Below are 283,691 nucleotides of genomic sequence, written 5' to 3'. Positions count from 1 at the left end.
CCTTCTTCTTCTTCTTCTTCTTCTTCTTCTTCTTCTTCTTCTTCTTCTTCTTCTTCTTCTTCTTCTTCTTATTATTATTATTATTATTATTATTATTATTATTGAGCACAATGACTAGGATTTAATCCCTTGTTTACTGACAAATGTTACCTGACACATCACATGTTATACAGAGTAACATAAGAACATGCTGCAACCCTTAAAGTCTTCAACCTACCAAATACTCTCTGGCATCATTCATAATGTACGTTTCATGTAATGCTCTTTTTTATCTGAATTTGAACACAATGCTGATTATTTAACACAATTTCATTTCATCAACATTGAAATTGATGTCAACACATGTATAACTGAGGAAATACAGTGTGAAAACTGCCACTACAGCTAAAAACCTTAGCTTCAGTTCCACTTTCTGCCATAAACTCATTCAATATTAACCATATGAGTTGAGAAAGGAAAACAGAAGCAGCGTTAGTATCGATGAGTATGTTTGCTACAAAGAAACTGTGGAATCTCCCCTTGTGGTGTGGATTTGTTTGTAGTCGGCACATGAGTGTGGCTCTGAAAAGTGGAATGATTATGTATTTATGTTCATTTTTTACAGAGGCTGGTTAGGGTTAGTTTTATTACAGCCTAACCTTTTAAAATATATTGTTTTTAAAATGGTTACATCAAAACATGCATCAACAGGAAGACTTATTTTGTTGTCAAACTTCAAACTTTTTATTAATTTTGCTCACAATAATACAGATACAAATGTAAAAACAGGAAAAAACAAGGGCTTTTAGCTTCGTAAACAAAACAATAATAATTATAATAATGAGTTTTAAATCATTATTTGTATTAATAGTTACAATCAAAATAAACATCCCTTATTCTATTCTTCATTTTAGGGGAGGAGCGTCACTTTCTCTCTGTATGTCTCTCTTATGTGTGTGTGTGTGTGTGTGTGTGTGTGTGTGTGTGTGTGTGTGTGTGTGTGTGTGTGCGCGTGCGTGTGTGCATGCGTGTGTTCGTGCACGTGTGTGTGTGGGCGTGTGTGTGTGTGTGTGTTCCTCCTTCATAAGCCTCCCCTCTCCTCCATCAGCTCACATAGTGTCCGGACCTCATACCGGCAGCCACGGGACTATCGATTCTCTTCACGTGCACACCGGAACTATTCTTCCGCAATGAATAGGATTACTTCTCCTGTGTTTGCGTTGTTTCTCTTAACGGTGAGTCCTGCATCACTCCTGTGTCTAAACTGCTGTTTTCTGAATAGTATATAACATCCAATGTAGACTGAGTTTCTATAAAGTCCTCTTTTTAAATATGAATGTTTACTGTTGATTAAATAATGTGTGGTTAAACACACTGACTGTTATCCAGCTGTTGGCAGAAGCCTCTGTTAAGTTGAGCCAGGGCCGGCCCGTAGCACTGGCGTTATAGATGTTCACCTAGGGCGCCAGACCTGGGGAGGCGCTGTGCTGGCAGTTCTGGGAGGGAAAACAATTGTTTTGACCGTTGGTGCTCATCCTAATTTTCGGCCTTGATGTAACAACATTCATAATTAAGTAAATGTAACACCCTTTTCACCCCGGTTACACTTTTCATTTGCCCTGTACGATGGGCGCTGTAAGTGATGAAAATGGGGGATGTTGGCTTATCAGGCGCCCGCAGCTCACAGCCAAAGTGCGTGTAAGTGTGGGAGTGAGCGAGGGCGCACCGGTATCGGCGCTGTTGTTATTATAATCTGGTGCTAGTTGCTCTTACGGATAAAAGAAGAAGATGTTTCTACAATAAGTTATCTCAGTGGGTCTCAAACGGTTTCATCACAATTTATGTAAACACATATCTCCAAGGCACTCCTTTATAATTATAGGGATAAACAGGTTTGAAATCATTTCAATGTACACTATAGGACAGTAAACCAAAACATATCGTTTAAAACTGGAATGAATACGCATGAATAAATACATTTTAACTGTAAAATAACAACAAAAATAAAATAAGTTACATTTATTTGTTATTGGCTATGGTAGGTTATTGGTTATGTTCACATACTTATTTGATTATTAAAATGTAAACCGATCTTTTTCATGGGTGTTTAGAGTTGTAACCCCTAGATCTAGTCTCTAGTAATTGTGTGCTCAAAGTGCAACAGATTGAAGCATTTTTCTTTAAAATGTTCAAACATTTCTTCCCGGGGGACCATACCCCCGGACCCCCCTAGAGGATGTGACGTCCACCCCCATTCTATTGTGTATTCTTTGGATACTCTATTGATCTTTATCTTTTCTGCTGTATGATTCTCTGGCTGGGGGGGCGCCAGCTAAAATCTCGCCTAGGGCAGCTAAATGTCTAGAGCCGGCCCTGCTTTGAGCAGCTGGCAGAGTATATGTTTGCTCCTTTAGAAACATGTAGTTCCAGATTCCATATGTATTACTCCTCACATCTCAGGCTCGGTATCTGTTCAGGACAGGTTGACCTGGACACATACCTGGCTGCTATGGCAACACAGGTGTGGGAGTATTTAGACATTTTTAACTCACTAACTTCCCTCAGCAACATTTCAAAAACAAGGCCATTAAACGAGAAATAATATGTTGACAGTTACGAGATGATTTTACATAATGTTACTCAGATATTAATGAAATAATGTTATCTTATTATAGTTTTATCCTGCTCAGCTTCATTGTGCTCGTTTCCACTTTTACACTATTAAATCACGATTGTATCATAATTATAATGTGGTCAGTGTGTTTAGACTTAGTAATATAAATGTGTTATAATAAAACATAATTATTAAGAAGAACATAAACTGATGCACATTTGTTTAAAATGAGATTGAGATTAGGCTATGCGATTACTGAATGAAAACAGATTGAATTTGACTGATTGAATATAGTGATGTAATACAAATATTATTTCATGTTTCATTTAATTGCATTTTAAATTGATGTCTGTCAAGCTCTTAATCAGTTTAGACAGTTTTAATCTTTAGGGAGTGAGCATTGTTATTAGTCTATAATTATCCCAGCGAAACAAAGGACAGCAATTACCAAAGAGAGAATGTCTAACATGAATATTAAAAATAATGTTTGTGCAGTCTAGCAACTTTGTCATACATGTCATGCACCTGAGTCATACTTTCTGCTATAATAGTCACTTAAAGATGTGACGCCACACCTTTGTGAAGAAGCTCCAAGTGTCATACCTCTTCTGTCACTCTGGTTTTTGTGCAATTTTTGTCCTGGGAGTGGCGGGGTGTGTCTGTGTCACCTCTAACACAAGCGGCTGCACCCCTGACCACAGAAATACACATTAAACAACATTTTTTAGCAGATCACATAAGTGCAATCAGCAATAATGATGAAGCAAGAATCCTGCAGGAGCATTACACCCATACATTAATAATATCCGACCCCTTTAAAGAATCTTATTGATGCTCTATAATAGAGAGGTGCAGTGATGACATACTTTTATAGGCCAATCCAGAAATTAGCATCACAAGGTTTCACCCAAAAAAAGAAGCAATGGGATTTTTCCATTAGATCTAAGAATGTTGCAGAAAATAAGATTATTGGTAAACACACATTTATGATACTCACGTTTTGTTCTCCAAATATTACCACCCTGTTGACGATTTTTGAAGCGTAAATGCAAGTAAAAAGCAAACAAACTACATCACAGTGTTATGCCTGCGCGTCACCACCGCTAAGCTAATGTGGCTAATGTTTGGGATGATGACGTTTAGTAGTCCCATCTAGTCACTTGTCAGCAAAAGCCGTTTTTTATGACCAATAGAAACTTCAATAGGGCTCTGACACCAATATGTGTGCCCTGAAGCGTGTCTGATGACATATACAGCTAGTGCTTGATAGAAGAGGTGTCATAATTGACATATAATTATGTCAGTGATTACCCTAGTTGGCTCTAGCAGCTCATGCTTGTACCAACATGTACGTACGTTTTTTTCTCCAAGCAGCAATAGACGAGAAGGCAACAGTCTGAGCAACAGGTACGGCCCACCCTCCCTCTCAAAGAGGCAGGTCATATTTCAGACAGACTGAACTCTGTCTCTGCAGTAGACGTTAATGCACAAACCACCCAACAATAGTCTGGTCAGACCTGTTCACAGGACTGTCAGAAACAGTGTTACATACACTGCTCCACTCACTGTGCAGTGCTTATTTTGTTGTTATAGCTGGAACGGTGCCATACTGTAGATTCAATCTCTTGAAGTATATGGAGTTTCCACGATGTATCACTCCACCCCCTTTAAACTTGGTAGAGCCCAAAATAACCAGAATAGCTGTGTGACGCTGTGTTAACTAAGAATCATACATGTTTTATTGAAACTAAGTATACAAGAAAAATATAGATGAAAGACATAACAGTAAACGACTGCTCAGCACACAATAATTAATTGAAAAATAAATAAAATAATCAGGTTTTAAGCTTTCTATGAATTCAATATTTAAAATTGAACAAGCTACTAAAAGATTAAATCTTGAATACAAGATTTTAAATTGAACAAGCTAATAAAAGATAAAAAAAGAGCTCTCTTTTCTGTATTTCTGCATTTTTCTGTATTTCGTTCTAGTATCTCTGTTAGAGCATACATCTGTTTGCAAATCATATTGGGATCTACAGCCAAAATAAAAATAAAATATTTACAAATGGATTCACAAAAACTGAGATTACTAAAATACTCGACATTAAGCCTGCAAAGTCTTGAATTACAAATGTCCGATTGCATTTCTTTATTTCACTCATAACCATGTCATTTAAAAGGGCCAACATTTCACAAACTATTGTTGACACTGAAATTTAGAAGCAGAACACACATTTGTCAAATTAAATATTTTAACTTCCTTGTATAGTTGTATTCTGTGCTTTCATGTAATGTTATTCAAACCTAAAGGGGCCCTATTATGCCCTATTATGAGTTGTATGAGTGTTGCTTTTTTACATACATGTAACTTAAATGCAATTGTGGACCATTGTTTTAAAGAGGGATTCAGTGTGAAGTAATTATAAATGTATGTTGCAGGCTGTTGTTCTGGTGATTGTTTGCTCAGGACACAACCTGGTAAGAAAAAAAAGGGAATGGATTCTCCCTGCGAAGTCACTGAAGGAAAATGTAGACTACACCAGAAAGGAATTTATTGCCAAGGTGAGTCACTGATTATTTATACCCATATATTCTGTAACAGACAAAGAAGGAACTATTTAACCACTAACAGCAATCATTTAGTGAGCAGGTGTTGTCGTCTGCAAATGTCCTTTGAGTTTGTTTCTCTGATGCAGTGAAATCACCGTCTTCCTGTTTTGTGTTTCAGATTCGGTCAGATTTGAAGGAAACTGAGGGACTTCAGTACTCTCTAGAAGGCATTGGTGCAAATAAATCTCCCTTCAATGTGTTTGTTGTCGACCCTCATACTGGATTAATTCGTGTGACCAGACAACTCGACAGGGAAGAAATCGATACATACAATGTGAGTGATGATCCGTGCTTTTTTACCTGAATGCCACCGTATTAGATTCTGAATAAGTGATTAAATAAAAAAAAATAATATTTTTCAGCTGTCAGGTATTGCTACGTACACTAATGGTGAACATGCAGAGAAACACATTGACGTACGAATCAAAGTTATCGATGAGAACGACAACGCTCCAGTGTTTGCAGTCATGAAGGCCGGGGAGGTAAAAGAGCTCAGTCTTCAAGGCAAGTGTTTCTGCTTTTGTGTGTAAATCCAGATTCTTCCATCAAAGTAATCCTACAGTTACTTCATAAATACAACAAAACATTCTGGTTTTATAAATACGAGATGATCTATTTTCTTGCCTTATTTTCCCTAAGCTGCTTAATGTGACACGTATTTATTTAACACCTAGAACTAGTATAACAAAGGTAAGTAGCTGTACATTTGGTAAACAATTTGATATTACTTAGGTTTTAAGTCATTATTCAGTATCCACATGAGAGTCTGAGTGTTTTCTGATCTTTCTGACCAGTTTGAAATGTGATGCATTTAGTTGTCTTTCATCAGGGCACAGCAGACTGAACATAGCCGAATGTACTTACATTTTTAATAACTGTTTCACTAAATAATGTTTTACAGGGACTTCAGTCATGAAAATAACTGCAACTGATGCTGATGAACCAGGAAATATAAACTCTCAGATCGCCTATACCATCGTAGATCAGCAACCACCCGGTGACATGTTTTCCATTTCCAAAGATGGGATCATACTCGTCAAGAGTTCTGCCCTGGACAGAGAGGTACAGTGTGAACTACATCCACAGGGCCAGTCTCAATCGCAGAGGATTACAAATACTAATCTATGGAGCTAGATTTGTCTCAATAATTATATTTGTGGGTACAAATATCCAACAATGGCCAACTCTGTGTGTGAAAAATGTAAATCAACACGTGTAGAATTGAGAACCACTAATGCATTTTCAATCTACAAATAAAAACCCAATACAATTCACAGATGCCTGATAGAAAGTTCTAAATGTCAAAAAAGATTTTCACAAATTATTTTCCTCGTCATGGTTTACCTAAATATAATTTACACTTTGGTTTTTCTTTAAAGTCAACTGTCACTGTACGTCCAGTACAATCACAATATGTCATATGTAACGTAGCCTGACTAACAGGAAGTGGTCGTGTGTTTGAGCCTGCCATTGGCTGCCTTTTCAGAAACAATTCACCATCCCTTGACCTATCCATATTATGATTTTGATGGGAGACTTTCACTTCATCTTGGGCTCAGCATTTCCCATGCCGACATTCAAGACGTTGTAATGATGCACACAATAAAGCAAAGCAGCGTTTGCCGACCATTGTCGCACACACAGTATCTGGTATTAAAATAATCAAACAAGATGATGGTAAAACATTTATCTAGTCATTTGTTTGGTCAATCAGAGGGACTTAGTTTGAAGAAAGGCTCCGCTTCTATATTGTCAGCTGAATTGGTAGAGTTACAAAAAGTGCTGACCGTGCTGGACACACCGCAAAAACTAGGGCGAATGAGCACTGACCAAAAGTGACTGAAGGCCAATAACGAGTATTTTGTGTCAGGGCCTTATAGGGTCGCTGTGTGAGCCTTCCTGTAATGTGAATGCATCTCGTGTTTTATGTAATACTTCCCAGCACTGCCCATCCTGTAGCTTGATAATTTGCCACCCTTTTTACATTATTGTAGTGGTTTGAGTGCATCTTACAGAGAAGTCCCTGCTCTAACACTTCCTGTTCTATTCCCCATTCTTATTTCAGACAGCGGATCAGTACACTCTGATAGTGAAAGGTCAAGACCTGAATGGTTTACCAGGCGGACACAGTGCAACCAGCACTGTTTTCATTAATGTTCAAGATGTTAATGACAACCTTCCCACTCTGGATAAAGAGGAGGTACTTTTCTTTCTCACATTCTTCTTTATCAACATGTTAAACTGTATGTTGATCTAATAAGATTAAGGGTTTTAGAGTTAAATGGGTTTCATGTTTCCTTTAAGGGACAAAAATGATATATGGAAATGTATTTTCAAAAATGACTGCATCTCACAACGCTTTTTACCTGCAGTATGAAGGCGGCATTGAGGAGAACACGGAGGGTGTGGAGGTGATGAGGATCAGTGCAAAGGACTTGGATCTGGAGGCCTCAGAGAACTGGGAAGCCGTGTTTGACATCGTCAGAGGGAACGAGGCCGGGTACTTCAGCATCAAAACAGACACCGCGACCAACGAGGGCATTCTGATGCTCGACAAGGTACACAAGTTCAATAAAAAAGAAACACAAGTGTTAGTAAAATGATCATCAGGTGAGACAAAGAACGTTTACGTAGGTACAGTATGAATGGGTCCACCTATTGACCTCAGCATTGGAACATTATACCAATTCAATCACACCTGTGGCTACAAGGCCACGCGTGTTATTAATTTAATATTGGTGGGTGTTTGTCAAATGGTTACAGGGTTTCTAAATTAAATAAAGCCAAGGGCTCATTAAGTTTACAGGGTCTAATTCTGATTAAAGAGGCCCTATTGTGCTTTTTGGGGTTTTCCCTTTTCCTGCAGTGTGTGATATCGGTTTTAGTGCATGTAAATGGTCTGCAAAGGCTTCAATCCCTGTGTTACCTTCAGAGGGAGTTTCTCTCCCACACTCTGCCTGAAACATCTCCATTAGACTCATTTGTTTACTTCTGTAACATAATGACATCACTATGTAATACTCACTTGCACTCCAACACATTGTATGTAATAGGCGGGACATCTAAGCTCTAAGACTCAGTTGATCATTCTCAACAGAGCCGGCCAGCTAACCAATCAGAGCAGACTGGGCTCTGGTTTCAGACAGAGGGTGAAAAGAGGTGCTGCAGCACAGGCAGTATGAGCAAAATAGAGAGCTTTTTCAACATTAAAGCATGGAGACATGTCCCAGTAGAGACACTACATACTGATATGAACCTGAATATAAGCATAATAGGACCCCTTTAATTACTGGCGCCTTTATCCAAAGCACCTTAAAATAAGTGACTATGACGATACAAATTAAAAACACATTAGTACATTAGCTTTCAATAAGCCAAACCGTTTAAAGTGCTAGTGCTTTAGTTTCAAATACGCCAACTCTTATTTAGTCCTACATAAAGAAGACGTTTTTGTCTTTTTGGCCAAATTTAGATTGATATTTAGACTTTATGTGTTCCATTTCACAGGCTGTCGATTATGAGGATGTGAAGAACCTTGACCTAGGATTAATTGTGAAGAACAAGGTTCCATTATACGATGGATCTACTGGATTTTCTGGAATTAATATAGAACTAGGTGGAGCAGGAGGAGCAAGTGGTGCTAGTGGTGCCAGTGGTGCCAGTGGTGCCAGTGGTGCCAGTGGTGCCAGTGGTGCCAGTGGTGCCAGTGGTGCAAGTGGAGCCAGTGGTGCAAGTGGTGCCAGTGGTTCCAGTGGGCAAAGTGGTGCCACTGGTGCTACAGGAGGATCAGGAGGAACCCTTGGAACATCCGGAACATTCACGCAAGGTGGTACCACATACAAAACCTATCCGATCAAAATCAATGTGAAGAACCAGCCGGAGGGGCCAAGTTTTGACCCCAAAGTCAAAGCTATTCCCGTCTCAGAGGAAGGCAGCTCCGTCAACATTAATGAAGTCATTACCCGCTACACCGCAATAGATGTAGACACTGGGAAAGTTGCTGAGAATGTCAGGTCAGTGCATTAACACATACTCAAAATGCTCTGTGGTTAACAGTACTTCAGCTTAGTTTTCTACACTCAATCATGATAACTGACACAGTGTATTCTACTGTAGGTATGCCAAAGGCTCAGACCCTGACAACTGGTTTACCATCGACCCAAAAACAGCTGATATCAAACTGAACAAGATGCCAGATAGAGAATCTCCATACCTGATCAACGGGACGTATTATGCCAAAGTACTCTGCTTTACAGAAGGTACACTTTTAACACTTTCTTTCCTCTTCAGATCAAGATGCTTTGCATGTGGTTTACCAGCCTTGCCAACAGTTGAGATTAGCATTTTGAAAACGTTCATGAAATCTGTCCTGGAAATAGAAACAAATTAAAGCTGGTTGATTTCTTTATTTCCTTCAACACAGACATGCCTGCTAAAACAGCCACTGGCACCATAGCCATCCAAGTGGAGGATTTCAACGACCACTGCCCCACCCTTACCAGTCAAATCCAGACTCTGTGTATCCCCGATGATGCCGTTATTGTGAATGCTAAAGATGAGGATTTTTCCCCCAACGGATCTCCTTTTACCTTTGAAATAATCCCAGAGGGCACTCAGGGTAAATGGCAGGTGGAGCACTACAATGGTGAGGAGAATACTGTGAATATTTTAAAGTGTTGTAAATAGATATTAAAACATTTAAATAGATATACAATTAGAACTAGCTCTGTCAACATTAGTTGGTTTTCCTAACCCTAATCCTGGCATGCATCCTCAACCAGTTGAGCACCAGGATTTAATTGTTTTGCAACAATAATCAGTATTATAATCAAAATTAAACACACTTGGCACACTCATCATCTTTTCGTCTCGTGCCTGCAGACACTGCAGCCATCCTGAGGGCTAAGGAGACCCTGTGGCCTGGTTTATACGAGGTGACTTTTGTGGTGAATGACCAGCAAGGGCAGGCCTGTCCAGAACCAGAGAAAGTGACGGTTCAAGTGTGCACCTGTGAGGAAGGGGTGATGTGTGGAGATCGAGGTAATACCAAGAAAGGAGCAGAGTTAGGACCCGCTGGAATCGGACTGCTGTTCCTTGGTCTGCTGCTGCTACCACGTACGTATGCTTTGAGGCTCAAGGGTTATATGATCAGGCACCTAACAATGTAATTGTGCTAAAGACAATCTTAAATCAGGTTGAGTATAGTTAAGCCAGTTAAACAAGCCATTTACATGTGACAAAAACAAAAGTCTGACATGAAGGGAATTCATTTGGACATTTAAAAAAGTCAAGAGCTGTTAAGCCCCTCAAAACTTGGCTTTAAATATAAAGTATTTATTAATCATAACTTAATAAGCATGAATTATTTATGTATGTTTTTAACAAACAAAAAAACTCAAGGTTGTGTAATGAAATTACTCAAACTGAAGCTGATTGAGAAAATAAGTCCTTTGAACAGCACCAACCCAGAACCCGTAGTGTGTTATATAGGTTTTGTGCATGTAAATGATCTGCAAAGCTAAGTACATGGTTGCCTTTTATAGGATATAACATTAGCACATATTGGTTTAGGTAATTGATCTAGACAGTGTATTACCTGGTAGGTTAGTGTGCCATGAAAAATAAACTGCACCCTTTTTTGGATAACCCCAGAGCAACACTGCATTCCCCACACCATGTTTAAGTAGCCTTTGAGTAACACTTTGTTGTTGTTTTTACAGTTTTTCTTCTGTTGCTGCTCTTCTGCGGATGTGGGGAGGTCGCAAGCTTTACTGAGATGCCTTCCGGCACCAAATCTCATCTCATTAACTACCACACTGAGGGCCAGGGCGAGAACACGGTGAGACCAACATATATACCTTCATACTGGTTGATGCTGTAGAGAGGATGTCTGCTTGAAAGCTCACTTTTGACGCTAGGCAGCTGAATAAGTGTGGACTATGTTATAACATTTGGATCATTGATCTTTTACAGGAGGTGCCGCTACTGAACATACCGCCACAAATGGATGGAGGAGTTGTGATTTGTGAAGTCCCAATTCAGCGATCAGGACCTGGCATATATCAGGGCTATTCTTTTCAAGGTGATAGCATCGGCTGGGGGAAGAGTAACGTTTCAGGATTAGGAACTTGGATTGAGGGTCAAGGATCACAAGTACATCAAGGAGAGAACGATGGAATGGCTCTGCCAGACCATTTCCTGAGACAGTACTACAGTCAGGTGAGAAATCATTATAATATTTCTGTTCCTCACTTGTCATGGACAAATGTTTTGAAAATAAATTAATCTAGATGTGCGTACATGGAACAGCTCAAATCCTACAACTTCTTATTACAAACTTAAAAAGGTTTGAAAAGCATGTTTTCGGGCACCAACAATGTTTTCCAGTAGAACGACAGGCATTTGGTATGTGATGTTATGTGCAACATGCAATACATACACATGCCACTTCCTCATGGGATTTGAATTGATTTATTTAAAACAAGGGACAGTGTACATTAATCAACATATTAAAAACATGTAAAAGTACTCAAATTAGCCAAAAGGCTAGTTTTCACCGATAGTCCTTTTGCCAGATGGTGATAGACATCCTAAAAGCAATAATGAAAATACCACAACATTGTTATACCATTGTACATATTTACAATAGATGACATCACTGAATACAGTTAAAAGTAAGTCATGATAATAAATAAAACATTCACAATACGCACTCATACACACACCTGCACCCACACATCAGTGCTAACAATGTTGGTTTTCAATGATCCACTTTTTAATACTGTGCTTGAATGTGTAGTAGGATGAGGATTCTCTTATTGGTCATCATGGGATTTATCTCAGTCAATAAATAAGGAAACCTTGGTTATGATTTCTCTTTTCTCTTTTAACAGAAGGTGACGAGTGAAAACGAAAACCTTGGAGGGAAAGACGCTCTTTCAGTTTATGACTACGAGGGTGTTGGCTCCCTTGCTGGCTCAGTGGGCTGCTGCAGCCTCCTGGAGTCTGAGAACGACCTGCAGTTTATTGATGACCTCGGTATGAAGTTCAAGACCCTGGCTGAGGTGTGCGGAGGCAAGAAGATCGAAACTGAGGTCAAACCAGCGTTCATTTATCCGCCCAGTGCATCAATCCAAACTCCCACCTCAGCTTGCCAGCAGCCAGCCCCTCCACCCAAGCTGCATCAGACCACATCTCAGACAGTGATCAGTGAGACATCTGGAAGTTCTCAGGTTGTGAAGGAGAGCACGGCCACAGCGATGGAAGGGATGACCACGGTGAGAACAGGGATGATCCCAGTGAGCACAGGGATGACCACAGTAAATGAAGGGATGGTGAATCAAGGTCCGATGATCTTGCTACAGCAGCAGCCGCAGCCCGTCTACTACACCACCGCCACCCCTGTGCAGATGCAGTACGTCCTCCAGCCACAGGTTCAGAACACCGTGCTGCTGGCGGAGGCACCATCCACCAACCTGCAGGGCATGGTACTGCTCAACGGCTCCCAAACTGGACATGCCCAAGGCGTGGTGGTTCAGGGACAGACCGTGATGTCCAGCGGGCGAGCCCAGGGCCAACGCATGGTGCTGGTGGAGAAGAGCCGGGTCCATGGAAGTGGTGGAAACCTCATCCACTCTGGCAACCTCTCTGGCTCCAAGACCATGATGGTGGTGGAGGGAAAAGCCCCTAAAGGGACAATAGAAGGGCTTAAAAGTAGCCAGACCCACTTTATGCATGGGGGAACTCTGCAGTCAGGGGGGCTTTCAGGATCTCTGGTGGTCGGAGAGCAAAGCAACAGAGGGCAGCTGGTCAAGGAAGCAGGATGTCTGTCCCTGAAAAGAGACATCTCTGGCTCTCAGAGCAACGTGGTGACTTCCTCTACCACTACAGTGAAAAAACCCCCCACCTACCGCAAGGTGGTGGTACAGGAGACAAGAGAAATTCACTGAATGAGAGATCGTCCGGACAAGAGAGGATCTTTCCAGTGAGGCCAATAAGACTGTTCCTCTGGCCTGGTCTATGTGGTGATGGGATGATTGTGGGACTAAACTAATGCAAGAGAACTAATGTGAGACAGTTAATGGAAAAGGAGCATGTTTCCTATATTCCATTGCAGACTCCATTCTAAAACAGAGTCTACCCAAAGAAAAGTCAACATTGAAGTACATGAACAAAAACAAAATAAATAAACAAAATGTAAACAATAAAGTTGAATGATAACAATGCCAAGCTGACCCTCCGAAAAAATCCCAGCAGACCTGTGATGACTGTTGCCTTCTTTTTCCGTACCTCTCAGAGACAAATTATGTACATACAGAATCATGCTTGTTATAATCAGTAAATCCTTAAGTTGTTTGATGGTGTTTGTTTTATGCTGTCAGTTGTTTTGCTCTAATAAAAAAAGAAATAAAAATCCAACGGTTCAAATTTGGCAAATCCTATCTGATGCTTTCAAATTCATCTTTATAATTTTCTTTTAAAGATAATCTGGGTGCGATGAGTTTAACATAATTTACAACAAAATAAGAAAACCTCTGCAAGGGTAAGAATGAACATACGTATGTGTTTTTCAGATCAATTCTTAATCAAATCAACAGGACACCATATTGCCCTTGATATTCATCCATTTCAATAGCTTCTTAACCCTTCTCTTGCGTTAGGTCATACCCCCCTTCCCATGCTATTTTCGGTCAAAATTGACCGGTGTGTTTTGCAGTGATATCTCTGGAACCCCTTATCCAATTTTGATGGTTGACATCTCATTTGAACAGTCAAAGCAAGTAGAATCAAGAGATGACAGACAGAATGACACCAGGGGTGAATTTCATATTATTTTTGGCAGTAAGTTCAAAGATAGTGCTTATTTTACATTACTGTATATTATAAAAATGCTTGCCATGTAGGCTGTGTTTACTGGAGATGGAAATGCCTTAGTTGGTGTTGTGGCTGAGATTCTTCCCGTTCCAATGATGTATGGGATGTATTGATTTGATACAAGCAAGCCAGTGTGTGCTGGACTTCGAATCAGGGGGTAGCAAGTTTGAGTCCCACTGCAGTCAGCATGTCGTTGTGTCCCTGAGCAAGACACTTCACCCCAAATTGCTCCTGTGGGGATTGTCCACAGCAGTGGTTCCCAAACGGTGTGCCGCGGCACACTGGTGTGCCGTGAGGCAAGTCCGGGTGTGCCGTGGGATTTTGTGACAACCATAGGCCTACGTTATTATTGCAATATACAACTACACAAAAATAATTATTTTTTAATTGACTATATCAGTACTTTGTAGCTTTATATGTACGTAATCTACGCGACTTGCGCATCCACATCTCCACGTGCAGTGCTACATAAACATGGCTGAGTCAGCGATAACTTTCCAGGGGTGGAGGTATGCCCATTACTTTGAGTTCGTCCGAAGAATAGACAGGAATGTGACGGTGAGGTGCAAACTGTGTCCAGGCCAGAAGCTGTTATCCACTGCTGTAAACACCACGTCAAACCTCAACAAACACCTGCAAAGAACACATGCTAAGGTGAAGCTACCGCACACGCTATTTGTTGTTTGTTTATATCACGCAGTCTGTTCTTCTTCTGTCTTCCGGTTGTTGCCTGTTTTGAATGACAAATACACACTACCGCCGCCTGCTGGTAAGGAAAGTTATTGCCACTCACGCATGCGCAGTTCGTACGTGCTCGGCGAGTAAAGTAACGAGTTACTTTATGTAGATAGTAACGAAGTAGTGTAATATATATATTTTATTTTTTTAAAGTAATACATTTATAATTTGTAGTTCAGGACCATGGACAATGCAGCTTCCTTGCATTGACAGTTCTCTGTGCTGAATTTCTGCTGAGTTTCCTTTGCCTCATTTTTAATGTTGTGACCTGTCTGGTTTAAATGAGTGTGTTGCTGCTTTGATGAAGCCTAATTTGATAAAGTTTCAAATTAATTTCTGAAATATTTCGTTAATAAATATTTCACGAGTGATATAGTTGTCTGTCACATTTTATTTGGCATTAGTAAATAATTATGCACATTTACAGATATCTTACATGATATGAGTGATAACACGTGTTATAAGGGCTATTTTGCACAATAGGTGTGCCTTGAGATTTTTACTTGTCCTTTGGTGTGCCTTGGGCACAAAAAGTTTGGGAACCACTGGTCCACAGTACTGAATGTAAGTAAGTCACTTTGGATAAAAGCGTCTAACAAATGACATGTAATGTAATATAATAGTCTGGATCGCTGTTGTCTTCCATTTCTGAGACATCTTCCTCTATCTCCTCTTCATCTGGTTCTATCTCCTCTTCATCTGGTTCAATCTCCTCTTCATGTGGTTCAAACTTTCTTGCCCATTTAGCGCGAGAAAGTGAGAGGTTTGTGTTTCTCGAGGGGCACAGAGCTTGCACCTGTGAGAAGGTATGATACATTGTATCATACAGCCCGAGAAAGGGAGAGGTTCCCGTAACGCGTGTGTGTGTGTATATATCAGATGTTTTCCATCTGCAGGATGAACATAATACACTCAAACCCATTCGTTTTCTATGGCGGTCAATTCTGACCGAAAACATCAAGGGTGTTTCACTGTTGAATAAATCACTCAACATTCAATGCAAGTGGTGATCATCAAGTGTATATGTTCAGAGGCCTAGTGTGGAGGATAACTTAAGGTATTGAGGCAATTGGATGAAAAACACAATATTTATGATTAAAACAAAAGTCATTCGGTCACTTTTGACCCGAAACGCAAGAGAAGGGTTAAAGAGCAGAGGCAAAGCGGATTTGGGGCGGTGCTTTAAGGAAATTGCAAGTGCATACTCCATGTGCCCATATCCCTACTGTATATGATCACAGTATTTATATTCTTCAGAGTCAAGGGCCATACCCCTAGAGTGCTGAACATTGAAGCACATGTTCCTATTGGATAAAACTAGTACTACACTTACCCATTGGGAAAAAGATGACTGTAAATCAGCGTATACATATTTTGGTGAATAAAGTACCCAACCCTTTTATAGCCCTTATTCAAATCATCATCGTCTAAAAGTTGAAAACTTGAGTGTGCATGCTTTATGAGCCCAGATAGGGGTGATTTTGAATCTAAATATCTCCATTTTGGGTTTCATGCGCCATCGAGCAATTCTCATAGAAATGAACGGGCCCCCGCCCTTTAACCCTGTATACAGTTTCTTAAAACATCCATCGTGATGATCCCAGGTCACATGATATACACAAAATGGACAAAAGTATTGGACCACTCTTATTAATTGAATGCAGGTGTTTAATTCAGTCCAATGGCCACAGGTGTATACAATCAAGCACCTAGCTATGCAGTCTGCCTTTACAAACATTTGTGAAATAATATGTCGTTCTAAAGAGCTCACATCCGCATCTTGCGCCTCAGTCTTTTTCGCTTCCTCCCGCGCCCCGCTGCTCCATCACCGGCCGCCCGTTTGCTCAGCTCCACTTCATCGAGACACTCGATGTCCTCATTCACTTTCCCCGACATCCTGTCCAGAAAGTCCCGCCCTTGGTACTCCCCGCGTCGGAGGTGCCGGCAAACGTGGAACTCCCCGCTGCCCGCACCGGCGCCGGAACCCATCACATCCCGGACGAACTCTGGAGTTTTGGCAATTATCAAAGGCTGCGACGACTCCTTTCCTCCAGGTTTCCTTGGCTTGTTATTCTTCTGCGTGTGCGCCGCCATCTTTCCAACCGTTCTCGATGCTTCTGCCTTCCTCTCTTCTTCCCTCTGTAACCGGAGCTACTCCTCTTTATGCTCTTGCACCAATCTCCGGTTCTCCGCCAGGATCTCTGATGCCTCAGCGGCAGAGCCAGCGCCCGTCGAGCCTCCAGCCAATCTGCCGTCTTCCCTCCGGAGTCTCCGTTCCTCTTCCTGTGCGAACTGCTGCTCACCGGCTGCCTGAAGCTGCAGGAGTGACCTCATCATCTCCCGCAGTTCCTCCATCACTCTCACCTCCTCACTTGGTCAAATCCCACTTCTGACACCAATTGTGAGGCTGACAATTGAGCGGCCCGACCAAGCAAGGAGGCAGAGGCAGAACGTCCAAAGATATAACCCGGTGTGGGCATTTATTAAACTTGCGCACAGGACACAGCCTCAATCTTGCTGTTCCTGTGCACACAGCCACCAGCCTCAAGGATCTCACCCACACTACCAGCCTCCAAACAGACAGGGCAACAGAGCCTAAATACACACCCACACTAATCAAACCAACAGGACACAGGTGAGGTGGGAGGAGACAACACAGGGCACCAGGTGCACACAATCAACGACAGACATGGGGAAAGGGGAACACTTTTCAACAACAAAAAACTAAACAACCCGTAACGGAGGCCGAGATCTATGAGCCCAGAGATCACCTCCGTGACAATGCCAATTAACTTAAAACTATCAGTTTTGTGCAGATCTTGTGGTTTTTGAATTTACAATATTTTTGTAGCTCAAATAATGAATTTACTTTGGCCTTGAGGATTTTGTGACATGTATAAAACAATGTTTATGTTTGTGTTTAACTCTTCACTCCCCCCTTCAGAATCAGGACCTGATTGGCCAGGTGGAATTGGGAAGGCGGGCAATAGATATGTGACTGGGAATATAGGGGAGGGGTGGCATGTATTTCCCTTTTTGGTGAAAGAGCAGAACGAGGCATGTATTTGAAAAAGCAGTTAATGTTTCTGTAAAATAAAGTTTTTGTTGAAGGCTAAAAAATAAAATGCCTGTTTTCTTTTGAACGAAACTCTCCTTGTGATGTTTTATCACCTGCACCTCACATTACAACAGTCAGATTTCTGTGTCTCACTTAGAGAACCATGTGCATGAAAAGTGCCATGTTGAATTGCAAATTGGGTGCAGAGCTGAAAATGTGTTTAGAGTTTTGGAGATTTGAGCTAAGGTTTTGCTCTTTGAATGTCAGTTTAAATAATGATGCTTTAGTTTAGTTTTAGTGTGATAGCAACTGAAAAAACTGTAAAGGCTCTTACTGTGAACATTGAGGTCTTTGTCAGAGCGGCTGACCTCAGCTCTCGTGTTGCGATGCCACAGGTTTCCCGTTTCAGAGGTTCATGTTTCAGTCAGGTGAAAACCAGAGAGGGAGGCTGAGGTGACAGAGAGGAGGAGGAGGAGGAGGAGGAGGAGGAGGAGGAGGAGGAGGAGGAGGAGGAGGAGGAGGAGGAGGAGGAGGAAGACAAAGACCACGCTAACCTGGGAAATCAGACAGAAAACACAGTGTCAGGTACCCGCTCTGTCCCTTTATTTTCCTTGGTAACTCCCGCACACACACACACACACACACACACACACACACACACACACACACACACACACACACACACACACACACACACACACACACACACACACACACACACACCACACACACACACACACACACACACACACACACACACACACACACACACACACACACACACACACACACACACACACACACACACACACACACACACACACACACACACCAATGCTGTTACAGTAAATATGATGAGTCATTGCTTCACCTATTTGGCAACATACAGTAACACCTCTAACTCTTTAAAACATACTAAAAACTGCTAAACGACACAAAATATGACCCAGGCTTCCAATACCACTCAACCTCTGAATACTGTTCGCTAAAGGCAGTGGTGGAATACTCAATGAACTATTCAAAATACTTTACTTGAGTCTATTTTCTGCTACTTCGTACTTCTACTTCAGTACAATTCAGAGGGAAATGTTGTAATTTTACTGGAATACATATATTTGAAACTTGTAGTTACTTTTTACATAAATACAGTGTTTATATATGTATTACTAATTGACTAAGTACCTTCCAAAATGTGCCCCACATTGATGTACTATAATATTGAAGAACTCCTATATGTATTTGTTTTAATGTTCAACAAATGTATATGTGGGCACTGTGCACAATGATTACTTTTACTTTTGATACTAGAGTACATTTAGCTGATAATACTTCTGTTCTTGTACTGAAGTAACCTTTTGAACTCAGTTATTTTACCCGTAATGGAGTTTGTTTAGACCGTGGTATTAGTACTTTTACTTAAGTGGATCTGAGTATTTGCTAGAAGAAACAAAAGGATGTAAAAAGTAGGAAAAGGTTGTACTGCAAATAAGGAAAGAAACGTACTCACAAAAGATGTGTAATGTATATTTCTCTATTACTGTATACAATAGTTCCTGCTTATGTCGTTGAATGCAATAGCAGATTGATTTCTCTTTTCTAGAGATGAACCTCTGTCCATAGATAAAATAAAGCTGTGAAAGTTCTGTTTCTCACTTTCAATCCAGTTTTTTTTGTGCTAAATCTGATTTACTTTTGCTCTAGGCTGGTAAAACTTTAAACGCAGGACGTTAACTTTGTATTGTTGGTTATATAAAAGTATTTCCTTGATAAAGTAAAAGATCTTGATTTGCCCCAACAAACTGAAAACATAACCGTGTGAAAATCTCCTGACAGTGCAATTGCGTAGCTCAATTGTCACAATAGCAGTGGCGAGCCGTCAGGGCCCTCTAGGCCCTCAGTGAGGGCCTAAGATATTCTAAAAAATAATATTTGAAAACATTAAAAAAGAAACTTTTTTTTTTAAAATATTTTTTAAAATATTTTTTTGTTGTTACATTTTTCATTAGTTTTACCAAAATAACTTGATTTAATTGTATTTAAAATAATATTTCCAAAGAAATAAATCCTTCGAATCTGCCTGTTCAGTTTCTGTTGGAATGTGAAGGGTTAAATGCCGTCTCTGCGAGTTACTGTGAAGACGAGAGAGCTTGTTGGTCCCTCTCTACATTCACAGAGGGCCCAGCTATTGGCTCTGTGCACAAGATGGCGTCTATCAACTTCCGGTGGTTGGGTGTGCGGTTTTAAACTTCCGGTCTACAGTAGAGCGGTAGAGGGAAGAGCGATAGATAGCGTATAGATAGCAATAGATAGCGAGAGAGATAGCGTATAGATATTATATAGGCACTATTTTACACTCGATGTCTCCAAGACCTACCGAAGGTTAACATCAGTGTTTCATTCTTGCCCCTCATATTACAAGAATGGACGGTTGAAGCACTTTTAGCTGCTTACACTTTATTAAACTCTTACATAGAACGTAGCATAACATTTACACCCTGGCTTCATCCGCATGCCTGCTCCGGTTTGTGTTCCCCTCAACAGGGTCCGTGTGGAAACATATAACAACTATTGTAACATCCTTTTTCCTTTTCTTTTTAAGTGTAGGTACAAAATCACTTATTAATTTTTTTCCTTAAATACAAATTTCAAAATACAATTCTCACTCAACATTTTTTCTTTTAAATCCCCCCCAAAGTCCTTGAGTCACATCACATCAGTGACCCCATATCAGTGTGCATAGTCCTGCAAGTACTGTGGCCTAACAACTGGTCGGCCAGCTCTGGTAGTCACAGTCTGTTGTGTGTCACACATGACTCTGTCAGGGGTTGGAACAGTTTCTGGAGTCGTGTGAGTGTCAACAGTCACCGTACGGGCTGTCACACTCGGTACTGTGCCCTGGTCCCGTCTCAGGTGACGTCGATTCCTCCTTAGAACACCTCCATTCTCCAGCTGCACCGTGTAGGACCTGTGGTCAACAGGCTCCACCACAGTAGCCGTCCTCCAGATCGTGTGTGGTTCGTAAGGCTGAACTCTAGCCCGGTCTCCCTGTTTGAGAATGTCCATGTCCTTAGCTGTCCTGTTGTAGTATGTGGCTTGCTTCTCCTGCCTGTCAATCTGCTCTTGTGTTGTCTGTTTCACCTCGGGTTGTAGGAGACTGGTCCTCCTGCTAAGCAGTCCCTGAGCCGGGCTTGTAGTCAGTCCTTGAGTAGGTGTGTTGCGGTGATCCAACATAGCCAGGTACGGGTCCTGTCCCGCCGCCTTAGCTTTCAGCATCAGTCGTTTTGCAGTTTTCACAGCAGACTCGGCCTTCCCGTTGCTCTGTGGGTATCCAGGAGACGACGTTTTGTGCTCGAACTCCCACAGCCGACTGAAACGCTGGAACTCTTGGGACGAATACTGGGGCCCATTGTCCGAAAAAAGAATAAGCGGAATCCCCTGATGGGAAAAGTGAGCTTTCAGCTTCCTAATTACAGAACTTGACTTTGTATCAGGTAGGTAGTCAACTTCCCAAAAGTTGGAATAGTAGTCCACTGTAATGAGGTAGTTCTTATCATTAAAGGTAAACAAATCTGTACCAACCTTGGTCTGCCTGGTACCTCATGTGGATGTAGTGTCTCTTTTTGTTGTTTCGTGTCAACTGATCTGCAAATGTCACATTTCACTATGAACGTTGTTATCTGTTCATTCATTCCCGGCCAGTAGACACATTCTCTCGCACGCCTGAGGCATGCCTCCACACCCAGGTGAGAGGAGTGGATCCGGCGGGTGATGTCCCTTTGTAGTGAATATGGGATGACAGCTCTCTCCCCTCTGAAGATGATGTCATCCTGTATACTCAGTTCCTCCTGGAATGAGTAGTAGTGCATAATATCTATCGGTGTGTCTTTCTTATATTTAGGCCATCCCTTCTGAATGGTGTTGCTAAGTGTCTGTAGCGTTTTGTCTCCTTGTGTAGCAGAGCGGATTGTGCTCAGTCTCTCTTCAGAGATAGGCAAGTAGGCCACCATATTGACCGTCTCAATCTCAACTTCCACTGTTCCTGCAGATGAGCTCTCTGGTAAGTATGCTCTACTCAATGTATCTGCAAGTAACATGTCACGACCTGGGACATAAATCACATCAAAATCATATCTCTGAAGTCTGAGCAACATACGTTGGAGTCTCTTTGGTGCACTTAACAGTGGCTTCTTGACAATGTTCTCCAACGGCTTATGGTCACTCTGTACTGTCACTTTCCGGCCATACGTGTATTGATGGAACTTTTCCATGCCATAGACAATAGCTAAACATTCTTTTTCTATTTGGGCATAGCCCCTTTCGGTTGGTGTCAGTGCTCTGCTCCCGAATGCTACAGGTTTCCCTTTTTGAGTCAGTGCTGCTCCCAGCCCCGTTTCTGAAGCATCACACTGCAATGTCAGTTCCTCTTGTGGGTCATAGTACTTCAGTACTGGTGTTTTGGCTATATTGTCCTTGAGCCTGCTGAATGCTTCTTCGTGTATTTCTGTCCATTCCCACATATTTTCCTTGTGTGTGAGCTGTCTCACAATCTCACAGTCATCTGACAGGTGTTTGTAGAATTTAGAGAGATAATTTACCATGCCCATCAGTCTCTGTACACCCTTCACGTCCGTTGGTCTTGGCATGTCTGTCACTGCCCTGATCTTCTCAGGGTCAATTTTCAGTCCATCTGCTGTCAGCAGGTGTCCAATATATGGCACCTCCTGCTGCCTCAACCTGAATTTCTCTGCATTCAGTTTGATATTCTTTTCTCTGCATCTGCTTAGAAACTGTCTCAATTTATCATCATGGTCTTTGAAGGCCATTTATTGTGTTTCACCTTCTCCTGTGATCAATACGTCATCAGCTATGATGTAGATACCTGGCAGACCCTCCAGTGCTTGATTCAGCATCTGCTGGAAAATCTCAGGTGCTGGGCTGATTCCCATCGGCATCTTGAGCCACCTAAATCTGCCAAACGGTGTAGCAAATGTTGTTAGATAGCTTGACTCCTCCTCCAATTTCACATGCCAAAAGCTATGTTTGACATCACAGACTGTGAACACCTTCGCTCTCGACAGGTCTGGAAGGATGTCATCAATGGTAGGAAGTGGGAAATGGCTCCGCTTTAGAGCCTTGTTCAGTGGTCTTGGATCAATACATATTCTTGGCTTGCCATTAGGTTTCTGCACTGTGACAAGACTACTTATCCAGTCTGTGCTTTTCTCCACAGGTGTGATGATCTCTCTCCTTTGTAGATCCTGCAGCTCCAACTTGAGAGGAGTCATCATGGCAACCGGGACTCGTCGTTTGGGGAGTTTCACCGGCTCCACCCTCTCGTCGATCTCGATCTTGTACTCTCCTTCCAGGCAGCCGTCACCTGTGAACACATCACTGTACTCCTTCTGTATTTGTTGCATGTGTAGACCACCGTTGGCTGATTTCACTTCAGTGACAATACTGTCAATAGCTAGTATGTTCTCATACTGTACTTTAATGAGTTTCATGGATTCGCTTGCCGTCTTTCCCAACAGCGGTAGTCTACAGTCCTCATTCACCACCTCAAACTCCAGGCGGTACTGTTTTTGGTTCCTTGGGTTTCTCACCTTCACCTTGCATTTGCCTAGTGGATGCAGCCTGGTCTTGTTGTACATTACCAGCACTGTCTTAGTGCTCTCCAGCCGAGTTTCAGGGCTCAATAGATTCACAGGGATGACATTACAGCTAGCTCCACAGTCTATCTGAAACTTCACCAGCTCCTTGCCGATTAGCATCCCTGCGAAAAGCTGGCTGTTCTTGGCTTTGTCCTCCCCGGCCTCTTTACCAGTCACTGTCAGTATCTCTGTAGTGGTGACACTCAAGATGTCCTCATATTCCTCACTGTCCTGTTCAGTCACTTGGTGTACTTGTCTTCCTCTCTTGTCTTTATCCTGTGTGGTTTTACATTTGACAGCAAAATGATTTTCTTTACCACATTTTTTGCAGCGCTTTCCAAAGGCTGGACACTTGTTCTTGTCCCTTTCATGTGTAATACCACAGAATTTGCATGAAACTGTGTTTGTGTTGAACGTGTTCTTATCCTGCCATGCTGTCTGTTTCATCATGTGCACCTCCTCCACTGTATGTCTTGCAAGGGTTCTACTATTTTCACGTGACAATTCTGTAGCCCTGTACAACTGTAGGCAGTTGTCCAATGTCAGGTTGTCCTCCCTGAGCAATCTCTCTCTCAGTCCTGAATCCATAATGCCACATACTATTCTATCACGAATGAGTGAGTCCCTTATTTGTCCAAAGTTGCATGTGCTAGCTAACATTCTTAGATCAGTGACATATGTATCAATGTGTTCATCCTGTCCTTGATTTCTCACGAAAAACCGATATCTCTCCACTGTTTCATTTACCTTGGGGTTGCAATGTCCATCGAATTTTTTTATGATGTTTTTCACTGTCCTCCTGGCTGTAGTCACATCACTCATCAGAGTTTCACAAAGTTCTCTACCAGTCTCTCCAATCAGGTAGTAGAACAATTTCACCTTCATTGTTTCTTCTGCCTCTGGCAAAGAAAGCTCCAAGTAAAGTGTAAACTCCTCTTTCCATGATTTCCATGACTTTGCAAGATTGCCAGAGTCCAAACACAATGTTGATGGGGGTTTCAAACCTTCCATGGCCGACCGACGAGCGTCTTCCCCAGCCCACTGCTTGTTATTAGCTACAGGCTAGCTGGTTAGCTGCACAGCAAAAGTTTGTTTTCTTTTTCTTCTTTTGTACTGCTCTCTTACTTCCAAGTTTCCAATTTCCGCTGCCACCATGTTTCATTCTTGCCCCTCATATTACAAGAATGGACGGTTGAAGCACTTTTAGCTGCTTACACTTTATTAAACTCTTACATAGAACGTAGCATAACATTTACACCCTGGCTTCATCCGCATGCCTGCTCCGGTGTGTGTTCCCCTCAACAGGGTCCGTGTGGAAACATATAACAACTATTGTAACAATCAGTGATGTACATCGGCTGGTACAAGCGGCAGCCTCAGCCCCGAGGAGAAAAAGAGAAAAGGGGTTATCCAATTCCCCACAGTTTCAAACAAAGATCTACCTTCAGGGAGAGTGAGCATCAGGGCTAGCTGTTACAGGTCCATGAGAAAGCATGAAAAGCCTCACGATCTCAAAGTAGGGAGGAAAATAAAAAGTGTTCATCGGTTCAAAGCCTCAATCAGGTTCATGTTCTGGGGTTTTGATGTGGCTAGAGTAGGTAACCTGTGATTTAGGATTCAAATAAGCCCAGCTAGCTGACGTATTGCAACAGATTACATAGTGACAATACATGTGCTCACATCAACTGGTAGCTAGCTATGTGTGTGTAGCATGAAGGGGCTACAGATTTATTTTCGTTTTGTAACCCTTTCGTGTAAAATGATAAATACATTAGCTAAACCCAAACTTAGCTTTCATCAAAGATTCTTAATGAGAGGTTGAAAACCGTCTCTGCTTTCATGGAAACCTCAGAAACTGGTTGTGACGGCTGCTGTTCTTTACTGAATGGTTAGTATAATCCATGTAGGGTCCAGTTATTTGTATGGGCCAGTGCTGGTTTTGTACCGTACATCTATGTTAAGCTGTTCAATGTTCTACTATTTTATGTAGTTATAATATAAGATAATACATTGAGAGAGTATTCCAGAGAGTTTTACAGTATTCCAAACAGCAGAACTTCTGTGTATGTGATGTGACTGACAACCTGACATGGTTTAGCCTTTTCCCACACCTACTACTTGCCTAATCAGCCTGCTCTCAGCTTTCTCATTTGTCTGTGTTGTATTGAAGCAGTGTCCTTAAAACAAAATGTCAGACATTTTACATTTAGAACTGTTCACCTGTGGAGATTGCAGTGGCAAAGTGTTCCTGTGTAGCTGGAACAGCACTCTGCAACCACAATGTTGCACTGCTGTTCCAGACCGCACACTACTCCACACTCAACCTGGCTGCTGTACCCCCTGTCCTCAGCTGCACTGAAACAGAGCAGCGATGGCACAAGCCAAGACCCATGGTAAGTACAGTATGTGTTCACAACCAATCCACGGTTTAATGAGTATTTCCTTTGTGCCAAGAGCTGATTTAGTATGTTGCATCAACAACCTTTTCAATTAATTTGTGTAATTAATAGGGTGTGAAACCAGGCAGAGTGAGTGACATGGTGTTCACTTTCCACTAAGCCAAAGCAGTTTACAGTTGCTGACACTGTAAGGTAATATCTATTGTCCTAAGTAAATGTATGTAGCCTGCTACAACTTTGTGATTGTTGTCTGGGTGTAAAGTTGTTCTTAATGTCCTAATTATCATATAAACATGTTCAAAGGAGTACACGTTACAAGGCCGTGCGGGGGGAGCTGCCAGACCCAGATGTCCTCAAAGTCAGCGAGGCATACAAGGACTTCTCAGCAGACATCGCACCACGAAAAAAAAACGAATGGCTCACTACTCAACTCAACGACTAACACTCTTTCAGAGGATATGTTGGAAATGCACACATTATATATATTTTTTATATCTACTTTCTGGATATTGTACATCTGTTCATCTGTTATATAAACTAGCATTACTTAAATATGCAGAGACTAATTGAAATGTTTAAATATGTATTTTCCCCCCGATATAACATCAACCTATGTTTTGTAAAAGTTTATTAAATTAATCTGTAAAATGTTATCATATTGTGGATTTATTAAATTATGTATTTTCCTTTGTTATTTATGTGTGCGTTTGTTTTGAGGATATAATTCATTAGTACCTAAACATAGTATGGTATAACTGCTTTTTGTAATGAAATGGAAGGAGGGAGGCGCTCGTGAATTGTTGAAAGAGAGGGGTTTTAGGTTGCCATAAGGCTGTTCTTATGTATCCATTGGTTGGTTTTGTGGCACATTTGTAACGCTGTGCCAACTTGGGCAAACACGCAGGCAAACTTGAGGAGCGCACACAGGGTGGAGTGAGGTTGAGCGATGGAGAGAAAGGGAGAGAGAGAGAGATTGAGCGAGGCAGAGAGCCTGTGCAGCGGTCTGCTTGCGCACAGAGCAGGAGTTTGTGAGAGAGCCGGCTTGAGAGTAAATTTCTCTTCAAAAATATAATTGATTGCCAGCTGACTTGCTTGACCTTGCTGACCTTGCTTGTTGGTAACGTCGGCCTAACTGATTTCTTCTAATGAGCCTGCATCTGGCGCTGAGTTGCCATATTCCTTTCGTGAACCACTAGCAAGAGTAAACTAACTGACAGGCTGCTGTGCCGCATCTCACTCAAAAACCCACACGACTCAACCCAGCGAAAAACCAGTCTTGCGCGCAGCCTTTCATTCAGAATTTCCTAGCAAAATTAAAAAATGATATTAAACTAGTACACAAATAAATATTAGGACAAAGCCCTACAAATAACAACAATAAACATAATAATAAAACAATAAAAATTTGGTATTCAGCCCTTATTAAAACAGCGGGCCCAAATCCTGGATGGGCGGGCCCGGCCCCATGGGGCCCGCCCATGACGCCGGGTCTGGCTCCACCCCTCGAAAGTTATCGCTGACTCAGCCATGTTTATGCAGCACTGCACGTGGAGATGTGGACGCGCAAGTCGCGCAGATTACGTACATATAAACCTACAAAGTACTGATATAGTAAATTAAAAAATAATTATTTTTGTGTAGTTGTATATTGCAATAATAACGTATGGTTGTCACAAAATCCCACGGCACACCCGGACTTGCCTCACGGCACACCAGTGTGCCGCGGCACACCGTTTGGGAACCACTGGTATACTGTATATCTTTCTTTGAATATGAAAAAAGTCACATTATAGTAAAACTAAGAAATAAGTCAAAAAGTAATGAACTCTTAATATAGTATGCTGAGAAAGTGTATAGAGTAAAAATGTAGACATCCAATAAAGGTTGTGCCATTCTGCAGGTGACAATTATGCCAGACCAATTGGCATCAATATTCTACTGGACATTGACCATGAGTTTAAGTGCAACATATGTAATTTTATAATGTGTAGTCGACAAATACAAATAAAAAGTCAGTGAAATCTAACCTCTGGCAGAAGCACATCCATGACGAATGCCACCTCATCTGCAAACCTTCTCTCTGTCTGTTTTCTCCACCACTTGTGACAGGAATGACAACACTTGGTCCACCTGGTCATCATCTTCTTTGAAGATGATGACCAGGTGGTGCATTCAGGATAAGCTGTGTGTTTGTGTATATAGCCTTATATAAACAATTTGTCATAATTTGTCTGTTTGGCCCTTTCCTAGGTAATGCTGCAAATCCATGTGTGGTATCCCCATCGTACCATAAATGGGCACCTTGGATAGGTTCTCGCACCAGGGCCAACAACATTGTGTTTAACACAGAATACATGAAGGGTCAAGGCAGGAAACGGGGCCAACCTGACAGAGCAGGCAGAGGGCCCATCTCAGGTCGATTAAATGGAATCCTTGCATCCCTCACTTGCGTCGTTTCCTTGCGTTTAGTCCCTCCCACCAGGGAAGCATGGAGAAACGCAAGGAAACCACGAGAAGCAGGGAAATGAGTTTTAAGAGCAAGGGGACGTTCTTTCCTCCAGAGCGTCACGTGAAGTGACGTCCGTTTGTGATGACGCCGCACAGCTGTTCGTCTGACAGCAGCCAGCTCTGTCCCCGGGCCCTTCTCACTTCTCTTATTTTTCATTTCCTTGCTCCTCGGTCTGGGTCTCACCGGAAGTTGATTTGTCTGCGCCAGGGGCGGATCTAGAAACATATTCATGGGGTGGCAAGAGGGTGGCAGGAGAATTTCAGGGGTGGCATCCCCTGGCAGAAGTATATGCTGATTTAATCGCAGTCATATCAATCAATGTTAAGTTGGAAAGCCACAATATTGATATTTTAACTCAATAACATTTGGTGACATTATTGTGGCACATCAGTAAAGCCTTACATATAAATATATAAGGTGGCCGACATCATTTAATGAATTTTAACTGAACAATAACTGAATGAGTTTGTCTCACTCTTAGACCAACAGGGGTACCAAATCAATGCAGACTGCTGCAATAAGTACATGAATTATCTGTCTCATCGATGTTTGTCTGTATGAATATGATAATATTAACAATCATATTATTCCTATCAGCTGTCAATCACTGTTATGATTCACATATTCAGTGTTATTATTAAATAAACTATATTTTTTGGAGGAGTTAATGATGAATGTTCCTCAAGATGCTTGCTCACCCTCCTTGAAATTTGAAAGACAAGTAATTACTATCATATATCAAAAGATTCAAAAGAACAGTTCAGCGCCCCACAACTTCATTGCAAACAGTTACAACCTTGACTTTACATCAGAAAGAACAATCATTAAAGAAGTGACTAACTGCATCAATTTGGGTTAAAAAACGTGTATTCAGCTAAAACATATACATCGCTGCAGTTATTATCCAGTGGAAAGTCCTTACCTACTGGCCTAGTTAAATCAAAGTGGTTACTTTCTTTTGGCTGGGCCGTGTAGTTTTACACACCGGTAATTAAATGTAACGTTATCTAGATAACTTACCGTCACTCACTGACTGCAGACTGTCTGTCGAGGGCGAGGCCAAGCGATCACACTTGCTGCAAGACGGACTGATGGCTGCTTCTGTTAGACGGAGACTTGACGGAGAACATGCTAGAAAAGGAAAAGGCGGCAATTACCGAACAACTTTTTTATGGACACTAGAGCTTGTTAGCGCAATACATTGGTCTTCGTAAAGATTACATTTTATGTTACATATCTAACGTTAATTCGACATCCATATCTAATTCGACAGTTAGTTTAGCAAGCAAGCATTGAATGTATGGTCTGTGCACCTGCACCTGACAGTCAAATAGTAATAATTAGCAAGCTAGTAATGAAAACAATACATTTACAATTACGCTACCTACCACACACAACTGTATTTTCAAGCAAAATCAATGTAAGCTATCTGGGGAACAAATTATGAAACGTAGCGATAACTTACCGTCACGGACTGCGGTCTCTCGAGACTGAAGGTTGCATCAAAAAGATGGCGGAGATCTAAATAATTTCAAGCACATCACGTAAAAGTACCCGGATTGAGAGAACACACTATCCGTCGTTAAATATGTTTAACACCATGATCCAACCCTGTACTATATAGTGTTTTAACAACAGGCGGTGTTAATCATGTTAAATGTAACACCAAAACCACAACACTTTACCCCGAAAAGCTCTAACACCAGGATTTTCACACTGGCGAATTTGCTGTGCCCTAACCCAGGGTTTTTCAAAGTGGGGGCCGTGGCCCCCCGGGGAGCCGCCAGGGGGCGCCAGGGGGGTCGCGAAAATGTTGAGGGAAAGGGAAAAAAGGGGGTCAAATGTAAAAAAATTAATTAATATATGTTTTTTTAGATGTTATTAATAATTGCATATCTATCAATCTATGTGTCCTTTGATGCCCAATTGTTTAATATATTAAAAAAAAACAAAAAAAAACACGACCGCCCTTCAAGCCAATCAGAATCGAGCTGTCGCTACTGAGAGTGTAACTGAGTTGCTGTGTGAACACTAGCTAGCTACCTCCTGCTAAAGGATCAAATGGACAAATATCTTAAAAGAAAAACACCATCTGACGATCAGAATGAAGATGTCCCGACTGCAAAAGATTCACAGCCACGGAATACCTGGCCGTCTAAAACTCGGAGGTATGAGCCATCATACATAAAGTTTGGTTTTACCACGGCAATTAAGAACGGCCGTGATGTACCTAAATGTGTTCTCTGCCTCGAGATCCTCGCCAACGAGTGTCTAAAGCAGTGTTTCTCAAACTTTTTCATACCAAGGACCACTTAACCAATAAATAAACAAGCCGGCGTCCCTGAGTGGGCCTTGAAGGCATCATTTTTAGCATCATACCACATCGCCCGTGCAAAGAAACCGCACACAATAGGAGAGGATTTAATTCTACCAGCTACCATCGATATTGTTCGGGAAATGCTAGGTGAGGATGCTGCCAGCAAAATCAACGCAGTACCACTCTCAGATAATTCTGTGAGCCGACGGATTGGTGACATGGCTCAAGATGTATCTGCTCAGCTTTTGGAGCAAGTGAGAGCTAGCGAATATTTCGCTCTGCAGCTGGATGAGAGCATGGATGTAGCAAATGTCGCAGAATTGCTTGCATACATCAGATTTATTTCAGAAGACAACTTTGTTGAGGAAATATTATTTTGCAAAGCACTGGAAGGTAGGACCACAGGAAGAGACATTTTCCAAGTTTTAGATGAGTACATCATCTCAAATGGACTTGACTGGTCTCGTTGTGTGGGTGTGTGCTCAGATGGGGCAGCGGCTATGACAGGCAGAAAAAGCGGAGTGACAGCTTTGATAAAGCAGAAGGCCCCAAATGTAGTGGCAACTACATTTGTTGCTAAACGAATGGATGATGAACTACATCAGATACTACAGGAAGTTATACAAGTAGTGAATTTCATAAAAGCTCGGCCCTTAAAACACAGACTGTTCGCTATCTTGTGTAACGAGATGGGCGCAAAGTTTGAGGGGTTACTGCTCCATTTCAACGTGCGCTGGCTTTCCCGTGGGGCGGTGCTGAATCGTGTTTTTGAACTGCGAAGGGAGATCGGTGAATTCCTCTCTTCTGAAAATCATCAACTGGCTGGCCGTTTTTCAGATGCCTCATGGCTCCGGAAACTTGCATACATGTCGGACATATTCCAGCATCTAAATGTCTTGAATAAGAGCATGCAGGGGCGCGAGACGTACATATTACATGTGCAGGACAAAGTACAGGCTTTTACAAAGAAAATTGCCCTGTGGTCGACCAAACTCAAGGAGGGAGTGACAGAAATGTTCCCACAGCTTCACCAAGCGCTTCTGTCATCCAGTGCTGATCCAGGCACCATTTCACCACTGATCCAGTCGCACCTTGCGCACCTGCAGGGATATTTCAAAGAATATTTCCCTGACCTGGAAGACAACTCAAATCAAAACTGGATAAGAAACCCATTTTCCCCAGGAGTAGGTGAGAGTCTGGATCTTATGTCCCAAGAGAGACTCATAGACATGGCGAATGAATGGGAGTTGAAGGTGAAATTTCAAGCTGTTTCACTCCCACAGTACTGGCTTTATGTCAAAAAAGACTATCCTGCACTGGCTGAGAGAGCTCTTAAATCCCTGCTTCCATTTGCCACCACATACATCTGCGAGTCTGGCTTTTCTACATTGAAGGTATTGAAAACAAAGCACAGAGCACGTTTGCAAGTGGACAATGACATTCGTCTGGCACTGACAAACCTAAAACCTAGGATTGATAAACTGTGTAGGAGCCACCAAGCCCACCCTTCCCACTAGTGAGGGAACAGGTATACACAAAGAGACACATAGTGAAATGACAGGGACTGTTTATAACTGAAGACACACTGAATGTAATGAATAAATGGCAAAACAAACAAAACATACTGTACATGTTAACTATTAATATTACTGTTGAATAGTATGTAAAATATATTAAGAATATTTATTAAGAAGCTGTATGTTTAATTTCTTACATTTGCCATCATAATGTACACATCATTAAAAAAAATTGCAACAGGGGGGTCCCTGCCAGAGGATAATGCTATATGGGGGTCCTTGGCATGGCAAAGTTTGGGAACCCCTGCCCTAACCCACAATTTAAAGTAAGTCACACAGACTATCTCTCTCTGTGAGGAGCAGCAAGTTCAGCTTCAGAACAAAGTGAAAAACAAACAATGGCATAAAATAGTATTAATATGTCGGGTAGTGATAGATTTATTTATTTTCTTCTCAGAGTGTACCAGAATGCGTTTACGTTATTATTTCTAAATCTAATATAATCTCCTGGGGGAGAATCCCCCCAGACCCCCCTGCTGGGGTTGGGTTTTCAGCACGTGTGCCTTTTTTATACAGTTCAGCTTTGATTCCATCAACTCATTAAACTTTTTTAAAAGCATACTTTAGTTCTGTGAAGGGATATAAGGGATATATGCACTGTACTTCACTTTAATTAATATTGTATGTTGAAAAGCGTATATTACAGCACGATTTTTTGTTGAATAGATTTGAGTGCTTCAAAATGTTGGGTCGCGATTTATTGACCAAGTAAAAAGTGGGTCCCGAGGCCTGACCTGTTGAGAACCACTGCTCTAAATCATCCCCTTTCAAATTGCTCAAAGTTGACTTACTCTTCACAAAGCCTCAACAAAGGATCTCTTCGCTAACCGAATGCCAGAAGTCTTCAATGTCAACCTGGCCTTCAAATTCAGGTGGTGGCTCTTGGAGGTCACTCACTGAAAGACAAACAGTTGTCTAAATAACAGTTGGAATTGTAACTGACACCATAAGAGATTTGAACAAATTAGCACTCACTTGGCATGCTGAAGACTTCCTTTTTATGCAAATCCATAATCACCACAGGAGGATGATCTCCACAGTTTACACATGAGAAGTCATATGTGATGACAGGGCTTCAAAATGAAGGTACCCATGGAGTATGGAGTCACGGTCTAGATATTTTTGCTTGTTTGTTGCTTGTAAAGCCTCTACAACTCTTCCCACTGCTGTATGGTTCTACAAGTGGATGTGGAGGAAAAACTGTCAGGTTGATATTACAATTGATAGGAACAAAGGTTAACACATACAACATATCAAAGTTGTAGTACCTGTATAGAGTTCCTGAGAAATAGGCAGAAATTATGTGTCAAAATTACATGATCATTACAATTATGCAGCCCCATTTTTTACAATGTTGTAATGCCTGTAAAAAAGGATGGTGAACTTGTGTCAGTATCATGATGGTTACTGAATGACAAACCACATATTGGTCATGCATGGAACTAAACACTTCAGCAATAACTATTATTGTCATGAAATGCAACCAACCCTCCACAATTCCAGTGACTGTGACAATCTTGGCTTTTTTAGAGATGGCAATCGGTTCAGAAAGAGGAACATTGCCTGGACACTTGTGGCAATAGTTCTCTTGTGGAACCAAGTGCCTTGGCATATCTTCTGATGACTGTAATGATGCCAAGTTTGTTGGAAGGATTGTTGGCAGGGCTTTGTGGGATATAAGGTACTCTACCATTTCCACTAGCGCTTTTCCTTCAGGAGGATATAGAGGAATATCTTCAGCTTGTTGGTCATCTACCATAGGTGCCGCCTCAGACGAAAATGTTGAAGAAGAGTCATCATGACAAGATTGCATTTTTTTGAAAAAGTCAGGCCTGGATTGTTGCAGGTGCCACTTTGCAATTGATATGTGTTGGCAGGATTTTCGAGGCTTGGTACAAGGGCAATGCCAAGTGCTTTTATTATTGTCATAGTGGACCATGACCCTCCCCAATCTAGAATATGAGGAGATGTGTGATTCCAAAACCGAAAAAAAATATGTGCCCATGTTCTTGGCCAAGGTACACCTCAACACTCAGTGGTACACCTTCTGTATCAGCAGCCATCTTCCTTCTCAGACACTCACTCTCTGTGTTCTTGCTAAACCACTTGTTCACTACCATCTCTGTGAGAATCCCTTCATCGTGAACAATAGGTGAATTGGTGGTCAGAGGGCTGTACGTCAAGGACTGGACATGGACGCAATCAAACCCGACTAGCCCACTTCTCCGTGCATAGTCATATGCCCTGTTGCACGTTTCCAACTGACTGACAGGACCCTTGATGGTTGATACCCAAGGTAGATTTTTGGACATGAATACACGGCACAGCACCCTTAAAGGTCCTGGAAACTGCAAAAATTGCCCTTTTGTTTATCTATGCACTGTGATTTCAGGTGGTGATTTGCTGTGATGTCTGATATTTTGGATGAGTGGTGCCTTTGTATGTGCATTTGTAGGTTTTTCCTAAGGAGTTGTAGGCTACAAAAACAACACGTTGTGTTTTTGCGCTTTGACATCAACATTTTGGGGGCTGTGGAAATATTGTGCCATGTTGCTGCAGCAGTCGGAGCTATCACTGGAGCTGTCGTCGGGGTCATCCCTGGAGCTGTCGTCGGGGTCATCCCTGGAGCTGTCGTCGCATCACTGGAGCTGTCGTCGGGGCCATCACTGGAGCTGTCGTCGGGGCCAAAACTGGAGCGGCCGTCGGGGCCATCACTGGAGCTGTGGTCGGGGCCATCACTGGAGCGGTTTTCGGGATCATCCCTGGAGCTGTCGTCCGGGCCATCACTGGAGCGGCCGTCGGGGCCATCACTGGAGCTGTGGTCGGGGCCATCACTGGAGCGGTTGTCGGGGTCATCCCTGGAGCGGTTGTCGGGGTCATCCCTGGAGCTGTGGTCGGGGCCATCACTGGAGCTGTGGTCGGGGCCATCACTGGAGCTGTGGTCGGGGCCATCACTGGAGCTGTGGTCGGGGCCATCACTGGAGCGGCCATCAGGGTCATCCCTGGAGCTGTGGTCGGGGCCATCACTGGAGCGGTTGTCGGGGTCATCCCTGGAGCGGTTGTCGGGGTCATCCCTGGAGCTGTGGTCGGGGCCATTACTGGAGCTGTGGTCGGGGCCATCACTGGAGCGGTGGTCGGGGCCATCACTGGAGCTGTGGTCGGGGCCATCACTGGAGCTGTGGTCGGGGCCATCACTGGAGCGGCCATCAGGGTCATCCCTGGAGCTGTGGTCGGGGTCATACCTGGAGCTGTGGTCGGGGCCATTACTGGAGCTGTGGTCGGGGCCATCCCTGGAGCTGTGGTCGGGGCCATCACTGGAGCGGCCATCAGGGTCATCCCTGGAGCTGTGGTCGGGGCCATCACTGGAGCGGCCATCAGGGTCATCCCTGGAGCTGTGGTCGGGGTCATACCTGGAGCTGTGGTCGGGGCCATTACTGGAGCGGTCATCGGGGCCATCCCTGGAGGAGTCGTTGTGGTTGCTGGGGCCACCGCCAAAGTAGTTGGATGTTCAGTGCAGCAGTTTTTAAAGTGACTAATAAACATCTCCTTTCTCCCAATGATTCTTGGGCAAAAGCCACAGTGATAATGGCTGCTGGCCACACATTGGAGATGGCATTTATAGACATTATAACCTAAAAATAGAGACAGAAAGTGGTTTAGAGGATTCTAGAAACAAACCAAAATGAATTTCTTGTAAATATGCGGGAGGTGCGCCTCATCAGACAGATTGCAGCTGGGACCTGCAATCACACAGAAAACACACACAACCAGACGGCACCCCACGTGGTGTGGAGGGGTCGTCACACTCCCCCCCATAAGAAAAGAGTTCCCCTAAGAACACCGTTAATTAACCAAAATAGCTAGGAGTTCTTCTCCGATATTCCGGCTTGGACAGAAAATCACTCTGGCCAGTCCCTTGACCCAGCCCCTGGAGGAACCCGGAATGTCCCTCCAGAAACCGCAACCTAGCCCCCGGCAACAAACCCAAGACCTGACCCCCAGGTCGCTGCCGAACTGGCCCACCCGTCCGACACGCATGACATGATCCAACATGCCGAGACACATCTCTCCTCAACCCAGGCCAAAAGAAATACTGCAACAGGTAACCACATGTTTTACGGACACCCAGATGTCCCGCCTGCCCATGCGCTTTTCTGAGGACCTCCTCACGAAACCTGATAGGAACCACGATCTGATACACTGGCTCACCCATGAAGCCTTTCCCACGTGACCACCACTTTCTGACCAGCAATCCCCCTTGCAGCTGACAAGCCCTGGTGACACCATTTCCATCCCCGGTGGAGAGAACCGCCTCAAAAAACGGACTGAGGGAGACATCCGCTTTCTGCTCTATCACCAACTCACTCACGATAACCGATAACAACAAGTTAGGAATAACCACAGAATCTATCTCACTGACCTCTTCACCCTGCTCAGATTCCTCCTGTGCACGGCTCACAGCCCGTGTCCCAGAACAAGCCACAAACACTGCAGGAGAGCACTTGGCATTCTCCTCTGCCTTAACGATCACAGTGGGTGAAGATGACTGCGTGGTAGGCGGTGGGCCCTCAGCCCACACACGGCTGCCAGCCAGGCCGTTACCCAGGATAACATCCACACCACCAATCGGCATTACGGGACGGACCCCCATGGCGACCTCACCCTGCACCAGACCCGAGTTAAGCACAACAGAATGCAGAGGAACAGGCACAACATTCATTCCCATACCTCGCATCCGGACAAAATCCCCAGTTCCAGATTTTCAGAAAACGGTAACACAGAGCTCAGAATGTAGGAATCATACGATGCAGTGTCTCTCAAAATCTTTACCGGCACGCTGATATCACTTCCCACCAATGACACGTATCCGGTTGACACAAATGCAAAAAACAGTGGGTCCTTCCACCCGCATGGCTCATTAATCTGCTGACAGGGAGAGATGACAGGTAACGGCACCACAGACACAGCACAAGCAGCAGAGTTAAACTGGCCTACACAGTTCCCCCTTTTTGCCTTAGCTTTTGGACAGTCAGCCTTCCAGTGACCTCTCTCCCCGCAGAAATGACAGATTTCTGAATCACCCTGTGGCTGACCTCGCATCTCACGCTCACCCCTGTGCGGATTAGCTTTCTCTTCCCATCTCCCTGCACGATACATACCAGCTCCATCCTGGACCCTGAAGTCGCGACCGCCCCTGTGCGTTAGCACATAGTCATCTGCCAGAGCAGCAGCCTCTGCAGCAGTTGTCACTTTACACTCGCTGATGTAAACCGCAATGTGGCTGCGCACAGAATTTTTAAATTGCTCCAACACCATCAACTCACATAATGCGACATACGTATCCACTTTCAAGGAGTTAGACCACCTACTGAAAGAGGTAACCAGATCCCTGGCAAATTCAACATGTGTCTGCTTGTCAGACATCTCCCAGGACCGAAACCTCTGTCGATAAGCCTCAGGGACCAACTCGTAAGCCTTCAACACCGCAGTTGTAACCCTCAGATACACTTTGCTGTCCGCCACCGTTAAAGCAGAATAAGCTTCCTGGGCCCTACCTGTTAGCACACACTGCAGCAATAAGGTGCTATTAGCCTCTGACCACTCTCTGCTCTCAGCAACACGCTCAAACAAGGAGAAAAACGTATCTGGATCTCGTTCATTAAATTGAGGCACAACCCGCAGATTACCGGCAACGTCAAACAGAGTAGCTCTACCAGGGAAATTAGAGGCCTGACTTGCAGCCCCAGCAGGTAAACCCAACCTCCGCTCCTCTAACTCAAGCCTTTTAATTTCTACCTGCAACAGCAACAGCTCCTTTCTCTGCTCAAAAGTCAGGTCTGTATCACGGCAGCCAGACGTACTGCCACTGTCTCTGCTAGGATCAACAGTATATTTTCCCCCTTTGAAAACACCCAACTCGAACAGATTTGCTCTAACAATCCCTCTTATGTTTTCCTTCATCCTCTTATCCCCAACATCCAAGCGGAAATGCTCAGCAACACCGATCAGCTGCTCACGTGAGAAGCCCTCCAGTAGCTCCTCTGTAGGCGCTCTCACAAAGTCCTCCACACTCTCCATCATGACAAACCTGAATGCACGCTCACGCTACTACACAGCCTAAACGCTACCGTGGCCCGTCCCTCTAACTGCCTACAGAAACTAGCTAAACTCCCTGCTAGTCTTCAGGTGCTAGTTATGGTGGGTACTTATGCACGCTACCGTGGCCCGTCCCTCTAACTGCCTACAGAAACTAGCTAAACTCCCCGTTAGTCTTCAGGTGCTAGTTATGGTGGGTACTTATGCACTTAATACCGTAAGCTCTGCGAAGCGACCAGCAAACCGGCAGCTCCACCCGCAGCCTCGGCGTGCTCCCGAGCTAATAGCTCTAACCACTTTCACACCGCACTAACAGCCCCCCCTACGACCTCCAAGGAAGACCGTACTAGACCTAACAGGGACAGATACCACGGTAACTAATGATCTGTGCTCGTACTTGCTGCCATACACTCTCCGTGTACTAGAACTGCGAAACACTCACCCCCGCAACGCTACTCCCAAAACAACCAGCCGCACCCAGCGACAACAGCAGCTGCGCGAAATCCGTCCCCACAACGGACATCCAGTTGCACACGCTTCCCAGGTCCAAAGCAACGAGCCCCCATCTGTTACAACCCGGCTCCTAGGCTACAACAAAAAGCAGGGAGACGAGACGAAGGGTAAGAAAATAGCAATTGTTTATTCTCTTATAAACAATGTAATGAAAAAACCAGCCACAGGTCCCCGAGGCTGGCACGGAGAGAGTGCCCAGAGGAGTCAGAGCGACGTATCCGGCTTGCTCTTCCTATATCCTTTTCAGTGTGGCTCACCCGGCAGGTGCGCCTCATCAGACAGATTGCAGCTGGGACCTGCAATCACACAGAAAACACACACAACCAGACGGCACCCCACGTGGTGTGGAGGGGTCGTCACATAAATCATATATGATCAATCATATTCTTGTATGAACCCATAAGGAGAATGCTTCTTGATGGTTTTTGAATATGTATGTATGCTTACAATTTTAGTTGTTGCTGTTTTGATAACTTTGCATTTTAAAAAGATGGTGTTGAGATCTTCATAGTATGTTGAATACTTAAAACGAAAGTTAGTTATAATCAAATATAATCAATTATATTCTTGTATAACCCACAATGAAAATGCTTCATATTTGAGGTTTTTCTATATTTACAGTATAAACAAAACACAAGTGGTTTGTTAAATTGAGTGTAAGGCCTATAATGATTTATGCCTTACTCTCTGATAAGAGAGTAGGCAGTTTCTTCCCTCTCCTCTCACAGCAGTACACAGGGAGGGGGGCTCCGGACTTAAGGAGAAATACATTGAGGCCTCAAAAAGGCGGTTATGTCATAGCCATAGAATATGTCTGGTCATGTCCCTTTTTACACAAACATGGGAAGGTGTGTCTTATGCCATAGCCAATAGAATATGTCCAGTCCTGTACATCAGTGGCCATGCCCAGTTTTTTTCATTGGTTGGGTATGGAGGAGGTGTTTTTGGGGTTTTCTATCCGGTTTTTTGAGCATAAAGAGACTGCCTTTTTGGGAGGGAGCGAGAGAGAGAGGGGGGTTCCCCTGGTATACTCTCTCCCGGTAGGCTCTGGCCCTCAGAGCTGGGTTAATAGCTCTCGGTAAGGTTCTCTCAAACTTGGTAAATATCTCTTGATTTTCTTTGTTGAAAGCTGAGTGAATTACTTTGTGAATGAGTGGAATGAATTGAGATGTGTTTGTGAGTATTAGTAACCGCCACCTGTGAGGATCTTCCTCCAAATACCTGCGGGAGATAGGTATGTGTTTGTGGATGTTAGTACCCGCCATCTGTGTCGGATAGGAGTGTGTTTGTGAGTTATTAGTAACCGCCACCTGTGAGGATCTTCCTCCGAATACCTGCGGGAGATAGGAATGGGTTTTTGAATGTTAGTACCCGCCATCTGTGTCGGAAAAAGGGTATGAAATCGATGTGAATTGATTGGGTGAAAATGAAAGTTTGAATGTGCTTTTTATTATCACCGGTCATTTATGAGGAAATGCCTCTAAATTATATCGGGAGATTTAAAAATCACAACTGAATTGGGCGGTTGAAATTACAATTTTGGTAATAAATGTAAGACTGTGAATTAAAGTTTCATATTTGAACATGATCACAGCATCATTTTGTTTAGTATGATTATAATGTTGTAAAGAGAGAAGGTAAAAACCCTGTATTAGTTTGGACCTATTCAAATAAAACAGTCCCAAATAAACTTCAAATAAATTGATCCCACCTTTTGGATTGGGACAACTTAAAAGACATCTGCGCTCTCCTCTCCTGCTTCAAAGGTAAGATTGCACCCTGCCACACTCATACTTAGGTAGGGCCACACCTCATTTGCTGATATCAAAATCCTTCGGGATCGCTTAAACAGATTTAAGAGAGTTGTCTGAATTGAAACAGCAGTTAATTGAACCTGGTTCTTCGGGGAGTTAATAGAGGTGAGATCTTGCTGACGTTGGTGGATCTGAGCCAAGCAGTAAACTTACATAGACTCAATAACTTCGGTCAGGTCAATTAGTAGGTCAGAGTAATTTCCCGGAATAAATTATCAGGACCTCACCGACTCTAACAGGAAACTTGGTGACCATTCAAAATTCAAATGATGAAGTATACAATGATCATATAGAATTATAGATGGACTTACCTCTATATTTTACAATTGACCTCTGGTGGCTCTGCAAATGAGCCATCAGGGCAGGGTATGACCCGGTCCTTTCACAAAATGGACACTGGAAGGTGTCCGAGTCCAATTTGTTTAGCTCTGGGCGTGCTCCATCTCGGAGTGTTGTTTTGTTAGTCTATAGGTGAATAAAATAGAATACAATTTAAGTGAGTTTAATATTGGAAATAGTCAACTCCTTAAACAAGCAGCAATGAACAGGCCTGTATAATCCTATGGGACGAAGCTGGTCATACTTCCTCACTTTCAGAAGGTTTAAAGAGAAACTAAGAATAAAAACTCATAAATGATTTGATAATTTATTTTAAACGTCAGGCCTACAACATGGCCACAAACCCCATCTAAAAACAGAGGCACGGGCCGTTTCTCAATCTCGAGGATACTGGCTTCTAAGCCAATATTTCAAGGATGCTACGTCATCAAGTGGTGCAGCAGGACCGTTCCAATGTCCAGCATACTTGGAATTCCCCTGAGGTGAAGCTCTCTAGCGGAGAATACAGCATTTTCAATAACACTTCCTCAAGAGCGAAATCCAACGTCTGGGAGGCTTTTGGTGTCATCCTAGATGGAGAAAATAACCAACTGCTTAAAACATAATTGCACGTTTTCACTGCTCATATATATGCGGGGTCGGGTCGGGTTGCGGAACTAATTTATGGAAAATGCAGGTAGCGGGGCTGGTTCGGTATTGCACGTCGCGGGTCTTGAAAATCAGACCCGTGCAGGACACTGCCTCCCACTACCCTGCCTCTCAGCCCCATACAGTACATAGTGTTTAGTATAGCTCTGATCCAAACTGTGAAGCTGTGTGCAAAAGGGGGCACCAGTGTTTGTACTGTCTTACCCCTAGATTCCACCGGGTCCGTCTGCGTCGCGTCACGGCTGCGCCACGGTTTTGGTCCCGCCTCCTCCGGCGTCATACCCTACCGGTCGCGTTTCAGAAGCATTTCAGAAGCGGAGCGTCTTGCCTGCCGGCTCGCAGTTTTTGTTGATTTGGGCATATTTGATGCTTAGGGAGTGAGAGTGTGTTGACGTGTTGTGATGTCTGTGTTTGCTTCCCCTGTCGCGAGTTCGGATCGCTCAGTGATGATACTATACCTATATAATCTGTGGAGTCTCAGCTTTAATCGGATATATTGTATGTGCAGTTACGATAAGTATTAAGGGTATCTTTATCTTGAGTTCTGTGCCAAAGTCAGTTTGCATTTTTTCGCTCAGGGGTCATTTAGACGCTTCTTATGAGACTTGTGTTTTGTTTTGGTAAAAATGGTTCATATCTTCAGTTAGCTGAAGACCATTAATCTGGTGGTACACATTAATAGTTTCATAAATGTTAAGAAGCCCTGAGACACAGAAAAAAAACGTTGGGGGGCCCCCCTGTGGGGGGGATCCAGGGCTTAACAGGGTGCATTCACATCTAATCAATCAATCAATCAATGTTTATTTATATAGCCCAATATCACAAATGTTACATTTGTCTCAGTGGTCTTCACAGTGTGTACAGAATATCAGTATGACAATACGACACCCTCTGTCCTTAGACCCTCACATCGTACAAGGAAAAAGTTCAGGAGAAAACCCACAGTTTAAAGGGAAAAATGGGAGAAACCTCAGGGAGAGCAACAGAGGAGGGATCCCTCTCCCAGGACGGACATACGTGCAATAGATGCCGTGTGTAAATTGAAAAGATAATACATTTGCAACATAGGTAGTCCAAATGTTTGGAAATGCATGTGTCTATAATAGGAAGATGAATCCACGAGGATATCCATCCAGGACCTATGATCCAGGACCACAGCCACGACTCAAGATCCAGGGCTCGCGATCCAGGACACAGGACCGCAGGATCATCCATGTCTCCGGATCCCGGCGTATATAGACACCAAAAAGAAAGACATTTGGGGAAGCTGGGTTAATCGGAACATGAGAGTACACAGGTATAGACAGAGAGAAGGAAGAAGTAGGATGTCCCCCGACAAACTAAGCCTATATCAGCAAAACTAGGGGCTGAATCTAATCAGCCCTAACTATAAGCTTCATCAAAAAGGAAGGTCTTAAGCGCACTCTTAAAAACAGATAGGGTGTCTGCCGCCCGAACACAAACTGGAAGCTGATTCCACAAATGTGGAGCTTGATAAGAAAAGGCTCTAATAGTCCGTTTTCTGGTGCGCACCAGACCACAGTTTGTTACATTGTTTCATTTTTCAGAAGGTTCGGTTTGCGTTCACACCGGCAAAACTCAAACGGACTATAAACTTTAAACACAAGTCATGTGCCCGGAAATGCTGTTCAACCATTGGTCAGACATTAAGGGTAAAAACGCAAATCCCGGCAATTTCTCCTGGAGCCTCCGCCATGGAGCATCGGCACTTTCGGCAGGTTATTCTCATGCTGCTGTTAATCTGGAGATCAACAGACACTAGCGGCCCGCGCATATGATTATATAATCAGACAACGTCCGTTCAAAAACATTATAACACATATAATGAGAGACGTTCTGCAGTAAGGAGGGGCGTTTCACCGACGACAGGTGTTCTTAATTTTATGTAGTTGACGGAGCATTTTTACTTTACACGACACTGTTCAACACTTAATTCTGCTTCACTCTTTAACTAAACAACCGTGGATGTCTTGAAAGACTCTTTCGCTAAAGATTTTTTAAGACATCCGCGTTCTTGTGACACGTAAATACTACGCTTCCTATGTTTTGGTGCGGACTGCGTTCACACCAGCAATGAACCGCTCCAGAGTTCGCAAGCAAGCGTTCCGAGACCACCTATTTTAGCGGACCAGAGTCCGGTTGTTTAGTTCACTTAAGAGGTCTCGGATTGTGTTCACACCGACCCAAATGAACACCTTCCCACCTTCACTTGATATACTTTTTTTTCTTAATTTGCGTCAGTTGAAAAGGAAATTCAAAAGAAATCTTGTGGCATTTCCCTTTTTTAATGGCTTTTGTTTGTGTTGTAAAGTCAACAGATATTGTTCTAAACTGTATTAAAGTAAACATGTATTATTTTAAACTGTATTGAAGTGAACATGTATTATTTGGGACTGTTTTAAAGTAATCCTATATATATAACCTTCTCACTTACACTCACTGACCCAGATACCAGCACACACACATATTCTTTTCAAGGTTCTTTCTGGGACCAATATAATCTCAAGCACCAATATATCTGTGTACAATGTTTGATTGTCTGGGAAAGAATAGTTTGTGTGAAATATTCCTTGGGAAAGTAAAGGAGTGAAGTCAGGTGCAAGATAAAGATTGACTCTGTCCTTGTTTACTTCCGAAGCTCTCACGCTCTGTTCAGAAGTAAAGCACCAATATATCTGTGTATAATGTTTGATTGTTTAGGAAAGAATAGAGTTTGTATGAAATATTCCTTGGGAAAGTAAAGGAGTGAACTCAGGTGCAAGATAAAAAGTGACTCTGTCCTTGTTTACTTCCGAAGCTCTCACGCTCTGTTCAGAAGTAAAATACTTTTTCCCAGAACTCTGATTCTCTGTATTGGACCCGACCAGAAGTGAATCCAACCAGTAAGAACACCTAGGGGAGTGAGCAACCGACACAACTCCTCCCCACGGACTCTCTGATTCGCTTAGGAGTAACATGGGATGGAAGAGTGTGCAACTCGATTTTGACAAGAAAGCTACTGGAGACTTCTAGAATTGTGTGAGTAACATTGTATTTTTAGACTTCTCTGTTTCAGTGTGTGTACTCTGTATCAATGCTCTGTAGTTGATCTGACTGGAATTGTGATTTCAAAACTCAAAACCGCTACAGTATCTGTCAGGCAGAAACTTGGGACAAGTCATTTGACTGAAACCTTAAAAGTGAACTAATTGACTGCTAGGGTTAACTTTGATTTAAACATTTGTAGAATACTAAGAGCTTTATTGAGTAGGTGTAACTGTATTAAGGGTTAAACTCATAACTTTTTAACTTAAGGTTTAATGTAATTGACTTAAAAGACAATAAGAAATCAGGAGGAAGCCAGTCTCGATTTCCTTTTGAGGGCCACCAGCTGCAGAGTTAACTAATTAAAGGGACATTGCCCCACAGATGTGAGAACTCAGCAATCAGGTGTCCATTTTAGGTAGCACTTTCCTGGAGCGTCAGCTTCAGCGTCAGACTGGCAAAGACATTAGAGTCCTGCGGGAGTCACGAGGGAGGCAAAGAGGAGGCAAATCCTACTTTGATTGAGCTAAGTATCGCTGGTGTTTTATTTTATTTGGTTGTTTAGCCCCTCATGCTATAATCATGTGTATTTTCTCCATTCCTGTTCATGTGTCTTCTCGCAATTATCACTGGCCCCGTGTATCTCGTAATCGATATAACCGGCCTGCTCTCGTCTATCCCACATGCTCCACTGAGATCCAACATCTAGTTTCAGGTGGAATTGCCAGTCAGCTGTTCCTAAGGCTGACTTCATCTCTGGCTACGCCTCCCTGCAGTCTCTGGATTTCCTTGCTCTCACTGAGACCTGGATTACTCCATCCAACACATCCACCCCAACAGCTCTCTCCACTGCATATTCCTTCTCCCATACACCCAGACCCACTGGCAGAGGAGGTGGCACTGGTCTCCTGCTCTCTCCCAAATGGAGCTTTTCCCTCTTCAAGCTACCTAACTTCACTCCTTCCACCTTTGAATTCCATGCCGTCACAGTAACCCATCCTATACAGTTAACCATTGTTGTTCTCTACCGTCCACCAGGCGCCGTGGGGGACTTCTTGGAGGAATTAGATAATCTCCTCTCACACATCCCTGAAACTGGCCCTCCCGCTGTACTTCTCGGAGACTTCAACCTCCAGACAGGGAAGATAGACGAACTAACATCTCTGTTAACCGCCTTTGCTTTCTCACTGTCTCCGTCCCCACCGACTCATAAAGCTGGCAATGTCCTTGATCTCATATTCTCAAGGAACTGCGCTACTTCTAACCTCTCTGTAAACCCGCTCCACACATCCGATCACTTCTTCATTTCATTCTCCAAACATAACAAACTAATCTCTTCTCATCCTGCACTTGTCCGCCGTAACCTTCGCTCCCTCTCCCTCTCTCCCTTTGCCTCATCGGTGCTCTCAGCCCTCCCTTCCTCTGACTCGTTCCAACTCCTGCCTCCAAACTCTGCTGCAGAAACTCTCCTCTCTACTCTCTCATCCACTCTGGACTCTCTCTGTCCTCTCACATCTCGGCAGGCTCGTCAGTCCCCTCCCGCTCCCTGGCTAAATGATGCACTGCGTGCTAATAGAACCGTCCTTAGGGCAGCAGAGCGGAAGCGGTGGAAATCCAAACACCGTGACGACCTCCTAACCTATCAGGCTCTCCTCTCCTCTTTCTCTGCTTCGATCTCTCAAGCAAAAAGCACTTTCTTTCAAGATAAGATCCAATCTTCCTATTCCAATCCTAAAAAACTATTTTCCATCTTCTCCACCCTCTTGGACCCTCCAAAAGCCCCTCCTCCCTCCTCACTTCTGTCAAGCGACTTTGTTACCCACTTTGAAAAAAAGGTTGATGATATTCGCTCTTCTTTTTCTGACTCACCTTTACTCACCGCTGGGTCACCAGACCCTCCTTCCACCAACACACTAACCTCCTTTTCCCCTCTCTCTCCAAGTGAGGTTCTTACCCTCATTACCTCTGCCCGCCCTACCACCTGTCCTCTGGACCCTATCCCTTCAAACCTCCTTCAGACTATCGCTCCTGATATTCTACCGTTTCTCACCCATTTCATCAACACTTCTCTAACTTCTGGTCACTTTTCAAACAGTCTCAAGGAGGCAAGAGTAAACCCTCTCCTAAAGAAACCCACTCTCAACCCGTCTGATGTTATAAACTACAGGCCTGTTTCTCTCCTCCCGTTCCTGTCTAAATCACTTGAACGCGCTGTCTTTAAACAACTATCCTGTTATCTCAATCAGAACAACCTTCTGGATCCGCACCAGTCTGGTTTCAAGGCAGGTCACTCCACAGAAACTGCTCTCATTGCTGTCACGGAGGAACTGCACACTGCCAAAACTGCATCCCTCTCCTCTGTCATCATCCTGTTGGACCTGTCTGCTGCATTCAACATGGTGAATCATCAGATCCTCCTTTGCACTCTCCAAAAACTTGGAGTTTCAGGCTCTGCACTTTCCCTCCTCACCTCATACCTGAAAGACCGTACCTACAGGGTGACTTGGAGAGGGTCTGAGTCCGACCCTTGTCAATTAACTACAGGGGTCCCTCAGGGCTCTGTTCTTGGTCCCCTCCTCTTCTCCCTGTATACAAACTCGCTCGGATCAGTCATTAGCCCGCATGGTTTTTCTTACCACTGCTACGCTGACGACACCCAATTAATTCTGTCCTTTCCCCGCTCAGAGACCCAGGTCGTCGCACGCATCTCTGCTGGTCTAGCTGACATCTCTCAGTGGATGTCTGCTCATCACCTCAAGCTCAACCTTGACAAGACTGAGCTGCTCTTCCTTCCGGGAAAAGATTGTCCCACTCTTGACCTAACAATCAACATCGGCACCTCAGTTGTTTCCCCGACTCAGACTGCAAGGAATCTGGGTGTGACCCTAGATAACAACCTGTCCTTCACTGCAAACATCGCTGCTACAACCCGTTGCTGCAGATACACGCTTTACAACATCAGGAAGATACGTCCCCAGCTGACACAGAAAGCGACTCAGGTTCTGGTCCAGGCTCTCGTCATCTCACGCCTAGACTACTGCAACTCCCTCCTGGCTGGTCTACCTGCATGTGGCATCCGACCTCTGCAGCTCATCCAGAATGCAGCTGCTCGTCTGGTCTTCAACCTTCCTAAATTTTCCCACACCACTCCGCTCCTCCGCTCCCTTCACTGGCTTCCGGTAACTGCTAGAATCCACTTCAAGACACTGGTACTTGCTTACCATGCTGCGAATGGATCTGGCCCTTCGTACATCCAGGACATGGTTAAACCGTACACCCCAGTGCGTGCACTACGCTCTGCATCAGCCAAACGACTCGCTGCACCCTCGCTGCGAGGGGGACCCAAGTTCCCATCGGCGAAAACACGTGGGTTTGCTGTCCTGGCTCCAGGATGGTGGAATGAGCTCCCCATTGACATCAGGACGGCAGATAGCTTGCACATCTTCCGGCGCAAACTGAAAACTCATCTCTTTCGACTCCACTTCGAGCGATATAACTATTAACGAAGCACTTTTATACTAATAAAGGACTGGCTTATCTAAAGCCAGTTGAGTAGCACTTGAAATGTTTGGCTCTATGAAACCTGATGTACTTATATGATTCTGTTTTCTTCAAGGTTGTGTCTTCCTGGTCGAATGTACTTATTGTAAGTCGCTTTGGATAAAAGCGTCAGCTAAATGCAATGTAATGTAATGTAAAAGAGCCAACACAACTCCGCCCCAAATATGTCTATATATACTGTTGTTTATTCATGCAAAATGCCCCCTGTTTCTGACTGTCTGGTCCCGATATCTGTATCGCACAGCAGTAGAACTGGGAGTCCAGAGTACTCTGTAACTTGTATTGGTGTTTTTTACCATTAAAATCAGATTATTGTTATAACTTTTATTCTGGTGTTTTGAACTCCTTCTCTTATTAATCTGACCAGGCTCATCTAATGGACGGCGCGGAGCGGAGGTGGGCTTTAAGCCACCACCACTGTGTTTGCTCCTACACTCCTTAACACCGCATTGCGTGGTGGAGTCACACACTCTGCTACATTTACGTGTCGGCACCACGCAAAAAACCCCAATGTAAAGTGAATGAGGCTCCTTTGTCGTGGTGCACACACGCATTTCTACAACATCCCGCAGTGAGCTTTTATTCTATAAAACGTTTTTATAATCTACGTTATAGCTTGTAGTAACTCACGGGAGGCTTCTTTTATTTTATTTGTATTCATAATAATTTGGATTTTTCGTCGGAATGTAAAAATTACATTAGTTACGAATTTTTGTTCTAAAAAAACAGTGCATACACAGTGTGAAATACAACTGTGATTTTTATTAAATTAGTTAGTTTTTAAGGAAGGCCAGAGCTTCAGCTGTGTCAAATAGATTGTTCCCTTTAGTGAACGTTATTTAAAAGATAATTATATTCCTATTTGATCATGTCCCCTTTATTGTATTACGAGCGTCCATTCCCATTGGATAACGGAGGATTTTACACCCGGAAGTAAGTATTCTCCTTACTGTCGATTGATTTTACAGTGATATCTGCACTACTCATCAACTTAAAAACACCAAATTATCCTTGTCAATTACACAACATTGATTGGTTTAAATTGTGTACAATGCTTTTGTATTTTTCCCCTTCGATTCGGAGAAACAAATATTTTTTCTGAATTTTTGGATGGCAGAAGACACTACACTACCCAGAATCCTCAGCTATCGTTTGGGACTACACCATGTGCTTAGCTTAACAAACCCCGTGATCAGTCCTCAAGCTCTGTGATTGTTTGTGTCACGATCTGTCTGTGTTGTGTTTTGTCTAGATCTGTCTTTGGTTTCCTTTCTGTGTTTGTTCCCTCCTACCTGTTCCCTCCTACCTGTTTTCTTGATTGTGTTCACCTCAGTGCATGACATTAAGGATTTTGGGAGATGGCCCTGTGGGCCATCTAAGCTAATTTACAGATGGCCCTGAGCCCAATAGAGATTGCCCTGAAAAATGTGCGCGGACGAAATTACGCACGAAGGGTTTGGGGGGCCTCACCCTAGAACATTTAGATTTTTGCAGGTCTTACTGTAGATGCTGTCTGGTTCTCTAGACTGAATTATAAGATGAACGACCACAATATTATATTGTACAATTTCAATTGTATTCTTCATTTCACTTGTTTGTTTGTGTTTGCTCGCTTTCATGCCCTGCATAGCTATAAGAAATACTTAAGTTGTTGGTCAAGACACTTTCCATCTGATGAAGGCAAATGCCTTCCCAGATGTAAAAAAGTAGAAAACATTACATTCGGTTATAACTGCCAAAACAAACATTATTTACACTATTATGGCCCCTGTTAAAAATGTTTGTAAAGTTATCTACTGTAAATTGGTCGAATGCCTCCTCATCCGGAAGCTGACCGAGCAGACCCGAGCAGCAGTCGAGAGGAGCCGAGCGCATCCGCGAAGCACACAAAATGGCGACGTCAGATTTCCCGTTAGCCGGCAAATCTAAATCTCTTCGGTCAAAATCATTTCCCTTTAGCGCAATACCGCTTCAGTTGCGCCACTTATGTGACAGACAAGAAGAGTATGTGACAGACAAGAATAGTCAATTCTAATGTCTAAAGAAAGAGATGTCCTGTATGGGTTGATTGTGCGTTGATCTGTTGGTAATGCCTCGGGGTTCCGGTGGGCATGTAAACAAATGCATAATGCTGCGCTATACTTTGTGGCCTCACCCGGTTGCATAGCGACACTTATTGTTTAGGTGTCTTTTAATAAGCAGGTAGTCATATCATTAGCTAGAACTAGCTAGATCTGGTCGATATGGACATAAACGCGAGTAAAGTCTAATCTGACGGGAGAGAGAGATCAGCTGCTGCTGACGAGTTGACACGCAGCTCTGCATAATCACCTGCAGCGGTGAGCGGACAAAACACACACTTCAGGTTAGAATATCACACGTAGCTATTTTAATTACCTCTCAAACTACCTAAACTAGTTATAGATATGTTTAGTTTTACTGTCGGGTCACTCATTACTGGATCCGCGAGCTGCATGATACTGGCATAATAGATTGCCCGATCGGGCAACCAGCAGGTGAGGCTTCATTGCCCGAGCTAAATACTAGATGGCCCCGGGCCATCGGGCAGTCCTTAATGTCGAGCCCTGCACCTGGTGCCCCTGTGTTTTCTTCTCCCTCCTCACCTGTCTCTTGTTTCCTTGATTAGTCCTGTGTGTATTTAAGTTCTGTTTTTTTCTGCCTGTCATTGTTGGTTCCTTGTTTGTCTGCGACTTGAAATAAAGGTATTTTTCTGTTTATTCTGCATTTGGGTCCTGCCTGCTTCACTCACCCTAACAGAAGGAACCAACCAAGGATGGGCCCAGCAGATCCATTTGAGCTGGAATTACTAAATTTTTCCTTTTCTTTGGCTTGCTGCTCTGATAGGTGGAGGGGAGCGTCCGGTGTTCAGAAGCGAGAGGCTGCACTGGCAGAGGCGCACCAGATGGCTATTGAGAAACCATGCTTAGTGAAGTTCTTACCTGGCTGGATTTTGGACATCCTCTCAGTGTGTGATTCCCGGCCTGCTAGCCCCAGGCTTGCTGTCCCCCTACCTCCCGGTTCCCAGCCTGACACCATACGTCTCGGTGTGTTCCGTCTAGAGTCAATCCCTGCTTCTTCCCCATGTCCTGCTCCTGTCCAGGAGCCGTTCTCGGGTACTCGTCTGGCTTTTGGAGGTCCACGGAGCCTCCAAAAGGCTCCTAAGAGAAGGAGTCGCAAGTCCAGGCTAGCAGCCTGAGCCCCAGAAGCCATGCTTTGGGCTCCAATTCTGGCCCCAGCAGCCATGGTTCCGGCCCCAGTTCTGGCCCCAGCAGCTATGGTTTCAGCCCCAGTTCTGGTCCCAGCAGCTATGGTTCCAGCCCCAGTTCTGGCCCCAGCAGCCATGGTTCAGGCTCCAGAACCGGCCCACAAAGTCATGGATCCGTGCACCAGTACCGGCCCACACAGCCATGCTTCCGTGCTCCATTACCTGGCTCACACAGCCAGGGTCCAGGCTTCTGTTCCGTGCCCAACAGCCATGGTTCCGGCTCCAGAACCGGCCCCAGCAGCCATGGTTTCGGCTCCAGTTCTGGCTCTCCTGCCGACTCCAGCCCCTCGTCTCCTGTTGTGCTCTCCGGCCGACGCCAGCTCCCCGTGTCCTGTCGGCGGGGAAAAGTGCATCAAAGGACGGACTAATGATCTCCAGCATGCCTCCATTACTTGGGCACTTAGGTTATTTCACACCTCCAGGAGAGAGACCGTGAAAACCACCTCTCTGTGGCCCCTCACAGACCAGCAAAGGACGGACTACAGACCTCCAGCATGTCTCCCTCACATGGGCACTCTGCTTATTTCACACCTCCAGGAGAGAGACCAGTAATTGCACCTCTCTGTGACCCCTCAAAGAGCCCCAAAGGACGGACTAATGACCTCCAGCATGTGTCCCTGACATGGACACCTCCATAACCTTGCACACCGTGAGTCCCCGGGCCCCTGGACATAAGCACTCCCCCACGGACTAAACCCAGATGATCACACCCTACAGAACCTCATGCCCCTGGTAACCATAAAAGGGGGGTGGATTTTGCGGTGCTTTACCGTCCGCCCATCGGCATCCATATTCGGCCTTATTCACGGCACCACCACCCCGGGTTTCTGTGGAGGATATTCTCATGCTCCTGGTAACCCTTTAAATAGTCTGATACTACCAGGGCTCATCACTGCACTTTACAAGCCAGAAATAATGTTTAAATGGTCGGGAAAAGTGTCTTTAAACATCTGGAAGAGAGTTTTAGCCTGTCATTTTGCACAATATCATTTAACATTGAACCTCTCCTGGAAATGCACAGAATATGTGCATTTTCACATATGCCCCTGGGAACCTTCAAGGTTATATTAATGTTTTATTATTTATTTAATTATCACAAGATTTTTACAAAAACAGTATACACAATATACATAATATACATAATACAAACATGATTAGCGGGGGCCCAGGGACCATATTAGCCGTCTAACTTGTACGGTGCACCGGGGGAAACAGGTTGAGTCCAAGACCCCTGCCCCCTCCTCAGGAGTATCAACCGGCCCTGAAGAAGAGGTATCGCTGCTCTCAGTCCCTGAGGCGGTATCTGACGGCCGTAGACCTCCTTCTGATGATGCTGCTGCAGCTGCTGCCGCCCTGAACATGGAGCGGATTTTCAATCCCTCCTTTATTCCAGGCGTATTTGCGTAGAACTGGTCTGCAGTGCTTACGTCGTGACACATAAACCTGGCAAGAATCGACCTGCTTTCTGGATCTTGGTGATGCTTGATATTGTCAGCCAGGGCAGTGCGCAGGATTGTGAAGGTGACGGCTGTTTCTAGCCCAGCATCAGCCCAAGCCCTCTTCAAGTAAGCGTTCAGGTTCTTGGAGGCGTACGTCCCCGTTGTGAAAAAGAAGAATTCATTCTGAGGACCCGACAAGCCCTCTTTTATCCCCATCCACCGCATGACCCAGCTAAACTCCTTTACTTAACTTAACTACAGGGGTCCCTCAGGGCTCTGTTCTTGGTCCCCTCCTCTTCTCCCTGTACACAAACTCGCTCGGATCAGTCATTAGCCCGCATGGTTTTTCTTACCACTGCTACGCTGATGACACCCAATTCATTCTGTCCTTTCCCCGCTCAGAGACCCAGGTCGTTGCATGCATCTCTGCTTGTCTAGTTGACATCTCTCAGTGGATGTCTGCTCACCACCTCAAGCTCAACCTTGACAAGACTGAGCTGCTCTACCTCCCGGGAAAAGATTGTCCCACTCTTGACCTAACAATCAACATCGGCACCTCAGTTGTTTCCCCGACTCAGACTGCAAGGAATCTGGGTGTGACCCTAGATAACAACCTGTCCTTCACTGCAAACATCGCTGCTATAACCCGTTGCTGCAGATACACGCTTTACAACATCAGGAAGATACGTCCCCAGCTGACACAGAAAGCGACTCAGGTTCTGGTCCAGGCTCTCGTCATCTCACGCCTAGACTACTGCAACTCCCTCCTGGCTGGTCTACCTGCATGTGCCATCCGACCTCTGCAGCTCATCCAGAATGCAGCGGCTCGTCTGGTCTTCAACCTTCCTAAATTTTCCCACACCACTCCGCTCCTCCGCTCCCTTCACTGGATTCCGGTAACTGCTAGAATCCACTTCAAGACACTGGTACTTGCTTACCATGCTGCGAATGGATCTGGCCCTTCGTACATCCAGGACATGGTTAAACCGTACACCCCAGCGCGTGCACTACGCTCTGCATCAGCCAAACGACTCGCTGCGCCCTCGCTGCGAGGGGGACCCAAGTTCCCATCGGCAAAAACACGTGGGTTTGCTGTCCTGGCTCCAAGATGGTGGAATGAGCTCCCCATTGACATCAGGACGGCAGATAGCTTGCACATCTTCCGGCGCAAACTGAAAACTCATCTCTTTCGACTCCACTTCGAGCGTTAGAACTATTAACGAAGCACTTTTATACTAATAAAGGACTGGCTTACCTAAAGCCAGTTGAGTAGCACTTGAAATGTTTGGCTCTATGAAACCTGATGTACTTATATGATTCTGTTTTCTTCAAGGTTGTGTCTTCCTGGTCGAATGTACTTATTGTAAGTCGCTTTGGACAAAAGCGTCAGCTAAATGCAATGTAATGTAATGTAATGTAAACTGTAATCACCAGCTGTGTAAGAGAATATTTTCATCTGATCTGTTTATAGAGTTTCTTATTGTTTTATAGAATCTGTGATACTGCAAACATCTGCTTGTAGTCAGTCAAAGACTCCTGTGTAGGTTGAGGCTTGTCTGGATCTCTTTGAGACAAGCAGACCATTGTCTCGCATCGGCTATTGATTATACGCGGGCTTTCTGGGAGCCCGCCTCTCCTCGTGTTGGTTAGATGTTTTGTGTCTTTTGGTTCAGAGATTACCTTGGTGGAGCACAAGGACAGTGTGAAACTAGGATGATCTCCCGGCCGTATGTAATTGTCTGTCTCTCAATAAATATCAGTGTATTGACAGGTGAATCCAGTTTCCCTCATTTGATGATGCGCTCAACATTGCTGCAAAGAAGTTTTTACTTCACAATTGGCGTCGCGAACGGTTACCAACAAATCGTCGAGCTGGTGAGTGTAATTTCAAATCTATATTTTGACATTGCCTCGCCAGACTCTGTGATTGACGGTATAAAATTACCTGTGGAACAGATAGATGCAATATTTTTGGTTTCCTCTGTGTGTGTGCACGGCAAATATTCGGAGAGACCTTAAAGAGGGCATCAGTAATGTGGAACTTCGGTTTAAAAGCAATGTAAAGATTTGTACTGAAACGAATCGCCGAATTCTGGAGATTTCAACGGTTTAACTAGTTAAATCAACTCGCCTCGAAATCACTCTGTTGCTGCTGCAGGAAGAGGGTGTGGGTAATTCCCCTCCCCCCCCCCCCCCCTGTGGGGAGCAGCACACACGGGGATAAACAAAGCACAGTGTCGTATCTTCTTAAATCGCACCATTATGAGTTTTGGAACTAAACAGAACTCTTATTAACGGGAAACGTGATACGAAATATTACGTCACGCTGTGTTTCATAAACTGAGGGGTTGTTGAATTTGGCTGTTGTTAAAATAAAGGGTACTGAATTCATTAAAAGTCTCTGCCTCTCCGGATCGGGGAGGGCAGAGCATCACTAAATTAGCATAGTGGTTGTTGATTGAGAATAATGTGGTTATTACTCTTCAGCAGATTCCGTTCTTAGAATTAATTAAATTAATTAATATCTCTGCTCTCGGTCGGTTGAGCAGTTTTACCACTACATTTGCATAGTGGTTTTGATTGAGAATAAGGTAGTTTATTGCTCATCAACTGAATTAATGTTTAACAACACAGACTTGTATTTTCTGTTAATCACACCATAAGCTCAAGAACTAAATTGAGCTATTAAATGGGAAGGGTGGTGGCAGAATATTACATTCACACTGTGTTTAATAAACTTACGGATTATTGAATTGGATTTTGTTTAAAAAAATAAAAATAAAAATAAAAATAAAAATAAAAAAACAATAAGTAAAAATAAGTACTGATATTTCCCTAATTCGGATTAAAATTAAACTGGATGAGTTTAGCTGTCACCTGATATTTGTTGCGGGTTCATGTTTGTTTGTATAATTGTTTCGTGTTTGTTTGTATACCTGCCGTCTTGTGCATGTTTTTGTAACAACTAATAAATTAATCAGTCCACAGCCAAGGTAAAATGAATCTAAATTTCCGCAAAAGGAAAATAAATAGCAAAAAAGCCTCTGTTTTACACCCGGGAACCTCAAAGGCATAACTGCGGGTCATCTGTCTGCTCAAATAGGTCAATGTTGTATTATTTGTTTCATTTATTCTTAATCTATGTATTGTATGGTAATAATGAAAATAAAATAACCTAATGTATTGAACACATTCCGAAACAAAGCAGATAAGACAAGACTTAGACACAATGGTGATTGAACCTTTTTGCACGATTGATGCAAAATGAAAACTTTGTCATTATCTATTTCCAACTGGCCACTGGAATCAGATAATGGATATGAGTTGAAGTTCAATTACAGTTTTAAATAGAGTTCAACATCCTTTTCTATACTCTGCTTGGTGCTGCAGAAGAAGAAAATAAAATAAAACGCAAGACACGGGGTCAGAGACAGGCGTGACCTCTGGAAGGAGAAGATAATCTGAAGCAGACCACGGCGCGACCCATTGGGGGTTTTATGACCACAGCACAAAGGAACATCTAATTGCAGCAGTCAGTTTATAATTTTGCCAGTACTGTTGATACGGGTACTTTATTTGAGTATCTAAAATGTTTTGCTGCTTTATTTTTCTACTCCACTACAGTTCAGTGGTAAATGGTGTACTTTTACTCCACTACATGTATTTAATACCTTTAGTTACTTTCAGATGTGGATGAATGATGTGAAATCTAATCAAGTGTTTAATCAGACTTTAGTTCCACCTGGAGTGAATCCACCAGCTACCGTATGCAGTATACAAAGTCATTCAAACTAGCTTCTCCTTTACCAGCTTTGAGAACACTTTCATGATCAATCATTATAAAACATATCATATATAGTATTCTGGAATAAACCAATCTGCACAACGACTACTTTTACTGTCGCTATTTTCACTATATTTTGATGACAATACTTTTCTACTTTTACTTGAGTAACATTTTGAATGCAGCACTTTTACTGTAACTTAGTATTCCTACACTCTGGTACTTCTACTTGTACTCAAGAACAAGATCTGAGTACCTAAGCTAACGTTAGCCAGAAACCTTCCATTTTGACACAAAGAACAATGGGGTAATTTCAAAGTAATTCGAAGTAATTCACACAGCCTCTTCCCTATGGGAGGAGCAGCAGTTTCAGCTTCATTTAAATATGTCGTGCAGTAATAGATGGATTTATTTTTTTCATCTCAAGAAAGAATGTGTATTTTATGTTAGTATTTCAAAAATCTCCTGAGGGAGAATCCCCCCAGACCCCCTGCGGGGGTTGGGTTTTCAGCATGTGAACTCTTTCACTTGTGAGGAAATGGCAGGATTGGCTCCAGGTCGCCTTTTTATTTACTACAAGACAAATGTTTTTATTTTATTTTAATTTCATACAGTTCAATTTGGATTGAGACAGGGAAATATTCTAAACCTCACGCGTGGCGTTTCACTGACAAGGGGGCGATATAGCGTGTATGTAATTACATTTCAAATACTGATTTGAGCCCCACCACTGTATGGGTTAGCCCTACCATAGATTATCTAACACAAATACTCGGGAGCCGATAAGTCAATAAGTTGCTTATCGCGACAGGCACACAATAAAACAGTGGAAACAAACATGTGTTTGACTTTCATTATTTAATGAAACTGTGTGCCCTTTATAGTCTGTGTCCAATATTGTGTATTTGTATATATATATTATATATATATATCCTAAGTATATGCTAAGGTCCCGCTACGGACACGATAGCAGTCGCTTCGTGCGCATGTGTGTAATTAAACCCATGATATCAAAATCTCACTCCAGCCAGGTACCCAAAGTTAGCAACCCTGTCCATACCCCAATTATATTTTATTGATGACAAGTTTGCATCCCTGCCTGTTATCGTTTTCATCACGGAGCTGGAAAAAAAATGGTGTATTGATTACTGATCTGTGCAAGTCCAATTTGTTAACTGACTTTGGTTCTAATGTTAATGTTAATTTGATTTCAACCCATAAGTAATTATTTAAATTAACTCAACATTCCACATGATGGATTAGTGTTCCACATTTTTCCCACTAATTTGTTTATGATCAGGCCAATGGTAAAGAGAGACATTTATGACCCTGTGTCTTTTTGTTAGCACGTGGTTCCATTTTGTCTAATGGCGTTGGACAGCTTCACTAAGAGTCACCCAGTTCTACCCTGCTACAGTCCGGCTGAGTGCAGTCACAGAGATGCTATGGCTGCTCTACATGACATTAATGGTTTGGTCCGAGAATGGACACCATTTCCTGCTCCCAGAGAGAATGACGCTCCTCACACTGAACAATACAGCCATTGACACTGTCTCACGTGGGTCTGCTCCCCCCCACCGAGCCATGAACTGGAAGCTGGAACACTTGGAACTGTCACACCAGCACCAACCCTTGGGTCAGTTAGATGAGACTAACGGCTTCACTTAGGGCATATGGGTCAGAAATATGACTCTCGTTACCACGGAGTGGGTTGTTTGTTTTTTAAGGCTATTCATACTGCTATGCAGAGTGAAGAGCCCCTACTATTTTAACAAATAGACCTGATGTCAGGGGCCTCTTACTGTCTACTTCTGCATGTATTCACATTATATGGACCATGTTTACACCTGTTGAAACTAGGGCTGCACGGAACTCAGGCTACAATACAACCATTTTGTTCTGCTCTAACGATTCAATTTATAAATTCTACATCAAAATAGTTCGGTTTATTGTTTCCAATGATAACGTCACCTTAAGTGGAGGAATGCAAACCTGTTTTAAAATGTAAGGTTTTGAATTTCTTTGACATTTCTCAGTAATGACACCCTCAGACGCCCACTATCATTTATGCCAGTGGTTCCCAAACTTTGTTGTGCCCAAGGCACACCAAAGGACAAGTAAAAAAAAATCTCAAGGCACACCTATTGTGAAAAGATAGCCCTTATAACACGTGTTATCACTCATATTATGTAAAGTATCTGTAAATGTGCATAATTATTTACTAATGCCAAATAAAATGTGACAAAGACAACTATATTACGAAATATTTCCGAAATTAATTTGAAACTTTATCAAATTAGGCTTCATCAAGGCAGCAACACACTCATTTACACCAGACAGGTCACAAAATAGAAAATGAGGCAAAAGAAACTCAGCAGAAATTCAGCACAGACAACTGTCAATGCAAGGAAGCTGCATTGTCCATGGTCCGGAACTACAAATTATAAATGTATTACTAAAAAAAAAATGTAATATATTACACTACTTCGTTACTATCTACATAAAGTAACTCGGTACTTTACTCGTTACTTTCCTCGCCGAGCACGTACAAACTGCGCATGCGTGAGTCGCAATAACTTTCCTTACCAGCAGGCGGCGGTAGTCAAGACCCCAGGTAGTGCGCCGGACTCAGATGAAAATATTCGTGCTGGCCAAACGGCGGTACTACACTTCCGGTTTGGTTGCCAGGCCCGGAAACACTTTTCCCATTGACTTACATGGGGAAAGAGTGGTCTGTAACTCGTTGGATAATTTTTTAACTAAATAAACTACCCAGTATGAACACTTGTATAGCCCTTATTAAAAAACATTCGTTCCTCAAGTTGTAAAACATTTGCTAATAACGTTATTCTGAGAGTTATTTCCCTCTGCATTATGAACGCGCATCTAATCCACGGGACCGCGCAGCCCGGCACGTTCATGTTACGTGTCCCGACCAATCAGAGCACACTGTGCTCACAGGGAGGGTGCTGGAGCCAGGCTCTGGCTGGAGCTTTTGGAGCTACAACGAGCGTTAAAGGCAGAGAGTGGAATTCAGTGAATACACGTAGTTTACAGAGATGCTGTATGAGGAACCAATGTGAGTTGCGTTTATCTTTACCCATGGATGCACAATGGGAACGGATCCATATCGTCTTACTGCCATCCCACGGAGCTGTAATAATGGATATATTGCACATGTTTGCTGTAATTCATTGTCATACTACATGGGCTGTATGATTGAATCTTGTACCGTAAATGTTGTATTAAATGGAGTTAATATTACCGATATCACTAGATCATTACTAGCTAGCCGCTAGCTGCTAACTGCCGCCTCGTTCATATCAAATCCATGGCGGTAGTGTGTATTTGTCATTTAATACAGGCAACAACCGGAACACAGAGAAGAAGAATAGACTGCGTGATATAAAATAATGGGCATACCTCCACCCCTCGATAGTTATCGCTGACTCAGCCATGTTTATGCAGCACTGCACGTGGAGATGTGGACGCGCAAGTCGCGCAGATTACGTACATAAACCTACAAAGTACTGATATAGTAAATTAAAAAAATAATTGATTATTTTTGTGTAGTTGTATATTGAAAAAAATAATGTATGGTTGTCACAAAATCCCACGGCACACCCGGACTTGCCTCACGGCACACCAGTGTGCCGCGGCACACCGTTTGGTAACGGTGGTAACTCAGATGCTTACATGGACGTGTATGTTTTTCTTCCTCTTCCTCAAGCACAGCAGCAGTGGCACACTGCTGCCTGGGTTTTAGCCCCTTTTTCAGCCTGGAGCGCAGGGTCTTCACCTCATCAATGAAGGCATCCTTCTGAGCCCTCAATGCCACATTTTCCAGCATCACCTGCCTGCAGTCTTCTTCGTCACACTCGGTATGTGGGGAGAAGGGTGGAGGGTGCACCGGGTATTCCTCCTCATTGTCTATATCCAATGATGTAGCCATTCCAATGATGGGATTAGTCTCTCGGAGGTCATGGAGCAACTGCAGGGCCACACTATGCTTCAGCCTTGCCATGACCTGATGTGCCTCATCTCGGGAGAACTCAGGGTGGTCATGAGTTACATGACGGCAGTGGCGTAGCCAGGAATTATTGTGTGGGTGGGCCTGGAGAAATGTAGGTGGGCCAGGGGGAGACATATTAAGCGTGGGGTCTGAGCTGAAACTTCATTAATGATTTTAATGATTTTTTAATGCACTAATACAGCCTTTCCCAAACTCAGGGTCCAAAATGGGTAGCGGAGCCGTTTTGATTGGGTCGCCAGTTAAATGCATTGCTAAACACACACACAGCATCAGAGCTGATGGCTGCGTTGCAAATAAAAAAAAATTATAATTTTATTTTTTATTTTGAAAATGAAATTATGCAATATAGCATTGTGTATGGAATGATTTAATTTTCTAAATACAAATAAACTAAAAATAAAAGATTGTATTTGTATCAGCTCTGACGCGTCCCCCGCGAAAGTTTTCGCGCCGTCTGTTTATTGTCTGTTGATTAATCCCGATCGTACATGATGGCAAAAAGACGATACAAAAAGGAGTTTTTAAACGTTGGCTTCACAAAAGCTGTTAGAAATGGAGAGGAGCGGCCTCAGTGTGTTTTATGTGGAGAGGTGCTCAGTAACGAAAGCTTGAAAATGAATAAATTGGACCGACATCTCCAAACAAAACATCCTCTGCATCGGGACACATCGAAGGATTTTTTCATCTGCAAAGAAGTCTTTCAAGAATCAGTGTTTTGACGGCGGAAAAGTAAGTCACTCATTTTAATCATTTGATTTGTGTGTTTGTGAGCTTGTTAGGGTCTGTTGTGAAATTGTTTCGTTAATGCAAAGTTGGATGAAATGCAGACTGAGCCCCTGAGCGGACCGCCAGCTGCGCGCTCCCGCGAGTCCACTACATTCTGCAGCGGCATAGAGCTGTGTTTCAACTTTTACTTGCCTGAAATGTTTTTAAAACGGCCGGGAGATTAGAGGGAAAGTGACAGGCAGTATGAGAAGGAAAGCGAGAGAAAGTATCAGCCGCACGGACGTGAATGCTGCAGTGTGATGCACATAGCCGCGGGAAGTCATTTTGCTCAGGGGGTGCTGCCAAAAGTGGGGAGGGGCCGCTTAAAAAAAAATGAAAAAAGGCGGGCCCGGCTGTCAGCGACATAGATATATATAAACACTAGATGACTCACCCGCGCTGCTGGCCAATGGAGACCGACGTTGCCACATGGCCGCCATCTTGCTACAGGTAGTGCTCTCATTCATAACATTATGGTTTACTATTTAAATAACCATAGCTTGCTCAATTTTCAACCAATTTTCAAACGGTTTGGTTTTTTATAAACATCAAAGATGTAGTTATGATACTGTATACTTATAGTCATGGACTTTCTCATGAAAATAACATTAAGCAGATAAAGCAATAGCTATACACAACACACAAGGTATTTATATTAAATATTTGCTGGTGTATATATTTCCATTTATTTTTATTATATTGTTAATATTTAAAATAAATTATAAAATTAAAATATATTTATATTTTATATATAAAAATCGGTCTCATGTTACCACTGTAAGCCAAGAGTTGTTAATTTAGCAATGCCTTAGCTTGAAGAATAGGGACACAACTAATGACAATAGCATATGGTGGCATATTATTTAGATATTCACACCTTTATCAGAAGAACCAAAACAACATAAAATGAGCTCACAGACAGGCCAGTTCTGTCTCATTTATCACAATTATACGAATATATAAATAATAGTAATATGGAAATTAATAAGTTACTTTTTTAACAATTCAATGTTCACTTATCAATACTGTGAGCCTGATTTTTTTTTTACATTCTCCAACAGAAAACACAACTCAGCGTACTTTTAAGAAATTGATCTTAATAGGCTTTTCCCCTTATAAGGCAAAAATATGTTTTGAGGCTCTGGACAAAAATGGCTATTTTGATTGTAAAGGTTGCCAATCCCTGGGTGTAGTTTCAATGTTTGCACATGTTTATTCAAGTGTATGAGTGACATAGAGCAAGTGAGATGGCCAGTGGTTCTCAAACCTTTTACACAGAGTACCACCTCAAATTATATTGGGCTCTCCTAGTAACACCATCATAGACCTTCCTGGGTACCACCGAGATAAAGGATTTAATATGACAAGCCATATGATGCTCTCATTTGTTAGTGACATTCCACATTCAAATAAAACAAGATAAGATGGTACTTTATTGATCCCAATTTGGGAAAACATTTTTAGTTACAGCAGCATAAGGGACAAAGCATTTTACAATGAATTAGAAATAAGCAAGAAAAAGAAAGAAAATAAAGAAAGAGGAAAATATACATGTTGAGTTTGGCAGGATATTATATATATGTATTCATATACATATGAATATACATAAATATAAGGCATATGGAATATTAATGTTAAATATTAAATAGATTATATATGTGTAAAATGTACAACGTGGTTATATTCAAGAGAAACTATGGAGCAGAGAGTTATCTTCCAGCCAGAGGTGATTTGTTGAGTTATGGCACTGCGGAGCTGCAGCAGTCTGTTGGAGAAGGAGCTCCGTTGACTGTCCAGCTGCAGGTGGAGAGGATGGGTGGGGTTATCCATGATGGACAACAGCCTGTTCAGTGTCCTCCTCTCCACCACAGCTTCAAAGGGGTCCAGCTTGATGCCGATGACAGACCCAGCTTTCCTGATCAGTTTATTGATCCTGCTGGTGTCACCGGCTCTGATGCTGCCCCCCCAGCAGACCGGAGCAAAGAAGAGTGCACTGGCCATAACAGACTAGAAGATCTCCAGCATCTTGCTGCACACGTGAGGATCTCAGCTTCCTCAGAAAATAGAGTCTGCTCATCCCCTTCTTGTGCACAGCATCAGTGTTGATCCTCCAGTTCAGTCCGTTGTCTAAGTGCACTCCCAGGTATTTGTAGTCCTCCACAACAGCCACATCCTCTCCCAGAATGCACAGGGGTAGAGGAGACGTCCTCACCCTCCTGAAATCAATGACCATCTCTCTGGTCTTGGCCACATTCAGAATACTCACAACATTAGGCTGAGGTTCATCTTCCGCTCTTCTTGAAGTGGTTGTGCTTCTTGTTGCTTCCGGCTAAAATAAACATAATTAAAGACATTTTGAGTGTTTAAAATGTGCTGTAATACACAACACATTATTTATTCCTAAACTTGCAGAAAGAAAAACAAGTGTGACATTTAATCACATATTTATATATCAATCTTATACACCTTGAATTCTTGTTGGCCAATGATACACATACCCTTTGAAGATGAGCTGGGAAATTGAATACTGTTGGCACAACACCATCTTTAAGCCGGACAGTCTGCCCCGTCCTGTCAAAGTCCTCACTCCTGAAGTGCTCACTGCAGAGCAGCGTCCTGCCAGAGGAAACAAAACCGTCCCTTCTTAGGGCAACTTCCCACTGCCTCCTCCTCTCTCCGGTTTTGGGAAACCTTAAAAACATGAGAAAGGTAGCCAGATATATAAATTATTGTCAACATTGTCCGCCCTTCTTTCCTTTAACATTAAGGGTAAGGACAAAAATACACCCCGAAATTATCATATTTTTGGGGTAATTGTATGTATGTATGTATGTATGTATGTAATGTATGTATGTATACTTTAAGAATAAGACAACCACACTAAGAGTAATAAAAAAGGTGTCCAAAAGAAACATTACATAATTGTGTAAAGAAATGGTAGCAACATATTCTAAAGAGGCTGGGTCAACATCAATCTTGCAATACTATTATCTCACATAGCCCCACTGATCCTGTGTAGCAGGACTTGTAATGTACATACATCCACTAAGTAATTAACGATTATCCTAATTATAGTCATAATATTGTCATATCTTACAGGTGAAAGGTGATCCCACGGGTTCTTGTTTGCAGACTGCGGCGATTAGAGCATCCGTAGGCTGCACAAAAGTCAGGCATAGTCAGGTACTTCTGTAAACACAAAGCCAGCAATTTCCTGTATCATAATGTATCTAAAATGTAAGATGTTTTTAACAAGCCCAACCACTTGGAAGAAATCATGTGTAACTTAAGTTATGTTGGAAAGAAAGAGCAGTTCTGCCTCTCCCACTGGTGTAAAGTTGCTGGGTCAACTTTGTAATACTAGGTCTCACTCACAGCCTCTTGTTATTAGCCAGCTAATAAATACAACCACATACACAAAGAAAAGCTGCAATTTCAACATGTCCAAGCATCCTGTATCATAGCCATGCTAATAACGTTTATAATAAACAAAACCGTTTGTAAATCTGTCAAGATTTCAGCGATTTAAGAGTATTTTTGTGCAGATCACTCACCTTACAACAGCTACCATAGCGCGTACCAGAGTAGCTGTTGACTGTAGCAAGATGGCGGCCGGTGAGCTACGCTGGAAAATCTCCCATGAGCCATCTAGTGTTTATATATATCTATGGTCAGCGATACAAGCCACATAAATTGTTTGTTTAAGGCGAGACATGGCAGGAAAAAACATCGTTTTTCATGCACTGGTCAATTTTGAGATGTTGTGCTATTTTGATTCCATAACATGTTTTCTTTCAGGCTTTTGGAAGGAAAACGTACAAAATACACATTTAAGTGTTTATTTTACTATAGTTTGTCTATTTGCGTCTGTATATTTCTCCTAAATTCACCAAAAGTTAGCATTCTAACGTAACATAAAGTACCGCGACCGCTGTTTGCACATGTCATCGTTGGAAAGCTCCGTCTCTCATGCACAATCTCATCGGATCCAAATATGGTCATTTCCTTTGTATCAGCAACCAATCGTGAAAGTACAAAAGGGTCTTAAACCAAGAAACGAAATCTCATTGGCTGGTGTCAACTTCTGACAACGTGATTCGTTCAGATGCGTCATGTGGTGTGCTAAAACACTTCCTGGTTAGCTTTCCGCTAGAAATTGAAATCTCAAAATGGCAAAAGAACGGCGAAAAAAACGTTCACAGAGAAGACAACAACAATTGTCACTTGCACGAAGCAAGGTTATACAAAAAACAAATGACCCCGAACATGAAATACCTTCACGGAGTGCGTCGATGCGCAAGCTGTCATCCAGAGAACAGGAGGGTTTAGCTAGCGCCTCACTGCAATCTTTAAAGCAGGGGTGCCCAACCAGTCGATCGCGATCGACCGGTCGATCGCGGGGAGATTCCCAGTCGATCGCGAGATCTGTCTAAAAATAGAACAACAATATTCTGTTTTATCGTTAATGTCCTATAACATAATCTTCCCGTGCCAGAATAATGCACTTGAACGCATCAAAGCTTTGTGATTGGCCGGCTAGACCCCATGTGTCGGGGCGTGGCTGGTCGGCAGTGGGCAGTGCACTATTTCGCTGACGTTGTCCAACGTGTCCGTGTCAACAGGAGTGACAGTCCGCACACACACAGGGCCGCAATTATGGCAGAAGCAAAAATGCCCAAAATATATAATTTTCACTCCGAGTGGGAGGATGATTATTTTTGTATCTATTCCAATTCAAAGTCCATCTGTCTCATCTGCAGTGCGAGCGTGGCTTTATCGAAGAAGGGTAATTTTCTAATTTAGGAGCGGCATTTCAAAACAGTGCACAAACGCTACGAGACGGAATTCCCTCCTAATTCTGCCCTACGCTCCAAAAAGGGGAGGGGCCTGAAAGGACAGCTAAATGCACAGCAGTCCATTTTCACCCGGCCCAACAACAAGAGCAAGGCTGCTACCATAGCATCTTATCGTGTCAGTCACGTTCTTGAGAAACACATGAAGTCTTTCAAAGACGGCGAAGTTGTGAAAGAAGCATTCCTGGAGGCTGCCGACGCGCTTTTGGGGGACAGTAAAAATAACAGTAGCTTTTCAACAGGGTTTTGATATAATAAAAACTCAAGTTAGATACCGTTATTAATCAGCTGTAAGTTTTAGTTTGTTTGAACTTATTCATTATAATTATTGTACAAAATAGTATAAGAATGCAAACTTAAATTGATTATAGTCTATTATCAATTCAGGTTAAGAAACTAGTGTTGCTGGCATCCTATTTTAAAAAGGCATTTATTTTTATAATCTACTAAAATGCAACAAAAAAAGGGTTTGATTCTATTAATGTTGTCTTTTTTATTGCACTTTGGCAGCAGATTCCAGTGTAGCTTCAGATCTGAGTTATTAATAAGCCTAATTTATACTTTTGTAGCAACACTATTTTTATATAATGGCAAAGAAAGGGTTCAGAGTCTTTTCTTTTTCCCTGTGTCATATGTGGCAGCACTGTTCAATGTTTCTTAAACATTACCCACTGTAGTGACGTGTGAATAAACTCCAACTCTGTATCAACAACACTGTTGTGTAACTTCAGTTAAATACTTGTATGTGTGTAGATTAGAAAGAGGTAAGATAAAGGATCTGCAGTATTTTATGAAGTATTAATCGTACAAAGTTCAGTTTTATACAAGTAGAAGTGTGTATTTACCTGGTAGTAGGCTGTCAGTAACTACGCCTCTCTATTTGGACTGGTAGATCTCGGCAGACTGGCAACTTTAAAAGTAGCTCTCGGTTAAAAAAAGGTTGGGCACCCCTGCTTTAAAGGTTGTTTTCTCAAAATGAGTTGTTTCTCCTACTCTGAGTCCGACATTTCCATTTCAGTTGCACTTACATACACCAAACCTTCCAGTTATATTCCTATCAATATTATGAAGGCTTTTACAGAAGGGTTTGTTCATATGTCATTCATAGCCTGAATTATACAAGTTTTTATACCTAGAAACATGGCGAAAATTGATATTTTAGGGCTGTTGACAGTATTTTCTGATTAATGGAGTGATACAAAGAGATATCCAAAATCCCTTCAGTAAAAGCCTTAGATACTAATATGACTACAAAATGAAACGAGAATTTTGAACCTGGCTTTATCCAAAGTTCAGATTTCGGTTCCTGAAATGTGTTAAGATATGCGCACATTTAATGGTATAATGGATAATTTGCATATTCAGAAAACTTGTAATACAAGAAACAATTGCCTCATTGTAGGTAATTAACTGGAGAGATTTCCAACTGATATCTTTAAGTTAAAAAAAATTACCCTATTCACCTGGTGTCTCGCCTCTGTTAGGCTTAATACACCATTATAGACCTACATCACTTAGCAACAGCTGCACATGCCCACATGCTAACTATGGGTCTTACAAACCTACATAACATTACAAATAGTCAGGAAATATTATTTACAATATTAATAAAACTATGAATTCAATTTTAACTGATTGACAAGGCAAAACACTGCACAGCGGCAGCAGCATTAAAGGAAACATATCGTCTTACCTTGTGTTGGGGCTTCACAAAACTCCAAATGTAGCCTGGGGTGGCACTAATGAAGACCCTCATTAGAGCAGATACATCCACATTGTCCAAAATGTTACTATGGATATGCATTAAAGTCAGATGTGTCAGTCTCTTCTGTGTCATATTACTCTAGTTGTAGAGGTGGTGGGCTGAGGAGTAGCTGGTGGTCCACTCTTTTTATTGGGTTGTTTGTTGGAGAAAAAAATCCAAAATCCTTTTTTGCGCGATTCTAGAAAGTTGTCACTCTGCAGTGTGTGTGTGTGTGTGTGTGTGTCGCGTCAATTACGTCACTCTCCCACGACCTACGACCTAGATGATTCGGATTTTATTTATTTGGAAAATTCAAGCCACCTGACATATATATAGAAATATATTCTATGACTATTATATGCTACTGTATACAGCTAATTTTATTTTAAGTGAAATCATAACTATTTTATGTAGTTTAATCATTTTTATTTAGGTGGTCACTCAGTTTTTCAAATGTACACCACTCGCCAACAGGGGGTGCTGCAGCACCCCCAGCACCCCTACTTCCCGCGGCTATGGTGATGCACATACATATGGGGGTTATTCCCTATATCTTTATTCAAGAGCGTGGTCTTTAAATTTGAGAGCATTCTTTATTGATTTCACGTTCAGAATATGTATTTATTTCCCTCTAACCCTGTCCTCGCACTCAAATAGTGCCTGCTTGCGCTTAGATCTGCTCTGCTTCTGCTCAAACTGTAGCTTACTCAGATATATTGCTGCTTACAGATTTCCTCTGTTCCAGCTTAAAACCTTCTCCTCGCGAAATGTCTGCTCTCAGATTTCTTCTGTGCGCGCTCGGATCTTTTGTGCAACAACAACCCTGTCAAAATCCCTCTGTGGGGATTCCCCACAGTATTGAGTATGTAAGTCGCTTTGGATAAAAGCGTCTAACAAGTAACTAATGTAATGCCGCGGGAAGTCATTTTGCTCAGGGGGTGCTGCCAAAAGTGGGGATGGAGCCGTTTACATTTTTAAAAAAAAAGGCGGTGCCGGGCCCGGCTGTCAGCGATACGAGCCGCATACATTGTTTGTTAAAGGCGAGACACGGCAGGCAAAAACATCGTTGTTCATGCACTGGTCAATTTTGAGATGTTGTGCTATTTTGATTCCATAACATGTTTTCTTTCAGGCTTTTGGAAGGAAAACGTACAAAATACAAATGTAAGTGTTCATTTTACTATAGTTTGTCTATTTGCATCTGTATATTTCTCCTAAATTCACCAAAAGTTAGCATTTCTAACGTAACATAAAGTACCGCGACCGCTGTTTGCACAATGTCATCGTTGAAAAAGCTCCGTCTCTCCTGCACAATTATCTCATCGGATCCAAATATGGTCATTTCCTTTGTATCAGCAACCAATGGTGAAAGCACAAAAGGGTCTTAAACCAAGAAACGAAATCTCATTGGCTGGTGTCAATTTCTGACAACGTGATTCGTTCAGATGCAAAAACGTGGTGTGCTAAAACACTTCCTGATTAGATTTCCGCTAGAAATGTAAATCTCAAAATAGCAAAAGAACAGCGAAAAAAACGTTCACAGCGAAGACAACAACAATTGTCACTTGCACGAAGAAAGGTTATAAAAAAAACAAATTACCCCGAACATGAAATACCTTCACGGAGTGCGTCGATGCGCAAGCTGTCATCCAAAGAACAGGAGGGTTTAGCTAGCGCCTCACTGCAATCTTTAAAGGTCGTTTTCTCAAAATGAGTTTTTTCTCCTACTCTGAGTCCGAAATTTCCACTTCAGTTGCACGTACATACACCAAACCTTCCAGTTATATTCCTATCAATATTATGAAGGCTTTTACAGAAGGGTTTGTTCATATATCATTCATAGCCTGAATTATATAAGATTCTATACCTAGAAACATGGCGAAAATTGATATTTTAGGGCTGTTGACAGTATTTTCTGATTTATGGAGTGATAAAGAGAGATATCCAAAATCCCTTCTGTAAAAGCCTTAGATGCTAATATGACTACAAAATGAAACAATAATTTTTAACCTGGCTTTATCCAAAGTTCAGATTTCGGTTCCTGAAATGTGTTAAAATATGCGCAAATGTAATGAGATAATGGTCATTTGCATATTCAGAAAACTTGTAATATAAGAAACAATTGCCTTATTGTAGGAAATTAACTGGAGAAATTACCCTATTCACCTGGGGTGTCTCGCCTTAACTAGGCTTAATAAACCATTATACCTACATCACTTAGCAACAGCTGCACATGCCCACATGCTAACTATGGGTCTTACAAACCTACATAACATTACAAATAGTCAGAAAATATTATTTACAATATTAATAAAACTATGAATTCAATTTTAACTGATTGACAAGGCAAAACACTGCACAGCGGCAGCAGCATTAAAGGGAAAATATCGTTTTACCTTGTGTTGGGGCTTCACAAAACTCTAAATGTAGCCTGGGGTGGCACTAATGAAGACCCTCATTAGAGCAGATACATCCACATTGTCCAAAATGTTACTATGGACATGCATTAAAGTCAGATGTGTCAGTCTCTTCTGTGTCATATTACTCTAGTTGTAGAGGTGGTGGGCTGAGGAGTAGCTGGTGGTCCACTCTTTTTATTGGGTTGTTTGTTGGAGAAAAAAATCCAAAATCCTTTTTTGCGCCATTCTAGAAAGTTGTTACTCTGCAGTGTGTGTGTCGCGTCAATTACGTCACTCTCCCAGGACCTACGACCTAGATGACTCGGATTTTACTTATTTGGAAAATAAATTCAAGCCACCTGATATATACAAATTAGGGCCGGGACTCGATTAAAAAAATTAATCTAATTAATTAGAGGCTTTGTAATTAATTAATCGAAATTAATCGCATTTTTAATCACATATAAATATTTGACCTGAGAACAGTGAGAAGCAATTTTTTTCACATGGATTTTAGTATACCATTAGGCGCATTCACACCGCAGTACTTTTCCCACAAAGGTTCATGAGAACTTAGTTCATGAGAACAAATGAAGCCGCTGACGTCACTTCTTCTTCTTCTGCTTTGGGTTTACTGGCAGGCCGCAAACCACTTCACGGCGTATACTGCCGCCCAAAGTCCCCGGCCGGAAGTCCCCGGAGTTGGGGACTGGCTTCAGTAGAAGCTGCTGGGAGTCCCAGCAGCTTCTACTGAAGCCTTCCGAGTAAATCGCCAGAACGCCGACACCTCCTCATCTCCACCGCTCCCATGTTTTATTTTGTGTTGCCATAAGTTAGTCTCTCTGCGTTTCTGCGCTGGGCTAATGCTAATAATGCTAATGCGAGGATATGGCGACAATATAACTTCACAAACTTTTTGGGAGTTTTACGGGGCGTGGTTTGCAATCCGCCCAGCCAATCAGAAATATAGCTCTCTTCTCACAAGAGAGCCGTGTTTCGTGGGGTGAACTAATTTTAGTACCGGCTCTTTTTGGTGTGAACGCGATAAAAGAGGCTAACGTCCACGCTAGCTTCCACGCTAGCTGCTATATGTTTTGCATTGAGGTGATACTTGAGGCTTGATGTGCTGCGGTGATATGCGAATTCCTTTTTGCATAATTTGCAAACAACCGTGCTCTTATCGACGCTTCCATCCGTCCGTTTTTTAAAACAACATTTCCCACTGTTGTTCACTGTGGTTTGTTGTTGTCTGAAGTCATGAACGTTAGTTGGTGCTCCAGTATAATCGGTACGCCTGAAACTCATCCAGTGAGAAACGTTCCGCGGTGCAAAAATAAGTGCGATTAAAATGCGTTAATTTTTTTAACGCGTTAATTTTTGTGTAATTAATTAATCTTAATTAACGCGTTAAAGTCCCGGCCCTAATACAAATATATACTATGACTATTATATGCTACTGTATACAGCTAATTTTATTTTAAGTAAAATCATAACTATTTTATGTAGTTTAATCATTTTTATTTAGGTGGTCACTCAGTTTTTCAAATGTACACCACTCGCCAACAGGGGGTGCTGCAGCACCCCCATCACCCCTACTTCCCGCGGCTATGTAATGCGCTATAAATGCGGTTGCCAGGTCCACATTGGGTATACAGCGTACGCCGGCTGGTGTTAAAAATCACCCAATAACCCAGCAATGTTAATGATAATATCTTCTCTGTTATTTCCAGGCATTCAAAGGGAACAGAGGGGCACTGAGGGCATCCTATCAAGTCAAAAAAAAGTGAATCAGTTGCCAAGTGTTGGAGTTTCTTTGTCTCTCAGAGTGTTTTACAGCTAGCTCTGTTCATTTAAGTGTTTAAAAAATGTGTGTACATAGTTTTTGATCTAGTGAAAAACGTAATGTTGCACTTCTGATCATTTAAATGTGGTTTCACCTGTGATGTACTGTACACTGCACTTCCTATAGTTAGTGTTTTGTCCCTTTCTGTTGACAACATGTTCGTTCTTTGTTCATTTAAAATAGTTTAAAATCGTGTGTGCATAGTTTTTGAGCTAGTGACAAACTTAATATTGCACTTTTGATAATTGTATAATTTAAATTTGATTTGTACTGTATATACTTGACTGCACTTCCCATGTTTCGTCTTTCTGCTTTGATCGTTATATTTTCTGGGCAAGCTCAAAGGGAAGGTTGTTATGGTGAGAAACCTAATTGCTGCGAAGCACTTTTATAATTAAATAAATATTTTCATTTTAAATTCATGGTGTGTTGCATTCTTTGTTTAACTGTAGATATTATGGAAAATCATGACATGTTTTGAGCTTGGGTCCCTTAGGACCACAACATTTATGTTTTGGGTCTCATGCTGAAAAAGTTTGGGAACCCCTGCACTAATAGAACATAAGCATAAATTAGCAGTGAAAACAAAAAACATAGGCACGGCGGCCTCAGAATGTGTGTAAAACTGACATCCACATAGGGTACACAACGGTACTACTACTTTTATCGATAGCGCTTATGCTTATGCTCCAGGTTCAGTACCAATCACATCATAAAGTATGCGGGCGATACAACAGTGGTGGGACTCATCAGGGACAACAACGAACAGGCCTACAGGGAGGAGGTGAAACATCTGACAGACTGGTGTAACACCAACAACCTGATCCTGAATGTCGATAAAACAAAAGAGATCATTGTCGACTTCAGGAACAAAAAGCACTGTCACCCACCACTCCACATCAACGGCACAGCAGTGAAGACTACAGACAGCACCAAGTTCCTGGGGGTGCATATCACAAGCAGTCTGACCTGGTCCACTCACACTACATCACTATTTAAGAAGGCACAGCAGTGCCTACACTTCCTGCACAGCTCCCCCCTCCCATCCTCACCACGTTCTACAGAGGAACCATAGAGAGCGTGCTGACATCTCCATCTGGTCGAGAGACTGCAACACCAAAGACTGGAAGTCTCTGCAGAGAGTGGTTAGGACAGCAGAGAAGATCATCGGAGTTTCTCTCCCTCCCATCAGAGACACCGCTCAGAAACGCTGCCTGACAAAAGCCCAGAACATTTTGAAAGACCCCCCTCATCCTCACCATGCTCTGTTCTCCCTGCTGCACTCCGGCAAGAGGTTCCGCAGCATTAAGAGCAGAACAGCCAGATTCTGCAATAGCTTTTTCCCCCAAGCCATCAGACTGCTGAACAGCAGTAACATAAAGATTACATTACGCTGTGTAAAGAGTACATATTTGTTATATAGTATGTCTATTTTATTTATATGTATAGTAAGTCTTTATATTTTAAACGCACACTTTATCTTTAATTTTATCAGCACCACGTCACTATTATTTATTTATATGTACAATTTTAGCAAGTTTTTATATTGTCCTGTTCCTGTAAGCCAGTACGTTTTAATAGTACACTCTGTGTCTTGTTGAAATGACAATAAAGTATGTCTATGTCTATGTCTTATCGATCCGGTCCTTTAACATTACTTTTATCGGTTCTTTTGGAGAAAAAAATAAGGTAAACTAACTAAACAAATTGTGAACAAAACTAACATTGCTTTTTATTTCAATTAAATACATAATATTTCACATCAAAAGAAACAACAATGTTTAAACAAATCGTATTAAATAATCTGATGACAGAACTGTAAACAGAATAGCTGAAACTTTAACAAAATAAATAACTCAGTTTCCTCTAATCATTAACCCATGTTTGTATAACTGAGTTAACTGCGTGTGTTGCTGCTAGCATATATAACACCTGACGTGGAAACGTTACTCGTGGGTGGGGCTACAGAGCTGCTAGAAAGACAGTCGAACCCGGTGCATTTCTCCGTCTGAATGTGGAGCACTTTTGCTAAATGTTTAGACAAATTGCTCGTGTTACCGCCCTTACATGCTAAACACTTATTGCACTTTTGGTAACGAGTATTGTCCACATCGACACGGCTATTCTTTCACACACAGTGACGTCACGAGCTACCCACAATGCAACGCGCGCCATATATCTATATAGAAATACGCCATTTTCCTGGAGGTGCTAATATAAACAGCTAGCTAACGTAGCCAGGCAGAGCGCACTAGGTATTTTTTTCTGAATTAACGACAGAAGAAATCGCTGCATGTCTTCGGATTACATCTCTGGACTTGAGGGGTGTGCTCTAGGTCGTTACCAGCGTAAACTAGAGCTGTGTGGGTTGTCCGATTGCCCTTCCAGACTGCCTGCAGATGTATGGAAAAACGACTCTCGAAAGTGGCCTTCGGTCGATTTTGGCAGCATCTACGTCTATCTTCTGGAAACACCAGGTGAATATCCCACTTGTCACAATAATATTATCATGCCAATGCATATATGTGGTATTTTAGAGTTGACTAGATATTGATTAAGGCAATAGACTATGATATTCTGCTTGCACCTCGCGTGAAATGGTGGATACCGGAAGTACAGTGTCGCCCTCGGCCCAAAACCCGTATGTGTGTGTGAAAGAATAGTTTAACCACACCTCGGAGCGCGTTCTCTCCGCCATCTCCTCCGTGTGTGTGTGTTGCTGCATGTAGCAGCTGCGTGTGTGTAAACTGCCCCGCCCCCTCGCTCATTCACTCACGGCAAAAGTTACTTTACTTACTATAAAAACTCACGGTAAAAAAATGCACTCCCTATTCCATTGTCATGAAGGTGGAATCTAACTATATCCAGAATAAGTTTTATTGGATCCAGGCTAGAAACATGTTTATTTCTGCTGTAAAGTTGGGCATTTTAACATGGGAATTGCTCCTTTTTGCATCCATCCCCTGTCGGCCACTAGATGAACTGCAGTTTGTGGCACGCGTTACTTCGTTACTTACTAAAATCAGTTATAATCAAACCTCAACAAACACCTGCAAAGAACATGCTAAGGTGAAGCTAACACACAGCTATTTGTTGTTTGTTTATATCACGTAGTCTGTTCTTCTGCTCTGTTTTCCGGTTGTTGCCTGTTTTGAATGACGAATACACACTACCGCCGCCTGCTGGTAAGGAGAGTTATTGCCACTCACGCATGCGCAGTACGTACGTGCTCGGCTGAAGTCTTTGCGGTGTCTGGTTCCAGTGCAACACATGGCCAACACGCCGACGCAACAGCGTGAGCAGAGATAGACAGATAGCAGGAGACAGAGGACAGCCACGGTCAGATAGGAAAACATTCAGGATCTGGATCAGTCTTATGCGACAATGGAAACTGAACTAAAGAGAACATTTGAAACTTTAGCAGTCTGCGTGATCTGCCTGCAGGGAGGGGCGGGCGGGCCGGCCCTGCGAGTAAAGTAACGAGTAAAGTAACGAGTATGTAGAGAGTAACGAAGTAGTGTAATATATTACTTTTTTTTTTAGTAACGACCCCATCTCTGTTTATGAATGGTCTTACTTTAGAAATGTTTCTTAGGTGAAAGAACGATGTTTTTGTCACGTTGCTGAAGCTTTGATCTGAATCTAATATAACACCAAGACTTGTGACCTCCGGTTTGACCCGGGGAGTAAATATCCAGAGATTATTTACCAGCATATCTCTTTATGCTTTCGGGCTGATTTAATGACATCCCATTCCAAATGATTCATATGAAGCTGGTCCCCCCTTTGCAGCTATAACAGCGTCCACTCTTCTGGGAAGGCTTTCTATAAGATTTTCGAGTGTGTCCGTGGGGATTTCTGCACATTCATCCAGAAGAGCATTTGTGAGGTCAGACACTGATGTTGGACGAGAGGCTGGCTCTCCGTTCAAGTTCACCCCAAAGGTGTTCCATGGGGTGGGGGTCAGGGCTCTGTGCGGGCCAGTCAAGTTCTTCCACACCAAACTCATCCAACCATGCCTTTATGGACCTTGCTTTGTGGGGCACAGTAATGCTGGCACAGAAAAGGGTCTTCCCCAAACTGTTTCTACAAAATTGGAAGCATATAATTGTCCAAAATGACAAGAAGAATAATCCGCTTCACTGGAACTAAGGAAAAACAACCCATAGCATTATCCTTCCTCCACCAAACTTTACAGTTGGCACAATGCAGTCAGGCAGGTATCGTTCAAACCCAGACTGGTCCATCAGACTGCCAGATGGAATTCTGCAGTTCTTGAGTCAGCAGAGCTTTGGCCACTTTTACGCACTATGCGCCTCAGCACTCGGCGACCCCGCTCTGTAACTTGACATGGTCCGGTAACCAGCTGTCTGGGCTATTATTTATCACGGAAGAAAAGATGAACGGGTCGTTCGGGTTCCGTTGGAAGCCTGTAACAGTTCACTGTTTCATATTGAAAATTGCACTATGCTGTGCCACTGTTAAAATGATTTGAATGACGTTCTCAACAACAATGCATATGAGGAAATTAAACAAACACATTATACAAGTTGAATTTGATCCTGAAGAATGATTACTATCATTTATTTATGTTTATGACCCATCCCTAATCAAATTAAAGTCATTCAGTACAGTGATGGTTTAGTTAGGTCAGTGGAATGTTAATGTCAATGACTTGGAACCACTAAATAACTGAAGAAAACCTGAAATGGTGACAGCGGTCAGTGTGTATGATGTAGACCATTTTTATTTGTGAAACAGCTCTTTGAACTCGACCCAACTTTAATAATAATAATAAGCCTTATATTCGTATAGCACCTTTCTTACAATAATTGCAGCCCTAAGTGCTTCACACCAGATATATAGAAGGAATAAAAGCAATGCAGAAAATAAAAGGATAAAAGCAATGTAGATACAAAATATTGATTGATAAGAACCAAACCAACAGCTACATTTAAACAAATATATCCACTCATGTTTATTAATATGACTCGGACTCGTGGACAGGTAACGATGACTCACTCTTCTTGGGTGACTCAGACTTGGACTCTGACTCGAAGATCGGTGACTTGACTACAACACTGGTACATAAGTAACATTTTGAGGTACTTGTATATTACTACATCCATTTAATGCTAATTTACACATCTAATTCACTACGTTTTGGAAGGAAATATTGTTCTTTTTACTTACATTTGTTTGACAAAATAAGTTACTTTGCAGATTCAAATAATCAGTAGATAAATCTAATAGGTTATGCACTATTCTAAATTAAGATATCTGGCAATATGGAAATAGGCAAAGTTAGCTTCACCTTTACTAGCTGTACAATTAAAGTGATATACACAATATAATTATAGACCAGCAATAATATGTATATTATTTCCATACTTTAATTTGTAGTACTTTTCAAACAAGTATATTTGTATGCTAATACTTTTGTACTTTTACTTAACCAAGATTTGTGCGCAGGGTATTTCTGAACTGTGCAATTAACCGTTACTACTATTTGAGTACTTCTTCCACCACTGGTCCTCATTATGAGCAATCACTTCAATGATACAAACACTAAAAATATACAAAAAGTAGTTTATTACTTTCTAAAAATGCAAAAAGTATACAAAGATATGTTGGTCAGTAGTTACATTCATGGAAATGAATAAAGAGACATTTGATGGCAACAGATTTTTTAAGCACGTTGGAGTAATCGTCTTAAGTGGAGGAAGACACAGACAGTGTTTTCTGACAGTAACTGACAACACTATCATGTGGAATCTACTGCTGGACCTCCCCAGCTGTGATCTGAGCTGAATGGGGGTGAAGTGCTGCTGTCTCAAGCTGGCCCTGCTGGGAGCGGACCACAGTTATGCTGTGTGATGCTTCAGTTGTGCTGGGAGGCCTGCTGCATGATGACTGAACAGAGACTCAACATCTGCAGGTACTCATCCGCACCGTCCGACAGGCACTTACTCACAACCTGAACAAAAAAGGGACCACAAGCACAAATAGAAAGTTTCAATATCAGTCACACTGACACATATTGTGAAAAGCGGACATTCTTAGCTTTCCAATCATAGCTGTCACTACCCGATCCGTCCCCCTGCCCGATCTGTACTGCGCATGTGCGAGATGGTCCGCCATATTGGACAACTCTGGACGGCAACCCAAGATGGACACTTGACACAGTGGCTTTTAGCAAAGCTCAAAAATAAAACGAGAGAGAGATGAGTTATTGTTATTACGACGTGACTTCACTATTATTTAACAACTCTTTTTATTGGGTTCTTTTATTTGGGGTTAAGTACATTGTCAGAATAAGTGAGAAATGGATTTAACTTCTGTTAGACAGCTATCATACTGAATACATATTTACTGTGAATGTATGCACACATGTATGGCATATGGCTGTCTAACAGAAGTTAAATTAATTCCTCACTTATTCTGACAATGTACTTAACCCCAAATAAAAGAACCCAATAAAAAGAGTTGTTAAATAATAGTGAAGTCACGTTGTAATAACAATAACTCATCTCTCTCGAGTTTTCTTTTTCAGCTTTGCCAAAAGCCACTGTGTCAAGTGTCCATCCTGGGTTGCCATCCGGAGTTCTCCAATATGGCGGACCATCTCGCACATGCGCAGTACAGATCGGGCAGGGGGACAGATCGGGTAGTGACAATAGCTTTGTTTTTGTTCTCCAAATATTAAGCAAACATTTTGTTTTGACATTTTGAGCTGAGTCTGTAGGGAGTTGGCTTAGGAAAAGAAGGTTTGACGGTTCAAGTCCTGATCGGAACAAGAAACAAAGGGTAGCTGGAGAGGTGCGTTTGCTCCTGGGCACTGCTGAGATGTCCATGAGCAAGGCACCAAACCCCCTTCCAGAACACTGGCAGCCCCTTCGATCTGCGATCTCTCCATCAGCGCATATCTGCAGGTCTTTGTTGTGCTTGTGAGCGTGTATTTTGGGCCTTTACTGAATTTCCCCTCTGGGATTAGTAAAGGTCTTAATCTTAACCTGGAGCTCCATCAGATCACTTACCGCCATCTTCTCTGTTATGACTGACTTCTGCTTGTCACTCAGGTCGTGCTCTATGACAGCCTCATGGAGCTGACCCAGGATCTGTGTGGCTGCGTAGCCTTCATCCACCATGTTCTGATGGAGGAGACATTAGTTTAGATTATTTGTTTAGTTGTCAGGGACCATGTACATTAAACACGTGAGGATATGACATATTGGTTTTTTAGTGTTAACAGTTAGGATACAATAACAATAAATGAGACCCCCTACCCTGACTGCGACCTCTAGTTTCTCAAAAGTTCCTGAGAGACATATCTGGAGCAAGCCGTCAATCATCTTGGGAGGGACGACCTGGAGTAAATAACAACAGAGTGAGCATTAAGGGCTTTGATATGTCCACAAAATACATAAATCCTCAGTTCTTTGAGGCTCACCCCAGCTATTTCAATGATGGCGCTCTCTGTGATCTCCCTGTCCATGTTGAGGCGTGCCGCACTCTGCAGGAAGGTGATGGCTTTCCGCAGGTCCCCCTCAGACACCGTCACTAACGCTGCTATACTCTGAAGAACAGAAAGCGTGAGATGTTGGTTACACCAGCTGTAGATCACTTCCTGAGGCCCACAGCGATATGCAGCAGGTGCTGTGGAGCAGCATTGCTTCAAATAGAAATGTATCAGTTCCAACAGACATATGTTCAGCTTGGAGAAAAAGGTAAGTTGTAGAAAAGGATGCACTTTAAAAACACATTAAGGCTGCAATTTACAATTATTTGTTATGGATTAATCCATCAAATATTTGTTCGATGATTCTAATAATCTCAGTTTGTTTTGATTAATTTATTGATTTTCTCAAAGTCAATTTATCCTTTGGTTAGCTTAAAAATAATGAATAACCATAACTTCTATCATTTATCTTTCAATAATGAATTCAAGTATTATAATAAAACTGTATTGCTGTATATGATAGCAACATTCTGCAATACAATACTGTAATAGGATAACATTAGATGGATGGTCTTTATTTATGCCATTGTATAAACCATTTTTTAAATGAAAACGGCATTGTTTATATTATTGATGCATTGATTTAAATAATTACAACAGAAAGCAGACAGCTTTTGTCAATAAATAATTTTCAAACAATTTTGGAGAAATTAAAAAAAATATGAAATTCTAAATCATTTGCACTTGATGTTGCATAGTCATCCGTCAGAGCCTGCATGTCCCAGAGGATGTTGTAGCTATTAAAAAAACATGTTTTGGCATAAGAGCTGAATAGATCAGACAATAGAACCGGTATTCAGGAAGTTACAGGGCATTCTGTAGAGAAATCTGCATCTCTGAATACATTTATTATGTTTACTGGCAGATCAAGACTATGGTGAACCCGTCAAATCATAAATCGATGTTAAATCAATTTACAGCATGACGTTAACAGAAATCTGTTTATAGGTGTATAAGACTAAGACTAAACAATGTTTAACAGCTAGTTGTGAGGAAAAGTATTATATTTTACAATATCCATGCAACAATTGACTAAAACTATAGAAGTAGGTAAGGAAAACGTGATGGTCATGGTTAAAAGGTTAAACATCTAAGCAAAGCTAAATATACCCCAACAGTGATGATTTGCAATGTACTAGATGGCCTATTTCAGCCCGTTTATCAGGGGCGTAACATGTATACTGGCTAGGGGTGTAACGGTATCCGTATTCGTCCACGGCTCGGTTCATGCAGTCACACGACGAATACGCCTTTTTTTATGAGTGGGAAAAAAGTCTGTCACTTAAGGCAGTATCCACTGCACTGTACAGTGGGGCAAAAAAGTATTTAGTCAGCCACCAATTGTGCAAGTTCTCCCACTTAAAAAGATGAGAGAGGCCTGTAATTTTCATCCTAGGTACACTTCAACTATGAGAGACAGAATGGGGGGAAAGAATCCAGGAAATCACATTGTAGGATTTTTAATGAATTAATTGGTAAATTCCTCGGTAAAATAAGTATTTGGTCACCTACAAACAAACAAGATTTCTGGCTCTCACAGACCTGTAACTTCTTCTTTAAGAGCCTCCTCTGTCCTCCACTTGTTAACTGTATTAATGGCACCTGTTTGAACTCGTTATCAGTATAAAAGACACCTGTCCACGACCTCAAACAGTCACACTCCAAACTCCACTATGGCCAAGACCAAAGAGCTGTCAAAGGACACCAGAAACAAAATTGTAGACCTGCACCAGGCTGGGAAGACTGAATCTGCAATAGGTAAGCAGCTTGGTGTGAAGAAATACACTGTGGGAGCAATTATTAGAAAATGGAAGACATACAAGACCACTGATAATCTCCCTCGATCTGGGGCTCCACGCAAGATCTCACCCCGTGGGGTCAAAATGATCACAAGCACGGTGAGCAAAAATCCCAAAACCACACGGGGGGACCTAGTCAATGACCTGCAGAGAGCTGGGACCAAAGTAACAAAGGCTACCATCAGTAACACACTACGCCGCCAGGGACTCAAATCCTGCAGTGCCAGACGTGTCCCCCTGCTTAAGCCAGTACATGTCCAGGCCCGTCTGAAGTTTGCTAGAGAGCATTTAGATGATCCAGAAGAGGATTGGGAGAATGTCATATGGTCAGATGAAACCAAAATAGAACTTTTTGGTAAAAACTCAACTAGACGTGTTTGGAGGAGAAAGAATGCTGAGTTGCATCCAAAGAACACCATACCTACTGTGAAACATGGGGGTGGAAACATCATGCTTTGGGGCTGTTTTTCTGCAAAGGGACCAGGACGACTGATCCGTGTAAAGGAAAGAATGAATGGGGCCATGTATCGTGAGATTTTGAGTGACAACCTCCTTCCATCAGCAAGGGCATTGAAGATGAAACGTGGCTGGGTCTTTCAACATGACAATGATCCCAAACACACCGCCCGGGCAACGAAGGAGTGGCTTCGTAAGAAGCATTTCAAGGTCCTGGAGTGGCCTAGCCAGTCTCCAGATCTCAACCCCATAGAAAATCTTTGGAGGGAGTTGAAAGTCCGTGTTGCCCAGCGACAGCCCCAAAACATCACTGCTCTAGAGGAGATCTGCATGGAGGAATGGGCCAAAATACCAGCAACAGTGTGTGAAAACCTTGTGAAGACTTACAGAAAACGTTTGACCTCTGTCATTGCCAACAAAGGGTATATAACAAAGTATTGAGATGAACTTTTGTTATTGACCAAATACTTATTTTCCACCATAATTTGCAAATAAATTCTTTAAAAATCAAACAATGTGATTTTCTGGATTTTTTTTTTTTCTCATTTTGTCTCTCATAGTTGAGGTATACCTAGGATGAAAATTACAGGCCTCTCTCATCTTTTTAAGTGGGAGAACTTGCACAATTGGTGGCTGACTAAATACTTTTTTGCCCCACTGTATATAATCCAGGGGCGGTATTGCGCCTAAAAGCCGTTTGCCAGCCGCCCTTAAACAACAAATGAAGAAGAAAACAGTGACACAACAAAACAAACTAAATACAAGAAGAAGAAAAGTTAGTATGTCGATTTCAGATAACACACAGGAGCTAGAACCCACCTGCTTAGTTTAAATCAGCTGTGTGGGAACATTTCGGGTTCCTTGTGGACTAAAACAACGATTAAGTGTGCGAGTGGTGGATCGGACGAGGACGGTGTGTCGGCGTTGTTCGACAGTGGTGCGGTATGCTAATGGTAACACACGGCAAACATGCTAAATCATATCAGAAGGCATCACCCAGATTTGCCAATCACTGGAGACCGGCAAAAGACAACAGCAGTTCAACAGCTGATCCCCGCTGTTTTTAAGAAGCCAATAGACATAAAAGCCGAGAGACCAAAATAAATAACGGAAGCTATAGGCATATATATTTCAATTGCTATGCGCCCTTGAAACACTTTCTTATTATTTATTTTGTAATATTTTCAAGACATTCTTTTTTGTTTTACAGCTTGATGAAACCTTTTTGTTTGACATCAGCCATTATAGATAATACGGCCATCTGAGTGTGTGTGGTACTGTTTGTGGTTTGTTTTTAACTGTCTAATACAGTTAATTATTCAAAATGTCAGAGGTCCTTATTTTTATACTGAAACTTGCACTTCTGTTCAAAAATAAATAACAAACCTGGAATTATGCATTTGGGACTTTTTTTGTTGCTTTTTCTTGTTGTACCGAACCCGTACCGAATCGTGACCCCCAAACCGAGGTACGAACCGAACCGTGACTTCTGTGAACCGTTACACCCCTAATACTGGCCATTACAATCCTGCCATACAGATGAAGGACAAAACCCACCAAAACCCACCTTTCAAAGCTCAAATATACGATCTTTAAGTTTTAAAGTTCTGTTTTGGCAAACAACTATAGGTAAACAACCCTTCTATTATTGTTCACCCTCTTTTTTAGGCAATTTCATATAATTTTTTTAAATCAAAGCAACAGTTGAGTAGTGAGTCAGCTGTTCTCCTTTACCTCTTTGCTGTATTTAAGGCTCTCCTTCTCACAGATATCCAGCAGCCGCTCTTCTTGGATCTGATTGGACAGAGGTTTGAAGCGAAACTTGGAACATCTGGAGGTAAGGGGCTCGATGATCCTATAAAACACACAGACCGGAGCAGGGTCAGGATCAGTCACAGAGAGAGGGAGTGAGTGTGCGCTCAGGGATGGACAGATGACCTGCTGATGTAGTTGCAGATGAGGCAGAAGCGGGTGGTGCGGGACTCCTTCTCCATGGTGCGCCTCAGAGCCGCCTGGGCCGGCCCCGTCATGGAGTCCGCCTCGTCCAGGATGATGATCTTGAAAGGAGGACACGGCTTCCCACTGCAAACATAGCAAAACACCGTGACTCAACGTTTAATTCATCAATTAGAATGAACCATGATACACATCTGATACTACTCAAGATGCACTGTGTTGACCAGATATCAATATCAGCTTTTGTGAACTCTTAAGTAAATCTCATCTGATCCATGTAAAGTGATTGCAATCATTCATGCCAATATAAATGCATAAACTAAAAGCTTGATCTGTAAATGTATTAAATAACAATTGAATTGAATGAATGGATTTTAAATCTATTAAATATGCATTTTATTATCATAAGAAAAAAATAATGGGCAATAATGGAGTATGGCGGATAACAAGAATTAAACGCAACCACTGTCTGCTGGTACTTAGTATCTTCCCAATGAGAAGATGTTTTTTAAATAGACTAAAGAGACGTTTTCAAAGTTCATTTTGCTTATTCAGAGTTAGATGGAGGAAGGGCGGAAAAACACTTCATATTTTTTCACAAGATTTCATTATTTTGTTTCCCTAAAAGGAGACTAAATAAAAACAAGATAAAAATACAAAAACGCTATTCTAAATCGGTATTGGTACATCACTCATTTCTAACACTAATTGTTTAAAAACAAAATGATGATTGATGATGAGTTACAGAGCAACCATGAGACAACTTGCCCTATATTTGAGAATGAGTCCATGCGTACTTACTCTTGGCGTGACCCGGCCACGGTGAGCTGAGCGAAGTTCTTCACCTTCTGTCTGACTACCTGGATGCCTCGTTCATCGGAGGCGTTGAGCTCCAGCACCCTCTGCCTGTACAGCTGGGGCCTGCAGGGGGGGCGGTTCATACCAAGAGAAAACAGGTGAATGATCAGATTATAAACTGGCTGAAATAGATCTGCTTTTTACCCACAATATCAACAGCGCACTCACCCATAAAGCTCTCTGGCAGCAGCTAAGATGGTGGAGGTCTTTCCTGTTCCGGGGGGGCCGTAGAAGAGCAAGTTGGGAAGCTGCAGATACAACAAAAAGAGAAACTGTGATTAAGCCATCCTGGGTATGAAGGAGGAAACAGGAAAACTGCATGATTTAGCAGATGTATTGTTACAGTGGATGAAGCGGGCGGGGAGGGGTGTCTAAAGTCAAAGATGAATCTTGATTGGGCCAAATTTGACCCACTCACCCAAAACAATTCTGCTGGGTCTTCCCAGACCCCAACACCAAATTATACACTTTTGTTTTTAGAGACCTTCAGACTTGGCAAAAATTGTCAAAATCAGTTTTGTAGTGTTTATATAGCTGTTGTGGAGGATATCATGAAGCCTTGTTCCGATAAAAAAAACTAGAGCGTAGTTATTATATAATTTTAACTTGAAACGGGTCACGGGAGACCCGAACACAACATAAGGGTTAAGCTACTTTTGTACATTGTGTGATATTGCAATACCCAAAGCTTATCAACCAACCTGGGTTTGAAAATGAACGCCCATCTGACCTTTGAGGCTCACATTAAACAGCTGTGTAAGAACTCCTTTTATCACCTCAGGAACATCGCCAAACTCCGCCCCACACTCACTCTGTCTGACGCCGAAAAGCTGGTCCACGCCTTTGTCTCCTCCAGGCTGGACTACTGCAATGCACTCCTCATCGGGATCCCTAACAAAAGCATCCAGAAGCTCCAGTACATTCAGAACAGCGCTGCTAGGATCCTGATGAGGGTGCGCAAATACGATCACATCACCCCCATCCTTAAAGCACTACACTGGCTCCCCGTGGAACTGAGTATCGAATTCAAGGTCTCCGTCCTCACCCACCTGTGTATCCATGGAACTGCCCCTCCCTACCTCAAAGAACTCCTCACCCCCCATACCTCCTTGCGGACCACCCGCTCCAGCAAATCCAACCTCCTCAAACCCCCCAGGACTAAGCTCCGTACTATGGGAGACCGGGCCTTCTGCTCGGCTGCCCCCAGTCTGTGGAATGCTCTCCCCGACCACATGAGAGCACCACAGACCGTGGAGGCCTCAAAACCCATCTATTCAATAGAGACGTTCCCTAGACCTTTTATTTATTACCACCCTTTTTTTAAATTTTATTTGTATTGTTTGTTTGTATTGCTTTTTATTAATTCTACCGTGTTGTGTAATGTTTTTATACTGTTCATGCTCACTGCTTGTAGCACTTCGGGATTTGAAGTCAAATATGAAGTGCTTTATAAATGAAACCCATTATTATTATCAAAAATCTTAACTTCACAATTTATCCCATATTATTATGGCCCAGACGCCCACATAGTGTACATCACTGACAATTCACATAAATGTCCAAGAGAAAAAGAAAATGTTTTCACTTATTATGGCCCACATAGTAAATACATCGCCTTAATCACCACCTGACAAGCATCTTATTTTCAGTTAGTGAAATGACTGGCACGGCATGGAGTCCACCATAGAGGTGTATGCTGGACCCACTTAGGTTCACTCTAATAGAGTCATTTCAATGTTCATCAGTCAGTCTTGTTCTGTAGCCTATTTAGATTTTATGACAATCCACAAGATTGACACTGAACAGTTCAGCCATCTTTTTCTTTTTCTTCTTCGTCTTGACATGAAATGATAAACCATAATAAATCAATTGTATAGGTCTAGCCTCCCTATATCTGTGTGTGAAATTGTTCCATCCTCAAAATCAAAAAACTAATGCTTCTGCAGTCTAGCTGCAGCTTCTAGCAACGGCCTTCTGTTAAAGAAAGGACACTGAATGTCCTGAATTTGGCATCACTAACATGACTTAAGTCTGAACACAGCAGACAACAGGAGTATTTACAACAGCATATACAAACAAAAATAGTACATATGGGTGCACACTTACATTCTCTGTCTTACTGTTACATAAATCCCATGAATGTATGAGGCTAAGTTAGCTTCATCATATCTCAATCAGTGATTAAGTGAATAATAACGTTTATATCAGGTTAGGTTACTATCAGCCTGTCACTCATTATTTTCAGGGAGGGGGCGGGGTTTGGAGGAACAGAGAGGAGATGGTGATCGCGTGAGTTTTCCTCCTGCCTTCACAAACTTTACACAAGTATTTATCAACTGAAAATAGAAAGAGGACGTTCATGCTCTGCAATCCAAGACTTGATTAAATCCACCAAAAACCTGACATGGTGCCAACGCGAGTATTTGTTAACACATAAATCCATGTGTGTCTGAACCGCAGCGACTGATTCAGGTGCATTTATTATTGTCGGATTTTTTCCACAGTCTGTGAACCGCGAGCGGCGAGCTACTGAAAAGCTGCATTGGCATAAGCTACCGGTAGATCGCGATCGACGTGTTGGAGACCCCTGTTATATAGTATTTATTTTACATTGGTAGCACTGGTGATACCAACTTTCTCAGTTAGTGACACCAACAAATGATTTGGTCTCACCATTTATAAAAATGTTTCCACACAATGGTTGTGTCTGATACAAAACATTTCAATGTTTCTCACTCCGCCCGTCCCTTTCTCTTTGCATATTGCTTTATAGAATAATCAGCTAAAGGCCGCATGGACTATGCTGTTAGTATTGTTAATGCAGAGAAGTGAGTGTGTGTGCAGTGAGTATAAAATCAGCAGTTATGTAGCCGTGTAGTGTGCGCAGTTTTTTTAGTCGGTGAACAAATGCTACTCCTGAGAACCCTGTGCTGATTAAAGTGTTGGGGCTTAGAGGTTTATTTTTGCAATCTCTCCTATCCTTTTTTTTTACCATTTTCACATGAGAAGAGTGTCAAACAGTTCCTCAAACACAGCATGAGAGCTTCATACTTACATCTGCTCCTTCCACAGACTTCTTGAGCACGGCGACCACCTCCTCCTGGAAGGCCACATCATCAATACACTTTGGCCTGCTGGGATTTGAAAAAACACCCCATGTTAACATGTCTTGTCGATTTCAACACCGGTTTTGTTGTTCGAAACAAAGCATTATAAGGAAAATATATATGTGCTCCCTAAATGCGTTATTGTGAGTTGACTGCATCCTAAACTAATTTTCCAGTCCCTGGGATGTCTTGAGGCCTGCCATTTGTGGCTCTTTACCATTGGTTGGTTACAAACTGACATAATTCCCAGTACACTTTGTGATTCAAACTTACTATTTTTCTACCCATGGAACAGCCTTGGCTTTCTTCTCCGTGCCGGGCCCCGCTGCTGCCTTGTCTTTCTGAGGTCTGCTGGTCTGAACGGTCGCTCCTTTCAGAAAGGCCTGCATGACTGCTCCTGGTGTTGGTAAAAGCAGAAGAAAGGCTTGGGATAAATACACATACAGATTAGGGCTGAACGATTAATCGATTTTAAATCGAAATTTGAAATTATGCGATTATCAAATCGCAAAGCTTGCGATCTTTTTTCACATTTCTTTTTTTTCTTCTTGTGTCTCAGTCATCCACACCAATCAGAAGTGCTGTGCTCCACATGTACCAGCCATTGTTAACCAATCAGAAGTGCTGTGCTCCACATGTACCAGCCATTGTTAACCAATCAGAAGTGGCCCATGATAGAAGATGATAGACAGATTGATCCAATCACCTGCCAAGTATTTTTTAAAGTGCCTGCCCTTTCCAAAAGACTTCCAATGGAGCTTTCCTTGATGGTTTGGTGAAACAAACCATCTGAGTCAGGTCAAATCAAATCAAGTTTTATTTATATAGCACATTTATAAACGATTTTTGGTCGAGCCAAAGTGCTGTACATATAATAAAATTAGCCTACAGTAGAGACACTTTACAGCAAATACAACAGCACAGATTGTTCAGAATATCAGTATGAGAAAAACGACACCCTCTATCCTTAGACCCTCACATCGTACAAGGAAAAACTTCCAGAGAAAAACCCCACAGTTTAAGGGGAACATGGGAGAAACCTCAGGGAGAGCAACAGAGGAGGGATCCCTCTCCCAGGACGGACAGACGTGCAATAGATGCCGTGTGTACATCGAAGAGATAATACATTTTACAGCATATAGACCGAATGTTAGGAAATGCATGTGTCTGTAATAAGAAGAGGAATCCACGACGATGTCAGCTACAATCCTGTGGAAGCCATCAGGGAAGCAGCATGACGAGACCCAAGGCAGGACTGCAGAGACAGGTTTAGCCACGACCCGAAGTCCACGAGGTTAGTAATGCTCCATCACGTGTTTCTATTACAGGGTGAATGATCTGGTCCCCTCCCCAATCTGATCAATGATGACATGTATAGCCGCATGTTATCATTTCAGCGCTGGTTGTCTTGGTGGTGCCCAGCAAACAATGTGGGCTTCGTAAATAATTGGACAGCCTTTTGGGGAAAACCTGGTCTGATTAAGAGAGACGGCATTCATCCTACTTTGGAAGGTGCAAATCTCATTTCGGCAAACATTTCAGGGCTTTGTGGACTTAATCCATGACAAACTGGAGTTGAGACCAGGAGGCGGAGTCGCAGTCTTACACGCTTCTCTGCGCTCTCTCCTAGGCAGTCATCCATAGGAATCCCGAACCCAATAAAATACCCAATATTAACGATGTGTGTGTCTGCCCAAGGACAATTTAAGGTAAAACCTAATAGAGGTGTCATACATAATAACCTAATAAAAGTAAATGTAACAACTACTACAGTGCAACAAAACAGGCAGATTAAATGTGGTCTCTTAAACATAAGATCTCTAGCATCTAAAGAAATATTGGTAAATGATTTAATATCAGATTATAATATTGATATATGCTGTCTCACTGAAACTTGGTTGAGACATGAAGAATATGTCAGCATAAATGAGGCCACTCCACCCAGCCATATCAATACTCATATTGCCCGAGGCACGGGCCGAGGAGGTGGAGTTGCAGCAATCTTTGACTCAAGTTTACTTATCAAAATTAAATTATACCTCCTTTGAAAGTCTTGTTTTTAGACTTACGCATCCGACCTGGAAAACTTTGCAGCCAATCTTATTTGTTACAGGTTACCGTGCACCAGGTCCTTATTCAGAATTCTTATCAGAATTCTCTGAGTTTTTATCAACTTTGGTTCTTAAAACAGATAAAGTAATTATCGTAGGTGACTTTAATATTCATGTTAACGATGATAAAAATAGCCTTACTGTTGCATTTAACTCTATATTAGATTCTGTTGGTTTTCGTCAGAGTGTAAATAAACCAAACCACTGCTATAATCACACTCTCGACCTTGTTCTGACTTATGGTATTGAAATTGAGCAACTATTAGTCGAACCGCATAATCCTGCTTTATCCGACCATTTCTTAGTAACTTTTGAAGTACTGTTACTAGACTACAAAGCATTAGTCAAAAGCTCCTGCAGCAGAAACTTATCTGTTAGTGCTATAGCCAAATTTAAGGAAGAGATTCCACCAATACTTAACTCGATAGCATGTCTGCATGTAGGGGAGGAAACGTATACAAAATGTACACCACCCCAAATTGATCATGTTGTTGATAGTGCTACAGATGCGCTGCGAATAAAATTAGACTCTGTTGCTCCTTTGAAAAAGAAGAAAATAAAACATAGATTAGCTCCATGGCATAATGCCGAAACCCGCAAAATAAAGCAAAAGTCGAGACAACTTGAAAGGATATGGCGTTCCACTAAACTTGAAGAATCTCGTTTAATTTGGCATATTACTCTCAATGAATATAAGAAAGCACTGCGTAAAGCGAGAGCAGCCTACTACTCTTCATTAATAGATGAGAATAAGAATAATGCAAGATTTCTTTTCAGCACTGTAGCCAGGCTGACAGAGAGCCACAGCTCGATTGAGCCTTCTATTCCCATAGCACTCAGTAGTAATGATTTTATGTGCTTTTTTAATGATAACATTGTTACTCTTGGAATCAAAATTAATGAACTCTTGCCTTTGACCAGTATAGTGTTATCAACAGCTCCCGGAAACGTAAGTTCTAATATTACACTAGATAGTAAACTAGAATGCTTTTCAGCCATAAACCTTGAACAATTAAATTCAATGATTCTCTCTTCTAAACCATCAACGTGTATGTTAGACCCAATTCCAACTAAGCTGTTGAAGGAAGTTTTACCATTAATTAGCACTTCTTTATTAAATATTATGAATGTCTTTATTATCAGGCTATGTTCCACAATCATTCAAAGTAGCAGTGATAAAACCATCCATCCATCCATCCATCTTCTCCCGCTTATCCGTGGTCGGGTCGCGGGGGTAGCAGTTCCAGCAGAGAGCCAATTATAGACCTATTTCTAATCTTCCGTTCCTCTCAAAAATTCTTGAGAAAGCGGTCGCAAAACAGCTGTGTGATTACTTAAAAAACAAGTTATTGTACTTGGCCCGAAGAATCTACGAAACAAATTATCTAAGGATATACTAACTATGGATGGCATTAATTTGGCCTCCAGTGAGACTGTAAGGAATCTTGGTGTTATATTTGATCAGGATTTATCCTTTAACGCCCACATAAAATCAATTTCAAGGACCGCTTACTTCCATCTACGTAACATTGCAAACAACCAGGCATATCTTGCCTCAAAACGATGCAGAGAAACTAGTCCATGCATTTGTTACTTCAAGGCTGGATTATTGTAACTCTTTATTATCAGGGTGTACCAAGAAGTCAGTCAAGTCGCTTCAGCTGATTCAAAATGCTGCAGCTCGTGAACTAACCAGAGTTAGGAAAAGGGACCACATTACTCCTGTTCTGGCTGCCTTACACTGGCTCCCTATAGAACACAGGATATAATTTAAAATTCTTCTTCTCGCCTACAAAGCCCTTAAAGGGCAGGCGCCATCTTACCTTAAATAACTCATTATACCCTACTGTCCTACTAGGGCATTGCGTTCCAAGAATGCAGGGTTGTTGGTTGTTCCTAGAGTCTCTAATGGCGCATTTCCACTGCAGCGGGTAGCCCGGTTTAAGCGTCCTTAACCGTCCTCAAGCGGCCAGGCCAGTTTTTGGTGGCCTTTCCATGGATGGATATCCTCGTGGATTAATCTTCCTATTATACACACATGCATTTCCAAACATTTGGACTACCTATGTTGCAAATGTATTATCTTTTCAATTTACACACGGCATCTATTGCACGTCTGTCCGTCCTGGGAGAGGGATCCCTCCTCTGTTGCTCTCCCTGAGGTTTCTCCCATTTTTCCCTTTAAAACTGTGAGTTCTCATTCATAACACTCCGTTCGATGTCTCACTATGGGATGCGGCTCATCGCGGAGCAAACAGAAGCATCAATCTCATTACGCCAATCCTGATTGGCTGGTGATCTTGACGTCAGCGTCAGGGAATTCACCCCCTATAAGTAGCTTGCGCCACGACGCATGCGTCATTCAAACACCTCTTCTCGCTTCAGAGCACATCTCTATAGTAGCCGGACAAGCTTAACGGTCCACAGACTGAACCCAAATATAACCATTTCGGTCGACGGGCGCTCGCCGGCTACTCCTTCTGCTTCGCAAGGAGAAAAGGATTAGAAGTATATTGACACACCAGTCAATATTCTTTGAGAACAAAGGACCCACACATCTCCGGATTAAGGACGGGTTGGTAACACTTTTTCTCTCAACGACGTACCTGTTACGAGCGGGTCCTCTCCATGCCACGAGGCGAACAAGATGGACGCCTCTCCCCCTCACACCAGAGGAGTCAGGGACTCGGAGGCTCGGTCATGCGGCTGCGGGTTGAAGATAGCAGGCACAGACTCACACCAGGTCTGCTCGTCCTGCCTCGGGCTGGAACACGCCCAGGAGGCTATCGACAACCCCGGCTCATGCGGGCATTGTGCCCGTTTCACCCGAAAGAGCCTCCACCGACGGCTTGCACACCAAGCTAGCTTGTTGGAACAGGACTCCCTCATGTCCACTGATTCGCCGTTTGGCAATCAAGACACAGGGGCGTCCGCCGCAGAGACTGAGCCCCTCACTGTGTCGGTCTGGGGCTCACTAACACCGGCAGCTGCGGAACCGGGATCCCACGCCGTGTCAGGCCGGGACCCGGTGGCGGCAAGAGACGCGGGAACGGAGCCCCACGCCTCACCAGGCGGGAGCTCCCGGCGAGACCTCGCCATGGTCTCGCCCGCGGAGGACGTCCTGGAATTAGACTACATGGAGGACGAAGAGGACACCTCTGAGTTCCTCCTGTCTGATTCGGATGAGCAAGAAGAAGATATCTTCATGTCATCGGCTCAAACGGCAAAGCCGGGAGCGATGGCTGCTGTCCCGGGCGATAGCACACCAGCTTCGCCCTGTCTGAGCATGGACCTGCAGGCCGCGTGTCAGCGCACTGCGTCCAGGCTAGACATCCCGTGGCCCGAAATGGACAAGGAGACCGCCAGGTCCCGTTACGAGGGGAAACATTCTCCCCAAGCAACGAGGACAAGGAGGCAACTCCTCCCGGTCTTCCCGGAGATGTTGGATGAGGTGTTGGTCTGTGGAGGGACCGACCCTTTAGCAACAAGGCCCCAATCCAGGGTGCCTCCTCCCTAGACTGCGACGGTATGGAGAGGCTCGGCCTGCTCCGCATACCGCCGATGGAACTGCTGGTGGCAGCCCACCTCCTACCGAGGATGGGCCCGTCACCAAGCAGGAACCCCACGCTGCCAGCGAAGGTGGACCGTTTCCAGTCGACCATGACTGAAGAGTCCTACAGCGTTGTCCGCCAGGGCTCTGAACGTTTCCTCACTGCTAACCGCATACCAAGCGGAGCTCTGTGAGGATATGTCGAGTAACCCTGGACCGGCCGTTCTGGACGAGTTGGCCGCGGTCACAGACATTTGTCTCCGTGTCCAACGCTGCGCCGTCCAGGCTGTGGCGAAACAATGGGGATCATGGTGGTGCAGGAAAGAGCTAGATGGCTCAACCTCACCAACCTCCCAGACCGGGAAAAGGAGGATGTGCTTGACATGCCCATCGTTCCTGAGGGGATTTTCGGCTCCGCTCTTGCCTCCATGCAGAGGAGATGCGAGTCGAAAAAGAAGGAGGACGAGGCCCTCCACCTCTGCCTCCCTCGAAGGGCCCAGCCGCTGCCTTCGCAGCGGTAGCCCTTCGCAGCGGCAGCCCTTCGTCCAAGCTGCCCCGAACCCTGCTCGGTTCAAAATACCGAAAACGCAGAGGTCGCAGTCCGCCCCGAGTCCCCAGCCCAGGCAGGGGACGAGGGCGAGCTGGCCTAGAAAATCTCCGGTTCCGGCTGCAGCCCAGGCGCAGCCAACCCAGAATTTCGGCCAGCAGTCGAGGAAAAAGAAGTGAGTGGCGTGACAGCCCCTCCTTCTCCCCTCTGTGACAGAGCTGGAAGTCTACGGTTCCCCAGCTCTAAATGTGTTCCCGCCGCCTCGAGAGATGCCTCAACACCATCCTCAAGTCCGCATAAACACATGTCACACACTTATTGATTTTTCTGTCATAAAACATTTTCCGCTGACGCATCCAGGCTTCGAGCCAAGGGCGCAGCTTGAAAAAATGAAAAGAAAAACAATAAAAACAATAAACAGTCCGTCAACTGTTCCCCTTCTGAGAGCAGCTACGGCCTCTCTCAAAGGGCGGACAATTGACGGGTCTGTGAAGGCACCACCGTCACGAGCATGTGCAGTGCCGGCTGGGGCTGTAAATGCACAACCGTCACGCGCATGCGCAGTGCCGGCTGGGGTTGTGAAGGCACCACCGTCACGCGCATGCGCAGTGCCGGCTGGAGCCGTAAGGGCACCACCGCCACACGCATGCGCTGTGTCGGTGGGGATTGTCGAAATGTGGCACCACAGTGCTGAGACACTGGAGGGCCCCATAACACAACAAATAGAGACTCAGAGGGGAAGAGACGTGACATCTCAGCTGGCTCTAAGGAGCATACAGCGGGAGATGCTCACGACATCTGCTTGGGTTTCTCAAGACAGTTACACGGAGCTACAGACTCCAAGTCACCGTCGCTTGATTTTAAAGCAACCCAACGGAAGTTTCATGTAAGTTTAGTTCTTTCACTCGTAGCTCGGGCTGCGACCTTCCTAGCCGGAGATATGGCCGCATTTTACAATAAACTTCCGTTGGGTCGCTTAAAAACAAATATCGCAAATCGATTCGCAATCGCAATATTTGTCCGAAAAATCGCAATTCGATTTTTTGCCCAAAATCGTGCAGCCCTAATACAGATGCAGAAACAGACACAAATGTAACAAATATTATCCAACCAACTATTGAGCAGACAGAGGCCCTCAAATCTGACCCATATTAGACGACTGTCACCCCATAGGCACAGATTTGTTCTTAAAAAATAAACATGACAGTTTGGTTCTCTGTAAATCAGAAAGCTAAAAAGGGTTATCGACAATTGGTTTTGATTTTAAAAAATGACCCAATTTGTTTCCCTTAAAGTTGAAATGTAATTTACAAACTATCAAACTAGTACTCTGTAAAAATGTGTCGTGTAGACCAGTTCCAAATAAAAAAAAGAGCAGCCCTAGTTTCTTGCAAAACATTTTTAAGAGATGACATGAGCAGCCCTACCAGCATTTGCTATGGTGGCCAAAACATTTTTATTTGGTCTTAAATTGTAGTTCAACATTTATTTCCTGTTACTTCTGGACCATGACGGTTGGACAGCCTTCAACGTTTAACTGAGTGGAATATGTTGAATATGTTTTACCAAAATGTTGGCTATATGTTAAGGAGTTTTCAGGTTGTGACAGTGCACTGCAACATATTTGTTGATCTTGTTTATTGGTATTTATTATTTTGATATTATTTATTTAAATGTAGATATGAATGTATAATTTATTTTATATTGTTTTTTCAGTTGATTACCCTGAACGTATAATTCAATGGTTAAAAATGTCCAATTATTATTTGTATTTGTTTTAAAGTACAATAAATGGATGTTTTCAAAGTCAATGAATAATCGCATTTAATAATCGCAATTACAAATATTGACCCAAATAATCGAGATTATGATTTTTGCCATAATCGAGCAGCCCTACACGTTAGCATTACATTTCTTTATGCTGATTTGTGCTTTCTTATGTCATCAACAGCTGCTGGGTGTCAGCTTCTTGAGGCCTATGCTGCATACTGAATGTAGAAATGTTTACAGTAACAAACTTCTTGGAATGAAACACTTTTTACAAAAGCACAAACATCCAGGAGAGGTGCAGGACAGAAGAACAAGTAAAAGAAGGAACATATACTCCTCACATTAGAAAATGCTTATATTTAACGTTTAATAAATCACCACTGTCTTTAAGATATACAATTAAGCCTGCAGTGCTTACTGCATTCAATTATGTTTGTATATGAACTCTTTTAAATATAATGAATACTCCCTGCACTCTGCACCTATGTTGCTTTCATCCTGGATTATCTAATATTATAGTTTACTCTTCATTCATGAAGAAGTACGCTTCTCCATTTTGTGACTGGTCAAATGGCACTTTATCGAGTTGATAACCAGCGTCGAAGGACCGTTTAGCGAGATCTCGTTTGTTAGGGTTATTTAAGCCAGATAACTCAAAGATATCCACGGTATGTTGAACTGGCTTCTTAGTACAAGCCTTATGATGCTACTTACCCTAACCATTCATATAAACAATGGATGTTAAACTGACAATTTGTTACTTAGCATTGTCATGTAGAGTTAAAATGTATTTGCATATATAATTGAGTCGCAAAATAACACGTTATAGCTGGCATTACATAGTAAAGATTAAGAACAAGCTAAGTACAATCACCCAGTTATGTAGCTAAGTTAGCCTGCTATTAGCTTTTAGTGTTAGCCAATTGTTATCTGAGGATTATACAGAAAGACAAACCGCACTTACTTTATATATCCACCGCTGGTCAGACAAACCCTGCCGTTGATATCCAACGGTATGAGCTTCTTCTTAACAATGCCTAAAGATGAAATAGCTTCTGATAACTGTGTCTCAGCGTTGTGGAGTCTGGTTGTTGACATGTGTAAAGCGAATCGATGTTGAAGCAGCAGCAGCGGCTTCCCGCTCTGGAAGAGAAAACAACTTCCGCCGACGTCATATCACTGCTACCAATCAGATGGTCCTGCTCCTCCTTTCACGTATCCCCCCCCTTTCCTCCTTTCCTTTTTCTCCTCTCTTCTTCTTCTTCTTCTTCTTCTTCTTCTTCTTCTTCTTCTTCTTCTTCTTCTTCTTCTTCTTCTTCTTCTTCTTCTTCTTCTTCTTCTTCTTCTTCTTCTTCTTCTTCTTCTTCTTCGCGCAATTTCTCTTGTTTCCCTTTCTCCTTTCCATAGTCTTGTACTTTTCCTTGATTTTTTTCCAAAATATTGGCTGCATGGTAATAATTGAACATTTGAATGTATAGTATTTAATAAATGCCTTGGATTATGCTTTGTCTGCCAGCTGTTCCGCCATTTCTGCTTTATGTTTCTATTGTTTGAAAGCCTTCAGAAGGGCCTATTATTGGCTGCTGAGGGGAGATAAATGAGTGGGAGGATGAGACTGAGTGCAGATGTCTCTGGCTAATAGTCGTCTCCCAGGCAATCTAGTCCCAGTGGACACAGGCTCATGGAGAGATGCTAATGTCCCTGCCTCACATGGTTGGCTTTAATCAAAACATGGAGCGGGATCAGCAGAGTGGCCTAGGTAGCAGTGAATGAGCCTAAAACATGAATGATCTATGATGGGTGTAGGTAGGCCATTGATTTGTTTTGTTGAGCCCTCAAAAAAAATTATGATGAATCAGAAAGCAAGGATGTTGTCTTTAAAGAGACTCAGGAAAAAACAATATTAATTTCAATTGTGTACAATTTTCAAGTCCCCTACCTCAGATCTAATAAAAGCAGGTGACACTTCTGTCTGAGGATCAGTCAATGTTCCATTATAGCTCCAATCCATGTTGTTCCAGGCCCAGGATTTCTGTTATGGACCTATTAACCCCCACCCTATCTATCCAACATCCACCCTCCCCCTGCTTCTGTGTCTCTCCCTCCGCCCTGCAGGCAGGTACAGCAGCCCTCTGATTCGTGGTTCCTCTTTGTGACTCAGCTCCTTTATGAGAGCATCATTACAGAAGCAGCAGCCATGCTTTCCAACCCGGAACCTAAGGAGTGTCTGTAAACGTGAAGTGGGTTAGTTACTTCCTGAGGAGCATCCTTTTTATTTGGCTATGTTTGGCACGTGTTAAACATATTTTTGAGGATCATTTTCCTTTTTTTGTGGCTGTGAGGACTATTGTGCTTTGACCTGGAGGCTTCTTTTGAATGATTGGATATGTTTGCCAGCATCATGAAAAGGACTCCATAGGGTGGCTGATGTTTTTGTTGCTTCCTAATGACCTTTTTTAACCTAATTACGCAGGGGCGGGTCATTTTACTGCACATGAACTGAAAAGTGTGCGCTTTTCTGCAATGATTTCCTGGCTAGTTTTAGATTAATTCTGTTTTCTGGCTGAGACACAATTTATCTCTTTTGTTTACTGACTGACTGACTCCCTATAGAATGTATTGTGTGATTGACTGGCTGACAATGAACTTGATATTTCAGTAAACACTGGCTGATTGTTTTAAATTCATTTACTGGCTATCTGAGCTGCTTTTATTCCCTGACTGGCTGGTTATTGTACCTTTGCCTGGCTGCCAAGCTGATTATTTAACACGCCATAATTCCTGGTTTTGCTGACTGGCTAGGAGTAGCATCATATGTGTCCCCCCAATTTGTTATTATATGGATTTGAAGGAGGCATGGTGAAGGAGAGAAGAAGATCAACATCCTAAAGCTCAAAGAAGAAATTACAAGACACAAGGAGCATCAGAGAGAAAGGAAGAGATCAATTCACAGGAGAACATTGGATTATAGTGAGCAGAAGGAGGGGGTGATTGTCGGGAAAGGAAGGGTGACGAACGGAGGCGTGGCAGCGGAGAGAGAGAGAGAGAGAGACAGGAGGGGAGGAGGGTGGATGCGACCCACACCCTGAGATGCTGAGCTGGCTGAGAGAAGACGAGATGTCGGTCCAGGAGCTGCTGCAGAGGGTGCAGTGTGTCATCACTCATGTTGGTGAGTCCTCACATTCCTTTTTTCTTATTTGAAGGTTAGAATAAGATGAGTTATAGCCTCTGCTGGGGAATCACACAATAGAACCTGCTTGCAGGGTGGAAGCTGCGTTATAAGGTGGTGTCGTCGAATGGAAACCCTTGAATTGATGGAAAATGTGAGGAGAAACAGAGCAGATGAAAGCCATGCAGGGGATCTCCATCCTCTCATCAGGACCGCTGAGGACGGGGGGGGGGGGGATGCTCTGCACATGGGCAGAGGAGAAAGTGTGTCATCGGGATACAACAGGGGAGTCATTTAGTCTGAGCAATGTTGGCATATTTGGTTATCATCGTATTCAGAGCTACATACTGATTTGAATTCACGGTGTGGTTATTCTCCACTGCTCATGAACTGTTGATGAGTTGCATGTGCCTGAGTGAATATCTGCAGATTGATGTGCTTCATTCTCAATGATTTACAAGAAAATGTACAGAGACTACATTTAGGTACATAGGTTATAGTTTGGAAACATGTCTGCATTTGAATGGCCAATCCTGTTCAAGCATTTGTTTTTCCCAAGATTCACAAGGTCAATATGTTAAAGATGTATAATCCCATGAAGCACTTCCTATCCTACATCACCTTTTCTCTTTCTTGCTTTCTCCTTACATCTTTCTTTCTTTCCTATTCATTCTCTCCATTGCTACTTTTCCTTTTCCTTCCCCTCTCCACCATTCCTCCCATCCACCCCGTCTACCCATTGGGTTTACTTCCCTGCCGTCTCCCTTTCCTCTCCTGCTTCTGTATTCTTTCATTCTACTCGTTTACTATTCAGCATCCGGGTCATTTCCTTCCCCTGCTTGTCGGGAAGTAGGTTATTGTGCCACGCTGGAAACTGTCGCACTCCTCCAACACTGCACTTCCTGCATCACATAGCTATGGGAGTGTGGGCCAGGGGGGTGGAGGAGGGCTGCAGAGAGTAACTATGGAAACTGTGCTAGCTTCTGCAGAGCAAGGGGACTGTAATCGATGTATCAAGAGCCAGGTTCATGTGGGATGGTGCCGTCAATGTTTGCATCATTTGTGGCTGCATAAAGGTGCTGATTAAACAGGGTATCTTTTTCTTGCTGTGGATTTGTGTATTTCTCTCTTAGATTATATTCTTCATATTCATATTCTGAATGCCCAGCCATTAGGAGAATTAGACTTACATGGAGAACACGTAATAAAAGTCCAATTCACACAAACACATTCATTCATCAGGTGTTGTTTTAGTTGTCATGGAGATGTAGATATTGATGTCTCTTTTCTAATACTTTTTGGGGGTGGTTTCTTATCGACAAACTGTATGTTGGGTTAAAGCTGAGTTCGTTTTTGACCTTGAATATGACCGCCAGAGGTGGGAGAAGTACTCAGATGTTCTACTTGAGTAAGAAGTACCAGAGTGTAGGAATAATCTGGTACAAGTCAAAGTCTTGCATTCAAAATGTTACTCAAGTAGAAGTACAAACGTATTAGTACCAAAATATACTTAAAGTACCAAAAGTAGTCATTGTGCAGATTGGTCCATTTCAGAATAATATATATGATGTGTTTTATAATGATTGATCATGAAAGTGTTCTCAAAGCTGGTGAAGGTGCAGCTAGTTTGAATGACTTTGTATACTGCAGGGTAGCTTGTGGATTTACTCCAGGTGGAACTAAAGTCTGATTTAACACTTGATTAGATTTTACAAAATGTTTGCGACTTTGTAGAAGAACAAAGTAGCAAAAAATTGTAATACTCAAGTAAAGGACAAGTATCTCAAAATTCTACTTAAGTACAGTACTTGAGTAAATGTAATTACTTAAGTTACTTTACATCTCTGATGACCGCTGACGAAACAATCTCATCACAAACTCCATAAGTAGTTTATTTTCTTGTTTTTGAGCTGGTCTTTTCTAGAAAAGCTTAACATGCAAAAAAAACACATACTGATGATAATTAGGTGATAATGATTCACATCTCAGTTTTCACAATGTGAAACAACCACACCAAAAACTCGATGATTTGGTAATGTTACATCGTGGCTTGATTGTAGACATATTTCCAGAAAAATCAGCAGGACATATTTGGAATCTTTGGAATCTTTGAAACTTAAAAACTCTGTTTAAATCATCAATGGTGGTACCTTACGGTGCAAACGCGCTACAACAGCGGAAAACAATTCCATTAAGAAAAATGCGTTGCAGTTTTAAAAACGATACGGATATAGAAACACAATCGACACTGTTGTTGGAAACTTACATAAAATGGGTTATTTTAACAATGTAATCACATGATTCTTTCTGATATTTGCAGATCTGCTCTAAGCTAGCTAGCCTAGTCATTTCAAATATACTGACGAAACACTTTTAAGTCTGAAACAGGCTTACTGTGCCAACATGTCAGTTGGCCAAATGTATAATTCCTGAACATCAACAAGAGCTCAGGTTATTGAATCAAGTTGGTGAATGTTTTTGTATATGCTGCACATGTATTGTCAAGTTGGTGAATGTGTTTTGGCACATTTGTGTTTTTTATATTTGCATGGTGCAATGGAAATGTTTTGAACTTTGTAGTGCGTTTGCACATGTTTGCCACCGTATACAATAGACTGAGAAGGGGTCAGAAAACAGCTCTATGAACATGGTGATGATCATATGTAAAGACGTTGGAACAAGGGCATCCTGGCCTCAGATCAGATCATATTTCTGTGCGACTTTGCAAGTTTTTTACAGTTTAGTTTGGAGGACCTGACAGAAAAAGGCTGGACATTAAACTATCAAAGACTCAGAAACCTGGGTATTGTGTATAGCTTATATGTACATGACAACAACTAGGATGAGACTCATAAACAGGAGTGTCCTAGGACCTTGTTTGCATTTAAAGATTTATCTTGTGAAAAACATTGTAGAAGGACCATAACACATCATGGGGTCTCTCTGCATATTCAGCTGTTTCTCTTTCATCTTCCTTCCAAACAAGTCACTGTTGTTCATCAGCCAGCAGGGAGCTCACTCGCTCCAGCGTGGACCAGCAGACTAGAGTACACAGGATGTTGATCATACAAATCTTCCTCCCTCATTGATTTTAAAGCAATTACCCATCTCTCTAATTACTTGTTTAGTCCCAGGAAAAAGCACCTATCATTAAGGTCGTGGAACAGTCACAGCAGGAGGAGCAAAATACTTAAATGACGGGACATCATTGATCCAAGCTGACCTTTACTATGTGTTAACTCACTGGAGATTGATCATGTGAAGCTCTCTCAATGTCATGTGACTGTCACATCCCTTCTGATGCTCCCATAACAACTGTGTCTAGCAAATGATTAGTTAATGTTAGAATTCAGTCAGCTGTGGCTTCCTTATTTACTAGTCAATTGGCTGGCTTGCTTGTCTGGGAATGAGTTCCTGGAAGTACAGTCAAATTCTGGTTGTTACATTTTCATTTCATCATTATGTACCTAATATTTAAATCAATCGTCTCATCTAATACAAATAAAAAAGAGAGTATTTCCCAAACTTGTGCTCTGAATATTGTGTAGGTTTAAGAAGCCCTATTTAACAAATAACATAAAGGAATGCCACTTGAGAATGTGAGAAACACAATAAAGTAAAACACAGCAGTTATTTAATGAAATTACAGTAACACTTAAAAACGAAATATAAGGACTAACTCCAATGTTGAAAAAGTGGTGAATATATACTGCACAATGAATTATCGTTGCTCAAGTAATCTGTACATCAATCTTAGTAAAGTATTTTAAACTGTTAGGTGGAGAGTGTGACTTTAAGACCTGCTTGTTGGGTGCTCAGGTCAGTACTGTGAGAGTATGAAGATGTGTTTGTGCAAGGCCAGATGTTTTCAGTATTGTGTGCGCGAGGTTAGTTCGCCTAAACGGCCCCTCATACTGTTCCTGTGGCTTCATGGCTGTTAGTTATATAACTTAATTTGCAGCTACAAAAACATCTAGGTGTCACACTTGGCAGACAGGTGAGGCTCTAAAGAAAGGTTGTTATAGCCGCTGTGTTTGTGCTGATCCACCATGTTAATTGGAAATATATTCTGAGTTACTTACAATTACATAAGTGGTTAGAAAATAACTTCCTTGTTCCATGATGGCAGGATAGGTCAAAGACTGTGAAAAAAAAAGGTTATAACCCCCTCCCTCCTTAATTACAGATTGTTGGTTTCACATAGTTGTTGTGGTTTTTAGCTTTGGATTAAAATCCATATTATTATAGAAATCTTTATTACAATTGTTTCATGCATTAAACATGATAACTTATAGTTTTAAACATGCTGCAAAATCACCTGGTCTTCATCGTGCATATTTATCTCATACTATTTGTATCAAAACCACATTTGCCTGTACATTATATGACTTTCACATGCAGCAGTTTTCAACATGTGTTAAACAATAAAACGCACATTTTCCAATGTAGTGGCAGACATCGTACAGTATGGAACGCAATGTGTGTGTTTAAGCATTTCTACACTCCCTTTAAATGGGATGGTTCCAGTCAGCATATCAGTGAGCCTTGTGGTGAATTACACTTGGCTTTGCTGTCAAATCTCCATAGGAACAGTTTCCCTGAACAACAGAAAAACAGTATGGCATCAACTCCAATGCACATCAACATCCATGTACTAATGTCCCCTCTGTCCTTTATTGGCTGATGACATCAGAGCAGCACCAGGATGTGAAATGTAACCTTGGTCCCTCATGCATCATTCATGACCGCACATGCTGCTTTATGGCTGCGGATTTACAATGGCTGCTCCTCTTCCACTGATGCGGGCTGTCAGGATGATTAGTGCTGAGGCGGCAGATAAGAGCCTGCACACAATCATATTCTTGTTCAATTTAAAGCTTTCTGGAACCTACCCTTTACCCTCCTCAGTAGTGAACTCCTGCAAAGCTGCTGCTTTATCAAAGGAGGGTGTGTTACAGGGTGACCTTCAGGGTGTCTAGAGAGAAAGGTCAGGCTGTCGTGGGGGATGATGTCTGATGTTGCTGTGTGTTTTGTTGCTTTGACAACCGAGAGTGTGGGAGGATTTTATCTCTGTGAGTGCGGGGACATTACTGTCATTAGATGCTAAGAGCATACATATAGATCATTTCATAATGCTGGATTCCTGCAGAAGGACTCTTGGTAGATTGAGTGTGTAACATGGAAAGGATGAGAAGGAATTCTGATCAACACTCATCTTCTTCTTAGAACTGATTTTATGGACCATGATCTGTTCTGTGCTCAACACTCGTATTCATTTGAGGGTTTGAACACTCCTAAAGTGGTGCTTTATAGTTTTGCTCAAATGCTTCACCACACTGACGAGCAGCTTCTTTCCTTATAGGCTATAAGACTTTGCAACTCATTCACCTTATCTACATTTTTAATGTATAATAAAGTCAAAACTTCCCACATTTATTTTTGCGACCGAGCGTTGTAAAATGACAATATAATATTTGAAATAAATACATCTGAAAAATTACTTCAAGATTTGGGGAAATTGTTTTTATTCAATTAAGAGTAAAAACACTTTTTGTGTTTCAAGGCTCCTTATTATCTTAATCAAATAATATAAATCCATCATGAATTGGATCAAGGTGTTTTAGGGTTGAAGGGTTGTTTTATGCTGTACCATTATGATTTGTACATCAATAACGGACCAACATCTTAAATCCACAACTTGATACTCTGAGAATGTTTTTTCTTTGCATATTCACCCTAATGGTTCCACACTTTGCAGAGTAATTAACTCCAGGAACCTTGGGTTACATGGGAGATAAGAACCTTGATAGTGTTTATGAAAAACAGTGAGAGGGGCAAGAAGATGTGGGATGAAAAAAAGAGCGTCATACCATGTCTGGGTAACCACTACAATATGTTGGCTTCAAAGGCTCTGAGTACTACACACATTTTTCACAGGTGTAGGAAGCGCTTGTTGTCAGGACAGCAGCTGGACGGAGTTCTCTGATCAGACGTTCTGTTGACAGGATCAGACGACATGTTGAGGTCTTTGGCGGAACAGAACCTCATGAACATGAAATGACAGGGCAGCTGGTGTGGCGGAAATAAATGTTTACATCAATAGTGCACTGAGTCACATTTAGTATTTATTTACTGACGGAAAAGCTAACCGTATGATGAATTCTTCATATATCTAGATCCCTTTTATGCAAAACATACCTCACTATCACTGGTACCAGCTACTTACAACTATAATGCAGGGCCACAAGAAGAGCCATACAAGTAGATATCACAGCTCACAAGTACATATGTGAAAACCATAAAGAGAGACATTATAGAACATTAGTGAGGCAGACAGGCAATCCCACTTTGCATCTTGTGAAGAAAGCATTAAGTCGAGCATTTTATTTAGAAGGAAGAAAGGAGAGGAGGCAAGAAATATTGGGAGGAAAGTAAAAAGAAAAGTAAGAAGAAAGAAGGGAAGGAGGAAGAAAGGAAAGGTGTAAGGAAGTAATGGAAGTGTGGTATATTGACCACTTATTACATAGCTTAGTTGAATACTCGATTCTGATTAGTCAATTTGGGCCTTTCAGAGGTTAATATGGCAGTAGTACTGGCAGGTGTTTACTTCCTGTCTCCATGATCACCCTGTCGGGTGTTCTTTGTCCAATAATGACCACGTCGCTGCACATTATCCCATACATAATGTTAAATGCAAACTGGTGCTTTTCAGACCACCCATTTTGCATGTTCGCATCCTCCTATAACATAAAAACACAAGCATTTCTCTTAGAACTCTTATTTATAGGTATATTGTCGAGCTTGTATGTTCTATGGGTGTGTCAAAGGGTGGTTGGTCTCTGTAAAGACATGATGGTAAACCTCAAGCCGTAATTTGAAAACTAGACTTGGGGTCGATCTTACAAAAAACACTTCAACCAAATAAGTAAACAAACACGTTACGACATGTTAATTAGAGAAAGTGAAATGTGTTGGTGTATTTAGACTGGACGGATCCAGGCTCGCTGTTTCTTCCTGCTTCTGCTCTTTAAGCCAAGACCATTTCCTGAGCCCAGCACTTACATGTCCGATTCACATCCATTCTTAATATCTCACTCTCATAAATAAAGCAAACAAACATATTTCAGAAAAAGGTTAACTTCTCCTTTAACTATTGCATTGCATTGCATTGCAACTGGCAGTACATTATTTGGCAGGTGCTAGCCTTGGGGGGGTGACACAGTGCATCATAATATAAGTTACATTAGGTTTTTTTAATGGAGGATTTTCTCACCATACACAACTAGTGAAATCTCATATGCCTGGCTTGGGGTCAGTGGTATTTCCCAGAGGACCCTGCCAGCAGCCCTCCCCAACCTTTGTTGTTATGACGTCAGAGCTGTATTCTCTCTGCTTCCTCTTCCTGTCTCTGAAGAGCTGCTGGGTCTCCATATCCTATGGAAAACGTTTGTCTTGTGTTGTCAGCTGGACTGAGGCCAGCTGAGCGGCTCCACTCACAACAACACAGCTGAACAATAGAAATGTCAGTGAGAGAACTTTGACTTCCACGCCTAATTTACTCACTGCACAGATTTCTAAGCTGTCAATCCGGAGCTGATGGAGGTCAAGTGAGCTGGTGACCGACTCGAAAAGTGGCTGACTGACTGCACACCAGGCTTCTTATGTTTTTGGTTTTACTCCACAGGGCGTAGAAGACATGCATGTTTACAAAATACCAATTTGGGATCAATAAAGTATATCTTATCTTATCTTATGGGCTGACAGTTCATTGGACATTGGCGAGCCGGGCATTGAAAGAAATGTTCATATTGGCCACATTCCGTGTCAGTCGTGTAACGTTGTCTGGGCCCAAAAACATTTTATTCCCATTTACTCATTTGGAAAAGAGACGTCTGTAAGTCTTTTTTTTTTTACCAAAATCAACTACCTTGTATGAACATTGAAATGACCCACGTGCTTGGTGTTAAACTATATTGTCCTAGATGATTCATCCCATTTGTTTTAGGAGCTGCTGTTCTTTTTAGTTGCTTTAGGTCATGTCTCAGATGAGCATTTTTTTTTGCGTAAAGATTTTATAAAAGCGGCTTGTTCAAAATAACAACTGTGTCTGAACAGAGATCAGAAAACAACAGCTGTTCCTCTCAGTTGGGGGACTGGTGGGAATATTCTGCTCATCAATTATTAAAGAGATGAGGGGAGTATATGCAACGTCAGACAGACACTTTCAGTGAGTCGTTCCTCAGAGATGAGCTCATGGTGTGGATCCTCTCAGGAGGGGACTCTAGTTGGCCTGTCTGAGGAGCTTCACTGGATCCAACAGCACACGTTCACTCTCAGTGAGATACTCAAATCCTCATGATGTAATCCAAGATGTAAGGAAGCCTCCTCCCTGCAGCTGAATGTCACAACACACAGTTGTTGATGGATAAAGACTAGCTTTTTCTATTGCAAACATTAATCCTGTTGAAGTGCTCTTGAACAAGACATGGGTTGTGATCGAATTGTCCAAAAATCAGGTCCTAAGTCTTTTTTGTTGAAGGAGATTCATCAGGACTTTGGAAATTCAACTTTGGTGTTAAGAGAATCTGACTTTCACTTCTCACAATTATTCTGATTCAACGGAGGATGTGACTGATGTTTGTCGTCCAAGGGAAAACTTAGATGGACTACTTAAAGCACATCTAGATACGATTCCCCATGAGTTGTTATGATATTGTTTACTGCGGGCTATATGAAGATGGACAACATTAAAAACATGTTATTTGTTTAAATTAAAATAAAATAAAGGAAAGTGAAACTAAATGGTTGTTCACCCTCCTGTACACTACCAACCTGAATCCTAATAAGCATGATTGTATGAAACTATTTGAATAAATACTTTATGCAGTATATGCATTATTTTTTAGGCCAATCATCCACTACATCTACTACTATGCATATCAGTATTCAAACATGTAATTTTATGGTATTTTGTTCATAGCTTGCCTTAAGGTTAAACATATTGAAATGTCATAATGTATAAGCACTTTGACAATATATGGAATAAGAATAAAATAATAAGCACTGTAACTTACATGATCTGCGTTTATCTGTCACAATAGGTTGTTTTTGTGAAAGTCTGTATGCTACGTCACTTTAAAGGTCCCATGTCATGGACATTTCTACTGATCATATGTTGATCTCTGTATAGTATGTGTATTCACTCTCTGTCCTAAACGGCTTGTTGGAGCTCCTGCCCCCCCCCCTCCCTGTGAGCCCAGTGTGCTCTGATTGGTCGGGACGTTGCGAGGCTCGTTGCGAGGCTCGTTGCGAGGCTCGTTGCGAGGCTCGTTGCTGCTGCGAGGAGCGGACAGGCTTCCGGGTCGGCGATACAGAGAGACACAGCGAAACTCATCCTGAGCACACACAAACACTCACAGCCGAAGTAAAAACAATAAGTGTGGCTTGATATTGAGTAAGAAAAAGGTTTATAACGCTGTGAGAATGGGTCTGCGGAGAGCATTTCTCCGCTATCCCAACTCGTCTATTACCAGCGTTCAGGGAGCTCTATGCAAGTCAATGGGACTCCCTGTTAGTTAGCCAAGGGATCCTGGTGTGTGAGGTGCTCCAAGGATTGGTCCATTTGGGCCAATCCGGTCATTTGTTGTTGATTTGGGTATTCACATGTCACAGAACCCAGGAAGCAAACAATGGAAAATGAGAAATCTCCAACGAGGCGTTCTGGGGCAGCACAGACAGGTATTTTCTGTGTTAGAGTTTTACTCGCTACAGGGTGTACTTTGAGGGTTTGTGACTCTGCAGACCGTTTACATGCAGAAAAACCTTCATAACACACAAGTGGGCGGGTAATAACCGGAAAAGCATGACATGTGCCCTTTAAATGTTGCGGCCACAAGGAATGGGCCGCATTATCTCCTTTCCTTTTGTAAAGGATTGTCTGGGGTATCCTAAGCTAAAGGAGATAACCAGGGAAGCATTGAAGCTCCTCTCCTATCATCTTCTAGAGAATTCAAACAGCTCATGGCTGACACTCAAGTACTTCCAGGTCATAAATGATTCTAAAATTAGACTTTTCTAATAGTCCACATGACTCTGAGACTACAACTGATTCATCGTTTGTGCACCTCTTCAATAACATAATGAGAAATGTCTAGAAACAAAAGCCAGTCAGTCAGATCTGGAGCAAGAAGAAGCTCTCCGATGTAGCTCCAGATGTTTGGCTGACTTTAATTGCAGATGAAAATGCTGCCATGATTTACTGAGACTCAGATCATTCAAACCAACTGTGACTGTGGTCAGACACACAGACACAGATGCATTCAAGAAACTCATGTTTTGAATTTAATTACTACATTTTTGTGTGCTGAAATATAGATTTATGTCCAGGAATTCCTCCACATTTTTCAGCAAATTCATGATTGCCTGACTATATGACCATTGATCTTCCTGTTTCTACATTGAGGAATGTCCAATTATGATCATCTGTACAGGCGTGTAAAAAAATAATTAAAGCCACAATCTCTACAAAATTATTTGTATCTAACTTGATAACAACTTCCTAGTTTGTGCTTTCCCCTATGTATCACATTCCAAGCAACCCTATTCAACTGATCAATGTTTTTTTCTTTAAATGACATATTCTGCAAATGTTTAGGTTCAAATCAGTATTGTTTTGCCTCTACTGGGACATGTCTCCATGCTTTAATGTTCAAAAAGCTCTCTATTGTTCTCATACTGCCTGTGCTGCAGCACCTCTTTTCACCCTCGCCGATTTCGGCCGTCGATAGATGTCTGGCCGTCGATGAGCGTCCTGTCGCCCTACTCAGATTGGTGTGTCCAAGGGTGTAACTTTGGTTTGAGAAGTGGGGGGGACACAAAACAGGGGGTCCTCCGCAATGAAACATTTTCTTCCATTTCCTGCAAATATATTAGGGACTATAGTGTTAACAAATCCAAGAAAAATGTGTAGTGTATATAATGAGTGTGCACACTTATCTAGTATCCTATCTATGTGAACCTGTTTTATTTGTGATGACGGGAGGCAACACAACAATCGTGTTCCGTCGGGATGTGTTCAAGCCGATTTTGGCTGTTGATGGATGTCAGGCCAACGATGAGCATCCTGTCGCCCTACTCAGATTAGTGTGTCCCGCACCGTCGTGTCTTTTTGGCTGTGTCGACACCTTTTCGGCCGAAAACCCACTGCCCGGCGGGCAGTCGGCCAAAGGCTGTCGGCAAAATAAATCACTCTGATTGGCTGTTCAGCTAGCGAATCAGTGCATGAGAAGCGAAACGGAAGTGAGGGACCCAAACAAACTATTAAGAAGGCAAATCTGAGATTTCATTTAACTCCAGCTCTCGACACAGGTTCGGGAAAGCCCCATGAGCTTCTCGCTGTAGAGTGAAAATGGAACGCACACGCTATTTGTTGTTTGTTTATATCACGCAGTCTGTTCTTCTTCTCTCGGTTATCACGCAGTCTGTCTTCCGGTTGCCTCTTTTGAATGACGAATACACACTACCGACGCCTGCTGGTAAGGAGAGTTATTGCGACTCACGCATGCGCAGTTCGTACGTGCTACTTGGCCGTCGGCTGAAGTCTTTGCGGTGTGTTCCAGTGCGACACAACAAGCGGGTCCGTCTGTGTCAGTTCTTTGGTGTCAGCTTGGTGTGTCCCTACCTTTAAGGCAGAGGGGGGGGCGGGGGAGTGTGTGGGAGAGAAACTCCCCCCGCCTTTGCAGACCATTTACATGCACAAAAACCTATACCACCCTACAGGAGATATGTTGTATCCAATACAACTTGGATTACAACAGAAGATAGGAGATTAACACTTATGGAAATCACATAATTGACACTACTGACTATGGGCGTCACAGCCATTATATGAGGGTGGAACAAGTCCCCCCCACTTTTTCAAATGATTAGTTTAGACCACCCCACTTTTACCATGTGGAAAGTTCGTGAATCGGTCTATCCACTCGCCGCTCTCTGTAGAGCGCTGTGTCAGTGCTTCACTATCAAATCCATTCCATTTGCTTATTGAGAGAATGCCCAAATCAATGAAACTCCGTACCATGTTTTCACTGATACTTTGTACCAAGGCAGATTCTCACATAGCGCGCGCATGTTCAAGGAGTGTTGTCATAGTTGGACAGCTCAGATCTGTTGTATGAAGCGATGCCGGTAGCGGAGGTAAGGCACACACACCAAGTGTTCAGGACATTGTTAATACAGCGAAAATCAAAGCTGACGATCTCTTGGTTTGATATGTTTTCTCCCCCAGACAACATGGACATAAGAAAAACATTTTCAAAGAAGAGGAAATTAAGTCATCAGCTGGTAGCAGTTAATCAGTTAACAGTGATGGCGGCGGCGGCAAAAGCGTCTCACTTCTTGAGAGGAGTTCCGTCTTTATCTCATGATAGAGAGATACAAATACTGAATAGTTTAGATGAGAAAAGGCATCGAAATGCCAGGTTACTAGTATTTATCATGTAAACAGGGAACATGAATAACCGATCTCTCTGTGCTCATGTAAACACCATGATGTACATGTAGAGCCGCAGTCAGTGTGTTTTACTGGAGCCTCAGTTCGATAAGAGATTATTTTCTGAGTTCTTTAACTTCGGTACTCTCTCTCAAAATGATAATGTGCATTATGTTTTAATTATACTTCTTATCATTCAGAAGCTTTTTGTGTGTGTTTATGTTTTACTGAGTGCTTATAGGCCATTTCCATCCCAGTATTCAGTTAACTGATAACTAATATTCTACCTACTGCTTGGGACTTTGAGTCTTCAAAATGTCCAATGTCACAGACTGGGACTTACTTTAGAGTCAGTTGTATTTACATTCAGTATGACTTGTTATGATTCAATGTGAAAGAGTATACTCCTCAATAAATAGTGGTCACTTCACCACCTCTCTTGACATCTAGGCGGTTGAGAGTGAGTCAGAGGCAGAACACAGGGACAGTGGAGAGAGGTCCATTGCTGAGGTGAGTGATGAAAGGGAAATGACAGTTTAGAGTCAATTGTGATGTGGACTCTCATCCCAGAATGTTAAGGAAATCAGTGGGGATATTGAACAGGAAACATTTCAGTCAAGGGGCATCATATGACCAATATAGACAGAAGAGCAACATTTATTTGAACATTTAAGTCAATGATACCATTCCTAGGTGAACTTAACATCTGTATGGAGTCAGATCAGTCTCAATATTAATAAATGCTCACAGAAGGATTCACAAATGTATTTTGCGATTTATATATAAATGACTCTCCACAACAATATCTCTCAATGCACTCACAAATATTTATTGTTGTATATAAATGTACAGAAAATGGGCATTTAAACTGCTTTTTATGAATTCAAAGACGGCTCTGAATTAATAATCAAATATGTTTCCTTTCTTTACTACTGGATGAAATTACAAAATGTACCCATCATTTTCCTCATGCTAGTATAGCCACATAAAAGTATCAAACCACCAGAATACAGGAAATCTATTTTTTTTTCGTGGGGGGGGATCCCCAAACCCCCCCGTTAAAAATGTCCCCCCCCCACATTCAGGATGCTTCCTACGCCCATGAACCTGTAACAACGGAGAACATTGACAATACACAGTACATTTTCACCTATTCTTCCTTCTCTGTGTTCTTTAAAGAGCCTGTGACATGAGTTTCCCCCATCATCCAAACCCATCAATTTGAGTAAATATTGTCCCCTTAAAAACCGTTACTGCACTGAATTTGGATATTTGTACTTTGATAACCATTAATCTGCCCTTCAATGTTGACCATTTTCTGGATCTTCTCGGGATTCTTCAAGTCCCGCCAAATTATGTGTGACTTCATTGCGGGCACAGCGCTCCAGCTGCACCGTTCAGGATCCCAGCATCTGCATGTAAACGCACGATGGCGCACACAGCAGCAAGCTCAGACAGCGATGACAGTTTAATTTTGAACGTGTCTGAGAGCTCATATGAGGCTGAAGGATCGGTTTATGTTGTATCTGTTAGAAGTTTAGGAATGAGGTGCGTCAATATGGGCGATAATACGGTCATGTAGCCAGTGGTGGAATGAGACTAAAAATCATCCCGGGACTCTCGACCGGCCCACTTCGGTACCGCTAGTAAATTGTCAACGGGGGGAGTGGGGGATGTGCTAGTGACTTATCCGACCGGCCCACTTCGGTACCGGCCCATCGGGATTCGTCCGCCACTGCACCCAGCCCAGCCCACGTAAACTGTCAACGGGGGGAGCCTCGCTGCGGGGAAACGGTGGACCAAGTGTCCCGATCGGAGTGGGAATAATAATAATAATCATAATCCGTGCATTTTATCCATTAATTTCCCCAACATTGTTGTAAAAAAAACACACGTTTAATCCATGTTGGTGTAGCCTACTACAACTACAAAAAGCATCGGTTTGTTTTTTCATCCGGAAATGCAGACCGGCTCAAACAAACGATCATCATCTTCACGATCATTTAATGTATCATATGTTCGCCGAATTGACATGAAAGCACAAATAAATGTAGTTTCATCCACTTGAGTTTACAACTACAAAAATAATCGATTTGTTTTTATATCACATCCGACGGGAGGAAATTCAGCAGCTCCGATTTTAATCCTAATTTAATCATCTTCACCACGATAATTTATGTTTATGTTCGCCGAATTGACATGAAAGCACTGACAAATATGAATATACTGTAGTCAACTTCATTAAAACATTATTAACGTGCCTAAACTCAGTAATTCACCATTTCTACGCATGACAACACACTTTGTCCGTGTTTGGCTCTCTCGCCGCACAGTGAAGCGTTCCCGCATTGACGTCACTTCCGGCTTCCCCAAAACTTCAAAATGAGTCGAAGGAATTTCCCCGCGATGTTCGAAATTATTGATATTTATCGGAACGGTATCGCAACTTATCTTTTAAAATGACGGTTCGAGATTACTAGTAGCCCAATATTTCATTGCACAACAGTTGTTGGGAGGCTGTCACAGGCTCTATAAGGCTTATGTCCGGAGCTACATTAAATGTATAATGTATTATACATTCATCATGGCAAGATGCTTCTAGTGCACAACAGTACAGACTGCTTTTTCCACAACATGGTCAGTGCTGACAAGTGAGACACATGAATAAAAAGGACAAAGGGTTGTTTATATGAAACTAGCGAAAAGGAAATAATGAGTAAAAAATAAGGAAAAGTGGAGGAGATGAACTTGAGGAAAAGAGGAAAGAGAGAAAAAATGGAATGTGGAGGTCCTTCTCATTCTCCCTCATAAAACTATACCATAAAATGGAAAAAGCCCTTAGAAGAGATACAGCAGAGAGAGAGGAGGGGGGAGGAAACAGGGAAGCATGTATGGGGAAAGGGAAGTCTCGGCTGCCTGATGGGAGCATTGTTGAGGATATTTGTGTAAACGCTGCTAAGAATTGAGCCGCTCAGCCGATCACAAGGCTGCCAGGAGGGAGAGAGGCTCAGACCCACTCTGACACACACACACACTCTGACACAAACACACACACACACACACATTCCTCTCTCCCTCACTTTCTTGCTCTGACACACACACACACACACACACACACACACACACACACACACACACACACACACACACACACACACACACACACACACACACACACACACACACACACACACACACACACACACACACACACACACACACACACACACACACACACACACACACACACACACACACACACATTCCTCTCTCCCTCACTTTCTTGCTCTCTCACACACACACACACACACACACACACACACACACACACACACACACACACACACACACACACACACACACACACACACACACACACACACACACACACACACACACACACACACACACACACACACACACACACACACACACACACACACACACACACAGGAGGAGGGCTTCTCCTATGACATCGAGGAAGAGCAGACAGCTCTGAAGACTGGACTGTAGTGTCACCTGTGATAGAGTGTGTGTGTGTGTGTGTGTGTGTTTGTGTGTGTGTGTGTGTGAGGTATGTTGCTGTGGACGTAGGACTGGAGTCACTGCGCTCGCCCCCCCCGTCCGTGTGGATTGTTTCAGCAGCATGGGATCAGTAATGTGTAAGTGATGGACATTTTGATAGCTTTCACAGTGTTACACATGTTGACATAATCTGTTACTAATACAAGTTAAGGATCAGCTTCTGGAACACTTCGGGACATGATGTACTGTTTGTTTGCATGGTACCACTTTGGCTTTGCCCCTCATGACGGAATGATGATAGGATCCATTAGAAGTGAATTGGACCTGTTTTAGCCAGAGAAGTTAGCTGTTACCAGTGGCTGTTATCATGGTCTGTTTTTGTGCTGAAAGAAGTATTCAGATGTTATATACAAGTAAATGTAGCAATACTACTTTTTAAACTGATATTCTAAGTTAGAAGTCCTGCATTGAATAGCTTACTTAAGTACAAGTAAAAAAGTATTGGCATTAAAATATACTCAAGTAAAACCCAAAAGCAAGAGCGTGATCATATTTATTTACTGGATTATGATCATTGATGCTTCAATGTGTTTATCAAAGCTGGTAAAGGTTGAGCCAATTGTAATTACTTTAGATAGTGTGGCTGGAAATATTGACTTGTAATTTTGTGTCACTATGTTAATTTATTTGTTTATTTATGTTTTGTTTCAGCTAGTAATTTGAATCTAACGCTGTTCTGAAATGTGGAGTAAGAGGACAGTATCTGTCTAAATATGTAGTAGAATAAGTAGCGTAAAAGGAAACCAGTACCACTAGCTTAACATTTTGGAGTAAATATACTTCATAACATTTCTCAATATTGATAACAGCAAGCTGTAGGAGCAAATAAGTATATTTATTTGTGTCTCAAGTGTGTTTTTGTCATTTATTTGCAGTACATGGACTACAGCAGTGTTGATATGTTAATGCAATACTAAAATATAAGAAATAGCTGGGCTGAGTGTTCATTTCACCAAAGTGAGTCACAGTATTATCCATAGTAAAATATTGTTATTTATTTCTTGACTATATTTTGTATTATTGAGCTGAACAAAAAAACTATAGTTAACAAACAAATCTAAAATATGTACTTATACGCCACGGTTGTGTCTAGATTTTAATTTATTATTTTTAGGCATTTTCAGCTTTAGTAAAGGGACTGTTTACTGATACTGTATTTGGAAACATACTGCAAGGAAAATTAAAAACAACACTCAAAACTAAATTATTTTCTTTTACGGAAAATAAATCCAGAAAAAACAACAAAAAAACGAAATGTAAATTTCACAAATGTCCCCTGTAATCCCTGATATAATCTAACACATTTGCAGAGGTGCAGAAAACAACCAACAAACTAAGATACACCCCATGAAGAAGAACAAATAACTAAATTCTTAATTGTGTGGCATTCTACTCTGTTTCCTTCTTGTTTGTTTGTCACATTCTGCAGCTAGGCACAAATCATTTAACTATTAATTGTGTGTATGATTATTTAAGTCACGAAAAGAAAACATTTAAAAAACATTTTAATTTGAGTAAAGATCAAAAGTAAGTGTTTAGAGCATAGCTACATTTCTCCTAACAAGGTTCCATATAGGAAACCTGGGGCTTTAAGGGCAGTTTCTTTCTCCATTTTATATTCCAGCCTTGCTATACATTTGCTTTGTCCTGTACATTTGTATTGGATAGGTGAGAAGAATATATAGCCATTTTCACAATATGAGTTTTAAAACGAGTTTCATGTTAGTGTCTTGCAAAAGTGTTTCTTTACATCACGTGTGCTCTGGGAGAACAAATGATGACCAAAGGTTTGGGTATTCACAGCTTCAACTGCACTGTCTCTCTAAATAACTTCGGGCATTGGGATATTTATTTTGGTGGCACCTTGATGCTTTTTGATGTTTCTCCTGGATCCTTCATTTTTATATACGTATGTTCACATCTTTTTTTTATTTGGCATTTTGTCATATTTTTAAATCTGAAAACACCACATCTATTGTGCGACAGACCCCTACAGTGTCACATTTCCTGGTTCATTGTGGGGAATCTTTGGGACTTTTCCCCTGTGCTTTAGGTCTAATGACAGAGTGTGACAGAGTGTGACGCATGCTGTTCACACTGCCTCTCTCACAGCAGGTCAAAGTTGTTGTGGCACTCACACAGGCAGGCATATGCAAATGTCCTGTAACAGGCTTAACTTTCTAACACAGAGATCATGACGGAGAGGCAGACAGAAAGGTGGAGGCTCCTTGATGTCTAAAGTAGCAGTGCTGTGTTTGTGTAAGGGACAGCAGAATCATGTCGGAACATGGATTATTGTCTGCTGCAGAGGCATGATGGGTAGATAGATAGGCCCACTCACCCAGATGATGTTAGCTGGAGGTTTGAGTTAGCGGAGATGGACGTTGTAGGCAGGCTGCGACGCAAGAGCATTGTGTCTCGCTGTCCACGCTGTGGTAAATATGGACCAGCGTACTCCACCATACGGATCTCCACCGCTGAGATGGAGTCTTACCACCACTTTGTGGGGGTGTGTAAGGAGACTGAGTCAACCACACTAAGAAGTATGTCTACCATTTACCTACATCCTCATTCCATGCTTCCCCTTAACATGTGTAATGTTTTACTGTCTGTATCTCACTTTAGTCTGAGCTTGGAAAATGCATCACAAATGTACTTTCACATGAAAGATCAGGGGCCTCATTTATAACGCCGCTTATAAATAAATAAGTGGTCCGAAAAAGGTTAATGACAAAAAAAATACACATAGCCTTCCTCAGGCAGTGTGTTTGTACCGGGGACAGGAGACACCCCCTTGATAAGAGACTGTAAGAAATGATCGGGGAATCCCTCCGGAGTGGAGTCATGACGACTGGATCTGAATTATGTTTTTGTATTTGGTGGTTTGTGTTCCAGCTGTCGATCAGCTGTGCGCAGCGTCTGCACTGCAGCAACTCTATCCACCAGTTAAAGGAAATACAACTAATGTGTTGTGTTATATTAGCTGTACAATTTACCACATATGGTGTTCTTAGTTTCCATACCTCCTGTGTTTTATGAACGACTTATCAAGTCTTGGGAAACGGCATAAAACATGATTAAACATGGTAGTATATAAAACCATGCTCGTACAACCTATAGAAATGCAAAACCGCATCATTTATGAGAAAACATTTCATAACATTAACACAACATATTCGAGGTGGTTTTAAATAACATATCCGTATTTATTTATTTCTCCAAGTTATGTTTTTGTGTGCACTGAGGAGTCTCAAACAGGCGTTTGTTTAATCATTTTAAGATTGGCTTTAATCAATGTTTGAGAATGAATTCTTCATATCTGATAAATGAGAGGTAACATTTTGTTTATGGTATTATTTCCACATATTTCTCTCCATTCTTCCTTCTGCCAACGGTGTCGCAGTTTCTCGTCTCTCCCGTTTTTGTGCTTAGTGCGTACGCATGGGTTAGAGCAGGGGTACTCAAATACAAATCTTAAAGGTCCAAAATAAATGTTTCAATAAGACAAAGGTCCGTTTATCACGGTCATTCAAACTTTTAAACAATTACAACAAGATTCTTAACACGAGGTTGCAAAAACAAAAATAATCTGTATGCAGCAGTTTTCATTGTTATTGTGTCTGTGCTTGACCCCTCAGAGTCGCAGAGTAAGAGCTGCACAGTTAGAATAAAGGCAGCTGCACCCTCTTTCATTCAGCATTCCCATTATTGCTTTATAAATGTATTCCCCCTTGTCTGTCCACTGAGGTTCGTCAGGCCCAACACATCTTCAACAAACTCCCCCTTTGCCTCATCATAAAAACTCAAAAACACCAGCAACTGAGCATTGTCAGTGGTGTCAGTGGACTCACCCACAGCTAAGGAAATGCACTGCATTTTTTATTCCATCACAAAGCTGATGAATCAAATCACCAGCCAGTATTTATGTTCTTCTGGTTGCTGTGGAATCTGAGAGGGGGATTTGCTTGTTTGACCTGTTATTTCCTCTTTTTGTTTGCCTTCAACATGGTCTCCATCACTTCAGTCATGCATTCTTTTATACTGCAGTTATTATCCAGTGGAAAGTCCTTACCTACTGGCCTAGTTAAATCAAAGTGGTTACTTTTTTTTGGCTGGGCAGTGTAGTTTTAAACACCGTCTTATTTAACTTTCTCAGGACTTAAAACAGTTTTTTGGGGGCAGATCCCCCTCAAAGAAAAAAATATATTTACACACGTAAGGTCATCATCTTAATAGTTGTGTATGCTCATCCGTGAGCAGAGCATCAAGTTCACATGTCTATTACAGCTGAATGCGGCGATTACCATCTTGTTCAGCGAAACGCCTCACAAACGTATTAAGATCAACAGCTTTAGTGCGTTTTGATTCAATGCTGAGTACAGTCAAACTGACAGGCTCTTCTCTGTCAGTGTAGACCGCAAATACCTCATTCCTTCAGCGCTTGGGTCCGAATGCTTCTCGTTTTGCGCCGTCCAGTTAAAAATGAAATCACCGCCAATCGTATGTCCACGCTCGCGCCAGGACCGGGGGAGGGGTTACATGACGTGCATCTTGTGCTGCATTCACTTGCACTCGGACATTAGAGACTTTCTCTCATACATGTCCGATGAGCCACAACTTTTCTTTCAAAACAAAGCTGCCAACTGGGGTGGCAGCTGGGGTGGCAAGGCCTATTTTTAGGGTGTCAGTTGCCACCCCGGTAGGTGAAACTAGGCTACTAGCTACAGTACAGATGGAACTAGATGAGCTGTTAACTCTCGCTCTGAATGTATTTATTTAAAATTCTCGCTCTGACTTAGACAGGTTGAAAGAGACACACACATTTTTCCCACCCGCATTCCGCGAAGACCCGCCCTACTGTGCCTCTGATTCGCAGATTGTTTGGGGGGAAAAAACGCTGACTGGATGCTGAATGTGATTGGACCAAAGCGTTGACACACACAGGTGGAACACAGTGGAACAGTCAGACATGCAGAGCGCTGTTTGCAGTGGACATAGCGGAGAATTTTGACTCGTTGCGAATGCGTTGTGGCGATGTCTCACATATAATACAGAGAGATCATACATATGAAAAGTATAATTTGCTCAGAGTCCGGAGACAGTGGTGGTTCGGTCCGGATCCGGACCGGAGTCCGTAGTTTGAGGATGCCTGGGTTAGAGTTTGCGTGGAGGACCGCGCGTTTTGCCGTCAAGTTAGTATTTTATAAATCGCAAACATTGCGTAGAAACTGGCGTACGCCATTTTTTTAGCGTATATCCCTTTATAAATGAGGCCCCAGAGCAGTGTCACAGTTGTGTTGCAATGGAGTAGTGCAGTAATGACGTATTTTTGTAGGCCGACCGAGAAGTTAGCATCGCAAGGGCTACCCCAACAAAGCAATGGGATTTCGGTAGATTGCAGAAAAAAAGATCCGTGGCAAACACACGTTTATGATACCAATCGCCAGTAGTTAGCCAATGTAAGTAGTAACTAGCTAACGTTAGGCTATAAAATAACTACATGAAGGTTAGATGGCTGCACATCCAACCCAGTCTCATGGCATTTCGTGTTCACCAACACGATTTTTTATCTATTAATTCGTGTTCACCAACACGATTTGCCCCTTTTTTTCGTGTTGCACAGCATGATTTTAAAAGCAATATATTTCTACTGGTAATGTGTTTCGTGCCTGCAGCACGTCTTTTTCTCCGGTCGGGTCGTGGAAGACCGGAAGCTGTGTGGTTCATAAAAACATGTTCTTACTCAATATCAAGTCACAATTATTGCTTTTATTTTAAATTGTATAATTTCAGACTTTTGTTCCCGTCTGTGAAGAAAATAAATGGGGCTCAGAGCCTCAGAATACTGAAATCTGTATTTTTTAAATCTTTTTTTCCTTCTAATTTGTTATTCTTTTCAAAATAACACACTGTTATTTACTCACCAATAACACACAATTATCCTTGCTTATATTTATTGGTTTAATTCCATAATCTCGGGCTTTTTTGGCGTCCGTCAGGAACTGAATTTCAAAATAAAAATAACCGGAAACAGACGTAGGCCTCTAGGAGTTTAGGATGGCCGAAGACATTACACTACCCATAATCCCCAGCTATCGTTTAGCTACACTCTGGTGGCTACCATTAGCAGCTAACTTTTGTGCTCCGATTTTTACATAAAAATGGAATTATGGATTATAAACAATTTCTTCAAAGCCACAGATACATTATTAACCTATGGATCAACCGATTAAGCCGCGTTTTTTTCTCGTTTTAATGCCATTGAACAAGTCTTTGATCAGATTGACAGCTACGGTGAGACGATCTCCCGTAAAAGCTCCGTAAAGGTACGTGTTGTGATGTCTGTTTGCTTCCTCTGTCGCGAGATCGGATCGCTTAGTGATGATACTATACTTAAATAATCTGTGGAGTCTCAGCTTTAATCGGATATATTTCTATCACAGACCTTCTACTTTCCCCCTATGAAAGTATGTACTCTTAATATTTTTTTAATCAAATATAACACATAAAAACAATAATTCAATAAAGTGCTTTAACCACTAGGCGGTGCACACAAGGTACACACAGCAATAATAACTTTGTATTATTAGTGTAGGATGCTTATGTATGTACAACATCTGAAGATGTATAGTTTTATTCATGCTTTCACATCATTTTACAGCATATTGCTATACTATTTCAGACTCAGTATTCACATTCTTATATTCAAAGAAAATCAGTAATATCTTTAAAAACTACAAGTCCTTTTCTATCAGCTGTGCACCGTTATAGTGTAAATATAACCTATCTATGAATTAGATCAAATGTAAAAGTCAGCCGGATTAGTGTTGATACTGCAAGGAGACGTATTGTGTGAAGAGAAATTGAAGATGTTGTTTAATTGCTGATATATTTATGATCCACGTCAAGTATTCAGTTTCTGCGTTATTTCTTCCAGTTTTTCCAAAGGTCTTCTCATCAGGGCTCTATAAATAAAGAACTACGGCAGATCTGTAATATGTAATGCAGCCGAACCGTGTATTACAATGCCGTTATGTGATGACTTTCAAAGAGAAAAGCAAGAACTCTCAGAATTAAGTATTATTTTATTTTTTTTAAATGTTTTCCGGATTTCATATCATATAAACACCAAATCCCAGCATGCATTGCGGCTAAAACATCCAATCAGTGAGCTTAAACCATAGCTGAGGATCTTGGGTAATCGCTCGAAATGCCTACGTCTGTTTCCGGTTATTTTTATTTTGAAATTCAGTTCCTGACGGGACGCCAAATAAACCCGAGATTATGGAATTAAACCAATAAATAAAAGCAAGGATAATTGTGTGTTATTGGTGAGTAAATAACAGTGTGTTATTTTGAAAAGCAGGCACTAAAAATAGGGGTAAAGTTCCCGGCACTTTCCTCTTCTTGGAGAGCGCCATGTGTAATTATTTGTCTCTCCCTGTCTGTTGCTAACACGCCTGTTCACTCTCCTCTCCACTTCTCTCCCTGTATCGCTAATTATTCTCTTCACTTACTTTCCTCTCAGCTTCTCTCTGCCACGCTCTCGTCTCTTCTTCTGTGTTTCTCTCCCTGTATCGCTCTCTCGTCTCTTCTTCTGTGTTTCTCTCCCTGTATTACTCACTCGTCTCTTTCGCCCCCTGTCGGCGGCGGTTAAAATAGAATCGCCCCGTCAAATTTGAAATCCCCTATTAATGTATTGATCAGTGGCGGCGCCAGAGATTCTCTCTAGGGGGTGCTGTGGGGTAGCTTGACGTTTCATAGAGGGTGCTCAAACATGCTCAAACATGGGTAATGGGTTTCCCATTAATGCACCAGCGCTACAGTTGAATTTTCTACTGCAACACTCCCCCCACGCACACACAGTGTACCCGCCATTGTGACTGTTACAATGAAGGCTCGGTAATCAGCTCACGGCATATAGGTGTAAGCAGGGGTAAAGTGCTATTTTTACAAGTGGGGAGTGGACCTCACCTCCTCTAGGAGGGTCCTCACCTCCTAGTGGGGTCGATTTTTTTTAAAATATTGAAGTTAAAAGCATCAATCTGGTGCACTTTGAGAGCAAATGAAGAGATCTATGGATATACTGTATCTCTCAACATACATATGAAACAGAACTGTAAACAGATTTTCTATTTCTTTATAGATATTTTACAAATCACTCTCCTTTTAAAACAAACCGTTTGAGGCCCACTGAGATAACTAGACTAAAGTTAACTATCTAAACACTGAGAGTCCTTTACAACCCACAACCCATATAGAACCACAGACAGCAATCAGAATACTGGCATTTCCATAACGCTTTGCTGCCGCCCATTCAGTCCACACTAGTAGCAGCTGCAGCTTTCATCTCTACAGTATATTTTCAAAAACATGAAGAAAAACGTGCTGCTTGAATGGTCTTTATTAAGTATAATAATCTAAATATACTTAAAGTACCAAAAGTGAAAGTAGTCATTGTGCAAACATATAACATATAAACATGTGCCGATATAACTCTGTACTAACACAACACGAGCTAGGAACCAGGCTGAGGTATGAAACTAAGGTTACAGGCAAACGTTAGATTTGTTCCGTCTGAGTCAGTACTGACTTTAACGTAAAACTCTTTTAAATGCTCATACGCCGACGCCGTAGAGTCTGACTCTGAGCGAGTGCTGCTGCAGCTGCTCTCGGCTTTGTCCATACTAATTCATTCATTCATTCAATGCTCGCCGGTTCAGCGGTTCCACATTGTTTGTTGTGAGGAGTCTGATGACGTATATTTTAGTGCGACAGCCAGGGGTGACAGGCGCGTACGCGTCACAGGCAGCTTGCTGTTGCCAGATTGGGTGGTTTTCCGCATTATTTTGAAGCCTGTTTACGGTGTGTTTTAACTGGGTTTTCGGCTGAAAGGCATATGAAATCTGGCACACTTTTGAACGCCGTTATAATACAGTGCTGAGAATGAACGCACTTTTGAACGCCGTTATACAGCGCTGAGAATGAACGCGTTCTCAATTACGTTCATCTAGCGGAAATACAGTACGTTCAGTTCACGTTCGCCCAAAAATATGAACGCGTTCATGAACGATCGTTCATTGAACGCGTTCAGGTACATCACTGTCTGAGACTCTCAGTCTGGCAGGAGAGAGTTCTCCCTCCACCTTGTTGTTGAAAAAGCTCCTTATATCCGTTAGCTTGGCTAGCTAGCATCAGATGCTAACCACAACGATCTCCGGTAGATACCATAGACTGGTAGATACCCACCGGTGCGCGAGCTCTCTCGCTCGCTTGCGCACGCACACAAAATGGCTCGTGCCACACACACACACACACAGAGCAGAGCTTGAATGAAACACAGAGACCCAGAAGTAAGCTACTTGTACTCACGAGGCTATATGTGCAGAATCCCTCTCACTTTCAGGTGGTTTTGATTGAGTGTCCACACGTGGATGTTTAAGGACTAAAAAATGATCCATTTGTCACTTTGCTGTGTTAGCAAATAATTTGGGGGCTCCAGCTAACAGGAAGTCACTCAAGTGTCACAAAGTAATTTAGCCTATGGGTAGGTCAAAAATCTAATGGGTGCTGGCCATTGGCCTAATCATATCACCTGTGTTGGCTTTATGTTTTTGGTCAAACATTTGTTTGTTTCACATTTGCATTGATGTAATCAATAATTTTTCTGATTTAATTTAATAAAAATAATAATAATAATTTCCGAAAAAAAAAAAATCAGTCGCATTGACCCGAAGACACATTTTGAGTTGTATACACTGCTGGAAAGAGGAGATTCCTAGCTTTCTAATGATATCAGGATTGTTTTTGTACTCCAAATATTAAGCAAAATATGTCACATTATATAATGACTGTCACAGAGTCATCATTTTGAGAAAAAGGCCTTCAAAGTTTTCTCTTCTCTGGAATCCAAGATATTTTCGTTTGGATTACTGGTCTGGGGGAAGCTCGCGAGTGTGTGTGTGTATATGTGTGTGTGTGTGTTTGTGTAATTTTGCGTTTGCGTGTATTGTGTTTGTTTCCCGGGGAAAATCCTCACGAGAAACACTGGCTGTTGTTATGCCTGCTGTGACGTTAAGTTACTCCGTTCTCCACTTGTAATTATGCCGTTACAAGCTTCAAAGTTGTATTTATCATCTGAATTTGCCGAAACAAGTTTAATATTCTGAAAGCCAAGACTTTGTTTAATTGAAATCAGATGAAAACAAACTGTAAGGGAGGGGGGGCTGCGCTGCAGAAGAGCAGATTGCGAGTGAGAGCAGATTGCGAGTGAGAGGTGCCTGTCATCTTCCCTTTACAAGCTTCAAACATGTATTTATCGTGTGATTTTGGAAATAAAAGTTTCATATTCTGAAAGCCAAGACTTTGTTTATTTAAAATCAAACAAAACACCCGAACCCCGAAAAAATAGTTTTTTACGCAAATCCACGTTTATTTTGAAATGAGCCGTTGTGACTTCCGACTGATTTCGATAGAGCGGGTCACATATTTCTTGGGGGTGCTTAGGGGGTGCTTTGGCAATCCTGGAGGGTGCTTCAGCACCCCCTAGCTCCCCCCTGGCGCCGCCCGTGGTATTGATTATAGGTCCGGGTCCGTATAGCTCGGCGTCTGGGTCCGGATCCGGACCGCGGTCCGCCTGTTGCCGACCCCTGCCCTATAAGAATTAGGTCTATCTTTCCAGGCTCAGTTTTTCAGGGGTAAACAGAAAAAAGTTAGTAAGGAAGTATCTTAATTTCAACCTCACTGAGACTCCTAACATCTGCTTCAGCTGTTGTTCAGCTGAAGATGACGTCCAGGCAGTGGCAGGCAAGGCTGCATTCCTCAGAGGAGAATAATGACAGAGCTTAGGAGGGGGACGCTCAAAATAACATCACAGTGGGCAGAGAGAGGAGGTCAACAGAAACAATATGATGACTAATAAGATAAACCATGTTTACATACAAATGATTTCCTCTGACAGAACGGACAAAACCTCCCTGCTCTCTCATTAACATTCATCATTTCCACTCAGATGAGACTACGTCTAACATTGGTTACTATTATATAGGCAATGGAGTATGCTGTATAACAATCACCCTGCCTTTCGAACACACAGCAAACACACATGACCATTGAAAAACATTATAAATAAGCATCTTATACACATCTTATCACACTATGATGTTTAGTCAGTTAGTAAAGTTGTTCTTATTTAGGAAGGAAGTGTAGGTAGGATCAAAGATCTAATAATATACCTCAGGGAAAAAGTTTTTTTAATTGTCCTCTAAAAAATCCAAAAGCCCTCAAACCAAATAATAATTACTGTGTGCCTGATATTTATTTTTCCTATTTGCAATATAACTCCATTGTTGACCAAATAAATGAATAAATATCCTTAAAAAATGGTTAATGAAGTATAAAAGAAGAAATATTAAAATAAATCAAAATTGGAAAATCATGAATACAAGGTGTCACGACCTGGCTCAAGGAATAGTAAAGTGGACCAAAAATTCCAATAATATATAGTGGTAATGTATTATTATATATGATTAAAGCTGTGAGCAGCGATGAGCGGGTCTTCAACGATCCACGCATGGTTCGCTGTTGTCCGCACGTCAACGTGTCACGTAGATGTCTTCCGTACTCGGCCGTAAGAAAACGTGGGAAGTTTCGGGCGATCGGACAATGTACATGGGAGTTACAGCAAAATCGTGTTTCATGGCGGTTATGTTTCTGCATGGCAACGAGATATGATGACACCCCATAATAGGCTTAGATGTCTTGAGGGCTGCATCGTTATATACCATGAGGAGTTTTGGGCCGCTTGGAGCCTGTTCACTGGAGTTATGAGAAAACCTTGTTTCATGGCATTGTGTTGCCATGGAAACGGCATATTATTGTTTGTTTGTTTGTAGCCTTTATCTAACCAGGTGAAAGCCCCTTGAGATCAAAAGATCTCTTTTTCAAGGGTGACCTGCAGGACATTAGTTACACATGTAACATAAAAACAACAGAACAACAATAAGGATGACATACAACCAGTGACGTGCGGTGAGGTTCATGGCTGGTGAGGCACTGACTCTTTCAGAGTCAGATTTACAAATATTATATTTTGACCTTAATCGAAATATTCGGTTATTTTCAAAAGCTTTTTTAGTCTGATGCTTCAATTCATTTTAAACAGACCGTTCAACAAAAGGATAGGCCTATCCACAATTTAAATATTGGATTGTTCTTTCTTCGTAAGATATCATTTGCATTACAATTGTGGTCTTACCTTGACTTGAAGATGAAGTCCATGCTATCCTTCTGGCAGTGACGTGCGGTGAGGTTCATGGCTGGTGAGGCACTGACTCTTTCAGAGTCAGATTTACAAATATTATATTCTGACCTTAATCGAGATATTCTGTTATTTTCAAAAGCTTTTTTAGTCTGATGTTTCGATTCATTTTAAACAGACCGTTCAACAAAAGGATACCCACAATCTAAATATTGGATTGTTCTTTCTTAGTAAGAACCAATTTTCATTACCAATGTGGTCTTACCTTGACTTGAAGATGAAGTCCATGCTATCCTTCTGGACAACAATCTCTATTACTTTTTTGTAAAAGTCCTCCTTATCTTCCTGTAGTTTCAAAAGTCTAGTTTGTTGTTCGCGTCTAGTCTACCGTCTCTGCGTAGAATAACAGTAGCAACAAGGACCTGTGGGCTCACGTGCGCCCCCTTCAGTGCGGCAGAGGTTATGGCTGCCTCCCCTGGTGCTTTTTTCATTGCCGTTGTACGGCGAGCCTAAATATCATATATACGTGAAATAAATTATTTAGAGACTATAGATGGCGAGGATAAATGTAATAAAGGGATCTACAAACATTACATTGGTGACCTACAGTGAGATGGTAACAGGCATGCGCTTAGTGCCCGCTTTCCAGACAGTTTCTGTGAGGTGACGCATTCTGAGGTGAGGCAGAGCTCATCTGTGCCTCACCTCACCCCACAGTAACTGGCTTGAGCGCGCTCACAAAATAAGTGCCCGCGATAAATTAGTGCCCGCGCTCCAGCAAGTTACTGTGGGCTTACGTGAGGCAGAGCTCGTCCCTGCCTCACTTCTCATCGCTACCATGTAGTTGTAGCGGAGCTCGGCAAATTTGCTGATTTTGACTATAAAAAGCGATTGGAATCAAACAGAAATCACATTTACAACACAGATCAGTGGAGACATTTTATTATTATTACTATTTAGTTTTTCTTTAGTTGTTTTTCCGTTACATTGTAGTATGGCCAGTCTATGAGTATGACAGGTGAGGCTCTGCCTCCCCTGACTGCACGTCGCTGCATACAACATAATGTACAGGGTTCAGTTTACAAACTCTATTTACAGAGACAGGTACCATGAGTATCAAACAGCATGTCACCCAGCCGAGTTTTAAAATTATGCAGGGGAACCAAAGTGCTCAGTTTTAAACATGTTTGCAGACTGTTCCAATTTAGTGGAGCTGCACAACTAAAAGCTTTCTTCCCTAAAACAGTCCTAGCACTTGGCACATTTAATAAAACAACATCATGAGATCTCAGGCAATATGTACTTTCAATTCGTCGAGAGATCAGAGAGCAGATATAAAAAGGTAGTTTACCCAACATGGCTTTATAAATGAACATGTACCAATGACTGAGTCTCCGTACAGTTAGTGAAGGCAGACCTGCCTTGGCATACAGGGTACAGTGATGAGTAAGTGCTTTACAGTTAGTAACAACTCTCAGGGCACTGTGATAGGCGGCATCTAACTTTTCCAGGCAATGGGCAGGTGCATTCATATAGATCAAATCACCATAGTCCAGCACAGGCAAAAAGGTCACAGTGACTAGCCTTTTCCTGGCTTCAAGCGAGAAACAGGACTTGTTTCTGAAAAAGAAACCTAGTCTAACCCTCAGCTTTTTAAGCAGATTAATGACCTGAAGTTTAAAAGTACGACAATCATCAAGCCAAATACCTAGGTATTTATAACAGGTAACCACTTTGAGTACTTGTCCTTGCATAGTAACAATATCCAAAGCAGTGTCTGTAGTCTTTTTAGCTTTAGAAAAGAGCATTAACTTGGTTATATCAACATTTAAAAGAAGCTTAAGCTCAGAGAGCTGAGTCTGAATAATGTTAAAAACAGCCTGTAATTTAACACCAGCCTCCTTAATGGAGGGACCTGCACAGTACATCACGGTATCATCCGCATAAAAATGTAAAGTAGCTTCATCCACATTTTCACCTAAACTGTTGATATATATAGAGAACAAAAGTGGACCTAAAACAGAACCTTGAGGAACACCATTAGCAATGTTTAACCACTCAGAAGACAGCCCATCAAAGTGAACACATTGGGACCTTTCAGAGAGGTAGTTCACAAACCACCCCACTGCATGGCTGGATATGCCAATACTGAGTAGCCTCTGCTTCAAAATGCGATGATCAACGGTGTCAAACGCTTTGGAAAGGTCAATAAATAGAGCTGCACAACTCTGCTTATTATCTAAAATACTCGTAATGTCATTCACCACTTTCATTGTGGCAGTGATGGTGCTATGTTGCTTTCTGAAGCCTGACTGATGTTTAGACAGGATATCATTTTTACATAAAAACTCCTTTACCTGTTCACTCACTAGGCGTTCGAGCACCTTCGCCAGAACTGACAATTTAGAGATTGGCCTATAGTTATTTAAAATAGTTGCTTCCCCTCCTTTTAGTAAAGGCAAGACATAAGCTGACTTCCATACTTTTGGAATTGCATTTGTGCTGAGGGAGAGGTTAAAAATAGAAGTGAGAGGTAGAGCAATAAAATCTGCAGCTATCTTTAAAAAGAAAGGTTCTACGTTGTCCGGGCCAGCCGGTTTCTTAGGATCTAGCTTAAATAAGGCTTCATGAACAACATTGACAGTAAAAGGAGTAAAACTGAAAGGGTTTTCTAGACCACATTGTTCAGAGTCATGGATTGGGGTGTTCACAGAAGCAGAGTTAGTCACAGAATCAAACATAGAACCGCAGGACACAAAATGCTCATTAAAGCAATTTAGCATAGTAGCCCTGTCCGATATAGTGCCAGATGCTGTGGTAAGGCACGGAGGTAGCTCATTACGGATCTCACCGGTGGATATCGATTTTATGGCTTTCCAAAATGTCCTCGGATTATTTAGGTTTTCTGTGGTAACTGACAAATAGTACTTCGACTTTGCACTTTTGACATTTGAAGTAAAGCTATTCCTTAGCTGCCTAAAATGCAGCCACTCTACCTCTGAGCCTGATTGCCTAGCCTTTGCCCAGGCCTTGTTTCTCTCATGCAGGAGACTAGACAGTTCAGCAGAACTGTTGAGGGCCGAACCATTGACCATCATGTGAAATCTGGGTCCATTGAGTTACGACAACATTATGTTTTATGGCAAGGGATGCGTTTCCATGGAAACATCATATGATGGGACCTCAGATTTGATGTAGAACTGTTTAGTGCCGGAGCGTTAGTCTTAGCCGCCCTCTGGTCTCAGACCCTAATTAGTTTCCACATACTGTCAGTGAGATAACTCAAAACTCTCACACACAACTTGTTTGGAATTAGGAAAACAAAACAATGCACCTATTATGAGATATGTGGGCGCTTTATGACCAATTAATGTCAAATGATAGACTGAGAGGGGGGGCATCATGTTTCAGTGACAGCTTTTGGATAATCCTAGCAGCCTGTTTTTAGTTCAGTACTAAAGCGTTGAACGTAGTGATTTACGAGCATGTTGTTGGTTTCTGTGTTTTTTAGCGTGTTGGAAAATGAGGAATCTCCCAAATCCCTGTTTGAGTCCCTGTGACTGAACATGCTAAGATTTATGGTGACAACAGCAAAGGCACATACAAGAACAAACATACACATTAAAAGTGCACACATTCTTCAACCGCAGAAGGATAATAACATTCATCTCCGTTTGTTGTGTGTTAACCCTAGTGTTTGTGTGTGTGTGTGTGTGTGTGTGTGTGTGTGTGTGTGTGTGTGTGTGTGTGTGTGTGTGTGTGTGTGTGTGTGTGTGTGTGTGTGTGTGTGTGTGTGTGTGTGTGTCTGAGAGCCCCATTATCAGCGGTTCCTGTCATTAGACATCCTCTGATTGTCTTCTTGTACTGACGCCTTTTTCCTTGGAACCAATAGGAAACCCCCCTTTCCCTGGACCTTGAGGAGCAACCACCCAAAAATAAAACATGTTCTGCACAATGTGTGTATGTGAGGGTGTGAATGTGTCTATAGGTTTGTGTGCGCTATAGCCAATACAAGTGCTACATAGTGATGTCACTGTTACAGCACTAAACAAAGGAGTCCAATAGAGGCGCTTCAGGCAGGGGGGAGTGTGTGGGAGACTGGAGTGATCCATTGTGCATCAGTTGAAGGTGCTGCAGGATTTGCAGGGATGGTGTTAAAATATTTCAAGGGTAATGAGATCTAAACCACAGAATAGCCTGTGACATTGTATGGATGCTGCAAAATAGTAATTGCACCTAGCATTCATGCACAAAACATGTATTAAATGAGCACTTCTCTCAAAGTGATGAATGCCTAGTGCTTTACACATATTTATGACTAAACTATAATGAATGTCCAAGAGCTCACAAAAGAGGATGCAGTCTGTGCTGACATTGAACTTCATGAGATGATCAGGCCCTCATGATGCAGGGGGAAGTGGTCACATGTGAGCTCTACTGGAGGACTGAAAATTCTGCTGAGAAGAATGAGAAGGGACTTTTTTAAACCTCATTCATGGAATCCCACAGTTTAAGATATGTTCTACTCCTCATTCACACACACCTATATTCACTGTGAATGTGTAAGGATAAGGTGTCAGAGGTGAGGGGTCAGAGGATTTAGTGGGGGCAGGGATAAGCAGGCGCTACACAAGCATTTAGTTCTAATAGGATTGGAAGTGAACTAAAAACAAAAGCGGTTTTCACGCCAAGCCACAAATTAACACTAGAACCGCCTGAGGTCGCTGTATACCTAAAACCGCCAACGGGTAAAATGTACCCGCTATTGATTTTCAAGGTACAATGTTCTTTTATTTATCATACAGAACAGTGAGTTTTGATCGCACAGGGATGAAACTTATACCAATAGAATCTGTGGACTCTCAGCTTTTCATATGATATAGTTTGTGCAGATAGCATGAAGTATAAAATATCGCTACCAGTGCTGATTTAAACGCTTGGTGTTAGACTTGTGTTTTGTTTAGGTACAAATCTCTCTCTCTATCTATCTATCTATAACTATCTATCGATCCATCTGTAATGTTCTGTTCTATGGACATATAATTGTCTACATAAACAGACGACGCGGACTACTTCTCTCATTCCGATAGTCCATCTTTATTCAACTGGCACGTAACCTGCACACATGCATTACATCTTCAACGTGAGCTCAGTCATTCAAGATCTTGTATTCTCCAAGATGTTACACTATCTATAAATCTCTCTCTCTCTATCTCTAAGGAACCGCAGTAGACAAAAGGCGTTGCTATAGCAACACGTCATGTTTACGCTGCATTTTCTATGAGGTAAATATTACCCGCTGGCCGATATGGGTATAAATGGCAATTTTTTCAATCTGACTTCCTATTGACAATTTTTAACAACAGAGGGTGCTATATAACACACTTTCAGGAAAAGTCACAGACTGGGAGACTTTAATATGTTATGGAAAAAAAGTTACATACAATCAAAAAACAGCTGCGGGTAACATTTACCCGTTGGCGGTTCTAGTGTTAAACATGCCAGCAGTGTGTTTGGTAGGATCTTGTATGTGCCATGCTAATTTCCTTTTTTTTTTTATTGAACCTTTTCTGGGATTTCAAATATATATATATATATATATAAATAATATCAATATTTTTCTTAACTAACCAAAGTCAATTTAAATAGCGGGCAAAAATTGGTTAATTGCCATGCATGTGGTGTTTGATATAGTTTACGTTAAATTTCAACTATTTTAGGCAGAAAAACGTATATTGACTAAACTTGTTAATCATTTAATATAATTTAGAAAGGTTTTTGTGAGAAATCATTTCATTGTATATTTCAATTTGAAAACAACATTATTAATTTATACATTTTAATCAATTTTTTTTTAAATTATGAATCCATTTATTTTATTATATTTCCTTGAGGCTGGGGAAGATATCCAGCATGTAGTTCAACATGCAAATGTTCTAATGCAAGTAAGTATATAAGTATAACATGGAAAAGTAAATAAAATACATTTCATAGGAGGATATGGATTTATTTTCTCTCACCTTGTAATTACACAATCAAACCATCTATAATTTAGCTCTGGCCTTCACTCACAAAAAAACATTTTGTTGAATTGGACACATTTTTCAAAGCTCTATTGACTGACATGCAATGACTGGTGTTAAGGGAAATGTTTACATAATGTCCTCAGTTATTGTATGTATAAAGAGATTGTGTCTATTCTGTACTATAGGGATGTAATACTGTTATTGTACCACTGTGAGGCACTGTAGTATTACGTGCTACGTAATGACCAGTCTTGCGTCATGTAAATGAGGGTGTGTTCACCTGATGCACGTGTACACTGTCTATGTTTGTTCTCTTCTAAGTTAGCTCGGCTGAGCGAAGGAATCATCTGTGAAGCAGAGGAATAAATCATGCTCAAGGGCTAAACAGTTCATCGTCTCCGTCTACAATATTTCTCTCCGAGTGCAGCGTAGGAAGAAGCTGCCATCCTAAACCTCAACAACTGGGACTGATGGAAGAATCTGCGAGGAATGAACTAGGAGCAGAGAAATAATCATATTTAAAAGACAGCAGCTTCATAAGAGGCCAACAAGAGTGACAGGGTGTGTCAGTGTGCTGAAGGATAGACCAGCTATCCAGGCCAGACTCAAAAGACTTTCCAAGGTGTAAAATGCTGCTGCCGGAGTACTGACTGGAAGTATTGCTGATATCATGTCTACCATCCTCTTAAAATACTCTGTCCAACAATATCAGTCTCAGGAAGAAAGGTTTTTTATTCAAAATAGCAGAGAAACATGCATTATTGTTCTCAGGAGGGGACATTGACAGAGGAGTACTGGAAAAGTACACAGTAAAAGTACTTCTGGTAGAAGTCAAACTAGAACCGAGTCCAACAGTGTCAGTTTTCTTAAGAACTTGTGGTAACAAATATTTGTATCACTCGTCAAATATAGCAGGAATGAAGAGCAGCTGATTTGAAAAAACAAACTCGAGAGACGGCTGAGTGACCGCAGTGCAGAATCGCTGTATAGTTTAAATCTCCTAACAATGTTGTCCATTTTCGACAGAGGCATATTATATTTACAGCCCTTAATAACATCCATTTTCTGGGCTCAATGTGTGTCTTGGCCGTTTCCGTTGTGATCGCTAAATTCACCTTGTTTCCCCTTGTTTATAATATTATCACCGCTTTTGTTTTGAAATCACTTCCGTGAGTTTGGCCCCGCCCCTCGCTCCAATGACCATTAGACCATTTAGTAAGGTAAAAAGCAAAAAGCAAAAAGTCCTCTCAAACGCTCTTCCGTTTACGTGTTTAATAAAGAAAAATAATTGGACGGTAGATACACGGATTGTTCGCGGGCGCGAGCCGGCTCCCGTCGTTCACTTAAAAGACCGACACATCACTAGCACAGATGTCCACATGTTTCAGAAACAATACTGATGTAGTGTGGCACAGAATGCTCCTCCGCTGTTGCATACTGTTCATCACATCAGTGTAATCTCCTCTGTTATGTACGCTCTTTAACACAGACTCTATTGTGAGTGTGTGGGAAGTCTGCTGCTAAGTTGTAGGCAGACCGAGCTAAGACACCACAGTGGGCACTGGGCACCCAACTGACACACACATGTACAGTATAAACACACACACTCAGTAATGTCCTGTTCTGATTAAGTTGTATGTTATCGAGACGGTACATGCTAACATTGTCTTGAACTGAGGCATTCACTCAATGCTTTATTCGTCATGTATTTCTCGTAATAGACAAATCTTCCTTTTCTTGAAGAACTGTGTAAGAATGTAGGAATAGGCATATCTTTAAACTCAATCTGTGTTTTGTCACCCAACTTCCGGCTTTGTAAAAATGACTACGGTAACACTGTATATTAAGGTACACAAATTAACCATCAACCAGTTGTTAATTAACATGCATATTTAGCAGTATATTGGCTCTTTATTAGTCATTATAAAACACTTATTAATGCCTTATTCTACATGACCATATTCTAATGAATTGTTGAAAATTCAAATAATTAAATTCAGAGGCATCATTACAATGCATATATTTTCGGTACAAACATTTCAAGGGCTTTTTAATTTCAAATTAAGATGGAACAGATTGTCTAGCATAGAAAAATATTGTTTGTTTATGGAATGTTTTGGGATATCAGCATCCCGTGAGAAGCTCCTGGCAGCTTCTGATGTGGTTTAGGTGTGTGACGGCTCACACTGAGGCAGCTTTTCATTTCAAACAACAACGAGTTGGTCTAGATGCTGATAACACTGATCAGAACTGTATTTCATTATTGAAAGATGGACGGTGATGGGCATCAGGTTCATGTAAAAAGCAATAATGGTTTGCAATTTTGAGTTCCTGATGTGCTCATGTTGTTGTATAAGCGTGTCACACTCCTAGGTTTATGTCACGGTTTTAGTGTTGTCTGTCTGGTTATGGATTTTGTAAGTCTGTTCATTCTGTGTTTTGTCTTCCTCCTTGTGTTTTGTCTGGTCCTCCTCCCTGTCGTTAGTTTCCCTGGTGTGTCTGATTGTCTCATTGTGTTCACCTGTTGCCCTTGTGTTTCTCCCTCCCCTGCCCAGCTGTGTCTTGTCCTGTGATTACCCTTCTGTGTATTTAGTCTTCCCCTGTGTTCCATGTCGGTTCATTGTTTCCCCTCCATGTTATTCCACGGTCTGTGTCCCTTGTGCTGCTCGTTTGTTTTGGATATTTTGGATACTGCCTTTTTTTGCCACAGCTTTTATTATTTAATAAAGCTCGCTTTTTCGTTAAATTCTGCATTTGAGTCCTACCTGCTTCACCCAATCGTAACAGAATGAACCGACAAAATTTGGACTCAGCAGATTTGAATGTTTTGGCCCCACAGGCGGAATGTCTTGGGTACTGTCTGGAGTACATTCCAGAGAGTACACCTGGAAGAACGCCTCATCTAGACGGGGTAAAGAGGCTGCTTTGAAGGAGGAACGCCGGGAGGTTGCTCGCACGCCCTGGCTCAGGAGCTTGTTGCCTGAGTGGCTACAAACTTTTACAAGTAGCCCTGAAGACTTGTCACAAGCTTCTAACCCTTTCCTGGGATCCGACTACTGTCCTGTTGGAGGTCCACGGAGTCTCCAAAAAGCCTCTAGGAGATGCAGGGCCTCTCTAGTCTCCTCTCGAGTTCCCTCTCGAGTCCCCTCTCAAGTTCCTTCTCAGGTCCCCTTTCGAGTCTCTTCTCGAGTCTCCTCTCAAGTCTCCTCTCGAGTCTCCTCTCGAGTCTCTTCTCGAGTCCCCTCTCGAGTTCCCTCTCCAGTCTCCTCTCAAGTTCCCTCTCAAGTCTCCTCAAGTTCCCTCTAGAGTCCCCTCTTGAGTCACCTCTCGAGTTCCCTCTCGAGTCACCTCTCGAGCTCTATCTCTCGAGTCTCCTCTCGAGTCCCCTCTCCAGTCACCTCTCGAGTTCTCTCTCAAGTCACCTCTCGAGTTCCCTCTCAAGCCTTCTCTCGAGTCCCCACTCAAGTCTCTACTCAAGTGCCGTTGGAGGTTCCGCTGGGGGTCCTGCCAACTCCATGTCCTGTCCCGTTGGGGATCCCGCCGATTGCTCTCCTGCTGGGGGTTCTGCCAACTCCATGTCCTGTCCCGTTGGGGGTCCCGCTGACTACTCTTCTGCCGGGGGTCCTGCCAACCCAACACACTCTCACTCCCTAAGCGTCCAGGAGCGACGTTTGGTCAGTGTCCGTGGCGTCCAGTTGTGACGCTCCTAGGCTCCTTCAGCGTCATAAAGGGACGCAAATAGCTTTCAACTGATTGCAATGTATTCCCATCTGCGGCGGGATTTGACGCTCATGGAAGCACGGCATTCGTTTGTGTCGGCTGCCCTTAAAGGCAATGTGAGCGTCCATTCCCATTGGATAACGGAGAATTGTACACCCGGAAGTAAGTATTCCTCTTACTGTCGATTGATTTTACAGTGATATCTGCACTACTCATTGACTAAAAAACACCAGATTATCCTTGATAATTACACAACATTGATTGGTTTAAATTGTGTGCAATGCTTTTGTATTTTTCCCCTTCGATTCGGAGAAACAAATATTTTTTCGGAGTAAAGGATGGCAGAAGACACTACACTACCCAGAATCCCCAGCTATCGTTTGGACTACACCATGTGCTCTGTTTGACAAACCCCGTTTTTCTCACTATTCATTCCAATGGCTGGCGTCTATGTCACGTGATCTTCAAATTTCTCCCTGCAGAAAAAGAAAACATGGCCGAACTTCGTTTTATTCTCGGTGGAAAATGCCAATTTTAAAGTTAGTTTGGCCATTAAAAAGCGTTTTGATGTCATTTGATGTGAGAAATATGAGTTGTTATTTCAGATTATGTGTGCAGTGGATGTCCATGATCTTTAGTTTGCTAGTTATTACGAAGATTACTTTAGGAAATCGCGACGTTTTCATTGTTACCAAGGTGGTTGCTAGGGACGCTGCTATCGATATTATTTCTGTTATGTTGTGTAACTGTTTAATGGTGTTATCTTTATTGCTACCCCCTTCCCCGTCAATGTATAGTGTTGGTCCACAGCGCAAACATATTAGTTTAACAAAATCCGCATCTAAAGATAGCCTACGTTATTTTCCCCTGTGCAATTTCAGTCTCACATCTCACAGCACATCGTCATTAACAAATACCGGAAACAGACCGAAAACTTTTTTTAAATAAAATAATACTTTATTCCGAGTGTGCTTGCTTTTCTCTTTGAAAGTCATCACATAACGGCATTGTAATACACGGTTCGGCTGCATTAAATATTACATATCTGCCGTAGTTCTGTATTTATAGAGCCCTGATGAGAAGACTTCTAGACAAACATGAGGAACTGAAAACGTGACGTGGATCATAAATATATCAGCCATTAAACAACATCTTACATTCTTTTCACACAATACGTCTCCTTGCAGTATCAACACTAATTCGGCTGACTTTTATATTTGATCCAATTGGTAGATAGGCTGTATTTACACCATAAAGGTGCACAGCTGATATAAAGGGACACCTAGTGGTTAAAGCATGTTATTGAATTTCATTATTTTTATTATTAGATATTAATAGGATCCCTATAAAGTATATTCATTACTCGTTATTCTCTACTAATAGTTAATTAAAGACTGTATATAATGACTATTTTGCACATCCCTTTCAAGATTTTCTAAGGTTTATTGACATATCATATAGGCCTACACAACTATGGTGTAGTTCTGCATTGAATGAAAAACTTGGGTCGCAGGTTCCTCAACAACACACTCTCACTCCCTAAGCGTCCAGGAGCGACGTTTGGTCAGTGTCTGTGGCGTCCAGTTGTGACGCTCCTAGGCTCCTTCAGCGTCATAAAGGGACGCAAATAGCTTTCAACTGATTGCAATGTATTCCCATCTGCGGCGGGATTTGACGCTCATGGAAGCACGGCATTCGTTTGTGTCGGCTGCCCTTAAAGGCAATGTGAGCGTCCATTCCCATTGGATAACGGAGAATTGTACACCCGGAAGTAAGTATTCCTCTTACTGTCGATTGATTTTACAGTGATATCTGCACTACTCATCGACTAAAAAACACCAGATTATCCTTGTTAATTACACAACATTGATTGGTTTAAATTGTATGCAATGCTTTTGTATTTTTCCCCTTCGATTCGGAGAAACAAATGTTTTTTCTGAGTAAAGGATGGCAGAAGACACTACACTACCCAGAATCCCCAGCTATCGTTTGGACTACACCATGTGCTCTGTTTGACAAACCCCGTGATAGTCCTCAAGCTCTGTGATTGGAGAGTGTGCTCCGAGGGTTACGCCGATTCTCGAACAGCACTTGAAATGGGATGGAACCACGGCAGACTGTCCAAAACTGGATTTGAACGGGTCCACCGCGTCCCCCCCCCCCCCCCCCCCATCCCCAGAACTACACATGCTGGCTATTCTGTTTCGCAACATGTTCTCTATCTATGGCACGTCTCTACTGGGAGTTGTAGTTTTAAAAGACGTTTTCGTATTTCCCATAATAAGAAGTTGCCAGTATTAAACTGTGTACATCCCTGGAGGTTTAGGGGATAGGAAACACTCAAATTTAAAACATATAATTAATAAATGGGTGAAAATTGCTTGTGCCCATAATGGGCAGCATTAATATATATACACACATGCCAGCTAAGGTCAAAAGAGCTTTATTTAACAGCTGGTCTTATGTTTGTGACCCCTGTTGTTAATTGATAACATTACATTACATTAATTGATAAGCCTGAAACATGCACTTGTTAAGGTTCAGAGGCAAGTTTTGCAAATATGGCAGTAGCCATCGATCAGCTTAAAATAAGATATACTTTATTGATCCCAAGTTGGAACATTTGCGTTACATCAGCATGTGTAACAGTTAAATATGCAGTGGTGTTTATTTGTAAATCATTTAGTATAATCACACAAATTCTGTGTTTTATATTTAACAATTCTGTGTTCTTTATTTATTGATTGTTCAATACCTGACAAGGCCGGAGATGAAATATCTACAAACATCTTATAAGAGTATAATACATTATGTATAATATCAGTTAAAATAAGTGCTTCAACATAGTTAACATTGCTGGAGGTATGCACAAATATTGATAGATGTCTTGTAATGCACTATTGAGGAACCTGCGACCCAAGTTTTTCATTCAATGCAGAACTACACCATAGTTGTGTAGGCCTATATGATATGTCAATAAACCTTAGAAAATCTTGAAATCTTGAAAGGGATGTGCAAAATAGTCATTATATACAGTCTTTAATTAACTATTAGTAGAGAATAACGAGTAATTAATATACTTTATAGGGATCCTATTAATATCTAATAATAAAAATAATGAAATTCAATAACATGCTTTAACCACTAGGTGTCCCTTTATATCAGCTGTGCACCTTTATGGTGTAAATACAGCCTATCTACCAATTGGATCAAATATAAAAGTCAGCCGAATTAGTGTTGATACTGCAAGGAGACGTATTGTGTGAAAAGAAATGTAAGATGTTGTTTAATGGCTGATATATTTATGATCCACGTCACGTTTTCAGTTCCTCATGTTTGTCTATAAGTCTTCTCATCAGGGCTCTATAAATACAGAACTACGGCAGATATGTAATATTTAATGCAGCCGAACCGTGTATTACAATGCCGTTATGTGATGACTTTCAAAGAGAAAAGCAAGCACACTCGGAATAAAGTATTATTTTATTTAAAAAAAAGTTTTCGGTCTGTTTCCGGTATTTGTTAATGACGATGTGCTGTGAGATGTGAGACTGGAATTGCACAGGGGAAAATAACGTAGGCTATCTTTAGATGCGGATTTTGTTAAACTAATATGTTTGCGCTGTGGACCAACACTATACATTGACGGGGAAGGGGGTAGCAATAAAGATAACACCATTAAACAGTTACACAACATAACAGAAATAATATCGATAGCAGCGTCCCTAGCAACCACCTTGGTAACAATGAAAACGTCGCGATTTCCTAAAGTAATCTTCGTAATAACTAGCAAACTAAAGATCATGGACATCCACTGCACATATAATCTGAAATAACAACTCATATTTCTCGCATCAAATGACATCAAAACGCATTTGAATGGCCAAACTAACTTTAAAATTGGCATTTTCCACCGAGAATAAAACGAAGTTCGGCCATGTTTTCTTTTTCTGCAGGGAGAAATTTGAAGATCACGTGACATAGACGCCAGCCATTGGAATGAATAGTGAAAAAAACGGGGTTTGTCAAACAGAGCACATGAGAGGCTTCTCAATACTCAAATTTCCCCTCCTCGACTCCCCTCCTCGGTTCCCCTCCTCGAGACTTAGACCCGCCCACAGGAGATGCGAGCGGAGGACCGAGGAGGGGAAGCAGCAGACGTTTAAAGAAATGAGAACTCCTCTCCTCTGAGCGGTCATTTTAAAGAGACGTCCGTTCATTATTACGTGGCAACAGCTGCATCAGCTGTCGAGTGTTTTGTCATAGCGCTGTATCTCTGTTAGATCAGCTGAACATTGTTCCCCCACATATTTACTTTGAATTCATTGAGAGTGCGGTATAATGAGACAACAGGCTACAGATGCGGATACACACACACAAATATATTTATATAAATATATACAATTTAAAGTATGAGAGCACTCTCATAATAACGTAACACAATCAGAGACTGGATATATCCCCCCCTCTCTCTGGTCGCTGAAATGGGGAATTGAAATTACGGGCCAAAAGTTGTATTTACAAGTAGGCCTATTAAAAGTAAGCAGAGGACACCAAACCAACTGAGACCCGTCTGTCCGCCGCATTTACGCACTGTACAACACACACCTACACACTGTACCACACACACCTACAGCTCCAAAAGCATAAGCCGTTGTGTATTTTATTATGTGAAGCAATGGTCTTAGAAAAATATCGACTCTTTGTTTGTATATATCTACTAAACTAAAGCAAATAAAGAGAGTAGGTCTGTTATACTGGGCCGAGGCTATATACAGGACGGTCCTGTACCCAACGCCAAATGGCTATATACAGGACCGTCCTGTACACAGCTCTCTGAAATGGCTATATACAGGACGGTCCTGCACAGAAGCCCTGAAATGGCTATATGCAGGACGGTCCTGTATATAAGGTCTCTGAAATGGCTATATACAGGACGGTCCTGTACACAACGCCAAATGGCTATACACAGGACCGTCCTATAAACAGCTCTCTGAAATGGCTATATACAGGACGGTCCTGTGGATAAGATATCTGAAATGGCTATATACAGGACCGTCCTGCAGCTAACATCAAATGACTATATAGACCGGGCTATTATAGCATGCTTAAGCAAGTTTCGCGGGTGGTAATGTAGGGATAGGATTCACAGATAAATATTCTCACGACAACATTATTTTCAATGAGTTTCCCCTCAATATAAAATTGTGGCAATTAAATCTCTTTCCATGCCAATTGCTTAGCTTTTTATGCTGATTTCAGTCTTTTTTTTGGCTTATCTTTTTATGTTGTTTCAATCATTTTCTACTTTATATTTTCCAATGCACAATGTTTTACTTGTAAAGGATATCACTGCATACTTTAAAGACTACTCGGTTTTATTAAAACTGAAGGTTTTTTTTTAAAGAATACGCCGACATTTCGTTGACGTGTAGTGATTTTGCATTGAAAGCAACACAAATCATTTATCGGCTACACCGGCATTTTTATTTTAGAAATCGGAGAAACCGTATTTTGAATTGTATGTAGTATGCAGTATGCTGTACATTTTTGTAATGTATCCTGCTGTAAACGTTAATTGTACACCAATTATATCCATATTTCTGTAGACTACATAAAAAGCGACTCGATTTTTCTGCCGATAAAGACGTGAAAATCCCATAAAATGTCAGGTTTCATTTCTAAAATTGGTGAAGGTCACCCTCTGGTTTCAAACTAGGGCTGCAACAAACGACTAATTTGATAATCGATTAATCTATCGATTAATGAAACGATTAATCGATTATTCGGATCGTTAAGGTTTTAACTGTACTACTACTTATATCGATACTGCTTATCGATCCGGTCCTTTTAACGATAGTATTAACGGTTCTTTTGACAAGAAATAAGGTAAACTAACTAAACAAATTGTGAACAAAACTAACATTGCTTTTTATTTTAATTAAATGCATAATATTTCACATCAAAAGAAACAACAATGTTTTAACAAATCATATTAAATAATGTGATGACAGAACTGTAAACAGAATAGCTGAAACTTTAACAAAATAAATAACTCAGTTACCTCTAATCATTAACCCATGTTTGTATAACTGAGTTAACTCTGTGTGTTGCTGCTAGCATACATAACACCTGACGTGGAAACGTTACTCGTGGACGGAGCTACAGAGCTGCTAGAAAGACAGTGGAACCCGGTGCATTCCTCCGTGTGAATGTGGAGCACTTTTGATCAGTAGCGTGGCGTGGGGAAAAATGTAGGGGAAGCCCATTTTTTGGGTCGGGGGGTGGTCAATAACGTAACCAGATGAGTGATTACAGCGCCCGGTATCATTTTACACACATTTGTATCACACAGATGCAGGACTTGCACACGCCTGTTATCTAACCGACAGGTCCGCACGCACTCTCCAGCTGAAACTCTCTCCTTATTAATTTAAGCATTTTACTTATTAATGTATGCAGACAATCACACAATCTATGTGATTTTTGGATTTACCGTGCCTCTCAATTGCCCGTGACAGGTTGGCAAAGTCGATGAATCCTGAAGTTGCCCAAGGATTGTTCAGGGAGCACGAATCCTTGTCAAAAAGAAGACATGGCCAGCAAAATAGACGCTGAAGTTTAGCGCTTCCAGTTAGCCACTCCGTGCGGACATAATTGTCCTCATTGAACGTCCGATTCTCTCCCTTTTTCCTCTGCGTACACACAGCTCGAGTGCGGGCATTGGCCTGTCATCTGATTTAATTTGTAGTTGCTGCTGTAGCGGAAGTTTAGTAAAGTTATGTTTGATTAAGTACGCCAAATCTCCACCCTCCATAATGCTTCATTTGCTTGATAATTTCTAACGGCGGTGATGACAGTTTACAGTATTAAAACTGATGTTGATGTGATTTGATTGGATGGCAGTGTCCAATCAAATCGCCAGCCGCCAGCCGCCTCTGAAGGGAAGCAAGAGGCGGCTAGCTTCCCTTGGCATGGCCCTGACCAATCACAGGTTGGCAGGGGCATCACGTGGGCCTCATCTGATTGGTCAATCCCTCCATTTTTTTTCACCAAGGGAAGCTAGATTCGGCTGGCCTCCTCTCGCAACAGTGAGTGCAATCTACTGTTTCACCATAACATCTAGAGGGGCGCTGTTTGTTTCACTCTTTGTAAAATACTCAATGAGAATGGGGGAGAGCCGGGCCGGCAGCAACACACAGCAAAGGAGAATTATCGAAACAAAACAAAGTGTTTGTATTTATTTATTTAAATTATAACTACAATCCGAAAAAACAGGGGAAGCCTGGCTTCCCTTGGCCTCCGGGAGAAAACGCCACTGCTTTTGATACATGTTTAGACAAATTGCTCGTGTTACCGCCCTTACATGCTAAACTGTTATTGCACTTTTGGTAACGAGTATTGTCCACATCGAGACGGCTAAAGTTTAACCACACCTCGGAGCGCGTTCTCTCCGCCATCTCCTCCGTGTGTGTGTGTGTGTTGCTGCATGTAGCAGCTGCGTGTGTGTGTGTAAACTGCCCCGTCCCCTCGCAAGCAGGCGGGGGAGAGATCTCTCGTCTGAATTGGGAAGATCGAAAATACATTATAGACGCATTTTATAGTCATATTGCATATTAGAAACGGAGTTGGCGACACTAAGACTGCGATATAATGTTTATGTAGCAATAATACATATGACATATGTTTTCAATGTCTCCTGTACGGTCCTGTATATAGCCATTTCAGAGACCTTATATACAGGACCGTCCTGTATATAGCCATTTCAGAGGGTTGTGTACAGGACGGTCCTGTATATAGTCATTTGGCGTTGTGTACAGGATGGTCCTGTATATAGCCATTTCAGAGACCTTATATACAGGACCGTCCTGTATATAGCCACTCCCGTTATACTGAGTGATATTATACACACTGCTCTGCTTTCTGCATGGACCTTACAGCTGTTCTCTCTGGAAACATCGCGACGCGATGAAAGCAGTTTCTAAAATAATATCCAGGGGATGCATGCATAGCTGTCATTGGCTGAGATAAGTCCGGCCGTGCGTCACGCCTCCACCGTTCCCGGAAATGCATCCGTGGAGGAACCATCAGTGTATCCTCGGTTATAGCTCCTCCAGAGAGCCTCCTCGACGCTCGATGCTCGGTCTTCGGTGTGCATTTAGAGAAATGAGACGTCCTTCAAAATGGCGCGCTGAAATTCATTTCCGGGTCACTACCGTAGGACCGAGGACCGAGGAGTCGAGGAGGGGAAATTTGAGTATTGAGAAGCCTCTATTGTGTAGTCCAAACGATAGCTGGGGATTCTGGGTAGTGTAGTGTCTTCTGCCATCCTTTACTCCGAAAAAATATTTGTTTCTCCGAATCGAAGGGGAAAAATACAAAAGCATTGCACACAATTTAAACCAATCAATGTTGTGTAATTATCAAGGATAATCTGGTGTTTTTTAGTCAATGAGTAGTGCAGATATCACTGTAAAATCAATCGACAGTAAGAGGAATACTTACTTCCGGGTGTACAATTCTCCGTTATCCAATGGGAATGGACGCTCACATTGCCTTTAAGGGCAGCCGACACAAACGAATGCCGTGCTTCCATGAGCGTCAAATCCCACCGCAGATGGGAATACATTGCAATCAGTTGAAAGCTATTTGCGTCCCTTTATGACGCTGAAGGAGCCTAGGAGCGTCACAACTGGACGCCACGGACACTGACCAAACGTCGCTCCTGGACGCTTAGGGAGTGAGAGTGTGTTGGCCAACCCTGTGTCCTGTGCCGTTGGAGGCCCCGCCGACTACTCTTTTGCTGGGGGTCCTGCCAGCCCTATGTCCTGTGCCGTTGGAGGTCCCGCCGACTACTCTTCTGCCGGGGGTCCTGCCAACCCTATGTCCTGTGCCGTTGGAGGTCCCGCCGACTACTCTCCTGCCGGGGGTCCTGCCAACCCTATGTCCTGTCCCGTTGGAGGTCCCGCCGACTACTCTCCTGCCGGGGGTCCTGCCAATCCTATGTCCTGTTCCTCTGGGGGTCCCGCCGACAACTCTTCAGTCCACATTCCCATCCCTCATAATGTGCATATACGGCTCCCAGAGCTGAGCAAAGTCCTTCTGCTTGCCCTTAGCGATGTACTGTAAGTCAGTCTTTCTAGACCAACACTACCAGAAAGTTCCTTCAACCAAATCCTCAGTGATGGGGCATCTGTACTTTTCCAACATAAAGCGATAGCCCTCCTGGCTTGAAGAAGGCCAAAATACAGAAGCTTGGTCCATTTTGAAGTCCTTTGGATATATTCCAAGTACACAAAGTTTGACGTTCAAAGGGACATTCATGTTAAACATCTCTGACAGACACCTAAAAAATCCTTCCAGAAGATTTGAATTTGTGGACATTCCCAAAGATAATGAAATAAAGTTCCTTTCTCATCCAAACACTTAGAGCAAACGTCTGGAATATTGGCAGACTATGATGCAGTTTGACAGGAGTTATGTACATTCTCAATAACCATTTATACTGAAGTAATTTGAACCTAGTATTTATTGTCTGACTTTGTGCTTTTAGGCAAGTAGCATTCCAATCTTCCTCATCAATATCCTCTTTTATATCCGTTTTCCATGCACTTCATTTATCTAATGCTGATTCAGTGTCAAATGCAACCATGTTGAATAATTTAGATACTAGGCCCTTTCCTTCCAAACTTGCAAGTGTTATTTCCTCAAGTTTTGATAAAGGTGGTATAGACATTATCTGTTTATGTTTTGATGACATGTAACTTTTTAACTGTAAATATTTAAAAAAGTGCTTTTTAGTGATTTGATATGTCCGACATAGCTGATCAAAAGAAACTAATGGATCGCCGGAGCTGTATTAGCTTAACATGCTTATTGTAGTTGTAAGTGCACTGTCTTGATGGAGCATATGTGTGGGCTGGACCTGCGTTATACAGGAAAGGAGTGAGCAGGGGGGAGTTTTGTCGATTCTTGTTCCGTGACTTATCTTCCTCACCCTCTCAGACTTTCAGTTGCACGCGCTACTAAAGAGACGCGCTACCATGGAAACCAAACAATGTTGTAGCTGTATTAAAGTCCGAGTGGAAACAGTCGTGAGTAAATCCAATTTTGTCAGAAATCGGTAGAAATGCGGGATAAATATGACCCCGGGAGGAAACCGGGAGAGGGCAATGAAATCGGGAGTCTCCCGCGAAAATCGGGAGGGTTGGCAAGTATGGGTACTAGTACGGTCAGAGGGTCACTAGTTCATCAATAAGCTTACATGTTGGTACTTTGGTTCTACGAGTGCTGCTCCTGGCGTCACTAGTAAGGCTTATGTGGTAACTAGTTGGACAAAAGTGCCACTAGTTGCTGAAAAAGAGTGACTAGTGTAATGTTTTATTTAACTAGTAAAGCAGAGTGCCAAACTAGTTTGACCATATATCTAACAAGTGAAATGAAAGAGCCAACTAGAGTAGGCATCTGCCCTCTGATATCAAGGATATGGAATAAATACTCAAATGGCTAGCCATACCTCATAAGAACACACACACACACACACACACACACACACACACACCCACACACACACACACACACACACACACACACACACACACACACACACACACATTCTGCAGCTCAACCTAATTCTGTATTTCTCTTTTCTTCCATCTCTTTCATTTTCACACACTGTCTGCCCTCCCTCTCTCCCTTCTGATTGGCTGTTTGCTGCTCAAAGAAAAGCTGTTGAACTACAGCTGGAGCTGGAAAAAGTGACCACAGTAACACACACGCAGTTCAGGGCTGAGCTCCGGCTGTGAGTGTGTGTTTGTGTGGGGGAAATCTGAGAAAAGAAAGAGATGTGTTTGTCTGGATGTCTGGAGCAGTCTGATTGATGATGAGGATGGTGATGACGGTGAAGAGGCAGCTGTGGACAGAGCAGGGCTGCTGCTGGATGTTCTTTTGTCCTCACTGGTGGATACCATGAGATTATTTTATGGGATTACTGCTTCTACAAGGATTTCCATGTATGCCTGTGTATGTGTGTGAGCCAGGGAGACGCTACAATGAAGAGTGTCAAACATGTTATAGGTAATGTTCACACACACACACACACACACACACACACACACACACACACACATATACACACACACACACACACACACACACACACACACACACACACACACACACACACTGGACTGTCGTGTACTGTAATCTGGACTCACTTTGTCAGTTCTTCTTTCACATTTGCTTATCTTTTAGTTTCTTTTTCTAGCTTACTCCCTGAAAATCAGTTCAGAAACTCATGTTCAAAGTTAAGTTAATTGTTCATGTATTGTATAATTTACACACACACATTGTGTTGTTTTCATGGGCTGTGATGAGACACCGCAGCAGACGGGGGGGACTCTGTCAGCCTGCTCACCAGTGTTTTCCATTACAGTCTGCTAGTTATCATTTAGTTTACAAATAATTTGGTTGTACTTATGAATGGTCGATGGAACTAGGGAAAATCCAATCTCTGTATGCAGAACTTTTTGCATTTTGCCGTATCCTAAATCAGACGTAATAGAGCAGTGCAGGATGAAAGCGGTTGCTAACAGGTGGCTAAATTAAACTAGTAAACGTCATCAAGACAAACATTAGCTTAGCGGTGGTGCTGTAAAGTCATCTCACTGTGATGTAGTTCACACAGTGCATTTACTCAAAATCATAAAATAGTGTTAATATGCAGAGATTATTCTGCTAAATTTACAAAACATGCAAGTATAACTTGTTTGCCAAAGATCTTGTTTTTCTGCAATATCCAATACAAAATCCCTTTGGCATTTTGATGAGAAAGCCCTTCCAGGTTGGCCTACAAAAATATGTTTTGACTGCACCACTCCATTGTGAACTAAAGCATTTAGATTTCCTGAGTCTTCTGAATTGCAGACTGATCATAATCTTTGAAACATAATAATCCTGAACATCTGTTTGTTCTGACCGTTTTAATGTACTCAGATCTATGTGCTTTTACGGGAATTGATGACATTCACAGTTGCTGCTATTCTTGGCCATCTTTGTAAAAGCAACCTTTGATCTCAATGTGATAAACCTGGTTGAATAAAGGATAAATAAGAGGAAGCAGTTGATCTGCATGTGTTATAAAATAGATTGTTTTGGTTCTTTTAAATTAAAAGCATATTCAAACAAAATGGCTTATGAGAACAAATTATAATACTTTTATCATTGGGTTTCAGTTATATCAGGCTTTCTGGTTCTTAGCTTTAGGATCAGTGTGTGGAATGTAGCGGGGGGGGGGGGGGGGGGGGGGGGGGGGGGGGGGGGGGGTGCTGGTTGTGTGCTAACCTCTGAAATGGATTGAAGGAACCTTTTAGTTCATGAAAAAGTAGTTCCAGCTCTTAAATTACCAGGAAATTGTTGTTGGAAACGCAGCTTAATATTTCATACTTTTGGTATGACAGATTGATGTTTCTGCAATGGTGGTTACAAACTTACTATGCAATCACTAAAAAAAGTAAAGTAGGATAGATTTCTGTGAACAAGAGAGGCTCAAAAAAAGCATATAAGAAATGGAGCTAAGAGTATAGGCTGCAGTCTGTTTGTACCTGGATCGCTGACAACTTTAAGTCAATGGGAAAATGTGTTAATTAAGATATATGAGTTGGAAAATTGAGTTCAGTATGGGGTTTGCGCTCATCACAGGGCTCTATGGCTCTGTAAACCTACAGAGATGGAAACAAGCAGAGACTGGAGGAAAAACACAGAAACATATGTAGTTTATTTAGTTCTTATAGTTCTTATAAAGGGGTGGTGGTGGCGAAGTCGATAGGGACTTGGCTTGGCAACTGGAAGGTCACCAGTTCAAGTCCCGGCAAGACCAAGTGCCACCGAGGTGTCCCTGAGCAAGGCACCGTTCCCTACACTGCTCCCCGGGCACCGTTCAAAATGGCAGCACACTACTCCTAACACAGGATGGGTCAAATGCAGAGAAACAATTTCCCCACGGGGAATAATAAAGTATATACATTTTTTTTTAAAAAGCACTGATACAATCTGCACACAAAGTAAGTGAGTTTACTTTACTGGCATGCTAACAGCTAACATTTTACAGTTGGTGCACTGACGTTTAGGGTCCAACAGAACAGACTTAAATAAAGAAAACAGCTGTATCAATTTAGCAAAACGCTGCAAGGAGAGGAAATACAACCACAAACCAAGAAACACTTTGACGTAAACTATCAGTAACTATAACAATGCTAATTTTCCCAGAGTGCATGAGTCAGATATTTTTGCAGATATTTGTTAACCTCGTGTTAGCCTTTTGCTGATTACTAGGCTGCCAATTCAAATAACGGTACATAATATCAGAATCATGCAACCAGCCTTGCTCAACGGCAAAAAGGAGGATTTCATTATCTCAATAAGAATGCAAATGGACACACCGTATGAACTGTAATTACACTACCCTTAAAATCATAAACATGATAGTCCAGTGCTTGTGCATATATCATCTTTTGTTGTGTCATATATGTCACCATCTGTCTCACTTCTGTCTTTTTTTTTTACACAAATGTTAAATGCTTAAAAGTTAAGAAATGTATTATTTAGTTCAATTTCAGTTTTATGAAAGTCACAAAACCGACACAGCAACAACACTTCAATCACACGTTGCATGTGTGTCACCCTATTTGATCATATGTGTGTGTGTGTGTGTGTGTGTGTGTGTGTGTGTGTGTGTGTGTGTGAGTGAGCGAGCAGCAGCAGTGACATTGTGTGAGAGCATGCTATGTAATCCTTTTATATTTAGAACTGTTGGCTATACAGTAGGTGACAACTAAGGTGCATATCTTGGCATCATTGTTGTGTTGCTATAGAAACACAGAGTGTTGACATCTGACAGCTAGGCAGAGAATGTGTGTGTGCTTCAGCTCAATCACTTGTAACCAGATTCCTTAGGGGGTTAATGTTGGTGACTTGTGAAGTCCACCACCAGCTCCTTGGTCTTCCCTGCGTTGAGCTGGAGGTGGTTCCTCTGGCACCAGAGGGTGAAGTCCTGCGTCAGTTCCCTGTACTCCCTGTCGTCCTCGTTGGAGATGAGGCCGACGATGGCAGAGTCTTCAGAGAACTTCTAAAAGTGGTTCAAGGTTCAAGGCTTTTATTGGTCATACGTCATAAATCTTAGGTCACAGGCTCCTCCAACAGAGCAACACAATAAAACAGAAAAATATAAAAAATAGTGCAAGTAAATACAAAAAGAAAAATAGTAAAAAAGTGAAATAGTGGAATAGTGCAATAAGAGTCTATATACAAGTAATTGAATATGGTATATTAGATCAATCATTTCTAAGTTAATTAGATGTTGTGGATGTTGTTTCAAAGATCAGGTGTTTAACAGTCTTATTGCCTGTGGGATGAAGCTGTCCCTGAGTCTGGTGGTTTTAGTCCGGATGCTTTGGTAACGCCTGCCAGATGGCAGCAGACTGAACAGTTTGTGGCTGGGGTGATGGGGGTCTTTTATAATCCTGAGGGATTTCTTCCTGAGCCGCTGGGAGTAAAGGCCCTCCATGAATGGCAGCTCCGTCCTGGTGATGTTCTGTGCAGTTTTCACCACCCTCTGTAAAGCCTTACGATTGAGGGCGGTGCAGCTGCCGTACCAGGCCGTGATGCAGCCAGTCAGGATGCTCTCTATGGTGCACCTGTAGAAGTTGCAGAGTATCCTGGAGTCCATGTTGACTTGGCAGGTAGCTGTCTTGTGTGCAATCCTGCAGTGTACAGCGTGAAGAGAAATGGCTCCACCACCGTCCCCTGGGGGCCGCCATACTGCAGATGATCGAGTCTGATTGACACTCCCTGGTCCTAAGTGACATGGGGGTTAACATGTCAGTTGGCACACTGAAAGTTTTGCTTCTCTTTTTTGAGTAGCCAAAAGCTGCTTGTGAAAACTTCTAAAGTGTATTGGCAATTAGGAACATCAGGAAGAAGTACAGAAACGCATAAACAGAAAGACAACTGCTGTTTTTGCGTGTCTGTACTTCTTCCTGATGTTCCTAACCAGCGTGATGTGTGAAATTGTAGGGCTATTTTAATGGGTAACTGCATTTTTTGGCTTCCTACCATTTTCCTGACCTTCGTATTAGGAAACACTGATGCTGCTTCTCTCTTCATGCTCTGGTACCTCTTTTTGTATTTTCAACTTTTCTCTTTACCAGCTTTTCTTTCAAATGATCAAATAAAATTAAAAAACTAGAAAATGTATATAAAGAGCCAAGTACTACCAAAGGCACCCTTCACAGTCAGTGAGAATGGCCCAAACACCTCTTTTGTTGTGCAGTTCAGTACATTAACTGGATTTGATTGATAGTTCAGGTGTCATTTGATTCATGATCCTTGTGAAGCAAGTTACCTACCCTGCTTTATAAAGAAATGTACAATGTGCAGTGGAAGTGTAATCATGTTTTGAAGAATGAGTTTTATAACGGAAATTAGTAAGCAGTCTAGCACTTCCTTTTAACAATGTCTCGAAGTTTGTTTTTTAAATTAATGTTTTGTTTAGATTCCTGGTTAAGGTCTGTGGTAAACACAAGCTTATAAAATGTTCCTGTTTTATTATACAACATAAAATATACCAGACAATACCATACTCAAAGAAGCGATTATTAAGACGTAAATATACAAGACTACTTAACGTCATCATGCCGAATGTTAGCCATCTTTGGCTTAGCGGTGGCGTCATGGTGTCCATGACCTAGCTTATTTTTGGGCTAAAAGTTGCTAACAAGTGACTAAATGTGACTATGCAAAGTCATCATGCCAAACATTAGCCACTTTAAGCTTAGCGGTGGTGATGTGGTGACCATGACCTATTTTTTTTTTAGGCTAACAGTTGCTAACAAGTGACTAATCTAGTCGAATGTTAGCTGCCTTTAGCTATAGGCAATGGTGATGCGCAGCCATTGGACTGTGATGTAGTTTGTTTAAAGTCTAATGCTAGGTTTTTACTTCAGGCAATCAATTCAGCTTCAAAAATCATAAAAGTGGTAGGCCTATTAATATGTGGAGATTTTGCTGCTGAAAAAAACATGTGAGTATCATAAAAGTGTGTTAGGAAACATCCCATCGAGGGAGCCCTTGCGATGCCAACTTCTGTTTCAGCCTATAGAAATATGTCAATATTGCACCACTCTAATGACACAGAAAAAGGCAATCCAAACAGGTTGTAACAACAGATATGATTTAGGGATTGGTCCACATGTGTGCTACGTTTAAATATGGCGGTTGCGGTGCTAAATATAAACGTAATCCCGATACAGCAGACTCAGATACTAGAACAGAGCAACATTGATATTGCCGCAATTAAAAGCCAGACTCACTGCCACCCATTGTGCTCTCCTTTAGTCAGCCCTGACTGTCTGTGATCCATGGATGTTGAACTGTGTCTCTAGCTCTATCTGATGAATGTGTCTCTCGTTCCAGATGAGATCATGCAGCAGGAGATCCGGCCGCTGCTGGCTGTGGACATCATAGAGCAGCTCCACCGCCAGTTCGCCTTACTCTCAGGTATGGAACAAGACCCCACTGTATTCTAAACACTGTGAGGGCTTCTTACTTAGCCTAAAGCATTACATTAAGAACATTTTCAGAGCAACTATGGGCCAGGAGGGTAGCTACTGTAGATATGACCTTCATTTAAACAGTTGAAATTGGTTAGTAAAAAATAAAAATGAAAATTCATTCTCAATAATAATTGCCATAGAATGGCAAGTGAATACATATTGAGTATATACAGTCTCAATTCAGTTATGGTGTTGCTATGAATATTATTGTATGCAATGGACATCACTGCTGATTTAATGCGTGCAACAAATAAACCAGAAAACATTGTTACATCTTTCCAGTTGGCCAAAATATATTTGCATGAATAAGTCCATGTGGAAATCAGTTTGAGCTGCCTCTTAAATTTGCTAATTTTTTCTCCAAAAAGTACATCTGTGATATTTAAAGGAGTATTCCAGCATTTTTGCATTGCACTTACATGAAGTTGGACAACTCGAGAGAAAATGTTTTATAATCCAGACATTCACTCCAGGGTTGTAGCTCATATTACACTGGATGTATCCCAGTTTAGCACCTCTACCTGCTACATGCTTTGTCTTTTAAATCCTTTCTTCAACGTATTATTTAGGCTTTCTGTAAATAAAAAAACACGTTGTCGGTCGTATAGCCTTCGTAACCCCGGAGGAGAAAATCCTGCTTATCTTTATTATGTATTATTATTATTATTTTATAAGACATAAACACAGGATACTAGATTGGATTTGACGATAGCAGACCTTTAGGTTTCCTTTATGTTTAAAATTGGTGAAGTAGCCCCTTAACATCAAACCAGCGACATCACATACTGTAGACATGTTTGGTACCACATTCCCTGCTACCTTCTCCTACTATAGGGGATTAACAGTGAAGTCACTCTATGTAAGTGTCTCTACTGCATGGTATTACACAGCTTCACAAAGGCTCTACTGTATATTATTACTATGCTGTATTGTACATCAGAAAGACCCTCTTCTCCCCTGGTCTATACTTTATGCTACTATAGACTCTGTTCCTCCCTTGCATGTACCATAAGGAGCCAACACTGTCATCATCCCCTAATTATGTTGTTTTGGAGCATTCTGTGTCTTACAGTATATCTCCTCATCCATATGGAAAACGGACTGTATTTATATAGAGTTTTTACAGTGATTGTTACCACACAAAGTGTTTTCACATATACAAGTTTCACCCATTCACACACATTCATACAGAGGCAGAGGCTGCTACACCAGGTGCCAGCTGTTCAGGGAGACGAACCTCTATCTAAGCAGCAGCTGCCCGTTTCTTTCCAAAAATGGAAGCAAGCTCTTATCCAATTCTTATATTATTGAATATTAACAATGTCTTTGTATTCACAGTGCCAAATCCAGTGTCACTTCAAGCTTACAGGAACTAAAGATTCCCTTTTAAACCTTGTGATAAGTATTGTATCATTGACAGAAGTCACAGAAATAAGGACTTTAAGTATTAAACTGCTGCTTGAGTTAAAATTATTGGAAGACCATCAAACCAAAGTGATAATGTTTTTTGGGGAAGAACACAGAAAGCCCTTAGGTTGACTTCTGAAGGAGAATAGAAGAGGACATTGAGTCATTAAAAGACTGGTTTAATCCCACATATTGGGGCATATCTACATATATATTTGCAAAAGAAAAACCTATGTGGTACTTAAGAATAATCCAATTCCATTTGTTTTCCCATGGTTGTTTTTCATTGGGAACAGAAGCTTTTCACTGCAGTCCAGCTGGAGGCTCCTGTCTCTCCAGCATTCACTCTGGGTTCCCTCAGACTTTCCACATGTGGCACAGCAGCCGCTGTGGTTCTGCAGAGATGCTTCTCATTCCTTCTCTCGGTCGTTTTACAACATCAAAAATAACTAATGTTTTCAGAAATCCCCTTCTCAGCAGGACTTACCTTCAGAGACACTTACGTTTAACAGAAGCAGAGTTTATGGCTTTGACCACATGTGTGTGTAGCCTTCTCAGCAGGATAGGGGTTGGATATTTTAGTCATTTTTCCTATACAGTTTTTTTGACATGTGAACAGGAACCATTCTTTCTTAGATTGGTGGGAAATGGTTGTATAGCATAGTATATACTGCATTTACTGCAGGTTAAATGACCTTAGCGCAGACACAGGGCGGCAGAATGGAGAATATATTACTAAAAGGCAAACTAGAAGGACTGCAATTTTGTATATTGCCACAATGAACTCTGGTGGCCTTTACTATAGGAATCAGCAACTATAGGAATCAGCAACTATAGGAACTATATAGTTGAACTATAGTTGAACTATATAGCAACTATAGGAATCAGCAACCAGCAGAACAAATGTATACCAGCAGGGGGAGCCAAAATATTTGTATAGGATACTCAAGAAAGTACAAGAAACATTTGTGGCATTTTCACTGCTTCTTTACCACTTTAGTGTAGTTAACTGAACTGTGGATATGACTGGTAAAAAATAGTAGTCATTCCTCCTTGTTTCGAACTATTGTTTTAGTTTTCCCCTACATATAAACTTATCATATTGATTACATTGGCAAGGTCAACAACGTACTTGGTGTATAACATGTGATTCTGCCCCTAACCTTATCAAACCTTAAACCTTAAATCATCAGATTTATAATGTATTATAATCTCTAAACCATTTATTTCTGGTTGTTTCCGAGGAAATCATATGAATGGAGAACTGAAAAAAGAAATCATTTTCTACAAATCAGCAGATGATCACAAAGATAATTAAAACAGGATCTGAGAACATAAGAGTTTTACATTTGTAATTAGGTTTATACATTTTCAGTGGCCGCCCGGGCACATTAACAGTGTTACACACTACATGGGTACAGAGGCAGTGAAGATGGTTATAGAGACAGAATGCTTCTACAGAGGGAGCTGCACTGGATACGCTGACTACACCTTATCCCCAAAGCATGAAGAGAATATTATTTGTTTCATGTTTTTTACCAATGGGTTTTCATGTTTGACTAACCTCCATCATGAGATTGTGTGTACACAGATAGATGTGGCTCCCCCTGCTGGAATACATTTGTAGTGCTGGTTTCCTATAATAAACCCTGCCTGGGTTTAGTAATGAGAACTGCCAGAAAAAAAGCTAAGTAAGATGAATAAGTCAGTGCAATGTTAAAGTACTCTAAGATGTTTATTTTTCCATAATCTACACTCAGGATTCTTTACCCAGACCTCAAGGTCTATTTGTGAGAGCATTGTATCTTAGTTTTTAAAAATCAATTCCATGCTCACTATTGATTCCTATTTACTTCACACTGAGGATGTCTTTATTAGAAATGATACACAGGTACATAGTTCATACATGGAAGGACAGAAATGTAGCAAACCTGCACTACGTTGTTTTAATTGTTAACCCAGAGGCAGCCCAATAAGCTGAAAATAATATATTTGCATATCTTTACTAATTGCAGGTGGTTTATAATATACATATTTTTGCAGCAGGATGTTTAGCTCAAGGTTGCCACCTTGTGACTGTTTTGTAGAAGCAGGAGAGTTAGAGGAGTACATTTGGTTTTGAAGGTATTTCATTAAACTATTTTTCAAATTCAATGTTCGTAATGTTTCCTTTTTACGGCTCTAAGAGCAGAACTGTTTGGTTTCATTTCAGCTGGGCTCAAAAGCTACAGAGTCAATAAATGTGATACATTAAAAAATGCCAAATACAATTCACAGATAGATCGATTTTCTTGATAAATGGTGAAACTGTGTAATAACATGCAGTATACTCAAATACAGTTTCATCGTGAATGATTCCTTATTTTGGGGAGAGCAGCTAATGTGGTAACATTCAATAAAAACATCCATGTGGTGTGGTGTGGTGTTTAAAGGCGTCATTATCAATTCTAAACATGAAGGTAATTCCACAATAGTCAAACCCATCACATAATAAGAGTAAATGTTGTGTGTTTTTGTTGCAGGAGGGCGAGGGAAAGATGGCGCCCCCATCATTATTTTCCCAGAGTACTCGAGCTTCAGTGAGGTGCCGGAGGAAGACTTCCTCAATGTCGTTACCTACCTGACCAGCATACCCAGGTCCGCACACTCTCAAACAGACATCTTTATAAAAGCCTTTACATATTATGGGAAATCCCAAAACTAACTCCCAAATATCATATGATAGGAGCTTTTATTGTGAAAGGTTTCACACCAAGTCTACAGTACCATACTCTCTAAATCAGGGGGGTCCAAACTGTTTTCACTGAGCCACAAACAGAAAAACATACGAAGGGTTGGGCCCCTCACTAGAGGGGCTATTCCCTTAAAAGTTAGGTTATAAGTTCACAAAATCAACCAGATGTAGGTAAATTATTCTAGATAATTTAATATTCTTTAAGAAAAACAGCCTACATCACAGCCCTCAATAGGGTTTAACTTATTTTGTTACAAACAGTGTCTGCAGCTCACTCCTTAAAACAGAAGCCTCAGATTGCTTATAATAATGGGAAATAGGAAGGGTATATTTCAGGCTTGTTATGCAAAGGTTATTGTTTTTTGTTTTTATCAACTAAGATTTGTTAGAAAAGGATTTCATGAAAAAAAAAACACAGAATGTATTGAAAAATGGGGCTTATTAACACATGAATGCTGTGTAATATATGTTTACATATATATTTAAGAAGTACAATATAAGAAAAGCACACATTTCAGGTGTTGGCAATTCTCCATTACACCTTTTGAATTTGCTTTGGGCCACAGTTGGCCCCCGGGCCGTAGTTGGACCCCACTGATTTCGAAGGTCGCAATACATAGGTATACATATCTGTCATCAGTCAATGTCTAATGCAGGATGCCTCAAATACCAGGATGTTCTACTGAATCTCTCTGGCTATCTGTCAAACAAACCCTTGAGCAGCAGACATATGAACAAAGGGGCAAAGACATATTGTAATGAAGAAGTATTATGGTCCCAAAACAACCTGATGCTGGGCCCTACACCATCCCACTCTCTTTGCATTGTGTAGTTTTTATATATTGAAAATCTACCTGACCCCAACAATTCTGTGTGATTTTTCAATTCAGTAAAATCTTTTAAAAATACTCTATATTTCTGGAACTATAGCAGTGAAGCTATTGTTTGTTTTTATTTAATGTGCAAGATGTTTGTGCGTCGGCTTAGTTCTACTGTGTCAGATTCAGCAAGCAGTAAAGTGTACTTTACACACCGATGCACAAAGCAGCAGCCCAGTTACATGTTTCCCTCCTGTCTCCAGTCTGGATGCTGCCAGTATCGGCTTCATCATCGTCATGGACCGGCGGAAGGACAAATGGAGCTCAGTGAAGGCCTCTCTGTCCAGGATCGCTGTAAGTTCTCCAACACATTCATATTCGAATCATCATACATTTGTACCTATACATAAACAAATGTTTGTCTAATACATACATACATTTCAAGTTCCCAACCGGAGGTACAGGGACCCCTAGGGCTACTGAGGGGGATTGCAGGGGGTACGTAGAAAGATTAGTGATTGCAATTTTATTCCACACAAAAAAAACAATTTAAAATACATTCTCATAAGCCTCAGAGCTTAAGAAAGACAAGCAAGCTCAAGTGTCTAATTCAAAGCTCTAGTCTTAACACAGATGTAGAAACTGCCAGAAGTCTTAATATCATTATTTTTCACTGACAAGTGTAAATGTCAAGTTTAAAGGCATTTGTATTAAAGGTGAGTTATACAAGTGATTTTCAGTTGTGAGGGGGTTCTTGTGCAATCGGGCCTATTGTGACCAGTACACAATTAAGACGAATCCTCAAGCTGTGACTTTTAAACTTGAGGATTGTGAGATCTTTTCTGCTGTTTGTGAGAATGTCTGTCATGTCTGTCTGCAGCTTCTGCTGTTTACATTTGAATTGTTATCGAGTTGTTTCCTTCTTTCCGCGTGATTCTCATTGGGCTTTAGTTTAGTTTATAATGAGTGCTCTGATAAGCTGAATATGTCTCAGGAATGTATTGTTGGTTTGGACAGAAGGACTTGTGGTTGTTAATAGCATTTACCAAGCAGAGAGAAATCATTCAAGGAGATGAATGAACACCAGTAATTCTATTAATAATATGACTCTCCTCTCACTCTACTTGTGATGATCACTGAGGAAATATACGTGCATGAGCAGTTTTGATCTTGAGTTTCAAGGCCACACAGGAAGTCTTTTTAATGAAATATTACACGCAGTATGAGTCAGCAGTGTGTTCTGCATTAGCTTACAGACATGTTGAGCTACATTGACCTGTCACTGAGTCCGATTTCTCAGAATAAACAGCTGTAATAATTTGGCCCTTTAAAGTGCTAAATACAAGAAATACACGCATTCCGGTCCCAGGAATGTCCTCCCAGTTAGTGTAGCCTGGTTGAATTAAATGACTAAATGAATGAGTGTATCAAAGGATTGGATGTATTGTAAATGTGCATGTGGTCGTGTTATCCAGGGGGCGTTTCCTGGAAACCTGCAGCTGGTGTTGGTGCTGAGGCCGTCCAGGTTCTTCCAGAGGGCTATATCAGACATTGGGTTCAAGATGCACAAAGACGACTTTAAAATGAAGGTACCGGTAAGCATGCTTCATTACCAACAACTTAGACACTAAACTGCTATCATTAGAAAACAATTACTTCTCTCTTTGTTAAACAGAGTGTTTAGAGACTTCAAACTAAATGCATGACAAATGAATGTTGCATGAAATAACAAATTGTAAATACACATCCATTCCATACATTGTACAGCGTTAACTGATATACAGGGTTGGGTTGTAACGGAATACCTAAGAGAGAGAGAGATCTCTTTTAAAATAAATTGAAAGTTAGAAACGGAGATGGTTCGATAAAATGTGCAAGATAACGTTTATGTAGCGTTTCTTTATTGTCGAAATTATGACATTTATAACGGGATGAAATCAAAGTGAATGGCCTGCTGCTGCTGAATGCCTGGGGCAAGTGACTGGAAAAAGTTTTAAAAGTTATTACATCGTTTCAGATAATAAATAATAATGATAATTCATTCTATTTAGGGGCGCCTTTCAAAGCACCAAGGACACCTTACAATTCATAACATATTCTAAGGAAAGGTTTTAAGGCAGTACAAAGAATGCAGTCCGGGTGATGTTTTTGATGTGTGGTGCAGATGAGAGGGAGCTGTCCAGAATGACACCAAGATGTTGTGTTGAGTTCTTGATAAGCCATTAAAACAGTAAAATACGTGTCTCCTGTTCACCAAAACATACCCATCTGTTATGGAAAAAGAAAGTATTCCAAAAGTATTATAAAAGTAATCTGAACACGTAACTGTAACTGTATTCTGATTACTTTCAAAGCCATGTATTCGGTATTCAATAACTAATTACAATTACAAAGTAACCCTGCTGATATACTATACTTAGCATGTGAAAAAGACGATTTGATTGTAAATAGTTTTTCAAGATCTGCACGTTGCCATGAATTAAATGTTGGGAGAGAAATGCTAAAGCTCTCATATAGTCATTTCTGAGCCTAAAATATGTCAAATCTAAACCACAGTGATTTCTAAAACAAATATAAAAGGGAAGGAAAAGGACACCATGACCTCAGCTGGGCTTCTATGATAGCAACCGCCCTATGAACCACATCTCGTTTTCACTCCTCTGGCCGCACACTGCAAGATGAAGAACACTTTTTATGCTCCTCCTTTCACGTCTTCACACCCCAGATGTGTTAAAAAAAATAGCAACAATAAGAAAGAAAAGGGAAACATAAATGATAACTAAACCTGTGTAGATTTCAAATGTTCTAGGAGCATATATTGAACCAAAACTCAGATAAAAACAACATCCAGAAAAAAGAAATGTCTGAGAACTGTGTAACGAACAGGATGTACAAACTGTACATAATAGCTGTGATTTCAGTGCTATTAAGGCAGGGTTAGGGTTGAATTGAGATGGGTGCTCCAGTAATTTAGTATTTTATTTTCTATTTGTTTAGAGGACTCAAGAGACACATTTAAAGAAATGGTCAAAATGAATGCAGCAGAGACTTTGATATGTGGCTTTTGGTCCCTAGTATGAGCCTCCAAAAACATTGAAGCCTAACATTTCCACAATGATTCTCTCATGGGTCTTCATGCATGATAAATGTCTTTCAAACTCCATGTCCCAAATTTGAAACTCAGTATTTTAGTTATTATTGTTATGACCAGGCAGACAAAGTCCTGTTGATATACCTAGGTTATTTGCTCAGTGTTTCTCTTCTGTTCATGACATCAAACTGAAGTTGAATGGTAAATCAGGGAACTTCCCTTACAGAGACTGACAAGCCACTTCTCTGTAATTGAGACTGGTTTGCCAATGAACTCATTAGTGCTACCACAATCACTGTCACTGTTACACAACGTAGGTCATGATCAAGCGCTTGAAGTGATGTTCTGAATGTGTTGCAGATCGTGATGCTGAACTCATTGTCAGACCTGCACAGCTATGTGGATAAGGGCCAGCTGACGCGGGAGCTGGGAGGATCTCTGGAGTACTGTCACAGTCAGTGGATACACCACCGCACTGTGAGTTAACACACAGTAATACAAACTGTCCACCTGAAATGCCTAGTGATTTGCTGCAACCCATTTTCCCCTCGGGGACAAATAAACAAATACTATACTACCTTCATTTTAATATTAGTGATTCCAATTCCAATTTCCAAATGGTGCCTTTTTCCTCCAGGCCGTCGAGAACTTTGCCATGACAGTGAAAACCACAGCCCAGATGCTGCAGAGGTTCGGGTCAGCTCTGGCAGAGACGGAGCTGCCCAATGACGTCCTGTGCACCAAAGACCTGCTCACAGCACACACCGACAAACACACCAACCTCAAGGTGCATTTTAAAACACCAGCAGCTAATAACATGGACAGTACATGTATGCATTTCAGTCTGTTGGGGAGGAAATGCAGCTTCAAATGTGTGCCATTGTATGAGTTTGAAACAAGGTGCTATATGTTGATGTGTTGACCATAAAAAAAGTCAAGATAAACAAACATTTAAATGTTTGAAAGGGATTGAGAGTCAAATGACTGCCTGGTCATACCATAAAGTAGCCTTTTGACTACGTCTGGGTCATGTATTAGCTACTGTTGGTTGTTGCTTAGTTAGTTTATGTCAAATGGATAGGAAGAGGAAAGCTTTTCATTTGGCATCTCATTTTGCAGAGTAGGGTAGTTAAAGGTTTCGGGGAGTCTCTCCAGTCCCCTAAAGGTTAGCACAAGTTTGTTTTTGGTTAATGGAACCAATTTGCCGATCACGGTTTATAACTATTGCATTTTGCACATCAGCACAGTGCAAACTGACCTATTCTCTTCAACATTAAAATGATTGTATGTCTGTCTGAATTTGCACCAGAATGTTTTCCAATTGCTGCTATTTAACAGTTGATTTTAATGTTGTTTCTTTTGTTTCTACGTCTCTAAATCAGGATGAACTGAAGTTAGCTTTGAAGCAGGGAACCACCTTGTTAGGGTGTATCAAGGAGCAGGCGGCCAAGTCAGAGAATCACCAACTGAACCCAGACGAGGTGGAGAACCAAACCACTGTGGAAAGGTGACAACGCTTTTTCCCACCTTTAAAAATGCATATCAGTCTTTATCATGGCAATGCAGTACTATAATAATTGAATACCTCTCAATGTGTTTCTAATCATGGTCCTGTTGGATGTTTCAGGCTCCTAGCCCAGCTGGATGAGACGGAGAACGCCTTTGAACAGTTCTGGTGTAAACACCATCTGAAACTGGAGCAATGCCTGCAGCTCCGCCACTTTGAACAGGACTTCAGAGAGGTATATCTGTAGATCTGCTGCCTCTCCGGCTGGCTGCCTTTGGCTTGCAATATTTGGATCTTTCCAGTTTCAACTCTTCCTACAGCTTCAAAATAATTCAGCTGTACAGTCATATTTTGAAAACCATACTACATAATACATTGACTCAGTTTCATTACGTGCCAGAGACCTCAAGTTCAGAAGAGTTATGTGTTGTCTTGCTGTAACATTTCTTATTTAGAACATTGGATATCAATTGACGATTAGTCTTGCGAAAATAAATATTGTGAGTAACGTAATTATTTTCACAATTATTTTCCCTGTCTCTGTTTCTGTCCCCTCTTTGATTTTCCAGGTTAAAGTGTCTCTAGACAGTTTGATGGACAGTCTAACCGGCCTATCAGATATTGGGGATTGCGTGGCCAGAGTTGAATATCTGCTCAAAGAACTGAAGACACTGGAGGAGAAGGCTCTGGTCAGTCAACACGCACGCACACACACACACGCACGCATGCAGAAAAAATAATTTAAGAGAACAATCGTTTTGGTACTTCAGGATCATACAACAAAAGTGAGAAACGATGACACTTATTACTTTTAAAAGTATGTATTCCTTTCCTCAATCTTAGTCATGACAGCTCTTTTGTCTTCTGCTGACTATGGTAAATTCTGAAATGTGTTTATTTTAGCCCACACTAGAGAAGGCCCAGCTCCACGCACTGCACGGAGACCAGCTGATCCAGAGCGACCACTACGCTGTGGACTCTATCCGACCCAAATGCGTGGAGCTCCGGCGGGTCTCTGACGACTTCAGCAACGCGTCCAATAAAAAGACAGATGTCCTGTCCAAATCCCTGCAGATACACATGGGCATTGACAAGGTAAGAACATGATACCATGAACAGATGTCACACCCAGAAACACAAGTTTCCCAGCACTTGGATTATCTCATTGCATTGTAGATAAAAAAAGTCCATAAAATTCAAAGACTGACTTTGGATCAGCCTTGGGCAACAGGCTTCTAACTTTGTTTATCTTATAAATATATATTTTGTAATACTTTGTTATGATGTTTATGTCTGACTCAAATTCTGGCTTTTATCATACGTTTAGATTTTATTTTAGGGTATTATGTTGAGTTTTTTTCTGTCCTTTATAATACATTAACTAGGCTAAAACCTCAACCCCTAATTTAATTAAGGTGGTGAAGAGCTAGAGAAAACTGTGTATGTTCCCTATTGACCCCAGTGGCATCTTAACCCAGGAATTACACTGAGGAATTACAATGTATGGTATGTTGTTCGCTAAATTGACTTTTCCCCCTGTTTGAATGTTTCTTGTGTCCAGGTTAACCAGTGGTGTGAGTCTGGCATCTACCTGCTGGCCTCCCAGGCTGTGGATAGGTGTCAGTCACAGGAAGGGGCGGAGTCAGCACTGACGGACATAGAACACTTTCTGGAGTCTGCGGAAAACACTGAATTGACTGAACTGAGGAACCTTCACAATCAGTATGAGGTCGTCCTGTCCGAGGATATCAAGGTATGGAACACGATTCCATTAGTTGACAAGCTGACTGGATGTTGTGTTTAAATAATGATGAGGAGAGTTGATGGTGAGCGTTTGCAGGCCAACGTACTGAAGGCCCTGAAGCGCCTGGAGGACGTGCAGGAGATGTTCCAGAAGCGGCACGTCAGTCTGAAGAGGCTGTCGGCCAAGCAGACACGACCCATCCAGCCCGTCGCCCCACGGCCCGAGTCCTCTCCCAAACGGCCGCCTCTGAAGACCCCCCCCAGGACCACGGGAGTCCAGCAGCGTGAGTTGCATGTTGTTTTAACTTGCTAAATTGTCCTTCAGAAGATGAATCCATGGTAACTCAAACTGTTTGAATCCTTATGTCTGTGATATGATTGACACTTATGCTTGGTCCTCTGAACTTCTTACAGCACTGGCTCGCAGAGCGTCTGATAACACCAACAGTGGCAAGCCGCCAGTCGAAGCTGACCCCAAGAAGAAGAACATACGCAAAGCCAAAGGAGGCATCAAGGTACCCTACTGCAGTGCTAATCTGAAATCTCACCAACATTAAAGCCTGATTAACAAGTCACTTTAAAGATTTTTTTAAGTTCTAATCATGAATTAGAAAAAGAGCAACTGACTGTGACACTGGGGAAAGGTATGGTCTCACAATTATTGATACCTCTACTAGGTACTTGCTATACTACATACTTGGTCCGTTCAGGGAATTGAATCGGCGCTAGTCACTGCAACCTCCATCCAGCCTCACAGAGAACACAACTAAATGTCTTTATTTTCCATAGTAACCACAACAAATGTTGCTCAAAATGCCAAGATAACACTATGACCAAATTGTCTCATCTACTGTACATCATAGTTTATATACAGCAGTTCTGTGCAAACTGTAGGGTAAATCACAACACCAGCTTTTGTATTAAAGGCTACTGACAGAAGAAAAGGTAATCTCTGGATTTACCATTAGCCTCGTTAAATATTCACTAAGGACTTGATGACCACCTGAATGCAAACACCTGGTTTTACTGGCTCTAGTTAGTGACTGGGCCATTGTAGAGCTCTATTGGGACCAAGCTGAAAAAAAAGACATTGTTTGCTTTTAAGGCATAATACAAGCTGCCCTAATAACTCATTTATCTGAATGTGTGTGTTTCTGTGCCACAGATTGAGGTGATGCACGAGGAAAGTCAAGGAGGCTCCACCCACGTTGTTGTGACCAGTGAGACGGCGGAGAGTCTATCCAACAGACGCAGGTATGGACAGAAATCAGTGCTGTGCTCACATGCAGTACTTCACCTCACTGTCATCTCATTATACTGATAAAACAACAGGATTATTCTGAAGGTTTGCAAACAAGATGTGAAGTAAAATGGCACAGCAGCAATTCACTGAACAAAACACAAATCTTCAAAAGTCTCGTACTTCACTGAAAAGTTCATTTTAATTGTTATACCCTATGTTTCCACATCCCACTTATAAGTAACCTTGAAAAGACACACGGAGGAACAGGATCCTTTTGAATGGCCAGAACCACAGAAAACCTTCACTTAAGGGGCCCTAAGGGTTTCTTGGACTTGACCTTAATCAGAGAGAATGGGTGCCATAAAGGTGGTTATCATCTGTCTCTGTTAACCCAGGCTTCCTTCCTCAGGCTCTATGTCCCATAAGAGGTGCGCTTGGTGCATCATTTAACATTTCTACTGGCTGGATTGCCGCCATTTTAACTTATAAGAATTGATTTATTAGAACTGTTTCAGGAAACCTGTTGCTTTGAATAAGAGCAGGATGCAAGTGGAAAATTACTATCCATAAAAATCCTATTTTAGAGTCATTGTGTGTAAAAATGTCTTCAAAAATACCGGCAAGCTGAGTTATGTATTTTACATTTTCAGCAAAATCAATATAAAAATTCAAACAGATAAATCATTTTATATAAAAAAAAATACTATGTACACTTCTTTAAAATAACAGTAATATAAAACAGTGTTTTTGGTTAGATTGTCTGCATCATTGATATAAAATATGTTGCTGTGGAAAAATAAAAGCAACATGCTGCATACAGAGCTAATACTAATACTAATACTGCAATTGTTAATTTGACGGCATTAACGCAGCATTTGTGGTTTCCATTCAATGCATTGTGATAGACTCTGATCTATTCTTGTCCAGGAACCGTGAAATGGATTCAACAGATTTGGCAGTGAATGAGAGAAATAGGTTTTGATAAGAGAAATGTGATGATTTTACATTGAATACCTGAGAGACATTTTCATGGAGGCGGCAGGCACACATAAAGACACAACCAAAGTTAGGATCATCTTAGGCAATTGACTTAAAGCCCAGAGAGGCAGAAAGGAAGCTGACATTCCTTCCTTCCTCAGCTCTTTCTGAGGAATTTGCTTTCCATGTCCTGTTTGCTGACTCAGTGAGACTCATCCTCTTCAGGTTAGTTGCATTAGTATAAATAGAGACGGTTCTGTACAGGGGGGTGTGGATATAATGAGTAACATCACATGGACATGTACAGTGAACATCATAGTAACAGTACAGGGGTGGCAACACTGACACAAAACTACTTTATCTGTTAGTCAAAGGGTGTGTACAGTCTAGATAAGGCCACTTCTTAGGATAATCTCTCTGTTCAATCATGAATACTTTGATTTAATGAAATATTATGTTTTGTCTAGTGGCAACTGGCAACATGTATTGATATGGGAAACATAACACATTGTTAAGATTATAAAAATAGAAAACGTGTTTCCTCTGCATATTTGATTTCCTCAGTAACAGTTAGTGTATCATGACATCCTTTTTAACACATACACATAATATTTACTTCAAATGTGTGGCCCGTTTATGGCACCAAATCTAATAAAGGAATGCACTGAGCTTTTTTCCAAATAGAAGTATAGTGGAGACACGGACAAGTGTTGGTCATGCAGATCTGATGTGAGCTACCTAGCTAACGTAGAAACCTAATTTCAAATATCGTGACAAAACACTTACAGTTATGAAACAGACTAACTGTGCCAACAGGGACAGTTGTCCACCTTTATAACGGAAGTGGTTTGGGCCGTGGCAGTGAGTTTTCACCTTTCAGCCACTGAAGGCAGCCTTTTATGAGCTGTAACTCCTGCAGTCATCTCTTCAAATGGTACTCTATGCCAAACACATGCCAACACAACCCTGCATCACATTGTATCCAAGTCATGAATCATGACTGGCTCAATCTTTGGATAGGTCACATTTGATATTTTGGAGGACACTTAACTATTTTGTTATTTAAGTAACTACTAATGGGTTAATGTCTGAAAGGATGTGTACAAAACGAATGATAACAAATTAAAATAAACAACTTTGCCATGTCATGTGGGGAATGCCAAGTTTCCAGTAGTGAATGCTTTCCATCTGTGGACCCATAAAAAGCAGTAAAAAAGTTCCTTTTAAGGTCATGATGCCAGAAGACCTCCACACACTCCTGGTGATACAGCCTGTTTGATGTTTAAAAGAAACCCAATGAAACAGGATGCACCCGATCGGCAGTGGTGAGAGAAAAATAATTATAGAGGAAGATGAGGGCATAGCGTAGTCAGAGGACTAAACTATGAGGAAACAGAGCAGAGGGAGGTGGTGGTTTTGGCCGGGTGCTGTTTTCAGTGGAAAAACTCTAAAAACCAACACAGTGAAACTTTCAGCTTCCAGAAAGTCAGACATTTCCCTCGGGTCAGGATTTGGTAGCAACAAAAACATCTGAAAGAGGGAGCACAGTGGATAGAGCCTTGGTATGGGGATCAGATGGTCACAGGTTCAAACCCCACTGCAGTCAGCATGTTGTTGTGTCCCTGGGCAAGACACATCACCCCAAATTGCTCCTGTGGGGATTGCCCACAGTACTGAGTATGTAAGTCGCTTTGGATAAAAGCGTCTAACAAGTAACATGTAATGTAATGAAAGAGAATGATTATAAAACGGGGGGTTACGTATTGTAACCCTAGTTATATAAGCACAGGCGGAGCCCTCTACTGGACTCTATGGGTACAGTGGGTGGAGCCCTGATGGATAAACGCCCTGTCGTCCAACAACACCGACCCATCACACTGCCCTTGACCGGCCTTTGGTTAACAGCCACCACACCACTTCCTCTCATCCGGTTGTGACCGTGGAGAAGTCGGGGCCGCAGCTTTGATAGAGCACACTCACACACACTTACCTCGTGTGCATGGAAAATAGTGAGGAAACCGCGCACCATGTTCCCCGAGTCCCTAAGGAGCATGGGAAAAAACACAACACGCGTCTCCTGCAGAGGTGGTTTATCGGCCTTCTTAGATCCCAAGAGGCACAAACGACGTCTGGTGACCATCCCCCCCTCGGTGGAGGGCAACCTCTGATACTGGGGGTCCCCAGAGCATCTGCGGAGGGGAACTCCACTGGGGCGAGTGACCTCCTACATCACGGTGTTCACAGACGCATCCATGACAGAATGGGGGGGAACCTGCCTAGAGAGAGTTATAGGTGGTTGCTGGCCTCTGACAGAGGCTCGGCACAGCAACCTTCTAGAGCTGCAGGCAGTAGTGTTGGTCCTACAGCACTTCAAACCCTTAATACAAGGCAAATATGTGCTGGTGAGGAGCGACAACCACACCACAGTGGCGTACATCAACAGGCAGAGTCCGCTCCGCCGCCTTGTTGACCGCAGCAGAGAACCTGTGGTTGTGGGCTTCAGAGAATGTGTTGTCTCTAACGGCCCGTCCACACTACAGCTTTGACAGCTTCAAAAACGGTTTCCAACGTTTCCAACGCGTCTGCCCATTCACTTTGAATGGGGTGACGTCACGTTGCCTCGCTTTTCGCCGAACTGAATTGTGGGTAGCATAGCGGTCCATCTCCGGCGTCTCCGCCATCTCCGGCTGCAGAAGTTGAACATTGTTCAACTTCTGCAGCCGGAGACGCCGGAGTAGCCAGCGCCAGCCAATCAAATCCCGTTTCTGAAAATCTGACAGCTCAAGCCCTAGCCAATCAAACCGCGTCTAAGCTGGGAGAGATATCCCGCCGTTCATTTCTATATTTCAAAAAAAGATGGAGGAGAAACTAATTATCGCCGTAGCAAATCACCCGGTTTTGTATGACCAGACCCAGTGACGCACACTAAATGGCTTCCTGCGAGACAATGTATACACTTTGTGCAACCTTGCACACACACGTGTTGCCCTTCTTACCCTTGCTACAACACCGGCATCCATTTTAGCAATAGTGGAGAAGAACCTGTTTTTTTTGCTTTGTATGTCCGGGGCGGGACATTCATGTGATTGGTTGTTGGTCGCGGTGCTCGAATAAAATCCCCAAGCTTCAGACACGCCCAGCTCCAAGCTTTTTTTGAAGCTGTAGTGTGGACGGGCCGTAAGGGCCCTGCACATCCCCGGGCGGGAGAACAGAGGGGCCGGGCAGCAAAGCAGAATCCACCACAGCCTGTTACAGGCCAAAGTGGTTGGGATTCCAGCGGTGGTGTGAAGAAAGGAGTCTAGAGCCTCTATCGTGTACGTTGTGCTCTATTCTGTCCTATTTACAGATACTGGTGGACAGGGGGCTGGCTCATTCCACAATTAAAGTGTATGCAGCAGTCATTTCGTCCTGCCATGAGGGATTTGGCGGCAGATCAGCCTTTAGTCAACTGCTTATGACGCGGTTTTTGCAGGGGGTCAGGAGGCTGCGCCCAGTGGTGCATGTCTCCTCCCCGCAATGGGACCTGCCGTTGGTGCTCGAGGCTCTGGTCACAGAACCAGTTGAGACTCGGGAGCTCTCCTCCCTGAAAGCACTGTCATGGAAGACAGCGTTGCTACTTGCCTTGACTTCGGACAAAAGAGTGTCCGAGCTGACCGCTCTGTCGGTGCACCAGAGTTGCCTTTTGATCCGGGGTAGCGGAGCGACACTCAGACCGACACTCAGACCGAACCCCTCCTTTGTTCCTTTGCTGGCATGTTATGTAGAGCGCACAGCTTCAATTAGGCGCACTGAACAGCTGTTTGTGTGCTTCGGGGATGGTGTGGCCGGTAAAGCTCTGTCCAAGAAACGCCTGACAGGATACAGCGTATGCAGTAACCCCAAGGGTACCACGAAGTGAGCAGCCGCCATGAGACCCAGAGTCTGCATGATGGTCAAAACTGTCAACGTTTCCCCCTGTCGCAGTCTGTGTCGCAGTGTGTGTGTTTGTGTGTAGAGGTGTGTGTGTGGTTAACACGTAGCAGCCTGCAGTCACTCTTAAGCTGTTCTGATGAAGGTAAACACAGCGAGGGCGGTGCGTAAAAAGGCACAGCTCTCGGCGCGCTGGTGCTGCACTTCTCAGAGGCGGAGTTATACGTCCCGCTGCCTCCTGATGCTGCAGCCATTTCATGAAGTGAAGGAGGTTTTTTTTTATAAAACAGCTGCGGGCAGCAGATACTGTGAGAGTCTCGGACATTAATTCATAGATCAAGGCAGACTGGTTTACTCTCCTGTTTTGCCAATCCGGTGCTTAAACAAATAGCTCTACACCCCTGGCCGACATGTCCTTAAAATAAAGTCCGAGTTTCAAATATATCTCAAATAATGTATGCACTGCCATTTCCCCACATAAACATAACGGTCTGCAATGAAACGGTTGCCTCCTGTGCGCTCCTCTTCCTACTTGGTGCACCGGTAACTTTCTCGTGCGCACGAGAGGCTGACCCGCAGAATCCCATAAACATCATAAAAGCCATTTTCAACTGTTTTCTGGTGAAAGTTTAACTAGGCTACTGGATGAAATAATATGACTGGTATAGGTGGAAAAAATTAAAACACTTTTTGAAAAAAACATTATGATACAATATTTGTTTATATTTATAATTCTGCAAATATTACGATAAACTCACAGCTATTTCGCGGGGGTTGGAAAACCCTCATGCCATGGTTTGCGAAGTGGCTGAAGCGCTGTGGCCACACATTTGCTGAACGTACGTGGGGATAGGGAGTAGCCGAACGGTAGTCTGTTGTACTCGTAGGCTACCTCCTGGAAGGCGAAACGCAAATACTTTCTGTGCTTTGGAGCAATTTCGACATGAAAGTAAGCATCCTTCATGTCGATGGTTGTGAACCAATCGCCCGGCTGCACTAGCCACAGTTACTGTTTTATAGTTAACATGTGGAACTTTTTGCAGGCAATGTGCTGATTCACACATTGAAGATCCAGAATGGGCCTGAATTCTCCTGTCTTGAGGCCGGGGCTCAAGGAGTGGTGAATCCATTACTTTTCTTATTCTTTCCTCTTCTCACGTTTAGCTTTTCAGTTGTTTGCTGCTCGCTGAAGAGATAAAGGATGACAGTCGGGAGGCGTAGCCGCCTTATATACTGTGGGCCTGCGCACGCATTCAGGTAGACTCGCCCCGATTGCCCGACTAGGTTTATGCAACTCAGTAGGTGAATGCTCGCATAGCAAGGTAGAGAGTAGTACCCATAGAGTCCAGTAGAGGGCAGAGACTGTGTGAGATATAGCTTATATGAAATGAGCCAGGTTGCCAGAAACACAAATTATTGATAATGTCACTTTATAATAGCTGCATGTGTAAAAAAGCAACTATTTACTAACAATGTTGCCATCTTATACTATTGTTGACCCAAAGGTTCTACACCCTCGAAACAAATCAATATCTACTTGTGACCCATTGTTGCTGCTTTATATGATGTATAGAAGCCTCAGGAAGTGAAAGACAACTCACATGACATGCAAATATAAGAGCATTCAAATATTTTTGCTAAACTCTCCCTGTAATCCTCTTGCTTCCTTTCTGATTAATCCCGACACCACTGCACTTTAAAACCTAAAATGTAGAAGAGTAAAAGTCTCAAGCTCCCTTATAATGTATCATAAAGAGGTACAGTGGAACAGCACAATATGAAATACCCTGCAACCTACTGTACTGTACCACGAGTTCTGTCTGTACTGTGGTAGGGTAATTCCCCCATCTGGCATTGTTTAGCTCAGCCTGGCTGGATTTAGCTTCCTTGCTTCTGGCTGAGCTGTGTCCCAACAGGAAACGTCTGTTGAGCTCTGTCAGCTCGTCTACAGTGAGTCACTTCCAGCTAAGATACTAGTGCAACATACCAAGTTCAAAGAGTTTCTGACCATGGACAAATGATAAAGAAAATATCAGGAAAATGACCTTGATAGCCTCATACAGGAATACATGAATGTGTTTTTAAGCAACTTTTTTTTCTAAATGGTTCCTGTTTACGCTGCATAATCAGTGCTGCAATGACAAGCGATGAGGATTAGCAGTGATGATTATCATCATCATCAAGTGACCATTTCAAACATTGATGGCTTTCTTGTCTGGCAATAGGTTGTTCTGTTTTTTTAAAGGCAAATTGACTACAAAAATAAATATTTGGGTCTATGAAATGGAGATATTCAATTGTCTTGTTTTGTCCAAAACCCAAAGATGTTCATTTTACAAGGACATACAACAGAAACAAAATTATTTGTTTTTTACCCTCTTTGCTTACTTAAACCCGTTTTTAAAAAGTGTCCATTCTCTTTCAATTGACTCAGCGCTTAATCTGCTAATTGTCATCAATCAGCTTTAATTGAACTACAAAGAACAACATGGTTATAAGCCTTATTTGAAAGGTTGTTCTTCAGAATTTGCGATATAGAAATATTCAGATTATTTATCTAAAAAGGATGCATTTAGCAATTAATGGGACATGTCTGCAGAGCACAAATTGCCTCAGATTAATTATATTAACTAGTTTTGACAGTAACTCAGACTCTCCAGACTCTAAATAAAATGGCTTCAGAAGTAAGAAATAAAGCCCTCATGTAAAATAACCATAGTGTTTTACCAGTATCTTCTCCCTTTGTAAAGCGATCCTGTTGATAAATGAAGAACAGCTAAGAGCATGTGTTTGCTTATCAGAGCTTTTATCTTTATTACCATAGAGCAAATAGCCAAGTAAACACTTACATATCACATTAAAGAAAAATAGCATGGCAGACTGAGTAAAGTTCCGTCATTTGTTTGTCTGCAAACATTTAGCATTAAGCAGTCCTTGCGTTACCTGAGGATCATGTAAAAGCAGCCATACAGGAGTAAGAGTTCTGGTAATATGGCCGACACAGCATCATCGCCCTCACCGCTGTGCAGTACAGATTACCCATGAATCCTCTGGACTTGCCGTACACTGCAGGGTCTGTAGCTGCCTGCCACAGTGACCGAACGTCTGTGGCGTGACCGTGTGATGTGATCATGTGGTCATAGATGCAGGGATGATATGGAGCCTTGCCCTCACCTGAAAAGTACACATGCTCCTGGGGGGAGACCCCCATGGCTTTGGCACAAATCCCCATGAAGACGTCGTCAATATAAATGGAGGAGTTCAGCACCTGAGTGGCCTGGTAGATCTTAGAGGCCACATCTCCTGAAACCACGTACCCCGCTCCAGCCGTGTAGTCCGGGTAGGAAGGCCAGGGGTACAGATCATAGGGGACGTGGTATTTGCTTTCTTTACGGCGAACTGGAGGGGCTCCTCTATGTACATGCCCCACCCAAAAGTCTTTGACCCCCGATTTATTACTCAGAAGCTGCCTTAGGTACTTCACCAAATTGGGCATGTGCACGAAGATGTCGTCATCTGCAGACATTAGGAAACGCGCCTGAGGGCAGTACTCGTGGACCCAGTGGAACTGCGTGATCAGTTTGGCTGTGAGGTTGTGGAAGGTATCTAAGAAGTCCTGCTGGATCAGGTCTCCGTAGGTCTGGTCCTCTTGTAGCAGTGCTCTCTGCACCCTGGATCTCAGCTTTGCGTCCACACCGAGGGCGAACACCATCCGCACGGTGGCTCCCAGTTCGGAAAAAACAAAGCTCTCGTTCCCCCACGTGTCCCTGATGGCCTGGCGCCGCTCAAAGTTCTCTGGCGATGATTTCACAAACAGAAGAAGGAGCACGTCATCCCCGCTTTTCCCATCTCTCCATGCACATTTCCCTGGATGGTTGATGAGGTATGGGTAGGTCACCAACCCGTTAGTAGAACCATCCTTTCTGTGACGGTTGGAGGTGATGTTGAAGGAAGAGTTGAGGAAGTCGTAGCTGTTGACCAGGTAGCGGTACGTGTAGGATTTCATGTGGCTGACCACATGGTGGTCCAGCTCCTCCCAGCTGACCATCACCACACACAGCACCATGCATGCGGTCAGCAGCTGCACGCACTGGCACTTGTGAATACGACGGAAGTTCATAAACATCGCGAATACTGTTTTTTGCTGATCTTCAAAACCTGAGATCACCTATTCTCTGGATACTTCTAGACATTTACTCTCCTCGAGCGGTATCTTCTTCTGGCTTTTCTTTAATGGTAGTCTTTTTATTGTATTTCTGCCTGCCTCTCTACTACTCATTACATCTGTCAAACTGTTTGCCTTAGTTTAGCCTTCACTTTATCTCCTCTAGTCTGTCTCGCCTTAATCTCCTCTTTCATTCTTCTGTCCTACCTGGCAGCTCTTCTATTTTAATGATGTAAAGTCCAGTAGACCTTTGTCAGTCTCCTCATGAGTCTGGGTTCCTCTGTTACTGATCTTCCTCAACTGTGAGATGCAAAAGCTCCGCTCCTTCATGATAATCCGGCTGCAAGCATCTCCAGGTAAAGCTTGGCGTCCCTCCTTCGTCCCAAACAACATGCTCTGTCCTTATTTTTTTCTGAGAACTCTTCTCCACTTATCCCTCAGGCTCACATCAGTAAGTCATAGGAAGACATGGTGCCTGAAAAACAGATAATGAGATACCCATGTAAGATAAGACTCATATTGATTAATCCACAAGTGCTGAAATGTTAAGTTGATTCATTCATAAGGAGCATTTTTCAGTCATTCGTCACACAACATGTACACACAGCCAGGTTCAAGCCTCCAAATCCCTTTCCTGCAGGTTTTGTATAATTGTGAGGTAAATATATGCACGTCTGTTTGTTGGACAAAACGAGGACATATTGATCAAATAATTTCTAATTGCACTTAAGTGATCCATTCATGTTATGTGTTTATATGGTTCAGAAAGCACATACACAAACTCAGATCTGGTTGCAACATGTGTCTTAATAATCTTCTCTAGACCCAATTTGTCAAAAGATCTGTTGAAAAAATTGGGAGAAGGGTTGATGCTACAACCTTTCTCCCAATGTTTTCTCTCGACTCATAATTGAAAAAGTTTGCCCTCTGGATTTGGTTGAGAAACCTTAAAAAGCTAGAATTAAGTCAAGTGGACTTCCTGAGACCTTGAGTGCCATATTCCTTTCTTTAAGGGTATCAGAGTTTGTTAAATATCATATTTTAACAGACAGTACACAACACATGTTGTGTGTGTAGGCAACATTATGATTAGATGTATTATTCGATTGACAGAAAGTTAATCTGCATTCATTAATTTGTTTGACTGGCTCTCAGAGTCTCAGCAGTTTGCTCAGATTGTGCTTATTCTTGCCTTGCTGTTAGTTAGTAGTTGGTTTTATATAAATATTTTGTAAAGGACCCACCAGAATCATTTAAAAGCATTGTTGTGGTGCAGGTGACCAGACATTACACATCCCAAAACTAAAACACACAGAAGAGAGAAGAGTAAATCATGCCTGAGTGAAGTGATACAGCACTGACAACTTTGAATGAAAATAGTTTATATATTCAATATGTTAAACATTTGGAAGCAATACAGCATGCCTTAATGCCTTACTGTAAGAAGTGTGCTTAGTATGAGCCCACCTCCCTCATGAATATAATGTCCTCGCTTTATTCATCCGTGTCAGAAATGTGAGGATAAACGTGAGTTCATCGATTTCCCTTCCCTCTAACACCGTGTGCGTGCACTTTGTCAGATGTACGTGCAAAGCTCACACAATTACTACTTGTTTGCAAAACACGAGACTAAACAGATCGGCCATCAGCCGTGCCACATCATACGAGCTACCAGACTTTTCACAAACGTAAGACACTGTTACCGACCGATCATCAGAGGATCATCCCGGGAGAGAAACGCACGAGGAATGTGCTGCTGTCTTACTCACGGAGGATATGGAGAGTAGATTGACGGGTGTCACGGTTTTGAGATCTGTGCAGGACTTCCCGTAATCACTGTGAGTTGTCCCTGTTCTATGTCACCATTAACGGTGCGTCACCACATGGTGTTTTCGCACAGCTCTCAACAGGTTCTGTTTCCCCTCAAGACTCAGCAGGGTGTGTTCATACTTTCACAGATAAATCTAACTCATCATCATCATGTGTACGTTTTGCAGTTTTGATTGTTCAGTATTAAATGTAGGCTATATCTATAAGTATACTGTAGTGGGTGTAACGTGTGACAAAAGTAACGGAGTTACAGTAATGTATTACTTTTTGCTGTAACGAAGTAATGTAACGAAGTAATGTAACGCATTACTAATGAAATGTGGGTAATATACTACTCGTTACAATTCTCAGTAACGCCTTTACAACTCATTTTAACCCGAAATTAAATGGTGTTTTGTTTTTTAAGAATTCACTAACATCGACATTCCGACACCAGACAAAAATTGTGCCGGTAGATTAGTAAACCTGGTGTTTACGTAATCAGTCAGGCTGATCTTGATGAGCCTGAAGGGTGTTCTTTTCCCCATAATGACCAAGTCGCTGCACATTATCCCGCTTATTACATGGCCAGATACTAAACAAACTAAGGAATCGACTCACAATATTAATTAAATGATTTTATTGACTTAAAATTATCGTATTTCTTCCGCTAAGAAAAAAGAAAAACTCCGTTCAACGCATGGATGTATAATAAGAACATCCACGGCGGTTCCACGGCAGTTCCACGGCGCACCAACGGCTGGAACTGCGACAACAACTTAACGGCAGCACTGTCCAACTCAGTTCAGTTTCTGCTCCACTAACAAGTCCTTAAACACTGCAGAGCCCATACCGTGTTCTGTTCCTGTTAGTGTTTACTTCCTGTCTGTCTTTTTCTGTTCATTTATCTGACGTCCAGCGCTCCGTCTTTTACCCTCTTTTACTTTGTCTTTCTTGATCCTCCTTAGCAACGGAATTGACCAATCAGAATCGAGTGTTCAACTAAGCCTTGCATACACAGTTGCTGCACTAAACTACATTTTAGCATTTAAAATACCTAGCCATTCTTTTGCGGTTATTTTGGTGAAAGTAACTCAAAAGTTATATAAAAAGTAGTGTAACTCATTACATTTCAGAGACAGTGATATTGTAATGTAACTTATTACTTAAAACAGACAGTAATATGTAATGTAGGCCTATTACATTTTGGAAGTAACTTGCCCAACACTGGAAAATAATAACTAATAATAATAACGTTCAGTATTCATATTTAAGTTCAACATTTCTGTAGGATCCATATAGATGCCTAGAATAGATTTTTGCAGATTAAATGATTTTTTCTAATTATATGCCATTATATCACTATCATATTTAGGAAATCAAATCCAAATTCTATTGTGCCTTTATACTGTCTAGAATCTGTATAATATACCCACATGTTAAATTATCACTGCTGTATTCCAAATATATTTCAGTAGACTCTTTTATTTGTATTACTTCTAATATCTCTAAAATATTCATATAATATACTGATAATGATATTATATGTTATTGTAAAAGCTTATGGTTAAATCAGTCGTGCTCAAAATATAGAATAAAAGATACATTTTATTTTACAACTGAAATTTACCAAAAGCATTTTTCTTTTAATATTAAGGGATAAAGCATTACTTAGATATGTGTATCAGACTTTCACGTATAGCTCCATTAGCAATACGTGTATGGTTTTCCAGAGGGGAATATTATGAGTTTAGTGTACTTTGTATTTTTTCATTTCTCTTGGCATCACTCTAATATTCACAATTGGTGTATAGGTATTTAATATGGACTCAAAGTCCATTTGTCTGGCTCCTCAGTTATGTGTTTATACTTATTTGATCACAATCTCTAGGGCCTGGTTTTTACAATCAATATCCTGTGGTTTTATAATTATATCCCAATATTGTAAAATAACTGGCACACGAATGAAATCAAGCAAGCTTTCTTTACTTTATTACATCTCTATTCAAGATTTTATATATTCAATCATCAAAACATATTGTTGTATGATGGGATCACACTAAGTTACATCTGGTTCTACTGCTGCCAAAAAAACACACCTTTTTCTAGTTGCATAATAATAAGGCTACTTTAGGGGAGAATTTAGTCTGTTTGTGCAGATGGAATTCACTGATGTGATGATGTTTTTCGTGGGAACAGTCACAGCAAGAGAGAAAACCATTAACTCTATCTTTATTGCAAGATACAATTTAAACTGCCTACAGCTGTGCTGGTGCACACACGCACACACACACGCACACACACACACATACTGAGAGACAAAGTGCTCTTTATCGACTATTTGACTAAGCTAACTAGATTTGACTATTTAAGTGATAAAGGCAGGATTCTGTTCACCTCCCTACAACATACTATATACTACAGCGGAAAAACACACACAGGCATCACATCTCACATTCTGTACGAAGATTTAGACGAATAAAATAACTTATTTTAACAGTTATATTTCAGACCATATTGTACCAATAGTGTAAAACTAACAACAAATAAACATACTCCAATGTGAAAAGGCGAAACTGCAAACTCAGAAACTGCAGATAATTTTTAGAATCGCTGTGTCTCGTGCATGTGTTCACAAAGCGACAGCTCAGTGTGTATTCTGTGCTCTTCTGAGGCATGCTCCCCCCCTTCTTTGTAATCCTCTTTTCAATTCAGAAACAATGGATATACGAACATAATGAAGGGTCAATCCCACTCTGTGGCGGTCCTTGAACAATGCTGGAGCCAGTTATTTTATGAGTGGCAGATTTAATGCGGGACAAATAAACATTGTTTGTTAAAGTGGACCTATTATGCTATATTGGAAAAATATATTGTAGGGCCATACCCATACCTATACAAGTTCTTTGCTTAAAATACCAAACAGATCACCCATTGTAGCCATGCCTCATACTGCTCATACCCCTCTTTTGCAGCCCTGTTAGAGAAACGCGGATTTTGGGTCCTTAGCTTGAAAAATGCCGGATCAGAATTCTACTAGAGATAAAGTTAAATTCTGCTGTGATAAAACGCCATCCTGTTCTAAACCACATCAAGGATTATATCTGAAACACTATGGCGCTCAAATGCTTTTTCTCTTGTGGGTTTATCACAAGGTGAGTTCTTTTTTTATTTCCTGCTTTTTCAAAACACATGTGCTCTACAGTACAGGTTAGCTCTGAGTGTTAGCGAGGCTTGCTAATGTAAACAAAGATGAGATTACGTCCAAAACACGTCAGGCAACTTTCTGTGGGTCCGCCGCCGATTTGACGTCATATCAGCAGAAAATCTGTATCTGCTCGTTGTTTTTTATGTGTGAAATTCATAATTTGAAAAAGGATTGATTCGAAAATAATATGCTACAGTACAAGTAGCCTACTTCTGGGTCTCTGTGTTTCATTCAAGCTCTACTCTGTGTGTGTGGCACAAGCCATTTTGTGTGCGTGCGTGAGAGAGAGAGAGAGAGAGAGAGAGAGAGAGAGAGAGAGAGAGAGAGAGAGAGAGAGAGAGAGAGAGAGAGAGAGAGAGAGAGAGAGAGAGAGAGAGAGAGAGAGAGAGAGAGAGAGAGAGAGAGAGAGAGAGAGCGCGCACTGGTACCGGAGATCGTTGTGGTTAGCATCTGGTGCTAGCTACGCTAACGGATATAAGGAGATTTTTCAACAACAAGGTGGAGGGAGAACTCTTTCCTGTCAGACTGAGAGTCTCAGATAACCTCAGCTCAGGTGAAGTAAATGACTCAGTGTTTAGATAGTTAACTTTAGTCTATTTTATCTCAGTGGGTCTCAATACGGTTTGGTCACGATTAATGTAAATAAGTATTTCTGAGGCACACGTTTATATGATCATTATAGGTATAAAAAAATAAGAGCATAAATGAAAAACAGGTATGAAATACTATATGACATTAAAACAAGAATATAGTTTAAAAGGGGAGTGATTTGTAAAATATCCATAAAGAAATAGAAAATGTGTTTACAGTTCTGTTTCATATGCGTGCTGAGAGATATCTATAGATTTAGATAGATCAAAGTGCACCAGATTGATGCATTTCATTTCAATATTTAAAAAAAAATCTTCCCGGGGGAGCATGCCCCCGGACCCCCCTAGAGGATGTTAGGTCCACCCCCCACTTGTAAAAAAATAGTACTTTACCCTTGCTTACGCCAATATGCCGTGAGCTGATTATCGAGTCTTCATTGTAAAGGCCGCTACACACCAACCGATTTTGGGAGTCAGAGGCCGTCAGAGGCAGTCAGAGGCAGTCGGGCCTTCGTGGCGCCGTACTCAGGTTGGTGTGTCCCGCACCGTCGTCTCTTTACGGCACATTTTCACACCAGGCCAAAGAAAGTCGGGACAAATAAATCACTGATTGGCTGTTCAGCTTAGCGAGTCAGTGCATGAGAAGCAAAGCGGAAGTGAGGGACCAAAACAAACGATTAAGAAGGCACACACAGACGGTTAATCTCTTTCATTTTCATCTCACCTGGACGCAAGAGTTTCTTTTTTATGTTTACATGTTTTCGATCGACGAGAGAGAGTGAAAATGGAACCCAGACGCTATTTGTTGTTTGTTTATATCACGCAGCCTGTTCTTCTTCTCTCGGTGTATAGTCTGTCTTCCGGTTGTTGCCTCTTTTGAATGACGAATACACACTACCGCTGCCTGCTGGTAAGGACAGTTATTGCCACTCGTCAACTGAAGTCTTTGCGGTGTGTTCGTAGGCGGGCGGCGTAGCGGGCGTAAAAGTCGGGGAGTAAAAGTCGGGGCGTAAAAGTCGGGGCGCCTTCGATACGCGTTCTTTAGTCTCAGGTTGGTGTGTAGCGGCCTTAACAGTCGCGGGTGCACTGTGTGTGCGTGTGGGGAGTGTTGCAGTAGAAAATTCCACTGTAGCGCCCGGGACATTAATGGGAAACCCTAAATGTTTGAGCTCCCTCTATGAAACGTCAAGCTACCCCACAGCACCCCAAAAAGAAAATCTCTGGCGCCGCCACTGGCTGCGTGAGTTCCTAGACACACATTTATGTATAAAAGAGATCAAAAACTGCAATTTGCATGATACGTCCCTTTAAGTACAAATTATAGTGAACAAAAAAGTTTAATTTGTGTAAACAACTTTTTTTTAAACATTTGCATTTAAAAAAAATGTTTATTAACACATTACCACAACTTCAGCTCAAGTTACATCACAATCTTCTGGCCCCTGTTTCCCCCCCCCCAAAAAAAAACGCCCATGATCCTACTTTACTTGTTCTCAGTCCTGTCCAGTACACAAGTCCGTTCAAATTATAAAAAATATATGCCAGAGCTGTTGTTTTAAGAAAAAAAGTGTTTAAAAAAATAGAGACGGTATAACTTCTGTTCCCTGATTTTAATTCTGTTTTCACATGAACTAAAATGGGGACTGTGTCTGTAAAGTTCACCCTTTTTATATTATATTTTCAATAATGTTATTTCAAAATGACATCCATTCATCAAAAATCTATGTACAGTTCCTTAACACGCAGTAAGAGTTTAGGGAACAGTCTGTGATGTCAATGGGCCCAAACATACTTTTTCCCATTGATTTACATCTGGAAAAAGATGTCTGTAATTCAGCATAGTGTATATATATCGTCCGTTTTGCTGCGGATTGGAGGCGGGGCTTATGCAAAATGCAAGTGCGCACTAGTGATGTGTCGGTCGCGAACGAGTCGGCTCAAAGAGCCGGCTCTTTTACGCGAACGACAGGAGCAAGGGTCTGTAAATGCAATGAAAACAATTGGCCACGGCAAATCATTTATATTAAAAATGTAATTTTTACTTTTGAATACTTCAGTACAAAGGATGTATTGAATAATGTAAGTGATATGTGTACACATATAAATCATTAGTCAAAACAGGGCTACATTTGATTGAATTATAAAAGGTATGTTTCGCAGATAAACCTAGTAACCCCGCCCCCTTAAAAAAAAACGGCTCTTTTGAACGGCTCTCACAAAGGAACGGAGCCATAAGATCCTGCTCCCTTCAAAGAGCCATAATTCCCATCACTAGTGTGCATGCTCCACAGACCCAGATACTGGAGAGTCCAGAGAACTAGTCAATTTTGGCTTCATGCGCCACTGAGCAACTTCTATAGGATTGAACGAGGTCCCGCCTCCTCTGTGTCCAGTTCTGTTTATACATCCATATAAACACTGCAAAAGGCACGTCCTCCATGTTGGCTAACTACAGAGTGAAAGCAAGTGCCGACTCAGCACAAACAACCATAGCAGAGTGGCTTTAGCCGGACAGAGCCCCCAAGCAGAGAAGCTGCTGACGTCTGAGCAACATACCATGCCGAACACAGGCTCTCTGAACACCGCTGCTACAACAAAAGAGACAACACGTGGCCCAGAATCCACACTTTGAGGTCATGTGGATAAACATCATGAGACGCTCTACTGTTAGAAACTGTCAAACATTTCCTGTTGCAAGGCTCATTTGGGGAAGTTAGGCCTTCTTAGTTTCCTGTTATTCTAAATATGGAAGGAGATTATGCACATTCAAGAACAACCTTCTTTGAGCATGGGCGCTTATCTTTACTGCTGCTTTTGAGATCAAAAGATTACATTTTTTGTTATATGTTGTATAGTTGTATGTATATGACCAAACTATTAAGACAGAAAAGCCATGCAAATATATTTATTAGTATCAAGTAGGAAGCATTATTTCATAAATGATGACGCATTGCTCCCCCATACCTTAAGCTGCTTTTAATGCTACACATATTGGTGATTCTGGCCCTGGTTTACTTGATATTGAATTAATGTTGTGATTTTCCCTAATGCCACTTTAGAATGCATAACAAATCGTGGATACAAATTGGAATTTATATAATTATTGTACATTTTGAACAAAATATGAATCCTTGAACTGGTAAATAATTATCAAATGTGCAGATATTTTCCTTATTTCATGGTCTGGCCCCCTCCCACACACAATAATTCTTAAATAACAAATCATAACTCATCAACCAGAGGTTCTTCCAAAGGGGATTGTAAAATACTTATTCAGATCATTAGAATGTATGGCTAAATCTGGCACTTCTTCATGATGGACTCAAGTACTGACGACAATTAATATGCATTGTCCCTTCTTAAATAAATATTATCCATAAACAAACAACCATAGCCTACAGGAAATGGGAAAAATACATTATTTTACACACTTATTGAGTGTTGTGTGTTCTCTGAATACATTTTAGAAACTGTAGGATCACCATCAATGATCACTTAAGTTTAGAAAAACTTCCCGCCATTGGAGAGGAATGCCAGCTCAGTCACTCTCCCTGAGGCTTCTTACATTCCCTCCCTGTTAATGTTTGTTGGGGGGGTTTTACCTTTCTCTGCTGCAGTGGTCTTAGGACAGGGGTTGTGGAATGCTGTGTAGATTGTAAAGCCCCCTTGAAGCTAATATGGAAGTAGTGAGACTGGGCTGATTAATTGATAGTGATTTTCTTTGTAACCCCTTTTCTTTAACAGGAAATAGTTGTTTTGGTCTTGCTTACTGGAGTTATGCGTCTCAGTTCTGCACAGGCCGACATGCACTGCTGTCAAACTGACAGTGGTGGAATGTAACTGTAAGTACACAGTAAAATATTGAGGTGCTTGTACTTCACCTAATTACAATGTTACCCATGAAGTTGGAATAATTTAGTTTTCAGAAACATTCCTCTTTTTATTCCTATTTAGTTTTCACTGTGACATGTTTGGAAGAGATTGATCAATACATTTTTAAAGATATACACTTATTCTTTCACTTTAAATATCTCTGAGATTCGGCACAGTAATACAACAACAAAAAATCAATAAATGATTGGTCATACATATTATCTTTCTTGATCGCTTGGTGAAAGTTACCTAGCAGTATTTATTGCATATATTTTAAATATAACAGTATTACTTCTCTTTGGTATTACTACATTTACTTAAAGGTCCCATGTCATGCTTTTCCGGTTATTACCCGTCCCCTTGTGTTATGAAGGTTTTTCTGCATGTAAACGGTCTGCAGAGTCACAAACCCTCAAAGTACACCGTGTAGCGAATAAAACTCTAACACAGAAAATACCTGTCTATGCTGCCCCAGAACGCCAGAAGTTACTTCATCCAATTGGATGAAGTAACAACTTTCAATTGAGGTCTTTGTTGCTTCTTCTTACATTTGAAGAGAAGAATAGCATGTTCACTCATGTGGTACCAGTAGAAATATAATCTGAGTTGCACACATCACCTCAGGTGGGATATTTGACACCCTACCTACTTGTGTTTTCCCGACACTCGGCTGACAATGCAGATGGGTTCACCATTCATTGTTTAACTCCAACCAGAGTTTTCCTTCTAAATAACTCATAAGATAACACCCTTTTATAAGCTATACTATATACACTGAACAAAAATATAAACGCAACACTTTTGTTTTTGCTCCCATTTTTCATGAGATGAACTCAAAGATCTAAAACATTTTCTATATACACAAAATAACCATTTCTCTCAAATATTGTTCACAAATCTGAAAAAATCTGTGATAGTGAGCACTTTTCCTTTGCCGAGATAATCCATCCCACCTCACAGGTGTGGCATATCAAGATGCTGATCAGACAGCATGATTATTGCACAAGTGTGCCTTAGGCTGGGGTCCGAAAACCAGTCAGTGGAAACGCGCCATTAGTAGTTTGTGCTATTGGTCATTGGGGTGACACATACAGGAATGCAGAATATTTCTGTTATTTAGGCCGCCGTCACATATGTTTTCTCAATGTGGGTTCAACCACACAGGCTGCTGGCTGTGATAACTATCTGGCCTAGATATGATCAAATAAACATGACTACAGTCCAGTCTCCTCTGTCACACATGTCCACACCCAAGGATTACTTAGTGAAGGAGTTTCGTAAGAGGAAGTTGAATTTCTTTAAAGTATTATTCTGATTTAGACTTTTCGTGATTCCCAATTAGCTATTAACATTGGGGAGTAAAATGTCATAAGAGGTGATAGAACTGATTACCAGCCTCAGACCACACCTCATTAGACAGATACGTTTAATTGGAGGCCGTGACTAGTCTAAACTGCACACTCTTAGAAAAAACAGCGTGAATTTAAACAAGTTTGTACTAGCATGATACATTTGAATGAACCAAAAGCAATGGAGTTGTTGACTTCATTTCAACCAATCAGTGTTACATTGCACATAATCAGTTGCACACTATCAGCTATACAATCTATATTTTACCATGATCGAAACTTCTTAACCCCATTCATTACACTAAGTGCTGTGGGAACCTACACTTCAAATTTGGGCAATTTCTGTGGGAAACATAGCTTTTTATAGCAGTTGGCTGAATCGCTGCTCCCAGCATATTTTTGTTCAGCTATTCAAATCTGTCAAAAGGTTGAGGTCTTTCCCATATTCCTCCCAGAGCTAAAAGAAAAAAAAGAAAGGGCAACAAGTTTAGATGGGATGGACACAACTCTACAAACTTAACAACTCTGAAATTACCATATTTATTTGATGGACATTGTATTAAAAAAAAAAACTCACTCGTAGACACAAGCCCTCACGAGCAGCACTGGTCAATAACACTATTTAGGCTTTTCTAAACATTATCTAGTGACACATACTAACCTTAAAAACTTGTTCTATACACAATAGTTATAAAACAATTATCCAAACAGGAATTCATAAATTGCCAGATTGGAATATTGTATCCAATGTTTTCTTCATACGTCTTTCCATAGAAACCACTAGCAGCTAACCACACCTTTTAAAAACAAATGAAAAACATGTAACTTGGGCTGACATACAACTGAGTGGAGGTTGGGGGCCCATGTGCATTTGCTCAGTCCCAGCTGCCAAGAAGTACGCTGGTTCGATTCCAACTTGTGGAATGTCTGGGCATGCCAGCCCCTATCTCCCCCTTTAAATGCTGTATTTCTCGAATCTCACCCAAAAAAATGAATTCAACAAAACATGTTACTATGTTGAATGTCAGTCACTAATGATGGCAACATGTTGATGCTGTATGTGGTCGGTGATGTAGACGTGACCAGTCTTTTTTCAGAACTAAATTAAAAGTACTTATCCTATAATCCCTGGTTTTAGATTGACTCACAGTTGCGGGAAACAAAAGAGAGAAGAGGAAGTTAAGAGGGCGACAAAACTTTCTTTTAAACTTTATCTTAACTTGTGTGGCCTAACTGTTGACCATTGTTTCCTGGAATGGAGGGTAAATCGAACTATTTGGAATTAAAGTTTAAGCAGAAAAAAAACTAAAACCATGTTCTATATCAGGGGGGTCCAAACTTCTTTCACCGAGGGCCACATACAGAAAAATATACGAAGGGTTGGGCCGCTCACTAGAGGTATATTGCCTCATAAATTAGAAGTTAGAAAAATCTATCAAATGTAGGTAAATTATGGCTGATATTGATGAAAAAAACCCACAGCTCTCCAGAGGGTTTCATTTATTGTGTTGGCAGCTCATTCATTAAAACAGCAGGCTCAGATTGCTTATCATAAGAGGAAATATTAAGGGTATATATTTCAAGGTTGTTATGTAAATGTGTTATTGGGCTTTTTTCTTATCAACTAAGATTTGTTAGAAAATCTTTTCAACTTTAATTGACTGAATTTGTGTTATATATTTGAACATATATATTTAAGAAGTACAATAGCAGATGTTTAATTTGTGGGCCATATTTCATTATACTTTTTGAATTTGCTGAGGGCAGATTCAACATGGTCCGCGGGCCGCATTTGGCCTCCGGGCCGTAGTTTGGACACCCCTGTTCTATATAATTATAAAATCAAAGTGCCAATAAAAAAACGTAACTTTGTTGAAATATATAGATTATTTTACACACAAAGAAAAATACACATCAAACAACACAGACCATTTCTAAATAGGATTGAAATGTGTTTTAATTATAAAAAACCATTCAAACTTGCTCTGAGATTTATACATGGGCGTAGGAAGCCTCCTCAATGAGGGTGGGACAATTTGACAGGGGGTGTGGGCAGGTGGTGGACCTCACCTCCTCTAGGGGGGTCCGGGGGCATGCTCCCCCGGGAAGATTTGTTTTTAAATGTTGAAGTTAAATGCATCAATCTGCTGCACTTTGAGAGCAAAGTTAGGGACTAAATCTATGGATGCATCTCTCATCAACACCCATGTGAAACAGAACTGTAAACAGATGTACTTTTCTTTATGCATATTTTACTAATCACTCCCCTTTTAAACTGTATTTTTGTGTTACTGTCCTATAGTATGAGTTGGAATAATTTCATACCTGTTATTCTCTTTTTTCTTTTAAATGTGTTCTAGTGCACACATTAAGTTCCAATATGCAAATCAGGCCATGTGTTTCGTGATATTTGCCATGCTGTACAATATAATATTTAGCCTCACAATATAGACATTTTTAAACGCTAACTTTCTAAATAGGCCCCCCCCATTTCCTTTTGCTATGTCTGCTAATGCAGTAGCTGATAGGATGTAAACCTGGACCAAAGCTGTTGCGCTAGAAATAGAATGCAATTAAAAAAAGGTTTATATTCTAGCAATACTGGCTGTCTTTTCTGTCTTGCGACAGACTCACCAAAATAAAATACTTAAAGAGCCTGTGACAGCCTCCCAACAACTGTTGTGCAATGAAATATTGGGCTACTAGTAATCTCGAACCGTCAGTTTAAAAAAGAAGGTGCGATACCGTTCCGATAAATATCAATAATTTCGAACATCGCGGGGAAATTCCTTTGACTCATTTTGAAGTTTTGGGGGAAGCCGGAAGTGACGTCAATGCGGGAACGCTTCACTGTGCGGCGAGAGAGCCAAACACGGACAAAGTGTGTTGTCATGCGTAGAAATGGTGAATTACTGAGTTTAGGCACGTTAATAACTTTTTTATGAAGTTGACTACAGTATATTCATATTTGTCAGTGCTTTCATGTCAATTCGGCGAACATAAACATACATGATCGTGGTGAAGATGATGATTAAATTAGGATTAAAAATCGGTAGTGAGAGCTGCTGAATTTCCTCCCGTCGGATGTGATATAAAAACAAATCGATTATTTTTGTAGTTGTAAACTCAAGTGGATGAAACTACATTTATTAGTGCTTTCATGTAAATTCGGCGAACATATGATAGATTAAATGATCGTGAGGATGATGATTAAAAATCGTTTGTTTGAGCCGGTCTGCATTTCCTGATGAAAAAACAAACCGATGCTTTTTGTAGTTGTAGTACAACAACATGGATTAAACGTGTGGTTTTTTTACCACAATGTTGGGGAAATGAATGGATAAAATGCACGGATTATGATTATTATTATTATTCCCACTCCGATCGGGACACTAGGTCCACGTTTCCCCGCAGCGAGGCTCCCCCCGTTGACAGTTTACGTGGGCTGGGCTGGGTGCAGTGGCACACTGGCCATCGGGACGAATCCCGATGGGCCGGTACCGAAGTGGGCCGGTCGGATAAGTCACTAGCACATCCCCCACTCCCCCCGTTGACAATTTACTAGCGATACCGAAGTGGGCCGGTCGAGTCCACCACTAGCTACATGACCGTATTATTGCCCATATCGGCGCACCTAATTCCTAAACTTCTAACAGATACAACATAAACCGATCCTTCAGCCTCATATGAGCTCTCACACACGTTCAAAATTAAACAGTCATCATCGCTGTCTGAGCTTGCTGCTGTGTGCGCCATCGTGCGTTTGCATGCAGATGCTGGGATCCGGACGGTGCAGCTGGAGCTCTTGGCCCGCATTTACGTCACACATAATTTGGCGGGATTTCAAGAATCCCCAAGAAGATCCAGAATATGGTCAACATTGAAGGGGAGATTAATGGTTATCAAAGTACAAATATCCCAAATCAGTTCAGTAACGGTTTCAAGGGGACAATATTTACTCAAATTGATGGGTTTGGATGATGGGTGAAACCCGTGTCACAGGCTCTTTAACAGCATAGGCATCACAGTTTACCCTGGGCGGATCCCAGTTCCCTGGGCGGATCGCCATTTACCTGAGCGGGTCACAGTTTAACACAGGTTTAGACTTCTCCACGCTGCTTTCAAACTGTGAGTAAACACTGTGTGCTTCACTTGGAGGCTGTCTGAAGGTGTACACAAGTCTCAGATGGACTTGGTATCACATTAAGAACGATATTCAGTAATAAGTCTGGCAACAATAGCTGGTTTAAATTATTTATTGGAGTTCGCAATGTTTTGAACAGACATCCCCATGTCAACTCATTTTTCTTTTTGTAGTCCTCGCTGTTCGCGTCCGGATATCGCCATCGTAACCACAACCTCACACACTGGTACTGAATGTGCATCAAAGTCTTCCTACCGAGCCAAATATACCAAAAGATGTATGTAAACGACAGAAGAAGCGATCGAAATTGACAAATTTCCATGTCAAAAAAGTCACAGTTTGTCGTAAAACTGTTGAAATATAAGACTATGAAAAATACGCAACTAGAAAGACTACAAATCCCACAGTCGTAAGTGATGTCACAATTGTTTTCCTCCACTAAGAGATAGCTCAAATCAGTGCCATATAGATATAATCTATCTATATGGCACTGGTTAAGATAAGATAACTTTAAAGAGCCTGTGACACGAGTTTCCCCCATCATCCAAACCCATCAATTTGAGTAAATATTGTCCCCTTGAAAACCGTTACTGAACTGATTTTGGATATTTGTACTTTGATAACCATGCATCTGCCCTTCAATGTTGACCATTTTTTGGATCTTCTCGGGGATTCTTCAAATCCCGCCACATTTTGTGTGACGTCATTGCGGGCACAGCGCTCCAGCTGCACCGTTCAGGATCCCAGCATCTGCATGTAAACGCACGATGGCGCACACAGCAGCAAGCTCAGACAGCGATGACAGTTTAATTTTGAACCTGTCTGAGAGCTCATATGAGGCTGAAGGATCGGTTGATGTTGTATCTGTTAGAAGTTTAGGAATTAGGTGCGTCAATATGGGCGATCATATGGTCATGTAGCCAGTGGTGGACTGGGACTAAAAATCATCCCGGGACTCTCGACCGGCCCACTTCGGTACCGCTAGTAAATTGTCAACGGGGGGAGTGGGGGATGTGCTAGTGACTTATCCGACCGGCCCACTTCTGTACCGGCCCATCGGGATTCGTCCCTATGGCCAGTCCGCCACTGCACCCAGCCCAGCCCACGTAAACTCAGTGGCGTTTTCTCCTGGAGGCCAAGGGAAGCCAGGCTTGCCCTGTTTTTTTGGATTGTAGTTATAATTTTAATAAATAAATAAACACTTCGTTTAGTTTAGGAAATTCTTTGTTGTGTGTTGCTGCCGGCCCGTCTCTTCCCCATTCTCATTGAGTATTTTACAAATAGTGAAACAGCGCCCCTCTAGATGCTATGGTGAAACAGTAGATTGCACTCTCTGTTGCGAGAGGAGGCCAGCCGAAATTGGCTTCCCTTGGTGAAAAAAAATTGAGGGATTGACCAATCAGATGAGGCTCACGTCATGCCCCTGCCAACCTGTGATTGGTCAGGGCCATGCCAAGGGAAGCCAGAGGCGGCTGGCTTCCCTTGCCTCACAATCCAATCAAATCGCATCAACTAACGGCCCGTCTACACGACAGGCATAAAAAAATCTTGAAGATGGGCGTGTCTGAAGCTTGGCGATTTTTTGCGAGCAACGCGACCAACAACCAATCACATGAATCTCCCGCCCCCGACATACAAAGCAATAGCAATGTTAAAACGAAGTAAACTGGATATAAACTCCCCAAACAGGCGAAAACCTACCAGTTTCACCCACTGTCTCTGCCACCTCCCTCCATGCCTGGTTCCTCCGGTTTGTATCCCGGTAAATAGTTCTGGTCGGAAAGAACCGGGTGATTTGCTACCGTAATTTCTCGTTTGGAATATGAGGAAATGAACTGCGGTCTGGCTCTCCCAGCTTGCACGCGGTTTGATTGGCTAGCGCTTGTACTGGCGGGATTTGCATAAACGGGATTTGATTGGCTGATGCCAGCTTCGGGAGCATCAAAAGTTGAACATTGCTCAACTTTTGATGCTCACGATGCTTGCAAAGCCATGCTCCGCTCCCCACAATGCAGTTCGGCGAAGATTCAAAATCTTCTACGTCACCCCATTCAAGTGAATGGGCGAAGCGTTGAAAGCATTTTTCGATGCCTGTAGTGTAGACGGGCCGTTAGTGTTGCAGTGACGCATCCTAAAACACGGAAGTAAGCTGCGCTCGGTTTCCCTCGACAAAAAAGCAATGGGATTTCTCCATAGGAGTTTGGAAAATAGCTCGAAATAAGGTCAGTGGAAAACGAACCTGTTAGATAAATGCACTTTGTGTTCAGTCGGATAATATCCACATGTCTACCCTACTTTTATAATTTTCGAATCATAAATCTAATCGATAGAAGATAGATAGCGCCACTGCACCACTCTCACCGCCGTTAGAAAGTAGCAAGCAACTGAAGCAAATGCAATTATGGAGGGTGGAGATTTGGAGTATTTAATCAAAAAATAATTGTACTAAACTTCCGCAACAGCAGCAACAACACATACAATCTGATGACAGGCTAATGCCCAAACTGGAGCTGTGTACAGCGAGGAAAAGCGAATCAAACGTAAAACGTTAAAGGTCTCCTGATTTAGTTTGTGAATGAATGCCTGTTAGATAACAGGCGTGTGTAAGTCCTGCATCTGTATGATACAAATGTGTGTAAAATGATACCGGGTGCTGTAATCACTCATCTGGTTACGTTATTACATTGACCACCACACCCCCGACCCAAAAGAAAGGACGTATTATTGGCTTCCCCTAATTTTTTCCCCACGCTACGCTACTGCGTAAACTGTCAATGGGGGGAGCCTCGCTGCGGGGAAACGGTGGACCTAGTGTCCCGATCGGAGTGGGAATAATAATAATAATAATAATAATCATAATCTGTGCATTAATTTCCCCAACATTGTGGTAAAAAAAAAACACACGTTTAATCCATGTTGGTGTAGTACAACTACAAAAATAATCGATTTGACGGGAGAAAATTCAGCAGCTCTCACTACCGATTTTTAATCCTAATTTAATCATCATCTTCACCACGATCATGTATGTTTATGTTCGCCGAATTGACATGAAAGCACTGACAAATATGAATATACTGTAGTCAACTTCATAAAAAAGTTATTAACGTGCCTAAACTCAGTAATTCACCATTTCTACGCATGACAACACACTTTGTCCGTGTTTGGCTCTCTCGCCGCACAGTGAAGCGTTCCCGCATTGACGTCACTTCCGGCTTCCCCCAAAACTTCAAAATGAGTCAAAGGAATTTCCCCGCGATGTTCGAAATTATTGATATTTATCGGAACGGTATCGCACCTTCTTTTTTAAACTGACGGTTCGAGATTACTAGTAGCCCAATATTTCATTGCACAACAGTTGTTGGGAGGCTGTCACAGGCTCTTCAACAAGATGCCTGTGTGCTTAGTACCAGGTTGTTATCATACCAGCAATGGGTCTGGCTCGTTCTTTCGCTTCCCGTCTGATGAAAGGACCAGGAATGGCTGGATCAAGTTAGCTACCTAGCTAGTAGCTAGCACGTTAGTTAGCATTACAGCCTTGTCATTTTTATTAGCCTTAATATGAAGTAACATTAAGTAAGCCAAAATGTTAAACAGTAAGAGTAGTAGTCATATTTCGTGAACCCTTTGAAGAGTACTGTCACCGGTGTGATCATTCTATAATACACAATTTAAGCCCGGGGGAGAAATGCTAACGCTAGCATCGGCGATCGCCGATCTTTTCTACTTCATGCTATCTGCACAAATGGTTAACATTAAAAAGACCAGGCCGTTCAGAGAGAATCAAAAGGAAGGCAGGCAGGCTGCTTTGCATGACATTCTTCTGGACGTGTTTCATTGTGGTGATAGTGAGGATAGTCAATCGTTTTGTTGACAAGACAGTAGTGACGGCCATCTTGGTGACGTGTGTTGTTGTGCGAGACCAGAGATGTAGTTCATTAAGCGTTTCACACAAACAAATGTGTTACTTCACAGTTTTACGACACATTTTAATTTTTTTGACTTGCAAAATTATCTTTTAAATTGACAAACATCATATGTGTAATTTGTGGCACAATTCAAACGGGATCGAAAGATAATCTTTCTCTCTCCATTGACTTCAATACATAATATTTTCGAAATAAGGTCCCATGGGAAGGGGAGGGACTTCGCCACTCTATTTTAGTCGAAGGCCACCCCCCACCTCTGTAAACCAGTTGATCGGGAAACCAGTTAATCCGGAACACCGGAGCCTCGCAGGTGGAAATGATTTTACAACTAAGACCCCGGCCACACGAGGACGAAAACGGCTAAACGCATAGGATTAACGCAAACGCAAACAAGCTTCCGTCCACACGCAATAGTTATCCGGATAGTGTCTGCCCACACGAGACCGCTCCGTTTAGCTCCAACCGCTGGAGAAGCTGCAGTACATATGCAGGAGCCTGTACGTGGCGCTGTAACTTCCTCCACAAAAGCAGCGAAGAAGCATGGTTGTCATGGTTGCCCTTCTGTTTATTCTCCGCGGTGGGGGCCGAGGGAACCGGGCATAGTTTTTTGCCAGTCAATGTGTATTAAAGTTTAAATCTTCCGACAAAATTATAAAAGTGCCGGTCAAAGGTCTTCTTTGTTATTTATTGAGCTTTAAAACAAATGAATAACGACTCTATATAATATAATAATAAAAATACACGGAGCCTCTCTTTTTCCACCCTCTCTTTGGACAGCGTCAGTGTCTGTCTCATGCAGCAGCTGATCCAGTAATGAGTGACCCGGCCGACAGTAAAAATAAACATATTTATAACTAGTTTAGGTAGTTTGAGAGGTGTCTCCGTCCTGTCAGATTAGACTTCTCTCGCGTTTATGTCCATATCGAGAGAAAGATAAATAATCTGAATTCAGTGTGCCGTTTACTTTGACGCGGGGGTGAGCAGCAGAGGTGGGGAGAGGCGGGGCTATTGCGCAATCATTATCAGAAAATGATCGCTGAAGCTGCAGTACATATCCACAAAAGCAGCGAGTAAGAACCCCCCTGGATGTGTAAGTCTGCTGTAGATGTTGCACAAAGAACTGTAGCATGGTCAGTAGCGTCCGGAGCACGATAGCAACTCTGCGATCCGCCATTGTTGTTGTTGGTGGCGAAACACATCAGCAATGGCGCGGGGTAAGCGGAGGTGAGCAGAAGAGGTGGGGAGAGGCGGGGCTATTGCTATTGCGCAATCACTATCAGAACATGTTCGTATAGGGCGCACACACGGAGCCGTTTGACCCCCCAGAGCGTTGCGTATGCCGTTCTATCCACCTTGGGACCCGTTGTCGTTTCCTCAGTCGTTTAGTGTCGTATTCGGCCGTCCTCGTATGGCCGAATGGTCTATATGATACTAAACAGTAACGCAAACGGCCGTTTTCGTCCTCGTGTGGCCGGGGCATAAAGATACAACTACACAAAAAACGCAGCATGTGTACGGCTCTGAGAATCTGCCTTGGTACAAAGTAGCAGTGAAAACATGGGACGGAATTTCATTGATTTGGGCATTCTCATAATAAGCAAGTGGAATGGATTTGATAATGAAGCATTGACACAGCGCTCTACAGAGAGGCGAGTGGAGAGACCGATTTACGGACTTTCCGCATAGTAAAAGTGGGGGGGTCTAAACTAATCCTTTTAAAAAGGTGGGGGGGGGGGGGGGGGGGACTTGTCCCACCCTCATATAATGGCTGCGACGCCCATGGATTTACATGTGTGTCAAATGCAGCTAATCAACCAACTCAAACTATAGTGTTTCTGTCCTGTGAGCTCAGTTTTAGTTTACTCTGCCGTTTACTAACTTCTCAGTCTGAGCCCGATTCATCCCCTCAGTTTCACTGAAACACGCTTGTCAACTCTGAGTTTCCGCCCTCTGAAAAAGTGCCTTGAGTTCTGGGACTGCGTGTGTTATATCATTTTAGCTCTTCTCTTACCTCTCGGATTCTGTCAACTGCTAGCATTTAGCCCTGAACAAAGGAAAGTATTATAGACTTTATTTAGAGACACCCTTCAACACAAACACACGCACACACACACACACACACACACTGCTCCTCACTTACCGGCTGTTTTTTCAGTCCTGTCCATGTGTGAACAACAGATAAAGCCTTTCCTCTTCACAGCTCCTGTAAACTCACCCTCCTCATATCTGCCTTAAGGTTTCTCTCACTTTTTCTGCCTCACTCTTTCCAGCTACGTCTCATTTCTTTGATCCCAATCCTGGCTCTTTGCCACTCAGAATGTCCTCTTCTCTTCGTCTTTTTCCTCTCACTCCGGCCGCTGTAAAAAGCAGTAGCTCTGACGGTCCCCGCGCTGTGAGGGTGTGTGTGTGGTCGGCGGGTATGTGGGTGGGAGCCTCATAAAGGGGGAGGTCCCACCCAGGGGTTGCAGTCGAATAGTCCAAGAATCAGCTCCTAACGTCTAACCCTATCGTCTATTCCTTGACCTCTGAGTGTAACGTCATGGGGTTAAGGGATAGTGGATAGGAGAATTCAAAAGGACTTATGAGAAGAGACTGCGGTGCTTTAGAGCCGTGCTTCTCAAACTTTTTCAGTAATGTACCCCCTTTGAAACATTTTCTCAGCCAAGTATACCCCCTGACCGACCCCGAACATTTTTGATCGAAAAAGCCTATATAAATAATTACAATATAGTGATGTTCCCTCAGTGCATGCCCGGCGCCGTGGGAGGGCCAGGCCCTCCCATTTGACATTCCTGCCCTCCCCCAATAAACACGTTTTTTATTATTTATACACATTTTTAAAAAAAATTTTTATTTTTTTAATTATAAATAAACTGTGAACTTTTATGCTACGATGTATGTGATGTCACAACAAACAAAAAAAATCGCAGGCTACGTCAAATAAATGCATGTGTCTGTGATTTGTGATTCGTCCCCATTTAGACCAATCATAGCGTCACACTCTGCCGCCTATTCTGGATTTGTTTATTGTGCATTCTGTAGACTCCCATTTCTGTTTCCATTACAAAATGGACATCAGAAATTGGCTCAAAAGGTCTAAGGATTTATTAAAACGAAATAGCGATGAAAGAACTGCAGCCGATGGTGCTGCTGGCGACCATACACCTGCCGTTGCAGCAGCACGCCTTAATGTCACAAGCTTGACCTCGGCAAACCCCGGGGCTGAGTTAGCGATGATCTTGGGGTTAATAAACCCAAGCAGGTGAAACTGGATCGTTATCCAGGGAGATTGTTTTCAGGAAAGAAGCGCACTTTTGCCGCTGCATGGTACAACAACAGACCGGCTTGAATATTCGTTAAAAGCAGACGCAGCCTTTTGTTTCCCCTGTAGACAGTTTAAAGTGAATACGTCTTCATCTGATGCGGCTTTTACTGTCAAAGGTTTTTGAGACTGGAAACACGCATTACAGACTGATAAAGGACTGCTAAGGCATGCCGCATCAAAAGAACACATTTCGTGTGAGAGTGTGTGGAGAGAGAGACAGATACGCGAGGAAACAAATAAGGAAATGAGTACTTTGGTGCAGATCAGCTGGCACGGAGCCGTTATTACGTGTCAGCTGTCGTTTATATTATAGCTTTTTTAGCTGTCAACCTTGCTCGTGATTTACCAGTGTCTGTGCTGCCACGCACACAATGTTTCAAAGTGGTTGCTATGTTGCCCTTTATTTGTGTATGTTTGCGATAAGTGTGCGTCTTTACGCAATGCTGTTGGCCTTGCTGTTTGATATATATATTGTGCCGCAGGCCCGCAGCACGTGACGGTTTTGTGTGCCCTCCCATGAAAATCATAGGCCCTCCCTTTAGATTTGTTCTGGCGCCGGGTCTGCCTCAGTGTGTGATTTATTAACTCCTTCGTGCATGCATTACAAACTAAGGATATTTTCATCTTCATGCATGAAAAAAAAAAACATAACATAACACTTTTATAAAACAGATTTTTCCAAGGAATTTTTCAATTGAAGTAATATGTTTAACAAACCAATGAACAAAATGATATATTGTGAAAAACTATAAAAATACAATACACACATTTGACATGTTTATATGAGGACCCCCTTGGTGGTTCTAGGAATATTTTATATAAAATTGTGTTTTCTATTTAACTTATTGTAGGCTACTAAGATTATTTTTTTAATCATGCATGGTATTTTTTTAATTAATCTTTTTTTTTTTTTAAATCTCACGTACCCCAACGTACCCCCAGGGGTCCGCGTACCCCCATTTGAGAATCACTGCTTTAGAGAATCCGACTGCACTTTCACTATCCGATGTGTTTATGATGCGCCAGCGGACGTCATACAGTAAATGTGCGTCTGCTGCTGTGGGAAAACTATGGAAACTACAGTTTTCTATACAGCGGACTACAACGGCGAAGTCCCTCCCCTTCCGGTGGACCTTCATGGGACCTTATTTCAGGAAAAAGTACCTCCAGTTTGCACTTTAGTACAGCGATTAAATAAATGTACTTAGTTACTAACTTACATTCAACCATTGATAGCGGTGACAAGTCCATATACATGTTGCCTTGGTGACATACACAGTCCTTTTAACCTGAACATTATATATAAATGTTATAGGTCCAAATAGATGTGCCTTAAACTATTTAATCAAGTGTCAATAACGGTCTTTAGTATATATACCTATTTCTACTGTTTATGTACTGTTATTGTATACCGCTATTATACACTGTATATCACACATAGTCATACCATTGGTAATGCTGTTCATACTGTCTACTATTATACAATACAGCACTGTAATGCTTCTTTTGCACTCCCGGATGGATGTTAACTACATTTTGTTGTACTCTGTGCAATGACAATACGTTAAATCTAATCTAATCTTATTCTAATTTTAAAAGAGAGATTAAGAGACTGACCACATATTTAATGCTGACTCTTGATACATTTGTGCAATTTCCTATGCTCAGTAAAGACACTTTTTAAAGTGCTAAATGAGTACGGATGATAACAAGAGCCTTGTACTTTGGGTTTGTAATGACAGTTATACATAAAGCTCAAATAGTGAAAATAAACTTTTAATTTGCTCTGAACATTTCCGTTGTCAAAAACATGAATTTCTCATTAAGCGATGTTCAGCAGAATATGGAATGCATGTCCTCACAGTTGCATCAGTTGATCGGCACATCACATGAAATAAACCTAATTATGTGTGTGTGTGTGTGTGTGTGTGTGTGTGTGTGTGTGTGTGTGTGTGTGTGTGTGTGTGTGTGTGCGTGTGTGTGTGTGCGTGTGTGTGTGTGTGTGTGTGTGTGTGTGTGTGTGTGTGGATAGGAGCATAGGCAAGTGATTGTGTGCAGGACATGAGCACATGTGTGAAATTGTACAAATCAGTGCCAGCCTTTTAGTTACACAGCACAGTCAGGTAATGAAGACACAACACTGCCTACTACTGTGTCCCTCACATTCTTAGATATAACAGGGTTAGAGAGAAGCCATTCACTTACAGTCTGCGTCTTGCTTAGGTCTCTGCAGAGAGACACCTGGAAACTGAAAACCGTTTACATGCAGACGGCAAACACTCTATTCTTGTGTGTGTGTGTGTGTGTGTGTGTGTGTGTGTGTGTGTGTGTGTGTGTGTGTGTGTGTGTGTGTGTGTGTGTGATATGACAGATTGGAGCAGCTGGAGCATTTGTTCTGAGAGTTATCTAACTATAAAATTGTAGACTACATCAAACAGCCTTTTAGCACAGCTCTATGGACATCTGATAACATGTGTCCACATGTAGAGGACTATATTTGCTTTGTTCCATATTGTATTTGCCCCTCAAAAACAGTATGTTACAATGCAGGTGTCACACACACATTACATTCAGTTTGCTCTATGTCTTCTTTGTCTCTTTAAGAAAATGTACTATAGGGTAGAGATGTCATCAGTGTTACCTCAGCTTTGAAAAATCCTAATGTTGAACCTGCGTTACAAACTGGAAGCTCCATTTGCTATCTAAGAAATCCACTCTTTTTGCAGTTTGGCCAACATTATAGTATATAATATGATTGTTTACTTTTATGGTGCGTTCACACCGGGCGCGATGCGATGTTTGGGGGCGGCGCGATTACATGTAAAGTCAATGCAGAGACGCAGACAGACGCAAATTCGCTCCGACGGCGAGCATGAAGCGGTGGACGCGGCGCGAATCACGCGATTGAGGCGATTGAACGGTGCTGCGTCAAACGCGAGAGTTCAATTTTTTCAACTCAAGCGTCAAATTCAACTAATGGCTGATGTTTTCTGGTTGAACGTCAGTGACGGCAGGCTGAGATCCTCACCGCTGATTGGCTTCCGCGAGAACGCGTCAAGTGAATTTGACGCTCGAGTTGAAAAAATTGAACTCTCGCGTTTGACGCGGGCACCGTTCAATCGCGTGATTCGTGCCGCGTCCACCGCTTCATGCTCGCTGTCGGAGCGAATTTGCGTCTGTCCGCGTCCCTGCATTTACTTTACATGTAATCGCGCCACCCCCAAACATCGCATCGCGTCCGGTCTGAACGCAGCACATTAAAGCGAAGCAAATATTCGCATCGCGTCCGGTGTGAACGCACCATTACAAAAGGCGGCATATTACGTTTCAAGGGAAATTCCCAGGATATTAATCCTCATTGTTTGACCTCAGATGTTCCAGCTCCGGTTGTTCTGTGCATTCATGCCATTATGTAAAAGTATGTAAACTCTGACTACTTTTAAATCCAGGCTGAAGACTTTTCTTTTTGTCGCTGCTTTTAATTGAACTATTCATATCTTAGACTGCACTGAAACTTTTATCCATGTATTTTTTCTTTTAATGTTTATTTTATTAGCTTTTATTTTTAATGACTGATTTTAAATGCCTTTTTCTTAATGTCTTTCATTTTTTGTAAAGCACTTTGAATTGCCTTGTGTTCAAAAGTGCTATATAAATAAACTTGCCTTGCCTTGCCTTGCCTTGCCTAAAATGAGAATTCAGGGCATGAAGGCAAAGTCAAAATAATTAGTGGAGTGGCAGATAACTTTGCCCGTACATGTATTCTGCAAAGGTTATTCCATGTTATGTTTTTCTTAAACACAAAAGAGCAGTCAGACAGGTTTTTTGTTCCAGATTGTTGAGCATTGTCACATATATAAATACTTATTCTACATTTCACCCTCACGAAAAAACAGGTTACAGAAAAAGCCAAGGGATCACCAAAGTCTTCAGAAGGTATCTCCTGGGCAAAATACATATATGTTCGAAATTACAAAGGAATATATCCAATAGTTGTTGGTATGACCTGACAGGAAGAGCTTGTAATTCTCAGAGCTTAGATCTTAGTATGATTAACTTTGACTTCCTCTAGTGTGAAGAATATCAACAGTTTGAAATGAATGTTGGTTAACTTAGACCTGTACATGTGTGTGTGTGGCCCACCCTTTATGCCTACCATACACCGATAGCGTTAAAACTGGATTTTTGTTTATTCACCTGGACGGAGAATTTGTGTACATGTGGACTAGACTTAAGAGGAAGCAACACAAAATATATTGGAATGAGAGGTGGGCTTGAGGTACTGAGTATACTTTGTTTTAACTCGCTTTCGTTTTCCGTGAAGAAATAATGTTCTTCTAAAAGTGCGATAACTGTAACAGTGTGACGGCCAAAGCGCTCAAACTTGAATTAATGTGAAGTAACTGGACCAATGAATATATAAGAAAACGATTACATTATTTCCACCATTTTCCCAAAGTAAAGGTGGAGTTTCACTTTTTTATTATGGTGCAATATTTGTACTTTGGGAGACAAATTCTGATGACACTACTGGTCTTCCAAATATCCACAAACCCTCTCTTCTCAATGAAGGTGTCCTTACAACTGCGGCAAACATTTGGTGGTTACTTTTAATTAATATGTTTGGGAGTTTGCAAAGTTAAGAGAAAAGTGGATGGATAAAGGTTTTCATGTTTACTTGCAAGACATTTCTGCTGGAGGGGTTTCATTATAATTTGGTGTGAGTTAGAATTCACTGCATTCTCTGTTCTGTCTCCGCAGACACATCATGACGGAGCTGATTGAAACAGAGAGGCTGTATGTGGAGGAGCTGCAAAGCATCATGGAGGTACAGTATGACACCTTACTAGAATGTCCTTTACTTTACACTGCATCTGGGCTTACTTACAAAACATCTACATTCTTCACTGTTCAGTTACATTTGTCTCATCTCTGCTAATACTGTTTTCTAATGTTAGCATGCACCTTAAATTCACCCATTAATGGGGCAATATTTTTTTGGAGATGTGCTTATATTCCCTAATATATTTCATTTTTTCTCGCTTCTGGTGTAACTTTCATATAGAATGGTTTACATTTACGTTACACAAAAAACAAAAACAAAACAATTAATTCACGAATTTTGAAGAGACCTTGTTATCATGTTGGGTTTTGTTCCTTCCCTGTAGTATGTTCTATAGGTTTGTGTGCATGTAAATGGTCTGCAAATGCTAAAATCCCTTAGGTTTTCTGCAGAGGGAGTTTCTCTGCCACATTCACCCCTCCATTGGACTCCTACTTACTAAAACTTGTGCTTGTATTTGCTAGCACTTGAACACATTGTACTATGCTAAGCGGTTGACCAATCACAACAGAGCCGGCCAGCTAACCAATCAGAGCAGACTGGGCTCTGGTTTCAGACAGAGGGTGAAAAGAGGTGCTGCAGCACAGGCAGTATGAGAACAATAAAGAGCTTTTTGAACATTAAAGCATGGAGACATGTCACAGTAGCGACATAATATATAAATATAAAACTGAAAATGAGCACAATATGTCCTAATCCCTGAGTTCATTACCGATTAATGTTCCTTTTAATAGAAAGCATACTGTAAAAACAAATGTTTTCCTAATCTTCAGACTCCTGTCAGTGTATACACTTTATAGTGTCTCCTGGGTTGAATATGTCCAATTGATATTCTGTTGGATTACTCACACCGCAGGCTAGTGATGGCAGTTTGACACTGAAGCTTCGAACGGAGCTTCAACCCTGGACTTCCTATTCCATAGAAGCAGTGCTTCGAAGCTTGCTTCAAATCACGTGACATATGACGTCAGAAGCAGCAACTGCTTCAAATCACGTGACATGTGACGTCCGAACTAGCAACTGCTTCATTTCCTGAATGAATCACTTGACTGGTTCGCGGTCCATTCACTGCCTCGTCTCGATTCTGACAGGTGACAGGTTGAAACTGTTCGAATTTGAGCGCTTCAACACTTTATGACCGCTCTAAACAATGCGCAATGTGTGGGTTGTCGTAGTTTGCGTTGTTGCTGTTGAGTTGTTGTTGGTATTGCATTTGAATTGTAGTATCATTATAGAGCAAGCCAGGAAGAAAGATAGGTCGTTCTGGCTCGGAGTCGGGAAACACTCCGAAATGTGGAGAAGTTGTGGACAAAAAGACAACAAGTAATATAAAAAAAGTTCAATATTTTAAGGAATAGATAGCCCAGTGGGTAGAGCCGGCGGCCCGAATGCTGCAGTGTCCTCCGCGCAGCTGGTTCAAAGCCCGGAATGGATGTATTTTAATCATTGCTTTTCAACTTTAATAACTGATAAAAGGCCCTCTCCTCTCAAAAAAAAGTCCAGCACTCTCTAGTCTCTTCTCAATAACCCAATACACACAGTTATCAATCTGTAATTGCAAATAGAACATGATATTCAGTCTTTGTGTGTGTGTGCATCGAATATTTTTCAAGGCAAAGATACGTTAAACCCACTGCAGCCTTGCACTTCGCCAGGAGAGGTCGCTGTAACTGAAGCTTCGAGAAATGAACCTATTTCCGACACAATTGTCCAAGTGGTTCGATGCTTCATTCAAAGCTTCATTTTGCCATCACTACCGCAGGCTGGATTTGTTAGAACGGGGTACAAAAATACTGGACTCAAATGCAACGACTCACTTTTTAATGAGAAAAATAAAACGTTTAAACAAAAGATCACTCTTGCGAGAACAAAACAAAACTCTTGATTTCAAACAAAAACTCTCCTCTCTGGTAACACGCTGGGTCTCTGGACATGTGAAGCACACTGAAACAAGACTAACTGGCACAAGACAAAGGGAGACAAGGACAATTTAAACATGAGGGAAGTGGGAACAGGTGGAAACAATCAGGGGCGGGGCAGACGCTGACGATGGCGGGAAAACACACAAAGGGAGGAAGTAACAGGGCCTGAAAAGAAAGACAAGAGGTAAGTACAAAATAAAACAGGAAATGGGAAAACGAGACATGACATGAAACATGGGGACTTGACTCGAGATGACAGACATAAAATAGACAGACAAGACGTGAAGTAACATGAAAACCTGACTACATAGAAACATGACTAGACTTGGAATGACATAAATACCTGGCTAAACATGAAATGACAGACATAAAACAAACACAACTAACACAATTGACGAGACACCATAGGATTCAGCAGGACGCATTGATTCTGATTTTACAGTATATTGATTACATAAAAAAGATCATGGGTGTTAATGTATACCTCATTACTCTTATTGTAGGTGTCCATTTGTAAAGTTTGACACTGTAAATGGTCATTAGAAGACATGTTTTGCTATCTTGCAGGGTCATTTATGTCTTCTTCTTCCCTGTCTCATCACTCTTCCCTGCTGCAGGGTTATTTTGCAGAGCTGGATAACTCCGAGCTCAGCCACCTAATCCCCCCCACCCTGGAGAACAAAAGGGATGTGCTGTTTGGCAACCTGCCAGCCATATACGAGTTTCACAACAGGTAGGTGGGATGCATTGTGCACATTGGCCTGTCCCATGCTCCTCTCTATCCTGGAAACACTGATTTGGAACAAGTCTGACCACAGGGTGAAAGAGTATGAAGGAAACTGAGAAACCACTCCATAATAGACCAGGGACCGAACCATGTCACATGAGTCAGGAACATTATTAATGTTCCATACAGTTATAGAAATCTCTTATAGATACAAAATCAACTTGTGAAACACTCTTATTAGTCCTTTTTATATCAATGAATTCATTATTTGTAATAATTTAATTTGGATCCGGTTCAGAGACTGAGTAATTATTTTTGTATGCACTTTACATACATTTTAATGAATTTAATTATTCTTCAAATAAGTATTCTAAATAAAGGGAGAGAAAAACAATGGACCCATGCAGCTGTACATTAGCATCCTTCAAGCTCTATTGTTGGTCTTCACCAGCTCCTGGGAAAAAACCGATATAGTGTAAATGTAAGATGAAGTAGATTATAATAAAAAATATGTATTTAAACTATGAGAAATGAATGGTAATAATACAAAATAAAATACCCCAAAAACTGTAAACATTTCTTGTTTTAAATAACCAAGAATTAAATAACCAAATCAAATCCAATATGTTTTGTTCTATGTATTACATGCTTACAATATAAAATACATGTTAGAAATATACAGTGCATCCGGAAAGTATTCATACCCCTGAACGTTTTTCACATTTTGTTATGTTACAGCCTTATTTATAAATTGATTAAATTCATTTTGTTCTCAATATCCCACATAATGACAAAGCGAAAAAGTTTGAAAATATTTTTTTACAAACGTGTTAAAAATAATTAAATGAAATGTCACATGTACATAAGTATTCACAACCTTTGCTTTGAAACTGAAAATTGAGCTCAAGTGCATCCCGTTTCCACTGATTATCCTTGAAATGTTTCTGTAACTTGACTGGAGTTCACCTGTAGTCAATTCAATTGATTGGACATGACTTGGAAAGGAACACACCTGTCTATATGAGGTCCCACAGTTGACAGTGCACATCAGAGCACAAACCAAGTCATGTGGTCCAAGAAATTGACTGTAGACCTCAGAGACAGAATTGTATCAAGGCACAGATCTGGGGAAGGTTATAGAACAATTTCTGCAGCATTGAAGGTCCTAACGAGCACAGTGGTCTCCATCATTTGCAAATGGAAGATGTTTGAAACCACCAGGGATCTTCCTAGAGCTGGCCCCCAAACCAAACTGAGCATCGGGGGAGAAGGGCCTTAGTCAGAGAGGTGACCAAGAACCCAATGATTACTCTGAGAGCTCCAGTGTTCCTCTGTGGAGATGGGAGAACCTTCCAGAAGGACAACCATCTGTGCAGCACTCCACCAATCGGGTCTTTATGGTAGAGTGGCCAGAAGGAAGCCACTCTTCAGCAAAAGGCACATGAAAGCCCCCATGGAGCACTAGGGGACTCTCAGACCATGATAAACCAAATTGTCTGGTTTGATGAAACCAAAATGGAGCTCTTTGGCCTGAATGCCAAGCATCATGTCTGGAGGAACCCAGGCACTGCTCATCACCTGGCCAACACCATCCCTACAGTGAAGGCATGGTGGTGGCAACATCATGCTGTGGGATGTTTTTCAGCAGCAGGAACTTGGAGACTAGTCAGGAACAAGGGAAAGATGAATGCAGCAATGTACAGAGAGTTGCTTGATGAAAACCTGCCCCAGAGCGCTCTGGACCTCAGACTGGGGCAACGGTTCACCTTTCAAAGGACAACGACCCTAAGCCCACAGCCAAGATAACAAAGGAGTGGCTTCGGGACAAGTCTGTGAATGTCCTTGAGTGCCTCAGCCAGAGCCCAGACTTGAACCGGATTGAATATCTCTAGAGAGATCTGAAAATGGCTGTGCACCGATGCTCCCCATTCAAGCTGATGGAGCTTGAGACGATCTGCAAAGAAGAATGAGAGAAACTGCCCAAAGATAGGTGTGCCAAGCGTGTATCATCATACTCAAGAAGACTTGAGGCTGTAAGTGCTGCCAAAGGTCCTTCAACAAAGTATTGAGTAAAGGGTGTGAATACTTATGGACATGTGATATTTGAGTGTTTTGTTTACAAAATATATTTTAAAACGTTTTCCACTTGGTCATTATGGGGTTTTGTGTCTCGAATGTTCAGAATTTAATCCATTTTGAAATATGGCTGTAAAATAACAAAATGTGGAAAAAGTGAAGTGAAGATGCACTGTATGTCATTTCAGTAAATATGTTTCACAATTAGAAAAGGTTTTGGGTGGTTAAAGGCAATATTCCTAACATAATCTGTAATCCCAAACAAAATGTTTAGCCAAGCTTCTTTGTGTGTTACAGTTGAGCAGGTAAAGTAGGACCCAAGTGCTTGAACTGAGAATGTGTAAGGGTTGGGGAAAAATAGGACCCAAATGCAGATTGCGGAGGAAGCAGGTTTCAAAAGGAAACAAAAGGCGAGCTTTATTTAACAAAAGCTGAACAAAAACAAGAATTCAAGAACAGGTACGCAGTAGCATCCAAACAAAGGTGACTGTGACCAACATGAAGGGGGACATGAACGACAAACAATGAACCAACACTGAACACAGGAAGAGACTAAATACAGGGAGGGGTAATCACGAGACGAGAAACAGCTGGGGAGGAGAAAGGGGAACAGGTGAACACAATCAGACAATTAGACACACCAGGGACACTAACGACAGGGAGGACAGCACAGCAAAAATAACCCCAAAACTAGACACACAAAAACTCAAACCCTGACAGAATTACCTTTATTCAAGGTTACAATAACTAACAGACTGCAACTCTCTTCCTTCTAAACTCAAAGAACCCACAAACACCAACAGAAAACCAGAACTTAAATACATACAAGACCAATCAAGAAGACAAGACACAGCTGGGGAGGGGAGGGAAAACCCAAAGGCACCAGGTGACCAGAATCAGATCATCAGACAGGAGGGAAACACAGATGGGAAGCAAATACAGATATGAGACAGGGGTGAACACTTTCAAAGTATAACAGGAAACCAGACAGACCGTGACACAGAAAATCAACAGATCGTGACAATTTTACTCTAGGTTGATTTTGTCTTGATAAACTATTACTCAATCATGATAACATGTTTAGCGTTCATTTAAGAAAAAGAAATACACCATTTATTCACATTCTACTATGTACACTTAAAGCTACAGTTAGTAATTACAAATGTAAATGTTCTCAATTGTGAAAACTGTCACTATATCCAGACAGTATTCTATGACACAGATAATCTATACAAATATCTGTCACTGTTCATACTGCACCGAATGGCATTTTCCGGATTCCAACGAAAACAACAGAACAATCACTTAATGCATGAGAAATTTGGTCAAACTGTCAAGCTGGTCAGCACTGATACAAAATTATGTAAGATTCACTGCATTGCCATTTCCATAAATATTTTGAGACACATTTTACTGAACAGTGTAGCTGTGAAATTATAAAGGTAGCTACCATTACTATTATAAATATTTTAGAGCTGATTAATCGCATGATGTCCATAGTTAATCGTGATTAATCACAAATTAATCGCACATTTTTTTTATCTGTTCTAAATGTACACGTTTTTAATACTCTTATCAACATATGAGTGGACAATATGCTTTATGCAAATGTTTGTTTATTATCATTGGAACAATGACAAATATTGAGCTGAATATTCTCAACACAACAACCTGGAACCTCTCTCTCTCTCTTCACTCTCTCCCAACCCTGTCTACTTCTTTGCGCTGAGCCAGTTGCCCAAACAGACAAGCCTGTTTACAGTTGTCGGCGAAATGCCGCTCCTCTGTCTTCATAACTGAAGTTACCTACTGTAACTCCAGCTTCTATGAGTATTGGTGAAGCCCTCTAAGGCTATCGCTATTGGGTAATCCCCCTACGCACCCGCGCAGCACTGAAACACTTGTAGTCCACGCCCACCCGCAAGGTGGGCCCCACCCTCGGGCTCCTTCCAGTATAAATAGGAAGGAGGCCCGACAATCTGCTCCCATACAAAATAACTTTTCTTCAGCTATTCGTGGAGCCAGTGGGGCCCAACACTTAGAGGGCTTCGCCAATAGAAGTACTCATAGAAGTAGGTAACTTCAGTTCTATTTCGTATATGGCTTCGCCCTCTAAGGCTATCGCTATTGGGTTAAGGGCGAAGCATGATGTAGTCTGCGCCCCACTGGGTCCGCCCGGTACTAGAAGCACAGACACACCTGCTCAATAACAACCCATGCCTATTGCACCGTGCGTAATGGCGCATCACCGTCCCTGAAATATAGCACAACATGAATATTTTCCATGAGGGGACGAAGGCTGGGAACAATACATACCTGCCGCTGTGAGAAAGTAGAGACGAAGGTCCCACCTTGCCCAGTGACAAAAAGAGGGGGAACAGCAGCTCTCTGCGTGCAGACAGACAGGAGAGCGCACAGCTGGATCACTGATATCACTTACTCTGACAAGACACTCTATACAAAATGTGTCAGAGGAAAAAAAGGAATCATCCCTCTCATAAGAGGGAAAAAGGGCCGCTCTCCGCGTGCCGAGAGGCAGGAGAGAGGCGCACAGCTGGATCCCTGACGTCACTCACTCTGACAAGACACAGACAGGGTGTGTCAGAGAGGAATGGGAGACATCCCTCAAATACAATTGAGTAAATGAACAGGGGGAAGACCAAGATGCAGCAGTGCAAATGTCTTCCACTGACATTCCTCCGTGCAAAGCCGTGGAGGAGGAAAATTCCTCTGGTGCATTGATGTTCTCCGGGGGATCCAACCCAGAGGAGACATACGCCTGCGACACAGCCTCACACAGCCAGTGTGAGCGCTCTCTATAATGCACAAACAGGCGCTAAAAATGGCACAAGGCAGCCGTGCGCGCCACTAGCAGGACAGCGCACTCACCGGACAGAGGAGATGAGACGTGACTTCTTCCTCCGACCATTGAGGAGGGGGAAAGAAGCCATCCAAGGTGATCACTCTCGACTCTAAAGAGCTTGTGATGACCTTTGGCATAAAAGCCGGGTTAGCGCGTAAAACAGCTGAACTGCCATCTCCTTGGATCCGGAGACATGACGGAGCCACAGAGAGAGCAGACAAATCACTCACCCCTTTTCGTTGATAGAGCCAAAAGTAGTACTACTTTGGCTGACAACAGTTTAAGGGGAACCTGGTCTAAAGGTTCAAATGGGGCTTTGCTTAGTGCGTGTAACACCAAAGCCAAATCCCACTGAGGCGCCAGTGTGCGTGACACAGGTCTGAGTCTCCGTGCTCCTCGCATAACATGGCTGCTGCGCTCTGCGAGCCCCTCGGTTCAATTCGCCGGGAATATACATTGCTCTGATGAGAGCAACGTGTGTGCGCGCCCAGAACAGCAGCCGCCTGGCTGCGTTCAGAAGCTGCGCAGATCGTACTCCTCCCTGGCGATTGAGGTAGGCTGCTTCCATAGCCGTGGCCTGTTGTCTGTGCAAATCAACACATGTTTGATTGTACAGCAACGGGGCGACTCCCCCGTTCTTTTCCGAGATTTAGAAAAATAGCGGGGGTAAAAACCGCGCAAGACACTGTTCCTGGGATGACAGGAGTGTTTCTTGTATCCCATGGAACTGCTGGGGGGAGAGGCTTCTCTGTGATGTGCTGTAATGGTCGTCATGGTGACGAGCCACGCCATCGCCGCCGCTGCCCGTGAGGCAAAAGGGCTGCGAGGGAGTTTCCACATGCTGCGTTTCACTCCTGCTGTCATCATGAGGCGTGTACACGCTCAGGGGATGAGTGGAGGTGTGTGTAGTGCTGTCCACATGAGGCGTTATAACGGCGCTCATGGGTTATTATGACCGTGTGTAGGAGGCGTATCTCGGACCTCGGGTTCGCCGCCGCCCCCTCCTGGAACCTCCTGACGGCCGGGAAGCGTGGCCAGATCGGGTCACTCCTGACCGTCTGCACCCGCGAAAAAACTCCGGTTCCGGAGCACACCTCTCCTGAGCTAGGGGAACGGGGAGATCTCTGCAGGCGGCCGCCTTGCATATGATCTCCGGCAGTTCCCCTAGGATGCCACCTATCGCCGGTAGCGCTGTGGTGACGGAAAGGGGGAAAGCATGTTCGGCCGCCAAGCTGGCACCCTGCTCCGACTCCGAGGGAGGGGAGAACCGAACGGTGAACCGTGGAGGGAGGCGGGGCAGGAGTTGTCGGACTCCTGCCCGGCACTCGGCCCCAGGGACACGAGGCCCCCGTCCGCGGGCTCGTAAGCCTGGACGAGCCAATCGTCCTCCTCGGCCGCAGCAGCAAGAGCGTCCGCTCTCCGCTTCCTGTTGCCCGAGGGGAGACGGGCGCAGTGTGTGCATGCTACCTGCTGGTTTAGAGCCGCGTACGCATGCTCTGACCCCAGGCAGGATTCGCATACTGCTTTTATCTGTGCTGGTCATAACTCATTATGAACCCAGAGCCACATGAGGGACAATCTCTCACACAATTGTTACTCATGTTTACTCTGCAATTGAAGTGTCTCTTGTGCTTCAGTAACGGTGTGCTGAAGAAAAGAGGGAGCAGATTGTCGGGCCTCCTTCCTATTTATACCGGAAGGGAGCCCGAGGGTGGGGCCCACCTTGCGGGTGGGCGTGGACTACAAGTGTTTCAGTGCTGCGCGGGTGCGCAGGGGGATTACCCAATAGCGAAGCCATATACGAAATAGAACAGTCAAAGCATGAGACTGAAGTAATAATGCGCTGTGATGTGCAGTCGACACGTTGGATGCGATCCGAATTATCTAACGCAGCCCCTCGTCCTCCACAATGTTAAGCTGTAGCCACCCATTTAGCTATCGCTGTTGTTGTCCAGGCGTCTCCCCGGCAAACTTTCAAGCGTGGTCTGCCGCAAACGAGCGGCTGAGGGCTGTCAGCATCAGCTGTGTGCTTGGCTTGCTGTTTAAAACACCTTTTTTTGTATCAATATCTCTCGCTAGAATCTCCCACCATCCAACTAACAACAACAACAACAACGTCAAGCCTTTGGGCTCTGAAACTACACATGCGTTAATCGCACGTTAAAATAATTAGTGTCCTTAAAAAAAAATTGCGTTATTAATGTGTTAACTTGACAGCCCTAATATATTTATATTTGCTACTTACTGTCTAGTTCGACAGTTTGATCGGTGTCACATCCCAGGGTTCTGATTGGTTTAATCCCCATGGTCCTTCTTAGATGTATGCAGACAGTTTATTGAATAATCTCATCCTTCATTGAAAGGAATATTGAACTCCACAGCTAGCATGTCGGAACATTTGAACTGGTTTGTTTTGTACCTCCTTAACTTGTAGCTTCAGAGTGTAATTGATGTAATCTTAGCCACTGTGCTCTCGCTCCAAGGACAAACAAAAGTACCTGTGCCGATGAGATAATTATTCAAAGCAACTGTCAACAAGCAGAACAATTCAGAAACATCACTGGCATGCCAAGCAGATTGCAGACTCCCCGAAGGCCTGAACCAAAGAGCTGTTCCTACTTTCCTTCCATCCTTATCTCCTTCCCCTCACTTTATGCTTTCACTTCCTTGCCCTCTCTCTTGCTTCCTGTTTTCGTGTCTACTTGTTAGCTCTTTCTCTCATCTCTCTGTACAGTTACTGATGAAAGTGAGGTGGGGCAGAGATTTTGGACAGATTTGTTCCACTTCTTCAAAATCCTTGGTTTGGATTTTTATAAACTAAGGGGCCAAGACTCAAATTAGTGTAGGCCTACTGCTTTAAATGGGTATTCCAGCAATGTATGGTCCAAAAAGTTGCGAGACTTTATACAGGTAGATTAAAAGAGAATGGGAAAAGCTGCTCACATCTTTCAAATGCTTGGTCTACAGGTCTGAACCGAGATACATTGATCACATCATGAGGATAATTTGCTCAGACTTGAAGCTCATCCTGTTCTGCTCAGGATTAGTAAACTGCTGTTCATGTGTAAAATTGACAGTCCTCTCTTTCATTTCCAAACAATGGGTCCAATTTGACACATCAATATTGTGTTCGATAATGACAAGAGTTGAGTTATTGGCCAACTTACCCAAGGAGATCTAAATTATTGACTGTCTCGTGCTACAATAAACTGCACACTTGCATTGATAATGTGATTTCCAGCTCTAGGAAAATGAACAGTGTGAGTTGTGTTCTCATTGTTCATAAACCTCCTGCAGGACATTTCTGAGGGAGCTGGAGAACTGTGCGGAGAAACCAGAGCTGGTGGGGACGTGTTTTCTGAAAAGGGTGAGTAGCTTAAAAAACAGTGGACAGTTCATTTACCCAAGCATTTGGGTTGAGTGTTTACATGTTGTTAATTCAACAATAATGAAAATGTCTCCTGTATAAACAAAGTAAACCTATTATGAGGACCTAGTACATTCAGTGGTTTACTACTTCTGTACTGTTATTTGCAATTGAAATGTGTGAATTTGCTACTATTTCTGAAGTAAAATCATTGCAGGTTTAAAATGGAGCAGCATTCGACGAACCAAAATAGGGTCTCAGAGATGGGTTTTATAGCTTCTGTGTGTATTATTCAGAGGGGATGACTTTAAAGAACATGCTTTTAGATAAATGCAGGACCAGGCAGGATCATCGGGCTGGGTCCAAATAACTTAGGGAAAAGGATCTTGTTGTTTTTCTAACCCTAACCCTAAGACCTTACTTTGCATCCTAATACTCACAGAATCAGTTTATTTGTTTTGACAGTACGTATAAGCATGTCATTTTAAAAAATGAGAACATTGTTGGCTCTCCATTGGATCAGGTCAGATAGATTGTAGGTCTTTCTCATTCCTTCTGAAAGAGTTTTGAGTTGACTGTTAAATTGACAAAAAACCATATCAAGGCATTAGTTCGACATACAAAGAGTACGGCAAAGAGTACAAACTTATTCTGTAGGAAACAGGGTTTGTGTATACCAGGGATGGGCAAATGGCGGCCCGCGGCCCGCATGCGGCCCCCACCTCCTCTTTTTGCGGCCCTCAGATTAATTTATAAACAACGTAATTAATTAAAAATATATATATTTAAAAAAATATATATATTTTGAATTTGTTTTACTTGTAGTAGTAGTACTGATACCGTCCACTAGACTCCTAGTTACGTCGCGAGCTGCGTACATGATTTCAAATACCGCAAACTAATCTGTGACGCATTTGTGTGTATTGTGTTTGTTTCCCGGGGAAACCCTCACAAGAAACACCAGCTGTTGTTATGCCTGCTGTGACATTAAGTTGCCTCTTGTAATTATGCCTTTACAAGCTTAAAAGTTGTATTTATCATCTGAATTTGGCGAAACAAGTTTAATATTCTTAAAACCAAGACTTTGTTTATTTGAAATCAGATGAAAACAAACTGTCATGGACCTTGCCGTGTTATCTATGATTACTACGCTTTTCATTCATAATTTCAGCGGGAGGGAGGGGGAGTGGCGCTGAGGAACAGCAGTGCGGGCTGACAGGTGTCTGTGTTGACATTCCCCTTATTGTGGAATAAGGGGAAGTGTTTTAGGTTCAAGTTAGACAACTAATGTCTGGGTTAGTGTTCATGACTTCATGTTTATGTCATCTTAATGGTTAATCTCAATACACACACATTTTCCGTGCTTTCCAATAGTTTAAAAATAGCTTTATTCCACTGTTTAATAACCTGTTCAATACAAACATGCCACTTGTAAAAATGAAATAACATTTCTGTGAACTGATATTTGTTTAGTGAGCTTATTAGAGGATGTTCCCATTTTTGGCGGATGTTCCCTTTGATTGTAAAATGTCAATGATATTTGATATACTTTATTATTCCCCGTGGGGAAATTGTTTCTCTGAATTTGACCCATCCTGTGTTAGGAGCAGTGTGCTGCCATTTTGAATGGCGCCCGGGGAGCAGTGTGGGGAACGGTGCCTTGCTCAGGGACACCTCGGTAGCACTTGACAAGCAGTCTGACAATGAAGATGTCAGACTTAGTATATTTTTTAATAATTACATACAACACATGGAATTTGTGTGTGTGTGTGTTCCAAGTGAATCTACGGCCCCCTGGTGGCCAGTACATCAATGATGTGGCCTCCACCATCATCAAAGTTGCCCATCCCTGGTGTATACTGTTTGTTTCATGACTTTGGACTCTTTTAATCAAGGGTACAGAATTAGGACACTAGGTGTGTGAAGTTAAAACTTCTTTGCAGCAATGTTGAGCCAATCATGAAATGAGTGAAACTGGATTCGCCTGTCAATACACTGATATTTATTGAGAGCCTCAGCGGCCGGAGAGTTCACAGCATATCACAGTTCTCCTGTAAGATACCAGCAAACTCTGCCCCAAAAGCGCCAAGCACCCATCTATACAAAGAGAAGAGGAGGGCCCTAAAACACGCGGGTTTTCCTTTAATGCATGCCAGATGTCGAGACATAGACTCGTTGCATTGTAAACCCACATGAGCCAAGCTTCTCCCCCACAAGACATCAGATGACCTCTTGACCTGTGTCTTCCTGAGAAGCTATGGATCACATTACAGGCAGGAATACACTTTAACCATTAAACAGATTCCTGAGGACAAATCACTAAACTCTATATACTTTAACAAGACCAAAATATTCCTTTACAAGGTGTACCATCCAGCGATGTGCAGAATTACTGACAGACCTCATATTCAAACAGCTGAAATTGACCAAAAAAAGACAAGTTTTAATTTGAAGGCATGTCTTTGTGTTTTCAGAAAGAAGAGCTTCAGGTGTATGAGAAGTACTGCCAGAATAAACCCCGCTCTGAAGTCATCTGGAGACAGTGTGGAGACAGCCTCTTCTTTCAGGTATGAAGTACTCTTTAGGATGTCAGACTGCAATATTTGTTCCATACACCAGGATAACACTGTTCAACCTGACTCTAGCATTTCAATCTCTTCCCATCTTGCGACAGGTGTGTTTTGACATGAACTTATTGTAGCTTTAACACTAGGTTAAGTAGGTCTATCCTGTGTCTTTCCTGATGGGGAATGTTTGGTGTTTGTGACAACAGGAATGCCAGAAGAAGCTGGACCACAAACTCTCTCTGGATGCCTACCTGCTGAAGCCTGTCCAGAGGATCACCAAATACCAACTCATGCTCAAGGTAACATCTTGCAGTCACGGAAAAGGTGGACCCAAATGCAGAAAGAAAGATAGAATATAAACTACCTTTGTTTAAAGGCTTCGTTCAGACAAGGCAAGGTAAAACAGAACTTCCAGACGAATAAAACTCCAACAGAAAAACCAGGACTTAAAGCAGAAGAAATGAGAGGAGGAAGTACAGGTGTACCGAAGGTCAGGTGTTTGCAGGGCTGATGGGGAATAGGTAGAACTCATAAGGCTAGGACAGACCGGGGAAAAATGTGGGAAAACAAACAAAGACAGGAAGTAAAAACGGACTTGACAAACGTTGAGGAGAAAGGCTCCTAAAAGTTTCTCATTTTGCAACTGGAGCCACATTAAGTCTTTTCAACCCAGAGGTGTACATGTGTTCTGCTACACCCATCATTTAGGGTAGAGGATCAACATTCTAACTGTAACCAAGGTGCAAACTTAGGCTCCAAGTTAAACTAAAATCAGTTTGGAAATGATTATTTATTTATTTTAATCGTTTATTTGGCAGGGACATTGCACATTAATGAACACTGAAAACAATAGATATTTCAAGCGTAAATATGCTGGATTTAGCTTTGAGCTACTTTCCACCCGCAGTACCTCACATAAAACATTTAAGAAAATCACATTTATAAACATAGCAAAAACAAATACATGATATGCAAAAAGTGCAAAAGAGCAAGAGCAGCACACACAAGTATTTATCACATGGCAATACAATATAGCACCAATGACATATAAAGTGCAAGAGAAGATACAAGAGATACATAAAGTGCAAGAGAAGATACAAGAGATACATAATTCCATGTCAGCCACAGCTTGTTACAAAAAACCTGACTGATAGTGTGTTCAACAAACTTAAACTAGCTTTATTAAATGTCAGGTCTTTGGCAGGAAAAACATTTTTAATCAATGATTTTATCACTGAGCACAATCTCGATTTTATGTTTTTAACGGAAACATGGATTGAACAAAAATAACAGTGCAGCTGTTCTTATCGAATCAACCCCTCTCAACTTTAGTTTTATGAGTCAGGAAGAATGCATAAGAGAGGAGGTGGAGTTGCTATTTTGTACAATGATTCCCTTCAATGCAGGAAGACATCTTATGGGAACTTTACTTCTTTTGAATATGTGGCCCTTCAGCTGAAATGCTCCTCTCGAGCTCTGTTCCTAAATATCTATAGACCACCCAAATACTGTGCAAGCTTTTTGATGACTTTACTGAACTGCTGTCTATAGTGTGTATTGACTTTGACCGTCTAGTCATTGTTGGTGATTTTAACATCCATGTTGACAACCCCCAGGACAGAGGGACTAAAGTACTGTTTTGTGTTCTTGATAACTATGGACTGACTCAGCATGTGACGGAGCCCACGCACAATAAGGGGCACACTCTGGACTTAATTATCTCAAAGGGTCTGAATATCTCTGAGGTTGTGGTGACTGATGTTGCACTCTCTGACCATTCCTGTGTTTTCTTTGAGAGCTCTATTTCTGTTCACAAAAATGCTCAAAAAGAGGTAACCACAAAGCGATATTTAACTGAAAACACTAGGGAAATGTTTACTCAGAATTTTTCTTCCACACTTGCCCCTGCTAACATCTCAGTAAATGAGCTAGTAGATCATTTTAATTCAAAAATGTAAAATGTTATAGATGCCATTGCTCCAACTAGGGTAAAGGAAGTGACTGGGAAGACCGTGAGAACAGAGAAAAAAGAGTGTCGAAAAGCTGAACGCAGGTGGCGAAAAACAAATCTCCAGGTTCACTTTGAAATCTATAAAGAGAGACTTAGCCTTTATAATTTGGAATTGAAATTTGCCCGACAGTCTTTCTTCTCTGATATCATTGCCAAAAACAAAAACAACGCACGTGCCTTGTTCGCTACCGTCGACAGACTAACTAACCCCCCAGTGTCAGTAGCCTCTGAATTTCTATCCACCAGGGCGTGCAATGAATTTGCCTCCTTCTTCACTGACACAATTCAGAAAATCAGACAAGCAGTCAGTGCCTCTGCATCAGGAACAGCAAATGTTTTGTCTCTGTGTCCACCTAATATCAATTCAGACATCATGACACAATTCCATCAGATTAATGATAAAAACCTAGAGGACATTATAGGGCTGTGCGATTATGGCAAAAATCATAATCACGATTATTTGGTCAATAATTGATATCACGATTATTTTGACGATTATTCATTGACCATTTATTGAACTTTAAAACAAATAATATTTTACCAATAAACAAGATCAACAAATATGTTGGAGCGCACTTCCAAAACCATACTAAACATATATTAATATGATAAATAAAAATAAATTAGACCAAAATAAATGAAATGAAATATGTTGCAGTGCACTGTCACAACCTACTGAAAACTCCTTAACATATAGCCAACATTTTGGTAAAACATATTCAACATATTCCACTCAGTTAAACGTTGAAGGCTGGCCAACCGTCATGGTCCAGAAGTAACAGGAAATAAATGTTGAACTACAATTTAAGACCAAATAAAAATGTTTAGGCCACCATGGCAAATGCTGGTAGGGCTGCTCATGTCATCTCTTAAAGATTTTTTTGCAAGACATACCAGCCTGTTTACATGGTCTGGTTTCAGAGATGAGCGCAGGCAGGTGACAATATTGCCACCTGTACTGAAGACCCTCTCTGAAGAGGAACTTGTGGCAGTGCTGCCACATATGACACAGGAAAAAAAGAAAAGACTCTGAAGAACCCTTTCTTTGCCATTATATAAAAATAGTGTTGCTACAAAAGTATAAATTAGGCTTACTAATAAGACAACTCAGATCTGAAGCTACACAGTAATCTGCTGCAGCAACAGTGCAATAAAAAAGACAACATTAATAGAATCAAACCCATTTTTTGTTGCATTTTATTAGAGTATAAAAATAAATGCCTTTAAAATAGGATGCAAGCAACACTAGTTTCTGAACTGATAGACTATAATCAATTTAAACAGAACAGATCTTAATGTTTGCATTCTTATACCATTTTGTACAATAATTATCATGAATAAATTCAAACAAACTAAAACTTACAGCAGATTAATAACGGTATCTAAATTGAGTTTTTATTATATCAAAAACCTGTTGAAATGCTGCTGTTATTTTTACTGTCCCACAAAAGCGCGTCGCAGCCTCCAGGAAAGCTTATTTCATAACTTTGCCGTCTTTGAAAGACTTCATGTGTTTCGCAAGAACGTGACTGACACGATAAGATGCTATGGTAGCAGCCTTGCTCTTGTTGTTGGGCCTGGTGAAATGGACTGCTGTGCATTTAGCTGTGCTCTCAGGCCCCTCCCCTTTTGGAGCGTAGGGCAGAATTAGGAGGGAATTCCGTCTCGTAGCGTTTGTGCACTGTTTTGAAATGCCGCTCCTAAATTACCCTTATTCGATAAAGCCACGCTCGCATTGCAGATGAGACAGATGGACTTTGAATTGGAATAGATACAAAAATAATGATCCTCCCACTTGGAGTGAAAATTATATATTTTGGGCTTTTTTGCTTCTGCCATAATTGCGGTCTTGTGTGTGTCACTCCTGTTGACCATCCATGCTGTTGACACGGACAACGTCAGCGAACTAGTGCACTGCTCACCAGCCACGCCCGGACACATGGGGTGAGGCCGGCCAATCACAAAGCTTTGATGCGTTCAAGTGCATTATTCTGGCACGGGAACATTATGTTACAGGACATTAACGATAAAACAGAATATTGTTGTTCTATTTTTAGACACATCTCGCGATCGACTGGGAATCTCCCCGCGACCCTTCTTTTTAACTAGTTGCTGCTCTTGTTCTGACATCTTCGCTTGCGCTGAACACTCACAACACATGTCACTCCCACGTGGCCGAGTGGGCTTTTAGGGAGAGGCGAAAGCGCACCCAGCAAAATAATCGTATTTTGTCAATTATGCTGTTTTCCTAATCGTCGCAAGCCATAATCGTAATCGCGATTAAAATACGATTAATTGCACAGCCCTAGGACATTATACAACTTCTGAAATCCTCCTCTTGCTGCCTTGATATTATTCCAACAGGATTTTTCAAAGATGTTTTTCCTTGCATGGCCTCAGATCTACTTCATATAGTAAACAAGTCTCTTCACTCAGGTGTTTTTCCACAGGCTCTGAAAACTGCAGTCATTAAACCGCTCTTAAAAAAGCATAATCTAGACGCTTCAGTAATGAACAATTACAGGCCCATATCAAACCTCCCATTTCCAGGTAAAATCATTGAAAAAGTAGTCTTTCAACAGTTGAGTAATTTCTTGCATTTAAATAGCTGTTTGGATGTGTTCCAGTCAGGCTTTCGTCTAAACCACAGCACTGAGACTGCTCTTGTAAAGGTCTTCAATGACATCCACTTAAACACAGACAGTGGCAGAACTTCAGTGTTAGTATTATTAGATCTCAGTGCTGCGTTTGACACTGTTGACCACAACATATTACTAGACCGACTAGAAAACTGGGTGGGACTTTCGGAAACAGTTCTAAATTGGTTTGAATCCTACTTAAAGGACAGAAACAACTTTGTTTCTATAGGTAAATACAAATCTGAGTTGACAAATATGACATGTGGGGTTCCTCAAGGCTCCATCTTGGGGCCTCTTCTCTTTAACATCTACATGCTACCACTGGCTCAGATAATGAAAAACAACAAAATAAGTTACCATAGCTATGCGGATGACACACAAATTTACATAACCATTTCACCAGGAGACTATGTTCCAATTCAAACACTGAGTAAGTGCATTGAACAAATCAATGACTGGATGTGTCAGAACTTTCTCCAATTAAACAAAGACAAAACTGAGGTAATGGTCTTTGGAGCCAAGGCAGAATGTATAAAAGTTAGCGCTGAGCTTCAGCCTGCAATGTTCAAAACAACAGATAAAGCTAGAAATCTAGGTGTAGTCATGGACTCTGACCTGAGTTTCAACAGTCACATTAAAACAGTTACTAAATCAGCTTACTATCACCTAAAGAATATATCTAGGATGAAAAGACTAATGTCACAGCAGGATTTGGAAAAACTTGTCCATGCTTTTATCGTCAGTAGACTGGATTACTGTAATGGTGTCTTCACAGGTCTCACTAAAAAATCTATTATGCGGCTTTCACACCAGCGCTTTTCCCTTTCTAGCTCCGAGCGGGAGCTTTCTGGTTCAGCTCCGGTTTCCCTTTTCTGCTCCCGCTCTGTTCACACCGCCCAGCACCCAACTGGTGCTGCCGCTGCTGCGTCATGACGTCATTGTTTACATTGCTGATTTGCTCCCCAACGGCATTACGGCGCTCACAACAACAACGTGGAACTGCGTCGGGTCGATGATCGTGTTGCTTTTAATCACACGAAGCCAGATTAAATTGAATAACGACTTCTCCAACCTTATACTTTGCTCCAGAGTGCCGTGGTTCATTGTTTATTAATGTGTTTCTGCAACATTTACTGACCGCTGCAGTGTTGGCTGCTCTTCCACGGGAGTTTATTCTCCTCCGTTAGCTCCCGGTTAGCTCACACTGCTGCGGCCGCTCTAAAGTATTCACTGTCCGACTCACACAAGCAGCTGATACATATCCCCAGTTCCCCTTAGCCTAAGTGAATGTGTGTCAGTCTGAATTGACGCTGTTTGGCATCACAACGCTGTTATGAAAGTTTCTCTGGTATAAAATGGGTGATGTTAGCATAGCAACCGAAGCTAAACTGACTACTTGCTATTGCTATCCTATTGTGGCATAAACCGTTTTCTACAGGCACATTTTACCGGCGTATTTTTATTATGATTCTACTTGTGATAGTCGGACACGACAACCTGTGCAGCCCATGTATTGATTCCATCCGATAGCTGCTACAATACAAAACAAAACGTCTGCGTCTCTCCACAATGATCAATAACAGTGAACGGATGGTCAAAGTAAGGTACAAATAAACAGAATCACACGAAGCCTGGTTAGTGTTGCCTGACTTTATAAAGTGTGTTTATAAGCACTACTGCTTGTAGGCAGGCATGACAGTCGACCCATGTTCAGGGGAGGTGGGTTTAGTTTCCTGCACGCCTCGACGTAAGAGAGACGTAAGCGACGCCACCTCTTAGCTCCGAAGCTCTTGCCTCTAGACCGACAATTTTTTGGAGCTGGAAGTGAACCCGATTCCGGAGCTAAGAGCCGGCGCCGCTGCGGTGTGAACAGGAAAAACCGGCGCTTTTCAGGCTCCAGCTCCGAGCCGGAGCTGAAAAAGCGCTGGTGTGAAAGGGGCATTAGAAAGCTGCAGCTGATTCAGAACGCCGCTGCTCGAGTCCTCACTAACACTAAGAAAGTGGATCACATCACTCCTGTTCTGAAGTCTTTACACTGGCTTCCTGTGTGTCAAAGAATAGATTTCAAAATACTGCTGCTGGTTTATAAAGCACTGAATGGTTTAGGCCCAAAATACATTTCTGATCTTCTGCTAAATTATGAACCATCCAGATCTCTCAGGTCTTCAGGGACTGGTCAGCTTTCTGTCCCCAGAGTCAGAACTAAACATAGAAAAGCAGCGTTCAGTTATTATGCTCCAAATATCTGGAACAAACTCCCAGAAACCTGCAGGTCCGCGACAACTCTTGCTACTTTTAAATCCAGGCTGAAGACTTATCTTTTTGTCGCTGCTTTTAATTGAAACTGAGCCGTTGTGTTCATCAGTAAAGTGGAACTTCTGTGTGAACTATTCATATCTTAAACTGCACTGTAACTTTTTATTCATGTACTTTTTATTCATGTATTTTTTCTTTTAATGTTTCTTTTATTATCTTTTACTGTTTTTAAATGCCTTTGTCTAAATGTCTTTCATTTTTGTAAAGCACCTTGAATTGCCTTGTGTTGAAAGGTGCTATATAAATAAACTTGCCTTGCCTAAAGTGCAAGAGGAGATACCCCTGTATTAAAGTGCATTTAGCAGTGATTGCACGTCTGTTTGTTTCTCAACCATTCCTTGAGTTGACCTTTAAAACTATTGAAAGTGGGACAACCCCGTATCTCAGTTGGGAGGCTATTCCACAATGAGCTGCCTTTAATGGAAAGTACATTTTGTCCAAAAGTGGTCCGTCTACGGTGGACTTCCCAGTCTCCTCTGGTTTCTGACCTAGTACAGCGTCCAGTGTCTTTTTTGTGGATGAATTCCCCTAAGGGAGGGGGGGGCCAGTCCATGTAAACATTTATAAATAAACCACAAACTTTTAAAAGACTTAAAATGGTCAAAACTAAAGAAATTGTGTTTTTCAAGGATGGTACAGTGGTGGTATGAATAAGGCTTTCTGTCAAACACCTTGATAGCTCTCTTGTACAGCTGTTCTATTGGCTTCAGGTTTGGTAATTTTGGAGAAACCAGCTCGAGTGTGCTAGAATTTGAAAATACACTGCCGGAAAAAATCTGACACTTCCTTACAGAGCCCCTCCTCCAACACACAGGAACGTGCACATGACCAATGAGGGCACGAGATAAGTTTGTGCACAGATGGAAGGCTTACAGGCAGGTGGGCCATCCAGTTGGTCGTGCTTTTTTTGAAGCACAGATGACATTTTTTTATGGATTTGTTGTCAAAGCACTTAAGATATTCATTGCTATCGGGATGTTAACAGCATTCCATGGAATATAACAAAAAGTGTATCTCGAGCCGGTTTCTCAAACTTACCTACCCCACCTTTCATGTACATCAAGGGTGCCCAACCAGTCGATCGCGATCGACCGGTCGATCGCGGGGAGATTCCCAGTCGATCGCGAGATGTGTCTAAAAATAGAACAACAATATTCTGTTTTATCGTTAATGTCCTGTAACATAATCTTCCTGTGCCAGAATAATGCACTTGAACGCATCAAAGCTTTGTGATTGGCCGGCGTGACCCCAGTCGGGGGCGGGGCGTGGCTGGTGAGCAGTGGACTAGTTCGCTAACGTTGTCCGTGTCAACAGGAGTGACAGTCCGCACACACACAAGACCGCAATTATGGCAGAAGCAAAACATATATAATTTTCACTCCGAGTGGGAGGATGATTATTTTTGTATCTATTCCAATTCAAAGTCCATTTGTCTCATCTGCAATGTGAGCGTGGCTTTATCGAAGAAGGGTCAATGAGGAGCGGCATTTCAAAACAGTGCACAAACGCTACGAGACGGAATTCCCTCCTAATTCTGCCCTACGCTCCCAAAAGGGGAGGGGCCTGAAAGGACAGCTAAATGCACAGCAGTCCATTTTCACCAGGCCCAACAACAAGAGCAAGGCTGCTACCAGAGCATCTTATCGTGTCAGTCACGTTCTTGCGAAACACATGAAGTCTTTCAAAGACGGCGAAGTTGTGAAAGAAGCTTTCCTGGAGGCTGCCGATGCGTAATAAAAATAACAGTAGCATTTCAACAGGTTTTTGATATGATAAAAACTCAAGTTAGATACCGTTATTAATCAGCTGTAAGTTTGAGTTTGTTTGAACTTATTCATTATAATTATTGTACAAAATGGTATAAGAATGCAAACTTAAATTGATTATAGTCTATTATCAATTCAGGTTAAGAAACTAGTGTTGCTTGCATCCTATTTTAAAGGCATTTCTTTGTATACTCTACTAAAATGCAACAAAAAAAGGGTTTGATTCTATTAATTTTGTCTTTTGTATTGCACTGTTGCAACAGATTCCTGTGTAGCTTCAGATCTGAGTTGTCTTATGAGTAAGCCTAATTTATACTTTTGTAGCAACACTATTTTTATATAATGGCAAAGAAAGGGTTCAGAGTCTTTTCTTTTTTCCCTGTGTCATATTTGGCAGGGTTGTGTAACCCTTATTGTAACATAAGGGTTACACAACCCTTGTGTAACTTCAGTTAAATACTTGTATGTGTGTAGATTAGAAAGAGGTAAGATAAAAGATCTGCAGTATTTTATGAAGTATTAATCGTACAAAGGTCAGTTTTATACAAGTAGAAGTGTGTATTTACCTCGTAGTAGGCTGTCAGTAATGGCTACGCCTCTCTATTTGGACTGGTAGATCTCAGCAGACTGGCAACTTTAAAAGTAGCTCTCGGTTCAAAAAAGGTTGGGCACCCCTGGGCTAGCGGGTCCTACTTCACAGTTTTTCTGGCCCCATAAAATCGTGGTTCTAGTGCCAGGAACAACCAGGCTGAGTCGGGCTGATTATGCTAAACTAGAGAGAGAATCGCTGGCAAGGCCGGGGCTACAACTACAACAAGATGAACATATTTGACCGTGATTTAATTGTAATACACGTTTCAAAATGATGCCGAAGTAACAAAATACTGATACCGGTTAGTAAAAACCATGAATTAATGCTTTGACTAGTCTGCAGATAGACAGCAGACGAAAAACCCTTTTAAAATGCGTGTTTTCTAAATGGAGCTTGGCTAAGCTAACGTTATATATGCTCCGACCGTCCACACTCACAACAACGGCCTATACAGACATAAATAAACCAGCGACTGTATTCGCCATGACACAGGCAGTCTGTGGTTTGTACTTGTTTAACTTTTGTCTAGTTTCTGAACATATATGAAGAGCTGTGAGCTATGGGTGCTAAGAGCTAACGGTTGTGTTGTTTTTCTGGGGCTCTCATTGAAGATGACGTCACGGCTCCGCCTACACTGCGTTACTATAGTAACTGCCCCAGTTCCTAAACTGTAATGGAAGCGCAGCATTAAAGTGAGCCGGGCCTAATAAGGCAGGGTTGCCAACTTTGGGTACCTGGCTGGAGTGAGATTTTGATATCATGGGTTTAATTACACATATGCGCACTAAATTACTGCTATCGTGTCAGTAGCGGGACCTTAGCATATATATAGGATATATACAGTATACAATATATACAAATACACAATATTGGACACAGACTATAAAGGGCACAACGTTTCATTCACTAATGAAAGTCAAACACATGTTTGTTGCCACTGTTTTATTGTGTGCCTGTCGCGATAAGCAATTAATTGACTTATCGTACGATAAATAAAAATGAACTCGATACATTTACATTTACATGAGGATGTGACTAGCAGTTTGAAAGGATGTACTTGAATTATTATTATATATTATCATTATGTCAGTGGTCTAAAATGGTCATACAACGGTGCCGACAATATTATCTTTTATCGCAATAATTTCCGGGAAAATGTATCCAACAAAATTAATTATCGTGAGAGGCCTATACATGAAACACACACACACAAACAAATCTACAGACTTACTACAAACTGCCAAATATATTAATTAACACACTCTAATTAACACACTCACTCTCATATACTCTGACTCTATTTTGGCCTAGTAATAAGCAGCAGACTTTTATTTTTTTATCATTTCTACTGGATCTTAGATCTGCGCATGCACAATACGGGTCAGGGATTGACCAACCGGCTCCCACTGCTCTGTTGTCTTTTAACGTTGTTAAGAGTGGTGGGGGCGGGGAGGGAGGGAGCGGATCGACAGCTTGAGCAACTGTCAACTCAACATTGTAAATAACCAACCAAAAACGATCGCCGGTTCATCTTGTTTTTGGCGTGAGAATAGTTTGGGCAGCGTGAGAGCGTGAGATTGAGAGTGAAAGCGTGTGTCACACGCCAGATGCGTGAGAGTTGGCAACCCTGTAATAAGGCCTAACCAAACCGAGCGAGGCCGAGCGAGGCCTGCAGTGGAAATGTATAGAGTGATTTATAAACCAGTTTGGTTTTCGTGCTCACCACTACACTGAGACAGCTAACTGTATCTTTGTGGAAAAAGTTAAATGTATGTTGGACACAAGCCCTTATGTAGGTGCTGTCTTCCTTGATCATTCCTTGAAGTCATTTGACACCGTTGACCACCAAGTGCTCCTTACAAAGCTGACTTATTTCTATTTTTCGGCAGTTTCTATACATTGGTTTAAGTCTTACTTATTGAACAGAAAACAGTGGGTTTTGGTCAACGGTGCCAAATTCCCCTACCTTATCAACCCTGTTGGGGTTCCACAAGGTTACATTCTTGGACCGTTACTTTTTTCAATGTACATCAGGGGTGCCCAACCTTTTTTGAACCGAGAGCTACTTTTAAAGTTGCCAGTCTGCTGAGATCTACCAGTCCAAATAGAGAGGCGTAGCCATTACTGATAGCCTACTACCAGGTAAATACACACTTCTACTTGTATAAAACTGACCTTTGTACGATGAATACTTCCTAAAATACTGCAGATCCTTTATCTTACCTCTTTCTAATCTACACACATACAAGTATTTAACTGAAGTTACACAAGGGTTGTGTAACCCTTATGTTACAATAAGGGTTACACAACCCTGCCAAATATGACACAGGGAAAAAAGAAAAGACTCTGAACCCTTTCTTTGCCATTATATAAAAATAATGTTGCTACAAAAGTATAAATTAGGCTTACTCATAAGACAACTCAGATCTGAAGCTACACAGGAATCTGTTGCAACAGTGCAATACAAAAGACAAAATTAATAGAATCAAACCCTTTTTTTGTTGCATTTTAGTAGAGTATACAAAGAAATGCCTTTAAAATAGGATGCAAGCAACACTAGTTTCTTAACCTGAATTGATAATAGACTATAATCAATTTAAGTTTGCATTCTTATACCATTTTGTACAATAATTATAATGAATAAGTTCAAACAAACTCAAACTTACAGCTGATTAATAACGGTATCTAACTTGAGTTTTTATCATATCAAAAACCTGTTGAAATGCTACTGTTATTTTTATTACGCATCGGCAGGCTCCAGGAAAGCTTCTTTCACAACTTCGCCGTCTTTGAAAGACTTCATGTGTTTCGCAAGAACGTGACTGACACGATAAGATGCTCTGGTAGCAGCCTTGCTCTTGTTGTTGGGCCTGGTGAAAATGGACTGCTGTGCATTTAGCTGTCCTTTCAGGCCCCTCCCCTTTTGGGAGCGTAGGGCAGAATTAGGAGGGAATTCCGTCTCGTAGCGTTTGTGCACTGTTTTGAAATGCCGCTCCTCAATGACCCTTCTTCGATAAAGCCACGCTCACATTGCAGATGAGACAAATGGACTTTGAATTGGAATAGATACAAAAATAATCATCCTCCCACTCGGAGTGAAAATTATATATGTTTTGCTTCTGCCATAATTGCGGTCTTGTGTGTGTGCGGACTGTCACTCCTGTTGACACGGACAACGTTAGCGAACTAGTCCACTGCTCACCAGCCACGCCCCGCCCCCGACTGGGGTCACGCCGGCCAATCACAAAGCTTTGATGCGTTCAAGTGCATTATTCTGGCACAGGAAGATTATGTTACAGGACATTAACGATAAAACAGAATATTGTTGTTCTATTTTTAGACACATCTCGCGATCGACTGGGAATCTCCCCGCGATCGACCGGTCGATCGCGATCGACTGGTTGGGCACCCCTGCGCTAGCCGGTACTAGGCCAAGTGGAAACGCAAGCAAAAACGGGCCCCGCACGGCTAGGCACACTTAAAGCGAGCTACCCGCTGCAGTGGAAACGCGCCATTAGAGACACAGGGGAAGATGGTGATAGGTCTATAATTGGACATCATTGCCTTATCCCCAGATTAAAAAATCGGTGTCACCATGTCCACCTTCCAGGATGATGGAACATCCCTCACTTTGTTATCAGTGGTGTTGAAATAGAGGAAGAGAAGCCATGTGAATCAGCTGAAAATGTTTTTATCGTTATTATTAATGGTCAGCTCTGCTGAAATAACGGTTAGTGGTGTTTAACACACATAATGTTCTGACCATTTTCATCAACACATGTTTCGAATCAAAATCAGAAAAGATAAAGGAAATCGTAAAAAAAAAAACTTCTAAAATTGGGTTATAAGGAACCAAAGTCTTCAGGAATGAGCTGCTTTCATGAGAAGAATCTCAGAATAATTTTACTTTTCAGTGACTCGACTGCATTGCCATGACAAGAGTTACTCCATACTCATACCATACAGGCCATGTCACTGATAAAACACATGTATAAGAGGTTATAATTAGAGTAAGGGGTTCTCTAATGCATTATTTTCTTATATATCAATCAATCTTGAACCCTGTTTACATTTTGCCCATTCTCCCTTTTCATTCTGGCGTTCCTTATCATTATAAGAGATTTCTGCTCCGATTATTTTTGCGCTCCCAGGATTCATGTGTTCTACCTGTTAAACAGTCAAATGCCATATTTTTTTTGTTTGGTTTAGCTGCCACTGTAACCTCCAATACCCAGAGTGTGATGGTCTGTGAATTAAAATGTACATGTTCTTCATCATTATATTTGTCGTCAGAAGTATCCTAAGATGTATACTTTTCAACTATTTTCAATAGATAAGCTGATCAAGCATGATCTGTTTAATCAAATCAATTCCAGTGTCTTCTAAAACTTTAAAATCGACTCAAAATTATTCAAAATCGGCCACCAGGAGTTCAAATATGGCCTCTTTCTGGTTCAAATTGCCATTTTGGATCCTGAAAATGTCAGAAATGTATTTGGCATCCCCAAAAAGCCCTATTTTCCATAAGGCATTTATACTAATTATTGCTAGTTAAACCAAAGCTGGGGTCCCATAGTATACAATTTTAACATCAAACAAAAACGTCCGACATTCCTGGGTTCACAATGTTGGCAAGTGGACTATTAAGGGAGTGGTATTAATGAAATGAAATGGAATTATCTATACAATTTGTTATAATTCTCATTTACTTTTATTACATTGAAACACTTTGGAACACATACATAAAGTCACTCCTCATACACGACCTTACTGACCCAAACCGTAATGTTCAGTAATGTTCTCCCTTTGGGACTTCTCTTTTGTATTGTAGTGTTTTATTCTGTGTTTCCTTCCTTTTACCCTGCCTTATTCGATCTTTCTACCACCCCCCCTTCTTCCTTCCCGTCTTACAGGAGATGTTGAAATGCAATAAAGGCGAGGGGACGGCTGAGCTGGAGGAGGCTCTGACCACCATGCTGGACATCATCAAGTCTGTCAACGACTCCATGCACCAGATAGCCATCACTGGTTTCGAGGTCAGTTTGTAGAATGTATTCAGCATCATGTACACAAATGTGTTAAGTAAACAAGGTCTTAACTTAACTCAACTGTTATTACGATAACTAAAACTTGAATGAAACCACTATGGAAATTCCATCCATCCATCCATCCATCCATCTTCTCCCGCTTATCCGTGGTCGGGTCTCGGGGGTAGCAGTTCCAGCAGAGAGCCCCAAACTTTCCTTTCCCTGGCCACATCAACCAGCTCTGACTGGGGGATCCCAAGGCGCTCCCAGGCCAGCGAAGAGATATAATTCCTCCACCTGATCCTAGGTCTACCCCTTGGTCGCTTCCCAGCTGGACATGCCTGAACACCTCCCGAGGGAGGCGCCCAGGTGGCATCCTAACTAGGTGCCCGAACCACCTCAACTGGCTCCTTTCGACGCGAAGGAGGAGCGGTTCAACTCCGAGTCCCTCTCGGATGACCGAACTTCTCACCTTATCCCTAAGGGGCGGAGAAAACCCATCTCGGGCGCTTGTATCCGCGATCTCGTTCTTTCGGTCATGACCCATCCTTCATGACCATAGGTGAGGGTAGGAACGAAAATGGCCTGGTAGACAGAGAGCTTTGCCGTCTGGCTCAGCTCCCTTTTCGTCACAACGGTGCGGTAAAGCGACTGCAGTACCGCTCCTGCTGCTCCGATTCTCCGGCCCATCTCACGCTCCATTGGTCCCTCACTCGAGAACAAGACCCCGAGATACTTGAACTCCTTCACTTGGGGTAAGGACTCATTCCCTACTTGGAGTGGACAGTCCATCGGTTTCCTGCTGAGAACCATGGCCTCAGATTTGGAGGTGCTGATCCTCATCCCAGCCGCTTCACACTCGGTTGCGAACCGATCCAGTGAGTGCTGAAGGTCGCAGACCGATGAAGCCATTAGAACCACATCATGTGCAAAAAGCAGTGGTGCAATCCTTAGTCCACCAAACTGCAGACCCCCTCCTCCACGACTACGCCTCGAAATCCGATCCATGTATATTACAAACAGGATCTGTGACATAGCGCAGCCCTGGCGGAGGCCAACCCTCACCGTAAATGGGTCCGACTTACTGCCGAGGACCCGGACACAGCTCTCGCTTTGGGAATACAGAGATTGGATGGCCCTGAGTAGAGACCCCCTCACCCCATACTCCCGCAGCACCTCCCACAGTAACTCCCTGGGAACTCGGTCATACGCCTTCTCCAAGTCTACAAAACACATGTAGACCGGATAAGCGTACTCCCAGGCCCCCTCCAGGATCCTTGCGAGAGTAAAAAGCTGATCCATCGTTCCACGACCAGGACGGAATCCGCATTGTTCCTCCTCAATCTGAGGTTCGACAATCGGCCTGACCCTCCTTTCTATGGAAATTGAGGATTTTAATGAGTTCCTCTTAAATCATGACATATGCACAGCACGGCACACACATTGACATTTAGAATAGGGTTCCTGGTCCTAATAGAAGCTATTAAACAGCACCAGGTTAGCAGTGTGGGGGTCGGAGGCTTATTTGCTCAAGAGAACCTCGGCAGGGCCCAGAAGGCAAACTGTTACCTCTCAGTCAACATTCCGTTTTTGGTACCAGCATCCCTCCGGTTCCCAAGCTAATTCCCTGAAGGCTGAGCTACTGAAAAATCCCTTTGGAATGTTTACTGAATAAATCATATCATCATAACCTTGCCTTAAATAACCTCAAGTAAAAAAATGTGCTTGTAAAATGTCAATCCGTTTACACAGACTGCTGAGAAGGATGTTATTTGAGGATTTAATCATGCATGTTATTTGTTCTGAAATGATGTCACAACTAAAGAACACATGGTCCAGATGTATTGAGTACAAGCTTTCATCTTACATAAGAAAAACAAAGTTAGTTGAATGTTACGATACAGCATTGTTGGCTTGAGTGATTCATCCTTTTTTCTGCAGAATGTTCACTCGTTTGTAATTTTTTTTGATTGTGTGAAAAATCTTAGGGAGCAACATAGAAAACTGTTTTTAACAATGCTAATAAACTGTGGTTCCTGGTAGCCTTTGAATCCTTTGCAAAAGTCTGTCCATGCAGCTTAATCTCCAGATCAGATAATCTATTAACCAAACATTCTCAGGGGTGACTTGCCATTCTTAAAAGGTTGTGTTGACAAAACCACACTTTATAAGTACATCATTGAAAGCCGAGGAGTTTAGTTGAGGAAGTTGTTACAAACATTTCTGAGAATTCATTTCAGTCCCTGGGGGATTTCAGCCTGTGTGTTTAGCCTCTTGACTAGACTTGCCTTCTATGTATAGTGGAATTGTGATGACTATCATGGTATGGATCTGCTTTGCTACACAGAGATACACATTTTGTGGCAGATTATTTGTGGCACTTGGCTAAAAGAACTGATTCTGTTTTACTTGATCTCCAAAAATCACATTCAGAGTGCAGTTAGTTCATTTAAAGGGGCCTGTTATGCTCTTTGGGATTTTCCCTTTCCTGTGTTGAGTTATCGTTGTAAATGTAAATGTAATAGATGTAAATGATCTGCAACGGCTAAAATCTCTATCCCACAAACTCCTCCCTGCCTGAAAAGCCTACACTGGACTCCTTTGTTGATTTCTGTTGCATTGTGCAACACATCCTCACTCCCAGGTCGGCCTATGTTGACGTTATGTCAAGTCCCCTGTCGGCTTTTTCCAACGCAAGGGGGGGGCCTTAGCGTCCATTTTCAACGCAAGGGGGGGGGCCCTTAGCGTCCATTTTCAGCTTTCCGGGATGTCCATATGCTTCTATGGACGCTCATGGAAGCACGGCATTCGTTTGTGTCGGCTGCCCTTAAAGGCAATGTGAGCGTCCATTCTCATTGGATAACGGAGAATTGTACACCCGGAAGTAAGTATTCCCCTTACTGTCGATTGATTTTACAGTGATATCTGCACTACTCATCGACTGGAAAACACCAGATTATCCTTGTTAATTACACAACATTGATTGGTTTAAATTGTGTGCAATGCTTTTGTATTTTTCCCCTTCGATTCGGAGAAACAAATGTTTTTTCGGAGTAAAGGATGGCAGAAGACACTACACTACCCAGAATCCCCAGCTATCGTTTGGACTACACCATGTGCTCTGTTTGACAAACCCCGTGATAGTCCTCAAGCTCTGTGATTGGAGAGTGTGCTCCGAGGGTTACGCCGAGCCTCGAACAGCACTTGAAATGGGATGGAACCAAGGCAGACTGTCCAAAACTGGATTTGAACGGGTCCACCACGTCCCCCCCTCCCCCACCCCGTCCCCAGAACTACAAATGCTGGCTATTCTGTTTCGCAACATGTTCTGTATCTATGGCACGTCTCTACTGGGAGTTGTAGTTTTAAAAGACGTTTTCGTATTTCCCATAATAATAAGTTGCCAGTATTAAACTGTGTACATCCCTGGAGGTTTAGGGGATAGGAAACACTCACATTTAAAACATAAAATTAATAAATGGGTGAAAATGGCTTGTGCCCATAATGGGCAGCATTAATATATATATACACACATGCCAGCTAAGGTCAGAAGAGCTTTATTTAACAGCTGGTCTTATGTTTGTGACCCCTGTTGTTAATTGATAACATTACATTACATTAATTGATAAGCCTGAAACATGCACTTGTTAAGGTTCAGAGGCACATTTTGCAAATATGGCAGTAGCCATTGATCAGCTTAAGATAAGATATACTTTATTGATCTCAAGTTGGAACATTTGCATTACATCAGCATGTGTAACTGATTAAATTAAATATGCAGTGGTGTTTATTTGTAAATCATTTAGTATAATCACACAAATTCTGTGTTTTATATTCAACAATTCTGTGTTCTTTATTTATTGATTGTTCAATACCTGACAAGGTCGGAGATGAAATATCTACATACATCTTATAAGAGTATAATACATTATGTATAATATCAGTTAAAATAAGTGCTTCAACATAGTTAATATTGCTGGAGGTATGCACAAATATTGATAGATGTCTTGTAATGCACTATTGAGGAACCTGCGACCCAAGTTTTTCATTCAATGCATAACTACACCGTAGTTGTGTAGGCCTATATCAGGGGTGGCCAACCAGTCAGAGGTTAAGAGCCACATTTGTTCTATGTTACTGCAAAGAGCCACATCAAACACACAGTCACTGATACCGCTTGTTTCAGTGTTTTGTTTTCTGGAGACAAGATTTCAACCACGTCACTGATGCATTTTTGTGGCATTGGGATCTTTTTTTTTTAAATCCTCTGGAGCAGAGAGGAGCTGTGGATTATTGTTATTGATTAATGCATCAGTGTTTCTTAGGGTCAAAAACACTAAACTCACAACTTCAAATGAAAGCGTTTAGTTTATTTAATAAAAGAGCACATGTTCAATGTGAAAAGTGACAGTAGTTATAGATTATTTGCAATTTGGTGCGATATATATATATTTTTTTTAATTATATATATTTTTTAAACACCTTGAATTTCAGGGGGGGGCGCGGGGCTCCGTTGGCGGGGTGCAGCGCCCTTCCAAGACAATGGTAGGGGAAACACTGGATAGTAGTGTTTAATCAACGATAGGTTTTCCCCCCCTCAAAAAGTGATTGGTTCACTGCCTCGCAGGTATTATTGTGATTGGCTCTTGGGCCACATCAAAATTAGACGCGCTGTCATCCTCTCATACTGACACCTGACACCACACATACACACGTAGGGAGAGCCGGGACGAAAGTAACACGGGACGAAAGTAACACGGAACGAAAGTAACGGAGCAATTTTATCCGAGCCCAAACAACTTTGACCGGCCAAATTACGTCAGAATTATCAGCATTCAATACTTAACAGACCTACTAAATATCAGGTTTAACTGTCGTGTTGTCACGATACCAACATTTTGGTTTCGATACCAAGTCAAGAATTGCGATTCCGATTATTTTTCGATACTTTTCTTAAAAAAAGGGAAACAGTCTTAAATGTAATTATTGTGCTTTATTTCAGACCAGAACCAGAACCATAACACAACCTTTAAACAATGAGAACAATACATACAATAAATGACAAGAATTCGTATTAAATAAAATTAATACATTTCTTACAGACAGGCCTCGTGGTGTCCGTAGGCTTGCCCTCACTGTCAGAGATATAGCTAAAATACTTCCACATTTCGCTTCTGGCGTCTTTTTTGTCAACAAGCCGAGGGGCAGCGGCAGTTGCACTCCCACTTGCAGCCATGCTTCTCGTTTTCTCACATGCTCTGGCAGCTAGCGCGTGCACGAGAGCGGGGAGGCACTTGAGCGTGCTTTAGAGGGGCGGGACTGCAGGTACGGCTGCAGAGCAGGGAGTGGAAGCAGAGCGCTGAACACACACAGCTCTTATTTAAACGGCGCTTTCTCACCGGAGTACTTTCCGCCGTCATTCTTAAACGGAGGAATCGTAACGTTTTTAACGGCAGGGTATCGCGGTATACCTTTCAAGTATCGGTACACCGTGCACCACTAGTCAGGAGTCAGTGTCTCTCCCCCGAACTCACACATATAAAATTCAATATGAACTGAAGAGCCGCATGAAACTAGGCAAAGAGCCGCATGCGGCTCGAGAGCCGCAGGTTGGCCACCCCTGGCCTATATGATATGTCAATAAACCTTAGAAAATCTTGAAAGGGATGTGCAAAATAGTCATTATATACAGTCTTTAATTAACTATTAGTAGAGAATAACGAGTAATTTATATACTTTATAGAGATCCTATTAATATCTAATAATAAAAATAATGAAATTCAATAACATGCTTTAACCACTAGGTGTCCCTTTATATCAGCTGTGCACCTTTATGGTGTAAATACAGCCTATCTACCAATTGGATCAAATATAAAAGTCAGCCGAATTAGTGTTGATACTGCAAGGAGATGTATTGTGTGAAAATAAATGTAAGACGTTGTTTAATTACTGATATATTTATGATCCACGTCACGTTTTCAGTTCCTCATGTTTGTCTAGAAGTCTTCTCATCAGGGCTATATAAATACAGAACTACGGCAGATATGTAATATTTAATGCAGCCGAACCGTGTATTACCATGCCGTTATGTGATGACTTCCAAAGAGAAAAGCAAGCACACTCGGAATAAAGTATTATTGTATTTTTTTTAAATATTTTCGGTCTGTTTCTGGTATTTGTTAATGACGATGTGCTGTGAGATGTGAGACTGGAATTGCACAGGGGGAAATAACGTAGGCTATCTTTAGATGCGGATTTTGTTAAACTAATATGTTTGCGCTGTGGACCAACACTATACATTGACGGGGAAGGGGGTAGCAATAAAGATAACACCATTAAACAGTTACACAACATAACAGAAATAATATCGATAGCAGCGTCCCTAGCAACCACCTTGGTAACAATGAAAACGTTATGGACGCAATTTCCTGAAGTAATCTTCGTAATAACTAGCAAACTAAAGATCATGTACATCCACTGCACACATAATCTGAAATAACAACTCATATTTCTCGCATCAAATGACATCAAAACGCATTTTAATGGCCAAACTAACTTTAAAATAGGCATTTTCCATCGAGAATAAAACGAAGTTCGGCCATGTTTTTTTTTCTGCAGGGAGAAATTTGAAGATCACGTGACGTCAAACAGAGCACATGGTGTAGTCCAAATGATAGCTGGGGATTCTGGGTAGTGTAGTGTCTTCTGCCATCCTTTACTCCAAAAACATATTTGTTTCTCCGAATCGAAGGGGAAAAATACAAAAGCATTGCACACAATTTAAACCAATCAATGTTGTGTAATTAACAAGGATAATCTGGTGTTTTCTAGTCGAAAAGGGCCCCCCCCTTGCGTTGAAAATGGACGCTAAGGCCCCCCCCCCTTGCGTTGGAAAAAGCCGACAGGGGACTTGACATAACGTCAACATAGGCCGACCTGGGAGTGAGGATGTGTTGCATTGTGACATCACTTTTTAACACATGGGCCTATATTGGCTAGCGCTCCAAGACATTGTACTTGATATGCTATGAGGAGGGACTTTTCCGACACATCCCTAAGCAGTTGACCAATCACAACAGAGCCGGCCAACTAACCAATCAGAGCAGACTGGGCTCTAGTTTCAGACAGAGGGTGAAAAGAGGCAGTATGAGAAAAATAAGGAGCCTTTTGAACATTGAAGCATGGAGACATGTCACAGTAGAGCAGTGGTTCTCAAACTTTTTCTGTCATTCCCCATTTTGAACAGGTGAGCCTTTTCAAGCCCCACCTGTTCCTCATCGCTCCAATAAAATGGTAGGCCAAGCTTAAAATGGTCAAATGTATCGTTCTACAACAGGGGTCTCCAACCTTTTTTAGGATGAGAGCTACTTTCAAAAAAATTAAACAAGTCGTGAGCTACTTTTACTCCTCTTTTTCAGTTTTTTTGCAGTGTATATATTTAGCACATTTTAACATTATTATATGCTTACCTTTAACCTTTGTGTGCTGTTTGGGTCTGTGGGACCCGTTTTCAGTGAAAAGAAAATATATGATTTTTTTTTAAATGTTGAAGTTAAATGCATCAATCTGGTGCACTTTGAGCACAAAATTAACTTATGGATACATCTCTCAACACTATGAAAGGGAGCTGTATACTTTTCAATAATCCAAACATCTTTAGAATATGATCACAACCAACAACAAATCATTTAAACTTGTGTATTCTTATCTTATGTTACCTAGTTAGCATTCTTTCTTTTTATTTATACATATGTTACTAATCACTCCCCTTTTAAACAGTTTACTGTCCTATAGTACACATTGGAATGATTTCTTACTTTATTTTGTACAACTAGGCTATATTAAATAGATAAAGGTGTGTTTTTTCTCTCTCTCTCTCTCTCTCTCTCTCTCTCTCTCTCTCTCTCTCTCTCTCTCTCTCTCTCTCTGTCTCTGGTTCGCTCACAGAGGCTGTGTGCTCCTCCGTGGCGATGATGGCTTGCGTTAAAAGATAATAATAAAGGCCTATTTGTAAAATGGGAGGACACAAACGGGATTTCGAAAAGTGTCACGGTTAAACTCCTTATGAAGTGGTGAGGTGCCGCTCACATTGCTTTTCTTCCTGACTGCAACGCTGTTGTGTCTGTGTGTGATAGCGTTTCACATGTGTGTATGTGAGAGATGTTTACATATGTCTGCAAATGACTTTGGTTTCAGTTGTGTGTGTGTGAGCAAGCTCGGATTGGTCATCAGGAGATTCGGGACTTTTCCCGTTGGGCCGCTGCCGTTGGTGGGCCGCTGGCTCTGGCATAGGTGGGCCGTGGACTTTCACAACGCCGCTGCGCCGGTACCGCATCCACCGCCGCAAACACCCGCCGTTGCGATGCTCTGGCGGCTCCGGCAGGTCCGGTGCAGCGGTGCTGTGAAAGTCCACCGCCGTTGCGAGTCTCCGGCTGTAATAATCCACTACTGCCCGCGAGGACCCAGGTTCGATTCCGTCCTGAGGTCCAATTATTAATTTTTTTAAATAAAAAAAAAATAATCTCCCGTTCATCGCGTCCATTTGCGACCCACCTATCACATCTCTGGGCCCCACCAGTGGGGTGCGCCCCACACTTTGAGAAACGCTGCAGTAGAGGCACTAAATGCTGATATGAATTCTCAAAATTAGCATAACAGGATCCCTCTAAGGACATATTGATAACAATCTACTCTGGGGATCAACAAGTCCTCCAACTCATACGACCAAATGGGTCGATTGTTCAAGCCCTTATTACGACCAAATATGTCGTTTGTTCAAGCGCTTAATACGACCTATAATTACGTTTTAAAGTTGTCGGCCTCTAGTGCTCCCGTTGAATGCAAACGTTACAGAGGGTTGTTTATTCACAAATAACCCTCTCTGTAAAATCCTAAATTGTAGGATAGTTTGGCCATTAAAACGCTTTATGATTAGATTTCTAGCGAGAAGTATATATTGTACTTTTAGAATCCACGTCCAGTCGATATGTAGGATCTATAGTTTGATAGATATTACGAAGATGATTTGAGGTTTCGTCAGGAGAACGTGTATATGCGGCAAGCTTCCATGTAAAGTTACGGGTTGAAAACTATAGGTTACTTACGTAACCCCAGTTCTCAGAGTAACATGAAGTGAGATGTCTCACTATGGGATGCACCTCATCGCGGAGCAAACAGAAGCATCAATCTCATTATGCCAATCCTGATTGGCTGGTGATCTTGACGTCAGCGTCAGGGAATTCACCCTCTATAAGTAGCTTGCGCCACGACGCATGCGTCATTCAAAATAAGCACCTCTTCTCGCTTCACCATAGCAAGGAGGGCCGTCTGGTGAGACATCTCACTTCATGTTACTCTGAGAACTGGGGTTACGTAAGTAACCTATAGTTCTCATTCATAAAACTCCGTTCGATGTCTCACTATGGGAAATTATAGCTCCCGTATTGTCAGACGAGCTTATCTCGAAAATCACCAAACCAACCAGAACTTAACAGGAAGAGACAGAGCCCAGGATGCAGCCAGACCCTGAGTCGAAAGAGCTCGCGGACCCGAGGGTGCCTGCGAACTCTGACTCGTATGAGCCCCAAAGCAATTGCTTCCACAAACTAGTGGGAGAGCCGTTGCTTAGTAACAGGCTTGCCCTTATAAGGGTTAGCCCAGGACACAAGGGGTTGGTCATTATGACGAAGCACCCTTGATCTGTCCCTGTACGTGCGTAAAGCACGGGCTGGACACGGCAAATCCGGCCGCTGTTCCCCGGAGGAATACAGTGGCGGGGAGGATGCCTCAATGTCAAATGTGGTACCTGAACCAACCGCCTTAAGATAAAGGTAGGGTTGGGCTTCAACCACACTCTGTTTGCCCTGGGGCGAACTGAGTGCATGAAGACTGTACAGATAGTGCATGAGTGCCACTGGCTCGCTTGGCAGCTGCCAGGGTCAGCTTCATGTCACACTGTATTCAGATTGTACCACTCACGGGCCAGGCCCATAGAGCCAAGCGCTCTGGGTGTGGGTGAAAGATCGCCCCCCCCGCTTGGGACAGTATGTCCCTGCGTAGTGGGAGCTGCCATGGCTGCCCGCACAGCAGCTGATATATCTCCGCTAGCCAGTACATAGCTGGCCAGTGCGGAGCTATCAGGATAAGTCTGTGGCGTTGCTCTCTCACTCTGGCCAGAGTTGGGGGTATCAGAGCCAGGGGTGGGAACGCGTACAGAAGGCCCGGGGGCCAATCGTGCGCGAGTGCATCCACGCCTAACGGTGCATTTAGATCGCGCATCGAAAAGAACAGCTGACACTGAGCGTTGTCTTTCGATGCGAACAGATCCACCGCGGCTCTGCCGTAACGCACCCACAGCTGGCTCACAATCCTTGGATGTAGAGTCCAGTCTGCATAATGTGGTATACCTCTGGACAGTAGATCTTCCCCGAGGTTCATCACTCCCGGTACGTGCGTCGCTCTCAGAGAGAGGAGACGTCTACCGCTCCATAGGATCAGTTTGCGCGCCAGTGTGTGTAACTGGAGAGAACGCAAACCCCTTTGGCAGTTAATATACGATATTGTGGTCGTATTGTCTGTCCTCACGAGGACGTGATGTCCCCTGAGGAAAGGCAGAAAGCGTTTTAGGGTGAGAAACACCGCTAAAAGCTCCAGGTAATTTATGTGCGCCCGCTGGAGGTCTCTGCTCCAGAGACCCCTCACCGGGCGACCTTCATAAATACCTCCCCAACCTGTCAGACATGCGTCCGTGGTGACCACTTTCCGTGAAAGGACAGCACCCATAGGCACAGCTCGTACTAGAAAAGTCGGGTGCAGCCAGTGGCGCAGTGCCATTACGCATTTCACAGTAACCATCACTCTCGCGGGGTTTAGTTTTAGGGCGGCCACCCAGCGCTGAAACTCCCTCATGTGTAAGCGTCCCAGTCGTACGACCAGGATAGCTGACGCCATGAGCCCCAGCAATCGCAGGCATGATCTGAAGAGAACATGTTTGCGCAGCTGGAAAAGAGCGAGACAAGCTCTGAAAGCTTTCACTCTTTCCGCTGACAAGCGAGCTGAAAAGGGCACCGAGTTCAGGCGTAAACCCAGGAAGAGTATAGTCTGCGCGGGGCACAACATGCTCTTCTCTGTGTTTATTATGAAACCCAGGTTGAGCAGGTGCTTTACGAGGACATTTGTCTGCGTAACAGCCTCCTGCTCCGACTGTGCGAGAAGCAGCCAGTCGTCCAGCTAGGTCGCCAGGCGAATACCCTGTTGTCTTAACGGGGCTATCGCGGCTTCCGTACATCGTACAAACACCCTTGGACTGAGAGACAGACCGAAGGGGAGTACTCTGTATTCATAGCAGATCCCCTGAAATGCGAATCTCAGATATTTCCTGTGTGGGTAATATACTGGGATGTGAAAATACGCATCTTTCAGGTCGACTGATGTAAACCAGTCGTCTTGTCGCACGAGCCGCAGCAGAGATGTGTGAGTGAGCATTCTGAACTTATATCTTTTTAGATATTTGTTCAGAGCCCTCAAATCAAGTATTGGCCGAATTCCGTTCCCTCCCCGTTTGGGAACGAGGAAGTACTTGGAATAGAAGCCGCCCTGACTCTGCTCAGCGGGTACAATAGATATAGCCCTCTTTTCTAGGAGTGAGAGAATCTCTCTCTCCAGAATATGGGCTGACTCTCCTCGGGCCTGCAAATGCAGAATGCCCGAGAAGCGAGGGGGGGTGACGGTGACTTGGAGTCTGTAGCTCTGTGTAACTGTCTTGAGAAACCCAAGCAGATGTCGTGAGCATCTCCCGCTGTATGCTCCTTAGAGCCAGCTGAGATGTCACGTCTCTTCTCCTCTGAGTCTCTATTTGTTGTGTTATGGGGCCCTCCAGTGTCTGAGCACTGTGGTGCCCCATTTCGATAATCCCCACCGACACAGCGCATGCGCGTGGCGGTGGTGCCCTTACGGCTCCAGCCGGCACTGCGCATGCGCGTGACGGTGGTGCCTTCACAACCCCAGCCGGCACTGCGCATGCGCGTGATGGTAGTGCCTTTACAGCTCCAGCCGGCACTGCGCATGCGCGTGACGGTGGTGCCTTTACAGCTCCAGCCGGCACTGCGCATGTGCGTGACGGTGGTGCCTTCACGACCCCAGCCGGCACTGCGCATGCGCGTGACAGTGGTGCCTTTACAGCCCCAGCCGGCACTGCGCATGCGCGTGACGGTGGTGCCTTTACAGCCCCAGCCGGCACTGCGCATGCGCGTGACGGTGGTGCCTTCACAGACCCGTCAATTGTCCGCCCTTTGAGAGAGGCAGTAGCTGCTCTCAGAAGGGGAACAGTTGACGGACTGTTTATTGTTTTTATTGTTTTTCTTTTCATTTTTTCGAGCTGCGCCCTTGGCTCGAAGCCTGGATGCGTCAGCGGAAAATGTTTTATGACAGAAAAATCAATAAGTGTGTGACATGTGTTTATGCGGACTTGAGGATGGTGTTGAGGCATCTCTCGAGGCGGCGGGAACACATTTAGAGCTGGGGAACCGTAGACTTCCAGCTCTGTCACAGAGGGGAGAAGGAGGGGCTGTCACGCCGCTCGCTTCTTCTTCCTCGACTGCTGGCCGAAATTCTGGGTTGGCTGCGCCTGGGCTGCAGCCGGAACCGGAGATTTTCTAGGCCAGCTCGCCCTCGTCCCCTGCGTGGGCTGGGGACTCGGGGCGGACTGCGACCTCTGCGTTTTCGGTATTTTGAACCGAGCAGGGTTCGGAGCAGCTTGGACGAAGGGCTGCCGCTGCGAAGGCAGCGGCTGGGCCCTTCGAGGGAGGCAGAGGTGGAGGGCCTCGTCCTCCTTCTTTTTCGACTTGCATCTCCTCTGCATGGAGACAAGAGCGGAGCCGAAAATCCCCTCGGGAACGATGGGCATGTCAAGCACATCCTCCTTTTCCCGGTCTGGGAGGTTGGTGAGGTTGAGCCATCTAGCTCTTTCCTGCACCACCATGATCCCCATTGTTTTGCCCGTGGCCTGGACGGCGCAGCGTTGGACACGGAGACAAATGTCTGTGACCGCGGCCAACTCATCCAGAACGGCCGGTCCAGGATTACTCAACATATCCTCACAGAGCTCCGCTTGGTATGCGGTTAGCAGTGAGGAAACGTTCAGAGCCCTGGCGGACAATGCTGCGGCTCTGTAGGACCGTTCAGTCATGGTCGACTGGAAACGGTCCACCTTCGCTGGCAGCGTGGGGTTCCTGCTTGGTGACGGGCCCATCCTCGGTAGGAGGTGGGCTGCCACCAGCAGTTCCATCGGCGGTATGCGGGCGAGACCATGGTGAGGTCTCGCCGGGAGCTCCCGCCTGGTGAGGCGTGGGGCTCCGTTCCCGCGTCTCTTGCCGCCACCGGGTCCCGGCCTGACACGGCGTGGGATCCCGGTTCCGCAGCTGCCGCTGTTAGTGAGCCCCAGACCGACACAGTGAGGGGCTCAGTCTCTGCGGCGGACGCCCCCGTGTCTTGATTGCCAAACGGCGAATCAGTGGACATGAGGGAGTCCTGTTCCAACAAGCTAGCTTGGTGTGCTAGCCGTCGGTGGAGGCTCTTTCGGGTGAAACGGGCACAATGCCCGCACGAGCCGGGGTTGTCGATAGCCTCCTGGGCGTGTTCCAGCCCGAGGCAGGACGAGCAGACCTGGTGTGAGTCTGTGCCTGCTATCTTCAACCCGCAGCCGCATGACCGAGCCTCCGAGTCCCTGACTCCTCTGGTGTGAGGGGGAGAGGCGTCCATCTTGTTCGCCTCGTGGCGTGGAGACCCGCTCGTAACAGGTACGTCGTTGAGAGAAAAAGTGTTACCAACCCGTCCTTAATCCGGAGAAAAAGGGACGGTGTGGGTCCTTTGTTCTCAAAGAATATTGACTGGTGTGTCAATATACTTCTAATCCTTTTCTCCTCCGTGAGAGAGAAAAAGAAAAGCGTCCTCGCTACCGTGGTGTCGGTAGTAAGGGGAAGCTAGCTAGCAACAGGTGCGTAGCTAACTTGAGAAAAATCAAAACCTTACCTTACTTTCCGGGGAAAGAAACGGCGAGGTCGATTTTAATACTAACTGGCGTTAGTATTACCGTCTTCTTGCGAAGCAGAAGGAGTAGCCGGCGAGCGCCCGTCGACCGAAATGGTTATATTTGGGTTCAGTCTGTGGACCGTTAAGCTTGTCCGGCTACTATAGAGATGTGCTCTGAAGCGAGAAGAGGTGTTTGAATGACGCATGCGTCATGGCGCAAGCTACTTATAGGGGGTGAATTCCCTGACGCTGACGTCAAGATCACCAGCCAATCAGGATTGGCGTAATGAGATTGATGCTTCTGTTTGCTCCGCGATGAGGCGCATCCCATAGTGAGACATCGAACGGAGTGTTATGAATGAGAACAGTATTTCCGGTCTCGACGTTTTCATAATAAAAACCAATGATCAAATGATTTAACAGTGATATCTGCAGTACTCATCCACTAAAAAACATCAGTTTATCCGAGTTAATTATACGACATTAATTGGTTTAAATTGTGTACAATGCTTTTGTGTTTTTCCCATAGGTTTTTCTCTTTCGATTCTGAGAGACACATTTCTTTTTTCAGAGGTTTTGATAGGCTAATATCACGCCGCAATGCACGTAGGGATATGGTGTTTATGTGATATGAAATCGGAAAACATTTTTAAAAAATAAAATAATACTTTATTCCGAGTGTTCTTGCTTTTCTCTTTGAAAGTCATCACATAACGGCATTGTAATACACGGTTCGGCTGCATTAAATATTACATATCTGCCGTAGATATTTATTTATAGAGCCCTGATCAGAAGACCTTTTGACAAACTGGAAGAGATGCCGCCAAAACTGAATACGTGACGTGGACCATACATATATCAACAATTAAACAACATCTTCCATTTATGTTCACACAATACGTCTCCTTGCAGTATCAACACTAATTCGGCTGACTTTTATATTTGATCCAATTAGTAGATAGTCTGTATTTTCACCATAACGGTGCACAGCTGATAGAAAGGGACTTTTTTGTAGTTTTTAAAGATATTACTGATTTTCTGAACTACCTTTCCAACTCCTCATGCAGTTGACTGTTACAGGTCTATACAAGTTCATAGTACAATGCATAAGCTTCACGTCGAGAGACTGAAACTGTATTTTCCTTTACCGTTCTGTTTTAATTTCACAATAAAGTGAATTGTCATATTATGTTTGATATTATTATGTTTTATTAACTAGACCACTGTTTTTTTAAACCGCACCTCCTAGTGGTTAAAGCACGGTATTGAATTTAGTTGTTGAATAAGTTATATTTGATGAAAACATTTAAATATTAAGAGTAGCCTACATACAAAATAGGGGTCAATGATAGAAATATAGAATAGAAAAGATCAAGAAGATACTGTAGTGATCTCTACAATAAAACAGTTTAGTGCAGGACGTCCAAAGATATTAACAGGAGGATGTGCAAAACAGACAAACTGATAAGGCTGAATTTGACTCAGGTGTAACTAAAGTCTGATTTAAGGGTTGTTTATCATTAATCAGAATCTGCAAAGTAACAAAAATAAATGTAGTAGAGTAAAAATACCAGGTTAACCTCTGAATTGTAGTATAGTAGAACAAAGTAGTACATGCTGCTGTAACAAAAACATTTCCCAACTTGGGATCAATAAAGTATCTTATCTTAAGATGATCGATGGCTACTGCCATATTTGCTAAATGTGCATCTGAACCTTGACAAGTGCATGTTTCAGGCTTATCAATGAACAACAGGAGGGGTCACAGACATAAGACCAGCTGCTAAATAATGCTCTTCTGACCTTAGCTGTCATGTGGGTATATTAATGCTGCCCATTATGAGGCGCATTCACACTGCGGTACTTTTCCCACAAAGGTTCATGTGAACTTAGTTCATGTGAACTCTTTAGTTCGCATGAACTAAGTACAGATCGCGTTCACACTGGAAAAAGTCCCTGGGGGTGGATTCATGGATGTATAATAAGAACTGGATACAGCGTGGGAGGTGGGGCCTCATTCATTCCTATGAGAGCTGCTCATTAGCGCATGATGATAAATTGGCCCAACTTTTGAGAGAGTGAAACGTCACAGATTACCCAGCATGCCTGAGAAGTACCCGTATGTGCACTCATAGAGCATGCGCAACTTTAACCAAAATGCTCGTTCACATCAAGCACGTCAATTTGCGTACACGTAACAGCACCGCGCGTTCATGACAGCATGGTAATGAATTGTTGTTATCATGGATTTGATATGAACGAGGCGGCAGTTAGCAGCTAGCGGCTAGCTAGTAATGATGCTAATGTGCACATCAATCGTTATGTACTTATATTACGCTGTAACAGGATCTAGTGATATCCAACAGAGCTTAATTTAGCATGAAATAATTATTGCACTGTATATATATATATATATATTTATATATAGCCTATTTATATACAGTGCAATAAGCTTCTTAGTGCAATACGAAGCTACAGGGACGTTAATAATGTCGGTAATATTAACTTTATTTAATACAACATTTACGGTACAAGATTTAATCATACAGCCCATGTAGTATGATAATGAATTACAGCAAACATGTGCAATATATCCATTATTACAGCTCCGTGGGATGGCAGTAAGACGATATGGATCCGTTCTTATCCATGGGTAAAGATAAACGCAACTCACATTGGTTTCTCATACAGCATCTCTGTAAACTACGTGTATTCACTGAATTTCACTCTCTGCCTTTAACGGCTCGTTGTAGCTCCAATAACTCCAGCCCCACCCTCCCTGTGAGCACAGTGTGCTCTGATTGGTCGGGACACGTAACATGAATGTGCCGGGCGGCGCGGTCCCGTGGGTTAGATGCGCGTTCATAATGCAGAGGGAAATAACTCTCAGAATAACGTTATTAGCACATTTTTACAACTCGAATGTTTTTAATAAGGGCTATACAAGTGTTTATACTGGGTAGTTTATTTAGTTTAAAAAAAATTATCCAACGAGTTACAGACCACTCTTTCCCCATGTAAGTCAATGGGAAAAAGTGTTTCCGGGCCTGGCAACCAAACGGAAGTGTAGTACCGCCGTTTGGCCAGCACGAATATTTTCATCTGAGTCCGGCGCACTTCCTGGGGGCTTGGGTGGATTAGGCAAATGAAGCCGCTGACGTCACTTGTTCTTCTTCTGCTTTGGGTTTACTGGCAGGCCGCAAACCACTTCACGGCGTATACTGCCGCCCAAAGTCCCAGGCCGGAAGTCCCCGGAGTTGGGGACTGGCTTCAGTAGAAGCTGCTGGGACTCCCAGCAGCTTCTACTGAAGCCTTCCGAGTAAATCGCCAGAACGCCGACACCTCCTCATCTCCACCGCTCCCATGTTTTATTTTGTGTTGCCATAAGTTAGTCTCTCTGCGTTTCTGCGCTGTGCTAATGCTAATGCTAATAATGCTAATGCGAGGATAATAAAATGGCGGCTTCACAAAACTTTTTGGGAGTTTTACGGGGCGTGGTTTGTAATCCGCCCAGCCAATCAGAAATATAGCTCTTTTCTCACAAAAGAGCCGCTCGAAAGTCCCTGCTCTCTAGCAGGGACTTTCGAGGGGGTAAAAAGGTTCACATGAACTAATTTTATTACCGGCTCTTTTAGGTGTGAACGCGATAAAAGAGTTCACATGAACTAAGTTCACATGAACCTTTGTGGGAGAAGTACCACAGTGTGAATGCGCCTATGGACACAAGCAATTTTCACCCATGTATTAATTATATGTTTTAAATTTGATAACACCAATGTGTTTCGTATCCCCTAAACCTCCAGGGATGTATACAGTTTAATACTGGCAACTTCTAATTGTGGGAAATACGAAAACGTCTTTTAAAACTACAATTCCCAGTAGAGACGTGCCATAGAACATGTTGCAAAACACACAATAGCCAGTCTGGCGGAGTAACTTTGTCGCACTGCCACTCCAACATCCAATCACAGAGCTTGAGGGCTAATCACAGGGTTTGTAAAGCAAGGCGGATGTTGTAGTCCCAAACGATAGCTGGGGATTCTGGGTAGTGTAGTGTATTCGGAAACTCTGTAGTGTCTAAACTCCGAAAAAACTATTTGTTTCTCCGAATCGAAGGTTAAAAACACAAAAGCATTGTACACAATTTAAACCAATCAATATTGTGTAATTAACAAGGATAAACTGATGTTTTTTAGTGGATGAGTAATGGAGATATCACTGTGTAATCATTTGACAGTGTGGGGAATACTTCCGGTTTTATTATGAAAACTTCGAGACCGGAAATACTGTTTTCACCCACGCTAACTTTACATGGAAGCTGCCCCATATACTGTACAGTACACGTTCTCCTGGCGAGACCTCAAATCATCTTCGTATATCTATCAAACTGTAGATCTTACACATCCACTGGACGTAGATTATAAAAGTACAATATACACTTCTCGCTAGAAATCTAATAAAAAAGCATTTTAATGGCCAAACTATTCCACAATTTAGGATTTTCCAGAGAGGGTTATTTGTGAATAAACGACCCTTCGGAGCGTTTGCAATCGACAGGAGCATGTTGTTTCTTACACGACCACTAGAGGTGCTACACTTTAAAACGTGACTCTGGGTCGTATTTAGCTGCTGAACAATCGGTCGTTTTTTGTAGGAGGACAGGCTGCTGGGGATCAGTGTTGGGTGTAACGCCTTACAAAAGTAACGGAGTTACAGTAATGCATTACTTTTTGCTGTAACGCAGTAATATAACGCATTACTAATGACATTTGGGTAATATAATACCCATTACAATTCTCAGTAACGCAGTTACAACACATTTTAACCTGAAATTAAGGGGTGTTTTGTTTTTTAAGAATTCACTAACATTGCGAAAAAAGGTCGCTGCACATTATCCTGCTTATTACGGGCCAGATACTAAACAAACTAACGACTCGACTCCCAATATTAATTGAAATTATTTTATTGACTTAAAAATTATCATATTTCTTCCGCTAAGAAAAATAAAACTCTGTTCCGCACCAACGGCTGGAACTGCAACAACAAATTTACGGCAGCACTGTCCAAGTCTGTTCACAGTTTTTGATAAACTAACAAGTAACACGTCCTTAAACTCTGCAGAGCCCATACCATGTTCCTGTTAGTGTTTAATTCCTCTCTGCCTTCTTCTGGTGATTTATCTGATGTCCAGCGCTCCTTCTTTTAGCCTCTTTTCCTTTCTCTTTCTTGATCCTCCTTAGCAACGGTCATTATAGTCCTTGACAACGGTCTGTACTACTGTATTAACAACGTGTCACGTGTTCTGAATTGACTAATCAGAATCGAGTATTCAACTAAGCCGTGTAATACAAGTTGTGAGTAGCCTTAATGGCCTACACAGTTGTTATGCTATACCACATTGCCCTTCACTAGATGTATAATGAGCTGCACTAAACTACATTTTAGCATTTAAAATACCTAGCCATTCTTTTGCGGTTATTTTGGTGAAAGTAACTAAAAAGTAATATAAAAGTAGTTTAACTCATTACATTTCAGAGACAATAATATTGTAATGTAACTTATTACTTAATAAAGACAGTAATAAATAATATGTACTGTATTACATTTTGGAAGTAACTTGCCCAACACTACTGGGGATACGTCTCTGATGCTGTTCCAAAGTCTACTTTTCAGATGGAATCATGTTGAAGAATTGTCCCTATAAGTCTGAAAAAATCTAGGCTCTGTTTATATTGTGTCTTAGGTGTCTGCGGGCATGTTCCATTTTGTGTGTGTGTATTTGTGTGTGTGTTTATAGGTGAACGTGTTGTCCTCTTTTATGGGCCGTCTTCCTTTATTTCCCTCCTAAAGTCTAAGTGTATGTGTGTGTGTTAATGCCCACAGGGAAACCTGAGTGAACTGGGAAAGCTGCTGATGCAGGGATCCTTCAACGTGTGGACCGACCACAAGAGAGGCCACAGCAAGGTACAGCACTGCAGTATTACCACCACATTACCAGAAGTCCTTAATACCAACATTAGGAGGACATGCCTTTCATTTGAACTCAAGTCAAACAGAACACCTCTAGAAAAAGAGCCATTATTTCAACAGAGCCAGACCGATGTGATGGGAAGAAATTACAACTATGCGTTACAATTGTGTGCTCTAAAACTCGAGTCACAAGAGCAAATAAAACCTAGCATTTGATAGGTGATATTTTGAAATATGTTGATGAATAGAACGGAACATACAAATGTATATTAATTTACGGAATATATCTGCATTTTCTTCTTCTGAGATTGTATATTCATGATGTATTGCGCTTACTGTAAGTCACTTTGTATTTAGCTAAATGTAATGTTATGGAGGGAACACATTTTCGTTTAACTGGTGAGTGTATCCCCATATCTCTGTCAAGGTGCAGTTGGTGATGAATTTAAACAAATATTATTTTTGCAGTTACATGTTATACAGTAAGTGTTTCTTCACAAAACATAATAGAGCCTAAGATTTTTTAATGATGGGAAAATATATATATTTTTTAAATATCTTGAAAGTTTAGAGGTAACATTACCAAGATTACTTTATGTAATAGGCCTAAGTTGTTATAAAGTAACACTTCAAGATGAATAAGGGAACAATGGAATGATTGGGGGAAATGCACACAGATACAATGACCCGTTTCCTGATTCCAGGTGAAGGACTTGGCCCGGTTTAAGCCGATGCAGAGGCATCTGTTCCTGTATGACAAGATGATGCTATTCTGTAAGAAACGAGAAGAGACGACAGACGGACACGACAAGACCCCGTCCTACAGCTTCAAACACTCTCTCAAGGTCAGATACATGTTGTGTGTTAGGCAGAGTGATACTGAAGGACTGAAACAGCTACAGCTAACGCAAAACAATGCAAAAACAAAGGGAGAGAACGCCAATAGTACATATACATATAAAACTAAGTGTTTATAACACATGCAAGTGTTTTAAGAGTAGATACATTAAAAATAATGAATAAACAAAACTGTTATTTGGACCGCCTGGTGAGTTTAATAATGTACTCTTTTCTCTAAGTTTTGGTCGCAACCAACTCTTACCCCCTGATCCCACCGGAAGCGTCTGCGCTGCGGCTGTGCCGCGCTGCGACGCGCTGCGACCTCCTCCTGCGTCATAACCCACCAGGCGCGTTTCAAAACGTTGCGGAAGCGGAGCGTCGTGTGTGCAGCCTCCCAGTATTCCACCAGACCCGCTGCGCTGCGCCGCGTCAAAAATAGGATTCATCCTATATTTTAGAAATTCCTTGCGGCGAGGAGCTTCTGGGACGCTTCGAGCCGCGGCGCAGCGGGTCTGGTGGAATAGCACCCATTGACTAGAGTGGCCGCGATCGCTAAAAACGCCGCAGACGCAGCGCAGCGCAGACGCTCCTGGTGGGATTAGGGGGTTAACCAGCAAAACTCACTGAGCTAAACCTGATAGTTAAATGTATTAGTTAGTTCAAATATTTTGAATGTTGTGCAGTATGAAGTGGCATGACAAGAAATAAGTAAAGTGAAGTACAGGTAGGCCTACCTCTGTAAAACAACACATTTTGCAATGTATTAAACAGATTGTTGGCCGCTTTAATATAAAGCAAACAAACCATCAGAACACCATATTCTTTGATATATTAGTTAGTATATACAAACAAATGTAACAAAGTAACATATTTACCAACACATGTTCTGCGCCACTACATACTTACATTTAAATGTGTTCTGCATCGGTTCAAGGGTTTTTGAAATTGGTCGGTGCCGTGCGCAAAGCATTGTTGGGATTTGAAGGACGCAAAGTCTACTCATGTGCAGCCTCGAAATTTCCTCCAAACCAAGGACGCGGCCTCGGTGGAATTCCAAGTATACTGGAGATTGGAACAGTCCTTCGGGTTACTCGATGACGTAGCATCCTTGAAATATTGGCTTGAAAGCCAGAATCCTCGAGATTGAGAAATGGCCCGAGAAACGGCCTGAGTCTGACACAAACGTCCCAGGTGGGCGGGACTTTCAGGGGTGCGTCCCCATTGGCTACTCAGTTTTTGAGTGACAGCTATGGGCATAGATATGTCTCATAATTATTTGTGTGAACATAAAAATAATTTGTGTGTAAATATGTGATTTGTAAATGTAAAACAACATCCACAAATGCATTTAAAATATTTGCAAACACACAAATACATTTGCAAGTGTAAAACGGATCTGCAAATACGCTAAATATGTTCACAAATTAAAAAAAGATCTGTGAATATCTCTTTAACATTTACACCTTTCGATCAGGCATTTGTGAATCCATTTTGTATTTGTGGACCAAAAATGCGCTTGCGGATCTCAAATCTCTGTTCACGGATCGTCTTTTTACACACACGGAATTTTGAGACATATTTTCCGCCGGTCTCGGCTAAAATCTACTCGTGTCACTCGGTTATTTTCGGAAACCACGTGATGGCCCGCTGTTGACGACATTTCTGCATGATTTCAAAGTAAGAGCCTGATGGTTTGTTTAATGCTCTGTTTTTGTATTATAATGAACAGCGGAACGTTAGATGCATTCTTTATCATCATCACTATCATCATTATGTTATAGTGATACAGTTAGTTTGTGTTATTGGTTCAATATAGCATATATCGAGCACTTTCGTTGATGTTGAAGTACAGGCTATAGCCTACGCCACTTTCGGATCCCGGGGGAGCAGCTGGCAGCGAAGCAGCCCAGATAAAACTCTTTCTTCATTGTGTGTTGTGTATTCAGTCAAGCGGGTCAAAGTTACAAAGCACTTCACATCTTATTAATCGGCCTAATTTTACCTTACCAGTGCAGTAATAAAGTAATCTGTAGAAAAGCACCGTATTTAGGTCAGGGTTATGGTGATGAAGAATGCATCTAACGTTCCGCTGTTCATTATAATACAAAAACAGAGCATTAAACAAACCATCATGCTCTTACTTTGAAATCATGCGGAAATGTCGCCATCAGCAGGCCATCACATGGTTTCCGAAAATAACCGAGTGACACGAGTAGATTTTAGCCGAGACCGGCGGAAAATATGTCTCAAAATTCCGTGTGTGTAAAAAGACGATCCGCGAACAGAGATTTGAGATCCGTGAACAGAGATTTGAGATCCGCAAGCGCATTTTTGGTCCACAAATACAAAATGGATTCACAAATGCCTGATCGAAAGGTGTAAATGTTAAAGAGATATTCACAGATCTTTTTTTTATTTGTGAACATATTTAGCGTATTTGCAGATCCGTTTTACATTTGCAAATGTATTTGTGAGTTTGCAAATCTTTTAAATGCATTTGTGGATGTTGTTTTACATTTACAAATCACATATTTACACACAAATTATTTTTATGTTCACACAAATAATTATGAGACATATCTATGCCCATAGATAGCACACTACACCACAGATCATACAGTGCAACTCATGCAGCAAACTCCGGAGTCCACTCGGCCACGTTAGTGTTGGTGTCTCCTCCTGGGGAGTTTCATGAACATATCGGACTTATCTTATGGATTGCTGTGCATTAGACTTGTGATGTGTAGTTTATACTTTATTCCAACTTTAAATATTGTAATACCTGAACCCACTGCTGCTGTTTAATAATTTCCCAATTTGGGATTGATAAAGTGTCTGTCTGTCTATTTATTTATTTTATAGATTAAAAAAACACATCTATGTATTTTCAAGCTAAAGGTGATACACAATGTAAACTGTATACTGTTATTTATTCAAAGACATGTTACATTTCAAAAGCATATATTGCTATGTTTAGGACAAACAATTAAAGACTGCTTTAATTTAACAAATTCTACAATATAAAAGTGGCAGATTTGCTTTATTAGACAGACCAGATCTAGGTTGCATACCACATCTTACTATGCTGGTCTGAAGAGCTGAAGCATTCATACACAATGGATAAAAACTGTGTCTCATTCTATATCCTGTGAGAAAATGATATACATTTAGCATTACAAACTCGACATACTATTCCTAGCCTGAGGAAGATATGAATAACCAACAGATTTGAATGGAATCTCTAACATTTTCATGTAGAATAAAGACAAAAGAGTGATTATACAAATTATATTTATTGAAATTGGAACCAGAAGATGAATTCTCAAAGAACGTTTTAAATAAAAGGGCAAAAAGGTGAATAATAATAAAATATATTAAATGTATGTAAAGACATTTGGTCAAATGAAATGACACTGAGCCAGTGATACCAGCAACGCCAGCGTGGATGAAGCTGGCAGTTCTTTCTTCATGCCCCCCCTCCGTGCTGTCCCCTCAGAGGAAGTGGGAAAACGGGATAAGACTCTGGACGCCACGCTGTCTCAATGATCCACACTGTTAACATGAGAGGAAAATAAATGTTTTTGGAAATTAAAAATATGAAGTTAACAAATAAAACTCAGCTCAGGGGCATCATGGACGGTAGGTTTCCCTACAAAGAGAAGTAGTAAACTCAGCCTCCATTGATTTTCATATCAAATTAGCATGTTAATAAAATAAGCTATCATGGCTTATACTTGCATATCTAAACAGAATCATGAAAGCATGTTGGTAGAGTCAGGCACACAAGTCTGTTTGAGTGTGTCTGACTCTACCAACACTACTAACACTTTCTGAAATATGTTTTTGGTCTAAATGTTTTTTTCAACAAATATGATGAAAAGACTGATTATTGACTATTGCAAGTAGCCTGTTCAACCTGTTTGTAACACACAGAAAGAGTTTTGGAGACATTAATCTTTAATGGGACTTATAATATATAGTAGCTTTTTTTTAACTAAAGGAGGAAATAGGGTTGCTGCATTAGTTTGGGACTATTTTCAGTGTCCCATTAATACACATCTAAACCCCTCTTTGGTGAAATGTAGCTTCTTGTTCTGTGCCGGGGCTTTTTTGGTTGGTTCAACCCCTGAATGGGGGACCACTGGCACAACCCACCAGAGAGGTCTGATCAAGGAGGGAGCGCCCGTAAATAATTGCTACATCTGTAGGTACTTGGTACAATTGCAAAGGAGGAGAGGAGCCACGTCATTACGTTACCGTTTCCATTGCTGCAATGCCAACGTGAGACAGATCAAGCTATATAGCACTTTGGTGTGTTTAATTGAAGTATAAAACTCCTTACTCATCTATAAATGTGTGCCAGCCAGGCAAGACAAGAACAACTGGTTAGCGCACAGGCATCGAACCAGCCCTATAACCGACTCCGTGGAAAAGGGGTAATAGTGATGTAGATTGTTAGTAATTCAGCAAAGTGCCAGTTGGTTGGTTTCTGCGGGTCTATGGAATGAGATTATTTTGTAAATGTTGAGTCATTGCGGCCTCTCACGGTGTCTCTGCTCTGCTTCCTGTACAGATGAGTGCAGTGGGGATCACAGAGAACGTGAAAGGCGACATCAAGAAGTTCGAGGTGTGGTACAACAACAGAGAGGAGGTTTACATCATACAGGTATGTTGATGTTTAACAAAAAACAACAAAGATTAGAATCAAATCAAAATGTAGACTTATGAAGCAGCACATTGTTTTTAATACGTTCCTATATTATCATCTCACAATCCCTTAGACTTATCTAGTGACCCTGTGAAGGGGACCAGGCCCCTAGGTTGGAATCTATCTGTGTAGCTTCTCATGACTAGGTCCACTCCACCTGGAGTTGTTAAATCATTCTTATATATTGATGCACCAGTATTGCAAATCTGTAAAATGTATAATATAATCATTGATGTCCCAGAAGGGACATTTTACTGCAGAATACATACTTTTACTTTTGATACTTGAAGTATATTTTGTTCAAATCCATATATAGAATATTGGAAAAAAGAATGAGAAAAGAAGGAGTATGTCCTTCGTATACCAATGTCTAATGTAATATCCTCTTCATTTTATAAAGAATACATGTATTGTACAAGAGGAAATCAAATATATATGATTAACATATGATGTGTTTTATGAAAATAATATTTAAACTGAGGGGACATACATTTACACTTTATTATATATATAAGATGAATGTTATATATATTTTTTTTGGAGGCATTCAGTGATCTTTTCCACGGTCGTCCTCTTGGAGGCAGTGTTGTACCGCACAGCTCTCCCACTGAAACACAGAAAAACTGCAGGAGTGTTAAAAAAACTGTTGTTGTATATGTTGCTTTATATTGGTGTGTGTGTGTGTGTGTGTGTGTGTGTGTGTGTGTGTGTGTGTGTGTGTGCGTGTGTGTGTGTGTGTGTGTGTGTGCGTGTGCGTGCGTGTGTGCGTGTGTGTGCATTTCCTCCGCAGGCTCCTTCCATGGATGTGAAAAACAATTGGGTGTTGGAGATTCGTAAAGTTCTTACAGGCCAACTCGAGGCGTGCAGAGGTATACACACACACACACACACACACACACACACACACACACACTCCTCTTCCAATCCCCCCTACTTTTATTTAGTTAAAGGTTAGAGACGATGCCAAATAATAACAAATTAGAAGGAAACAAATATTTAAAAAATACAGATTTCAGTATTCTGAGGCTCTAAGCCCCATTTATTTTCCTCGTTGACGGCAAAAAAAGTCCGACATTACACAATTTAAAATAAAAACAATAATCGTGGCTTAATATTGAGTAAGAACATGTTTTTATGAACCCCACAGCTTCCGGTCTTCCAAAACCCGATCGGACAAAAAGACGTGCTGCAGGCACGAAACATACTACCAATAGAAATACTTTGCTTTTAAAAACTTTCTGTGTGACACGAAATAAATGGGAAAATCGTGTTGGTGAACACGAATCAATAGATTAAATGTATTTCGTGACTATAACACGAAATGCCGTGAGACTGGGTTGGAAGCCCATAGAGCTAGCTTTAATTCACCATTTAGTTGTGAGGTTGCACAATGACCAATGGACTAAGTTTATATATAGTGCTTTGTCCACTCTTTACAACCTCTGAAAGCGCTTTACATTTACACATCATCATTCACCCATTCACACGCCATTCATACACAGCAGTCCAGACGGGTAATAACTGGAAAAGCCTGACATGGGACCTTTAACTTTTCTTACAGTTTAGCTTGACTTAGTTGTAAAAGTCCTATTTATTTAGAGGCTTACATTGTGTGTCTAAAGCTAGCTAATGTAGAGGGTTAGCGGCTTTAGCTAGCCCCAGCTTTGTTATAGTAAGTGGATGTGATAGCTGCCTCCCCTGGTGCTTTGTCATTGTAGTCTAATGACAAAACAAGTGAGCCTATATATCTTTTACGCATCTCTGAAATTAGTTCATTGGACTATGGAAGGTAAAGACATGTTTTAAAGTGGTCTACAAACGTTACAATTGTGACACACAGCTAACACAATTCCCCAGACAGTGTGCTGGTCATGTTTCAAAAACATACAAAAAAGTTATTTGACTCCTTTACTGTTTGATTTTCTGCTACCATTACATCCTGCTGCAACAACTCAATTGCTTCCTGTTATCATGAAAATGTTCAGTATCTATCAGCACATCGACAAGTCATCCCTCGCTGCAGTCTGCTGATAAGCTCGTCATCCTCTCCCACACTACCAAGTCAGGGAAACGTCCTCTTTTCAATACTGTCTGTACTTACACAGAAAACACATTTTAATTTGCGACATTCAAACATGATCGCAGTTTTATGACCAGGTTGTAGCTGACAATGCATCACAATATTTAGTCAGGACTGCTTCATTTTAAGAGTTAAAAACACTTGACGAAACAGATGAAAACTAGTGTGACCTGGAACACATTTATATTTCTAACACAAATGGAGATCAACTGTGTGGGGTAGTTTATGTAATGATTGCTTGATTGACAAAACAAATCTAATATGGAATTGTACATAATGATGTATATCAACCAATTTGAATACACCACTTGAGGCCTTTGAACATTTTAATGTTTTTCTTTTTTCTGACACTTTATGGACTAAACTATTAAACATAAGAACATAACAGTAGGGCTCCGCGATTTTGAAAGATAACCTACACACAATAATATTGACTCATATTGCAATTGCGATATCATTTGCGTTTTGAGAGGGAAAAAATTCAACATAATTCACATTTCATTGAAAAAAATTAAATAAATGATATTGTGGTTATTTTACAAGAGGATCTTTACATAAAAATGATTTTTTATTAATTATATAGAACACCATTAGGCCGGGACTTCTTTGCAGCACCATACAATACAAATATGTTCACGCATTTTTTCTTTGCGTTAACATTTTTGTTATTGCACTCGTCCATATTGCATAACGATTTAATGTCGATTAATTGTATGGCCCTAATCAACAGTTTAAACCATCATAAAAAGAAGTCTTAATAATACTTTAAGCCATGTCAGGACAATGCGTAATACTCACAAGCATACAAAGGCTCAAACATGCACTTACATACACACAGTACCGCACACTTACTCTCTGCCTGTGTGTCCGCTGCCCCCCCCCACCTTCCTGTGTTACCACCTCTCCTGCCCCCCCTCTGTACCAGTAAGCACCGTGGTCCACAGTTCCACTCTATGGCCTGACTGACAGCAGAACCCCCCCAACGTGAGCCGCACACTGCCCCTCTGTGGTGTGTGTGTGTGTGTGTGTGTGTGTGTGTGTGTGTGTGTGTGTGTGGTGTGGTGTGTGTGTGTGTGTGTGTGTGTGTGTGTGTGTGTGTGTGTGTGTGTGTGTGTGTGTGTGTGTGTGTGAAAAGGAGAGGGAGGAGATTGAAAGTGATGGGAAGAGACAAGACGAGGATGAGGGATGATGGGTGGAGGGAGAATAAGAGACGGACAGAGAGGAAAGACATTTTCAGGGTGGAGATGGAGGCTGAGAGGCAGCACAGGGGGAATGAAGGAGGCTTGAGAGAGAAGGGTGAAGAGAAGTAGGACGAAGAGGAGCCGCACTCCTTTCAGAAAGAGGAGGAGAGGAAAGAGATGGGGTACAATACACAGCCTAAATGCTGTTTTGACAAAAGTAATTTAGAATCAAGGTCAAGCTTTTTCTGGACTTTCAACCACATCATTTTCTTTTTGTTAGTCAAATGAAGGTGTATACTGAAGATTATAAGCTATTTCCAAAGTCAAGAAAGATCTTTCACTCTTGACTGGGATCTGAGAATGTGATGGAGACAGTACAGGATATATATATATATCAGTAAGTGTAGAGGGAACTAGAAAACAGAATAAAGTTATGTGTATTTGAATGAACTGCAAGATGTGTAATTGCTGTTCACTCATTTGAAAAGAATAGACTTTGGTTTCACTCCCCATGCTCTCTGCTCACACTGCTGTTGGCCTGCACACACCTCGATGTGCTCAGCCTTTATGAATAAAACATTGTTAGATCCATGATGAAAAAATATCTCCATTTTGCTGAATACAATATTTGGAGCATGTGGAATGGCTCCATGCTGAGTCTGCATTTGTGCGACAGGTTCATTGGTTACTGGGAATGGGAGGTGACAAGTGAGATCATTCAGAGCTTGGTATTTCACTTATGTGAGCAATGCATTTGGCCAAGGCTGCGCCTCGCTGCAGTTTCTTTACGAGATTCTTCTCCACAGATTTCTTGTCACACAGCAGAATCCTGTGGCAGGCCACATTTGTTAACTTTGCATTTATGAAGTCGCTTGTTTAGATATGAAGCTGTAGCCCCAATGACTTCAGTGTGTGGATGTTTCTTTCTTTTTTTATAGCAACACAAAGTGATTTCTATCAGCCCAATAGACGCAGCAGTTTGGGCAATTGTATCCATGGAGATAATGCAGAAATGTTAGAATTGCACATGATGTGAAAGGCCAGAGAAGCTTTTGGTGTAAATATGTCTCCAGAGGGAACAGCCTATCAGAAATACAATGATATATGTTCGATCTTTTTATATTCTGCCCAGTATTGGTTCTTCTTCCTTATTATTTAAATAGCTTACGAGGACTCACCTTGAACTTGCTATACAGCTACTATTCTGTCCGGTATCCTTCATGTCCTGAACAGCGAAGCATTTTAACAGGACCGGTCTAGGTTCCAAGCAAGCTTAGCCGATACTAGAAGGTGGGGGTAAATCTTTGTAGAACACTTATTGGTCAGAGAGAATCATCAACATCTTCTTGAACCCTACGCCATACACTTGACAAAGTAAAGATATAGCTGACACTTTTGTATGAAGCTACTTACATACACTTCAATACTGTCTACATGCCTACAGGAGCATTTGGGTATCTTACATTGTTGACTGCAGGGGCTAGTGATTGAACAACTGACCCTCCAATTGGTAGATGCCCATTTACCCTGAGCCAATGTTGTGGTGGCAAAGCAAGGGTTAGGGTTAGGGTTAGTGCCCCATTTAAGATGTTTCTTTTACTTGCCATTGTCAGGTCACCATTCACAGTGGATAATCAAACAGATAAAAAGCACTTGGTACCAAAGACGTAATGAAGTGGATCACAATGCAGTTGGAAATGTTGCATAAGGCGTTCTAGGTTTGTATACTTAAGACCTCAGTCATCAAGGCAGCAGATCAGAAAACGGTCACCAAAAATAATTATGTATGAGTAGGGTTAGGGTTATGGACCACTGTTGAGGCACTGAAGGAACAATGTCACAATGAAATCTAATGTCTTTCTTCTGTTCACAGAAGCAAGCCAGCACAACATCTCTGGGGCCCCGATGAGGTGAGCACCCAACATCCACATTCTCACCAACAAGAGTTTAAAAAAGTACCATTACATAGGTTTTGCACTGGATCTCAATTATGCTTATCCGATCATTCAATATAGGAAAGGGAATTGATTGGATTGTGTAAATTAAGTAAGAGTCATTATGATTCAGCAATTTCATCCAAAATAAAATCTTTAGAACTTGGTATACCAGATATTTGGTTCAATGTTACTTGTCCTTCTACTCCATGTACTCCAGGAATGTCTACAAGAAGGCACTGAGACAGTCGGATTCATCAAGTCCAGAGTCAGGCTTCAGGAGATCCAACCCCAGCCCTAACATGAGGCAGAAGAGAGGTAAGAGCTACATTGTTACCTTAGAACAGTCTCCAAACTAAATAAACTCTTCATACACTCTTGTTTCCTGTTCTTCTGCAAACACACACAATCTCAAACCCACTTATCAACCCTTCGCACACATAGTCAAAAGCAGTCAGGGATAACAGGACAGCCTTTCCACACACAAACACACTCACTCACACACACACACACACACACACACACACACACACACACACACACACACACACACACACACACACACACACACACACACACACGCACACACACACACAACACACACACCACACACAAACACACTCACACACACACACAATGTTGTCAACTGCAGTCGAGGATAAGATAGCAAGTACAATGTAACACTTGTGAGAAATTCCCTAGTTTTCTTTGAGCTGGTATATCAACATTCTATCCGCAAAAGAGAAAGGAGAAGGAGGGGGGGGGGGTGTCGGTATGAATCCCAGACTAAGTCAAATCGACATGAGCCTGCAGGGAGCCACCTTGTCACCTACTTCTCTATTATCATTCCTCTCTCTCCCTTCTCCTTTTTCTGCCCATCTGTCACTTCCTTCTCTACAACCTTGCTGCCCATCCCTCCCTTCATGCATCCTTGTGTCTTTTTGGGTTCCTTAGATTTAATCAATATGTGAAGAGAACACAAACCCTACATTTTACTACTTTATACAGTATTTTATATCATTTTTCTTACCCCACCATATCTTCTGTTTCCCCTTGCTCAATTCAGACTCCTCCTCACTCTCTTCCCTGCATTTCATTTCTCTTGATTATATATTACTCACTCACACGGAAGGTGAGTCCCCACAACATGAGTTATACAAGTCTACACACACAGAGACAGGTGTTGGCTTATGGGTTTGTACCAGACATGTGACACGTTTAACCTGATAAAAAAACTGTGCTCTGCATATTGATATACTACAACAAGTGGAATATCTGTAAGTGCCGAGTCATTTTGTTTGTGGTCTGACACGGTGACAGTGAATAAAATCATGCCCACACATCCAAATCAAAGATTGTGCCACACACACACACACACACACACACACACACACACACACACACACACACACACACACACACACACACACACACACACACCACACACACACACACACACACACCACACACACACCACACACACACACACACAGACAGACAGACGCTGCACTGGACTGTCAGAGCCTCTGCTCTCCAGGCTTTATGACGTCTGTCGTGGATAATGTAGCTCTGACATCTGTAGCTCATTCAGATGCCTCATATTCTATATAGTGGGAGTGTTGTACCTTGTAAATATGTACCATTGCAAAAATGTCCTTTTGACAAGGATAAAACCAACACATTTCGGGCCACATCTGCCACTGCACAAAATACCCTAATTTATAGATTCAGTGCACAGTATGACTTCACATAAACAATGAAAACTTTGTTTCCAGAGAAACAGACCCTGGCCAATTTGCAAAACGTTTTACCAGGGAATGTGTTGGCTAGGTCTTTAATTATTCATTGCGACTTTAGCACATTTTCTCTTGTATTTCTAAGCGATGAACCTCACATACCTGAAGATCAGGGACGTGCACAGGTACGGGCTAATGTTGCCTGTGCAACGGCCCTTTTGAACTTTTTGGCTGAACTGCCCCTCTGGAGAGAGCGATTGTCTTTTTTTTCTGTTGTGTCCGAAGAAACATGATAAGCCCACAATTAGTATTGTAGAGTCATCTGCCCCCAGTCACGTGACTTTGTTTACAATCTGACAGCTGAAAAGCAAAGGAAGGTCCTCAGAGTCTGGTCCAGCCTCATATGGCTATGGTGATTATACCAAATGCCTGCCTGGCTTTGGTGGCAAATCCCCAGGTCAATCTGTCCCCGGAAATGTCCCCGTTTTTAAATATGCTTAAATTGATTTTGAGTTCTCTCATAGCAGTTAGAGTATAGGGGACAGACCAGGGGACTTTACTTCCTCTTGACACCGTCGGTTATTTACAAAAAAAACACCTAAATATACTTGCTATTGTGCTTCTGTCTTTCTGTGTCTTCTCATCTGCTCCGCAAACTCCCTCACCCTCTCTCTCTTTTCTTGATCGCCCTCTCTCACATAGGCCTACGGGAGAACACTTCACTGCCCCGCTTCATTGTAGGATTTCTGCCATGTCTCTACTTTAGTTTGACCATCTCTGTTATTAAGTTATGGAATACTAAATAAATAAGTAATTTGATACCTTACCGTTACTGCGCTCATAAAGAATGATAAGAATAAGAATAATGCGTATTGAACTGGTTTAATCAATTAGTGAGTTGATTTAAGGCACAGCAGTTACAACGGTCAAACTACATTAAAACAGAATTGTCCGCATTTTGTCTTTAATAGTTACTAACATTAGATATGTCAATGAGGTATGGACTGCAACACAAAAAATGTCCCTGGTTTTCATTTTTCTTTTTTTATAAAAAGTTCTTACGTTTTCGGCGGGGTGGGGGGAGGCCCTTTTCTAGTTTAGAGCAATAGCCCCTCCAAATGTCTGTGCACCTCCCGGCTGAAGATAATGATGTCATTGGAAAGTGTGAAGTCAACTGAATCTAAATATTTCTAGATTTGACTAGATTTGAATCTCACAAAACCTTAATGCATTGAAATATACAAACGAGGATCAAATTGGGAAATTAGTTGTTCTAATATACTGCACCATAATGCTTCCCACATCATTATGATCTTTTTCCATGTGGTATTATTGCTCTCTATCAGTGCGCTGATGATGACGGCAATAATAGGAGCAGTTAGAAAGCTAACTCCATCATGCAACAGAGGCCCAGAGCTCTCATACACAGTCATTCCCTAGTATCAATCAAAAAGCTGTACTGCAATAAAATATTGCCATGTCGTAAATTATTAGAGTATTTGCTTAGACCTGCCACCGCTGTGGCTAAGGGGCCAAATTGTTGTCTACCAATCAGCTGGTCAGTGGTGTGATCCCCAGACCCTGCAAATAATAATCATGATGACATTGGAAGTGTAAGGCATGTCTATGGTGTTAAAGTTTTTGTAAGTAGCTTTGGGTAAAAACATCAGCTAAATTGAATGTAATTGGAAATTCTCTGAAATGAATGCCAAAAGGCAGGGTAATATATTAACAACTGAATGTATAGAGATTTATAACCAACTTGTAATTTGTCTGCCTCCAAGGTGCATTACTTCAGTCATAGCATGCAAAACTTGGTATATTTTGTGGAATGAAAAATTACCAAACACACAAACTAAGGTTTCGACAGCACTGTAACTCATGTATCACATTGACACCAATATAAGAACACTTCCTAACAACACTCCAGCCTGCTCTTCTTCTCTCGCTCCTGAACTAAGCCCTGCTCCCTCTTGCTCTCCTACTCAGTTGATGCTTCAGCCAGCCAATCAGGCCTCTCGGCTGCTAACGCTAGGAAACGCTTCACCTTGCAGGGACTTTCCAACAGGAGGTCTCTTCAAGCAGGTAACAGCGCAATGTGAGACTTTGAGTGCTCACTTATGCTACCTTCATCATGACCATGAGCATCACCATCATCACCACCACTGGGATATATGTCAACACAATTAGAGTGGTGCAGGAATGAGTCCTAAAACTGGAAATGAGTTAGCAATTTACCGCTTCCGCTTCTCAAAGTCAAAGTTTTTTCTGATGTTAAAACAAGTATAAGAGATTTTCAGGTTTTGTTCTGCGATATAAAACATGTTAGTAAATACCCACTCATGAATGTGCGAAGTTTCTAATTTGTCATAAAAACGGAGGTTTGCTAACAAGTGACTAAACAAGACTACTAAACATCAGCACGCCAAATATTAGCCGCCTTAGCTTAGCGGTGGTGATGCGCAGCCATGTGAACGTGATGTTTTTCGTTCATAGGTTGCGTCAGCATTTTTATTCTGGGGATTACATTTACGCTTCAATAATATTCAAAGTGGTGTCTTCATTGCTTTTGTCAAGGGACCGCTTGGATACTAACTAACCCTAACCCTAATCTAAACCCGGGTATACAAAAATACGTCTTAACTGCACCACTCTATTAACCGCACAGTCTTTTCTTGGTTCTCTTCGTCTGTGACTGCTTTCATCATCATCATCATCATCATCATCATCATCATCATCATCACCATCATCATCATCATCATCATCATCATCATCATCATCATCATCATCATCATCATCATCATCACCACCACCATCATCATCACCATCATCATCATCATCATCATCATCATCATCATCATCATCATCATCATCATCATCATCATCATCATCATCACCACTCATCATCACCACTCATCATCACCACTCATCATCACCACTCATCATCATCATCATCATCATCATCATCATCATCATCATCATCATCATCATCATCATCATCATCCAGGCTCCATTCACATAACTGCTGTGGTCTTTCTCATCTTCAAATGTCACATACATTTCTGCATGTCGCTGTTGTGTCAGCGTAATGAAGGCCACATCTTCTTTTACTACACTTGCTCATATTTGATCCCTTCATGTCAGTATCCTTTGCATCTGCCCGCACTACAACAAGGAACCTGTGATTTCCGAATGAGAGGGATGGACTGCTGTTGCAGAGACAGCAGGCGAGATAGAAAGGGAGAATCTGCCAGAGTCCCGGCAGTAGTGACGCAGTGGCGAGGCTAAATGATGTGGCGCAGCACAGCGCTAAATGTCACCCTCTAATATTGAAGCCCTCTTGACATTTGGAGGTGCATTAACATTTTTGGAGGGGGACGGGCTAATTCCAAGTACAGCTTTCCATGTGACAGCAGTGCAGTTACTCTTCAAGTCAAACATGCCCCGATTGAGATCACAGAACCCATGAATGAAGAAAGTGAAAATGATGCATTGTAGAGATGTGTTTCAAACTATAAATGTTATTTAAATAGAAATAGATTTCCTGTTGTAGACTTTGTTATACTTTAAAATTAGGAGAATAGGCTTGTATTGGAATCAGGCTTGCTGTATATATACTGACCTTTTATGGGAGTGCTTGACTCAATAAGCCCAACATGTTGGATCAGTGCTCTGTCCTTTGACTCACAGTGACATTGCTGTTTTCTTACAGTGACACAGCATTTCAACTCAGTGGTGAAAAGCAGGTGGAGTTCAACATGCAACTTTAACCCCAGTCATTACAATTCAAGGGGGCAGACATCGATGTCAATTGATGGACAACTTCCTTAAAAATAAGTGAAAGCTAGGTTTGATCTGTCCCTCAGATTCATTCTGCCACCTCAAAACAAAGGACAGCAATGACATTTACAAATGACATTCAAAAAACTTAAAAGGAATATGTCTTAAGAATATAAAAATAAAAATATATCCAATGAAACTTTTCAGAGTGCTTTCTTTGGTTTTATCCAGAGTAGCGCAAACATTGAGTTTGGAATATCCTTTCACTTCCATCATATTCTTAACATTCTAGGATTGGGATGAAACATCAAAAAACAATAACTTCAATACAGAAAAAACAAGTTTTCTTTCACAACCCCCTCTAAAACACTTGCTGACTTTTCTGAAGTTTTCTATTAATTAAAATGGTCTTCTTCGATCTTCGATACGGAGTTTGCAAAGTTTAATCGTGGTAATGTCCGTAGTTTCCGTTACAATATCCAAACAAACTCCATCCACTGAGGAAGAACGTGAGATGAGGTTAAGGGCTCATATCGAAATATAACTTAAGTTTTATTTGTCAAAAACATGATTACATTAGTACATCATTTCATGCATGTCCCGCTTCCTCTTTTCATTAGCATGAAATGTTGTAGAATCTTCTTTCTAAATGATTTTAAAACAATGTTAACAATACTGAAGGTGGTTGTCAGGAAGTGGGATGTTAAACTACTAACTCTTCCCTTCCTTTGTTCCCTGTTATGCTCTCACCTTTCTTTTTCTTTCATTTCAAATCTATAACACCATCTCTTTGACCATGCTCCTCTGCTTCTTCATGTATCCTCCCTTTTCCTCCTTCTATCTTTCCTTCCTTGTCTCCTTCGGCGTCCTTTCCTCCCTCCTAACCCCTCTCCGGCTATAGCTCCTGCTGCTAAGGAGGCAGAGGTCACCCGGCGCTTCTCTCTCGCCTCCTCCCTAACCTCCTCTGCCTCCTCCACTTTCGCCGCACGACGCACAAAAGGTACCTGATTTATCAACCGGTCTCCCTGCCGCCATGTTTTTCTTTTTTCTATATTTGCTTGCGTTTTGATTCATAATTACGTTTTGGTGGCTTAATGACAAGACCCTCTTTGTTTGTATCTCTGTCTATACAGATCAGTGTTGTCAGAATGATGAATTTAAAGGCAAACTAATTGCACCTTGAAATACATTTTAAAATCTCTTGGATATAGGTTTTGAATAATTATGGTTTCTGTTGGACTTCAGGTCAGTCATGACCAAAACACACGCTCACATTGAACCTGTAGTGAGAAAAAGTGTGTGTGCATTTATAAAGAAAAACCCTATTTTCTTATTACCTTCACCCATGTACTGAATTTACGAGATGCATAGAGAAAGTCAAGCCTTTGCTGGGAATGAAAACAAGGTAGGCTGCAAATGAGTAGACATACATTTGTTTTTTCTTTTACAGCAACGGTAAGGAAATAAGAAATTTTGATAAGCTGACATTTGGGAACATATAGGGTGACATTCAAAGTGGCAGTAGAAGTGCAATTTACTATAGGAATAGAGATGAGAAGTTCATTTCAACAGGGCCGAGGCAGGGGAGGAATTAAAAGAACCGGCACAGAGCTATTAAAGTTTTCTCTGACCTATTTTCACTCTGTCTGCTCTCTGCATTTATTGTAATTTGTTCTCCTTCAATGCAGTGACCTCTGATTTTAATTGCCGTCCAACATGTGCACTTATAACAGGGAAAAATATGATTTCAATTCATACATGTTTGTGTCTTTAATTTACAATGCATATCTTATCTCTGTCCTAATTTCAGCCTTGTAAATAACATTCATGACCTAATATATTTAAAGGATACTTTCTTTTAGAGTAAGTATAAGAAAAGCATTACACTGATAACGTAGCATTAATTCATCAAGATAATTGGCCTCGAAACACGAAAATATGGACAGAAAGGAAAGAATAATGAATGTTTTTTACCTCAACAAAATCAAATCGGTTTCAGCTTCAAACGAGAAGGAAAATAGTTCATTGTTCATATTTATGCTTTCATTTTGGTCAATTGGAGTCACAACCTACAGTATAGTATATTTCACCGGAATTCTCAGAAATGATACAGCATACGATTTCTTTATCTGTCTTAATAAGTAATACAACTAATGGGAATAGGGATGCTTACAGTTGTGACAATCTGTGTCTTCCAAAGCTTGTGATGGTCACTTAGTAAGACATAGAGGTAAACAGTCAAACTGCAAAGATCTTATAAAACCACTGATCCAGCTGGAAACTGAACTGTGAACACGCTGTGTACCAGATGGCAGTTATCACATGAGAATTCAGACTCTTTGCTATGAATAAAATCATAGCAAACCTCTTATGAAACTTACACTCTGAACGATAACAAGTGTTTACTCTAACAGATGGAAGCTCATTGTTACACATTTCATACCTAAATGTGTTTTGGGGCAATGCTGTGTGTCTGCCTTCTTTTTTACCATCTAATAAAGCTTCTTGTTGCATGTTATCTTCCCTGGACAGGTCCCCTGTCTGCTAGCATAAAGAGCAAAAGACATGAGATAAAGAGTGATCCCACTCCATTTGGTTATGAAGGTACTTGAACATGCAAAGATATATTTCTGTACAGGCACTGAGCATGCTGGGCCTTTTAGCGTTTTCTTTGGTTTACAAGGTACAATGTATTTGTGAGATTTTTATTTTATTTGATGTGGTGTAGTGTGTGTGCACGTATTTATGTGATTGTTCAATTCCATTTCTTGCCTGCTGTGTTGACCTGCGTTGTGATTCGTGCCGTGTCGTTTCCAAATGCATGAGCATCAAAGAAGATAAGATCAAATGTGTTGGTGTAGTGTTGGTGTGGTGAGGGGTTTGGTGTTTTTTAGGTGTATTGACTTATTGGTAGATTTCTGCATGAGTTGAGTCCCACGACTTTATCGGTAGCCTCCACGTTTTGAGTTTGATGATGTTGAGTGGCAATCATGACGTAAAGGATTGGTATAAAAGCGTTTGGCTTCCCTCCAGATAACTTTGCGTGGTGCTATGGCTGCAGTCAGGAAGCGACAGAGCCTTATTAGCAGCACTGCTACTTGCTGCTTGCGCCACTTCAACTGTCCCTAGATCCACATCCCAACCAGGTAACTGCCGAGAAACAATGTCTCCTTCGGTCAATTGTCTTGTCGGTTTTGATAAGTTGAGAAGAACGTTGTGTTTGGCTTTGGTTAATAATTTGGGTTTGAGCAGTCTTTTTAGATCAGTGTGTCTTTCTGATGTGTTTGTTTAACTTCTTTCTACAGCATGTTAGCCTCGTACTGATCTTAAAGAAATAGATCTCGAAAAATCTCGCGTCGAATGCAACCTCTAGGTCTATCTTAGCCATGTAATCATCAACTGACTCCAAACAGGTTGTGCAATAGTCTGTCAGTAACATCCAGAGTTACCTATATTACTGTTACAAACCTAACCCTAACCCTAGGGTTACGTCCAGGCAGCTAATGCATGTCTGAACGGTTGAAGAGAGGTTGTGGTCACCATGTTTCAGAACAATGTGTTGACTTTTCTCTTCTTTGACAAATTCAAACACTATGACCAAAAGTGATTGGTGATTATTTACTAACAAACTGTTTTCTGGCGTTGTGCAATAAGCTTTGACTGAAAGTGTAGAAGACTTTACCCAATCAGTGAACCAGAGAAGGCAAACAGCCTCCACCCAACAGCTTGGCCACTGTATATAACTCCTAAACTTTGAAATCCAACATCATTCTAAATGTAAACCATTGCTTTCACTAATAAAAGTTGCCTTGAATGTGTTGTCATAATTAGCTTTTCTGGTAAATGCCTCGAACTTTCTGCTTCTGAAGATTTACAAAATATGTGCAGTACTTCGCCAATTCTTGCACAGCTTTATATATTATCTCCTGTTGCCAGCACATTTTAACCCAACAAGGGTATCATGGATCGTTCATTTTGACTTCCTGGAAAATTGGGATTCATCGTATGTTGTTTGGCTATGCCACGGTCATGTCTTTTGAATCAGTATTGCAGTGATTTTGTGTGCAAGAAGCTTGGTTAGAGGTTTAATTATTGCGATAAGATGCATCAAGATTTCATGATGATGCAAGACCACCTAAATGCACATCAACATTGCTATAATGTCAATGGAGCTACGTCCCATTCCAAATGGAATAGTGAATATCCCTCTTGTTTCTGAGTACATTTTGTGGCTAATAATTTGCATTGATTCTCCGCAGGTTGGGCCCAGCGGCGTCAACCCTTCCATGGACACAGACGACTTGAGACGATCCCCTCCAGTGCTGAGGAATCCTCCAACTCTTCAGAAGAAGAAGGCAACAATAAAAATGTAGGTTACTCTCAAAATTGTAAAACCTGTCACACATTGGTCCGAAAGGAAAATGTAGCTCCACCCTACCTATTCCAGTTTTTCGCCTACAAAATGTACATTCTACGATCAACGCCCAATGACAGCTCCCCACTTATCCTGAGTTTCCTCTCTACTCATATTCCACTTTCTCCCATTTTCTACAAAATCCCCTCATGGTCCCCCTGACAGAGGGTCCCACCTTTGCTTAATGTTTTCCCATGGATACGTGACTCGTTATGGGCAGGCACTGATGACTTGACATATAAGAAACGAGGGAGGGGATGGGAGGAATGGACGGTTTATAGCTTCACAGGTCTGCTGGGTATCACATTCATTATAATATGTGGAATGGACAGTAGAAGACACAAACTGGGAATGGCCCACACTTTGGCACACTTCTTCAAATACATTGTACATTTTACATTAAGTATCATGCAAAATAGGGCTTATGTTAATCCTGTCTGTATTATTATTTTCCACATCATATCTTTCAACAGCTATATTATAAACTATTAATTAATTAAGCGTTGAAAAGTATTAATACAACATTAGTCAGGGAGATCCATACAGATCCATACATATACAGGAGTCACAGAGTCTGTTTTGCTTGTTTAAGTTCAAACATATAGAAGACCATTTGAATCATAGTGGTGTGTCTTTTCCAATAAATGATATACAGCAAAGTTAATCAGTTTCACTTTTTAACATTAATTAGCTTCAGCTCAAAGCCTATTTTTTTTTCGTAGAAACTTTATTTTCCTTTTTCTTAACAACACATACAGTTTCAGTGACAAAAAAATTGCAGGTTGTCCATTGTTTGTTAAGGTCGAGATACATGTTGACTATAGAAAAATATGTGTTCTTATTCAGTTGTTTTTTAAATGTAAAAAAAAATAAAGAATCAGTTCAGCAAGAGTAGGCAGTTTCAAACTTTCCATGTACGTTAAAAATGGCTGCCATGTCCTAAGCTTCAACGCTTCTTCCCAATTCACTTTGAATGGGGTGACGTCATACTTTGCCGAACTGGCATTGTGGTTCTGTTGCTTGCGTTGCTTGCGTTGCTTACTTCAAAAGTTGAGAAAAGTTCAACTTTTGAAGCTTCGACGGAAGCGTCAGCCAATCAAATCATATGCCAGTACAAGCTCTAGCCAATCAAACTGCCGTTTGCCGTGTAACGCAGCGTCCACACGGCAGCGTGCGTTGAAGCTTGCCAGCGGCGTGTCTGAAACTCTACCAACAACCAATCACATGAATGATTCTGATTGGCTAGAGCTTGTACTGGCTGACGCTTCCGTTGAAGCTTCAAAAGTTGAACTTTCTCAACTTTTGAAGCGAGGCAACGCGGGCAAAGCGAAGCGACGGAACCACAATGCAGTTCGGCAAAGCGTGACGTCACCCCCATTCAAAGTGAATGGGAAGAAGCGTTGAAGCTTCAACGCACGCCGCCGTGTGGGACGGGCCGTAAGGGTTAAATGAAAACCAAGCATTTTCACCAAATGGAACCAGGTCCAAAATGGAAGTGACTGGGGTTGTTATTTGTGCAGGGAGACAGCAGTCGTTACCGGGTGCAGCTGACCTACCAGTCCCGTGATGCACAAGATACCTCTCTGGGGACGGGGGACCTGGTCCAGTTTCTGGAGGAGGCGGAGAGCGGACACTGGTGAGTTTTAGTCACCTCTTATTGGAAATGTGGGATGTCAGTGAGCTTTTTCATGCCAACTCATTGTTTCCCTGCCTGGTTGCAGTTCTACTCCACTTAGCATTATATATAAAAACCTTTGGCATAGTGGGCCCTATCTTTCATTTCCAACACGTTTGTTACTAAATTCAGGTCCAGGAACACACATTTACCAGTTTAATGCCAGTTCAACAAAAGCAGCATTTCTTATAATCTCACTTTGGATGTATTTATTTTAGTTTCTCCTAAGGAATGTATATGTTTGGCTCATCATTCTTTGAAGAAGATTACTAATGTTGAAGCAAATATTCCATGGCAGGAAAATGACCATGCAGTTATTAACTTGTGTACTTAGTTTTTTGATGTTGAAAATAGGCTTGTCAATACCTGCATGCTTGAATGTGGAATACGTTGGAGGCAGAGTTAATTTGTGAGCAGCAGGCAGTGTTAAGGTGATATTACACCTCCTCTCTCTCGCTCGCTCACGCACGCACACAAAATGGCTTGTGCCACACACACACAGAGCTTGATTGAAATACAGAGACCCAGAAGTAGGCTACTTGTACGTAGCATATTATTTCAAATCAATCCTTTTTCAAATTATGAATTTCACACATAAAAAAAAAGACATACATTTGAAAAAAGACATACATGGCGGCGCCAGGGGGGCGCCATATATCTTGCGTTGGATATAGAGGTAATCCATAAGTAATCAGGTTACATTTATTTTATATTTTGATAATCAGATTAGGTAACTGATTCTTTTTTACAAGTAACTAGTACTTGTAACGGAATACATTTTTAAAGTAACCCTCCCAACCCTGCAGTCACATGCCTCTACTACAAACACCTATTAAATCAGCACTTACACTATGAACATGTACTTGTCTGACTTTTGATCCATCACTTCATTCCTATTTGGGGTATTCAACAAAGAAAGATTGCTTTGGTTCAACATAAAAAGCAGAGTCAAGTCTAATAAATAAATAAACTATGGTTCCTGTACATTTCAGAGCTACTGTATCCACTTTCCCTCTGCTGCATTGTGTCTCATGTTCTAGGTTAGTGAAGAACCTTTTAACAGAGGAGACAGGACTGGTTCCTTCCAATATACTGCAAACAGCATCTGAAGGTCACTCATTAAGTAACAACGCTACATCTGACTAACCACTGGCAGCAATGCTGTAACTCACTCAGTCACACACCACTCCTCCCTCCGCTCCACTACTCCAACTTCAGCTGCTCCTCTCTCGCTCACATGGCAGTTGGGCCAGGGGATTGGGTGGGAAGCTGCTCTGGGAAAGAGGGGGGGGGCTGTTGGACATGCTTCAGGTTGGATGGAGTGGATGGGGATGGAAGAGCTTTGGCTTGTTCAGTTGAATAATCAGAGCATGATATCACTGGTTGGAGCACATTCGCACATCTCTTTCCATTATAGATGATGGGAGTGGACGTACAGTAGGAAGAAAAAAATATATTTTGATGCCAAGATTTATTATCTCACTTTGAAATAAAAAATTGCACACAAATATATATTTTTTAATGAAAACCTACAACCCTGGAACCAAAATCAAAAGATCCTATAGTCAAATAATTATAATAATCATAATAATCATTATTTTGAAAAAATATTAAATTATAAAGGGAACTATTTGTTTCAATGTTGAGGAACGGTAAAAATGTCCCTACATTTAAAGTTGGGAAAAGTATTTCTGAAACCAGTTAAAAGATTCATTTACAGGCCCATTTTATATTAATCTGAACCTTACATAAAATTGAGACATGTATTTTGCAATACCGTATTGATGACTTTGTTGGTGGCACAAAATATATTGTTTTCTTATAGGACAGCCCCTCCTGCTCTTTCTCTGTTCCCTCGCTTTAATGTCCCCTCTACCCTCACTCCCCCTCCTCACATCTCCTACATATCACGCCGGCTAGAAGGCTTCTGGAAGTGTTCGCAGCGGCCTCACTTGTTTTGTTCTTGCGCTCTGTCCACCTCTCTCCAACCATCCATTCCCTCTCCTCACTTTCCCTTCTCTCTCTTCCCTTTATCTATTTTTTAAATTTTTTAAGTCTTTGAGGAAGACAGAACTTGCTATACTTAACATGCTTAGCAGTTATTATTCAGTATTTTGGATAAGTGTAACACTTTTATAAATCCCTTTTCACCTGATTTGGTCACTTATGTCTGCCTTCCCCATAATTCTTGCCTTTTGATATGTTGCAGATTTTGAATGCCTTACTATTATGTCTCTGTGTTATTTTATACTGGCAGGGCAGTCCTGGCTGTGCATCCCCCTCCCGAAGCATTATGTTTGAATGCCATTGTTTGTTCACGTCAAATACTTTTTTTGTGAATTATTATATAAGAAAGATCGTCAATTGTATTTCAAGGTTAAACTAACTTGAAATTTTTTTTTTTCAGATATCTTCAGTGATCTGTGTACAGCAGTACTCTCTGACTCGGATGAAAATGAAGCCAGTACGTGGGGAGATGTGTCTCAAGACAGCTGATGAACCTGGCTGACTATATTGGACTACAAACATTTTTGTTGGATCGCAAACATGGTTTTTCAACCACAGTTTCCTAGTTTTCTACTTGTAGTTATTCATGATGGACTACAAATATGGCCTGCTATCCTTTGTTCAACTGTTTTCATGTCTGACACTTTGAAGCTTCTCTGTGAAGCCTCTGGAAAAAGCTGGAACCTTAACATGCCAGAATGCCACAGCGGGAGAGCTATATAAGACTTTTAATTCTAAGAACTACAAGCTGTCATCTGTGGAGATTGAAAACCTGAATCGTTGTGGTTATTGGACTTTACTGGATGCACTCAGAAATTGTACTGTAGACAATGCAACTCCAGAGTGGTTGGGCTGAATACCTAAAACACTCAGTTCCCATTTCTGACTTTGAAAACCTTAGGGAATGTGATAAAGTCTGTGTGCTGGTTGTGAGCAGACCTTGGCAAGGTGCCTTGTTTTGCTGCTACACTTCGCTGAAGTAAAATTCTTTCAGACCAGGTTCTGCCTCTGCTGTCGCTCAACTCTTCAGGTTCAAACTATGACACCTTGCAGTAGCTGCATGCTCCAGAACAACTTTGAAGTTGTCTCACTTGCCTTTACTCACTCTTGTAGAACCCCACATAATGTCATTGCGTTACATCAGATATGTTATCTCAAAGTGCACTCTTGCACCCTGTAGACTTGCAAAATAAATATCTCCCCTTCATACTTGAAGTTACCCCAGATAACCCTGTCATTATACAAGAAAAATAATTGACATTGGTTTTATTCAATCTGAAATAATTTAGGTCATGTCCTCACATGTGTAATACAGATAAAATATGATGTTTTGGTCGGAAACCTTTTATATGTAAATCATTGTTTATTTTGATCCATGATACCATTTTTGGCATAGGCTAGAAGGTTTCATGGTTGGAGATGTTAACATTTTGTACAATTTTTCCATGTATTCTACTTATTATGTTTGCTGTAATGCATTTACATGTTCTTCTTTAGCAAAAATAACAACATTTTAAACAGTAAGTGATATAGGAATATCACACTATCTGTCACTCACTTAGGACATTTGATTGATTACATAATTTATCTCAACAACATTGGCATCGGCTCATAGCTAGCAATGTTCATACACATCGATTATCAGCGACCAGATTGATTGTATTTTCACTATAGATACTATGAAGAATCTGAATACCGGTTGTGTAGCTGAATTCAATAGAGCGGTGCAGCGATGACATATTTTGGGGTTTCTTCGACAATATTAGCAACAGGATTTGTCCATTCGATTTTAGAAGGGTTCAGAAAATAAGCTCTATGGCAAACATATTTAAGATTATTTTTGAACCCTTAATACAATCCGCAGAAGTAAAAGCTAATCTTAGGTTATAAACTAACTACATCATGGTCGAACGGCTTATTATCAAGACCACTAAGCTAACGGCAGACTTGTGTTTAGCATGACATTTTTTAGCCAAGTGTTAGCAACCTCTGTTTTTATGAAACAGAGAAGCTATAGATATTCACAACTTGGGAATTTACTGACCAACTTTATATTGAAGAACAACACTTTTAAAGTTTCTGTCTCACAGGCCGCCTTTCAGGAATCTAACCCAAAACCCAGGAAGTGCTAAAATGCTAACTAATTTCTGTGTTTTAGTACTTACTACTGCACTACTCTATTGCCCAGCTTTGCATCAGCATTATCAGATTCATCAGAGTCTTGTGAAGTCCAAGTTGAAACCAGTGTTTTTGTTACTGAAATATTAGCATTTGTTAGCTCTTTGTAAGCTAAGCTGCAAAGTCATGTCAGGGAACAGGCAATTTGCTGCAAGTGATTTTTCAGGGAGATGCTTTTTATCAGGCTGCACCCAGGCTGTTTCCTACCCACTGAAGTTTCTTTCATGGAGAGGGAATGGAGAACATTACAGTAAATGTAAATAACTGTCATTGCCAGTCTAACATTGCATCATTTTCGGCTGAAGATCAATTGTTCTGTATGTCCGCTGTAATGTTGTACACCATTTTCCCTAAGAGGCTTTCCGCATTGTTTTGCATATCTACTGACAGATTGAATTCTACTGACTATTTACTGAGAAATCCCAGACAGCATCACTGTACTCCGGATAGACGGCATGTCCCAGATAGCTTTCTACACATACTCATTTACTTATGTAAATGAAAGGAGAAATTGAGATTATTTTATAATCTGCATATTGACCTGAGGACTGAATACATGTATGTAACTGGAATCAGTCTTTAAAAGCAACGCCCCAACGTTGATAAGCAATTAAAAATGATGCATAGATGGATAGGTATACTGGTGGATATATGGAAGTATAAAGTAAGTAGGTAGGTGGGGTGGATGGATGGATGGATGGATGGATGGATGGATGGATGGATGGATGGATGGAAGTATAAAGTGGATGGATGGATGGATGGATGGATGGATGGATGATGGATGGATGGATGGAAGTATAAATGATGGATGGATGGATGGATGGATGGAAGTATAAAGTAGGTGGATGGATGGATGGAAGTATAAAGTAGGTGGATGGATGGATGGAAGTATAAAGTAGGTGGATGGATGGATGGATGGATGACATAGAACTAATAGTAGGTAGGTGGATGGAAGGAAGGATGAATTCAGGGATTAATGTATGGATGATCCATATATTTTTCGACACCATAACTTGCTTACCATAACAGATGGGAAACCTCTATTAAAAGTCCTATACATTTAATACAAATGTGATTAAGACATTCACTTCTCTTAAACATGCTGTACATTTTGTTTATCCTCTGCTAAATGAAACATATTGTATCTTTGTAAAGAAATATTTCTATTGTACTGCATCCTGCTGTAATTTAACATGTAACCATATTATGGAATGTATCAAGTCTGTATATTGCACAATCTGTCATTTAATGTACATATTGATTTATTGTGATAATATGCATTTTTATTATGAACTTTGTTGCCCTGTATTTCAATTTGAAACTTGGTCCATTATTCCAAACTTAAAAATACAAAATATCACTGACATTTTATGTGTGGTGTTGTTTTATAGGTACTATAGCCAATTATGTAATAACTGAGGCTTTAACCGTTCCATGTACATTTTGTTTTTGAGAGTTTTTGCACAATCCAAACCAGCAGAAATTGGCCTGATTTGTCCTTTTAGCCAGGAGAAGACCACCTCATCAGAAGAAGAACGTGCGGAAGCTCCAGAAAACAAACCTTCATTTTTCTTTTCTGATTGCTTTGTGTAATTTTGTCAACATTTGTAATCAGTTTTCACTGGAGGAACAGTGCCCCTCCCCCTGCCTAGTGCCATAACGTAATCCACACATTTCCCACCAAATTTGACCTGGTGTTGTGAATTCAGAAATAATTTCAGAAGCAGTTGCCAGTTTTTTGTTATTGATGTTTTTGTTCATTCATGGGCTTATAATTCTGAGTAGTGGTTACCTATAAAAAACCAAAGGTTAGGGTTTAGGTTTATATATTATATACAAAAGGTTTATATATTTTGGACAGTTAGTAACAGTTGCTCATGAATTACAGTCATGCAAAATAATTACCAAAACTGTCCGTTGTAAATATCTATCACAGTTTACAGATAGATTTCTGCCCGTCACCAATTCCCTTCTGATCATTTACTTATTCATTAATTACTTCTGCCTGTTTCCAATGTTACCATCTCACTTCTCATTACAGGCATAGTCATTGACCAGCCAAGACAAATCCCTTCTCTCATCTTAAAAACTACATCCCAACTCAATCTGGTAGGAGCTTTCTATCATCTCAGAGGTCACGAGGGTGCCAAGATCGGTAACTGCTAGGAAAGGCAATGCTCCACATTGAATTTGTGGGTGTATGTAAATGCACCTTTGCTCTATGGGTGTGAGTGTTTCTGGCTCACACTGGAGTTAAAAATGATGGAAAGAGAATGCGGGTTGTGAAAACAAACAAAGTTTATTGAAAAAATATCCGGGGTGGCTACTGCAAGACAGACCATAACCAGGTTACATCATGCTTTTATTTAGTGACTCATAACCTGATCCTGATCAGCTGTCTGGCCTCCGGCTGAGCCACTTCCCATCACTCCACCAGAATAAATTCCCTGAGGGAAGATTACGGCAAAATGAAGCCGCTGACGTCCACTTCTTCTTCTTCTGCTTTGGGTTTACTGGCAGGGTGCAAACAACTTCCCATGTTTGTTTTGTGTAGTGCCATAAATTATTCTCTCTCCGTTGGTGGGCAGGGCTAATGCTAATAATGCTAATGCCAGCAAATACAATGGCGGCTTCAAAAAACGTTCCAAGTTTTACGGGCGTGGTTTGCAATTCGTCCAGCCAATCAGAAATTGGAACTTTTTTCTCCCCAGGAAAGTACCCACCTCTCTAGCAGCAGGCACTAAAAAAAAGGGGGTAAAAGTTTCATGAACTAAGTTCTCTTTTGGTGTGAACGCAAAATTCCAGGAACTATCGGAACTAAACGGGAAAAGTACTCCGGTGTGAAAGCGCCTATTAAGGTTGATAGACTTGATCTGCATGACCCATTCAGGACCACTTGCATACTTGCAGTAGCACACTTACCGTAACAGAATGACAGCACCCCCTTTGGGAGAACTGCAGTCTGTAGAGCAGCAGTACCGACCATTTTGTGGTCTATCAAGTAAAAGTAAGAGGCTCTCCAGTCATCCCAAGGGTGATCCAGGCCGCCCGCTTCAAAATGTCAACTCACCCCTAACTGAATGCCTGGCTGGGACTGCAGAGCATGCCCACATTGTTCCTGGGTTCATTGATTCCAAGCAGACACTATTACATTACATTACATTTGCATTTAGCTGACGCTTTTATCCAAAGCGACTTACAATAAGTACATTCGACCAGGAAGACACAACCTTGAAGAAAACAGAATCATATAAGTACATCAGGTTTCATAGAGCCAAACATTTCCAAGTGCTACTCAACTGGCTTTAGATAAGCCAGTCCTTTATTAGTATATAAGTGCTTGTTAATAATTCTATCGCTCGAGGTGGAGTCCGAAAGAGATGAGTTTTCAGTCTGCGCCGGAAGGTGTGTAAGCTTTCTGCTGTCCCTGATGTCAATGGGGAGCTCATTCCACCATTTTGGAGCCAGGATAGCAAACCCACGTGTTTTTTGCTGATGGGAACTTGGGTCCCCCTCGCAGCGAGGGTGCAGCGAGTCGTTTGGCTGATGCAGAGCGGAGTGCACGCGCTGGGGGATACAGTTTAACCATGTCCTGGATGTACGAAGGGCCAGATCCATTCGCAGCACTGGTAAGCAAGTACCAGTGTCTTGAAGTGGATTCTAGCCGTTACCGGAAGCCAGTGAAGGGAGCGGAGGAGCGGAGTGGTGTGTGAAAATTTAGGAAGGTTGAAGACCAACGAGCCGCTGCATTCTGGGTGAGCTGCAGAGGGTCGGATGGCACATGCAGGTAGACCAGCCAGGAGGGAGTTGCAGTAGTCTAGGCGTGAGATGACGAGAGCCTGGACCAGAACCTGCGTCGCTTTCTGTGTCAGATGGGGGACGTATCTTCCTGATGTTGTAAAGCGTGTATCTGCAGCAACGGGTTGTAGCAAGCGATGTTTGCAGTGAAGGACAGGTTGTTATCTTAGGGTCACACCCAGATTCCTTGCAGGTCTGAGTCGGGGAAACAACAGAGGTGCCGATGTTGATAGTCAGGTCAAGAGTGGGACAATCTTTTCCCGGAAGGAAAAGCAGCTCAGTCTTGTCAAGGTTGAGCTTGAGGTGATGAGCAGACATCCACTGAGAGATGTCAGCTAGACAAGCAAAGATGCGTGCGAACGACCTGGGTCTCTGAGCGGGGGAAAGGACAGGAATTAATTGGGTGTCGTCAGCGTAGCAGGGTATGAAAAACCATGCGGCGCTAATGACTGATCCGAGCGAGTTTGTGTACTTGTTGTATTCCCATCCTAGCATTCCCATCTAGGGATCCAGTTCCCTCAGACATATTATGTTCCGTCCCCCAGAGAACAGTTACGATTCATCCACACAAGTCAGGTAATCAGTACCTGGTCAATGCACCCAATCAACTCCTGATTCTTTGGTTCCCCAGGCTCCAGAGGACTAATCCACACATTGACAGGGGCACAGGCTCCATTCTCCAGTAGAGCTGTCACTGCTATGCCGTGGTCCAATGTCTGCCTTATCTAGTTTCTCTTTCTTGTGGGGGTTGCCCCCAATATCTCTCTTTACGTCCCCACTAAGGTCTAGGGGACCTGGAGACAAAACCAACAACCAATAATTATGAGGGAGTCAGCGTAAAGTTTGACAAAAGGTTTATTCCTTGAACAACCCAACTGAACAGAAGTTTAACAGAAATACTCTTTGTGTGAGGCGGAGTGGAGGAGGAGGAGGAGGAGGAGGAGGAGGAGGAGGAGGAGGAGGAGGAGGAGGAGGAGATGTGCCAAACAAAAGAAATAAGCATAACAAACCAGGCCTATCTCTACATCTATCCTTTGAAACCAAAACTCAAACAAAAACCCTCACTAACTAAACTACTCAGAACTGGACAAAACAGAATACAGGGGTGGCAACAATCCGCTAACCTAGTGTGTCTTAACATTAGTTATCTACGTGATGAGAAATGTAGAGGGTACCCCATACTTACCTAACTCCCAACCTCTCAACACACACACACATTAACAAAGGTTAGAACAAAGTAGAATGAGCTTCTAAACAAGGCAGTCAATTGCAGGCTCCTCAATCAGCAATAGGCCCAGGGTGAGAGAGAGAAGACTTCCTGGGTGCCTCCTTTATGGTCAGCCCTGGCTGTTGATAGGCCAGCTGAGGGTGAGAGGATCCAATCAGCCATCAGACTCAGGTGCACAGGCAGATACCGATCAGCTGCTGATTAGCTGTGCAGAAGACAGGGAGAAGAGAGAAACACAGGAGGGAAGGAAAACCACACAAGTACAGCCTGCCTGGCACGTAACACTCTCCCTAAGGGGGATTTTCAGAACTACATGGGATAGGTCCGCTATATTTCCTACTGATAATATAACAATGGAGAATTGCATTAATGTACTCAAGTTGGGAGGGTTACTTGAAAAATGGTATCTGTTACAATAATGAGTTACATTGTTATCAGTTACCTGAGTATTAAAATATAAAAGTAATGTAACCTGATTGCTTTCCGTTACTTTTGGATTACCTCAATATCAAATGCAATGCAAATAAAAACAAGAGAACATGAATAGCAAGAAGATGTGTTTTACTTAAGTGTATGTAACATTCTAACCTTAGAAAAGAAGAAAACCAAGATATTTAATTTGAAAAATGTTGTAAAAGTAATGCTTTACAAATGCTGTTTTTTATTTAGTTTAACAAAATAGGTGTTCACTTACTGCATTACAAAATAAATGTATTTGAAATAAAGAAGAATTAAAGTAGCCTCAAAATAAAACATAAAGAATCTTAATTCAATACATCTATTGTCATGATTTGAGCTTTGTGTGTTAAGTTCGGGGTTTATTTTGAAATTCTGTTCTCCCTGTGTCTGGTCTTCCTTCCTGTGTTTGCCCTCCTGTGGTCTGATTGTGCCCTCATTGTGTTCACCTGTTGCCCTTGTTTTCTGCCTCCTCCCCTGCCCAGCTGTGTCTTGTCCTGTGATTACCCCTTCTGTGTATTTAGTATTGCCTTCCCCTGTGCTCCATGTCGGTTTGTTGTATTTTCTCACTCTCCATGTTAGTCACTTACCTCATGCTACCTGTTTTCGATTCACGGTTTTTGTCTTGTTTTTTCATGCCAACAGCTTTGGTTTAAAGGGGACCTATCATGCAAAATGCAATTTTTGTACGTCTTCTATACGTGAATATGTGTCCCCGGTGTATCAGGGAACTCACCAAGTGTCAGAAACACAACCCTCTCTCTTTTCCTCCATACCCAAATCTCTAAAAACGGGGCTGCAACCGATCTGATACAGACTGATGCAGATTTGAAAAATGCTCTGACGTCAGGAACGAGGAGCTCCGCCTATATGGCCAACTCTCCACCTATCAGGGGAATGAGAGGTTGCCGAGTCATTGGTAACAGCATGGTAACAGCATGGTAACATGACGCTCGTGCCTCGCCCCCCTCCTTTGCAAGGGAGCGTGGTCAGCTGCAGCTCATGCAAAGACAAGGGCTGGAGGCGAAGCAAAATTAGGTATTTTGAAAAAAAAACTTCACAGACATGTTTATATAGGTAGGCCCTACAATATATTATTACAAATATAGCATGATAGGTC

At 41.9% G+C, this 283,691-nt stretch overlaps 6 protein-coding genes across 18 annotated transcripts; 2 read left to right on the top strand and 4 right to left on the bottom strand.

Annotated features, from left to right (window-relative positions):
* Window positions 1-1,078: 1,078 nt before the first annotated feature.
* LOC117559083 (desmoglein-2-like) lies at window positions 1,079-13,633 on the top strand. The gene is made up of 14 exons (XM_034235734.1): window positions 1,079-1,214; window positions 5,036-5,158; window positions 5,325-5,480; window positions 5,569-5,710; window positions 6,108-6,268; window positions 7,272-7,406; window positions 7,579-7,764; window positions 8,714-9,219; window positions 9,323-9,465; window positions 9,630-9,851; window positions 10,088-10,321; window positions 10,927-11,045; window positions 11,180-11,425; window positions 12,100-13,633. The coding sequence occupies exons 1-14, from the start codon at window positions 1,170-1,172 to the stop codon at window positions 13,153-13,155; spliced, it is 3,474 nt and encodes a 1,157-aa protein (XP_034091625.1). The 5' UTR covers window positions 1,079-1,169; the 3' UTR covers window positions 13,156-13,633.
* Window positions 13,634-16,384: 2,751 nt separating this feature from the next.
* Window positions 16,385-17,254, bottom strand: LOC117558997 (PRKR-interacting protein 1 homolog). The gene has a single exon (XM_034235590.1). The coding sequence runs from the start codon at window positions 16,910-16,912 to the stop codon at window positions 16,586-16,588; it is 327 nt and encodes a 108-aa protein (XP_034091481.1). The 5' UTR covers window positions 16,913-17,254; the 3' UTR covers window positions 16,385-16,585.
* A 46,019-nt stretch (window positions 17,255-63,273) lies between these two features.
* On the bottom strand, window positions 63,274-68,235 carry LOC117559086 (THAP domain-containing protein 7-like). The gene is made up of 4 exons (XM_034235737.1): window positions 68,199-68,235; window positions 64,750-64,841; window positions 64,151-64,343; window positions 63,274-63,981 (listed from the first exon to the last, which is right to left on the bottom strand). The coding sequence occupies exons 2-4, from the start codon at window positions 64,827-64,829 to the stop codon at window positions 63,595-63,597; spliced, it is 660 nt and encodes a 219-aa protein (XP_034091628.1). The 5' UTR covers window positions 64,830-64,841; window positions 68,199-68,235; the 3' UTR covers window positions 63,274-63,594.
* A 9,825-nt stretch (window positions 68,236-78,060) lies between these two features.
* On the bottom strand, window positions 78,061-97,425 carry rfc4 (replication factor C (activator 1) 4). Its single transcript, XM_034235568.1, has 11 exons — window positions 97,129-97,425; window positions 88,460-88,583; window positions 88,135-88,213; window positions 85,248-85,327; window positions 85,023-85,142; window positions 84,204-84,347; window positions 84,000-84,120; window positions 79,942-80,067; window positions 79,778-79,858; window positions 79,529-79,642; window positions 78,061-78,468 (listed from the first exon to the last, which is right to left on the bottom strand). The coding sequence occupies exons 2-11, from the start codon at window positions 88,573-88,575 to the stop codon at window positions 78,373-78,375; spliced, it is 1,077 nt and encodes a 358-aa protein (XP_034091459.1). The 5' UTR covers window positions 88,576-88,583; window positions 97,129-97,425; the 3' UTR covers window positions 78,061-78,372.
* Window positions 97,426-98,402: 977 nt separating this feature from the next.
* On the top strand, window positions 98,403-277,831 carry mcf2l2 (MCF.2 cell line derived transforming sequence-like 2). 10 transcript variants are annotated; one of them, XM_034235573.1, is made up of 34 exons: window positions 98,403-99,333; window positions 153,884-153,967; window positions 157,953-158,067; window positions 159,246-159,336; window positions 160,458-160,571; window positions 162,434-162,550; window positions 162,711-162,860; window positions 163,456-163,580; window positions 163,701-163,815; window positions 164,150-164,269; window positions 164,484-164,675; window positions 165,142-165,333; window positions 165,421-165,607; window positions 165,738-165,838; window positions 166,489-166,577; window positions 202,604-202,670; window positions 205,225-205,340; window positions 213,571-213,640; window positions 216,115-216,207; window positions 216,414-216,506; window positions 230,445-230,567; window positions 250,470-250,550; window positions 251,261-251,401; window positions 255,970-256,062; window positions 256,895-256,973; window positions 261,239-261,275; window positions 261,520-261,617; window positions 265,025-265,120; window positions 267,717-267,815; window positions 269,348-269,419; window positions 271,075-271,184; window positions 272,750-272,865; window positions 273,945-274,015; window positions 275,312-277,831. In XM_034235573.1, exons 1-34 carry the CDS (start codon window positions 99,255-99,257, stop codon window positions 275,398-275,400), a joined length of 3,615 nt encoding a protein of 1,204 aa, XP_034091464.1. In that variant the 5' UTR covers window positions 98,403-99,254; the 3' UTR covers window positions 275,401-277,831. The 10 variants fall into 10 exon arrangements, 8 of the variants coding, with proteins under 8 accessions (XP_034091464.1, XP_034091462.1, XP_034091466.1 ...); XM_034235571.1 differs by having other exon boundaries at window positions 160,458-160,577; XM_034235574.1 differs by lacking the exon at window positions 98,403-99,333 and adding an exon at window positions 148,194-148,489 and having other exon boundaries at window positions 160,458-160,577.
* On the bottom strand, window positions 174,241-196,970 carry b3gnt5a (UDP-GlcNAc:betaGal beta-1,3-N-acetylglucosaminyltransferase 5a). Of its 4 annotated transcripts, XM_034235582.1 has the most exons (3): window positions 196,658-196,970; window positions 196,529-196,561; window positions 174,241-176,093 (listed from the first exon to the last, which is right to left on the bottom strand). In XM_034235582.1, exon 3 carries the CDS (start codon window positions 175,577-175,579, stop codon window positions 174,404-174,406), a length of 1,176 nt encoding a protein of 391 aa, XP_034091473.1. In that variant the 5' UTR covers window positions 175,580-176,093; window positions 196,529-196,561; window positions 196,658-196,970; the 3' UTR covers window positions 174,241-174,403. The 4 variants fall into 4 exon arrangements, with proteins under 4 accessions (XP_034091473.1, XP_034091471.1, XP_034091474.1 ...); XM_034235580.1 differs by lacking the exon at window positions 196,529-196,561 and having other exon boundaries at window positions 196,658-196,965; XM_034235583.1 differs by lacking the exons at window positions 196,529-196,561; window positions 196,658-196,970 and adding an exon at window positions 181,950-182,074.
* Window positions 277,832-283,691: the final 5,860 nt, after the last annotated feature.

Source organism: Gymnodraco acuticeps, unplaced genomic scaffold (assembly GCF_902827175.1).
Source record: "Gymnodraco acuticeps unplaced genomic scaffold, fGymAcu1.1, whole genome shotgun sequence".
NCBI lineage: Eukaryota > Metazoa > Chordata > Actinopteri > Perciformes > Bathydraconidae > Gymnodraco > Gymnodraco acuticeps.
Note: the sequence above shows the minus strand (reverse complement) of the source record. Positions and strands in the feature narration are given on the sequence as shown.

Coding starts and splice junctions, on each gene's coding strand:
- LOC117559083 (XM_034235734.1), top strand. CDS start 1,170: ATGAATAGGATTACTTCTCCTGTGTTTGCGTTGTTTCTCTTAACG. Junction 1,215..5,035: donor TTGCGTTGTTTCTCTTAACG/GTGAGTCCTGCA, acceptor TGTATGTTGCAG/GCTGTTGTTCTGGTGATTGT. Junction 7,765..8,713: donor GCATTCTGATGCTCGACAAG/GTACACAAGTTC, acceptor TCCATTTCACAG/GCTGTCGATTATGAGGATGT.
- LOC117558997 (XM_034235590.1), bottom strand. CDS start 16,912: ATGGCGGCGCACACGCAGAAGAATAACAAGCCAAGGAAACCTGGAGGA.
- LOC117559086 (XM_034235737.1), bottom strand. CDS start 64,829: ATGCCTGACTTTTGTGCAGCCTACGGATGCTCTAATCGCCGCAGTCTG. Junction 64,344..64,749: donor CGTGGGATCACCTTTCACCT/GTAAGATATGAC, acceptor CATGTTTTTAAG/GTTTCCCAAAACCGGAGAGA. Junction 63,982..64,150: donor TCCCAGCTCATCTTCAAAGG/GTATGTGTATCA, acceptor TGTTTATTTTAG/CCGGAAGCAACAAGAAGCAC.
- rfc4 (XM_034235568.1), bottom strand. CDS start 88,575: ATGCAGGCCTTTCTGAAAGGAGCGACCGTTCAGACCAGCAGACCTCAG. Junction 85,328..88,134: donor AGTCTGTGGAAGGAGCAGAT/GTAAGTATGAAG, acceptor TTGTATCTGCAG/CTTCCCAACTTGCTCTTCTA. Junction 84,121..84,203: donor ATCTGCAACTACATCAGCAG/GTCATCTGTCCA, acceptor TGTGTTTTATAG/GATCATCGAGCCCCTTACCT.
- mcf2l2 (XM_034235571.1), top strand. CDS start 99,255: ATGCTGAGCTGGCTGAGAGAAGACGAGATGTCGGTCCAGGAGCTGCTG. Junction 162,861..163,455: donor ACAAACACACCAACCTCAAG/GTGCATTTTAAA, acceptor TCTCTAAATCAG/GATGAACTGAAGTTAGCTTT. Junction 272,866..273,944: donor GAGGCGGAGAGCGGACACTG/GTGAGTTTTAGT, acceptor CTCATGTTCTAG/GTTAGTGAAGAACCTTTTAA.
- b3gnt5a (XM_034235582.1), bottom strand. CDS start 175,579: ATGTTTATGAACTTCCGTCGTATTCACAAGTGCCAGTGCGTGCAGCTG.